At 39.6% G+C, this 288,358-nt stretch overlaps 4 protein-coding genes and 4 long non-coding RNA genes across 16 annotated transcripts in view; 6 read left to right on the forward strand and 2 right to left on the reverse strand.

Annotated features, from left to right (window-relative positions):
* The first annotated feature begins 422 nt into the window (after positions 1 to 422).
* On the forward strand, positions 423 to 142,619 carry LOC119705265. The gene is made up of 11 exons (XR_005258179.1): positions 423 to 505; positions 97,779 to 98,035; positions 100,289 to 100,457; positions 100,550 to 100,638; positions 101,139 to 101,223; positions 102,773 to 102,891; positions 120,042 to 120,123; positions 124,227 to 124,302; positions 127,411 to 127,508; positions 128,063 to 128,265; positions 142,384 to 142,619. It is a non-coding gene; the product is annotated as an uncharacterized LOC119705265 (long non-coding RNA).
* A 1,328-nt stretch (positions 142,620 to 143,947) lies between these two features.
* On the forward strand, positions 143,948 to 166,303 carry LOC119705310. The gene is made up of 4 exons (XR_005258187.1): positions 143,948 to 144,044; positions 150,803 to 150,872; positions 157,672 to 157,877; positions 165,598 to 166,303. It is a non-coding gene; the product is annotated as an uncharacterized LOC119705310 (long non-coding RNA).
* A 14,701-nt stretch (positions 166,304 to 181,004) lies between these two features.
* TMC3 (transmembrane channel like 3) lies at positions 181,005 to 201,301 on the forward strand. The gene is made up of 22 exons (XM_038147619.1): positions 181,005 to 181,269; positions 182,532 to 182,675; positions 183,949 to 184,024; positions 185,779 to 185,860; positions 186,260 to 186,366; positions 187,363 to 187,461; positions 187,554 to 187,696; positions 189,155 to 189,302; positions 190,567 to 190,610; positions 190,766 to 190,913; positions 191,667 to 191,776; positions 191,930 to 192,008; positions 192,551 to 192,778; positions 194,343 to 194,471; positions 195,165 to 195,232; positions 195,486 to 195,614; positions 196,450 to 196,560; positions 196,950 to 197,075; positions 198,407 to 198,485; positions 198,683 to 198,725; positions 199,332 to 199,629; positions 200,325 to 201,301. The coding sequence occupies exons 1-22, from the start codon at positions 181,160 to 181,162 to the stop codon at positions 201,163 to 201,165; spliced, it is 3,342 nt and encodes a 1,113-aa protein (XP_038003547.1). The 5' UTR covers positions 181,005 to 181,159; the 3' UTR covers positions 201,166 to 201,301.
* An 855-nt stretch (positions 201,302 to 202,156) lies between these two features.
* On the forward strand, positions 202,157 to 207,309 carry STARD5 (StAR related lipid transfer domain containing 5). The gene is made up of 6 exons (XM_038146949.1): positions 202,157 to 202,303; positions 202,407 to 202,456; positions 202,558 to 202,690; positions 204,040 to 204,157; positions 205,197 to 205,290; positions 205,825 to 207,309. The coding sequence occupies exons 1-6, from the start codon at positions 202,214 to 202,216 to the stop codon at positions 205,970 to 205,972; spliced, it is 633 nt and encodes a 210-aa protein (XP_038002877.1). The 5' UTR covers positions 202,157 to 202,213; the 3' UTR covers positions 205,973 to 207,309.
* A 152-nt stretch (positions 207,310 to 207,461) lies between these two features.
* Positions 207,462 to 249,047, reverse strand: IL16 (interleukin 16). Of its 5 annotated transcripts, none has more exons than XM_038146944.1 (22): positions 248,508 to 249,047; positions 239,454 to 239,507; positions 234,981 to 235,386; positions 227,217 to 227,353; positions 226,402 to 226,534; positions 224,805 to 224,859; positions 224,167 to 224,309; positions 222,321 to 222,431; positions 221,828 to 221,942; positions 221,551 to 221,624; positions 221,244 to 221,457; positions 220,100 to 220,217; positions 218,804 to 218,936; positions 217,967 to 218,054; positions 216,782 to 217,257; positions 215,095 to 215,236; positions 212,744 to 213,860; positions 212,066 to 212,249; positions 211,762 to 211,863; positions 210,893 to 211,145; positions 209,875 to 210,000; positions 207,462 to 209,626 (listed from the first exon to the last, which is right to left on the reverse strand). In XM_038146944.1, exons 2-22 carry the CDS (start codon positions 239,501 to 239,503, stop codon positions 209,433 to 209,435), a joined length of 4,371 nt encoding a protein of 1,456 aa, XP_038002872.1. In that variant the 5' UTR covers positions 239,504 to 239,507; positions 248,508 to 249,047; the 3' UTR covers positions 207,462 to 209,432. The 5 variants fall into 5 exon arrangements, with proteins under 5 accessions (XP_038002872.1, XP_038002871.1, XP_038002870.1 ...); XM_038146943.1 differs by having other exon boundaries at positions 215,095 to 215,233; positions 224,766 to 224,859; XM_038146942.1 differs by having other exon boundaries at positions 224,766 to 224,859.
* Positions 221,297 to 265,130, forward strand: LOC119705028. Of its 5 annotated transcripts, none has more exons than XR_005258118.1 (17): positions 221,297 to 221,431; positions 223,155 to 223,289; positions 223,444 to 223,558; positions 224,184 to 224,374; positions 226,980 to 227,075; positions 228,825 to 228,892; positions 229,739 to 229,950; positions 230,646 to 230,779; positions 237,439 to 237,531; positions 241,420 to 241,520; positions 244,526 to 244,692; positions 245,925 to 246,177; positions 248,112 to 248,241; positions 252,494 to 252,664; positions 252,756 to 252,881; positions 264,167 to 264,821; positions 264,917 to 265,130. It is a non-coding gene; the product is annotated as an uncharacterized LOC119705028 (long non-coding RNA). The 5 variants fall into 5 exon arrangements; XR_005258116.1 differs by having other exon boundaries at positions 229,757 to 229,950; XR_005258115.1 differs by having other exon boundaries at positions 228,825 to 229,950; positions 252,753 to 252,881.
* On the reverse strand, positions 262,049 to 266,679 carry CFAP161 (cilia and flagella associated protein 161). Its single transcript, XM_038146947.1, has 7 exons — positions 266,546 to 266,679; positions 266,303 to 266,392; positions 265,882 to 266,135; positions 265,158 to 265,242; positions 264,165 to 264,323; positions 263,437 to 263,510; positions 262,049 to 262,498 (listed from the first exon to the last, which is right to left on the reverse strand). Exons 1-7 carry the CDS (start codon positions 266,606 to 266,608, stop codon positions 262,321 to 262,323), a joined length of 903 nt encoding a protein of 300 aa, XP_038002875.1. The 5' UTR covers positions 266,609 to 266,679; the 3' UTR covers positions 262,049 to 262,320.
* An 11,757-nt stretch (positions 266,680 to 278,436) lies between these two features.
* LOC119704977 overlaps positions 278,437 to 288,358 on the forward strand; it is a 27,713-nt gene continuing 17,791 nt past the window's right edge. Inside the window, exons 1-3 of the long non-coding RNA XR_005258106.1 lie at positions 278,437 to 278,537; positions 280,768 to 281,386; positions 286,629 to 286,695. This is a non-coding gene — a long non-coding RNA (uncharacterized LOC119704977). The remainder of the gene's footprint in view (positions 278,538 to 280,767; positions 281,387 to 286,628; positions 286,696 to 288,358) is intronic.

Consider the following 288,358-nt stretch of genomic DNA (forward strand, 5'->3'; position numbering starts at 1 on the left):
GTTTTGCTTAGGGAGTGTTCTCTCAGCATGAATTTCATAAAATAAATCACCCAGCAAACCAACTGGTCTGGCAGTCATCTGAATCTTGTTCTATAGAAGGGTTGATGAGGCCTGTAATATTTTCTGAGCTATAGGAATAGCCTAGAGATGATAAAAATGAAGATAAATCAATATAAATCAGTGATCAGTAAAATAATTTCCTCGCTGGTAACTTTAATCCTGAGTAATGCTTACAACAGGGTGGTTACTTTAAAAAATGATGCCTTGTGAAAGTGAGCAGCTCTTCAGTGGAAAGCTCCCAGAGACACATGGTTCTCAGCCTTTGAAATCTGTGCCACTTCAGTCTGCTGCAGCTCCTTTGTGTGCCCGGCCATGCCACATACCAAAGGTCCTGCTCACACCTCTCCTGTGCAAAGGCACACCTTGGAGCTAGGGGAGGTGGCTGCTTTCAAGTTGACAGTGAGGAGCACTTTGCTCTCTGCAGAAACTCTTATAGAGAAGCCTGGTATGTGTTTTACTTTATCTCTTTATGTTTAGTCACAATATGCAATTTTAAGAACTTTTGTTACCAAAAAGTTCTCTTTGTAGCAGGGAGAAATGGGGATTATAGACTGCTGCTGATTTTTCTGCCTGTGTTCTGCTGTGGGCTTAGACCACAGTAAATGTAAACTGAATTGAGCTGTCAACCTCTATCAGGTATAAATCTTCATGTGGTAACTAAGCTTGAAACCTAAACAAGGTGTTATAGGTCACTTTTTGGTCATTTTCTGATATCACCCATCATTTCATAAGTGTATTGTGATGATGTTAGAGAGGGTGAGGGGAAAAACACATAGAGCAATGGAGCTTCTGCTTCACTGTAATTAAAAACTTCTATATTTGTTGAATGCTCTTTTCAGTTTGCTAAATGCTTGTGCTTCTTTGGTTGGCCGATATAGGACACATGGCAGGGGAGCAAAGGATGAATTTGGTGATCTGGGTTTGTGTCAACTTTTGGGGGGCTCCTGAGAGACAGTAACGTCACAGAAAACAAACATTGGAATCAAGTGGTCACTGCTGGTGAGTTTTCCTCACTCTATCTGTATGTTCTGGCCTGAAATGCAATTTCTGACCACAACTTTGCTTATTCTTCTCAGTCACTAAACAGTTAGAGTATCTTATGTGTGGCTCCTACAGCTCCTTTGACACAAGTTTGGGGAATACTTGTAGGCAGGCATAACCTCTTTCCATGAAAGGGTTTTTATTTTGGGGAAATGTAATTAAAGCAGTGTTCATAGGGTGGTGTAGCTATTTAGGGATTTTTAGACATTGATGGTGGGTGACAATTAAGCAGGTGTATTTACCCCAATGTTTTTTTCTGTCACCATCTGATTCAGAGGAGCTATTGCTGTCTCTCAAAGGTGGAATCTCGAGTTCTGCTGATGGGCACTTCTTCCTTTCACAGTCTTCCTGAGGTGTGAAAAGCTGTAGAGGTTCCTCACACAGGTACTCCTTTCTATAGATTTGTCCTGCTGCACTCAGGTGGTCACACATGAGAATATCTGAATTGAAGAGGCAGATGCTGAGGGCCTCAGTGCAGATTACAAAAGGAGAACGTGGAGCAGAGCAAGTGGGCACTGTTCTGTGCAACAAACATATCTTGCTCTGTAAAGTGCCCATGGCACACAGCAGGAGTGGAGAGCTCACCACTGTGCTCAGTGTGGCCATGGCTTTGCATCCCTCCCTCTTAATGTACAGGGATTGTGCCTAGAAAGACAAATCTGTGTGCTCAGGACTTGTAAACCCCCTTTATGGTGATACAGTATTTGTGGTTTTATGACTTTCATTAAAATTCATATTCCTTACAGAGCAGAGGAACTGGATTGATCAGGTGGAGCTTGTGCAATGTGCTTCTTCATGGGAGCAGTTGGGAGAGTGGAGCTTTTCAGAAGCCTTCAGGCAGGGCAAGGAATGGGGAAGACTCAGCTGGAGCCAGAAGCCTGCAGTGTGGTAGTGAGGGTAGACTATGGACCAGTCAGCCAGACTTCAGGGAATATTGCATTGTGTGCTCTGCTGCAGTTCAGTCACCAGCTTAACCAAAAACAGACCTGGAATTAAGAGCTTGCCTGGAGGAACTGACACGTGGAGGGAGATTTGCTAAAAGCCCTTAAAACACTTCTGTTGTCCTTTGCCCAATCAAATGAGTTTAAAGGAATGCTTGTGTTCTCCATGGATAGCCATGTTTTTAAAAAAATGAAAATTTAAGTGTCGTCATCTTTGGAACGTAGATAAAAGTTCTAGTTTAGTTGTCTGTATTTAAGTAGCCCATCATTTGCAAGGTCAGATTGTTGAAGATTTCTGTTCCAGGCTAGAGCTCTTAAAACTTCTGAACTTTCCCATGCTTTTTTGTTTTTTGGGGTGGGTTTTTTTTCTTTTCTTTTGCGTGTGTGTGTGCTTGTTCTCTAAAATGAAATTATACAAAGCTGGACTCTTCAGTTTCTCACCTGAATCAGTGATGTCAAACTGCTGCAGTAACACACTGAAGGAGGGGACAGAGTTTGTACTTGCACCTCTCGTTTTGTTGGGCCCTCAGAGTTGGGTGCTCTGCTCTGGGTGCAGCTGAATTTCATAACACAAGCTGAATGCAAAGGCCAATGTTACGGTCCACGAAGAAAACAAGAGGCAGAATGTGGAATTTGTTTGCAGGAATTTTAAAGAGTCAATGAATAAGACTTAATGGAAACAATTTTTTCCAGTCCTTTCTATGTGCAAATGCTTTTGTTGAATTCCTGCAGAGCACTTACATATGTCATAGCTTGTGACCCTGTGATGTAAAACACTTTGATTCCCTCCAGAGGAAGTGGTCTCGTTAGGAGTCGGACCAAGCATAGATGAAAACACAATAATTCCCAGAGTCTGACTCCAGCTGCTGCTTAGTTAAAAGCTACTTTTCTGGCATTATAAATGTAACAAAGCAAGACAAAGAAAAAGAGAAATCCAGGACATTCAAATGGGACTGAGTTACTCTTTCATTTGAAAAAAGTATTTTCTTAATGAAATGTGAATGCTTGTAACTTTTAAAATACATTTTTCATTAAAGTTTTTTCCTATAAGAGAAAATCTCATTTTGCATTTCAGCCTGACAGATTTGAAATGTGATTTCCTGGTCAAACCACCTCTCCCCCAACCCCCCTGAAATTGCTGGCAATTTTTCTTGGTAGCTACAGAATTTATCTCCTGAAACATATTCATTGTTTAAGGCTTAAGTGCTAGTGGTGTTTAGAAAAGCAGTGTTTGCGTTTTGTGGAAATGAGGTCTTAAAAATCAGTCCCTAAGAGTTTTTATAACTACTGTTGGGCTAAGTAGTTTGACAGGACAGAGGGGGTGCTCTCACCCTGCATGGGAGCCTCCTGCATCTCTCCTTTTGTGCTCTGAAATCACCGAGTGTCTGAGCAAAACACAAATCTCCTGGTTTATTTAAAGTTCATCTTGTACGTCCTTAACATCCCTTCCTGGATTTTTAAGCTGTAAAAACAGACATCAAGGCAAAACAGGAGCAGATTTGAAGTGAAAAAAAGATTTTAAGCTGTTTTTTAGATGTTGGACTAAGTTGGTGCCTGATGATTTAACCATCTCATCTCTCTAAGTCCTGCGCCTTGCCTATGACCCAGAGGAGTGAGGGAGCCTCCAGCCTGTGGTGAAACTCATTATGTGTGGTTATCTGTGCTCCTTGCTTTGCAAAAAGCCTTCCCCAGGTGATGTGATGGAGTGGGGGGAAATTTCAGTTTTAACTGAGGCCACTGCCTGAGCTTTTTGTGCTGAGGTGACTCCTCATGTTCCCATGGTTTGCAGAAATGCGTCCCACCAGCTCTCAGGCACCTGTTGGACTTTCTAGACTGTTGCCTGCCCTTCAGACACACTACCAGAGTGTTCTTTCTTCATAGGTGCTCTTCTGAGCAAAGTGAGGGAAGGAATCATTATCACACAACCCAGGAATATCTGAGACACAGAATTGCAAATTGAATTCCTTAGAAACATAGATGATGTGAAAAGGAGGAAAAGCCCCAATCAATTTTGTTTGGGTTTTTTATTCAGTTGGGTATTTCCAAATACTGTCTCAATTTTTCCAGCAGTTCAAGTAAGAGGGTGGTCAGCCCCTGTGGCTTCAGGTGAGGGATGCATGTTGCTGCATTGCCACCTGATGGTGAGGCAGATACCAGTGGTGGGTATGGACCCAAGGCTGTATTTTGGCAGCACCAGGAGGGAATGGAACAAAAATGACCAGAAAAGCACTTGACACCTGTGACTGGGTCATAAATATTAAAGTAGGGGCTTCCTACTTTTGGAAAGCACTTGTTGGTCTTCCAAAATCAATACCAGAGGGAGTGAGATGGTCATCACTGATCATCCAGTTGAATGTTTTAATTTGAACTCTTTAATCCTCCTGGGTTTGAATTTCATACAGAGCAACTGATTTTTCAACAGCTGACTTGAGGGAATCAGTGCATCCTTCATCTATAAATGCCTGGCTGGGGTACCTCCAACTTCATGTTTGCTGTAAAAATGCAGACACCAAGAGTGTAGCATAATAGGCTAAGAAATTTCTAATGCTGTATTCCCATCAAAATATTTTAAAAATTATAAACTGCCCATATACTTGAAATATGTTTAGCTGAAAGGGGCATTTGCCTTAGTGTTATATTTCTAAATTAGATGTATTCTGGATTTCAAGACCTAGAATCAAACATTGAGCATCATCTACCACTGAAAGTATATTTTGACATTTCTACAGCTTGCAAGCACACACTTCACAGGTTCTGGCAAATTATGCAAATGCACAGAGCTCTTTGGCTGATTTTCTGCTTCCTTAAGTATTTGCTGTGAGTGTATAATATACCTGTCAGTGCTCATGGTAATGACCATTCAGAGGTGCTCAGAGGTTTCAGTGGTAGGATTAGTGTTACCAACCCCCAAAGGTACAAATTCTAAGATTCATCCTGAGAAGTTTTATGCCAATGAAATTCACTGAATCTTTTGTGTCTTCTGCTAATTATTTTTAAGATACTGCATGAGGCTGCTCCTGTCAGGGCTGAGGAGACAAGGCTGGGCCTGGGGCACAGCACTTTCGTGGTTTGCTGGAGGAAACTTCACCCTCCCTGGTCTTTCTTGCTGTGGTGGGCAAGAAGGGTCCAAACAGAGAAGGAGAGGGGGGTGTATTATTCACATAATATATCTAAAGTTTGCATAGAGTTTGTGTGCTGTCTGTGTTTCTTCCTTCTGGAGAATCAGAACAACCTCTTCACAATTAAAAGTAGTGTGGGAGAAAACCAAGTCTGCATCAGAGAGATCTCTTGCTGAATAAACTTCAAGACACCTCAGCTTGCTATGGCTTGGCACAGGGCTGATATTGTGTTTTGCCAACAAAATACAGCTTCTTGTGTCCTAAGCATTCTTGCCCTAATTTTGAGGGTAGTATTGTGGTAAATTTTTCTCTATTAGATATAAACTCTACATAGTTAAATTCAGAGGATTTAATCATAATTTTGAGGGCAGTCAGGGTGTTTTCTTCTAGCTTCATTGTAGTTCTACTATCTGAAGTATAATATGGTGGATTCTAGGTTTCTTGTAGTGTTTATATTGAGATACATTGTACGATAATTTCTTGCATGGAAGATATGTATATTCAAATATACTGTTGGAAACAAAGAACTTGTTTTCTGGAAGCAAAAGGCTGTGCACAGCCTCAGATTTAAGCAGCTTTTTTCTCAATTTGATAATGGGATTTCTTTTGGAGCAAAAAGACTGTTTTTGGAGGTGATACTATTCCCACTGCAAGGCAGATAAGTAAGTAAAATCCAGGGCTGTAATTCCAGAGCACTGCATTGCTCAGGTTTTTGTCCAGGCAATTCAAATTTTCTTCCATGTGTTGTACACGGATCACGATTTATACATTAAAAAGTGTTTTCTTGCAGTTGCTTATCAGACTTGGCAGATGCTACTGCACAAAGGATGTAGTGCTATTGTTTTGCCACACAGATACTCTACTGTATGGGATTGCATTTCTTTTCTGTCTGCAGTGCATTTGCTATCATCACTGAAAGATTGTTAACATAAGGTAAATACCACATTTACAGGAAGGCTAAAGGCAAATTTAGATTTTATTAAAAGGAGCCTCCTTGGCTATCAGCTGTGCAGTAGAGGAATTTCAATGCATAACCTGCAGGGCAGCTATCCTGCTCTAAAATAGACTTTTTCTTAATTACTTACTGAAGAGGATCTCCTTCCCAAGCAAACGGCTTATCCTTGAACATGAAACAAAGGGTAGAAGTTGCATGTTTTGGCAGAATCCAGACACAGGTTGCAAATTCCCATTTCAAACAAGAAGTCTGCTTCTATGAGGGATTCAGAGTATTTGTAAAACCTTAAAGGACAGTTGGCTTGGTTGCTAGGTTTTTTTTTTAAATATAGCAGAGTATTTTTCCTTTCCTTAGAAGAAAAGGTACATACCAATGAAAAAGATACCGGTGGGAGTTTGTTTTTCCTGGGGAGGAAAAAAGAATATGAATATTTTTCCTTACCTCCCACCGTGCCCTTTTTAACCAAGGAATCCCAGAAAGGACACTTCTAAAGATCTGAAATACAACAGCTTTGTTGCACTGAGAGGTGGTTTTTGTTTTTTTTTTTTTTTTGTTGTTGTTGTTTTTTTTTTTTTTTTTTGACAGCCCTCGTGCTCTTTTGAGTATGACTGGAGAATGACAAGGCAGGAAAATCCTGGCAAAGTGCCCAATCACTGTCCCCAAAGTTGCTGGTGAATCCAGCTGCTTTCAACTAATGCTTGAAAGGGAGTATTCCGATATTTTTCTTAGGCAGAATGCATCTCTGCTGTAAATTAAATACACTCACAGGTGGCTGGTGGTCTGTGTGAGCTCATGATCAGCAAGTTTTGAGGATGGGGGGTTTGGAACTAGAAAGGTGGTGGCCTGGGAAATCAGTGCCTTGTGCACTCTAGCAGCAGCATGGTCTAACACTGTAAGGTGAAAACTGCACATGGGGATGGACAGCAATTACTGTCACAGATAAAAACTGATCCATGGAAATAAGCATGCATAAATCCACTCTGGGGAGTGAAGCCAATTATCATCTCTGAAAAGATAAAAGCCCTGAGCACTTGAAGGGAAAGCTCTCTCCAGTAGCTGTTGCACAAGGCTCTGTATCCTTCATGAAAACTCCTAAAAGTATGGTCTTGATGGGCCACTTGGACCTGTGTCTGTAGCCTGTAATTTAACCTCATTGAGAGCTTTGTGGGGTGACAAAACAGCAGATTCATCTTTGCCTTCCACTGAAAATCATAGCCATGCTGCGAGTGGTTCAGTAATTGTGCCTGCAGAGTGTGTGTGTGGTGACAACAAAAGTGTCTACCTTTCTTAAATTATTAGTTGTGCTTATTTTTTTTTTTTGTAGTTCCACATTTTATTTTTTATTTTCCTCCCTGTGATCTCTGTGGGTGGAGAAAGAAGTTCCCAGTTGCAGACTTGCTCCCATGGCCATGCCTGAGCACTGGGAACACGAGGCGCTCCCACGACCCTTCCCAGGAAGGATGAGGTGCCCAGGGAGGGGCTGCTGGAAAATCTAGTTGGTGGAAAGGGTTGTGGTAGAGGTGCCCTGTTTGGGTTCTGCCTTGACCAAACCTTCCTGAGCTGGGGTGCCAAAAATGGACAGGAGCAGCCAGTTCTGCTCATGGAAGGAACGTGCTGCTGCTTCTGACAGGTACAGAGCATTACTGTGAGTGATGAGCTGCAAAGTTTTAACATGCCTACTGCTGCTCTTTGGCAGAAGAACTACCCAGGTGGTGAGGTTCAGACCACTATCTGCATTTGGGATGTTTAAAAAAAAAAAAAAAGAAAAGAGAAGTGTGGGGTAATTTCCTTTTCAGTGAGTCTGAAACTAAAAAAAACTTACAGCTTTTAATTTTTATTTCTTAGATAGCTACCAAAGCCTTGATGCTGTTCTGTTGTACATTGTAAAAAAATCTGTAGAGGAGTGTGGAAATGGGCTTATTTTTCCTTTTGTTTTATTACTTGTGTTTTACACAAGGTAGGCACAGAAATATGCCCTTTGAAATGAAATGTTAGTGATTTCCCACTGTGGAAAAGACTGGCTTATCTGAGTCTGTCACGCTTGCCTGATATTAATTGATTAAATATTCATTTGCTAATTTCAAATCCTATGGCTCTGTGAGCACACTGAGCAGCCTGCAGAGGTCACAGGCATTGCTGCTGGAGCAGGAACATCCAGGGGAGAGGGGAAAGAGCTGGTGTCCATCGGGCACAAAACCCCCCCAGAAGGAACTTTTGTGCTCCTCCGACATGTCCTGAGCTCTGCCCTGGGGCTTCTGCCCTGCTTGCTCTGCCCAGCTGCAGCTGCCCTGCTGTGCAGCCTCCCCTCAGGCATCCCCCAGGAAATGGATCCTGTTCTTCCCTGCTCCCATCCCTCTCCCAATTACAAACTCAGACCCTTGCCCTGAGTGGTGAGGGATCTTTCCATCTCCCCTGTCCCCAGGCATGATCTCCCCACAGGCTGCCCAGGTTCTGGCTGTGCTTTTGAACAATTCCTGTTCTGGTACCAGTTAATTCCTTGCACTGAAGTGCAGTGAACATCTTTAGGAATGAGACCTGTGTGAAAAACTGGTAGCTCTGCCAGGAAAATGGGCTTGCAATTAGATTTCAGCTACACATGGAAAGGAGACAATAGCATTTTCTTCTCTTTATTCAGCCTGATTCCTTTTTAAACCATATTAACATGCATCAGAAGTGCCAGCCATTATAAAAATCTGAGATACCAAGCAAATGAGGTAAGTAAAATTAGTGGCAATTGTGCTCAGACTACGTTCTACTGAGAAATATTAGCAAGATGGCTCCCTGGAGACAGCCTGGCTTTTAGAGGAAGCACTGAGACTGTTGTAGTGAGCTGACAAGGTCTCATGACTTAGTTATGAGACATCAGATTTTTATTTTAAGTCTTACATTATCAGAATTTCAATATTTTGTGTGCCACTTCAGGTATTGTCTAAAGGGTCTACTCTTGTTGCTGATTTTTGCTCAGCCCTACTTGAAAAGCAAGCCTGAGTTTTTATAGATGTGGTACAGAAGCTTTATTCTGCATTGGCCACTGTGAGGGAACATTGCCCTCATAATGGAACCAAACCCAAAAACTTTGTCCAAGTAGGTCCCAAAGGCACAAATAAGCAATGCATTGAAACAAGGGAGGTTTGGTACTTTTGGGGAATTAAGAACCACGTTCAGCATCTTTCCACTGTCTAATGTATTGATATCACTTGGAGAAGAGTTTGTGGGTTTTGTTTTTTGTGTCTCAATTAAAATTCACAAGATTAAAAAAAATACATAATTAATAACTTTTAATGACCTGTCTGTCCTTTTCAGATTCTTGAATGAAAATGTTATTTCAAGACAGGCATGTGTTGGTGAGTGCCAGTGAGCAAAGATTAGGCAGTGAGATCTGTGTTCTTCTTAAGGTGTCTGAGCAATGCTGGAGGGGCCTGAAGTGTGATAAGGGGATTGGTGAGCAGGGATGGCTCTGAGGACATTGCCCATGGACTTGGTCAGCAGTTTCTGACTGCCCTGAGCTTGGCTTTTTGTGCCTGTTTCTGTATTTTGGGGTACCGACTCTCCAGATGCTTGTATAGGAGAGAGATTTTGTTAAGGGAATGGGTTAAAGGCTTGAAAAGAAAATTATGCATCTTTCTCTTGCCTCATCTCCTTTGCATAGCTTCCAATTTCTGGGAAACTTGTAGAGTTTTAATATTCTCAAAGTGCAAATAGAGCTCAAATTGGTGTTGAAAAGCTGCTGGGAAAACAGATAGCTGGACAAGCACACATGTGTAGTATGATTGCCTAAGACTTATTTCTTGTGGGGGATTAGACAGAAAAATCTACTTTGGTCAGAAGCTTTCACATAAGGGATGCTGTGCCTGCTCATCATGTATGCATGAAACTTCATTTAGCATTAACTAACATCAAAGGGGAGAGTAGTTTCCCATATTTGTTATGGGATGCAACTCTTGCTTCCAGGTTTTTAAAGAAGGAAAGCATTTGTGGAAATTTCTGGGTTATAGAAATTAAAAAAATAAAAGGTGATGAATGTTGTGGAGCTCTTGTTTAGTATTGGTGCTCAGCAGTGTCTGATGGCTGTTTTGACAAGATCTAGTTATCTCTTAAAGTAATAAGCCAGGCTAGTTTGTTTATACAATGAATTTTTTATGTAGCATTCAGCTACAATGGACCGGTCAGGTGTGAGACTGAGGGGTTTTTTTATCTCCTAAGTGTGAGGTTTTATGATATGAGCTGGGCTGTGCTTGCAGAGAATTCATCAGTCTGTGGCTAAGGTCAAGAGAAACAAATGCTGAGTGACTGCACTTTCTGAGCTTATAAGTTAACAGACACGGTGCTTTGATTGACTCCAAACTGTTCATAATATATTGTTCATGGAAGAATCCTCTGTTTGAAGAGTACTGCCAAGATCTGACTATAATGTGATTTTCTCCTCCATCCTTTTTACAATGTGCAATGAAAAATGGTAAAGGACATTGTGCCTTGAAAGCACAGAGATGAGCGATTAGGAAAGGTGCTGATTTTTGAATTACAGGAATTTCAACACTGTTCACTAATGAATTGTTACAGCCAAATTTGTCCATGTTGGCACTGTTGGAACCAGAGAGTTTAGAGTGGTTACTGTGTGGGTTGCTGGTTTCAACAGAGCAGCAGCCATGAGCATTAGATAACCTCTACTGAATGATGGATTGGTGTATAACTGCAATGCTTCACTGATCAATCTCCTACTGATCCTGCCCCCAGGATCAATGCTGTCATGAGAAAATTGAAGAGGCTGCCATTATTTATACAGCAGAATTGACCATCTCATGGAAATATTTTCACTGCTTCTCAAATGTAGAGTGTTTCCATCAGTATTCCTGTAGACTTTACCAACACTCAAGTAGCTTGTGTGACCTACCATCTAATACAGGAAATACAGGAAATGCTGCTAATCAGAGCCTTTGTACCACACCATTCTGCTGTGCCTTCACTGCCTCCCTCTTTCCTTTTGGTTGTCTAGATTTAGTAAACAAGCTGGAAATGATGTAATTTGAAATTAATAATGTGAGTCTTGGTAGAAGAAAAGGAGATAACTTAGTCTAAATAGATTTTATTGAGTTCACATGCTTTCTGATTACTTTGCAGAATTCTGATATTGATTATTTGCTAAATTAATAGCTTTCTTGCAGGCATATTACTAAATTTTCTTAATGTGCCTAATCCATCCATATACATCCACTTATTAAAATGAGGGTCTTCTTTCCCCATGTGTCTGAACATGGTGTCAGCAAAATCCTGCTGGAGGGATGAATGGATTTTCAGGATTGATGTGTGTGTCAGAATAACCTGACTTGGAAGCAACAATTCTTGGGTCAAAAGCATTCTAATGTCTTGCTGCTTTTTACAAGATCAAAAATGCTGAGTGCCAGTGCAAGCTGAAGGTGCCTGAGTTTCCTATGGCCTTATGGAGCCAAATGCTCACAAGTACCCTTTTGCCCCATGCCTGGATAACTTCCTACATTGGTATTTCTGAATACATCTTGCAAGTAACTTATACCATAGGAAAAATTATCTTTGAGAAACACAGCCATTAATTCTAGCCTATCCAATTTAAATGCCTTAGATTAACACAATTATTTCTTGACAAGTAATGCTCAGTTGTGTGTTCTTGGGCAAACAGTGCTTCAGCCAGCTCTCTCTCCACTGCTGATTGCAAAACACAATCAACAGCACTCTTCACCACGAGACCTTTGCTGAGACAGGAGTTTCTTTCAACTTAAAGCATAGAATTACCCAATTGTTAAAAAAATTGCCCTACTAGAGATTATAAGTAAATGAGATTGTTTTATTGGTTTCTAGGTTGAAACTAAGAATACTAGAAAATTTCTTTGTATTGCTGAGTGTGGCCTCTGCGGTAATTGGGAAATCTATTCATTTGAAGGGACAAGTGCATTTTCTGGTTTTTAAATTCACTCTACTGTTTGAGCAGCAAATTGCTATTAGCAAGGTCCACATATTGGCTGTATGCAAAACATTTGCATTAGAGCAGGAAGAGGGAACCTTTCCTTTGTTCACAATTAGAAAAAAGCTTTTGAAACACATTGGTTGTTTGGCTAAAAATTGTGCTAACTCCAGAGAGATTTAGAAAAATTTATCTGCTTCCTTATCCTACTCCTTGAAAATTGAGAAATTTGTCAAGAAAAATAATTTTCTGAGAGCATTTTTGTGCAATTCTTTCTTAGGCTTCAGAAATCCATAATCTTGTTGCTATTTCAGATTTTTCTGGTAGGGTGAACAGATTGAAGAGGCGAGGTGATAGAGCCAAGTCAATAATTTTGCAACGTGTGAGTTATGAATGCGTCTAACTGAAATCATTGTTACATGGCATCACTTTCAGAGTCAAGATTTTTCTTTATTGCATTGCAGGTGTTCACTTAGGAAGGTTTTGTGAGGTTGTTTGGGACCTCTGAAAGAGCCTTTTTTAACATGTCAATTCATGTTTTGTTTTAGTACAAACTGCAAAATTAATTTCTCAGCTTTTTCCGTCCTCTGGCAGCATTGGTGGCTCCCAAAGAATGGATACATGGAGCAATTTGTGACTGAGACTGAGCTGGTGATACAGTAACATTGTCCTTTTCCTCCTGTGCTACTTTCTGATCAAATTAAAAAGAATTTTCTGAACAGCCCTAAATGCAATGTTGTCAAGGATATGTATTAATTTTTGGGTATGGAGACTAATTTTTATCTTAAAGTCACATTTTACCTGTAAAAAAGCATAAAATTTGTCTGTTCTCTTTCCATTTCCTACCTGCCAATGCTAACACAGGTGGGATTTTTTATGCACTTGTGCAGCAATCTTATGTTCTATAATTAACATCTACAAGCTATTTGATATTCATAGTGTAAAATATTTGTTTATTAGTTCAGCAAACATATATTAATGAATTTTAAATCATTACCTGGAAAGTATGTCTCCATTGCTTATTGATTTAACTGGAAATTAATCTGACAGGTCATCCAGAGTAAAACCAATTTCTTGCAGTGATAGGAAACCTACATTTATGTTTCAAATATTAGATATCTGAAAAGGCTTCTTGTGTGTTTAGCTAATAAGGTTGTGTATGAGTTGCTTGCAGTCACTGCAAGTGTGAGACGCGCTGTCAGTAATTAGTATGCGCTGCCAGACTTTGATTATACCAGCTCTTTGACCTATTTTTAACAGAAACTAGGGCAGTCCTTTGGATTGCCTTTCCCTGTCCCTGGACACCCTGCTGTGCTATGTGCTTCATATTTGACATTATAACATTCAACTTCGGTGCCAAACTGCAGAATATCCCTTGGGGGTTTTCGTTGGAACAGATGTAACAGATGTCTGCCCACTCTGAAGTGCACAGTGGTTTCTGATAGCAGTCACACAGCAGATGAATTTTCTGCATTGTTTGGTACAGATTGCTTTAGTCCACAGCACCTTTTGGAGCATACTGAGTCGAAGGTTACTTAGGAAATAATTTTCAGACTGATCAGAAAGATCCTCTCTGTCCCCACCTTGTTCATTTCATCTCAGGCTCAGGTTATGGCTAATGACTTAACAGCCATTTGGATACCTAGGAGATCACAGTTTCAGCTGTTAAACTATTGGATATGTGCACACCGTTGTGGACACACACTGGGAGGTAAAAAATATCAAAAATCTACTGTCAGGAAATGTAGCAATGCACGGCTTTGCTAGGAATACATTTTAAGGTGCTTTAAAACAATTGCAGCACTGCAGACTTCCAATGCTTCGGGACAAGACCAAAACCTTTTTCCTTGCTCTATTTCAAGCAGTTTCCTAATGTCTCTCTGTGCCTTTGGGGAACTGGGAGTGTGTGAGTGGCAGTTTCTGCAGGAGCCAAACAGGCAGATGAACTGAACCGTGCTGAAAGAGGGGAAGTGAGAGGTTGGCTGTGGATGTGAGAGTGGGCAGAGGAAGAGGAGGAGGAAAAGCAGCAAGAGCCGAGAACTCTGCCTAAGCAGGGATGTGTGGAACAGATGCTTGGAACTGGAGTGGATATTTGCTTCATAAAGAGTTGTCTGGCCTGAATACTGAGATGAAGGACAAGAGGAATGTGGGAGGAACAGAAGGCTTGGCTAGCAGAAACAAAATCACCTGTTCGCCTGCATTTCTTTGTTCTGCTCAGAAAAATACTTAGACAGTCTATACAGAGGGATTGCGTGGCAGATTCTCCAGTGAGTTTTCACCTCTGTCAATCCCTAATCCTCAGGAGTTGGCCTCCTTTCCTGTTTCAGCCTTTGGGAATTGAGACTGATGGATGCCATCCACCCCTCCTTGTGCGTGCTGCTCCTATCAGAAGCCATCAGCTACTCTGGTGGTGGAATGCTGTCCCAGCTGATTCCACATCTTTCCCTTGCTTTCACCCTCCCTGTACCACCTCCTTGCAGCATCAGCATCCAGCCTTTGTGCTGGGAGTGCATAGGTCAGTAAATGGTACTTGATTGCCCATGCACAGACCAGCTAAGGATAAAACATGGTCTTTGTAACTGAGTGAATGAGCAAAAGAAGTTTTGTTCCACTCTTGGTGTGAAATATTGGTATTTCTCCTCAGGAAACTAAGATAAGGGCCAAAACAGGCAGGTGTTAGTGTTTCCTACACAAACTGTGTAACTTCAGAGCCTCTTCTGAGTGTGAGGCTGCGGCTCCCTGAGAAGCTGTCTTGCTCAGAGTCCAATGACTGTTTCTGAAAATCCCACTTGATTTGCTTGCCTGAGTCAGGAAAGGTTTCTTTCATTGATACCCTGAATGTTCCTGTTTGTCTCTCGTGGGTTATGATAACACACTCATTACTGAAGTGGTATCTGATTGCTGCACAAAGATATTACTTGATTTTTAAATCAACATATTTGATTTTTTCCTGTCATGCTTTATTAATAACATTGTATTCTAGTTGGAAAATTAATTCCAACCATCATGCACAGTGTTATCCTAGCAAGCAGGAACACTTCATGCATATGTAATACTCTTACCATGTAATAATTTTTATATTTTGCCACTTCAATGGAGTAATGATAGAACTTTCTCTGCCTTTAGAAATATATTTCAGTGCTTGAAGAGGTAAATCACTGCATGGTTGACTTAAGTAATCTGGGGATGATTTATAAAGCTCCACAGAAGGTTCATGGTTGGATGCATTTGCTTGCTTGGATCTATGAAATTCAGTGAAGTCCTCTTGGAACGACTGCGGGATCCCAGTCTAGTGCTTGGATTCATCTGGAGCAGTTTTGCAGGATGAAAATTTTGAAGGTGGTGGAGAGACCAGCCAGGCTGAGCACTGAGGAGGTAGCAGGGGGCATGAAACTGAGTTTTCTTCAGCTGTGTCACAGAAAGTTAACCTGTCCCAAAAGAGAATTGGTGTTCTGGGATGTATCTTCCTTTTGTACAGTGGTGGCATGTGTTCCTTCCTGCTATCACTGCTCCTTCCCTTCAGAAAAGAAAAAAAGCTGCAGCAAGGCAACCTGTCGGGCTGTGTAATGATTTTGGCTGCTCTGTGGCAAAGGAGGATGTAGGAAAGATCTGTCAGGTTAAGAAGGAAATGTACTCTAAAATTAAGCATCTGTGTGTCTCCTGACTGTTATGCTCTCACGAAGGAAAGATGAATGAAGCTACAGCCAGGGGTCAGGTTGTGAATGATTTTTGGATAGTTAACTCTGTGCAGGTGGCTTGGTGATAGTGCCAGGTGCCATGGTTCTTGAGCACTTTTTTCTAGAAGATGCTCATTTTGATTCATAACTTCACTGACTTCTATCTTTTGGTGTATACTTCCCCACAATTTATGTTGAGGTATTCTTCTACTTACAGTAATGTAGAAGAATGAGGGATGGAAAACATAAAATACTTTATCCCTTTAATACTATCATCTTCCAAGTATTTTCTTTTGCAAAGCTAACTTTTATCGTACTAATCATAAGATCTTCTTCTCGGAGTTCAGGATGTATGTCTTCCTACACAAGCCTACTCAAATCTGGCCAAACTTTGAGTGCACCTAGAAACATTAGCTTTGTTTAATTACAAGCTGGTCTTTAATTTCCTGCACCAGTAGAAATGAACAGTTTGCTTTCAAAGGCTAGTTTGACGTGAGTGCTGAGTTGGCTGGTAGATGTTAATTGTTATTCCCTATAGTTACACTGGAGCTGGAACAGGAGGTTCTAATCAGATAACTAGATGGTGTTTGATTCTTTACAACCCTTGCTTACATGATTTTTATATAATAACATGCTACACTGTTTTGTAAAAAAAGCCCAAAATCAGTAACTCCATTGCTGCATTTTTAAACCTGCCCTTGTGAGGATTTTATATTAAGTATGTTTCTACTAGTAAGCCAATAATATTTTTCATTTTTGATACAAAAAAAAGTGTTTATCAAAATAAGATATTGACAACTGTAAAATTATTTTTTTTAATACTTAATGGGAAAGCATCTGCTGGAATTATGCAGCATATGCTGAAAATAAGCAAATACCAATGTGTGTCAGAGTGCCCCAACATTGACTTAATGAAAGTGCAGACAGTATTTTTTCCTGACTCTGGTGAGCTCAGGGTCTGGCCCATTTATTAAACATTCTTTGTGTTGCTTAGTAGTATTATTTCTAAGCCCTTTTCCCTTCATATGCTCCTTCTATTAACTGAAACATTTTACCATCTGTTTTTAGGTGGGGTAGGGAATTGATTACTGATTAAAATATTTCCAAACCTATCTATAATTTAAATGTAAAGGCATATCATTTCAAGTGTCATTGAGTTTAAATGGAAATTGTGACCAGATTAATAATGTGTTGAGTTTGTGTGATGGCACATCTCCAAAGCATCAGCTCAGTGCAAACTGCTACATCTGCATTTCATGACTTTAGAGGAGTGCCAAGATATTTCCACTGGGGGCAACTGCAGAGCTCTATAACAAGGCAATGGATGCCTTCTGGTCAAACAGAATCACAGGAAATATCTGAGCTATGTGTGGCCTCATAGTGCCTGCCTCACTGGTGCTGCAGAGGTCTGTTTGGGGAATGCTTTAATACAGTTTATTTCTTTGCTTTTTAGCACAATAACATTTTAGTATAATGAAACAGGGAGAGGCAGTGTGGAGGCTGGGAGGGGACCAAACCTATGGATTTGATTAGGTGTGTTAGGCAACCTAAACATGAGGTAAAATATGGACCAGATAACTATCTTGGCTGCTGTTCAATTGATTTTGGGATTAATTTTTTGACAAGGCTCCTTCCCTTGCTGCAGGAAGGCCTGAATACGGTCAAGGGATTGATTGGAAAGAATGCAGCTTTTTTGCAAAGTCTGTGTCTAGTTTGTGTGTTTTGTTGTGTGATGGGTTTTTTGTTCTTTGTTTTGTTTTTGTGGGTTTTTTTAATTGCTTGCAAAAGTTCTTCCATTTTTTGATGGTTTGTGGAAAGCTAAGCTTGTTGGGAGCCAACTGTTGTGGAACCACTTCCCCAGTTGTTACCATAAGGAAGCTGGACTTCTGCTGTGGTCCTTTTTTTGTCATAACACCGAGGGAGTTACATATTTCTGGAGGTAGTTAGCATCTGCCACCCAGATTTAGATCGCTTCACATTGATTTCTGATAAGCCAGACCATGACGATAGCAGCCACAGCAATTACTTGATTGGTTTGGTCATGCAGTTGGTCTGAAATGTGTTTCCTCTCCAGGTACATTGTGGAAATTTAAAATAGACTTACAGGATGTTGTGACAAGCCACCTCAGTTCTACTGGGTCCATTAAGGCATGGATCCTGCATTTTGATCCTCCATTATCAATCCTTTGCATGTGCTGCAATTAATGAACCTTGAAATGATCAAGAATGTAAATTTTGTCTTTTAAAAAAATAATTCTCTTAATGAAACAGAGGTTTGCCCTTGAAAGGGCTGCCCAGAGCCATCAGACAGGGAGACCCACTGGAGAATATTCCCAGTGCGTGGCTGTGCTGTTGGACCCCATTTTGGTTAGCATGAGCTTCATTTCACTGTACTCCAAGCACATTCAGGCTCGCATGACTCTTGTTTCACAATAATATCTTACTGTAGCAGATGGTGGAGGTGTCAGGGAGCTGCTGAAAACTGCCATGTTTATTAAACCTTCTCAGTACAGAGTAGCTCATCTGTTCCTGCTGGCAGTGGTTCCCAAGGGACTAGATGCCAGTCAGGATATTCAAAACACATTGTGTCCTGGCTGTGTTCTTGCCTGGATTTGCATACTCTTGCCTTTGACTGTAAGAAAAGGCTTTATGTTGATAGCAGTGCATGTTGGACAAATGTTTCAAATGTTCTCCAAGTTTAATTCATTCACAGTGAGCATGAAAGCAGGAAGAGTGCACACTGCTGGCCAACCTTGTCCAGTGCTGCCATTGTTTTCTTAAATGGTGATAGAGCAGGAAAACTTTGATAAATTCCTCAACTCCCCTGGGTACTGCCTCTAAGAGGACAGGGTTACACAGGAGTTGTATTTCTGCAGTGTAGCACAAAGATGCTGAAATTGGTGTCCAATTTGGCTCAGCTATCAGCACAGGAGCAGGTCTGGTGGCTGGGGTCCTAATGTCTGAACTGTATTGTTGAAACCCAACTGGGTAAGCTGCTGGCATGAGCAGGGCTGTGTTGTATCCCTTTATGGTTAAAGTTACTACATAAATCAAAACAGAATACTCACATGTTGGAATTACATCACTGCTAAATGTGTGAACATAATTGCATTATTCCTTTTGTTTTCACTTCTGTGGATAGGGTTTCAGATCCGAACAGGAGTGAATCTGCTTTTAACCATGGAATGGCTTTGTTTGTTTTTCCATATCAAGACAGAACTGTTAATATGCTTCCTAATCACTTCAAGGATTGGAGAACAAATGGGTGGCACGCATTTAACTTGATTGGTGTTAATGTACCTTAGAGAGGAGTTCAAGAAGAACTTAATCAAACCCAGCAACAGGGCTGAGGCTGCATCTAATGTGGAAGGAATAGTCGTGAGAGTGGAGCTTTGTGCTTTAGCACCTGCGGATGCCAGTGCAGGCTCTGGGCTGTGATTTGGGAGCTGCTGCACAGCTCCCTGTGTCCAGCCCTACAGTCACTGGTGTCTGTGTGGCTGTGGCTCAGGCAGTTTGACAGCACATGGAAGTCAGTACAGGCAAGTGTGAGGTGTCTTGCATCAGAAGGATCAACTTTAAATTAATCACACACGTTGCTGGATGTGAAATTAACTGCTCAGGGAAAAAAAACCAAACATCTTGGCATCATTATGGATACTTCATCGAGAACATCTGCTCTTTACAGAGCTCTGGGTTGAAAGAGAAATTTCATCTCCAGCCCAAATGATCAGTGGATTCCCTGGAGCACTGGGATGGATATTGTTTATAAGGCCAAGTTTTCATTCAAGTGTGCATCTTTGGACACAGCTCACTGACAATCAATGACATGAGCTTGCTGCTTGAAACCCAGTTGCTTTTTCTGCACACTTTGTCACTTGCAGAAGTAACTCATTACAAGACTGAAAGTCTGAAGGCTTCCCTCCTGGAAATGGTGATGATGAAAGTCCAGAATGACTTAAAACTAAATAGAAAACAAAGGGCTGTGTTGTGAATGAATTAGGTTGCTTAAAGAATCACAGACAAAGGCATCAGTACAAACAGTTGTAATGTAAAAGCAGCAGCACAACCAAGTTCATTGGCAAGGTTCACTCTGCTACTTACTAAATGATTAAGGCACACCAAGGAAAAGTAAACAAAAATCTAGAGCCAATCAATCCAAACTGAAATAAATCCAAAACTATGCACTGGGTGAAGCGACAAAAGCATAGAAAGGAATATGGCCTAGAGACACAACAGCATTTTGACTTAACAGCACTTAACAACATTTAACTTCATTTATAACCTAAGTTGAACAATTTAGCAAAGGATTTGTGTAGGATTTGTATACAACAAAACTAACTTACAGGCCTAACTTACAAATACGGTGTACTTAAGAATGCAGGAGAGCAGCATTCCTGGCACATTTGTTACAGCATATGCACACAGATACAGACTGTGCACAAGGTGCCTGTGAAAAATTCCCCTTGCAGGTAGTGAAATACTCACTTCAGATGCCTTTGCATCTTCTTAGTGGGTAAAGGGCTGAGCCTAGAGGAGTGGGGGTATCAGATGAGAATAGAAAATAAAAGAGTCCACTGGCTCTGAGAGGCCCCACTCAGAGGGAGTTTGGTGGTTGCAGACCCTGCAGTGCTTGAGAGCCCCGAGCGTCTCATTTTGGACCACTGTTTATAGGGCCCCAAGAGAGTTTGCAACAGTGTTTCATTCCAGCTGCATTTTGGGTTGGAAGCTTTCTTTGAATGTTTAAGGACGAAAGTATTATCCCACTTGGGTTGTCATTCAGGCAAAAAAAGCTGAGATGTTCAATAAAAAAAAAAAAAAAAAGGCAGGAGGTCATTATGCAGCACAAGTTCTTGGGAACAGCCAGTGTCTCTGAAAAGCTCTAGAGGAGCTCAGCACAGGTGCTTTTTGTCAAGGCTGAGGTCTAATGAGCATTTCTGAGATCAGACCTGTGGGGAGGGAAGATGCCACCACAGCCCATCTTTACCATGGTCAGAGAAACACTGGCTTCTGCTCTTGGACCCAGTTTTAGCAAAACTGAGGTAACATAGTAATAATAAATCTTAATTTCCTTTTTAGTTAGCTGTGGAACAGCAAATGACACAAAGCTTTTATTCTTCAATCTCTCTTAAATATTTGTTTTTACTGGTGTTTTCCATTAAGCTGCAAGTATATGAAATATTTTTGCATAGACTATTTTGGGAATAATTTTATTTTGTCCATATTTCAATAGACTAAAACCTGGTGTGAAATTCATTATTTGGGCCCAAACCTTTCATTTAAGATCTTGGCACAGTATAAGGATTAGTAAACATTACAGATGAATAAAAGAATGAAAGAGTTAACATATTTTCTAATTTTGACAGCTATGGAGGGTACACAAAAGTAAAATATGAAATATATTATCTCTTCCTCTGTAAAATTGCTGTCTGAGACAGGTGCATGTCTTCAGTATTTCACTGCGTGCAAGGTTCTAAAAAGAAAATGGAGTGTTGTGTGATGATGAGTTTGCTACCTCTGTTAAGACAGAGACTTTAGCTGTGGGCAATGAAAATCAATCAGATGAGTTTGCCTTTCTACCTTCTGTTGATTGGCAGTAGTGATGAAAATAACTCAGACACCACCAAAATCAGCTTCTGATGTTGAAAGACGCTTCGTGGTAAGATGACCTGAAGCTGTTGACACAGTGTCTTTGTTTCCTTGTTGATTCCAGCACATCCTTAGCTATGAATATAAATAAAACCCAGGACAAATTGTGGGGGTGTCTCAGGGAATTCACTCTGCAGAAGTTATGTGAGAGCAGGATAGGATTCCACTGTTTACCTGGCTTCTTCCCATGCTCTGTCTTCTGCCTTGTGCAGAGCTGATGTGCCCTTGGAGATAACTTAGGCTTGAGGACTTCAGAATAATCTCTCACAAATTTTATATGTAGCACAGAGTATTTTTAAATTTGTGCTGGAAGATCTTAGTAGCTTCTGTGACCTCAGTAATTTTTTTCTTTACTCTTGAAATGATATCCTGGTCCATGGTAAGAATTTGACTGCAAAAATTTTTTTTCTAGATCTCTACTTGAGAGGAAAAGCTGTTTGCATTAAGAGCTTATTGTCTCATTAATAGAAGGCAAAGGATGCTAATTAACCCAGTAGCCACTCCTTTTGTCTTTCCCTGTGCTGTACCACTTGCCTTACAGCACTCCACCAGTGGTGCTGGCCAGAGCCCACCAGAGGTGCCCAGTGGGGCTGTCATGGGTACTGGGAGGCTCAGACCTTTCAGAGCTTCCTGAGTATTTCTCCTGAGGAAGAAATGCAGAACTATATTAAAGCATCTCCCTTGATAATTTCCTTTTGTCTCCTCTTTGCCCACACTTGCTTTTTTAGCTTGGTCTTCTAAAGGCCTGGAATAGCCAGCTCTTGTTTTGTTTTATTTTATTTTATTTTGTTTCACTTGAGATTCTGGTAGGTTTCTTTTTGGGAACATGTGTTATCTCATTTTCAGCAAATGGGCCATTAGCATCTTGGTTAAGATTAATTTGAAAAATTGTGGAGATTTTCCCAGTGACACTGCTTTGCACTTCTCTGTGTAAGGAGGGGAGCACTGCCTGTGGAAAATACCCACACTTTAATTGAAATCTAGGTGGGATTAATTCCCTTTTTCTATTTAAAAAAATCCAACCCACAAACCAGTAATGTGAATTGTTGGTGGCCAACGGGGACCTGACTGCTTGCATGGTGCTGACTCCTCCTCTGTGTCTCAGTTGCTAAACCATATCGTGTTACTTCTATAATGTAGCATATTTCTTTTCCATGTAAGTAATTGCTGTGGTTACCTCATGAGCTTCAGGAAATCAGCAGTGGGTGGAGAAGTGCTAGTGAAACACATTGTATAATAAGCTGTGAATCATTCCATGAATAAGTTTGTGAGGCTTTTGCCTCAGAGAGCAAAATCAATATCTGGGCCATGCACAGGTCATCCTTTTTATGCAGTGCAAAGTTGAAAAAATGCAGGAACTGAAGGACTGCTTTCAGGAAAAGGCAGCAGTGAATCTTTTGCCAATAGCTTCAGTAAAGCTCTCCTGTGCTGGTGAGTTACTGCAGCGTTGGCCAAGACAGTTTTCTAATTTCACCACTTTGCAATGAGTCAGTGTTGAGTTTGAGTTTGAAGTTGTACAATATTAGAATATGTTATGTTTGGCTAAAAAAGCAGCTCTATACTACCAGTCTGTGCTTATTTCATATCAAAAGAATATAGGAAATAAAAACATCTTCAGTAAAGGGATGAGGCTGAGTGTGTCTTTAGCAGACTTGTCAGCCCTGAAGGCTCTTGCAAAAATCCCATTATGTCTTGAGGTTTTTCTAAAGGCTCATGTGATTAAGTCACAGTCTGGTTCACGTAGAAGGAGGTTTCTAGGATTTTGGTGTTTAATTATAATATTTTTTTTACAACATACTAAAATGTTCCCTATTGCATCATCTAGATGAATTGCTTGGTTTGAATTTTTCTCCTTTGATTGTCCCAGTTTAAGTGACAGGAATTGCTGCTCTTGAGGTCATGCAGGGAATGCTTTCCTAACAAAAGCACAATTCCCAGATCATAATGTGGTGCGGTTCAGGAAAAAAAGTCTGTCTGGTTCTGATATTGTGCTGCAGTTTGCACAGTGAAAAACGAGCTGTGATTACAGCTTGTCCCCACAGGCCCATCCAGCACACCAGTGGAAATGCAGAAATACACACCATGAGGCTGGAGCTTTTGAACAGCCAGACTAGACCCCAGACTCATTACTAGAAGAACTCCTGCCATGTGACAGGATCCTATTGAAGAGACATCCCCACTCGTTTTCTGAATCTTTAAAATCAGATTGGATATTAGGAAACATTTTTTCACCAAAAGGATTGTCAAGCATTGGAAGAGTCTCCCATGGAAGTGGAGTGACCATCCCTGCAGGCACTTAGGGACAGGCTGCAGTGGTGGATTTGGCAATTCTACTTTAGTGGTTGGACTTTATCTTAAAGGTTCTATCCAACCAAAATGATTCTGTAATTTTTGATTGGTTGAATTCCTAGCTAAATTTATCATGAAAAAAAGTAAAAAAAAAAAAAAACAAACCAAAAAAACAAAAACAAACAAACAAAAAAAACAAACCAGCTATGTAAAAGAAAAAAAATTGCTAGTTATTATTGTATTTTTTTTAATGTTTATCTGATTAATAGCCTAGTATTCATCTTGAACTACAGTATTAGGAGAGATGGGAGGTTTGTTTTTTAGGCTGCTCTGGCCAAGTCCCTTGGTAACATCCCCAAAGGCTAAACAGAGTAATGTGCATTTAACAAGAATATGCTTGAATAGGTCAATGAATGACTTCTTTGTGTGATAAATTCTGGTTATGCAACTAATGTAGAATGATTTAACATGATCAATTCTCTTCTGTCATTGCAAAATTTGTTATGTCACCTCAACTGCCACTTGCTAGAGTTTGTTTGGATATAAAAGCTCATTGTCATCAACAAAAATATATTAAGTTTTCTGGATATTTTGGGCAGCCAATTTATGTAAAATGAAAGAAAAATGAGCCTCCCCAGCCAACATCTGGATAGCCAATAGATAACCAATTGCAACATGAGCTGAATCACAGAGTGCCATGATCAAATTAAATTCTTTGGCTGATACAGCTGCAAGAATATCAGCCAGAAGACAAAACTCTAATTCCAGTGTAAAAAGTAACATGATCCAGTGCAGTATATTATAAATATATCAGAACAGTGCTGTTTAGTGGTTCCACTGATTGCTGGAAGATGTTAATGCTCCATGATTTAAGCTAAAGAGGAATGGTAAATCTTTACTTAGAACCTAAAATTAAAAAGTTCATGGCATACTTCTGGCACTGAGAAGTTTATTTGAAGACTACAAGCCAGGCTAGACCCTGAGATAAAGGAATAGAAAAATGACATAATGAGAGAAAAGAGTCCAGTTGTTTGTTAGCAGCCCAAAAAATACAGAGCTATTAAAAGTGCTAACAATTCAATTAGTAGTGTTGGTAATTAATGCTAATAACATTCATATTGACCTATAATTCTGAGTGCATTTGGAAAAAACCCAAAATCTGCTTGAAAATACTCTTGCTTTTTACCATTTTTCCACTTATATACTTTTCCTGTCTTTCCAAATTAGCACTGTGGGATGCTCAAAATAACCACGTAGGTAGGTGAGAAATCATCTATCCTTCCCAACTGTGGTGACTTGGCTTTTATTTCTGACCTCCAGTCAATTTGCTGTTGGCAAACAGAGAATACAGCATGCGAATAGAAAAATATTCTCACAAGTTATCCAGACTGGAAGTGCTCAGCAAGAGAATGGAAGTGTTGCTTTCAGGTGAGAGGATTTGAATATTTAAATCCAATAATCATATCCCGAGAAGCCCTGCCAGAGAATGTGTTTAACAACCAGCCAGCCACTTAGAGATGCTCGTAGATGTAGTACACAGCTAAAAAATTTACCTTGAAACTTGTTGTGCAGCTCAACTACAGAGATTATTTCAAGTGTAAGAGAAATCATCTTCATTTCCTTAATTTTGAAGAAGGCATGATAGTCTGCATAGGTGCAGGTATTATATACCATGAAATACATGCCTTGAGAGTGTAGCCCTGTCACTGGCCTCTGTCTGTGGCTGCTGGGAGGGCAGAGGCAGAGCAGCAGCTGGGTGTTCTCTTCTGGAGTAGAGGGAGAGTGTGCTGGGGGCTGCCCCTGCTCAGGTCAGTGCTGAGGGTCCCTGATTTTGGGTGCTCAGTACCCTTGGCTCTCAGCCACTGCACACAGTCCTGCAAAGAGTCTGAGCCAAGACTCTGTTTGTCAGTGGGACTCTTCATGTAAAATTTGGAGATATGGTGTAAAAACCCTATTCCCATCTGAGATCTCAAAAGCTTCAGCCTCAGTTGTTTATCCCTTGGAGTGACAGGACACTGGTTTGACTCTAGCATGTGACTGAGAGATTAATCAGAACTGTTCTGGTTGATTGCCTGACAGGCAAGCTAATGTTTATTACAGGATCCGGTTTTAGATTTTCTGGATGTGATTCATTTCCAGCCATTAAAGTATTATGCAGTGATGCATAATGTGCATCCTAAATGAAATATTGATCCTTCCAAAATCAATTGTTTTACTCTTCATAAAAGATTTTTTCTTATGCAAAGGTTTACTTTTTGAAAGAGGACATACTAGAAAAAGTGGGATTTAGCATAAGTGACCTCTATTTGAACTTTGGGCCAGTTGTTGGGTGAGTGGTTACACTCAGCTTTTTAAGCTTCCTTGTACATTAATATCTGTATATATAATATTAGTGATGTTTGAATAGACAGACAAAATAAATCTGGAAATAGGCAGTCTCAGGTACTTATTTACATGCTTTCAAAACCCAAGATAATGATTTCCACTTTGCTGTCATAAAGGTGATTACTTTCTAGATGAAGCAATTGTTAACCTATGATCACAAAGCTCAGTACAGCAGGATATTGCCACTTTCTTAGAAAATCTGGAGAGAATGTTTTGTGTAAAATCAAACATTTGTTCTTTGATCTATACATCTTGCTTTTAACATACTTTTATATGGTTTTTGAATAAATATATTAAATTCAATGCTGTTATAATTGTATTGAAACAATCTTGTTTTTATAGTGTATTTCTTTTAATTGGGGTCTACAGAGACGATCAAATCAAGCTCCCACTAATGCTTTTAAATTTGGTCCTGAACAATTATTTTTTGAAGAGTCTGTACTTTATGACAGGGATTGCAGTCCAGGTTGATAAGGAAAGATGTAAAATCAATTTAGACCTTTTCATATTTGAATTCATTAAGTTGGTCTTACTTCATTAAAATAACAATTAATTTAAGGCAGCCAATATTGTGCAATTGCAATGGGAGAGGAAAAAATGCAAGGTAATAATGATGATAGATTTGTCAAGTTACATGGTTGGAACTTATTACCTTGAGTGACAGTAATTTTGCATTCATTTAAAAAGATTGTACTTAATAATAATAGAGTATCTAAGGATCAGGATTGGAACGGATAGATCCCTTTATTCACTTTAGGTCTACATATTGCAAATAAGGATTTGGCATTGATGTAGCAATGAAAAAAGTCTTAACTGAGGCTCATTTTTATTCTTCAAATAAAATTTGAATAGGTCTTTAAGTACATTTTGTCTCCTCCTGGCACACTTTGTACTGGTACCTAAAAGCAAGCTTTTGTCAGAAGTATTTATATGTAATTCTGTGGTTAATGCACCAAACATTCTTGAAAAGTATATTGCTGTCTGCAAAGTGTGTCTCTAGCTCTGTGGAAAGCAGAGCAATCTTTGCCCAAGAGACGTTCACTTTAGCTTTCAGTGTTTCAGAAAGCATTTTCTGTGGAAGGTTAAAGACTGGTGTTCACTGCTTCCTCTCAGACAAAAGCCTTGCTTGGTACTGTTACATTGGTAGCCTGTGTATTTTGAGACACAATATACAGGATTTGGAAGGTAATTAGCACAAGCTTTTTGCAGCCTAAGTCCTAGTAGGTAGGCCTACAGTGTGTTTTAAGCCATTTTTTACTGACTAGGTTGATAAAAAGATTAGTGTGCAAGCTCTTTCAATGAAAATGATCAGCTGAGGTATTGTAAAGCCAAAAGAATTTTAGGATTTTAGTTTTTGTTGAGACAGCTTTGAAGAAACCCAAGCAGTACGGCTTTTTGGGTTTTTTTGTGTTGTTTGTTTGTTTGTTGTTTTTGCTTTTTTGTTGTTGTTGTGGTTTTGTTTTGGTTTTGTTTGGTTTTGTTTGGGGTTTTTTGCGTAGTAAAGATGAGTACCTCTAATACTGAGACTCTTGTACTAGTTTTACCAAACAAAAAGCCCTCCCAAACATGTGCCATATGTGTGAACCCAAGTAGCCCTCATTACTGCTGGGTACCACTGTCATTGTAGCTGGGACACAGCATCCTGCCCGACATTAACCTCTGTCACTGGGCATGACAGAGAAGGGGAAAAACCCCCAAAGAAACCAAACCTTTTTCCCCCCAGTTTTACTTTTATTTAAATTTACATGAAACCACATGAAAGGTGCTGGATCCATTTTAATGAACTGCAACTGTGTGCATGCAAACCTAGTAACAATAATTAATCATTTTTATACATTGACACGTGGATTGGAAAACGAGATCTGCGTAGGTGAATCTGTGGTGCCAAAGGTAACTGCAGCACACACCAGCTTAGTGCCCCTGCTGTGCAAGTGTCCCAGCCTTTGAGGTGAGTGGAATATTTGTTTCCCTTGGAATGATCTGTGCTAATATAATCAATGGCTTCCACATCTCTTTACTTGCTCCTGTAGAAGTAGATGCTGCGTCCCCTGCGGTTAACAAGAAATTGTTGCATCCTGATTTATGTTACCCTCGCTGTTTCAAGACCAATTAAATATTTAGCTATAGCAGTGGCAGCCTGGTTAATCTTAAAAATTTGGTTGCAAATGAGCTAGATAAGTAGCTTTAGCTTAGCACACTCATTTTCCAGCACTGGCAGGACTCAAAGCTGAAAGATCCGATTTGGCTCAACAAGTGAGGCTGTGGTTTTAGGGCCCCGGGGCCCTTCCGGGGGTGTGATGGTGTCTGGCTCAGCCACGATAAGGTCTGATCTGTTTTGCAGGCACTTAGAGCAGGGCCAACAACCTGTCAGAGGCCTCTGCTGGTTGCTTGTGCTCTCTGGGTATTGGGCAAAATCAAAGGCAAAAGGAATTCTTAGATGCTTGTCCCTTAAAGGGAAATGCAATATGCACGACACTGGGAGGCTGTCAGCTGAGACAGTCTCCTGGTAGTACTGATCAGAGTTCAAAGCATCTGAAAAATCCTCAGTTAAAGCAATTGCTATTTCTAATTCCTTCTTTCTCCTCCCCCTTATCTATTTATTTCGAAAGCCAGGTGGGAAAAGCCAAAGCAGAAGAGGGAGTCCTAGACTTTGTTCTTCCAGTGCTAGAACCACAGCCCAGCCTCACAATCCCTAGCAGATATTGAGTGTCCCAGCTGCAGCTGCCCAGAGCACCATTTCCAATGGCTGTGGATCTCAGCTGTGGGGTGACCCCGCTGAGCAGAGGTGGCAGAGGCCAACCCTGAGGCAGACCTTGAAGACTGGGGCTCAAACTGTGGGTCTGACTTCTGTTGAAGAGAAATTCTCAGCATAACCCCCAAGTCCTTGCACAATGGGTCATGGTGACTCCCAGTGACTCCACGGCAATAATATGGGCAATGGCATGTAAGGAGCAGAGCTTTGCTTAACTGAACAACACAACTCCCCTGCTTTAAATTCAATAAGAAAATCAGATATGGAGTTATTTCAAAATCAAGACACTGTTTATTGCCTGAAATATAGGCAAGAGTAAAGGAAAGAAAGAAGTGCAGGAGTAAAAAAGGTTTCAAACAAGAAAAAAAATAAAAAGCAACAACAAACACTCCAAAAATGGAGAGGGAGAGAAAAATTATGATTGACTTACAAATGCTATCTCCAGTTTGGGGTTTTTGAATTAAGGTCTCTTTGAAGTTGCTAAATACTCCAAAGATGCAGCAGAAAGGAACAGATTTTTTACAATATCCTTTTTCTTGTTTAACTCGATTCTCAAATAGTGTTTGTGAGTCTAGGGGGATGCCTCACTATAACTGGTTTGAGCTATTTGTTTATCTATAATTTACCACAATTTAGTGGGTTCTTCAGGTAGTGGTGTTATAGCCCTGCCCATTTCATGTTTTATCCTCTTCAGAAGACAAGCAGAAATCCCCAAGAAAGCATTTTATGCAAATGGCCAGGGAAGCAGCTCGTCGTGAAAACAACTATTCTCCCATTGTGTGACTCTCCAAAAATCTTAACCAAGCTCCAGCAGATGCAAACACAGTGCAGACAGTTGCAGTAATTATGCTAACCAGCAATAAAAGCTTCCATTTATGTGGCCCATCTACATCCTCAATGCAATCACTTCCAATCGCAAAATGCATCTAGCAGTTGGAAACCCAGAGCATTATTAGATTGCATTGACTGTGCTCCCCACAGCTGAGGGAATGCTCTTTCCCTGCAATACATTTTCCTAACAATTTCATGACCATAGAGATACACCCTTGAGTCAATTAAAATTATCTCCACTAAACTAGACTGCAGCTTTTAAAGTGCTGGCTAATAGCTTGTGCGAGCAGCACCCATCTAGATTAGTTATGTGTGATGGTTTTATGAAACATAATTTATATTCTCAGCATGTCAGGATGGAATTCAGCATAGAATTCTTATTCATTTACCATTATTTCATTTTGCTAAAAAAGCAGTGCATAAAGCCATTTTTTTAGTACAATACAGACTATTGTATTTGTCTTGCAAGGAAGAATGAACAAATGTAAAACACGGTGTTTTCTCGTCTGACTTTGTGTTGCTGCTTTTAAGTACAGGGAAGGCTGCTCTTGGATAATAAGAGGCAAGTGTCTAGTAAAACACAAAATGATGATGTACTGCTTGTTGTTTCTGCAGATCCTCTTTACCTTTCTCCTGTTTGCTTTATAGCTTTTTTTGTTCATCTTCAGATTCACTGGAAAGCTGCTGTTTAAGCTACTGCTAGACACAAGAAGGGTTGCAAAAGTGTTTTGGCTATATGGAGTGAACAAGGGTGATATTAAGCTTGTAATTGGCAAAGCTGATGACAAACAGGCCACTTCAACAGGGAATGTAGTGTTTTCCCAACACATGTAAAAAAAATTCAATTCAAACTCAGGCATAATCTTCAGTTCATACTTTTTTTCTTGTTTAAAAAAAGACAAGTAGAGAAGACAAAATACTGCTGTAATTTTTTAGAAGTGCTATATCTGTACGATACAGAGCTGGAAGAAAAGTGAATATTTTATGTTTGCATTGTGGCAGTTTGTCATTAGAAAGGTCTCAAATGATTATGAGGTGGAAATTGATGTTCCAAGCTTTTGTTTTATTTAAGCAATGCTGGTAGTTTAATTTGGTAGCAGTGGGATTCGATATGAGCAATTTTCAAAGATAGTATAATATGGATCCTGGAAGTAATTGTGTTCTTAGAGGTAGTGGGGGTGATTAGGTATCACTTTTGAAGGGAATGTTTTATGTACAGTCTAGAGGGCAATTTATTGCCCTTTGATTAGGGGCTGAAGGTGGGGCATATGCTGCAGTGTAGTGATGATGTCAGATGTGGGCTGAGCCTGGGACTGCTGAAAGAATTGCATTTTCCATAATGTTTTGGGCATTGCCTTGTATATGGTGAAGTGTTTTTTTAGCAAATTATTCATTAGCCATCTGTGGGCTCTGGCACACCACCCTGCTATGGTTTGTTAATGCTGAACTTGGTGAATCTGTTCTGTAGTGCAGCCTTGGAAGTGCACCAGAAAAAACTCTCTAACAGAAGCAGTGGGAAATTCCCACATCCATAGTTAGGCAATGAAAGATCTGCTGGATTCAGAATGAGATCACTTCCTCACGTTTCATCCTCTACACAGCTTTTGGTGTGTGGGTGAGTCAAACCCAAGACTGGTTTAATGTATGCTGAGTGAAAGACTTAGAAAGGAGCAATGTAACAGTGGGCTCTGGGAATATTTGGCAGGAGCTTTTAAGTCCTTCAGGCCACAGGTGTCAGGAAGCAGAGTCCTGATGCTCTCTGAAGCTCTGGCCTCTTTCACTTTGCCTCTTCAAGTGCTTACAAATCTGCTTCCTTTTGAAATTTGTAGGTGTTAAAACATCAAAGTTTTAAGAAGTTTTAACAAAGTCCTAGTTTGACAGCATTTAAACTGATAGTTATTGGCATGAAATTAAAACAGACCAAATAATCAAAAACATGAAATGACTAGTAAAATTTAACCTTTTTACTGACTGTAGTATTTCAAACCACTCTCCCCAACTTCGTAGGTTTTCCCCTCGATCGTGGGCTTGACCAAATGGGTTTGGAAACAAAAATGAAATTTAAAATTATAGAAGTTTAGTTTTTCTGGAGAAAAGTCTCATGGCAAGCTAAACTGAGGCAATTTATTATTTAGACACCAGGCTTTGTTAAAGACAAGTCAGACTCCGATTGTTATTTTGGCAGTTATGGAAAGAATAGTTTGTTCTTTTTACTGGGTTTATCTCAGTTAAATAGGGTATACTCTGTTCAGAAACCAGCCTGACCCTATAAAACTTTTCCAGTTGCTAAGTGAAAATTTGATTCAGTTGATCTCAACACTGTTTTTCCAGTTCTTTGACTACAGACTTACTGTTTTACATAACTCCTGCACCTAAAGGTTTTAACAAATCAAGAAATGTTAAAAGTTTTTTTTCTGTCTGTGAATGGTTTGACTTTCCAAACAGAGTCAGGTAGAAGACCCAAGTGAAAAGTTTTGTAAATAATGCATTGCATGCAGCTATTGTCAGATTCTGTAACACTTAAAAACTACTAAATATCAAGCAGGAACTGTGGAAAACAAGGAAAAATAGTGAAATATCAAACCCATTTCAACTCAGTTTCAAGTCAGTGCCTAGGGAAATCATGGCACATGTTGTGCAGGGAAACATCCTTCAAATGAAATACATAGCATGTTGACAACATCCATTTAGTGAGTTACCATTAAAAATAAAAGCTTCCACATACGATGTCTAGTAGATGTCTGAATGAAGAGCCATGATGAGGAAGCATTTCAAGCTGGTGCTTTGTGTCTCACTAATCAGTCTGGCCAAGACTGATTTTTTTTTTTTTAGACCTCTCTGGAAGTGGAGTGGTAAATTAGGGTTATGCGTGTGAAAGTGATCTGTGATGGATGATTACTCAGGGAATGGAAAAATAAAAGGCAACGTAGCAAACAATGCTTATTTCTTGGTGATTAAATAAATATAGTTTTGGAGTGGAGATGAAAGCAAAAACTTAAGGAAGGATATTTTGGAGAGTCTCTGAAAGAAGTTTTTAATTAGTTGAAGAGTTTATACCAAAGTTTGAAAGGCTGAGAAGTGGGAAATATCAAGGCTGAGAGAAGAATTTGCTATGTCCTAATGCAATGACCTTTATGGATGTCAGAAACCTTTCAATATCCTGTTGAGGAGAATGAATGAGAAAGAAAAACCGAAAAAGGAAATTGAGGAAAGATGTTATTAGCAGCAGCTTCCTAGGAGTGGCTGCTCGTGTTTGAGTTGGCTGTGTCAGGGAGGGGAGAGGCTTTCATCCATATGGCTGAAGTGTTATCTTGATGTGGTCTGTGAGGGAATGTGCTGCTTGAGAAGATACTAAATGAATTTTAAAAACTACAGGTGAAAAAGCTGTACTGGTTTGCCAAGTCTTTCATTAAAGCAGAGCATTGGAACTGACATTCTGTGGGAGACAGAAAACAGGACCAGAAATGATTCACAAGTTGAGGGGGAAGTGCTACTCTGGAAGAGAAAAACAAAATATCTTCTGAGAATGGAGTACCAAAAAAAGTGAGGATCGGTGATCATACAACTCAAATTCTTTCTTGAGGGCAGATTCAGTGGCTTGGGGTGGCTTTAATGAATGTAGATCAGCAATTACAACCACGGACTCCTGTGTGTTTGCAGAAATGCTCCCCCATACTAACATAGAAATCATTCCTCTTTGCCATTGTATGTTACAAAAATGATGAGAGAAACAGGTGATGGAGCACTTGGAAAGCACCCTTGAGGGTGTGTAGAGCAGACTCAGAAACCAAGCATTTGTATTACAGCTTGGAGTAGAAGCCCTCTTTAGGCACTGAAGAAGAGCAGGAGATAAAAATAGGAGAGGAGTGTGTTAACAAGTGGCCTCATTTTGTCCAGCATTGGGCTCCCGTGTGGCCACTTTGTTTCTTGAAAATCCTGAGGCCTTCCCAGCTGTAGGACTTTCTGCTTTTTGCTAATCCAGACAATGCCCAGCCAGTCCTAAGCAGCTTGCAGGGATAAATAACCCTGACCCCTGTTTCAGTGGTTGGCCAGGACAAAAGGGGAAGGAGAGTTCGAGAAGGTCTTTAGAGCTCTGTTCTCACAGTATGGAATTTGGGTGCTTGGTGATGGCCTTGGCTGTGGGCTTTCATAGATATTAAACCATAAATAATTGGGAAAGACAAGAAAAGGATGGCTAGAGATTGGCTAATTGCTTTAAACCTGATGGAGGCCATTACTTTTGTGTCAGATTCAGCCAGTTTGGATTACAACTTCTAAGTTTTAATTAAAATGGGTGCTGTTGCCATTAATTGTATATTTGAGTAACTTTAAATAATGCAGATGATTTTTATTCAGTTGTCCTGTCCTGGCCGTGCCCCACTGAGATCACTGTTAATTAGATACTACATTACATCTAGCAATGTCTTTATTGCTGTTAATGTTGCTGTCTATATTATCTGGATGGCTCCAAAGTGAGAACACGCTGAGAATTTAATAAGATGGCTGGTAGTTGAGAAGCAGATATTAATGTGTTGTAAAACATCTCATATAACACGTTTTCTAATAAGTCACCATGCCACTCAGAAAAGAGGATGGTGCAATTCCCAGTCAGAGCAAGAAGTTAAGCAATTCAGCTGCTCAGCACACTTGGTTTTCTTCAGTAGCCTTAACATAAGGAATATGACCATGAGACACATTTCAAAATGTTTCTCACACACATGTACCTTGTGCAGGATGTGAGTAAGAATTATTAGAAAACTATTTGTAGTTAATTTGGTTTTGATCCTGCTGAATTGCAAAAGATGAGATAGCTGTGTTCTTGTGAGGAAGAAGAGTCTGCTGGCTGTGCTACTGTTTGAGTTGGTTCCTTGATCCAGCTTGGCTGGATGCTGCCAGACAGGTCCCTGACCTGCCACTTTTGGAAACAGAAGCAGCTCAAGGTGATCTGTCAGACTGCACTGGGGAGAAGTATATATATTCACATTTACACATTTTTTTTGTCACTCTACTACGAGACTGTTTAAATGTGTTTCAATCAGTGTAGTTCTTCCTGTTTTCATAGTGAAACAATTTTTTCTTTTTTTTTTTGCAAGTAACAGTTCTCTGAAATTGCTCTAAAGAAAAAAAAAAAAGGCCATTTCTCATTCAAAACAATTTCATACAAGAATTTTAAAGAGGGCCTAAACTTTGTTCAAATCCATCTTTTGCCTGTGTATGATGCCTGCTGTTTGTGCAAGCATCCTTGGAAGTGGGGGCTGGACCAATCCTGCAGTGTCCTCACTCCAGCACAGTCTGTGCAGCGGGTGGATTCATTGTAGATAAAGTTGGGCATTCAGAAGCTGGTTTCAGAGAAGCAGTGCCAGCCATTCCACTGATAAAGCTTTCCTTTGAAGCTCTTGGGCTGTGTTTTCCGTCCCTGTGTATTTTGAAAAAGCTCTGTGTATGTTGAACAGCGTAAATAAATAAAGCCTTATAAAATCCTCTCTGATGAGCTGCTGTAACTGTGTGTGCAGATTAGCCCCAGCTCCCAGAGAGCTGTCCCTGGAGTCTGCAGGGCTGTTGGGGTTGTGCACTGCAGGTCTTGCCATTAGGAATTCATTCCCAATACCCAGACCAAACTTCTTTCCCCTTCATTTAATCTCCTGACTATTAGTTATAGCAATTATCATTTACTGAGATTGCTGCATATTTTAATGATATTTTAATTTTGTTATGACAATGAGAAAGAAGTTTTCCCTCCTAGTTTGTGATGTTGTGTTGAACTGGAGATGAAAGTGAGCTTAAGTACTTTGTTCTTGAGTAACAGTAATAGGTAAATATGTTCCTTCAGGTCCTGTAGATGTACAGGGGGAACTGCAATCTCTTTTCTGTAGAAGCAGAACATGTATGGGGGTTCTCTGCATATTGTAGATACTGAACAGTCATGTGAACCATTTTTCTTTCTCAGCAAAGAAAGCCCTTTCAGGTTATGCACAGTATCCTTTGGTGATCTGCTGCATACAGGGATTAAATTACAAACTATTTTCAACATTGCCTATGAATTTAAAGTCTGGAAAAGAAAAAAAAATCCTCCTTTGGGTTATGGTTTTTGATTATATCTTTCTAATTACACACTTCTAGTGAGATTACATCACATATTCCGCAGACATGACTGAAGCGCGCGGCTCAAGATTTAGGAGATAAACATTAAAGTGCAAACATGTAACTGCAGAGTAATGTAAAGTCAGTTAGGAAAATTGGATTGAGGCAACCAAATTAACCACAAGTAGAGGGGGAAAATGTAATTTCTCCTTTATCTGCTGTATATTAGGGATTGCATTTTTACAGATGACTCTGTGGGCATTACGTTGCCCTTTACCAGCATGTGCACACAGAATGATCTTGGTTAAAATCATCCTAATAGTGGGAGTAACTGCAGAGAATTGTGAGATAAAACAAACAAACAAAACAACCAGTGACTGTGCTTTTCTTATGATTTGTATAGGTGGTTCCATAATCCTGAATGAGTGCTCCTTTGCTGCCCCACTATTGAGCTGTAGGTAAAATATTTCTCCTGTTGGGCAAGAGGATATTGTTGAGCAAGACACACTTAGTCTTAGTTTAAACACGATTATGTTATGTTAGCTGTTGGAAGTTTGAGCTAGAACTAAATGTGGTGAAATAAAAAGAGATGAAGGCACAGCTCTGAACTTCTCAGGGCGTGTGGGCAGGATGAGGTACCACCCATCAGCTGAGCAGAGCTATCACACCTTGCTTGAAGCCGTGCTCTGACTCCTGCAGAGGAAAATGCACAGTGGGAAAAGGGATCTCTGCTTCCCAAAGAAAAGAGATGTTGCCCAGTCTGTAGCTTTTCCTGGCTGAAGTTTCCTGTTCCTGTCATTTCCTGTTGGGGTAAGGAGGGGGAAATTCGCCTGGTGTTTCAGCAGATTGGTGCTCCTGCTGGAATATTGCCTCTGCAGCTCCTGCTGAGCTGTTCCAGGCACTCGGAATGTTGTCATTTGTGTCAGAAAGGTGGCAGAATGGTGCTTCTGTGCTTGCAAACCTGCTGGAATGTACCACTGTACTTCAGACACTGAAAGCGAGCTGTCTCGGTAGTAAAGCCATAAAACATTGCAAATTAGAAAAAAAAATACTCAGAACTGAGTATTGCCAGAAAGAACACACAGTCTTAAGCAACTACTTTCATTGAATATTCATTTAATTATGGATGTCAAAGGTGATGAGATTTACTTTAATCATTTTGACCTCATTTTTTCAAAAATCTGAGTCCCTAAAGTTAAGTATCTAAAACTATATTTAGACATCTCCATGAAAGTGGCCTGATTCTCAAAGGTGCTGAGCAATTACAGGGATGGGAGATGCCTGATAGCTTTTGTCCTGGATTCTGAGGCTTAAAATTTATTACAAGAGCTTGCTGTTGGCAAGGATCAGACTGCATGATATTTTAAAAGGCTACAATCATATGGCATTGCATGCTAATGGCAATTTACCCTTTTTCAGTAGAAAAAAGGGAGATGACTGTAAATGTTCAAATTAAAACTCAAATGTCCCTGAATATTAAAAGCAAAATAAAAACTCAGTTGAAATAAATTATTTTAAACCTCCTGGAATATATGCAGCCGGGGCAACATAAAAGACCATTTTAAAGAAACCCAAGCCAGCAACAAACAGACAAAAGAAAAAAAAAAACAAACCTTGTTAGGCTAGATCTAATCTGAAGTATTTTGTTTTAATAGTGGTTATAGAATGTGGAAGTTAAAGCATAGATGGGAACACTGACACCACTTTAAGTTTAATGGTGTAAGGGCCCTGCTTAAAACATTTGGTTAATGTGGTAACCCAGAAAATCTCCTTAACTGCAGGGGGGTCTCCTTATTTGGTGAACCCTCCATCTTGTGTAAGATGTTTTAAATGACTGTCTTTCCAACTCAGAAGTTACTGCTGGGTATTTTTTTCATAACGTTGACATTTTTCAATTCTCTCTGCATATGTCTGATTTATGTCAATTTTATGGCTGCAGTGGATTGCCACAAATTGGGCACAAAGGAAATAGCTTTGACCTTGCAGTACATTCAGAGTCTTGGATCTTTACTTTTAGCCTCTTGTTTTGTTTGGGTTTTGCTTCCCTGGGTGAATGTTAAAATTCTGTAGTATAATGGGTCTGTTTTTCAGGTATGCTAAAGATTTGGTTTGGTTTGGTTTTTTTTACTCTCTCATAATATTAACGGGCCATAAATGGAACAGAAACAACTATATCCTGTGGGAGAAGTTCCCTAAAGATTTTGGAGCCCAGACTACAAACAGGGCTTTTTTTTTTTTTTTTGAGAAATGCTATTTGTAGTGGCTGGGCTCTTGTTGCTCATAGGACTGGGGAGGAGGAAGCTTCTGAGCACTGTAAATAATTCAAGTTCAACATTGCATGCCCAGCTGGGGCCACAGGAAGTTTTGGAGAGCATGAGTACATAACTCATGTCATGGTGGACAACACCCATCAATAAAGTTTGGATGGGTATTCCATACCAAATTTGAGTCGTGATCCCTGTCTGTAACTTATATTTAGTTCTAAGTGCACGTGTGTGTGTGTGTTAATAGGATCAGAGCTGTAAGAATCTTGGAAGCAAGGAGAAATTTGTGCTAGAGGAAAACAGTATGAACTAGGCTTTATTATCCATTCTAATGAGTCATGTTCCTAAGAGAAGTTGAAGCTGTGGTTGCCATTAAAGTTCAACATTAGAGACCTTGCTGAAGCTATGAAATAAATGACAAAGTAATCAAATTGGAAGCTTTTTGTTTTCCGGAGTATGGTTTACAGAAGTGGTGGAGCATTGATGGTTGACAGGCTTGGAACATGTTGGACCACCAGGGACAGTTTGGTAGAAGGCCCATTTTGGAAACAGCTTACCAGCAGCTCTGTCTTTGTCTCTCCAAAAGGTAAACAGCTAGAGCTTGTTATAGACTGGTTCTGAGCAGAGAGCTTTGCTGACTTGGTGGTGCACCATGGCTGCTGTACTTGTACCAGTTGTTTGTAACTCTGGGTGTAAAATACTACTCAGAAAGCAGCCAGCTGCTGAGCCACCCTTTGCTTAGCAGGGTCACAAGTACGACCTCCACTCTCTAAAGTGGTGCCCTACTGAGGGCAGGGCTTGAGGCACAGGAATAGTAAATCACTCGTGTTGTCTCTGGTTGTGTTCTCTGGACACCAGTGAGTCATGAAAGGTTCAGCTGAGGTCAACATCCACCGAGAGGTGTGGAGAAACACTGTTTCCCTCCAGTAACTAACTTTGGGGAAGATACGTATTTCATTAAACTGTTAAGGGCCATTTTTATTCCAAAAGGGAGCAGAATCCTGCGTGAATGAGGTTATGCAACTGCTGACTTGTATGAACTCCCTGGCACCTTGGGAAGGGGAGTAGCAGACTTTGCAGTCTTTTGCAGTCTTTGAAGGATGCTGTTCAGCAGTTTGGCAAAGTTAGTGGTGTGTGCTGAACATGCAGTGCCACAGCCTAATGTGAGCAGGACTTTTTTTTTTTTTTTTTTTTTTTTTCTTCCCCTCCATGTCCTGGAGCTTGGTCAGACCAGGAAGAATTCTGAAGAAATCCATACCCACAGCTGGTGGTGTTTTTTGGCTGACATATCCACTCTAAAGTTAAATCAAAGGAGGAAAAACTTATTCCGTTTCTTGAAGATTTAGAAGAAACACAATTTTGTTTAAGATGAAAAATAGAAACACACACACACACAAAAAAAAAAAAAAAAAGTAGAAACAAGAAGACTCTTTGTGCTTTGTAGCCTGTATTGTAGTCTTTAGTAAAGAATGAGTAATATTGTGGCATCAACCCTAGAATCATATAATCATTTAGGTTGGAGAAGCACTTTAAGATCAAGTCCAGCTGTTAACTCTCTCAGTCCCCTTGGGAGGTTCCTACTGGGCCCCATAGACTCGTGTGTGTCTAAATGGTGTAGAGGTTCACTGAATATTTCCCCTTGGATTGTGGGGGCTTCTTAAATCTCCCCATCCCTGTCTTCCAATTCAGGAGGCTGAGTACCTGCAGAACAACTCATCTTACTCAAAAAGACTGAGGCAAAGAAGGCACTAAATACCTCAGCCTTTTCCTCCCACATTCAGTAAAGGATGGAATTTCTTCTTACCCTTCCTTTTATTGATAATGTATCTATAGAAATATTTTTATTGTAATTTATGGTATTATCCAGAGTAGGTTCTACCTGGGATTTGGCCAGTCTAATTTTTTTCCCTTCCATAACATTACTACATCATTTAAGTCTTTGTAAGTTGCCTTATTGTTCTTCCAAAGGTCATAGATTCCTTTTTTGCTGGAGTTCCATGAAAAGCTCTGTTTAACCCCCTGGGTAAGTCTTTCCTGCTGGCTTGTCATCCAGCACATGGGGATGTCCTGCTACTGCACCTTTCAAGATTTCCTCCTTGAAGAACATCCAGTATTTCTGGAATAATTTCTGGAATCCTTTGCCCTTTGGGTCTGCCTCCCAGGAAACTCTGTCCATGAGGCTCCTAAACAGGGCAAACACCTGATTAGGCTGTGCCAGTCTGTCTTTCAAGCTATATTTTATGGCTGGACCTTGATACATTTGTTTTCCTATTTGCTGAGTTATTGCCATGGTTCTTTAAGGCATGCTGATAGTATTTGGTAAAGAGGAATAATTGTTGTTGTAGCCAGAGGGCTGGTCTGCTTCCAGCATGGAAGATGTAGAAGGATTAAGAAGAGGTTTTAGATCCTAAGAAGTCAAAAGAGCACTTTCTGGAAATTGTCTTGTATGCTTTATTGTGTTTCTAGGCCAAATAAAGGATTTCGGTCATTTCAGGGCATCTGCAGGAGGACAAATATTCCTAAGTTTGGTTTGTTACAAGACAGAGTAAGTGTAAACCTTTTGACATGCCAGCTGGAAAATAGGCATTTTGAACTCCATCAAGTTACAGTAATAGCACTTCTAAAACATAATCTTGGAAGCCCTGTGCCTGGAAATATAGCATTTTTCTAATATGTAACCAAACTACATTTTTTTCTCCATTTTTCTCCGATGTATTTAATTTCAGTGTTTATATCATCACTCAATTTATAAACAATAGCTTGCTGTTTATAACACACCTCTAAGTGGATTTATGCTAAACAAGAAGCAAGATAGCAACATTGTCATGGTTTTCCAGTGCACAAGAAGGAAATCCAAGGTGCAGGTAATAAATTAAACCACTTTCTTGTGCTTACCTTCTCTCAGAGCTTGGTCAACAATCAACAGATCTGTGGTAACTGCAGACAATAAAAGTAATTATGTGAATCAGATAACAGAAGCTCCTGTTTTTGTTGTTCATCTTCGAAGCAATCACTTTCAGTGACAAAATGCAGCCAGCAGTTACAAACTAGATGCTTTTAAAAGCCACCAGCTGAATTCTGCACTTCTAAGGGAGCCACCTCCTTATTTAGTGTGTTTCCCAACAATTCTGGGACCTTTCACTTATTAAAACAGTGGTTTATGTCATCAACAGGCTAGTCTGGGCTGTCAAACAACACGGAATTAGATCAAATTAAATCAGTGCTCCAGTATACTGTACAGCTATCCAGTGTGTATTGGGGAATATTAAACTTGCACAGTGAGTAAAATCCTTGATCATTTGGTTTTTGAGCACTTCATAGGTATAGCTGAAGGTGAAAAGCTGTTTCTGTTTTGGTTGTCTTTCTATTGTTCTGAACTTATTTGTGCTGGGGGGGAAAAGGTTCCCAAGTAAAGAGTGAGGTGGTAGGTCCTGGGCAAGGTCCTGTGGCTTTGTACCACATGAAGGTTTTTGTTGCTGGTGGTTCTTGGTTGCTATATCACACCTTCCTATTTGCTCTGTGGGCTCTATAAATCTGAGTCATGGATTTGGTCCTTTTGTACCTATAGAGGTTTATTTTTTCTTGTTAAAAATACAATGTTACTGTTGGGCCAAGCAACTTAAACATAACCAGCCACAAGAATTTCTTGCATATGTAATCATTTACAAAGACTATACACATGAAGAAAAGAGTGTTACCTTTTGTTAAAGACTGGCAGAATTGCTTTTTTGGTGGTGTGCGTTTCATTTTCCTTTATTTTTTTTCAAATGCAAGAAAAATTTGAAGCCTGGCAAGGAATGAGGAGGAGAAATTAAAAAGCATCCCCTGTTGCTTTGTTTGTTAACAGATGTGGTGATGCCAGAGTCACCTCATTAATTTCTTCTATTTGATTTTGAAAATAATTTTGGTGAGTAGAATGTCTGTTGACCAAGGTGTCCAAATGTAACAAGGGGCATTAAATCAAACAAATTTGTTTCTTCAAAAGCAGTTTCCTGTTTTGCCTTTCAGTTTTCTCTTCCTTTTATGAAGATTGCAATGAAAGAAAGTGGCCTGAGTTTGCCTCCAGTGTGGCCAGTGCCAGGCCATGTGTGGCTGTGCTCAGTCACTCTGGTGTGAGCTCTGTGTGCCCCTCTGTGTCTGAGGGAGAAGATGATGTGCTGCAGTGGTATTGATATTTAACATATTAATTTGCTTTCCTGTAAGCAATGCTAGGCTTACAGAGTACACAGACGGCTTTCACTGCTCTGTGTTCTGCTTTCCTCTGCATTGTGTTCTCTCAAATCCAGTTGTGTGTGTTTCAAACCAGGGCATTAAGACAAAACATGGGTTGTGAATGCAAATATAATTTTTAACAGTGTGAACTGGAGGCTGAAAATAGTTCACGTCTGCGAGATTAGACCTGGCTTTTTTGGTCTTTTCTGTACTGTTGCTTACTGTGTGGTCATTCCAGTTTGCAGACACATTTGGGTGGTCAGGGGCCCAAAGCTACAATATTGCAAACACACATGAGATTTACTTTATTTTTACAATTTACTCATTGGGCTCACGTAAGGAAATTTAAATGTCTGCTCCAGTGCTTTCTGCATTAAGCTAGGATTTGCTCAATTCCAAATGCTTTAGTGAACAATTTTTGAATAATAGTAGAATTTTTTTCAGAAGTGTTTTCAGTGAACTGTTATGGAGTAGCTCAATATAAGGAGGATTTGTCTGGATTTCATGACAACTAAACAAAAAATAGCGAGTTATTTAAAAATCCTGTTAGGATTTTTATTTTTTTTTAATGTCTTTTGTTTGAAGGAAAAGTTGAAAAGACAATTTTCAAAGGCAAATGCTAATTTGAGCAGAAAGCAGGTTGCTTGAGGTTATTTTTTAAAATGTAGATTTTAATTCATCTATCTAAAGAGCTTAACTGTTTTAAGAAAAAAAATTATTCTAACAACCCCAGTACCAGATAAGAGGAATGTTTATAAACTGCTTGCTGAGATAAAGTTGTTTTTATAAAAAAAGGACAATTAAAGAGCTTTCTGGCTAAGGTTTTGTATTCTTGTAACTAATAATTGCAGCTTGTGTTCTACTCTTTGGAGAAGTCAAAATGAAATCTTTGCTGTTCTGTGTTAGCAGTTTGAATGAGCTGATTCAGGGAGGTGGGGCTCTGCTCTGGGTACTCGGTGCTGGTGGTTGCTCAAAGCTCTTGTAAAGCTGTGCAGGTCTTGGTAACACTGGTTACTGCAGTTACCACTGTGCCTGGGCCAGCTTTGGTCAGATTACTCTTGCTGCCATGCTCACGTGGGTGGGAAATCTTAGAAGAAAAGAAATCTTAGAAGAAAAACCCTAGTTTTCCTGGAATTAATGCAAGAGAAGATTTGTGTAGGAACTAATAGAAGAGATGAAGGGGGTAGATCTAATTGTTCTCCCACACCACGTCAAGATTTTTCAGAAATCTTTATCCATCTTGAGGAATAACTAACAAGCAAGTAATTACATTTATTCAAGTTTGCTAGCCTACTTTCCCAGAGGCAAAGTATCATTTCCTAAATGATTTCATTCATAAATGCATAAATGAGTAAAGTAATTTTACACAGATGCTGAAGGAGTCTATTGTCTTTCTTGCAGTACAACTTGTCAATGGGAAAGGAGAGGGTAAAAGTTACAAGCTGTCAAGAAGGATTACATTCAATCTGCTTTTGGGTCTGCTCCTATTCAGTGAGGCAGGTTTTGCTGGCTGAAATTTTTCTCTAGTCTCAAGGCAGTAATGTTGTGGCTGTGAGTATTGAGAGAAGCAAAGTCCTTTGGAAAAGGTAAGGGGTGATTTTCTGTGATTCGATGTAGCTGGAAGAAGCAAAGGGACTTTCTGAAACCTCTTGGTGGGACTGAATGGGAGATGCATTTCTTAGCAGTAACAGCAGTATGATGATCCCTCCACCTGTGAATTGCTGCCCCAGATGCCTGTCCCTTGAGTAAAAGCCCTGCATGGGAGATCTGTGTGTGAGGAAGTCTGGCTGAGGCGCTGAGGCATGGCACCAATGAGAATAAATGGATGAACAGCAAGAATTTTCATATAGTCACTGAAATACAGGGACCGATCTTTAAAAAAGGATAAGAAAAAGAAGTACTGTCTCTAATAAAACTGAATCCAGGTTAAGAAAATCACCGAAGCTCCATACAGTCCCCAAGTCCTCTTCCTAATCAGGTGCTTTCTGTCTTGTGCCATCCCTTGTGCAATTTCATATATTAGTTCTCCTATTACTGTGTGATATTCCAAGGTCAACCAGCCCTCCACACAAATTTCTCAAGGAAAAACCTGTAAAAAGCCTTTACTCCCAAGGAGTTTTATTCCCCTTTTGGCAGAACGGTTTACCTGGTGTTGCTGCCAGATGTGGGCAGATGTTCCCGGGCTCACAGGCACTGAGCACGGGCTGCTGCTGGGGACGGTGTCCCTTGCTTTAGGAGCCTCCCTCCTGCCTGGGGCAGGGCTGGTGGCATGGCAGAGGTGCCAGCCCACAGCCCCACAGAGCAGTCCTGAGCTGCAGGAGAGGCCCAGGGGAATATCATCACTTACACTTCTGGTAGATCTCCTTAGGGCTGTTATGATCTAATTGCTGGAAAATGGGAAATGCTCTGGTAAGAATGAAGTGATTGAGAGCAAGGTTGTGACCTGTACAGTTCTAAGTTGCATTTTCTGTCCTATAATTATCAATACCACTGAGATGTTGCTGTCTTAATACCTACTTAACTGCCATCAAAATATAATTATTCAATTTCTGGGGTATATACTAGGCTTTAATCCTTGAAAGTCATAATCAATAATTTTGTCAAGAGAAGAACCTTCTGACTTGTTTGTTGTTGTGAGATACAAAGGTAGGAGTTTTTTAAGAAAGATTTCTTGAGGGAAAAGTAGCTAGGGTGAAATCTCTTGTGTTTTAAAAGTAATCCCTTAGGAGCAGAGACCATACTTAGGCAGACATGGCTGTAGCAAAGATGGAGGATTCACAGTAAGATTGAAGTTAATAATTTAGATTTCAATTCATTGGAATAAAAGTCATTCTTCTAGGACAAATAATTTTTTTAATTACTTATGTGTACAGTTGCAATTTGAATCATGTACCATCTCTTTGCTCAAGACATTTTTCTCTACTGAGCAGAAATCTTATCTAAAGCAAGAAGCTGCTTTTATCATGGGGGGTTCTCTTGATTGAATTTTTAAAAACTTTAGTCATGCTTTTATGGTAATTTAAGAGAGTTTAAGAAGCGATTGATGACTTTTAAAGGAACAACATTCCAGGGCTGTGCATTTAGCTTAAATATATTTACAGTGAATTTAAATCCCAGGGTTTTCTTTGTCTCGGAGAGCTTCTGTCATTGCAGATTTCTTGTCAATGATTAGCCACAGGCCAGTGTTGAATTTCAGCACAATATCAAAACACATTTTCAGTTCCTGTAAAAGGTTGCAGAAACAATGATACCTGCACAGCTGAGTCCCATTGTCAGAGCCCAGCAGCCAACATGCAACCCAAGGCTTGAGTCTCCAAGAGCAAACTCACAGGTACAGATTATCTTGAAAATGTCAAGTTAGTTAAAGCATATATTGTGTCATTGAGTTGCTTTAGTAAATGAGGAAATCTGCTTTTTAGTGAAGTTGTCTTTAATTGGATTTCTCTTCTTTGAGATAGCTTCTTGCTTATGAGGCCTTTGAAATCTTGCCAGAAAAGTAGCTGAGACTGGTATCATTCAATGATTTGAGATAATAAATGTTATGAAGGATTTCTGCAAGTTGCCAGGGAAGCACAATAAAAAAATGTCAGGTATTGTGCTGGACTGTGCTAGTTTTGTTCTTGTGTGTTATGACAAAAGGCAAAATTCAAAGTAGAAGCCAAGTGTGTGGTTTTTTAGAAATATTTTCCTTCTGATCTGCATCCACCGATTAAGTCCTTACCAAAGGCTTGTTTTACCTCTGTGATGGAGCCATGTTACTGCAGAAATGACAAAAATTTTGCAGAGCAGTCCACGACAAAGACAGAAAGACCTAAATGAAGAACAAGTGTAAGGAATCCACTTTGGTGAGTTGGTGATGAATATAACAGCTAAGGATGATGAAATTTGTTGTTCAGTGTGCTATTATTCAGATGGAGTCCCAAATATTGTTCCTCTCTTTGATGGTGCTTTGTTGCTGATTCATAAGGTAGCATACCTCCTGCTGAGAGGCTGATTCCATGTCAATTACATGAAATAATCTTCATTCTAGTGGCTTTTACATGCTGTATAAATTGCAGGATTGCACCTCAATTTTCAACTTATTTCCATAGTGCCTAGTTTGTTGGGTTTTGTGGCTTTACATCTGAGCTCTAGCTTAAGGTAAATTCTCAGGGGATCACGGCATTGTGAATGCTTCAGCATGAGCTGTATGATTCAGCAGCTTAGCTAATAGTTACTTCTGTAACTCAATGCATTTTTATGGTTTACTGTAAAAACAGCTATTTCCACTGGTTGCTGCCTCCCAGGCACCTATAGGACAGTGACTCATTGAATCTTTATGGCAGTATTTAAAGAAATGCATTACTTACTTTATGATGACTAATCTTCAGGAGAATCAGGCCAAAATTTTAAACCCTTTACCTCTCTTTCTTAGAAAGTATACGTGTATTTAAAGTGAAATGTGATCGATCTCAGTAGTGGTAGTACACACAGAGCTGTGCAGTATGCACAAAACAGCATCATCTCCTGGAAGTGATGTAGCTTAGTGGTCTGGTGAGGTGGGTACAGAACTCTGAATGGAGGATCTTCTGGACTGAAGTCCGTGATTATGGAATCCAGGGGTGCAGTGAGCATGGGCTTTACATTTTCTGCAATGCCAATTTTTTTTCTAGTGACTTTTTAGGAAAAGTCTGTTTCAAATAAAGAGTGTCTGTAAGAGCACAGGGTTTCGTGCTTTTAGTGAAGCCTGGGTGTGAGTCACTCTAAGCAATTCCCTCGGTATTTAGAGCTGAAGACTTAGGGGAAAAGCAAAAGCTCAAGACAAACACTTCTGAAAATGCCTTGAGGAATAGCTGAGTCTTTGTATCCTCTGTTGGATAAAACATATGCATGGAGACAGTAATTATGTTGGTAAAATAAGATGGTCAAGGGCTAATTTTGAACCCTGCTTTGTGTCCTACTGACATACTTCATCCTCTTCAGGATGCCATTCCCTCTCTTGGCAAGCACAGTGAAGTTCAGCCCTGCAGGAACCCGTGGGCTCCCCTGTCAGCTGTGGCATTTCAGGTGTGGGACGTGGGAGCATGAGCCATGAACAAGGTGGGAGACAGATCTTCCTGAGTTGGCAAATATCTCAGCAGAGAGACTTCTGTCCTATAACAGACAGCCAAGCTTTTTGGTTTATATGGTTTTCCTCCCAGACCATGTCTCTTCCCAATGTCTGTTCAAGTGGGGTTTTTGCACCCGGGCTCCCTGACTTGTGCACAAGTGAGAGGCTCACTCTGGTGAGGACAGAAGGAGGCTGTGTGCCACAGCAGCAGCTCAGGTGCCCTCTTAGATGCTGCCAGCAGTGCAAGGCACACTCCTGGAGCTGGAGTGGTCTGTAGTCACCATACAGGTTTTTGCCAGGAGCAATTTCCTGTGGTAAACATGGGACACTGAAATGTGATTATTTGGAAGATATCCTGAGAGCATCCTGAGAGCTGTAAACCCTGTAAGTCACTTGGAGAGGCACATTTCATTTTCAGTTCATCATTTAAAGGCCTGAGGATTTTTTTTTTTTCTTTATAATCCCCTCTTCCAATTTAAACTTTCTGGTATTCATCTGTAGATGAATCAGCTCCAACCTTATCTCAGTCCAGGGGAAAATCTGTAACAGATGCATCACACAGTAGCAAATGATTTTAGCTAAGCTACCTGGTACACTTTGCTCTCTCTTTAGCACAGACATGTCCTAAAATGGCACCATGACTTTTAGAAGCAGAGAGAAAATTTATTCAACCAAGTAGGAGCTTAACACTAAAGAAGAGATATTGCAGGCAGACAGATCCCCTCCAGAAATCCTGCTGGATAGATGGGACTTGTAAGGTGTATTAGAACCACAACAACAAACCAAGCAAAGCTTCTATAAACAACCACCTAGTGGAATAAGGGTACTTTTCATAATTTCAAAGGGTAAGGTCTGTTTATATTTGTTATTTTACCCTCCTGAGCAGATGATAGAACCTTTAGAAACAGCTGTTTTGAATCAAGCTTTGCATTTCTAGGTGTGGTAAAGGATTTCATTCCTCAATCCTGCACTGGTGGATTGCATTTCTATGGGCTTACAGATGAACTATTTCCAAGAATCAGCCCTAACCAAACATTTCAAAATAAATTGAGCTGCCATTATGCTATTCTCCTCCAGAGAGCCAGCCATTTTCCTGGAAAGTTATAATGCTAATAATTTTTCAATAGCTAATATCATCCATAAGTAAAGCCAAAGTTAGTTGCTAGAGTGTTCCAATTAGATCCACTACATTTTACATCTATGTGAAAGTACAAATATGTAACCCCAAATGCAGTAAATTAAAGTTTTAGTTTAATTTCCTAAGGTCTTAAACAGATATTAGTATTTTCTGTTAGCCACTTTTACCTTTCAATTGCTTTAAAATGATGTCATAAAGTTTCATTCTTGTGATTTGCTTTAAAGGGTTTAAAATATGAGTCAGTCTCTTTTCAAAATATTCATATTCCTATTCCTATGAAGTGATCCCAGTTTGATATCAAAGGAAAAAGGGCTATAAATCAGTTCTTTTGTTTCAGCTTGAAACAAGACTTGTACTTGTCCTACAGAGCCTGCAAAAACCCACCAATTAAATTTGCTACTCTGGAGGGCTCATGAATTTATTTCTAGTGTGTTCTGGTGACTTCATGAAAAAAATACAAAGAAAGAAGGAAAAAAAAAAAGAAATTAATGAAAAAAGACAATCAACCCAGCAGTACAGGATTTACTATGCTGTATTAAAAGTGCTTCGTGAGTGATAAAGGCAAAATTTCCAGAGAGGTCTCTAGCTGCAAGAAAAGGTGTTAGTGTAAATACATCAGGCCTTATGGACCCAATGGGAGAAAAAGAAGAGTAAATAAGAATAAATTTAAGAGGTTTGAGGGTGGAGTGTCTTCTACACCAAGCCTACAGACAATTGATAGCAGTTAAGGTGTTTTCCCCAAACTAACAGAGAAGATAAATTTGCTTTTGGACCAAATGATTCCTGGCTTGTATGGATTCTCTGAAAAAGGAAGCTAAAGGGTTTTTTAATAGATCTTTGGCAGCAGTTTTGGATGTTGCAAAACCCAAGCAAGGCATGGGGGCCAGGCAGGGCAGTACAGGTGGGCTGTTAGTGTCCACTGGGGCTGCTGCCAGGTCTGCTGGGCAGGCAGCTGGTGGCACCTCCGTGTCCCCGTTGGCCACATGTCCCATCGAGGGACAGCAGAAGGGAGGGGTGGCAGCAGCTGCTGTCCAAGATGTGGCACAAAGGAGCTGTGCCTCCTTTTGTCCCGAGTCACTGTTTTTACACTTAAATGAGGGCCCTCAAAAGCTGTGCAATGGGCAAATTCTGGTTTTCCTGCACCCCTGAGAGCTGTGGTTTTTTCACCAGAGCCCCACTGCAGATGGCCTGCCCTACTGAGAGCCTTGCCTTTAGGACAGGCACTTGCAAGGACATTTTGCTTGTGGGGAAGCTGTGCTGGAGCCCTTGACATGTGGTCTGTGTGTGCTGGAGAATGCTGTGAGGTGGCAGCAACGTGTTTCTGTCAGTGCACTTAGTTCCAATGAGCATTACACCCTTGGAGGACATAAAATAATATATCCCGTTCACTTTGCTGTGGTTTGATCCTCTCCCAGTGCCACCCTTAACAAAATAAGAGCCAGCCTTAGATCTTATATGATCTTTTAATGTCATGGCATTCATCAATAAGGATAAGAAAACAGGTGTACACAGCTTTGTTTTATAAGATAAAGAGGGAAGCAAATAATAAACATGAATATGCAATTTTACTAAATTAAGTTTTCTTGTGATCAATTTGTTTTCCTTCATGTGCAGTCAGATGGTTGCTTGGCCGGTTTCTGTTCTCACTAATGCTGATATGAAAACTCACACCTTCACTGACACAAAAAAAAATTCCTTGTAGCAAGTAATTTCATGTTTAATTATTACATGCCAATGTTTTTGTAAGTGATGCAAGTACTGTTTCTGTAGGAATAAGCGGTGTTATTGTGGCAGTATGGTGTTATCTGCTACTTGTTCTTGATAAAGGACTTTTTTAGGCAAGTTTCAGGTATCAGCTAAAGTAGATTCAGGGTTGGGAAAACAAACAGATGTCTTAAATTTTCATTTACTGTTGATCTCTTTTATCCACAATATGATGAAAATTTTGAGCAAGTTTCCAATTTGTGGTTCTGTCCTAAATTATTTCAGTCCCATCTTCTGAAATCCTGATTTAACACAGACCTTGCCAAAGAGATCAAGGAAAGTATACATAAATAATTTTCCATAGTGAACATGCTCTGCAAGGTATATTTTTTTGTTTTAATTTTAATTAACTGCATCTCAGTTGCAAATATTTGCTATGAAAATCTAATAAAGCTTGCTTGGGTTTGGTTTTCATTAACATTGCAAAACTAGGAACAAATGAATAAACATGCATAAAAGGATCATGAACTGTATTGAATGTACAAGGGATTATGTCCAATGCTTTGAGCTCCCTTAGATTTCTGAGCTGGCCTGCTTATGGTTTTGTAAATGCTAGAACCTGGGACACATTTAAAGACACCATCCCAGGAAGTCAAAGGCAAAGGGTTATAATAATAGCAGGGAAACTTTCTTAATATTAAGAGTCTCTCCAGGTTAATCTTAAAATTTTTGTCACGAATTAGGCCTAAATACAGAGAGAATTTGGAATGAAAGTAAGAGGGAGCAATGTCAAGGCACTTTCAGCCTTGTTGGCCTTTGTGACTCAGACAACCACCTCAAGCCTTGTTGAATAGTGGTGGTGTAAGGATTATAAGGATGTAAGAATCATGGTGTCCAGAGTAAAGCCCAGGCTTTGCTTAACTCAAACTATATTTAATTTTTTTTTAAGTTTTAGAAGGGACATGTTCCTGTTGATATTTTCTCCCCTTGTGGCTCCATCACTGTGCTACTTGGGGAAACCTTCACCTATTTTTCGCTACTTCTGTTGCTATAGAAGTATGTTATTGTGTTTTACTGGAAATACAGATGCGACTTGAAATCCAAGGCAGCAGCACCTTTCTTCATAGTACCCTGTTTAACTTTGCATCAAGAAGTCAAATGAGAATTTTTACAGCTGGCTTTGAACCTCTTAGCTTCTGTCTTTGATACAGTTTAAAGTTTCTTGGCTGTTACTGCAAACCCACTGTCCTGGGTTTAGTCTTGCTGTCTTTCACAGCTGTGTTTTAAGATGTTCAAGATGAGAATTTCATTTTGGAACTTTCACGTTGGTGAATTCTTAACACAAATTCTAATAGTGATAGAAAATTAAAGTGTGCATACCCGTAGCAACAGAAATAGTACAGCCACCATGGGGTGGTTGAAAGGAATAGGGTTAAGATTGTAGAAGCAGTTTGAATGCACACATGATTGCCTTTCAAGTGACTTGATGTGGTTGTGCCTGTTTTCCCTTTACAAACCTTGATGCTTTTGAATTGGCATTAATGTTAATGGAAAGCAAATTCTGAAATCACATGTGTGATTACTTACCAGAGCTGAATTTCAAATACCATGCGTTCTACTTGTAGGAAAAAAGTATTGCCAAATGTCAAAAAAATTCAGGTGCTGATGGAATTATATTCCATGTCACAGGTCCAAAGATTTTGCTCATTTCAGCCTCCTTCTCAACACATTCTTGTGCCTGTCCAAAGAAATATACAGGTTAATACACTACAAAGAGGTTTCTATTTCATTTTGACCTCTGGAACCCCATTTGTTTATTTGCAGGGCTTCCTCTACAATAGAAACCAAGGAGCTGTTCACTTCTCCAGGGCAGTCAGGTAAAGGTCAGCTAAAGCAGTGTTAATTTATAGGGATCCATGATTTTACTTCACTCTGCATGAACCCTGAACTTACATTGTGGAGGCACTGAGCTCTTTCCAGAATTTGTTCTGAAAGACTTTCCTTGGCTTTTTGGAAATTGGCTCAATATTTTGAGATGCTTCTGCTTCCTTCCAGTCCATTTTCTTAACCTAATTACTAAGTGGCTTCATAGCTGCATTATCATATTTGAGAAAGACACTAAATAAATTAAAATAATAACCCTGCATTTTCCTAAGTTTTTTCCAGATATGTTAATTTCAGAAGTATAATGAGATTGTAGTTAATGCTTCTCTTTAAATATGTTAATTAATATATTTTGCTTGCTTTAAAGAGTGTGTCACATACCTTTTACAAGGTCAGAATGCATTTCTTTAATCCCAGGTACTTGGTTAATTTGTTTTACTCTAATCCTCTGCGGAAGTTACATGAAGTGTACACCATGCTAAAACGATGAGCCATCATGTTTGGATCACTCACCCAGCCCTTAGTGTGGGTTAAGGTGCAGTTACTGTAGCTCAAGAATCATGAACATTTCCCAGTGCTCAGCACACCTTGATACCAAATTCTTCCACATGCCTGAGTGTAGCTGTGGAAGCCTGCCCAGCTGGGCACGTCTAGGTCAGAACAGCAGTGGGAAAATACCAGCACTGGTCATCCACATAATGTACTTTATTAAACACTCTCTGCATTTTGATTTATGCAGGCCTTCAGCCTCAAAGGAATCAATGCTTGGCTTCCCGCTCGCTCAGATATTTGCCTACACATGACCCTGGGCTTGGATTTATTTTGAGCTTAAAAAAGTATAAAAATAACGTGATGTAGAAGTGACTTCATTTGGAATAAGGCTTAATTTAAGACATAGAGCATATATCTAAGGCATGCAAATGTATGAAAATAAACAGCCCTTACCCTCACACTCTGTGGCCTGGGGTGAAGGCACCTATTCCTTCCTTTCCTGAAGGTGGCACAGCTGAAACTGAAAAATATTTCCCCAACTCTTTCTATGTATAAGATGGACACTAGGAGCAGCTCACCAGTATTATCATTTTTTAAACTTTTTTTTTACCTCCTTGGCATACACAAAAGCTGGTTGCCTTGGTTGGCTCCAGTGGTTTGAAAGCTGCTAGTATGCACTCTAGGTATCTCAGTGCCTTGGGAGGATGTCTTTTTGTAACCGCAGACTGCTGTAAAAGTAAATTTAATCCTGTTGCAGCTGGATCTTCAAAGGCAAACATCTTTAAAGAACCTTTGGTGCTTCACCAAGGTATTTGCAAAGAGATTTCTCAAAGCACTTTAAGGATGAGCTAAGGAGAAGTCTAACCAGTGACCCAACCATATTTATTTACATTTTAATGCTCCTAACGTGATTTGATGGCACAATGTTTAATAAGCAGCAGCAGTTTGAATTTCCTGGCTCGGCTGCCCGAGCTGTGGATATTGGCCTGTTACACTGTGTAATGAAATGAAATGAAATGAAACCTGAGCTGAGGCATCAGTGCCAGGATCTGTCACTCCTGCTGGGGCTGCGGGAGGAGGGCACTGACTCATGGTGCTGAGCAGTTTTCATATCAAGAATGTGTTACAGACATTACTCAATGCTCATCGAAAAAAAAAAAAAAGACTTCTAGAAAACGATGTGGCTGATTTGTTTGTAAAACAGCCAGCAGTGCAAATCAGAGTGCTGGTGCCTTGTGAGGAATTCAGTGATTGAGATAAAGCAATTCTGGAAGGACCAGATGAATGTAAGGTAGCTAATTGTTGTCTGTATTAGCTCTGTCCTGTGATGATAGGATGGAATGTTTTCAAAATTGTTCAGTTGTACCACTTCTTTCCTAGAGGCACGAAATATTATTTGGTGTAGCAGCTTGAGAGATGTTTTTCATGTCTTGCCTCCCTCTCATGCTTTCAAGTAAAAGGAAGAGAGTTGTCAAATATTATCTATAGGAACTGAAAGATGACAATTAACATTTGGGTCTGGTGAAGTGCTCAGTACCTTCTTTATTGTTTATTGTGTCAGCAAATTTGTGGACATTTGGCATCTTTTTCTGACTTGAACTTGGAGCCCTGTACAGTTAGATTGTGTTGAAATAACAGCCTTTTGAATTAAATGTGAAATAAAGAGACATCTCAGTAAGAAATGATGAGGCTAGCTAACTCCATCAGGATGTCTTATCTCTTGCTTGTGTTTTGTTTGATTTATAAGGACTGGTCATCTTCTAACCCAGCAAATCAAGACTGAATCTTTGTTTCATCTACCTTATATCTACATCCCAACATCTGTTATATATGTTTTCTAGAAGTATGTTAATGGCATATATCTTTCATCCATGGAGAGACTGAAGCCTGGGGAGGGGGAGAATCATGATCTTTCCAAGGTGATATACAAAACTAATAGCCAGATAAGATACATGCTTTATTCACATATTTGGTTGTTAAAACTTCAGTGCTGAGTCAGTTGAGGAAGGTGTTGTTGATTTCTGTGCAAAGTATCATAAATTACATTTTTATTACAAGATTAGCCAGAATAGCCTTGTGATTTACGCATCACAACTATGAGCCAAGTTCTGGGAAGAGTGAGGTTAAAAATAGGGCAGCAATAATGAAAAATTGGAAGTAATATATGGGCATGGAAAATGTTATATAAAAATTCAATAAAAGATGGTAAAAGAAATTTAGGAGATGGTCAGATTTGATTAAATAACCAGGAAAAAAAGGAACTTCTGAAAGAAAGGATCTCCTTTCTTGTTTGGTCATCATCCCCTTGATGTTTTTTCCATGTTGAAAGATGTCTTATGGCATACAGTGCTCTGTGATTCATTTCACTTTGAGTGGGTATGGTTGGGGGTACCAGCCATCCCCAGCCCCTCTATGGGCATCACTCGGGCTGTTTCTTGCTGTGGATGACACAGAATTTACATGTTGACAGAAGCCACATTGACCCAAAGGACCCTGATGTGCTGATAGAAAATGCTCAGCTCTCTTTTCAGCTTCTATGAACGCATTTCCTTGTCTTGTACCTTATTCTGTGGTGCTTCTTTTGGGGAAAAGCCAAAAGAGAATAGGAGAGAATCCATAGTGCTGTGGATCCCCTTTTTCAGAGTGTTCATGTTGGTCTGGAGTAGTAACTTGCATTGTGTGTGCCCAATGCCCCTCTTGGACGTGGGACACAGAAATCTGCTGTGATGATGCTCTGTAGGCAGAACTTCATGCAAAGATAACTCCTGCTGATACAGGGTGACAAGGGGAGCTGTCTTTGGGATTTGTTTTTTACTGTTCTCAAGCTGGCTGATGTAAAAATAGGAAGAGAACACCTGAAGTAAACAAATATGTGCGTGGCTATGAACAGGAGATGATGGCCTTTGGCAAATCAATAGAAACTTTGCTTGTTGCAATTCCATGAGGAATCGTTCACACTGGACAAGATACTTTGACAGGAAGCATAATTTTAAAAGTGTAAACCCAGGGCCATTGAGATCTAGACTTAAGGTAAGACTGTATTAAACCAGGTCCTCCTCTTCCCTGAGAATTTGAGACCCTGCTGCATTCAGGGGGGCTGCACACAACTGTACACCTCAGTTCCTATAGCCTGGAATGCAGAACTGATTCCTGCTGGTACATTTTGGGATTAGTATAATTAGAAACTTTTTTTCAGGAGCTCCTTCCATCAATTCTTTTGTATTACAATACCAGTGGGTGTGCTTATTGACTGGAGTTAGTCACTGCCTTCTCCCATACTTTTGCTCAGCAAGGCAAGGCAGCTATGCAGCTGCTGCCTGCTGTCAGAGGGGCAGTTGTCAGTTTATTTGCTTATCTGCTCCCAGCTAAGCAATCCTAGGATGGCTCAGGATGAATTTTCAATGACTTCACCATCTCTGCGTTCTTTCTTCCTTCTTATAACTATTTGCACAGTTCCTGTTCTGTGGCAACCAGCTCCAGTAACATTCCTTATTTTATTTCAATTTAGCATAAATTCCTTTACAGATTTTTCTGATGTAGATCATTGCTTTTGTGATTCTGTAAGCATAAGACCAAATACAGTTATGCTAGTAGAAATATTTCTGAAGCTGAAGAACCACTTTCCCTTGTTTAAGTTAAATTGGAAAAAATTACCACCCCATCACCTTGTGTACTCTATGTGAATGCTAATAATAGAGTTCAGGTGTGTGATTGAAGAAGTTATTGTGAAGACTAGCAAACAGAGGAGCTCAGGCAGAGATTGTTGAATTTTTTTTTTGTTTCAAAGATGTAAAGGAATCACAGATGCAGCCAGTTGAGTGCTAGTAGCAAAACTGTATGAGAAACAAAATATAAGTTGAGAGAATGAATGCTTTTGTTTGGTAAAGTGATGGCCTAGAGTTGTGACCAAAGAATATTTCTCCTGTTGTTTCATCCCTCTCATCCAAAGAATAGGAGGATTTCTGGGACTTCAGTTTCCCTGAAAATTGCACTGTTGTTCCAGTTCCTATTCAATAAAGTCTGATGCTTCCCAAAAGTGATGGATTATTGCACATGTGCTGTCAATTTCTGGATATAAAACAGCCCTTGGCTGAAGCATTCAATATATTGCATATGTGCCCTGTGAGGGTATGCATGTCTGTAGTCAGTCTAGGGTTTCTGCCAGGAAAAGGCTGCCTCATGTCTGGAAACCCCAGACAAATTCCTTACAATTCATCCAGATGAGATTAGAAATGGGGAAAAAATAATATTGTAAACTCTTAGAAAAATAAGACCACAGGAGACCCAAAGATGTTACCTGTTGTGCCTCCTTGATGGAAAATGAGGTCAGTTATGCCTATGATATTCCTAATCACAATTTTGTATCCTGTCCTAAAAGACCTCCAGGAAAAGTTTCTCTAGATAGAACTTCCCTGGGCAGCTCCACTGCATGTTTAACTGTTCTTAGTTTAGAAAGCTTTTTTCCTAAAGTTTAACTCTAACCATCTCTTTTGACCTGTTTTCATAGATCATATTTGATAATTCTAGAGGCTTTCTCTTTGCCTGGTGCCAGTCTGCCCTGTAGTCAGTCACACAAAAGTAGGGATAAGGATGGACTTAAACTTCTGCTTTTTGTATCCATGCACCCTGAAGCCTGTTTATGGTTTGAGTATCACAGTTGTCTTCTCGGGTTATTTTTACTACAGGATGACATCATTGGTTCATATTGATTTTGGGATCCCCTGTAAACACTGCGAATTTTAATCCTGTCTTCCAAAGTAGTGGCAGACTTTCCATGCCACATTACTTGCATTTAATGACATGTGCTCTTCCATCAACAAATCACCAGTGATGGATTTTCAGGGCAATGGCATCCAGAGTTGTTTGTGCAGCCCTGTTTCGTACTTCTCCCCACTTTGGCAAGATGCAGGTCAATAATCTGCAGACAAAATTTTGTTTGTCACATGGTAGTTTGACATAGACCAAACTTCCCTTGTCTGCATATGAGGACATCAGGGCACCATTCAATGTTTTAAGTCAGAGCCTTTTATTTTGTTACAGAAAGAAATTAGACTGGTTTGATATAATTTGCTTTGAACAAATCCATATTGGCTGCTCATAATCTTCTTGTTTTATTCCAGGTGGTTACAAATGAATTGTTTGTTCATGAATTTTTTCCAGGAAGCTGCAGTTAAGCTGCCTATCCTATAATTTTCTTGCTCCTCAATTTCTGCTTTCTGATAGAAGTCATTAACTCTCCTTTTCTGCTTTTCAGTGGCATTACCTGTCCCCCACAAGTTCTTGAAAATAGCTGCTTCAACTAGTTGCTCAGGTAAAAAGGGATATGTGATATCCCTAGGATTACACCAGAAAAAAATATCTGACTCTATAATCAAATTATCATCTTAACACAAAAAAAGCCCTGCTAAACCCTGACAATTGGCTCTGTGTGAGTTCAGGCATTTTGCAATTTCTCCTTTAGCAATCTCAAAGTGGTGTGTGATAGCATAAGAAGTTGGAGGAAGGGCATAGTCTGCCTGGTGAATAAGCTGCCTCCTCCCTTTGTCTCCTGCAGACCATCTCGTTGCCTTTAATCGCTTCCCTTATATTTCAGTCGTTTCCATGGCAGCTAATAATTTATTATTGGGCTAAGTATTAATTGCTTTATAATTATAAATCCCAGCAGCATGCTGGCACATCTATCTGAAAACTTAGGCACTAATTCCTTTCATATTGATCTTCCTCCCTACTTGATCTTTTTGAATTCATGAATTGTTTTATCTCACCTCTTAACAGTCAGTTAAACTAATCTAAAGCTTTTGTGTTGTAACCCCTTTTTGAATTCTGCTGTTGCAAAGCCTCCCTGACCAGCACAGCACTAGATATAAGCCCCTTTGAATGACTTCATATAAATCCAGCAGAAGAAGCTGCTTTGAGAATGCCCTTGCCCCTAAATTTGAGTGTTTTCTCTGCCTTTTCTTGAACAATTTCATGATAGCAATTAAAAATATGTGATCATAGTAATAAATGTGCTTTTATTTACATATAGTCGGTATTAATAGGATATTTGATATTAACAGAAAATATGCATACAGGCAATAATTTCTTTTCAAAATTTAAATGCAAATTTTCAGAGGGAACTATCCCAGATACTGACAGAAAGCAGGCACTGATTTTGTTGCTGATATGTCTTCATGTTTCCTGCCTGCCTGTGCAATCTATTGCCTACTGCTCCTAGCCTAAATGTGAGCTTTTAGCAACTGTGCTCTTTGCTCTGGATTCATGCATTTCTTGGCTCATGACTGGGATCATTGGGTTGAGAGGCAACACAAATAATAAGAATAATCATAAATAGAGTAGGATTTTGATGTGGCTGAAAATTGAAATATGCACTTTCTGCAAATGACAGAAATAGTTTTTCCAACAGAGTAATATTTTCAGGTAGGCAAAGCTGTTGATAAATGCATATTTTCCTACCTGAGGAGTGCATTTCTCATGCCAAAATTGAGAACCTTTTTTTATTTAGCAACCCTCCTATGGAGCCTGTGCAAAGCCCAGTGATAATGCAATAAATCAAACAGTTTTGTTACATTGCATAGTTCTCACAAGTTAGATGACTATTTAATCTTTGCAAAGTCCCTGTCCTTAAAAAAGAAAAGAAAGGCTAGCAAAGCTTGAAACAGTTGTTTTGTTTTTCCTCTGAGTCAAATTTCCTGCTTGTTTACAAACCACAGCTCCTGCCATACTATCAGACCATTAGGTTTAAAATTGGAGTGTTTCTAGGTAAATAGGCACAACATAATAGTTTCCATGAGTGATGCATCTGCCTTTGGGCTTATGGCACAGACCACTGCCAAGGCAGCTTAACCCAATGTATCAACTGTATTTGAGCTGCTCTCCTAAGGATGCTAACACACTCTAGACAGAGTTGTTCTTTATCCTCACTTATTTGGAGATTAATCTTTCTCTAGGAGACACTGTGCTCCACTGCCTGGCAGGGTGTCAGTTTTGTGAAGGCACTGTGTGATTAGGCTAAAATATTTAGTTAAGGAAGAAACAAAAGCAGTCTAGTCAACAGTTCAGTAGTTATAAATCTGGATGTACTGTCATAATAAAAGTAAAATAAGTGAATGTAGGCTTCATCTTGTTCTAAATTGATGGGGTTTTTTCATACCTGCATGAAAGAAAAAGACACTGCTCTGCTTTTCTTGTTAAAGATCTTCATAGTAGTTTCTCCTGGAGGCATTTTTGATTGTTCCCCAGGTATATAACATTAAACCTTTCTGAATATTTTTACTGATGCTTTATAGAGAGCTCAAACAAATATTTTCAGTTAAGTGCTAGTATGTAGATAGAGAAATCTTTTCTAGAAGGTGGCTTTGGATTTCAAAGCATCTATGTTGTTGTATTACTTGCTGCATGTTTGTTTTCAAGACACACTGGTTTTGGATGCATATTTCTGCTTTGGTAACTTTCTCCCTCATGTACAATTTTGTGGAGACTTGTAGGCATGACATGGGGCACAGAAAATTTATTGAAACTGTTTCTCCATTGTTCTGTATCTGCATGGCAGTTCACATCTCTGATCTATTGTTCTCTGCTTGTGGCAGCTCAGCTAGAACATCAAAGGGAGTTAAAACATCATTTGTGTAGCTAATTGTTTAGAATTGCCCAGACTTGCTAGTCAACTCAAATCCTTACCTAACAAACTAGAAGGCACCTGGGCCTTTGACCATAAAGGGGTTGCTCAGGCAGGGTCTCCACTCAGCCTTTGTGTCTGTAGCTGCTCATAACTTTATTTTTTGATGCACTGCAAAAGCAGGTGGATGGCATCACTGCTCCATCCCTTCAGCTACACACATATTTTATGTCTTTTCAAAGGGCTGCTTGCTTTTTTAGTAATTAGCACTTATTTCCTTCTGGTGCTTTCTTCTCTATTGGCTGTAAAGGATGGATTTTTCATGTTACATTTTAATTTTGCTGTTAACAGGCCCGGCTGGAAAAAAAGCTTTTGTAACAGTGATAAAAAAAATGTGTGCAAGACAGCACAAATGACATGCAAGATTATTCCATGAGGTTTGCTTAATTGAAGATAAATAAATTTATTATCTTGCAATTACTGTGGCTTATATATGTAAACAGCTTCCCAGCAAGTTTAGCAACTCGACTCAACATGCTATTTTCCACTTGGCACCAGCTTTTGCTTCATTGTATCTTAAAAGCTTCTTGGAGGAGTTTCCCTCCTGGTTCTCTGGGCTCTTTGATATACAGACAAGATACCATGCCAGGATCTTACAAATTCTTCCACAGAAAACTCAGATAGGAATATTGAGACAGAATAGCAAAACAAATAACAATGTTAGTGACTAAAATGCAGCTTAAAATGTTTCCCTTTCTCAATTCAGAGTATAATTCTATTCTATGAGATGACTCCTAATTGATAGCACTGATTAGCTATCTTTTATTGTTATTATTTCATAAGAGAAGAAGCACATGGAATAGAAGAAATCACTCACTTGGGATTATGGGAAGGAGCATTGTTGAAATGTGAAACTGTTGTTGGAGCTTGGCAGGCTCATTCTGCCATAATTACCCCATTGACCCACAAGTGAACTTACTTCTCTTTTCAAAGAAACAATTTTGGAATGTTTCCTGGGGAAGGTTTTGCTGTTGATGTGTGAGCATATAGTGTAAGATGCTAAAGATATACCCAGACTTGTGGCTGAGTATTACTGCTGCTCCCTAGTGAAGCTGCACAGCCACTTTATGGTGCATCTTGCCTTTGATGGGAGTGCTTTGTGTCCTGAACAAATCCTACCCATGGACCTGTGCAATGCTCAACGGTGTAATTACTTCTGGATTTTTAAGATGCAGTCTTCAGTGAGTGTGGAAACTTGGGAGCCTGATCCCAAGTGCTGTCCAAGCACTTTCCATTAACGAGGAGCCCAACCTTATAAACAGAAACAGGAATCTTTAAAAAACCCCACTGATTTGGTGGTGTGGGGTTGTCTTTTTTTTTCTCTCTCTTTTTACTAATTACATATCTGGAGACTTCTTTCTCCCACTCCTTTTTAAGGCACAGACCCAATTGCCTTTGCTGGCACTTGATTCCAAACTGAGCAGAGAACAGTCCTGCAAGAGTCAGCTTCTAAGCCTGTCTTTTTTGACTGTTTGAGCCACCCTAAACCAGGGCACCAAAACATGGTCACTTACTGACCTTCCCGTCTGCAGAGGTATTGCAAGCATGAGCTAAAAATGCTGAAGCATGAATATTTTTTACCTATGCCTTTCAAGAGATTCTTAGTATTTCTGAAGAGTACATTTCTTGTGGCTACTCAAATTTGCATTTTATGTTAGCAATGAAGCCTTTCAAAACAGCCATGGAAAAGGAATAATCCTGATAATTCAAAGAAGAATTATATTTGATTAATTTTATAAATTAAATTATATTTTAATATAATAAAAGTGGGCTAGTGTAGTGGTAGTTCATTAAATGGAAAAAATTCTGAATATGCTAATGGCCTAATTCAGGAATTAATTGCTAATCCTTCTTCTTTGTAACAATTCAGGTTTCTTTCTTCCTTGACGTGGTTTTGATAAGGTAGCTGTGGATATCCTTTAGTGCTGCTTATGGTGACATTTTTTTGTTGAACTAATTTTTAGAATTTATCATAAATATGAATGTCGGTATTAGATTCTATTCTATGGGGAAGGTGGCAAAAGGAAAAATTGTTTCTGAATTATTGAAGGTTCATCTTAAATTCACTTCCCAGCTTTCAATTTTGTTCGGGTTTTCCCTCAGAGTTTAAGATAATGTTTCTATGGACAAATACTCTGCTTCTTCAGAAAATGCAGCTCTCGTGTAACTTTCATTTCATTTCCTTGCCTGCACAATTAAAACACCAACTCGAGACCTTTTTCTCGGCACTTCCACCATCTATTTCTCATTATGCTTCTTGATGAGATTTTTAGGCTTCACAGAACACCGTCTAGGCAGCTAATCCGATGCAGGGCTAAGATCACAGCACTTCTTGTGTAATTCTTATTAGGTTAATCAAGAAACTTACTGAAGCAGGAGGTTTTTTAAGGCCTGCCAAATTTGAAGCGATAGATCAAAGTTCACAGCCCTCTGACCCTTTTGCCCTAACTTGCCTCAGCAAAGTCTCCATGAATGGCCTTATTGTGAATATGGCAGGTCCGGAGCCTGTACATTTGCAATTGTTTAGGCTTAGGAGGGGCATTGTGCTGCCCCTGATGAAATGCATTTTCTTTTCTCTTTCTGCAGTGTAAAGGTTTTCACCTCCATTGCCTATACAAGTGCTCTGGTCACCACAATAGCACTTAGGTGATCCTTGTTCCTGTCAGGCTGAGCACCCAGTTTTATGACAGAGCGCAATTAAATGGCTCAGAAGCCAACATTAGGAAAACAGCAGTGAAGAACAGGGGAAAAGCTTAATTTCCATATGGTCAGTCAAGCAAGAACAACACCAGCATTGTGATCTGGAGTAGATAGTTTAAGCACTATTAAAGAGACATCTATTCTTTAAGTTGTCTCCTGAATGCTGCTGCACTTCTTTGATTGTACTTCTTCATGGTCAATACCTCTCCCTAACACAAATGCTTTTTGCATGGCACAGCTTCTTTGGTGTTATTAATATAATAGCAAGGATTAGTTTGAATAATAACACTGAACTTTGGAATGGAAATCAAGTAATTTAATTAAATGAAGTCTGACCCAGGCAGGCCAAGCGAAATTTGGTAAGGTTGCCTTCATAACATTCTGATTTACTGTGTTCTTTTTCAGGGGAAATTACAAAATGAAGATTGCTCTGGAATTGGGGTGGAAATGGTAATTGTCCTTCTAAACAGGGCCTAAAATTTTTTTTGGTAAATCATTTCATTTACTTTCAAATTTCAGAATTAATTTCCCCAAAAAGTAACCCTGTGACTTCCCAGAGTTAGCAATTTGCCAGCCAGAAGGGTTGAAAGGTTCTTGCAGCCATGTATTCTTTGAATTGCCCACAGCAGCCATTTGAGTACTCAAATGTAAAAGTTAACATCTTGGTTTCAGATGTGCATATTGTTACAGGCCATGCTGAGCTGGGCTCCCTGTGCTCCCAGAGCCAGTGGGAATTTGGCTGTTTTGAATGTGAGAGACGTTTTTGAGATGAGTTACCAGGGCCTGTGTTCTTGCATTGTCACAAGAACACACATAAAAGTTTACAAGTGACACAATGCAGAAAAAGACAAGAGAGTGTGTGAACAACATAGGTTTATTTGGGGGTTTTTAGATCTATTTCTCACTGAATTAAAAGCAAGTGCTTAGGAACTACATCATGCTTGTTTCAAGAGCAGTTAACTTGAAAGCCAATGAGTCAATTCTTGTATAAAGCTGAAATTATCAGATATTTCTGAGAAAATCCTTACAACCTTTACTTACAGCACATGAGCACGGTACCAGAAATTACAGGAGTTTATTAAAATAAAGCGAGAAATGTTCAGATCACTAATTTACTAATTAGTGTCAATTGATTAAAGCAGAGTGTTGATTTACGAATCAAACAAAGCAGTTCAGGCAATTATGGTTCTCTCCCTTATTGCAGGAAAACATTTGAAAATCTGACAGGCAGTTGTTTACTCAATATGAGTATTAAATTCTCTAATCTTCAAATTTACAGAAAATCACTGTATCACCTGCAGGAAGTTCTCAAGATAAATACCCAGTGGAGTATTTTGGTACAGTCAAGCTGCAGCCTGCTGCCTTTCAAAGAGAAAAAGAGAAAGGCAGGAGTGATAAAAAAAGATGTCTTTGAGTGTTCTAAATTTTTTCTGCCCAACTCTGTCTTGACTACAACTTAATTTAAAAATGCCTCCTTTTGCCTGCCACAACCAAATCCATTTCTCTTCTGTGTATAAAACAGAAGTGTCAGCTTTATTTGATTTTTCTATGTGGCACATTAAGGTGTATTCCTATTATATAAGACAAAGTTTATTCTGGTGAATTGCATTAACACAAGCAATGTGACAGGTATGATACAAACACACACTGTGTCAGCTTGGGAAGGAGTGCATGTGCAGAAGAGAATATTGTCATCACTCACTGCAAAATAAGGCAGAATATTACTTTATTTATGGCTTGAGAAACTGACAGAGATAGTTCAACCTTTGTGTCAGTCAAGTCTTGATTTAAAACTCCAGTTGCTGGTATTCAAGGACTCAATTATGTTATGACCTTTCATCTTTTTCCTCTTTACAGCACACACAGTGCCCAGGCTCCATTTAATTATTTTTTCTTATTCTTTCTTTGTGCTTTTCTCTCTAAATAAAAGCAAGGAGGAGAAGACTTCTTTCCAGTAACTTTATTTTTCATTTTTTTACATCATTACCATTTTCACGGTTGTAATTCCATGGCGTTTCTTCCTGGCATAATCTCACTTGCCTTGCCAGCAGAGCCAAATGGGATTTACCAATTTACTCCTGGAAACTAAATGGCCTTAGAAGAGAACTAATGTTCCTCTCTGGTTATCTACCCTTTCAGCTGGTGGGATATATGCTCTGCCTTCTGCCTGCTTAGTGCCCTGTAGATAAATTAGAGCAGAATTTCTTTGGCTGTCAGGGTGATGGATGGGCGGTACAGTGGAGCCTGCTCAGCCAGAGCCAGTGGCTGCCTTTGCCATCCATCACTCTTCCTGCTGTCAGCCCCTTGATCAGGGCTGCAGAGCAGCTTCAGGCTTTGTCTAGGTCACAGTGCCACAGAAAAACAATTAGTTTGTCAAGGATATACATATTTTAGCATGAGGAGATTTGACATCTGAAATACTGTTGTGTTCTGTATTTGAGAAATCAGATTTTCACTTTGTTTTGAAGTAGCAGCCCTGTGCTAAGGGCAGACTGAGTGTGTTGCACTGGAAATTCTTGTAGTTATAATTGTGGATGGTGGGAAAGAAAAGTGTGCGATGTGTTAGAAAAAACGAAAATGGAAAAGCAGCATTTGATACCTGAGCACTGGAGGCAGATATGTATTTTTAAATGGCTGTTAAAAACATCTCTGGCCTTTTAAATATTTAGGATTTTTTCCTACCAGTAATTTTTAGTAACTCTTATTCTTCAGGGGTTTTAGGTCATTCTCTGGCTTGATTTGTTGGCTTCTTCGACTCACCAACTATTTGTGAAATAGGAAAGTACCAGACTAAATTGAAGTATTTCTTCTTACTTGTGTTGCATTTCATGAAGGCCTGTGTTTCTCTGTATTTCATTACATCCCATGTGTTCAGCTGGTAACTTAAGTTTCTGCTCTTAAATGTTGGGCAGAATTTTTAATTCAGAACAGTCCTTAACTCCTGCTGATGACCTTAGTTTTTTTTCTTTGCATTTGGAAATGCTGGCAAGAAGAAAGGAGAGATACCCCACAACTCATTTAGCTGGCAGTGAACCAGGGTTAGCTGCTAGAATATTCATTGTCTCACAGTGGTTTTTACTGTTTTTTGAGGGACTTTTCCATAGTTTAGCAGGAAGGACTTGCAGATATGCCCAGGTTCTGCTGGGGACAGCCCCCCACGAGTGCTGCCCACTGCTGAATGTGTGGCTCTGCCCTGGAGGCAGCTGGCTGTTGTCACCTGCTGGAGAATGCCTGAAGCCTGGGGTCATGCTGAGAAGGAGAAACCCTTGTGATATGAACATATATATCACGAACCTCCTTTTTGAGCATGAACCACTCCAACAAAAGACAGAGTAGCAAAGCCTTGAGGTTATAAATGCCTGATGCCACCCCTGAGTGCCCTTGGGGTAAGGGAGCACCAGGCTGCCCTTGCTTTGCAGCCCTGGTAGGACAGGCTGTGAGTGGGGAGCCACACTCACAGGAGTGTGAGCAGCCCCCTCTGTGCCTGGCTGAGCTGACACAGCACTCCTGACCCAAAGCAGGACCCACAGCTTGGTTCTCCTGTCCCCACAGCTGTCATGCAGGACATGACATGGGTATGGTACACCCACTGCCTGTGAGCTGAACAATCTGCCTGTGTGCACAGGTATAAAGCAGTCATCTGTGGCACTGTGCTCTGGTACTGAAGCATCAGTGATATCTTCCAAAAGTAAATTGGTCGTGTTTAGCATTTCAATGTCCAAAGAAGGTGTAGCAATATCTTGCAAATTAAACGGCCTGGCAAAAAACTACCATGGTGTGTACTTAAGTGGGAAAGATGTTTCAAACCATAGTGTTCCTCCTGAGCAGCTCGTGTGGCACAGTGGAACTCTGCAGAGACAAAGTGCCTGTGTTCTGGATTTGCTGAGTGAGTGCAGAAATAACTGCTCCTTGTTCACTAATATTCCTGTTATCTATCACCAGCCACTCTCTGTCAGCTGGAACAATTGTGCTCACAGGATTGTTTTCTTAAAAGTCTGCTACATATTTATGTTCGAGTGAGAAGGATTTCTTCCTGGAGCTCTTACCAGGGGGATTGATAGGGGAAAATAAATCTTTGCCAAATTTGTGTTTTTCACATTTTCAAGTGATCAGTTACATTTATCAAGTTTCTGGATAAATGCAGGTTATCTTCAGCTGAGTAAAATTGTAATGCTTCTCCTCCATAGCTAGGGTAGGAGTTACTTCTCTGTGGATGTTGTGCAGACAGCTGCCTGGATGGCTGTGAGAAAGATGGCATAGCTTAGGCTGTGTTGACATATTTAGAAGGAATTAAGCTCTCTCCACACATCTGTGTTTTAATAACATTGCTTTTTCCAGTGTTTCTTTGCACAGTGGAACAAATCAGAAATAGCCACTGAAGCTGAAGGCAGCAGAGGATCTTGTTCTAGCAACAGTGTGTTTCCTAGCCCTTTTCCAAACCGTGGACAACTGCTTGTTACATTATCCTGTTCAAACCTATTATCCTGCTCTGTTTGATTTGTTGCTGTCCTGTCTCACGTGATGCATTTAAGTCACAAGGTCTTCATGACATGAACTTTGGCTTGGATCCAGAAGTATAATATACAAGTATGGAATAGACATTATTTACTTTCAGGAAAGAAGAAATTTGGCAGCTGGCTAGGAAAAGATGGAATTTCTGATTATTAGAATAACAGCAAGGGCAGGTTTTCATTACTAAGAAAGCATACAGACATTTCTGTTAACATGCCCATAACAAGGTAGCTTGTCATGCTAATTTAGTACCAGGAAAGTGCCTTTATTAATGTAGGTGAAAGTTATGGAAGAAACATAGTGAAAGAAATTTAACCTGCTCCTGGTCTATTGAGAGAGAAAATGAGACTATAATTCCAAAATTAATTAGTAAATAAAATTCCCCATTAGTGGAGAATAGTTATTTGTTTCTTGTTCCTCTTAGTTAAAGGAAGTTTATATAATAGGCTGACTGAAGCACTCTGAAGGGGGTCCAAGAGGAGTAATTTGTTTCTAACTTCCTCTCCTTTCAATAGGAGAGCAGAATCTGTGGTCTGGCAGAGGCACCATGAGTATGAGGTCTGTATCTGTTACAGGAGCTGAAAGTCATACACCAAGTTGAGAAATTGCAATGCGTGCAGTAAATATTTAAATATGCTTTAAAACAAGTGCCTCTGATTTTAAAGCCTTTTAACATCTTCTACAATAGTTGGAAAGGATAATGATTCCTATGTGCTTTACTTATCTTGGAAAGTACTGAGTGAAAGCTCAGCTGGCTTCTATTTTATTCTGGTGTGTGTCTGTTTGGTTGCTTCACAAGTGGGTGTTAAATCAGCTTTATAGGGAAACCAGGGCTAATATCTCTGTATTTCTGCAGCATAATCACCTGGGGCATTATGCTGCCTGGTAAGCAGGGGGATGGGTGTTCACAGGGCAGTGAGAGAATTTTCCATCTCGTTTCAGTGGTCATACAGCCACATTAGAATAAATATAGTAACTGAGGGATAATACTGCCAAAGAAAGGGCAGTTTTAAGGAATAGATTACAGATCATTAAACAAGGAAAAAATTTGTAAGAGGACATAAGTGTCCAATATAATAAGTGCAAGGTATGTGTTACTCAGTAGCTAGAGGCTGGACTAGTTATGTCTAACAAGCCCCTGGAATGGCACAGTTATAGGATTCAGGTGTTTGGCATGTGGAGCTGAATTTTCCACCTTAAGATCACTTTGTGTTTTAAAGCTAGAAAGGACCTCTATAGTCCTGTTCATGCCTTTTTAAAATCAAAGAACACTGATATATTCAGGCTAACATCTAATGTTTAACTTCATTTTCAGTATCAGTTGTTCTCTATAAGTCCTTGGCCAAGCCTGATGGCTCCCAGTTCATTGTCAGGAGAGGTGAGATATGAAAGCAGTGCAACTGATGTGTCCCATAAATACCGACTTTCAGTGGCTCCCCCAGTTGCTCAAAAGCTTTTCTCTCCAGGGCCCTCGTATGAACATGACCTTCTACAATGCTAAATATTAAAACAACTGTTTTAAGCTTCATGTTTGAGTTTTAAAAGCAAAGGAACAAAGTGGCAGTGGGGGCCAGCTGGCAGCCTTGCATAGCAATGCGCAAACCTTTCCCCTTTAGACACACCAGAACTGAAATTTGCACTTAAATCACGAGTCAGGAGGAATTTAAGCCTATCCAAGAACTCATTTATGCACATCACAAAACCACCGCACAAATTGGTACGGTACTTTTCATTTGGCAGCCTTTCCTCCAGAGACATCCAGGACAGAAATAGCAAGGGTACTGCAGGCCAGATATTTGCTGGCAAAGCTGCCTGTGGTAGAAAACTTGTTCAGCACCTGCCTGTTTGTGCTCTGCCTGGCTGCCATAGCCTGCCCTACACTACTGCAGTTACAAAAAACGGAATTGTCCAGATTATTTAGGAAAAATACTGGGTTTTGTTGTTTAATCTGAGCTAAAATTTTAAGTAAAATTAAAGTGAGTGAGAAGACAGAAAAGAACAGAAGGTCTGAGCAGAATCAATGTCTTCAAAATATTGTAATTTCTTGGAATTGGTTGTGCCAAGCAGAGCACTTGTTCCTCTTTTCCAACAGAAAATATCCGAGTTAAGGTTGACAGGTCACCATGTGGGTGTGGAGATCTTGGAATTTAACAACTCATATCTTACTCAGATTTTAAAAACTGGTATATTTGTTAATCAGCCTCTACTTCTGCTTGCCCAAGTTCCTGTCTGATGATAATCCAAACGACTTTCAAGTGAACTGTCTGCTGTCAGGAAGAAATGTGAATTGTCAATTAAAAGTAAAAATTGGAAAGTGGGTCAGGATGATCTTAAATCCTCTCAAGGTCACCTGGTCAGTGCTGGGAGACAGGTCCTTGTAGCCTCATGAAAGAAATCTTCAGTGCTAGTTTCTTTTTGCAAGAACCTTGAGGAACAGGCTCTCTGTGCAACATGAAGACACCGTGATATTTGTCCTTCATCTGAAATATCTAAAATTGTGTTGTCGATGGCACAGAAGAGAATGTAGGAAAGAATCAGGTTTTACCTAGTGATTTTTTATTTCCTGGAACATTAATCTATCATTAAATGTTGCCTGGATAATTGATGAGATAGCTGAGAGTCTCCTTTTGTACATATGTTCTCTCTGCCACACTGGTGTGCTTCACCTTCTGGAGAGCTCCAGGAATTCCTCTTGCTGGCACTGATGGTAACACATTCACTGACAAAAATATTAAGCCCAGCTTTGCAGAAATGCTTTAAACAAGTGTAGAATACCTTAGAAATGGAGAAGCCTGCAGCCAGTATTGATTATTGTACCAGCAAAATCTCTTACCAGCCTGTCGGTAGGATCTGTTCCATGGAAGTTGCAATCCTTTAATTCTTCAAGGCTTTGCATCTCTCAGCAAATCTACTCTTTCAAAGTCTGACAAAATAGATTTGATATTCTTCTTATTTTTCAATATGTGTACAATCTGTAAGCTGTTTTAATGTCTATTAAAAAAAAGAAACAGTCCATTTCAGAGAGGAAATTTTGGTTTTTACAGCAGCCTCATTTGAAATTTTCTTGAAACATAGACTTATAATTAAAGAGGCTAAGGGCTAGGGAGAATCATAGAATAGAAAAGAATCATAGAATATGCTGCGTTGGAAGGGACCCATCAGGATCATTGAGTCCAACTCCTGGCCTTGCACAGAACACGCCCACCATGTGCCTGAGAGCATTGTCCAAACTCCTCTGAACTCAGAAATTATGTGCACAAATGAAAATAATTAATATCCCTAGAATCCCTGTCTTTTTTTTTTTTCCCTGAGTACATCAGAACTGCCTTGTGCTCAATCCAGAGCTCTCTTTTGATGAAAAAGTGAGCAGTTTTTGTGTGCTATGCTCGATGCTGTTCCCTGGAAGTCAACCTTGTGCTCCCTCTAAAAGGCCTTGCTTTCCACAGGATCAGTTTGATCCAATTGTGTTAATCTGTGTTAGTCCCTCTGCTCTAATTGGACCAGGGTTTTAAGGCTGCTGATCAGCAGAGTTACTGCTCCTTATTGTATACTTGGGAATTGCTGCAGTGTTAGCCTGCTCCAGCAAGACTAGGAGGTTTTAGCTATAATTACTGCATGAAAGGCTGTAATTTGTAAAGCCATATTGTCACACAGCTGGGGGAATACTCCCCCCAGCTGGATGCTCCCCAGGCTGCTCTGGTTCCCTCCTGCCATGCAGCCTCTGGGTGTTGTGTGATTCCTGCCGAGGAGCAGGGAAGCAGGCACTGCAGTTTCTCTGCTGTCTCACAGGTCACAGGCTGCCCGTTCATTTACAGAAAAACGGGGCTTCTTGGCTCAGCTGCCACAATCTTCTTGATCTCCAGGCCCAGCCTCTGCTATCTCAGGCAGGAAAAAGATGCACTTTGGGGGGATCTGTGAGTTTTAAATTCAGATTCCTCGAGTTTTTAGGGTTGCAAAAAGCCAACCGCTTTCTGTGTTAGTTACACAAAAAAATGTATGTTTTAAGACAGATTAGTAAATCTATGTGCATTTTTTAAAAAAATGTTTTCCTTTTTCCATTCAGGTTTTCTGTCAGGGTTGCCTGCAGAACCCAGGGGTCCCTTCTCTGCCTGCATTTTCCTTTCTGTATCATGAACTGCCTTCTAATATACAGCTACTTTCTCAGTTTTGCCTCTGGTCTGCTCTCAGATTCTTCAGCACTTGTTTGGGATCCTGCTTTTCTGACTTCTCATTTGTTTCATTAAATGAACTTTTAAAGCAGCAAAAGTCAAAGGAAACTCTTGATGATTTCCCAGGGAGGGAGATTGCAGACTCCGTACAGACACAACTGGTGTTTTATAGAAGTATCTGTTGAGTTATGAACTCCAAGTGTAATTTTTGTTCATATTACTATTTCCATGGACTAGACTAATGACTTTTTTGCTTTATTCTCAGGTTTATAAAATTGTTTATTTTCTGTAAGAGAGGTTGTTTCACTGGGACTCTTGGGCAGGAACATTGTATTAGGTAACTGACTTTTTGTAATAGAAATAACTTTCTCAAAAGTGGTAACAATGTCTTACAGGCTTTGCACTTAGCTGTAGTGTGATGTGATACAGATTTTATAGTAAGGCTTCAAAGAGTTTCCATATCTGAATCACATAGAAGGGTATTTCAGTCAAACATTTTTCTCACATGTGAAAGCAGATGGAGAATTCTTGTTTTGTTTCATTGGTTATAAAGGGAAATGAATTCTCTTAACAGTAAATGATTGCAAGAAGCTTATTCATGCTGTGGTTTGAGAAAGTAGATGGAAAATATGCCAGCGATGGGATTGCAGCCTTGCTTTGAGTCCTGCAGCATGTGTGGGTTAAGGGGTTCACCTGTAGGATTCCAGTACAAGAAGAGTGAACATGGAAAGAGAGAGGGGAAAATAGATGAAGTATGAAGCAGGAGAACAGATCATCCTTGAGGATGTTTTGAAGGTGTCTGCCTTGGCTGCTTCTCCCATGTCTAGGTTAAGTTGAATTTTTTCCCCTTTCTCATCTTTCCAATGAGACATTAAGATGTCATTCCCAGCTCTTTTAATTTAAGAATTTCTTCTCGTTGACTAGTCTACTTTCTATTTCTGTCTCAGGATAGAATGATGCAGTTGTTTCCTTCCTGGTGCATGACTTGGAGTATTCAAAATTCACATTGCTCTGCAGGGACATCTGTACTGGCATAAAAACATGACATAAAACACCGAGTGTGCCATGTACCTGTTGGTATCCTCTACTCTTGTGTGTCGCTGCAAGCCAAGTTGAGGCTTCTCCCTGAAGTTACTAAGGTAGCTTTGAGGAATGGAGTTTCTCCAGTGATGTTCAGATCCAGATGTCTGTTTATTCCAGCTGAATGAATTATTACCATACTGCTCAATAGTTCCCTTAATTTTAGTGAGTCAGGCAGGCATCCTCTTCTGGCTGGTGTTTGCTGTGCCCTTGTTTGGGTAAGGAGATCTGCTCACTCTAAATGGATGGCTACCCTGGGTCTAGCAGCCAGTTTTATTTATTTGTTTGTTTATTTTTTTAAGGAAAAATTTGGCTGTGGCATCCTTTTTTTGTTTTCCATGCAGAACTTGGAAGATTTCTCAAACTAAGCCCAAAAGTTCTGCTGTGGGTATGTGTCGAAATAACACATTTGATACAGCCAAACCTCACTGTAACAGTGAAAAGGGGGAAGCAGAGGACATGAAAGGTGCAAGAATGTGCAGCCTGGCATCTGATAGCCTCTCCAAAGCTTTTATTTTAGACAAAAATTTAAGGAGTAGGACAAAGATAAGGAAATATCAAGCCTTGACAGTCTAACCTCTGACAGTTCTGGAATACTATGCGGGAAGATAAAGTGATTGGAAGTAGGAGTAGGAAACTCAAGAGTACTGCAAATGCAGAGGAGCAAATAAGGAAAAACGTTGGTAAGCAAAGCCTGCTGGTATCAGCTCACCAGACAACATCTTGGGGAATTATTTAGGAATCATCCAAATGTGTGTGAGCTGGAAGAAATAATACGTGTTAGCAAACACAACTCCTCAGTGGGTGGGAGGGTATGTGCCTATCTAAAGCCACAGGCAAAATGTTTTATGCCCATACTGGGCATGACTGTGTGGCTGCATAGGAAGGAGCTGCAATTGCTGAGCTCCTTTCAAGACTAGAGAAGTGATGGTTATTTTTGCAGATTTAAATAGTGTACTAAGGCTGTTGCCAGTGCCAGGACCAAACAGCACAAAAGGTGTTAAAGAGAATTGAGTTATATACAAATAAAAGCATGTGTGTTAAGTGTGTAGATTTCACTACTCTTCAGCATTCCTGGAGATTTCTTTGAACATTGACAGGGTGGTCCACAAGTTACCTGGACCTGCAGTGAGAGCAGGAATTTTCTGTGAGGCTCTATCCCAGCTGCACATCCAGTCTCACTGGTTCGGCTACCTATCCTGAACTCCCTGTGTCTAAATGGAAACTATGAGGAAAAAACCCCTAAGAGTCTCATCTGTAAAGATGCAAGTTTCAAAAGTATTGTGTGTTAAATACAGGAGAAAAGCATCTCACTCTGCTTGGTGGCTCTGTGCTAGCCAGGCTCCCTGTCCAGCCCTGGATGCCATAGAGCAAAGCAGATGGACAGGGACCAGAGGCAAGTTATCAAGATAATAAAAGAAAATTCCAGCTATGGAAGCACACTGAAAACACTTGGGTTTTGTAGGCTGGAGTTGAAGAAGGCTGAGAAGGTATATGCAAAAAGCTGCGGTTTGGAGAAAGAGAATAATCTGTTTTTTATGTCTTCTTGGGACAGGACAAGAACTGATGAGCTTAAATGAAAGCAAAAGAGATTAGGAGTTAGATAGGAGGAGAAGCTTTGCAATTGCTCAGGATAATTTGTCACTGGAATGGATTGCTTAAGGCTGCTGTGGAGTCTCTTCAGCTTGGTGAGATCAGGCTTGACAGACACCTGCCAGGAGTGCCAAAGGTGCTGATGCCTGTGCCTGGGAGCAGCAAGGTGAGCTCAGGGAACACCTGAGCACCTTCTTCTCCTAGTTTCTTTGATACGCATCTTTGTATTTTCCTTCTGACATTGCTGTTTTCTGTGACACCCCGCTCATCCAAAAAGAAATCTTATTTAAAATGTTTGTTTGATACCTACTTCAATCAACCAGCAGGAAAATAAATATAATGTCTGGTTTTGTGACAGAAGGAAAGTTAGCCTGAGACAGATTTTTCTACAGAGACCAGCTTTAGGGCTACCACAATTTTTAAAACATCTGTTTCACTGTGGTGTAGCAGGAAGCAGCTTCTATTACACTTTATCAGCAAAAATTCAAATCCCTAAGTGACAGGGCAAGCTTAGAAGGAAAAACAGCTGTTGATGAGACTGTGGTGCGTGTGCTGTGGGCCTCAGCAGAATCAAACTTAATAGGAAGGGAAAGCAAAGCATCTTTTCATTCAGCTTTGAGGAGAAATGTACATGGTCCCAGATGATGGGATGGATTTATTCAGCAGTTTGTGGGATGTGCTGCTCACAGCAGGGCTGCTGGCAGCTGTCAGTGACCCTGTGCAGGGAGTGCACTCCCCAGGGCCCCCAGGCAAGGTTGCCTTTAGTGCAGCAGATGTGTCACCGGGGCTGGGGGAGCAGGGCACTGATCCTGGTTGCATAATTCCTTTCTGTTGGATAAAACAGAATGGTGACTCTGGTCACTCTGTAATTGTAACTGGATGTGTTTCATTGGGGCACTAGGGCTACAAGAAGGGAAAAGATGGGGGATTGTGGTATAGTCACACACTGTACGTTGCTGCTGCTCAAATAATGAGCAGTAGTTCTGTACTATTAATTAAATTTTGCCTGATTTTCTGTATTTTCATTTTGGAAGGAATTTTTCTTTGGGGTTTTTGCCTGCATTCAGATCTAGAAAGACTTGCTAAGGGGAGAAAAAACCACAATACCATCTTTCTCTTATGGTTTTTGTGTGTGTGTGTGTGTGTCAGATCTTGGGCTATGCATTAATTTTGAAGTGGAGCATAAACAAGATTTGTTGCACTGAAAAAATGTGATGTTAAATTGCTTGTTCCTCTTCAGTAAATGGTGGGGCAGCGGGGGGAAATGTGTGATCATTATTTAAAAACAAACAAAGCTGGAATTCATGCTACAAGCAGGGCATTTATAGTCAGTGGTTTCTGGAGTGATGTTGGAAAAAGGACTGCATCATAACATGGGCTTCACTTCTCTGAGCTCCTCATTGAATCTGTGTGGGTAGCAGATATTCTTTTGAGACAGTGACTTACTTAAAAAGCATAAGCATTAAATTGCTAAAAAATTCTCAAACCACCCAACCAAGCATATCAAAGAAAAAAAACCCAAACCACCCAACACCAAACAGCAACCAAATAAACAAAACAGCCTCAAGTCATTAACTAATATGGTTACAAATTTGTATTGCAAGAATGCATCAAACACCCCAGATTTGGTGAGGTGTCTGTGTGCGTGGATGTTAATGAGCTAAGTGAGCTGAAAAGTAAACAGGATGTGCCTCATTTCCCCTGATGAGCTTTTCTGTACAGGATCCTGGAATTTGCCTTCAGGTGAAGTGTCAGAAATTGTACTTTCCCTAGGGAGAGCCAATTCTAATTAAGCAGTATATAGACAAAATCATCTCTTTGTTCTGCTTTTACAGAGAAACACTTGAATACCAATTTTGGCACTGCTCAGGACATTGGCAGTGGCCCCTCACCTGTGCATCTCTGAGCTCTGCACTGTTACCATGGGATGTAGGAATGAGTACAAAAAAGGTTTCCACAAAATCAGCAAAGTGGAGTGAACAGTAGCTGAATCTCATTACATTGGCTTTACTATCAATTTGGACAAGGCACAAATAATGAGAATTTTTAATTAAATAGTGTGCTGGTAATTTTTTTTAACCTCATGTGGTAAATGGCACACTTAAAACAGTGGAAGTTTTTCTAATGGGCATATGGAAAATCTATCCAAACAACACAGACCTTAGTTTTTGCAACAGAAGAAATTCCTTTAATTAGATGAGATTTGTAGCTGCTTAACCTGAATTTTATATGGAATATTTTCCTACATATTTCAGGGGTTGATGAGGCAGTGTGGTGCAGCACAGAGAAAAACCTTTGTATAATTTTTTATGTTGGTAAATGAAGTTATGACTGTGCAAAGATGCAAGATTTGGATTTCCTACATGTGTTTGCACATCTGGATTCCAAGAACATTCAACACACAGTTTTTAAGTACACTAGAAAGAAAAATAAAATTAAATTTGGGAGCGTATCTGGGTTTAAATTTGTAGTTCCTTTCAATGTATTCTGTTTGAGGTGAGCTTTTATGGTAAAGGATGGGCTTAGTAGCCACAGTTGTACATTCATTGAGTGAGGCTGATCTTCTTGGAGCACATTTCTTGGGATAGGCTTGTGGGTGTGGTTACACATAAACCTGCCTTCCTTCTCAAGAACAATGTAGGAGTTGGACATAGAGCCTGGAACTGGCACTAAAGGAAGATTCACTGATTTGTAGGTTACCTTTTCTCTGTCTTCAGTGGTATGCTTGAGGCAGTGATTCATTCTGGAAATGTTATTTTTCAGATACCTGTTTGAAACTCACTCTGCAGTTGGTGGCTAAAGGGTTTTTGCACTCTTTCAGTTTCTTATGCAAGTTCCAGCTCAAATAAATTCCCAGAATCTAATGTAAATTATTCAGACACATTTAATTTCAGCTTTTTTTTGTTGTTGTTGTTACTTGGTTACCATTATTTTCATAACCAGTAGAAGTGTATAGTTTGATGTGTTGTTTTAATTTTATAAGGAGGATATTCCTGATATGTTTTGATTTGAGACTTATTTTACTAAAAAACATTCTGTTTACTCTGTGAGATCAATGAGATGCAATTATTTATCAATGTGATCACAAAACAGAAAAAAACATTTCAGAAAAATCCAGTAGTATTTGGTTGTCCTACTTTTGAGACAGAACTTTTAAAAGACTGATTTCTAAGCCAGTTGAGATTTGCTCCTGAAAATGGGATTTCTGTGGAACCTCAGATGTTCATCATTACTATTAAATGTTCACTACTAAGAAATGAATTGTAGAATTCAAATGTAAAAATGGGGAGACTATTTTCTCTTGTAATTGATCAATAAATCATGTTCTTGATCTGAGGAAATTCTCCTCGAGTAATCCTCTTGTAATCACAACTGATGAGGCATGCTGGCTGATGGTGTATTTCTGTCTTCAGCAATCAGGTCATGGCCATCAGAAAGCACACAAAACTGCAGGTCATTAGCTTGAAGTGTAAAAGATGTCAACCCTCTGCCGGGCCTGCAGCCTTCCAGATGTTCAATATCCTTGTCATTGTTTGATTTAGCAATCCAGGCAGCTTTGTTGCATGGGTTACAGTGAGATAGCATGCAAAAAGCACAGGAGCAGTGCTCTCCAGCAGCCATTGTGCCAGTTGTATGTATTCTTTAAAATGCCCCCAGAAATGACAGACCACTTGAAGCTGAATGCAAGATGTTAATTTGGTGAGTATTCCTCCTTTTGGCTTGAGCAACATGACTTGGCAAACATATCTGAGCTTCAGGCTTTGTTCTCTGCTCTTTTTCTATTGTCAGGCATACAGTAATGCCAACAAAGAACAGAAAAGCCACTTGCAGTAATATTAGCTAATGTGATGCTGGCAGAGTGAGAAATCACCACTGTTCTGCTGGCAAAGGACATTTGTTTTGCTTCCTTTTATTACTCCTGAAGTCTCACTTTAGGAAGCAAACTGAGTTATCACTGCAGGAATCAAACGAGCTCAGTTACAGGAGAGACATCACCTCTCTGGTCCAGGCATATGTCACCTGCACACACTGGTGGAGAGCTTCATAGCTCTTTTTGGAATATTTGTGTGTTTTCCAATATGCTTCCTTCCTAAGTGTACTGAACAATTTGTAATCTATTTATTTCTCTATCCAGAAGGCTCTTTCTGCACTTTACTGTAACTCACTGCTCCTCTGTAATTTGGTGTAAATGTTTGAGGCCGATTTGTTTAGTTTCATTTTTCTCAAGAATGGTGGTTGTTGTAAGTGCAGTTATGAGAGAGAGTTAATTAGGCTTTGTGGTGGATTGCTGTATTTATTCTACAGACCATTCACTCTGCAAAACTGAAAACATTCATAAGCATGATTTAGTGCCATAAGGATGATTAGTAAACATTTTGAAGAGCTATCTTTTAACCTGAAAGGTGATGTAAGTAATTCATAGACCTTAAGCCTGCAGCAGAGCAGACCACCTCTCCTACCCCCTCAAAAAACAAAACCAAACCCAAACCAACCAATCAAACAAACGAACAAAAAACCCACCCCAAAACCAGCTAACCATCCAAAAACCCCCACAAATAATTCACCTCATGAACAACAGCAACAAAATACCCACCTGAGGGACTGATGAGATTAGGAAACATTGTGGCTTTAGTGTTTATTTTTGTTTTAAGGATTTTATGGTGACTACTTTTTCCTAGTGGTTGGGGTGATATTCATGGAATATGTCTAATATAATTAAAATAAATGTAGAGGAATGAATAGTGATTACCAGCTGGCTAAAATCAGAGTTTGCTTAAGCTTAAGGTTGTGTTGATTACAAGAGAATGACAAGTACGCATTATCATCTTCATGTCTGAGATAAAGAGGATTTAGTTTGGATTCAAATGAATGAAGGAGATTTGGAGTTGCTTGTGTCAGGGAGGAAAGTACCTGACAGAGGCTTCTGTCTGTTGTGTATCAGAAACAAAAAGCTCAACGTGAGTGTGAATATTGGAAAAACATGTTTAGCCCAGGACTTTATCAGAGGTATAAGGACCATTGTGGATTTACTGCAAATCAGATAAAACTCAGCTTGGAGGAATGCTGGCACTTAGAGGAATTACTATATTGTAGCTGACCCTCAAAACTGATGTCAGTGGGTCCAAAGGAATCTCTTCCTTTTGCCACAAGCCTGGGCTACAGGTTCACTTCTGACTAGTGCAGTGAGGAAAACAGATAATTTTGTTTATTTTGTTTAGGTGGTGCAGAAACAACAACAGCAAACCCCCTTAAATAATTGTTTAGATAATATCGTTCATTTAGAATTCAGTGCTGCTAATTAAATTGTAGGTCTAACAAGCTAGGAGGTAAATTTTGGCAATGTACTAAACCACAACAATTATTAATGTAATTAAATTTAGTTATCTGTGTAGATGAGCAGAATGGTGCATTTAGTATAGCAGGAGCATGTAGCTTAAGCTGTGTGGTGTAATGGAGTATAACATAAGAAAAGTCATCACTTTTTCCCTTGAGCAGAACAGCAGCAGGGGGAGAGGGCGCCTCAAAGGCACATTTTGCAGCATTAGAACAGAAATTACTGATTGATAACAGAGGAAACTTAATACCCTTATTCTGACTTGCTATCTTTGTAGTAAAGCCAAGCTCTTAGAAACAGTTAATTATCACTTCAATACAAATATTTAGATGACAACTGTAAGCCTTCATCATTTCTGCACATATGTTAGAGAACTCTTTTGTTGTTTCAGTATGTGTGAAGGAGGAAGTTAAGATGAACAAGTAAGAACAGATCTGACATCCCTAAAGTTACTGTCAGCAAAAGCTGTATAAAGACAAGACAGGTCCTTTGGTCTCAGCTGCCCCCCAAGTTTAATTGAACATGGTGTGAATTATTGGTGAATTGTTGTGCCTCAGTCAGTATTTTTCTCACGTGCCTTGCAGCACGTGTGGGCAGGCAGTAGCTAAGACACTGAAGAGAAGGGAAAAAACCTGCTTTTTTCCCTACCTAATAATAAAATCTGTTTTTTAATCAAGGTTTGAGATGTGCTTAGGCTCTGATACTCTGGCTACACAGTTCTGCAAAAAGCTAGAATTTTTCTGCAGTGTCCAAAGGTTTTTTGGAATTTCCCATTCCTGGTACTGAGGTCCTGCAGCCACGCGTGGCCAACATTGCTGCAGCCTCTGTTGGATCAGCTGGCTGAGGTGAGCTAAACACTGTCAGCATCCCCAAGGCACTCTATTGATCCTGGAATCAGACTTCATCTTCCCCACCTCTCAGGTAGCTTTTTAGCTGCTGCATGTTGGTGCTTGCAGCGTGCTGCTGATGTTGTTGGCTTCAGCTGGGAACAGCTGGCGAGGATTACCTTCCTCTCGGCTGTCATGCTGGCTTTACAACTGATTTTTGGCAGGATGGAGGATTGAGCTACATTTTGCAGCTAGGGAAGATGCTGACATGGCTAATTCCCATCCTTTTGTGGCTTTGCAAACTCGCTGCCAAATGGCTGCAGTTCTGAAGAGCTGCAGTGTACACAGAGGAAATGGTTCTCTTCGAGCCTACGGGTTGCTGGGGATTTAAAAGAAGTTTTCCAGGGATTGTGGACTTCTGTTGGGCAGTGTTTGAGTACAGTTTCTGTTTTGAACTTATGGTTCATTGTATGTGTTTTCATGAGATGTGTTAGGAACAGATGTTCCTTTGGGAAAATAACCCTGTCCCTTGACAGTAATTTTTTTCTCTTTTGTTTATGTGCCTGGAATTAAGGCCTATTCTGCCTTACCAAAAGTGCAGTTTGGCAGGGTTCTTGCACTGTGTCCTTTATTAGCAGTGAAGTAATAATACACTGTAAACCATTTCAAGCAAGCTGAAGAGCAGGACAATGCCATACCCTTGTGCTGTAGAATGAAAAATCCTGAAGCAGGAATTGGGGGACTTCCTATGGAAGTGACTGTGCATTCTCAATATGCCTCATGTATTCTCCACACGGATTGAGAGGTGATGTTTATTCACACTCAGTTGCTGATTTATTCATAATATTTTGAGTTATTTATCCTTGGCTTCATGCACACTGTATCTTTTGATATTTTTCTTGCAAAGCAGAAAAACAATATTCTGAGATTTACAATATGTGTTTTTAACTGTTAACTCTGTTTAACTCTGTTCCTTTGTTTCCTTTCTCCAAATTTATTTTGTGAAAATAAATGCAAGTGAAGGTCTTGACAGGGCTGTTTACTTTGACAACAAATTCAACAGAATAGAACAGATGTATTTGTGACAGTAAATTTCAAATATATAGTTGTGAATAATCACAATGGAGATGAAGGTTCTGCTTATCCTCTGGGGAAGCCCACAACCCACCATAACCCATAACACCTGAGAGTCCAGCCAGAATATCTGGGAATTTGAATATTAAATGCTGCAATGCACCATGTGCAAGGATTATTTATGGAATGGTTCACAAGTAATATTTAATGATGCCTTTGAAAAAAATCATTCAACCTGCCTGGAAAGGAAGAAAAATAATCAATGCAGGTTTTGCTTTGACTATGAGTTACTTTTTGATTGTATGATCTCATAGGCAAAACAGTGCAGGAGGTGTCTGTACATTAATGCATGAAAACCAAATGCTTGTGAGGAAACCTCTAAGTGCATACCTGTTTTATTGGAAACTTCTAATAATGTGCAAGTGTGCTTGGTGTGATGGGATAAAAAGAAATAAGCAATAGGTGAGATCTGTCATGGTCTGCTGTAGCTGGTCTTGATCCAAGCTCTCAGTTGACCATTGCCCAGTACCATGCCAGGAAAAAGAGCTGTAGCTCTTTTATTTTAGTGTTTGGTAAAACTTAACCTAAATTAGCCTAATGGGAGGATAGTCTACTCTGAGAAGTGGTTTTTATATTTGATGTCCTGTAAAATGAAGTCTCTCCTCTTATTCCTCAGCTGACCCAGATTCTCTGGTTTGGAAAATGAAGCTGTTGCCCTGTTCCAATCAAATGTGTAACTTTAGCCCTGTCAAGGCCCTGTGGGAATGAGGTGGCAGCAAAGTCCAGGAAAACAGCAACCTGGAGACTTTTCCCTAAATTATTATTTACCTGCTAGACTCATAGTCTCTATCAAACACTCAAACGTACTTGATTTGACTCGGAATCAAAACCAGACCTTAAAATTAGACAAAGAGCCAGACAGGAACTGTGAAGCCAGTAGTGAATTCAGTGCACTGCAAGTGAGAGCCAGGGGGCTGTTGAGCCCAGGGTAATGTCCAGAGCAGGATATTGGCTCCATGAGTTCATCTGAACGTGGCTGGTGTGAGTGATTAATGCCTGGGGCTGCTGGCTGGTGTGCTGTAGTGAGGGCAGAGGAAGGAAGGAAGAGAGGAGGGAGCAGGAATGTGGATGGAACAGCGAACCACAAAAACATCTCTTTGATCTCTGGGGGTAAGAAAAAAGCACTTAACAGTGAAAGGATGGGAGTGGGGGAAGCTGTACTGCTGAACTATTTGAAGCTAAATTGTAGGACCCCAAAGAAGCAAGCAGAGTAGTTATGATTGCATAATACCTTAACCCCAGCTCAGAAGCATTGAACAAGCATAGATTACCTCACTGCACAGATTCTCTATAAACTTCCTAAGCATAATGTTTCACTGCCTTCCTCCTATTTCATTAGTTACCCAATGTGATGGATTTACAGAAATCGCACAAAAACACAATTGCACAACTGGGGTTGATTGTGTTTTTTCATAATCTTGGCTATCCAAACTTGCACCATCATGGTGTATCATAACCTGCATTTTTCTGAAAAAGCTTTTACTTTCTTTGGTCGTGTGGAGCCATTTTCCAGAATAGGACCCTTGCTCATCTCTTTAGATTCTTTGTGGTTACAGTGTGTGTGAGCTGTGCTCAGTTTAACAGCACATATGGCATCTTGAGACTGACATAATTCCAAGGCTGTGCCACCCCATGGTATTTAACCCCCGGATTGGGATGACCCCGAAAGATGGAAAAGTCCCTCCTCCAACCCGTGCCTTCAAAGAAAGACTCAGTAGTCTTCTGTTGTCTGTTCTCAAGGTTGTTTATTGTTGGTTATCTACAAGATTCTTCTCCTGAACTGCTGTGGCCCGTTCAGCAGCTCAGACAAAGGCACTCTGCCCTCCCAGGGGGCTGGTGCTATCTTTTATATCATATATTACGTACTACATGTTTATACTTTTTCCCCAATGCCTACTATCTATATTGAATGGTGACTTTCTACTCTAAACCAATCTGTGAGTGCCAACATCACCAAAGACATGGAGGTTAGGAAGGAGAAAGAAAGAGGACAGGGCACACCCAAGTCCCTCCATCTTAGATCTCCTGACCCCCATGTACAAAACTTGGACCCCTGCGTACAAGGCTTAAAACCCCCCTGTACAGCACTCAGAAATCCTACCCTTTACTTCGTGACTACTTCTACTATACTATCTAAACTTGTGTGTGTGTGGCTTGTAATTCTTCATACAGAGTTGGTAATTTGCTTCACAGGCTAAGATCCAAACCCCACGTGTGTCTTTGGCTGCATGCCAGGGTCTCAGAGCCCCCTGCCAGCGGCTCTGGCCATCCAGGGCACCCAGAGGAGAATCCTGGGTTCCGACATCTCCCCCTTCTCTTTGCACCAAAAGCACATCTTTGGCAGCCTTATTCATGGCCTGCCACATGCACTGAAGAATGCATGGCTGAATGAGCAGAAGAATTACAAGCCTTATCAAAATGTAAAACTATCATCTAACAAATTTTCTACAATATCACTGATTCCCACACCCATGCAGAGACCCAAAGTCTGCAATCTTCTGTGGACTGGTGAAGCACAATGGTTGGAATCTCTGTGCAGTCCACATCTGTGTGTCTTCTTCTCTGCTTGTTGAATGCTCAGCGTTTTTTTGCACTTGATACAGTCTCACATTCTTCACTGAAATCCACCTGTACTTTGTACCTGTTAAAACACAAACAAATCCACGTCCCCGCAGGGACTGGAGGATCCTCTCAAAATCCCAAAAATGAAAAATAGGTTTTGATGTGAAAATGAAACCTTGATCTGTTCTGTTTTGCAAAATTGCATAGAGAAATGCAATACAACAGTAATTAGAAATCAACCAAATAACACAGACTATCAATAACACGTGTGAAATCACACAATTATCAAGTACCACAACATTAGACTGTCATCCCAGAGTCTGCAACAGCTGATGAACCTTAAAACAACAGAAGATTGAAGAAATCATGTCCGGATTCATGTTTCTCCAAGCTTCCTTTCAAAACCAGCTCAGCTGTCATATATGGTCAAATTGCCAAGTCAAAAGGACTTGAATACTTTTTGATGCAGAAAACTTCTGGGTTGATTGTCAATCACTCCACCAAGTAGAGCTAAAGCTTGGCCACAGCTCGAACTCTAATTGGTGAGTATCATTTAACACATTCTAAAACAAGACTCTTAAAAACAACAGTTATGAATAAGAAACCTTAGGATTAGAAATCTTTCACACCATGAGATAACATGATAGGGATTCTTCAAATACAACAAACCTCTTCTTCAGAGATATGAACTTCATCACAGTCTGGATTGTGAACCTGGATCTGGACACTGAGAGTGAAAGAAGTGCAGCTGCATGAAAGACTCATTACCTAATACAATATTGAAACTCAAAAACCTAAGAACTTAATGTTACAACTGATTTCTCTGCTGAAGTACCTCTGTAATAATGACTGAAAAAAAACCATGAGACTGGCAATCTGGATAGAAAAACCCAAAAAACATGTGAGTAGTTAAGAAATCAAAAAACAGGATCCTGAAAAGACATGTGTCTTGCAGATGATCACAAAAGAGATAAAAGATTATCACACAAAGACATGAAAGCCGGCTGTAAATACAATACCTTAACAATACCTTAACAATACAATACCTTAACAATAATTCTTATCACAAAACAATCTTTTTAAAGCATTCATATAACATCAACAACCATCATTATTTATCATTATTACTTATAAAAATTAAAAATAACAAAGGTTACAAACTCAATACCAACAATTCCTAGAACTCTGAACCATTGGGAAATCAGCTGATGGCCCCACAGACTCTTTACATGATGTTTTGTTTCCCTAGGAAGCATTTTTCACAGTAGAAAAACAATAAAATCCCAAGAAATGACTGATATGAAAATACCTATTTAGAAATTCAACCCTTAAAAAACTTTGTTTGACTGCAACATAGAGCTCTGCACTTATGGCATTGTCCATGTCTTCTGCATCTGTATCATGGTCCTCTGGCAAATACTGTTGCCATCACTTCTGTGGAACCTGCCTGTGAAAGAACTGAACCAATTGCCCCACATAACATCTGCTGCATTTTTTCTGGAGTTGATCCTGTTGAAAAACTGGATAAAGCACTGTGAAAATTCTCAGAAGCTTCTCATCCTGCCCTTGGAAAAGTTTCCAGACCTGTTTTTCCCCAAAAGCCTGCCTGGAATTCTGGCTACTGTGGTTGCCTAGCAACTCTGACAGAGCGGTGCCTTGAAGGACATCTCCGCCCTGACCTTGTCCCGTCTCTGCCTGTGCCCTGCTCTCCTGTCCACTGGGATCCGCCTCCCCTGGCTCCGTGCCAACGTCCACAACCGAGCGCGCGATTCTTGTCCCGTCTGTGCCCGTTTCGCGTCTACAACATGCGAGCTGCCCCTCCCCGACCAGGTAGGGTTTCGCTCCACCGACACGCGCGCGCGCACTGGCGCTGCCGCTCCGAGACGAGCATCTCCGCGGATCTCTGCTCAGTCTCATGAGCTCAGTCCTGCCAGCGGCACTGCTGCAATGCGAGAGCGGCCCCCCCCGCCTGTCGGGCGGCCGTGTCCGCGGCCGCGCGGGCTCTCAGCATGGAGCGCGTCACGGCACCCTGGGAACGCGCAATCGCCGCGTCCGAGCTTCCCGCCGCCGCTGCCTCTCCTGCTGCCGGCACTGCGCATGCGCGCGTCGCCGCCGCCGCCGCGGCTGCAGCTGCCGCCGCCGCTGCGCCCCCGCTGCCGCTGTGGCCCCCCCGCCAGCCTCCGCAACCCCCGCCGCCGCCTGTGCGGGTCCCCCGGGCTGCCGGCTGACCGGTGCCACCTCGGCATGGGTTCTGTGCCAGCCGCCGAAAAGCAGCTCCTTCTCCCGTCCTGCAATCTCTCTGCCCCCCATCCTGCCGTCGCCTCTGTCACAGGCTGCAGTTCTGGGGAACAAGCCACAAAGAAGGCAAAATCCCAGTCCTTCAAGCCGCGCTTTCCCGCAACTGGAAGAGGTGTGCCTGGGCACCCTGTAAGTCCTGAAGGTGATAACGATCCCCCCCCCCCACCTTTTGGTGAGAGTCAGTTCTGTTCCTCCTAATTTCATAACAGTAAACCCCGTCTGCGGATGGCTAGACAATTCCCCCTCTTGCGGATGGCAAGGAGGTATCCCCCCCCGACTGGGAGTCATTTCTACTGCCTGCTGATAAAAGGTACCCCCGCGGCACTCCGCGAAATTTCCTCCCGCATTACTCTCTCTGGAACCAAAAGTTTCAAGGCCTTGTTTTCTTTCCCTGTTGCTAAATGATAAAGATGTCCATTAATCTCCCTGAGTTGTTCCTGGGAATATGCTTTCCCCATGTTCTTAGTTTTGACTGTTCTCACCAAGAGCTGAATCAACGCAAGGTCGGTCCGGAGATGGTCCTGGTCCCTGTCCAGCAGTTTTTCAGGCGAGGAATTCCAGACGTACATCTCTGGTTTTCTTCCTCTCCGGGCTGCTCTCGAGGTGATTTTGTCTTGGTGATGTTTTTGTTCCGGGCTCTCTGCTCTCTCTCTCTGGAACTTCGGAGTGTGCCTTCTTTCCAGATTGGGTTTGGAGGTCGTCTGATGGTTTTATATCTTTGCTTCAGTCGTGCCGACCCAGGGACGCCAGATGTGGGGTTTCACCCCCGGATTGGGATGACCCCGAAAGATGGAAAAGTCCCTCCTCCAACCCGTGCCTTCAAAGAAAGACTCAGTAGTCTTCTGTTGTCTGTTCTCAAGGTTGTTTATTGTTGGTTATCTACAAGATTCTTCTCCTGAACTGCTGTGGCCCGTTCAGCAGCTCAGACAAAGGCACTCTGCCCTCCCAGGGGGCTGGTGCTATCTTTTATATCATATATTACGTACTACATGTTTATACTTTTTCCCCAATGCCTACTATCTATATTGAATGGTGACTTTCTACTCTAAACCAATCTGTGAGTGCCAACATCACCAAAGACATGGAGGTTAGGAAGGAGAAAGAAAGAGGACAGGGCACACCCAAGTCCCTCCATCTTAGATCTCCTGACCCCCATGTACAAAACTTGGACCCCTGCGTACAAGGCTTAAAACCCCCCTGTACAGCACTCAGAAATCCTACCCTTTACTTCGTGACTACTTCTACTATACTATCTAAACTTGTGTGTGTGTGGCTTGTAATTCTTCATACAGAGTTGGTAATTTGCTTCACAGGCTAAGAATTAGGGATCAGAATATTGTTTGTTGCCAAAGAAATAAATTCTGAACTCTTTCCTGAAAGGTAAGTGATGACACTCTTAGAGTGGAGACTGGCAGGTCTGTGCAGAACATGTCCCATGGAGACATCAAAAAGTCCATGAAGTCTCCATCTGAACTTTGTGGTTCTTCATGTTCTCCTTGCTTTCCTATTTCTCTCACTTCACTCCTTCTGAAAATGTTTGTCTCTGGTAGCCACATGAGAGAAAACAAAAATTATTTTCATTACTGGGCCTCAGTCTGAGATTGGGGTTCAGACTGAAGTCCAGTGGGCTGGACATCAGCCCTGGGGCTGCTGTGTAACAGCTGATATGGTACTTCTCCTTCTTGACCACTCCCAAAGAGATGGGAAAATGGACATAAAATCATAATGCTTTGGAGTGCAGCTGTTTGGTCTTGTTAATGAGATGGGATTTTTTCAGCTGCAGGGTGATGCCATAGATGTTTGTGGAGTTAGCATTGGAGATGATGGGAATTGCAAACCTTTGTGTCTTATCCTGCTTAGTACTTCCCCTATGTGACTGGCAGTGCCAGATTCTCTGGCTTCTGAAATTATTAGAAAATACTTGTATTCCTAAAAAGAGAGAAAACAGCAATCACTCTAGATTTTCAGTTAGGTTTTTTATTCACTCGAGAAAATTCTAACATAAAAAATGTTACAAACAGAATCCATACAAATGTTTTCATTCTTCCTTCCATAGTTTCCTATGTGTTGTGTTGCTCCAAAGAGATGAGGTAGCTGACCCTTTGCAGCAGCACAAGCCACTGAATCCCTCACAGCCCCAGCCAAAATGTTGCCCTGAATTTCAGCACAACACAGGGCAGCTTATTGCCATTAAACTATGGGGGTTTGTTCATTGGTCCTATCTAAATGTAACACCCTCTTCCTGGGAAATTAAGTGGTTGAAGTTTGTGTGGACTGGAGGCAGCACCTTCATATTTCCTCAGATGGATTTCTCTGAGGTTTCCTAAGGCACAGGATGTTGCTGGCATTGACAGCTCTCTCCTCTGAAGGGGTGTACAGCTGGATTACATTTCTAAGGCTAGAAAGAGTTGAGATCACTGTTAGAACAGCTTTGGTTCCTGCATCCCCAAAGTGCAGAAGGATGGGTTGTTCCAGTGTAAGGCCTTGATTAAAAGGATGCTGAAGCTCACCCCAAGCCAACTCATTGCATCTATCCCAGCTCTGGGCTGCTGGTTTACTCTCCTCATCCTGACCCTGCCTGGGGAGGTGTGAGACTGCACTTTGTCCCCTGACACAGCAACCCTGCTGTAAAGTTTCAGACCTTTCCATATCTCAAAGGACAGTTGCAGCTTCCTTTGAACCAAGACATTTCTTGCAGCAGCAAACTCATTGCTTAAGGAAAACTAGGCATCTCCCAATTTCCTTTTTATCCTTTTTATTTCCCTCTTTGTTAGGATTTTTTGTTGGCACTGCACCAAAGTCTTTCTTTTTACAACCAAGATAAAGTTGTTACTTCGATTTTTTTTTTTTTTTTTTTTTTTTGGCATAGAAGTGGATTTGCATAAATGTGATTTGCTATTCCAGTGCCAGCAAGTCTGAATGGAAACCTTTTGGGATCTGCTGGGGCCCTTTCCTGACTATGCAAATGTATAGAAAAGAAATAATGAAAAAACCAAATTTTTTAAATGAAAAAATTAAATTTTCTATACATGCAAAGGAATTTATTAAAGATGTCATTCAACTCTGTAGCTAATAGTTTATCCTCTGTGGCTTTTTCAAAAAATTGCTTATTAGAAAAACAACTATCACACTGAGGAGAAGAATTAGGGCTATTTCAAGCATATTATTTCACAGTTTCTTGCCAGTGGGAGACTCAGGGAGGGGGCTGGGGGCTTACAGTGGCTAGACAGACCATTAAATTGGTATTAAACACTTTTCCATATGAAGGAAATCACCTTCTGCCAAAAATCCAGGAGCAGAGGGATTGGTTTCAACGCAAGTTGTGCTGGGATGGGGCTAGATAAACTTTGAAAAATTAAAAGGTCACTGGGGTCAGGGTGCAGGCTTCAGAGCCTGTCTGGCTGGCTTCCTTATAGACTCTTGGAGAGCTGGCACACCAAAGCAGCATGACGTCCTGCATAAACATTTGATCCTCCTGACCAGTTTTTTCCATGGTATTAACTTTCTTAGCAGGGAAAAAAAAAAAGTATATAAAAATGACCAAAGCTGTTTTATATCAATTTTCACCATGCAGAGGCACGGAAAGATTTCTGTGTTGTGTCCAAAGAAAAAGGGAGGGCAAAGGCAAAAAGAGCAGCTTGCCAAACTACTTACATAGATTCACAAACTGCTCTAGTTCCTAAAATAGCAGCTTAGCACAACAGAGGGCTCCTCTGCAGCTATGATAAAATATACTGTTATTGATTTTTCAGCTGGTTAATCAAGTGGAAAAGATAAATAATATAAACCATGCAAATCTAGGAAGATAGAATAGAAAGTTAAATTATTCTTTTAGACATCCAAATCAAAGAAATGTTATAGGGCTGGCTAAATCTCCAAAGCAAAGAGAACCTGGATGGAGCAAGAGGGACAGGTCCATGGCTGAAGGGAGTTGGCACAGTGTGAGGAAGGGCACAGGTACATTTGCATGTTGTTTTGTGTGTCCTTGGCTTTGGGGACACAAGTCAGTCCCGTGGAAGCTGGCTCAGTTCCAGGGCTGAGCTTTGTGTTGTCCTCTGGCCCCTGGAGAGCCCGGTGTCCCTCAAGACCTCGATGTGCAGTGCAGTTGTACCTGGTTTGGAAACAGACAAATGTGGGCAGCAGTGTCCTGGATAAACTGAGCATGGTGAGGCTGAAACCTTGGCTGGACAGATGCATTTCACTTTCCTGGAAGGCAGAGCCAAGAAGAATTAAGGATTGGCCCATTCCTTCTATTGTTAAGAACATCTCCTGGCTTGGCTTTCGTGCACATCATGCTTCAACTTCAAAATACTGATCTCAGCTCAGGAAAAGCAAACAAGCAGAAAATCTTCACTGTCGTGTTGTCAACTTTCTTTTAAATGCTGGAGTTTCTTTGGTTATGCTTTAAACACAGGACCTAGATTCTGAAATGAGCTGATGAAGTTCCTGATCAGAGCCTGAGCATGAGAAAGTGCGTTGGGCAGCTCAGTGAAAGTTCAGAGCACTCTGCATGGGAATCCTCCAGCACAGAGCTTTGTGCTTGGAAGCAGCTCTGCTAATTTCCTGAGGAATTTGTGTGGCATATCTGCACTAGCTCTTGCAGGTATTGTAGTAGCAAAGCTTAACTCTGAGGGAATTTGGAGCCATTAAATAGTGAAGCAGCTGAGGATCCTGTAGATCCTGTATTATCTACACAGGATCATGGAGGTTTGTGAAATCTGCTGGTTTGTGGTATTTGAAAGAGACAAAAAAAATTGCTTTCTGTTTTAAAGCTTGGAGCTATTTTTTCCTGAACACATCTCTATTTCAGAGCTATTTTGCTGTTCAACCTCTTCTGGTTGCCCTCAAGGCATGGATGCTACCATCCTACACCTGTAATGTGACCAAAACCAGTTCTCCTCCTGGAGCTGTGGGAGAGTCTGGTCATAGCCTGTATATATACCCACAGGTAATGCATTGCTGGCTGTGGATTCTTGTGATCAAAGTGCATTTTGGAGGTGGTAGCTCACATTTGGAGACCTGTAATCCTGCCATAAGGCTGGCAGAAAATTCACCATATATTGGGTGAATAGTCTGGGTTTTATTATTTTATTTATTATTGGGTTTTATTGCATGAAAATTCCGCATCTGGTGATCAGAAGAAAGAGGGATATTCCAGGTGATATTCCCTTCCCTGATATGACCCTGGTGAAAGAGAAATACAGGAAGAGGCTTTGATGACACAGAAGACCAATGAAGGCTGCACATAAGAGGGGAAAGCAGGATCAAATGCCATGACAAAGCCAAGCCATGTTGCACCAAAAGCTGAAAATAACTCAGTGAGATGATAAAATCTCCAGCATGGGGGTGGGGAGGAGTACAGTTTAAGGAAAAGAAGAGTTGAAACCACAGAAATGACCATCGTCCATTTTTATTTTAACCACTTGCAGGAAGGTGATGAGTCACCTCTGCCATTGCTCTTTGATTTATTAGCAAGGTGAGTTTCCTGCTATGGAAATTAGAGCCAGCAGAACTGCCAAAGAGGGAGGAAGAGTCTGCACAGACATCTCTGTAAGCTCTGCAAGAAGCAGGAGGAGGAGGAAACCTGTTTGGATGGGGAGAGGAACGTGCCAGAAACACAGAAGTCAGACAGTAAGAGTTATGTTGCCCCTCAGGAGGTGAACAATAAAAAAATAATGTCAGATATGGAGTAGACACAGGTAAATGAAAAAATCTGAATTGAACTCATTTTTGTGGATATCTGAGTGCAGAAAACTTCTCTCTTGAAACTCTATTACTCTGCTGGGTCAGTGGAAGGTCAGCTGTCCAATAAGTTACAGGGCTTTGTTAATTTGTTCCACGTTGGGCCTGAAGTCTATAATTAGGTGAAACAGGACTTCATGGAAATTTCTTCGCTGAAGTAAAAGCTCAGATTTTCAGGTCATGTCATTTCCATGCCCTTCCTGGACCTGAGTAGCAGTCCTCCCAGAGAGCTTACAAACCTTCTGCTAAAAATATGTTAGTAAATAAATACATGTATAAATATCTACAATTTTTTTTTTTAACACAGATTTTTGGGTTTATTGGTTAATTGTTTTGCTTTTTTTGGGGGAGTTTTTTTTTTGTTTAGCCCAGCAAAGGTTAAAACTTTCCTGACAAAAATGCAGCCCATTAGCTGAATACATATATCTGCTTGTGTGTTGTTTGGTCCTCTGGGGAAAAGGACAGGTCACTGAGAGGTACAGACCTTCTTCCTTAGCTAAAGTGCTGGAGGCTTTGAACTGAAGTATTTTCATATGTGGATATGTGGGTATTGTTACAAACAGAAACTGTATTGAGCATTAGCAGTGCAACAGGATAAAACTGGAAAAGAGTCTTGAATAATTGCACAGCTGTAAATAAGATTTATTGTTCCCCATGTTCACTCTTCTGCATTGTCAGACATCCTTTCTAACTCTAGAAATTCATAACTCTGAGGTGTTGTTCACAGAAAATCAACAGAAGACCAGCTTGTAAATATTTTTTCAGGTTTAACTGGGGTTCAAACTGAGACCATGTGTTCAAATATCTCCATTTCCATGAAGCTGCTTTCCATTCTGAGCTTTGCAGATCAGGCCAGTCATTATTAGCCCAGCATAATTCATCCTCATTCTTTTGGATAAAACATTCATTGTCATCATGCTAATATTTGTTATGTGGGTTCATTTTATGTAGTGGGTTGGTTTTTTTTTTCCAATTTCCTCTACTGCTTCAATAACTCCTCCATTTCTTGCAAGACTTAATTTGAAACTATTTAAGTTTATTATTTCAACTTCCTAAGATGATTCTTTGGCATGGAGTAAACAACCTTAACTATGCACTTGCTGACATTCCTCCATTATAACTCTCTGCCCCTATTTTATCACTTATAGAATTGCTTTCTAATCCTTTTTATGGGTATTTTTAAAAATAGCTTTCTTATATAATAGATAGTAACATTCTTTATAAAATGAAAGTAAAACCAATTAAATCTGCTTTATTGTATTTACAAAAGATTGATGTGTGTAAATTCTAACAGCTTATTTGGGGATTTTAATTTAAAAGTGCCCTGCAATAACATTCTCTTGTGCTCTGGGAACCAGCAGTAATGGAGAAGCCACTGCCTGCAGAGATGCTGAGCTAAATTAAAGTATTGTGTGCTGCTATTCGAGCATCTGCCTCACACGCTAATCTCTGGGAAATGCTTGAAAATACCCTAAAGTAGCAGCCATTTCTTTGTTTAAGTTTGAAAGCTTTTTGTATCTATTCTCATTAATGCTGTAGTGCAGAAGATTTGCTGTTCTGTAAATGAATTGAACAGAAGCTTCTGCAAACCAAGAACAGATTGCAGATTCCCCATTTCAGTCTCCATTTTACTTTTGCTGTGTGTAATGGATTTAAATTTGAGCTCCAGGGACCTGGGTTTTACTGTATTTCCTTCAACATATGTGCTCCCTGTGATATAGAAGCAAAATAGTTGGACTTACATGGATACTGCAAAAATTTGAATATCATGCTGCCTGAATGATTGAGGATTTTTTACCCCACCTTAGTCTTTCTCTTGAATTATATTTGCACATATGAGACTCTAAGTGTATGGTTATCTGGAAGGTGGCTTCCAAAACTGCTTCATCTTCATTGTAAAGTCTCTTATTTTTCTTCTCCTTTATAACATTTTCATTCATCCAGCTCTGGATCAGAAACAATACCATGTGATTTACAATCGAGTATGACATAAATAGTTGAAGCTGTAAGAGCAGCATGTAGTAAACAAACAGACTGTAGGCAGTAATATATTTGAATACAGGATTTTTATGCATGAATAATCCATGAGTTTATAAAAATCAGTCTGTTTATAGATAATTTAGGAATAGAAGAATGCTTTTATTCATGAAATGACTTATCTTCTCCAGCTTAACAAACAGTTCCGTGAAATGCAAGAAAAGAAGAGTTGTGATGTACAGATTTGCCAAATTTAGCTGTTGTTATTTCAGAAGATAAAAGTGTGCATCCATAAGGGCAAAGCCTGCAAATGCAGAGTGAATCTCAGCACACTCCCTTAGATGCTGATTTCTGCACTGGTACCTAAGCTGCAGGTGAGCATCCTTGAACATCCTCAAACATCCTCCTGCAGCTGCAGCTCAGCTGAGTGAAAATATTATTGTTTCCTGCTACTCCTTTCCCCAGCCTGGACATTAAACCCCTTTTGTAGCTGCTGGAGGAGCTCCATTTTTGACAAAGCAAATGGATTGGCAAAATCACATTATTTGTTTAGGAGGGGATGTCTTTGAGCAGCTCCTAGAAGATCTGAAGGGACAGTTACAACTGCAATAAGGGAATGATGTGTGTCCATCCCCTGGTTCTGCCTCTGGCCTGGTAATTTAAGTGTTGCCATGCCAAGTAAATCATCAGTAAGAGGAGAAATGGCAGGATGTCCATCCTGGCCCAGACTGTAGCCCTGCTTAGAGCTGCCCTTGGAGTGCCTGGGTAATCAGGGCAGAGCACAGGAAGGCCAACATCTGTTTGTCAGTCTAGCCTGAAAGAATGCAGGTGCTTCAGAAATAATGACTATGCCATTTCTGAGCCTTTCACTTCATTGTTTTTCTTCAGCCAAAGGCATCTGTTGAATTTGAACTAAATTATACAAATAGTTTATCACTGTTTTGAAAATCATTTTTATACCTAAGAAACACATTTCCTTGTCCAAAGAGAGTCCATCAACTCCCTTCACATCTGACCTCTTTTCTGCTTCTGATGTAAGTTTCTTTAATGGTTTATCATAAGGTCTTTATGCCTTTCACCTTAGTTCTCATGTGTTTAGAAACACTACTTGCAAAGAAGGAGGCTCTATTAGGATAAAATAATACCTTAGAGTGCTTGCAGCTAGAAAGTGGAAATAGTAAAAGCTGGTTTTAAAATGCTTACAAAGAAAACAACTTGAAATGGGAAATCAGAAAGGGACTTTAGAGAAAATGATGAAGGGATTAGAAGAGTGTGGTGGTATTTCAAACTGAGGTTCCTTACATGTGTTTAATTAAGAGCCAATCAAGTAGGATTTAAATATACATAAACTAGACACAGTAGAAACTTGTTAATTTGCACTCTAATAATTTGCAGATTTTATAATTTGTGAAAAGAAAAAAAATTAAAAGCTTCCTTCTGCCTTGCAGCAATGGTTTAAACCAGAGGCAATAGTGAAAAAGCCTATTATTAACACTTTGTTTCTTTGGCAAGTGTACTGGAAAGCAGTGGCTACACTTGTGATTGTGTTGTAAGGGATTAACCACTGGATCATAGTAATTAATACACCATAAAATGCACTTTATTCCTACCCTTTCAGACACCAGCTGCTGTAACTCTCTAAGATTTTCCTTGATTTGGAGCTGGCCATAAATAAGCACAAGTCAGAAATGCAATGATTTGCAATAACTCTCAGGCATTAAAATCACAAATCAACACCACCAGCATGGAAGCTTTTGAACATATGCCTGGAAATTCCTAATTATTGTTGGAATGTTGTCCTCCTGGAGGTTTTGTCAGCCGTGGAGGGTGGCAGGAGGGTGGTGCTGCTGCTGTTGCAGGTCACTGTCTGCAGGGCCGGGTCCCAGAGCTCACAGCTCAGTACAGGAGAAGGAACTGAGAATGGTCTGGTTTAAGCTAATGTGGATTTTTCTAAGGTGAATCCTGATAGGCCAGCTCCGGCTCATTATTATTAATTATTAATTAATATAGGTCTGATTTTATTGCCCTCTCACTTGTGCAATAGATCACAATGCTCAGTGATACTGTTGAGGTGTCTCTTCCTTCATACTTATTTGCATAAAATGTAAATTGAGTTTGATGTTATTCTGTGATTAAACATATTTGACTGATTTTTCAGCCAATTTTAACCTGTTATATGCAGTATTTTCCAATGAGGTTGTTCTCATAGAGTCTAGGAAATATTAAATCCCAGAGAAATTCCAAACATATTTCATACATTTAATTCATTAATTTTTAAATTAAGTTGAGATGTTAAATATGGTTTTATTTCTGAAATAACTTTTACTTAAGTGAATTATGGATTAGTGCTCAATTTTTATTACCACTCCAGAATTTTAGAATATTTTCCTTTGAATTCCAGTTGTGTGAACTCACCTTGATGTATGCTGCACTTGATCCACACTAAATCAGGAAAAAAAAAAAAAATAAAAAAAAACCCAAACAAAACTGCAGTAGGATCACATCAGATTAAGATATTCCAGTCAACTTTAATCCTGATTCCAGTTGCCTGGAAGCTGTCTACCCAGTTATATGTAAAAACTTGGAGGGATGGTCCATTGAGTCAAATTTTTTTGTCTGCCACGTAATTGCAGCACTTGGTATCTTCAGCAGGGAGTTGCCTGTATAGAGCTCTGGGCAGAGCAGGACCCATTTTTATACATTCATCTTCTGTGGTGTATTTGGTTAATCAAATCTACGTCTCTGCAGCTTTTCCTCTGCAGCCTGTAACAAGGTAGAGGATTTGCATTGTGGCTCCAATAAGGTTGAAATTAGTATGAACTTATGTTCAGTTGCTGATGTTTAATGTATGTTAGATTAAGTGGTTCTTTGATAAACTGGCTCTGAGGATTGTTATGACAATCCTTGTGATTGAACTGCAGTAGTACCATGTGATTAACAGAGCTAGTTCTACCTTGTGCTGTACCCTGCTGCCACAGGCAACCAGCCAGATCAGCTTTCAAGGCAAAAATTGTTTAAGAACAAACAAAGCCCTCAGAAACTAAAACCCCATACAAAATAAAACACACATACACAGAGAAAAGTTCCCCCCAGACAATTGAAACATCTGTCCTTACTGTTGCAGTAAGTAGCAAGGATCAGAATAATTTCCAAATGGCATAGGAAACTATTTTTCTGCTTCATATTAATCTATTCTGTATCTTCATTGAAAAAAAGGGTCACAAATGGAAACAGCACATATTAGATATGCTGAGAAAATGCTTGCATAGCATCTTATTGGCAAAACCCCCAAACAATAAATATTCAGTGTTTGAGCCAGCCAGGTGTTGCAGGGTTTGGCCAAGCCCAAATCCTCCACAAAAGGATCTATTTTTTAGCATTGGTATTTCAAGGAAATGTTGGTTTCTGCAGAACTGAGGCTCTAGCAAGAAATCAATAGACCCTGGTGAGTGCAGTGCTCACCTTTCAGAGAGTCTGTACTTATGAAAGAAACATCTCTCAAGTAAGGCTTTTGCCAAGGCTCATTTAAGCAGAAATTGGTTTCCTGTTTTTTTTAGGAACATTTTCCCTCTGAAAGAAGTGAGATCATCCTGTCAAGAAGTTTTCTTCTGCTTCTGTTTCAAGTGGTCCTTAAAAGTGGTTTTTTCACTATCCCACTTTGCCTTTTTGTCCCAAGGTCTGGAGGAAGTCTGTCCAGGATGAGACAGAAGGAATCTTTGGGCAATGGAGGAATCCCCAAGAAAAGCAGTGGAATTTGCTGCATCAGTCCCTGGCCAAAAGGAGACGAGCGGAAACATTCTGCTGGCAGGAATATGCTCAAGGATGTAATTAGCAACAGTGATAAAAGAACAGACATGGAAACATGAAATTAAATGGAGCTAAGTATGCAAACCTGCTCTTGCAATGGGTCACTCAGTGATTTTTAAAACAAATGTGAGTGGGCAGTATTAGCTTAATTCCTCATTTTATATTCATCTGCTGGTCCTCACAGCAAATACTCTTGCCTCTGTTTTCAAAAATCCCACATCTGTGGCAGACTGGCACTATGAGCGTGTGGGGATTTTGGTGCCCAAGGATTTTGTCTCTCCTGGCAGTCCTGCCTTCGACAGGTGAGTGGGGGCTTGTGCCCCAGCTGTCCCTGCTGGGGCAGTCTGTGTCACCCGGGCATCAATTTTCTAACCTTCTCCCTTAGTGAAGGATGGAGCCAGGATTCATGCTTTAGTTTCAGATCACAGCTGACAAAGCAGTTCATCTTTTATGTATTTTTCTAGTGTAGTTTTCAGCCAATTTTTTAAAATTGAAATTTAAATTTGAGCTTATCTTTGAAAAAGTGCTTTGAATTCTTCATGGTAGTCAAGATGTGTTTCAGCATTTCTTTAACCATTTTTAAATTGATTTGCCTCACTAGTAAATATCAGTAATTTAAGATTTATGACTTTTTTTTCTTCATATAAATGTTTAAGGATTAAGCTTGAGGTAAACTCCTTCATGTTGCTGCCCACTATTTGCATTCATGGGTAAGTTAAACTGTCTGATTCCCTGTCACTGATTTTTCAAATGTTAGTAATAAAAATTGCAGAAGCATTTTTAATGCCAAAGATTAAACAGATGTTGGTGGATATATTAGGTTTGACAAAAGTTTGGCAGGTGAAGTTTAAAGTAAGAATGGCTTTTTTGTATTATTTATTTTTAATTTTAGCTTTCCTGGCCTTTCAAGTGTGTTCAGAAGCGAGATGGATTATAATGATGTTTGCCACAGTTTACTCTCATGCATCCCTAAAACAGGAACATGTGAGATGGGAACTCTTCATCTGGAGGGATGTGTGTAATGGCTGATATCAAAAGCTGTTCACCCATCCTCAGTGATTACAACCCCCTGGGAGCTGTTCCCCAGTTCATGACATCAGCTGAAATCACTCTCTTCCTGCTCTGATCTGGCTGCTTTGGTATTTCGTCTCTACTGACCCTGGAGCTCATTCCTTATGCTGATTAATGTCTTCATATGGTCCTGAACCCCACTGTCCTGCATGTCTGCCCCCGTTTCTCCTACGCTGTTACCTTGAGTGATTTCTCATAATTACAGCACGTTTTTGTGAAGACACATTGCCTGGCCTGTCCTGCCAGACACAGTCCTCGGAGTCTCCGGAGCTGGAGGGCTGCCAGGCAATATTTTGCAGCTGCTTTGTGAAAATCCCAGTGGCTCAGACCTCGGTGATGTTGGACTCGGACATAACCAGATGTTGAGAATTCTTACCAAGCACATCCTGAGCTTCAAAACGTTCACAGATTCTTGTGAATAATGGTGCATCCTACCTAAAGGGTGCTGCTTGAATGTGTGTTCTATCTCCAGTTCAGACTCCCTATCTCATACAAGTGTAGAAGGAAAAAATAAAAAATCTGTAAACCATCTTGTACTCAACTAAATACAGGCCAAGACTTGTCCTGGTGTAAGAATAGAGCTAAATAAAAGCTGGTTTAATGTATTTCTAGCTGTTTGAGGTATTGTCCACATACTGAAGTGTTTGCTCTTTCCACACCCTGCTGTACCAATTGCCACACAAGAACTAGCAAATTGCTGATCTAATTCCATGAAATATCATGTGGTGGCTTCTCCAGCCTTGGGGAATTCTCCTAGAAAGTCAAAGCTGGTCTGGAAACTATTTTTTGCTGTTGGAACAGCTTAAAGAAGCTGCCTCCCAGCAGTGAGTGGAGCCCGTTGTGCCTAACAGATGTTTGCAGTCCTGCCTCAGAGCTGCATAAGCTCACATCTGAGCCTTCTCCTGACAAAGCACATCTGAGAGGGGTGCTTTGCTTCGTGTCATTTGCTTTTCCACCCAATTTAGCTTATGTGCTGAGTGTTGTGTGCAGGGATATCCTCCAGTCAGCACCCAAGGCTCCGAGGGATCTCTCAGACAGTGCTGTGCATGTCTCCTCCCAGGAGCCTTCTAATCTGAGTATTGTGAATAACACAAAGCATGTCCAGTGTCTGTTTGGTCTAGTGGAAGTGGCAGGTTCCTGAGGTGGAAGGGAGGAGGACTTAGACATTCTCTGGAAGTGGAGAGGTGAAACCTGCTGTGTTGTTCTGGGAGCTTTTTCAGCTTGGCTTACCTGTTTGTGCTCCTGCTCTTTGTCTTTCTCTGACTATTGGGCATTTGTAACAGGTGATTTTTTTTTTCCTATTTATAGTAAACCTGAGAGGTGAACCTGTCCTCCATTGGAACTTGTGGGATTTTGCCCGCTGCAATGAAAACAATTGAAAAGGGCATTGTAAGGAACATTGAAAAGGAACACTTGGCTGTAAAAATAATTTGCTTGCTGGTTTCTCAGCTTTGTACTTCTCATTGGTGATTAAAATGTAAGTTTCTGTTTTGAAATCAAAGTTAAACTTAGCAAAATAATTTTTTTTTCTGTGATTTTGTCTTTTTCCTTTTTCAATGTTCCTTACAGTGCCCTACAAACACTCCTATCCTGTCTTTCATTAAGTGTTCCACTGGCTTGCTGAGCATTGCAGAAGAGATGCAGCATTGCTGTATCAGGTGAGTCTTAGTAGCCAGGGTGTGAAGGTTTACTTGAGAGTCTGGAAAACTAGAAGAGTTTGACTTAAATGCTTTTTATTAGAATTTTGCTTTCTTGCAAAAAGTAGTGTTTTGTTTGTTTTCCTTGCTTGGTGAAGGAAGGTCTCTGAAGTAAATGTGATGTGTTTTCCTTCAGTCAGGATTTAGCTCTAGGAAAAATGAGCTTTTCCCTGTTTCACTGCCACTCTCATCTTGAGGGATCTGTGTCTAACCAGAAATGTAAATATCTCCTTGCTTCCCTAGCATAATTTCTGAAATGCTTGGAAAGTAATTTCCTTCTTATTGAGAATTTAGGATGTTGTATTATTTCTTAGATTAAAGCAGCATCTGCAGCTATATGAGCCAAAGTTCTACAGCATTTCAGTTTTTTCTCTTAGTAGACCATAGCCCTATTTTAGGAATCAGTCATCTGTCCCCTCCCTGCTCACACTGGGATATAATAAGCAGTTGATCTCTTTCAGGTCTGTCTGTCTGTCAGTAACATACCCATGCAGCTGCTCCTTGTGCCTTGTCTGATCCCCGAGTCCATCCATCCTAGCAATGTGTGTAAGTGTGTCACTACTGGTGAATGACACTTTCCTTTTTCACAGTCTGTGACTCTCCCTATTTATCATTCATTTTGCCTCATGTTAACTGTGTATCCTCAGCATCACCTCTTCTGCCTTTTTTTCTTTTTTATTTTATTTTATTTGCTGGTTATGCCCTATCCCAGCTAATTTCATTGCTTATTACTGCTGCTGTATTTATTGATGGATGGCTCATTTCATTCCAAGCCACATAATCTGCACTCCTTCCTCTGCTGAAACTTGAAAAATGCACTTGGAGAAATATTTGAGGATAGGACAGTTTGGGCACTTCAGACCAAATTAGAGACACAAATCTCATCATCTTTATTAGGGTGTGCATCTAATGTTTCACACAGCACTGGGGAAATTTATGTCCCTGCCTCTGTTTCTCAATTAGGTCACAAATTACCCCTGATTATATTATGGTTACTGGCACATCAGTGCTGTTTTTTATTTTATCCTACCTTTCTTTTTAAGAGCTCTCATGCTCTGTCTTGCAGGTAAACCAATTAATGGTTCCACTACTTGTAATGCAGTGATAAACTCCTTGCTGCCTGCAGTGGGCAGAGGATCAATCCTTATTTCTCCCTGTCTTGATGTCCTTTTTCCCCACCTGGTGTTGGAGTGCTGAGTGTCTTGTTTGGCACAGTGGGTGGGGCACGGGCACGTCTGTGGTTTCTGGAAATGCTGCCAATGCAGTTGTCACATGCTGCTACTAAATATTGCATTTCTGTGGGTTTGGAAAATCAAAACAACCACCTTCTCACAGTCTCCCAACTGCAGTTCTTTCTGTCGAGTTAATGAAAGTTTTTAAGATTTTGCTGCTTTATTTTTATGTCATAACCCAATTCCTCATATTATTAAAAAATAATCAACTGCACCTAGCTAGTACAGCTGGAATACAGTATATGCAGATATCTCTACTGTAGACTTTAAAATTTACATGATAAAAATGAGTAATGGTGCTCAAAGAGTAATGTGTGTAAAGTTAAGCACTCATGGATAGGAAGGATCAGGATTAAAATTCCCATTTATAGGCACCTTCTAGGATTTTCAGGAGGATGTAACCAGGTAAGGTATGTAGTTTCCATAGGAATGAATTAAATATGGTCTAAACCATTATGTACTCTTGAAAATGCAGTTATTGATCTGTATTTTTGGATATCTGTATATTTTCAAATGTAACCCTGGTATGTGGGAAGTCTGTATTTAACAGGAAGTCAATGGGATTTAGCCATTAGCGGTTTTGTATTGGTACTTAGCCCTATATATGTATAGGGAAAAAATAATTCTGAAATATTAGGCCACTTGTCAAAAAAGAGGGACTTCCTTGGATGTTTATGGGATTTCCTTTAGAACATGTCTCAAAAAGGTCAGTTGGAGTGAATTAAAATATATCAAGTTTTAAGTTGTTCACAGAAGTGAGGCTATTAATGCAAAAACTATCCAGTATGTGAAGTTTTTAAAACATAAATAGCAAGTGTGTTTTGCTTTTGAATGATTAATCTTAATCCAATTTTTTTTTTCAGGTTAAGCATGAATTTTCTTTTTCAGTCCTGTGCCAAGTTTTTACTCTTTGAAGATATCATTAAAAACACCTCAAAGTTCCTCTGCCTCACACAACGTTGTTTTCAGGAATTGCTTGAAGGTAAGCAGTAATGTAACTTGGTGTTATAAGGTGAATAATTAGGAAATGAGAAAAGAGATGAATTCATGTGCTGTCCATGAAATTAGCATTCTGATAATTGTTTGGTTTGTAATTACATTGGATTTAATCTAACAGTAATACTAAGAAATTGTGGGGTTTAAAATCATCCTTTTGGGGGGAAAACTTAAATTTGTTTAAAACAATTCATTTGCATTATTAGTTTTTTGGTTTGTTTTGGTTTTTTTTCTAAACCTCAAAGGAGCTGTTTATATAAGCAGATACATTAACCTAGAGGATAATTCCATTTCAAGAGGAAGAATGAAGGACAAAACTGAATGTGCTCTGTTCCTAAGTTAATGGTTGCACAATGTACCTAAGTGTTTTGCCATTGTAGTCTCATCAACATGTGAGCTGCTCAGAATTCTTTGGAATGTAGATCACTTCTGAGGTGTGAAAGGTGATAACTACTCTCCATATTTTACTACTGATGGACCTCTCAAATGAGATGTGTGTGCTGACATCTCCATGCTTTGAAGATTTAAAGACCTCAGATAGTGGGAAAAAGAGACTAACCTTGAAACTCCTGTCCCAAATTCCTTTTTTCTTTTTTTGCACTATTGCTTTGCTGAATATATTAACTTGTGGAAAATCCTATAAAGGAAGATACTATTCCTTGTGTTATTTTAAATTTAAGTCTCATGCCAGATGATTCCTAGTGAAACGTTATTGAGGTGACTTCTGTGTTCCAAGGAACAACTTCTAATGAATATGAAGGAGACAAACTTCAGCCTTAATGTTATATATTTTCCATCCATCAGAGGCATTTCTGATTCTGAACTGTTGCTGAAATTAAGATTCTGACCAACTTTCATTGCAATTTATGGTATTTAGGAAAAGAAATCTTCTAGCAATTTGACAAGTACAATTTTCCCTAGAATGTTCTGCAGTCATCAGAATGTCAGGAATTTGTTGAACTTAAATGAATGCAATCACATTCCAAACTTTTCTCTGGTAATTTCAGAAGACAGCTTTGTAGAGTTTTGTTCTCCTTGTTCTCTTATTTTTATGCAAGTGCTGACAAGAGGAGATGCTGAGGTATTCCAGCAGCAGGGGTCTAGAGGAACATGGGATTAGTCTGATTTAGATGTCAAAAGATTGTCCTCCACGGTTTATGTAGTTAGACCTATTTTTCTATTACTGCATATTGGTTATTTGTGCAAAGGGGAACATTCCAGTAGAATATATTACAGATGTATGGACCAAAATAATCTGAATATAGCAAAGGAGGAATACTCTTGTTCCAAATCTAAGTTGGACTTTGTGCTGAAATTAATATTGTCATGAGAAAATCTGGGCAAGGTTTGAGATTTTTCTTTCAAAATTGATAGACTACAAAAAAATCTTGATCAATTTTACATGCTAGAGAGAACAAAACAAGGACAAGTAGAAAAAGAGCAGCGATTTTTTTGTTGCTTGCATTTAATGTTTTCTATATAAGACACTGCCAAGAAAACAAACTAATATATTTGATGACATATAATCTGAAAAGGTTTATTGACTTGCCTGGAAAGAGAGGCTGTAATCTTCAGGAATCCCTAGTCCTGGAAACAAAGACTTCAATCATTTTATTTCTGGATGTCCTTCCTCATTGGTAAACTGGGGGAAAATTATCATTTTCAGAACAAATTCACAATTTAAAACTGAAACTACTCTGTTTGTAATGAAAAAAAGCACAGTTTTTCATAAGGAATTTAATGGTGCTCAAATTAATATAGTGACATCCATAAACATTGAGGTGATACTGCTTGGTTACAAAAAGCAGATGAATCAATCCACTCAGTGAGAAACACAAAGGAAAAATGCTCTAATCCTTTAGGTGAATTACAAGTGTTTTTGCTAGTCCTGTAAAGTGTGGTACCTCCCTCTGTCTCTCTATATATTCTGTATAAAATGTCATTCTTCCTGTAAGCAGCTTGCTTTTGGTAAAGGCTGTTTTCCCACTAATCTCATTTTGAATCATCTTTGTTTTCTAGAGTTTCCTAAAAATCAGCTGATTTTTGGCAGTTGCTGTTTACAACCATGGTAAAAGTATTTCAAAGTGATTGACAGGAAGCAGAACAGATCTCACTGGATTTTGTTGCGTTGTTCAAAAAAGCCTTACTGCAATTCTGGCTTCTTGTGTAGTGGATGTGCAACACAGCAAGACAAAACCCCACCAATCTTTTGTTAAATGTGTTTTAAAGAATCTTGTTGCATGATGCAGGAATGAGTGTGATGGATACTGTGGGTAACAGCCAACACTGTTTGCACAATGAAGCTTTTTATACTGTACAATTTATAGTCCTGTTGATCCAGCTCATTGCAGCTTTTCTTCCATACAAAACTAACTTTTGGGTTCAAATGTTCACCCTGATGTCAAGGTCTGATATTTTTACTTCTTCTTTTCTCCTAATTTTATTGATTTTTCTAAGCTAAGCATTCCATAAATTAGTTATAGTAAGAAGGCATATTGTGGAATGTGATATAATTGGCAACTGATTGTTGATGTAGGAGATTTATGTCAGCCTTATAGTAATAGTTTCTTATAATTGGAAACATATGTGATTTTTAGTGTCTAGACTTGGGAACTTTCCCAGGAAGGAGTTCCAGGTGGTTATCTAAGCATAATAGGCCAAATGGCTACTTAAAGGCTGCAGGCAGACATGGGAAATATGTAAATGCTGCTAGCAAATGTAATTATTTCATAATTTGACATTTATAAATTGTACTATATCAATTTACATCTGATGGTTTGACCAGCTGATTTGATTTATAAATTCATGTTAAAACCTGGAATTTGCTTTCTCACTGAAATAGTGTAAAATACACTTCAAAAGTTCTTGATATATCTGGATGACAAAAAGCTTTTCTCTATCCTGTGTCTAATTTAGTTGCATTGATTTATGAATGTTTAACTTAAAATAGCAAATAGTTACATTTATAGAATGAATCCTGTGAAATTTGGTTTGGTACAGTTAAGTTACCTGGCACCCTGTGCTTGGTCTTTGTTTGTAGTAGTCTGATCTCTGGAAGGACCTCAGAAAGGAAACTCGTCTGGAAGTTGTACAGCCTACTAAAACATGTTGTGATTTGGTATTTCCTTGATCCCAGTTTGCCTTGAACATGCTCTGCACGTTAAAACATCCCTGGAGAGGGAAAGCACAGTTGGCTATCCCAGCATGAATACTCTGCAAATATTGTTCTGGGACCTGCACAGCCTGTGACTCACAATGAATATTTTCAGCTCTGGTTCTGACTGTACAATAGAAAATAGAGAAGAATATAAGTGGGCACCTAACACTGGATGACTTGATCATTGTGGCTTGCACAGAGAACATGGAAGAGCTGTGCTAGAAGATGTGAAAAGTCCTCTCAATTCGGTTTTCATGTGCCAGATGGTTGTTTCTTGTTGTGTTTTTTTTTTTTAAACCTACCTGTTAAGATAGCAAAGAATGACATACGTTATCTGGCTCTGCAGCCAAGTGTGTGGTCCAAATTATTTTCACAGAATGCCTGACAAAGTCTGCTTGCTTGTCTGCCTGCCTCAATCATTTTTCTCAACTAATGAGAAAAATCTGCCAAGCGTTGTTGGGCTAAGGCACTAATTATTCTCAAACAAATGTTTCAATTTTGCACAAGTTAGGAAGTGTCTCTGTTTTAAATGATTACATGCCAAGATGCCAGAGTAGTTAGACCAGTTTAGTTTGTCAATATGTCTGGAAGTCCCAGAGGACCAAAGAGATGAAATCATTAACAGCAAATGGGTCTGCAGTCTTAGGTGCTCTTTTAGGAAATATTGCTGCAATACTTCTTTTTTTTTTTTCGTACATTCATTTTTAATGAGAAGTAGTAGGTCTATTTTCCTTCTGGAAATGTGTACTTCTTGTGATATTCCTGGCTGCATTGGTCCTTAGATTTTAGCACTGAATTAAAGGAAATTTTGTGAGTAGTCACGCAAGACTGGCCCATCTAATCCTTTCTCAGATTTTGTAGCCTACTCATCATCACCCTATTTAAGCAATAAGGAAGGTGGTCTCTGACAGTGACAACATAGGGAAAGTATCTCCTTGTAAAACTTTCAGTTGGGTTTGGCAGCTGGAAGAAGCTTGGACAATGTGAAGGAAGTTTACAGCTTGTTTTTGAAGCAGTGGTTCTACACTTGGGCCTGAACTCCACACCTCCCTGCTCAGAAGTAGTTGTGAGCTTCCAGAACAGCATTGTCCCACCTGTGATCATGAAATGTTTAGGTCACATCTATTTGTGACAAGGTTCAAGGTTCTGATGGTTTGGTGTGTCTCTGGTGAGGCATGTGCTTCTGCTCATCTGTACCTTCGCTGATAGCTACACTTTTGCCATCTTCATTTTCCACTGTCCTCATCCCAAAATTGCTGTGAAAGAAGCAGATAGATTGCCAGGCTTAGGGGGTCCTGCTGGGTTTGTCTATGTGTATACCAACAAAAATCAGAATTTCCAAGAACTGCCTTCCTGCCTTTAATTAGGGAGCTGCATCTTTTCAGAGAAAAATGCATTTCAAAGATGATGAAAAATTAATCAATTAATTTAATAGGGATCATTGGAGAGGTTTACTTGAGCCAACTCTGTAGTTTGTTTCATGGACGTGTGTTAGTTCAAAATTGTTGGATTAATTTGTTTTTAAAGCCTGTATAAAGACTAAGGGGAAAATTAAAGGATTAAACCACCAAAAAGCAGAACTTGAAGCATTTCATGACTTGATTATTTTCCAGCAGCCACCTGTGCCAAGGAAGAAAATGTGCCTAAATATTGTGGTATTTGTATCTCCTCAAACAGTTACTCATAAAGAGATAAATGGGCAGTAATAATGTTTATTTCACTAATAGTTTATGTGTTTTCTTTGTAACACATCCCCTTCTTATTTTTTGGGAAAACATGAAACCTGGTGCCTGGATACTTTCTATCATTAATTTCTTATTGTCTTTATCTGCAGCCACTAGCTTAATTGCAACCTATCTGCTTGGTGCATGGTGTGTGTTTTTCAATATAAATTTTGAGGAATTATTGGTAAAAAGGAGATGTACTGCAAGGGAAAACCTTGTCTGAAGAGTTGGACAGTGCTGGCTGCTCCTGGAAAGAGCTGTGTGGCAGCAGTTCATGTAGATGGATGATCTCAAGCAAAGGCATTGCAAATAAAACCTTCCTGGTTCTCAGGTACAGTGCAGTCAGCAAAAGCTGAACAAGCTGGGAGCCCCAGGGTGCTCCTCAAAGTTCAACCCACAGTCAACTCCCACGCAGCAAGGAAGGTTTTAAGATAATGGTGTCACATATTTTGAAGGACTTTCCATTTTCCATTTTGTTGTTCTTTTCTTGTTTGGTATTCAGTGTATTGTTTTTGCTGGATAATTATCTCTTTTGATTTTGAGGTGCTGGCTCTCCTTTGTAAGGCCTAAATCTCACCTGTAACGTCAATTACTTTGATTTAATCAGGAAATACACACTCCATACAAAATTTTGATTGGTCTCTTTTGCTTTTTTGACTTGTGAGTCTGCTGAGAACTGAAGCAACAGGGAGGGTCTGAATTTGTTGAAGTTGGGGTCCATGCTCCAAGACCAGGGAAGTCCTGGTGGCAGTGAGAATACCAGGATACCCAGTTGTGCCTGGACTGGCAACAAGTCCAGTATCCTCCTTGTGATGCAACTCCTTTGCAAGTGTGTGAGCTTCCCAGGCAGTTCTCCTTCCATTTTAAGGATGTTTTGCACAAAAAAGAACTTCCAAGCATTTTTTGTGTAGCAGGGGATGCCATGTCATACATCAGTTTTATTATACTCATTGTTGAAAGGGATTTTATGTGTCTTCACTTATTTTTTAGGAAGTGATACAGACAGAAAAGAGAAAAATAAATGTTAGTGTAGTAGTTTCTTGTAATAGCTTATTTTTTCTAAAGTGGAATACTCTGAAATCAGCTTACCCTGAAAATTAGATGCTAGGAACCCCTTATATTTCCTTATAAGCAAAAGAGATTTTCTGTGACTGGTTCCACTGTCATTGACACTTTGGCATATTCAGGCTAATTCCAAATGCTACTCCTTGTATGTACCACTAATACTTCTCTTTTCATAAAAATGTCCTAATTTACTTGATTCTCCCTTTTTTTGTGTGTGTAAAACTGAAATTTGAGCACAGTAAGTCTTGCTGCATGTGTTTGTGCTATATGAACCTTTTTACATTGAAGCTTAGTTTTATGAACAACCATGGTTTCTTCAACTGAAAAGCTGTACTTTCCATCCAAGAACACTTCCTATTTTGTCTATCTACATGTGCTAGTTTGCAGAAGTGCAGTTGAAATCTAGTGGGAGTAGCATTCCATTGTAGCTACACAAGTGTTGCATTGTTTAAAAAAGAGAAAATTTTGCTATATAAACCCTATTGCTCTTCTTCCCCACAACTTGTTGTTACAATTCTACTTAATTCAGTAGAAACTTAATTGTACTTAATTTTCTCTCTTTTGAAATAATGATTTCTCTGGAATTAAGTTAAAAATGTTAAAACATGGGCAGCTGAAATAATGTGGAGGGGGGTTGAAAATTTGTAATTTGTTGCTTCAGTTGGAAGGCTCTCGGCAGCTTGGTAGTGTCCCTTATTTGCATCTATTATGTAACCATAAACAAATTTCTGCTGTTGAACTGATTTAATGTGGCTAATAATTTATATCTAAACTTTTGCTTTTTAAATCTTTTTAATGCGATCTAAAGGGTTCCCTGATTGAAAAGAAGCTGTTGTCCTCCGATTTGTTTTATTCTGAGCAGGAAATGTATCAGCACTGTTCAAGAAACCAGCAAATTGTTCTTTCCATGGTGCTTGGGAGGGTGATGAAGTGTCTTCTCAGGGGTCTCGCTCTTCAGTTATTTCTCAGTGCATCAGTAACATCTGAGTATTACATCAAGTAATTTTCCTGGGAGTGGGGAGCTTTCCCTTACACAGCTTAGCCATAAACTCACCCTAAGGGGCTGGAGCACAATGAATGTGAGATTGAAGCTGTCAGGTACAGGACTGCACATCCCACTGATCGCATTCCTGGCGATGGGAAAGAGGGGAGACCGAGGAGATTGGCTCTTCCAGAGAGGCCCCAGCATCGTGCAAGCAGCAGGGATAATGCTCCCTGTCCCCTGGAATATTGGTGCTGCTGCTGCTGTGCTTGGCAGAAAAGCATTCAGCCTCAAAGGTTGTAAAGTTTGTAGCTCTTCACACGGTGTCACTGTTACGTAACCCAGCAGGGCACAGCGAGGGAAAGTGTTCTCTTGAAAATCTTGTCAATATATTTTGTCGTGTCAGGACTGATTGAGCTGCAAACATAAGCTGTGTGCTTTAAGACAACACTTTTGTCTTACAGAATTAGTGTAGAATTAAATCTGCAGCATTGCTCCTCCAGCAATGGTCCTCCCTGTCTCTTTGGTAGGAAGTCTCTGTGGCCCAGCCTAAAAAAGGGAGTCACTGATGCACAGGCTTTCAGCTGAAAGTGGATTTGGTTGCAATGTGTAATTGAGCAGAGGAGGGACAGAGGTTTTAAATTATGGAGTTGATTTTAACAGTTACACTGGCATTAAACGTTCTATATTTGTAGCTCCTGCTTTAGTGGCTAAAATGGACATTTTATAGATAGAAAATGTGATCTGAATTCCCCTTGTGGGCTTGGCAGTCAGGTTTGAGAGTGATTTCATCTTTTGTGTGTAATTTTCTTTTGGCAAGAATGAGTGCAGGGGGTGGTGGAGAGGTCAATTTGTCTATGTTTATAGGTGCTGACAGGTTTTCTGAGATTTAATTTTAATTCAGCTTGTTTAAAAATTGCACGGCAGTGTTTTTTAAAATACACTGTTGCCAGATTTTGAGTTAACTTGTACGTGTATACCATCAATTTTGTGACACAAATTGGATTTATTAATAACCAGTGTGTTACAGTTAGCCAATAGCTGGTTAAATGTGAGCTTTCAAAACTTCAATCTGTATTTTATAAAGCTATTAATTCCATGGGTTTTATATGTTGCTAAGAGCTAGCTTATGCTTTTAGCAATTAACCCAGTTAGTAAGGTAACTACCCACTTAGAGGTTTTTGTGAATTTGGTATTTAATGATAGTTTAAAAATTTGGGGGTTTTAGGTGTTTGGAAAAGAGCTGCTTTGAAGGTAGGAAAAGTCATTGTAAAAGTTCTGGTTATTTCCAAATAAGATCAAATTTGCATGATTGAAAAAAAAAAAAAAAAAACAAAAAACAAAACAAGGCAGAATTAATTATTTCTAGCAGCCTGCATTTAAACTCAAATCTTTGCTTGTACCTTCCTTTCTCAAGTGGCATCTCTCACTTGATCATGAACTGGTCTCAACCAAAAATTATGATTAAAAACAGTGCCAGCAATACTGAATGGTTACACTGCAGGGATCATAGCCAGTTAAAATTTGGAATTTCTGAAAAGGGGGGCTAGACTCTTAATCTTAAACATCGCTTGAAAAATTGCAGCCCTGATCTCCACAGGGAAGGATGGGAAAAACATTGATTCAGAAAACATGTGCTGCACTCCACTGTATAAATCTGGATCTCAAAAATAAACTTTTTTAGCATGCTTGAAAGTTGTTGCTGACTACTGCCAAGTAGAAAATTTAATAAAGAGTTTAACTTTGTGCAGCCCAAGCCAGCTCTGCAAACACATGCTTTCCTGCTGAGATCAGGATGAATATCTAGCACAGGGTGCAAGAGCCAGACTATGGAGCAGCCCTGTCTACATGAATCCCTCCTCTGACTCCAGTTATTGCTGGGGTGGGCACAGTTCCACGGCTGGAATCACTGCAGAGCGTGTGTGCAGAGCTCTGCTCCCAGCTCTGTCATGCAGCTTACATTTTCCATTATTTTAGCAAGGCCTCTTGCATCTGCAGGCTTAGCCAGCTTGGTAAATGGACACATTTACCTTCCCAGTTGAAAAATCTTTTTATAGAAGATGTTTTGTGCTCTCCTCGCATATCTTCCAGTGCAGGATTTTGGAATTCAGCCATAACCATTCTTGAAACAGCCTCTTAATACAAAGAGAGAAAATTAATAGATTGTTTAAAAAGTCATATAATTTTCATTAGTTCTCTTTGAGAAGCTTTTTCAAAGCTTCTCAAAGCTTAGATATTGGATTCAGTATTGATGGAGAAAGGAGTAGAAAACCTGGTTTTGCTTTCAGTCAAAAGAATCCAGCTTTTGTTTAGCCATGGGTGGTGATAAGAGAGGGCTGAGTTTGTGAGGGCAGCACATCAGGCTCTGTGCCAGGGTTTGTGTTTCAGCCCAGATCTTTATCCTCCTCCCAGGAGGGTCTGGGACTATGGGGAAATGAGCTTACTTGCCTTGTTTTGGGAGGAGTGAGACTTACATAATGCTGAGCAGCACTAATGCACAGACCTGTCAAGGCATGTCCAAATCTGGCCACTTACCCTGGGCCTGGGGCAGGTCCATAAACAGAGGAAGAAACTGTTTACATGGCAGCCACGTGAGCAGCCCTTTCACAAAGTACCATCCCTGGCTCTATTCTTTCAAATAAACACCCCTTTCCAAAGTGGCAAACAAGAGGAACATATATTTTTTGTCAAAAAATAGTGCTGCTGAACTGTCTTCCCAAGATTTTGGTGTAATGGGACCTGGAGTCTTGGGGAATAGTAAAGAGGACAGTTCTTCTGTCTTTGGGAAACTGAGTGAGAAAGAATTTAGACTATCAATGATGGCATAGGAAGAAAGATCCATAAAATAGCCTGCTCTGCAAATGTCTCATGTGAATTGCCCAAACTGGAGTGAAAGAGATCTTGGTTTTGCTCCTGTTATTATTTATTTACTTGTCAAGAGTGAAAAAAAAAGGCAAAACCCCACCAACTTCACAAAAGGGCAAATCATTCCTTTTTTTTTTTTTTTTTTTTTTTTTCTCAGTCTCAGGATCATCTTGCTCAGAGTGAAGGCCAGAGTCCAAGAGGTCAGAGCACATACATGGGGAAAAATATGTGCTGGCAATTATTCTGGGACGTTATTCTTTTTCTACCATTTGTAGTAGGACCACTTCAGGCGACACTTTTGACTAGAGCCAACTTTGTCTTCTTTTCTGTTGCTTGTGGGGATCACACATTAACTTTTGTGGATCTTACACCTCAATGCCTTCAATAAGTTCTCCTTGCCTGCATTTCCAAATACAGCACTCAGGGCTACCTGTCCAACACGTTGAGCCACTTCTGGCTTGATGGTAAAAAACCACAGATCTGATCACCTCACACAAGCTCTACAACAAAGCAGTGCTTGCCTGTTCAGAAGCATCCTATACTCAGCCTTTATTGTGAGCTTGTAGTGTTTTGTTTCCCTGGCATTTCGTCTCTGTGTTCACCATTCTGACTAATGCAGAGAAAATCTGGAGTCACTTTCATGTCTCTCTTCTGATCATATTTGTTATTCTAAAGCAATACCACTGTGGCAGTGGTTTAGTTAGCAAAGCAAATAATGTCTGTTCAAATGAGTGAAAAACTTATCTTTCATGTCTGATGACATGGCAACATTAATATATGTATGTATATATATATATATATATATATAAATAGTTTTGGGTGGTGCTTTCAAGCAGTGTTGCCATTCTTCCTTTTTAATCTGCAGTGTGATATGATGTGTTTGAATTAAATTCTTGTGAACACTTGCACCTCTTGGAAGAAGCACCTTTTGTTGTCACAGCAATGGGGACAGGGGGAGAAGCACTGAAGGAAGTGTTTTCATAGGACAGGTGCAATGGATGAGTTTGTGCTGAAGTTGCTCACTCGGTGTGTAAAGTGAATAACTCAGCCTCTTTTTTATACACCTTTCTAGTAATTTTCTACAAGTTTTTCTTGGTAAGTAGTGATAGTAGAATAAAAAACGACCTAAATGCATTTGGGAGATTAATCCAGATAAGTGTTTAGGGTTTTTTGTTTTTTTATTTTTCAATTAATTAAGTTTTTGGATGTGTGGTTGTTATCCTTGAGTAAACCAAATGTAGCCCCTGATAACTGCAAGAAATATAAACAAGTAGCAGGTGGATAGAATAGTCCTAGAGTACCAAGGGGAAAAAGAAAGTTGTTCCTCCTTATCTGAAATACAGGAAAAGAAAACATTCTCATGTAGCATTTGCCTGGAAGCATTCTGGATTATCAGTACAATTTGACTCAATATTTTTGATTTTAAATTGAATGCTGTTTTGCTCAAAAATGGAATATTGTGATGCTAAGCTCCTTGACTCCTGCTTTTACTAGTTTAGGTGGGTATTTTTATTTCTTTTCCTGTCATTCCCTGTTTACAAGTGGGATATAAACAGTTTGTCCTAATTTTTCTGTGGAGTTTCACCCTCATACAAGAACTATTACTGTAGATCCATAAACAAAATTCTGCAAGCAAATGTGTTCTCTGCTTTCATGGGATTATGGAGATGTGGGTAAAAGATTAGGTTCCCCTAAAGAAGTGGGTACTTCTGCCTTTTTGGAGACTTCAGCTGAAGTCTTACATGTACATTGGTGTCTGTGGTTTCACTCCCTTCAGTTCATTTTGGTTTACAGTCATGATGAGAAAATAAAATGAAAAGTAAAAATGAAGCAAGCAGTACCCAGGGCCAATTGGTCTGTGTGCCATTTGTGAGAGAGATTCTTGAGGTTTGGTTTTATTGTGTCAATCTGAAGCATGAGGCTGCTTCAAGGAAAGGGATGGCAAGAAGTGTTCTGCTAACTAGGCAATTGCATTAAAGTAACACTAGAAGGCTGAGAAACCAAGACAAGAAATGCAATTCAAATGTAGGAAGTGCACAGCATTCAGGAGAAGGAGGAGAGAGTTTGCAGATGCTGTGGTTTTGCTGCTTATTGGACCTCTTGCTGTGTGTTGCTGAAAAGAAATCCTTGCCATAAAGAAACACTTGGATATGAACTAGACCATTTTGAAATGCCCAGTCTGTAAAAGTTTATAGGGAAAGCAGGAAACCTGATAGCTGAAGTTTCAATGAATTGCCCCCTTTGGCAATTATTCCCAACAGAAGCAAACACCCTGGGAATTTTGCTTGGCACAGTCCACAGCAATTGTTGTATGGTCTGCCTTTAACTGTACAAAATCTACCTAGGAAAAAGTGGGTTTAAAACTCAAGGTGTTGCTTGTAAGGTTTAGGATACTGGGATGAAGGCAGTCTGGGCTGGGTTCTTAACTGCTGCTCTGTTTTCATATAACCCCAGGTTGTTTTGTCCTAGAAATGCAAAATTCCAGTCATCTCACTTAACTGAGATGTTAATTTTAGTATCACACATGTCCTAGATTCTCAATATAGTCAATGAGACACAAGCACCTCTGAAGGGTAATTGGCCCTCATGAGCTGAGCCTGCCCTGAAGGTAACTTTTCTTTGTCCATATGGTTGTGAGAAGGTGCAGGACCCCCAGTTTGTGATGCCTGACTTATTTAACTATGTTTGGGATTGTACATGAGCAAGTATGTCTTACTTAGCTTTACTTCTTTAGGAAAAATGCCTTGTGGTGTTTTTATATGTAAAAACTTACCTTAAAATGTGTGAAAAGTGTGCAGGGAATCTTTCTGAAGCTGGAATTCTGGCTTCAGCTGCTAAGGCAGAGGCACAGGCTAAAAGAAAGTGGCAATAGATATTATGCAGCATGTAAGTCTGGGTAGTATATAAAGCCTGGATACAGGGCACCATAAATCCTCCAGATTTTCAGGGATATGGGTCAGGGATCTTGCTGTCTCGTATTTGAGGTCAGAAGAAATTGAGGAGAAGAAGAAAGATGTGGTGCTGACAGAGCATAGGTGAAGGGATGATGGAAAGCACAGAGCCGGGCTGAGGACAAAACATGAAGAACAGAAGAGACATACTGTGACAGCTGAATAGGGGGAATTGGGGCATGCTATAAATGCATTGAGGGTTATAAATGATGTTCTTAATGTTTTCCACATTTAGAATAAAATACAGGGTGCAACCTCATTTTTGAATGCTTTGTGCAATTCCAGCTGTCCCATCTCAAGAATATGATGCAAGTTGTGGAGGTACAAAAGAAAACAATGTGATCAGAGAGATGTGATGGTTTCTGTGCAAGGGAGGATTCAGTCACCTGGGTTTCTCCAGTTTTGAGAAAAGGTGACTAATAAGGGTGAGGCAAGATATGGTGGAGCTACACAAGGTTAGGAGGAGCATGAAGTGAGTGAAGAGATAGTGATTATTTACTTTCTCTTGAAAAAAACCACAAGTGATCAGGCAACACCTAATTAAATTCTGGAAGTTATTGCTGCAGGATGCTGAAGATGCCAAAGTAGAAATGGTTTCTTAAAATGATTAGATAAACTCATGGAAAAATTAGTTCATAAAGAGCCATTAAAGATACTGATGTAGGGCCAGGCTCCAGCTCAGGAAATTTCCAAACTGCAGGTTTGCTGAGAATTGGCAGGACATATTCTATGCTTGTCCTGTGTTCATAACCTTTCCTTAAACATCTGCTTTGGCTGTTACAAAAGCCAGGACACTAGGGCTAAATGGGCTAAATGGGCTAAATGAATCTTTGGTTAACCTGCCATGGGGGCTGCTTCTTGCTAAACCATACAGGAAAGGCCTGAACTGTCTACTGTGTAAACTGGATGCAATTTAGCCCTAAAAATTCTAATTTCTGCATATATTACTCTTTCATCTACAGTTTTATTTAATAATGTGAATAAACCCCAGTCTTTGGGCTAAATTTTGTAGTAAAATCATGACTCTTTTTTTCCCAGTGTGCTGTCCTGTGTTGTCTCCTCCTTATCAGGTTATATTGACACTGGCCCATATTATGTTTATTTTAATCTGGTCTATGAAAATCATCTTCACTGTCGCTGTTTAATAAGAATACTGACCTGGGTCAATTACCTTTAATTATCTAGAAGACATCTTTTTAGGATAAGTATAACCTTGAAATATTATTAACTAATACATAGACCCTGGTGTATAGGTCTCATTGAAAGCTTTTCCATAAGCAACTAATAAATGAAATCTCATGAAACAGCTACTATCTTTCTGGACTTATTAGTCACATCACTTAAAATAGTTTTTGCTCTAATCCCCATTGCTGTCTTCTTTGGATTAGCAATATTTGCAATCTCCTGCTGAAGTGCTGCTTAGAGAGCCAGAACTGAGTGATGAGCACAGTGGGATGCTGTATGCATTCTGGAGCTGTTCCTAGGGTTTACTCCCAGAAGACTTTCACACCTGTGAGACAGTCAGCAGCAGGCCAAGAAGCTTTTGTATAACATTTTTCATGCAAAGTGATCTTTAGCTTGAAGTTTGGGTGGTGAACAGCACAAAGAGAGCAACTGCTGCCCAGAGAATAGAAGGGGGTTACAGCTCAGAGAAGCCTGCTTGTCAGAGAACAGAGAACATGAGGTTTGATCAAATGCCAAATTAATTTGTTGCAAGTTAGCTTGAGTAAATAGACATCATCTGAGACCTCCTAGTGTGTCATTAAAGCTGAATATCGGTCATGTCTTACAGATGGGAAAACTGAAGCAGAGAAAGATCAAGTGGCTTTCCTATGTGTAAAAACAGGGTGCTATAGAACTAAGGAAGAACTGAAGCCTCTGGAATCCCTTTTTTGTCTCTGTTGAACCATGTTGTCTCAATTACAGGGGCAAGGCTACTAAGGAAAACAGGCATGGGTGGGGGGCTCTTTCCCTCTGGTCTCCTTGCATGCTGTTCCTCTAAGAGAACTCCTTTAAGGATTACAGCAAAAGAATGTGCTTCTAAAAGCCATTCTGATGAAATCCCAAGACTAGCAGCAGCAAGCAAGCCTTTCTCACTTTCCAGCTTGATAACAAGTCTCACCGGTTGACAGTTTATTTTCTTTCCAACAATCAAGTCTTGAGTGAAAGAGCACTTGATTCTTGAGTAGGCAATAACAAGCGTAGGCATGGAGTTGTTGCCACTTGTGCTTTCATTTCAACAGCAAAGTAGAAAACCAGATTTGCTGAAAATGAATTGAAATGTTTTCCTTAACCGCCTTCTCCATGTACATCTATTTTCTGTTCAGTTTTCTTAAATGGCATTCACAGAAGTTGACAAAGATTCCCACTTAAGTTTTTTGTCTCTTTTAGCTTCTCATTTCAGGCTTATATAACAAGGTAAAAGATTTATCAATCTTGCCAGCTTTTATAAAGGGCTAAATGTCTTGACTTTCTGTCCAGCTGTGGAGGTGGTGAGCAGATAAGATGAATGTGAAACAAAAGTGTAAATCTAACAGTGAAGTTCACAACACCTCATTATGGCCAGTGAACTCAAATGAAGAGGGAGTTCAGTGAGCAGCACTTAAACCCATGCCCTTAGAAAATCTGGTTAAATCAGGGAATGCATTGCCTTGCTTGCAAATGTAGTGTCTAGAGGGAACATAAATTATAGACTTGACCAAGCTATCTACTTATGGAGGTAAAATTGTACTTCTGTGGAGCTGTTTTGCATTCCTATTTCATGCAGTCTTCACCCATTCCCAGAGCCATCCACTCTATATATAGGTAAGCTGGCAGGTTTGGGGTTCTGGGGACAGGAATTGTTGCTGTTTTGTGAAAAGCCTGGGGCACTGAAGTGTTGGCCTTGATTTGTATCCTGAAGGTTTTCTGTGCAGAAATATATTGTGCATAAGGGAAAAGGACTATGGAATTACTACTGAATGTTCCATGGGAGAGTCATGTCCAGAGAGATATTTGGTATATTCTCATTTGTTGGGTTGGATACCATCATTGGCAGGTACCTTACAAAGATTCTTGTTCCAAAACTGCCTATCCTGTTTCATAGGCTGAGTATTTTAAAGATATTTTGAGGAAATTTAATTCTGAACTAGTTTAAATCATCTCCATTCATTTTTAAAGTTCATTAGCATCAGATGTTACTACTATCCCAGATTCCATAATTTCCATAGTGTTTGAACAGAGAGAACCTTTAAGTGCCATACTTCGATAGAATAGAGCTATTTTTTATTACTGTTATCCTGTAGAAGATGTGTTAATATAAGAAAGTCATCTGCCAGCCCTAAAAATTTCTTAGAATTTTGCTTCTAAAACTGTTCTTTGAATCATATTTTCTAGGACCTCTTAGGGCTTTGTGCAAAAAATCATCCTCTTCAGCATTACACAGACATTGACTGGGAAATCTCTTTATCAGTGGTTGGAATCAAAAGTAATTTTTTTTCCTAGAATCCATTTTAGTCTCATGTACTGCTGGTTCTCAGTGTGAAAGAATCTATTTAACTGCCTGCTTTTTGGAAGGCTTTTAATGTTGTTTTTAGATTTATACAAAAAGTATTTTGCCAATGAACCTCTTCATCTTCACCACTAGAATGACTTTTAATGGACATCCAGTAGTTTCATACTAAGTAGTTTCTTTTAGCTTTATTCTCCCTAGGGAGGAATGCACTGAATGGCTGGAAATGTCAGCAGCTGCATTAGCTGAAGAGTTTAGCTGCTGCCACCTCCTAGATAAATCTTGCCCTTTCTCATTTTTGTCTCTTACTGTTTCCCTCAAAGTCAGCCAAAGAAACTTCCTGTCTGGCATAACACAGATTAGGAACTAAATTAGCAGCTATTATAGATGGGCATTTTTCTGTTTATTTCAAGGCAAAATCCATTAAAACTGGCAGAAAAGTTGGCTCCATTTCCATGGAGTCAACAAAATCAAATAGAAACATGAAGTTGGGAAAAGGAAGGAATGTGTGCAGCTGCTGGGAGTCCAGTCCAGCTCAGCCACTGGGAAGTGTAATGAGGAGCTGGGCTGACCACAGGGAGGTGCATTCTGTGTGGGATGGACACTCTCTGGGCTGTTACTTGACACACAGATGAGGTTTAACATGGCAGTAAATTTGCCAGCACAGTCGCCCTCTCCTCCAGAGCGTCTGATCATGGGCCTAGCTGGAGACTGGAAAAGAATTAAGTGAACCTTTGCTATTACTTAGCCAGGCAATTTCTGTCTTGCCCTCATAAGCTGATAAAATTAACTATTGCTGATAGTGATGACTTAGTCATGTGTTTTGTCTGAGAATGCCTAGACCCAAATCTTCTATAAGGCCATGACTATTCTTGATATTAATTCTTATACTTCATTTGTAGGCATGTTGCAGAGCTTGAAAATAGCAACTGAATGGTTGGAGAAATCCTCTACCTTGTAAAATGGACCCACCAACATATTTTGGTAATTTTTGACCTCTCAGGAAAAGTCTGATATTAAATATGTGTTCTTTTATTCATGTTCTATGATCCATAAATTCAGAATTTTGGTTGTATGGCTCATTTTACACAAAAGTATCACAGACTGTTCCTTAGAATATTGCTCTGGATCTGTCCTTCATCAGAGATCTTCAAAGAAAGGAGAGCTTGTGCTTTACAGTGGCAGAATTACATTAAACATATATAGCTGCTTGATTAGAACTGAGATCTTGTATTCCAAGTTCTTGATGTTAAATACTGGAGTCAGCAAATCTCACAGCTGTGCAGTTATTTCCAGTGCCAGAAATCAGGTTTGTAGGAAAGAGATTGTATGTCTTGAGTCATCACTACAGATTAGCCCCCAGAAATGTTATTTACTGGAATGGTTTATCAAACTTCACAGTGACTTTCAGAATGGGTGTTTTTACAGCTTATTGCTAAAACTGTAATATGAAGTTCTATTTTTTTGTACTGCTAAAATGCAGGCCACCTCATTGCCACGGTGCATATGATGTTAATGAAAATACTGGAAGGCTTTTCAAAAAAACATTGTCACTGGTTTTGAGTTAGTCAAGCACTCAGTCTCACAAGTTTGTTCCAGTTAGAAGGAGAATTTGATGTTGGAGACAAATGTCTTTCATCTAATCCTGTTTATTTAAAAAGACATGCCAAGTACCTTTTCCTTGAGCATAGGAGGATCAAAAACAGGAGATTGTTTTCAGCTGGTACCCAGACTCAAAAGCTCTGTCTAGGATTTTCTTTGTGCTGCATCCCACATTTGCCCAGCCTGCATCTGGATTTTCTTTCTAAAATTCTGCTTGTCTGTTGTCCTTTTCATCATACCCACACACCAGTCAAACAAACAGTCCTTTACATAGCTTAAATTCCTGACTTTTCTTTTATATTTCTGTTTTGGCCTGTGATAAGCTGTGCATTGGGTTCAAAATTTGGTTCAAGAATCTTTTTTTCTTTTCTTTTTCTTGTCTTCTGTTAGTAATATTATTGTTAAATAGTATTCCTCTGGTTTGTACTACCTGTGAACACATTTTATCAGTGTGCTGCTTGCAGAGCAGCTCTGTGGACAAGAGAAAGGTGAATGCAGCATAAAGTAAAACTGACTCAGGTAATCTGCCAATTCGTTGTGGAGGAAGATGCATAAATTTTCTTGTATAGTGATTTCAGTGATTAACTTCTTATTTTCTTTTTTCAGCACTCAGGTTACAGAATAAGCAAACCAGAATTCTAAAATGATGATGGCAACAATAATAATAGATTTTGTCTAGAAGCTGAATAGTTCTGGTTGTGCTTCATTATTTACAAATCCCAAGTGTAATTTAACATAGTTTTTCCAAGCAGCACAGTGCTCTTTTATCATGTCCCTTTCCCAGACCATCTATCCCTCTTGTTGAAATGTCCCCAGATTCTTTCATCTCTCCACAGGAAACTGTCAGGGAGTTATGTAAATTCAGCAGGCAGGACCAGCTTTGCAGTGCCATCAGGACTCTTACAGCAGCCCCTGAGCTAAAGGCCACCCATCTGCAGCACCAGAAGTGAAGTTTAAAATCCCTTTTCCTTGGCACTCTCAAGCAGAAACAGACAAATGGGGCACAGGGCTGAGTTTGCCACTTCCATACATACTTGTGGATAAGTTACTCTCAGGATATCAGATTTGCAATAACCTAAAGCCATTAGAAATGGTTCATGAACATTCAGGCATGCATACATAATTCAAGTTAACTGAATACATTTATGTGCACGCTCATAAACGGAAACAGGTTGCAACTTATTAGTGGAATAAATGGAATTGCTTCTTTATAGCACAAATTTTATGCTTCTCCCTAATTTAAACCTAGATCATTAAAATATAAAGTTGGCTGATAATTGCAATAAATATTCCTATAACATTTCTACTTGCCAGCTTGTACATAATCTTCTTTTGTTCCTCTTTAGAAACATTTATTCTATTTCAGTTTGTTCAATATACGCCATGAGGATTTAAAATCTGTGTACTGGTGGGTAACTAACTTCTAAATGAAGGCTTGAGGTAAAATATCAAGTTTTACCTGAGTTAAATTACTTTTAGTGGAGATTTGTTGAAAGGATTGAATCCTCTTCACAATGGCTGTTGCTCTTGGCTAAATTCCTCCTACATTATCAGGCAGCTTTACCAATGTTATGTCACTGCTGTCTAGAGGGAGAACATAACCCACAATAAACATCACTTGTGTTGAGTAGGGAAAAAAGTGGTGGAAACAGGTGTTTCTTCTGCATAAAAATATCTATATCTTGCAATATAAATCCTGAAAATTGAACAACTTCCAACCATTTTAATCCACATGAAATGATGAAGGACCATGTCACATGTGACATCTCATTAGGCTCAGAGAGATGTTTGTTTTTGGGAAATATGCTGTGTGGCTCAGCACTATGAAGAAACATGCAAAGGCTTTTTTAGTACTTTTTTTTCAGTGTTAAAAATAAAAAGTCCTTACATAGTTACAGTTTTGAGCTTTGCTGCAGTAAAATATAATTTTTCCTATACTCAAAAATTAATGTCTATCTTGGGGCTTGATATTTTAGCAGATTAATAAGCAGGCATGCAAGTTTAATCCTATTGCAGTCAATGTAGGAAAAGCTGTCCTGTGGAACTTAATTTTCAGAAAGGCATAGAATGTAAATGTCTTATATTTAAAATCTGTGTCTACAATTTAAAATCTGATCATTTTTAATAATTTTAATTATTAAATTTAAACAAAAGCCATATTAACCTTTTCAGATTTAAGTTTTATTAGATGGATTTAGATCATAGTGATTTATATATTTGTAAGTAGAAACTCCAAATACATTCATTATTTATTCCTCATATCACTTTAGTGCCACCTTATTTTTGGGATTAAAGACCATATGAAGGAAGGTAAGTTTGAAAGTCACAGCTCTTGCACCAAGAGAGTTAACTGAAGTTAGAGCAATTGGAATGACTTCTGTTGATTCTCTGATGTATTCTTTTATTGTTTTGACACAAAGTGAAACAATTATAACTCCTAAATCTGTACACATTGATATGGGATGAACTTTCTGCTCTTCTAATGTTCAAGTAATCATATTTACAGGATTTGATGCATGAAATTACTTATATCTCTGTCCTTCTCCTATGTAATTTGAAATACTGATAGAAAACAAAAATGCTCTGGATTTTTTTAAGACCCACACAATTGGATGAAGCTTTTCCTTTTCCTTCTGCCAACCTACATCCTCAGTATTTTCATCTTTGCTGCTCCTCCTTAGAATGAAAACACTTGTCCAGTTTCAATAAAGCAAACACCCAAACCTCCATACTACACAGCTTTAGAAGAGCTCTAAATCATCCTGCTTTTGTTGTGGGGTTTTTGTTGTTGTTTGGTTTTGTCTGACAGAAATCTATGAGCTCCCAAATGCTTTTTCATGTTGTATTAATGAAGGCTGGATACTACCTGGACATCAGGAACAGAAGACAGGAATGTCTCCAGATGAACTTGGAAGTTTGACTCTGGCACACAGAAACTATTGCTGGAATCACCCCAATTCTTCTTTGGCAGATTGTTTAATAGCAACCTGGGGTTCTGTGGCCATGGGTCTGATGTCTAGGTCAGACTACCTAGGATGGTTAGAACTTTATTTCCCTTGCATTAATCCTTTTGATGTACGCCATGAAAGCATAGCCTGTAGCTGTCAAATTATATATGCACTGTGGGTGTAGTCTGTTTAAGTTCAGGACTTAGCATCATGTATTCCAATTCAATTTATTTTTATATCTCATCTTTCACACAGAAGGTCTGAAAATGCTCAACAGCGAGAGACAGAATAATGAGATAATGCTTTACAGAACTGTGAGAAGTGACTTGCATATAGATAGCAAGCAAGGCAAAGGTTGGACTTGAGTGAGGGAAGACAGCTGTAAATTAAAAGCAGGAGTAGTATAAATACAGAGCTGATAGAAGAGACCTGAAAAGTGTAGGGGAAAGGTTTAACTTCCTGTAAGAGTAGCATAATATTAAAGCTTCTACCTATTCAGTGATGAAACATGGTGCTAAATGATATTTTGCATTTCAGGTGTTTGTGTTATTGGGATTGAACAGCACACTGCTAAATTTGTTACTTATGGAAGAAATAGCATAAGGATGGAAAGGTAAAAATCTTTTGATAGCATCTGGCTGATGATAGAGCTCCTACTGAGGGGCTTAATCAAGACATGATTAAGCTGGGTGAAGGAAGAAAAATATCAAGAAAGGGGGGTACAAAGATAATTTTTGACAAAATTAATTCTGGTCTGAGCAAGAATCATAATTAAAATATAGAAATAGTGGTAAATCTTCTTGTAGGGAATGGGAGTGAGGGGAGGTGATAAAAGTATAGGAGTCTGTGGAGATGATTAGGTATCTTGGGTTGGGGGGTCATTCCCAGATCATTTCACACGCCTTTCACCCAGGACATTTTCTCATTTCTCCCAATCTGCAATATCCATCACTGCAAAAGGAAAGTAGATTTTCCCATCATGGAATTTTATCCTGGTTTTCTTTGTTAAAGTCTTTGTGACTTTCATGGTAAGATCTAAGTCTTGTGATGTTTTGTGAAGTAGTAAAACTGAATTCTTAGCTGAAGACAGGAGTAGCAGAATCAGAAAGAACATTCTACCTTTGAACTCCTCTACAGAAAAAGACAATATACCAGTAGATTCTTCCCCCACATCCCTGAACTACCTCAGTTGCATGCATACAATCCTGATGTAGACCAGATTTGAATTGAGGACCTAAAAAAAATTTACATCAATTGCATAAAATTGATGGGCCAGCCTGAAACAAGCATAGAAGCTAAGGGGAAAAAAAAGAGGTTGAAAGCACAGAGCCCTAAGGAGTGAGGAATGGCAAAGGTACATAAAGCCTAAAAGCAGAAAAAAAGCTTCAAATATAGATTTTTGCTCTTTGAGGACAGCATCAAAAGCTGACTGTTGGAAAGGTTTAGGAAGGCCAGAGTATAAATAACCAGTGTTCTTCTGGTCACTCATCTCTATTTGACTACATGTAGGCTGCAGTCTGAGGTTTCTTGTGTCCCATGAGAATGAGTGAGTAACTGATTTTTAGATAAAAAGCAGATGTCAATATATTATCAAATGCTTCATGGTCAGAAGTAGTTGGAAAAAAGGCATGGCAAAAAGATGAAGCCATGAGAGTAGGAAAATGTCATAAGGAAGATACCAAGAAAAAGTAAATGGATCTTCTTGTTGGACACAAGAAGAGTCCTGCCCCAAAATTGTCAAGTAAATCTGGTTTGTCTTTGCTGACCTTCACTGAACTTCTGAAAAGATCTGGGTTTAGAAGGTAATCTTACTCTGATTTGCAGAGTCATGAGCATCTGTGTACAGCTTCCTGCAAATTTTTGATGTACACCTTAATATGCAGTGTAGCATGCTATAAAATTGAATTACCACAGAAGCTGTTTTGTTCCCAAAGTTCCTTTAATATAAAAGAGCTGGCAAGAAATTGTAGACAATTGTGGGGTGTTTCATAACCAGTGATGAATTTGCCATAGGACCACAATATAACTAGGTATTAAATATTATGAATATATTATCTACTAATAAGAAAGTCATGCTGTTTAGCATCATTGCACTAAGGAGTCACAATGACCCTTAACATAAGTCCTGACACAAATTATTGTTGTTTGCACAGACCTCCCAGCAGTCAGCTAAATGCAGTTTGCCAGTCAAAGTTTTGTAACTGTGATGCCTCAAACAGTTCATTCTTTTATATAAGTACAGGGCTGTAGTGCAGATTACTGGTGTCGTGTATAAATAAATCCTGATTTCTGCTCCCTCTCCACATATATGTTATGAAAACAGAAAGGATGTTTGAAATTGCCCAGGTAATCTGAGAGGATGGTATCTTGCATCTTCCCTCTATCCTTTTTATTAATAACTTTGTCATAGTTGGTGTAAAATTGTAGCATCTTTAGAAAGGTTTTGGATCTAAAAGATTTCACCACCTTTAAATGACAGTCATGGGGGAGCTTAACTGAGCACATGCACTTTCTGCTCTATGGAGTAGTTAATAAAATATGAACTTAGCACACAGTCTAATATTGATTTCTCTGGGAAAGACTGGATTGATATTAGATAATGATGTTGCATATGGACAGCAAATGACTTGAAAGACCTACTCAGCTTTTTGATATTCACACTGCATTTTCAGCACATTCCTCAAACATATCAGAACATTTCCTATGTAACCAAAATGACTGCACCAGATATTTGTCAGAATGTTAGTCAGCATTCTCCCTGTGCCTCAGTAAAATGCTTTAGGTCAGGTTTTGCAATTTAGGGGCTTGGTTAGGGGCTTGGTGATGTCCCCTCTGAAATTCAGACAAGAAGACCTTCCGATACACCTCAAAATAACAACTGTTGACTTTCTTTCAGAAAGCGAGTCAAAGAATGCTCTGGCCATTGTCTGCTTTCCATTCCCTTGCATTGCTAGCCCAGAATCTCAGCTGTATCTCTACAATAACATGAACATAGTCAAGAAAGTGTCAAGGAATGTTAAAAATGTGGTTAAAATTAGGATTGGGAAAGGAACAGCTCTGTCAGCTACTATAGTGTGTTGGGTCAATCCTTCAGTAGCTTTTGGTACTGAATGTATCTTAAGCGCTTTCATTTATTAAATCACAGATTTAGTCAAAGGACCAAATACAAAAAAAAATCACCTTTGCTCATATTACCTCTTTGCTGAGAGTTTAAGCATGTTGTATGGAGCAGTGCTCTGTATAATTGAGAAGAGTGCATCTCCTATTTTTGGAGCCTTGTAGTTTTGCAGTAAACACCAGCCAGCATTAGGGTACAGTACATTTAAAAGAAATGGTTTAGCAGTGGATAATGAAAGCCTAGCAAAAGGATCAGGGTGGAAATGTGGACAAGAGGTTGGAGATTGGTCTCTGTGGCACATAGAGGGGTGTAGTTAAGACTGGAATTAATCTTGATGTCAGGGCTACCAACAGACTGTCCTAAATAGGAAGATGAATATTTTCCCTCAATAACGTTTGAGTATCCTTTTGAAGAAGCTACCATAGCTAAATCTGAAATTGTGGATCCAACCCAGAAATAATTGAGAGAGGATATTTGGCTTGTGGTATGTGGTAGTCAAGCTAGATGATAGGAATTGTCTTCTTTGGCTTCAGAAATATGACTGTTTTTCAAAGGATGTGCCTCAAGATGATGAAGTCTGGTGATTTTTGCTTTTTCTTATAGATAACCACACTTGGAGTCTTCTGACATCAAATCCTTAAACACTCATAATGCCCTAGAAAGATACTTGCTTACCTTCAACTAATGGAGAACAAAAAAAGGTGAATATTTTTCCTTCAAATTAAGTACACATGATATATATATATTGTTTTTCTGTTAACTTTTCTTTAAGAATCAAGGCTTAAATGACTGTTTGATAAGCTTATTGCTTATACATGAAGGCTGAGGGTTTCTAAATGTAAGTCTACAGATGAAAAGCTGCCATGTTAAAATTGGCTAAAAGAATGGCAGAAGCCTGTAGGTGGTTACTTATCCCATGGTTTATAACTTACTTAATGTGTCAGAGCACCTTAAAAATCCATGTGCATTTCTAATTGCATACTTCAATCTTGGTATATGGTGGCACAAGTGCAAATGTTTTTGTATGTCTTTCTGAAAAGCATACTTTTATTTGCCACATCTTTAAAATAATGTAGACTGTTTTTTGGGGTTTTTTTCAGAGCTTGGGGTAGGGTTTTTTAAAAAAATATTGATTTTATTTTCCTTTCATAATTAAAACTAATAGGAGTAAGGCCAAAAGGGCCTTAAAAGAATCCACCCAAGGATATATTTGGTCATGAGGAATAACTGTGACAATGATTCCTTTTCATTAAAGCTTTAGCCTAGTGAGCCTGGGAGCTGTGGAAGTGATGATATGCTCTGGGAGCAATGTGCTGATATTGTCCTGGTTTGAACACCAAAACCACCTGCACAAACCACCCAATTCCTTACCCTGCTGAAGTGACAGGAGGAAATCTCCTGGGCTGTGCCCCCCAGAAAGGCAGCTTGAACAGGGCTGGATTGTTCCTGATCATCTGGGTAAGACACTTTGGCATCTTTGACCTCGTGTGGTAAAATTCCCTGCTTAGCATCTACCTCCTCCCAGAACATCTCTGGGCTCAACACACGCGGTGCCTTGGTTCCACACCAACTCCAAGGGAAGGCTGCCACCTACTGAACTCCCGGTTTTGTTGCCTGAGACATCTGTATTTGCCAATTTCTCACCTCAAGCAGTGACCAAATCCTGCTTTTGTGGTAAGAAATGTGATGGACAAGGTCCCTACATGACCCAGCTCCATCTATCATTGCATTGGATGAGATTTCTGCAGCCTGGCACTTGCCAACAGATGTAATTTTTCTTTTTGTTGCAAGAATTAGAATGTGTATTTTAACACACTAATTATAAGAGATGGCAATGAAAGTGAAGATAACAAGAGCCCACACAGCATTGCTATTATCTGACCCTGATCTGAACTCCTCACTTCTCTAAGTGCTAAAATGCACTGCTAAGGATTTCTCTGGAAATTGGTGTGATATTTCAGCCACTGTCTCACAAAATGTAGAATTGTCTTTAAAAAGAATTAAACCAATAAGACTCCTCACACTTCCCACTAGATGCTCAAGTGAATTTCATCAAAGATTGTCATACAAAAAAAGTCAATTATCATTCCATAAATATGGATTAAATAAATTATATATTTACCCCATAAACTCTTCTATTCATTCCAGGATGACTGAAACTTCAGATCTCTTCATGGTTTTTCCTTCTAAAAATCTTTCTTTTGGCAAAGCAGAAGGAAAAAAATTCCATTTTTGGACATATGCATATTCATTTCCAAAGGAAAACAGGACAACTTAAGTTTTGTACAAAAACTGAATCTCACAGAGTATTTTGGACACCTTTTAGATTTAGCTTCAAACTTTTGTTTAAAGTTGGTGATTTGGCTTCTTGTGGATCATTTGCATTAGAGGATGACTACAGTAACTTCATGGAGCAAAGACAAGTATCTCCATAATATAAAGCTTGGTTTCACATGCCTCTACTGGGGGGCAGGGGGAAAAGAGACTGAAATAGAGTTTAAAATGAGAGCAATGAGGGTCTTTCTGATTGAAAAAAAATACTTTGAGACTTCTATAAAAGGATTACCTCATATTTGCATCACAGTTTTTTGGTGACCTTGTATAAACAAACTTCAGCATCTGATAACTTGAGGCCTTTCCTTTAGGCAGCTTCTGGACCATTTGTAAAATTAAGATTGTTCATGGTTCCTGCCACACTTCAGCAAAATCATCTGCAGATGCTCCCTCAAAATTTGGCAGAAAATAAGACAGTGGATGGAGGAAAAACACAATAGAAAACACAATTGCAGATGCATCAAATCTATATATTTTATTTTATTTTACTTTTTTATCATTTGCAAGATTTCACTGTCACTGTGCAAAGGAGGCAGTACTGCTCTCTGCATCCTGCCTGGCAGAAAGTTATCTTCAAGCAAAATCAACAACATCTTGTGTCACAATTTAGTTCCTGGTATTGTTAGACCACAGAGGTAACTCTTGGCCAGAAAATTCCCATTACTTCAGAACAGTCTGTAGTTATGTGTTCCTTTTGGTTGTGCAGTGTATTTCTTAAGAGCCATCGCAGCTCACAATTGAGGTATTTTAGTGGAGATAAAGTTTCTTCAAGGTGGCAGGTGATTCTAGATATTCCACACATTGGAAAAACCAGGTTGTGTCTCAGTCATAGCAGAATCTGCCCGTACTCCTTTGTTTTGCACTTGTTTAAAGGAATTATCTCATGGATTCACTCTTTTCCCTCTCAGGCAATCAGAGCCCCTGCTGCAGCTCTGTACTTTGGGGAGGGTGCAGATAAGACCTGGTACAAACTGGCCAAAATGTTCACTCTGAGCTAGAAGGAAATAGGGGATACAGCCCTGGCTGTGGGCTTTAGCACTGCTCCAGGCATCCTGATCTGGTTATTTTGGTTTTGGAAAAGAGCAGCTGACATAGCCACACTTATTTTGTGATGAAGCAGAAAATTCAGTAGAAACAAGCTGGTATAATGTGCTTTTTATGCCTTTTTCTTTGCCCTCCTCCATAGTTTCCATTCTTGGGTTCTTTTCAGGTGAGTTCTCCCACTCATAAAAGCTGACAGGTTTCAAAGGATGTTCAAACAGCTGGTTCTGATGTAATGGTTACCTTTTCCAGCAGGCACTGCCTTGAGACCCATCAAGTCTTAGCCATCTTTCATAGGGATCAAGGGCTCAATTCTAGAAAATATTGGAGCATCTAAACACTTGTGATTGCAGTGAGATTACTCATAGACCTAATGTGCTTAGTACCTGGCTGATTCATGCTGTAATAGGAGGCTCTTTGTGCTGTAGAAGGAAATAATCAGAGGCTTGACTGCGGCTTGTTAGGTGAAGTTCAATAGTAAAGCTCTTATCACCAAATAGTTGGTATTTAGGGAATGATTCTATTTATAGAAGCACACTTACTTTGTTTTATTTCCTTGCAGTGTTTATTCAGAGATTTATCTTTTCTGATTATCATAAATATGTAAGTTGCTAGAGGTGCTTTTATATGTCATGCTTCTTCCTCTGTGCAAGAGCAAACGGATGCTTTATTCTATTTGCAGCAAATTGTTGCTGAGTATAGATGGTGCAGAGCAGAGAGCTTCATGTGTTTTCTTTGTTTCTTTGCAGAAAAATGAAGTGACAGGTGCTTAGCCTCATTTTTCATGCTAGCTTTGCCATGCCATTTTCACCAATAATGAAGGCAGCTGCCAGAGCTTGAGGAAATCAGGCGAAAAATTCAGCTGGCAGGTAGACCCAGTCACTTTAAGAAATGTAATCTTATGTTAGCAGATGGTAATTAAAAGGCAGAAGAAATAAAATTTTGTCTCAGTTTTCTGCACTGTTACATCAATTAAATCTGCAATAGAAATGCAAGCAGAAAATACAATTTATTTTCATGTGGCTACACAGTATGATTGTATGCAAATCTAATGATTTGTTTTGCAAAGACAATTGCAGGTTTTTTTAACCTAAGTAGAGTAACTGATCATTTCCAGAGAGAGTGTGTGTGCAGTAAATCTTCAGTCTTGAATATGCCTAATGCAATGAAAAGCATCTCCTTGTTTTCTATTCGTTGTTAAACCTCAAATTATGTTCTGCTGTCTATCCACTTCCAGCTTTCAGTAACACCAATTTAAATCTGAGCAGTTCAGTCTATCTGAGTGTGGAGAGCTAATCTAGCTCAGGCCTCAGCAGGGGTGCATCCTGTTAAAAGAGAATATCCAAAAAGTGCAAGATTGAGCTGGGTAAGAGTTGTTATGATCTTGCAGGAAAATGATGTTTCAGCTCTAACAAGATTTCTAAGGATTTTCTGTTGTTCCTGCTACTTGCAGACATCTAGCTTTGAGGACAGAGCCTTATAATTTCTCATATGTTACTACTTATGGCTTCTAGGATCACGAACAACATGTGCAAATCACTTGAAGTGTGAAATAATTACATAATTAAAGCTCATTATGGCAGAGGCGAAATGCTGGTGTAGCTGTGTCACCCTTTCCTGAGCTGGCTGTGATTTGCAGGGCTTTTATGAGTCATGCACAAATACTTACCCAATTTTAGAAAAATTCACCCAGTTTTGAACGTTACAGTACAATCAAACTTGAATGATATTTTATGCTGTTGTTAATTTTTAAAAAGACATAGGATTATTCAGTTTAAAATTGATTAACCAGCTGTTTATTTTGTATTTCTGGAGATCCAAGCCAGGTTTGTCTGTGATGCTGAAAGCACACTTCCTTTCTTACCTCTCTTGCATCAAGTCTGCATTAAAGACAAAAAGAAATAACCTAGATATGTTGTTTAAAAGTGCAGCTCCCAGTTCTTCTGTCCCACTGACTGACTGCTGATGACTTTGAACATAATGGAAATTTTATCACTGTAGATCCCATTCTAGTGAGACTGGCATAGCAAGCAACATCTTTTTTCAGTTTTTCTTAAGTGTTCATTTGAGCAGAAATGCAAACACACTCCTTAAAGCTACAGTGATCAAAAGCATCACTTCAGACCAACGAGTTAATTCTAGTTGTGTCTGATGAGATTCCTGCCCATTTAAACATATAAAATATCTGGGATTTTTTGTAAGTCCTTATGAGTAACAATGAATATTAGTTTTGAATCAGAATTCACATTTAGCACTCAGTTGCCCATGGAGTATCTCCATGAGTTTGCATTTAAGAACATAGGTAAGCATTTAAGTGAGAGATTTCACTTGAGCAATTCCAGAGAGAGAAAAACCCAGAGGGAGTAAGTGAGGAGGGGTATTATTGAGAGGTAACCATACCTGTTTTGCCAGGTGCAAACTCTCCAGAGTGGGATCAGGTGTCATAAGGAGTGAATGGGACAAGTGTCACTCTTTACTGATGCCACACCCATCCCAGAGAACCTCCAGGTAACACAGAGAGCAAATGGGGGGTCATGGCTTTTGATCCAGCTTAGACTGGTGGTGACTGGAAGCACCTTGATCTCCTGGCATGGTCTCTGAAGTTGGCTTTCTCCATTTTTTATTTTTTTTATTCCAGGTCACCAAGCTTGCCCAGTGGTCACTGGTGCTGAGCACTGATGTCAGAAGGTGCAGCCGGGGGCAGTGGTGGGAGGGGAGCAGAGGCTGCAATTCCTGTCACACCCCATCCTCAACAGGCTGGCTGAGCATGGAGTGAGCTTCAGCTTCTCTGGGGCCCAGGTGCTGCTTTTGTACACACATCAGGAAACAAATCCCTTGACACATCACTGGAGGATGTGCAGTTGTGGGCAAGCAGAGGGTGGAGTGATGGAGTCTGTGCTAAACAAGCCTCTGTTTGTGCACCTGGGCAGCAGCAGCTCCCTGAGCCTGTGGCTGGGGGTGCTCCCTACAACTCTCAACATGTTGCCTTTGCTCTTGCTGCCATCCTGACCCAGAATGTTCTTGGCAGTTAATTCTTGGAGCTCTTGTTTTCCCAGGACTGCAACTCTTTGCATGTGGTGTGGTACTCTGAAACACATCTGTGTCCAGAGAGACCACAAAGACCACAAATACATTTTCTCTACAGACCCAGGCCAGGGCTGATTCTCAGAGCTAGCTGAAAGGTTTGGGCATTTAACCCATCCTTCCAAATATCAGCTTGTAGCTTCCAAGCTTTTGTGATGTTTGCCTCACCACACTATTAAGCCTAAAATACTTCTGAATATCAGAAATTACAAAGGAACTAAATAAATAGAGGAATTAGCAAGGTAAGTGTACTAGTGTGAGAAGTTTTCCCTGCCTACTCTGTTAAATGGGAGAGCACCTGATAATGCTGGTTAGTATTCTTTTCTTTTCTTGTCATTGTATTTGGGCATTGAGCAAGGTACTCCACCACTGTTAAGCCTTTTGCTTTCTCTAGACACTGACATTTAACCTCTAAGTTGTTCAGCTGCAAGTTTTAGATCTGGAAGCTCCATTTGTACCTGGCTTTGCAAAGGTGAGTCTGTAAGAGACACTGAATGCCTGGGGTATCTGAGGGTGTTCATTGTTGTCTGAGAAGCCAGTGCTGCTGGTTTGGAAATTTCATCTGTGCCCTCTGAGAAATGATCTTTTTATATACCCAAAGAATAAAAGCCCTTCAGCTAAGGCTTTCCAAAAAATGAATGCTGTATTTCTCCTGCCGGGATTTTGTCCTGAAGAAGGAAACAGATGCTTCACTTGATTTCCTCTTTCACACAGAAATCAATACAGAAGGTAATATGAAGTCAAATTTTGAAAATGTGCAAAGCAAACTCAATGCATACTGCCACTGGGCATTCTCTAAAATATTTTAATGCCCTTAGGAATTTTGGGGACTTATTCTTAAAATGCCCTATTTGAGGCACTTACAGAAATCCAACAGCCTTAAATTGCTGAACAGCCTTTCCTGATAAATTTGGGTTGCTGGGTGTGTTGCACCCATCACTAAAATCACTGCCAATAAATGAATAAATAAATAAATACTTGCTTCAGTATTTATGCCCTGTCCCTTGTGAATCTTCTAAGCAGTTTCCTCCTCCATTTTCAGAGTTGAAAGAAATTATGGGAGTGGTTTGAGAAATGGCAGGGGTGTTTGAACTAGGAAATGCTGTGGTCTGAAAATAAAATCCAAGGGGTTAAGCAAGCTCTAAAAGAGGGAGGTGAAGTGGGAGAGTAAGAAAATAGTTTGGATTCAGTTTGACATTTTCTTTTATCACACTTGCCCTCAGCTTGTTCAGTGATAGCAATTTCTCAGCACAATGTCAGGTACACAAAAGAATGTGACAGCTTTCCCTGCTAACCCAGGCTGCCTGATAGAAATTATCATTCATTATCATTATTAGTGTAACTCACCAGCCCCAAGTCTGATTCCATTCCAGTGGCACTGAAATGGCAAAAATCCTAGTCACATCTACAGTCTAGGCTCAGGCCTGAAGCTCTATTATTTGAAGAAATCCAGTGGTGATTACTGACTGGAGTTCTGTTATGTTATCTGGGATTTATGTTCTGTTTTTTTAATGGAGTGTGTTAAATGAGAAGCATTAAAAGAAAAGCTACTACAAGAAAAATAATTTAATGTGATTTTATAGTTTTTATATATGTTACCAGATGTAGCCAATCAATCAATAAAACAGCTTTTCTTTGAGAGCATTCTACTCCAGTGGCTAAACTTCCATAATTACCCTGCCACCATAATTAAAAATTATCTAGACTCCTTCCTTCTAGTTTGTTCAAGCTGATGAGAAACTGATAAAATGGAGTTTCAGTGCAAATGACATCTTATCACTTGGCAGCTTTCAAATGCAGAGTAATTCAGAATCAAATCTCTAAGACTGCACATTACTTTGAGGAAATGTGTCAACAAAATGCTGTCAGCTCCTTCCTCTTGACAAGCTGTACAGATTTCAGATGACTCTTAACCGTGGCTTGTCCATCAAATCAGCAGATGTCCTTTTTGGCACTAGTGGTAGCACAGTCAGGGTGCCTGGTGGCTTTTTTAAAAGGCAGGAAAGAGTTTCTGATTGTAACTGAGGCCCAAGATCTAGTTCTAAATGAGGAGAGAGGAACAGGTGACGCTTATTGCTGATGTACCTGGCAGTGGGAAGAAGGGAGCCCTGAAGACTTTGGCATTTTGCTCATTTGATCTCAGCTAGGGATGGGGCGTCCTGAAGGACAAGGATGACTAATTGGAAGCTGCTTCTCTCAGCCTTAGAAAGTGTAACAAATGCTCAGATCACTTGCTCAAGCTGCAAAGTGTCACATGTCTTGATGGTTTTCAGGGCTGTCACTGCAGTGTGTAATTTCCACCCTTTCAGGAGGGACTGCACTGGAGCAGCCCCCATTTCCCTGTCTGAGAAAAGCCTCTGCTAGCGAGGTGCTCTGGCTGCTATTATCCCTCCTCTCGTGGATTGGCTGGGCTGGAGAGGTCCAGCTGTTTCTGTTTTCATTGAAAGGGACAGTAGGACACAGATTCAGCAGGTTTAATGTTTTACATGCCAGTTTAATAGATTGTTAGACTGGAACATCTTGTCATGAGTTGAGAGATGGTAGAGTGCCTCTCTCAGATTTATGTGTGTCCTCTGGGTATCCTCGTGCTGTACTTACCTAGTGCCTTTTTGGGTTGCTTTTATTCCCTACGGCCATGTGCTTCTCAAATAACACAAAACCAAAGGCTGTTTGTAGCCTTCCAAATAAAGGTTTGTAGAAAGGAAAGCTGATCTTTTCCATCATAGGGATTCCTCAGATTTAAATTTAAACTGGTTGAAATACCTTTGAGCAGTTACACTTCAAAGGATATTTCTGTAAAATTTGTGTGCTCTGACTCTATCTTTGCTTGCAAATTGAATCTGATTTCCTTACATTCTGTAATAGCTTGCAGTTTTGTTTTTCCTGGCACAAAAGCTCTTTCCGTTTGTCCTTCAGTTAGTCAAAGGTAGAAGGCTCTCCCTGAGAGATTCATTTTTCTCACTAGAATTTCAAACTGCAGGATGACAGTCTTCTCTGGCACACACTAAGCTCACCACCATCCTCAGTATACATGAAATCATAATCAAAGACAGATGCCTTTGCCTGTTATAAATAATCAGTGCTGCTTGCACAGACCAGGAAAAATCCTTGTTTAGACTGGTCTTACTTTCATTCTTGGACCTCTGTATTTCCCTTGGCCTTTCTTTTTTTTTTTCATCTTTTCTCTGTCTCTAATTCTAGATATTTGCCTAAGGAAATAAAAGGAATGGGGAAAGTAGATCTTGGCACTCTCTGAATTCTCAGTGGATTACCCTATGGAGTGAGATTAAATACACATGACATATGAAAGGGAACAGCCTTTTAATTTATAGCAAAAACCCCAGTTCACAATAAATCCGTTCTTTCCTGTTTGTTCATGTGCATGATGAGAACATGTCACATGCCTCTGTGAAGCTGATCTAGGAGCTCTTTGTTCTGTGTAGGATTAATTTGTTTTGAATTGGTTAAAGGTTCTCTGTAAATATCAAATAGCAATTGTGAATACACTTTTAAATTGGTGATCAAGTTCACTTGCTTTTATAGCAAAACCCAGTGCAGCAGCATTTATTTTAATAGCTTCTTGTAAAGGCCTTGTCCTGCCAACTACAAATTGTCCTCGAGTAGTGGTGAGATTTCTGTCATGTCAGGGCTCAGATTGGAGCCTCTTTTGGGGGAGTATTTTCAGATCTCTTCTCTCTCAAATTCTGCTCTGGAGGTGGATGAATTTTTAGCCCTGGGCAGTGCACTAAGCACTCCTATGCTGAGCTTTGGATAAGGTTTCCAGCTGCAGACACCACCCTATCAACTGTCTGAATGTTTTGCTGGGTGTTTTGTCCCCTAGGCTTCCAAATTCTTGTGCTGGTTAATTTTTTTTAGGGATGTATAAAGTGATGAGGCAGGGATTGTGAAAAGAGCCTCACACCACTAATGGGTTGCTGCTACACAACCAACCATGTTTTGTGTTCTTACAGGAGTTCTGCAAAGGCCTGACATTAAGAAATGAGAATATAATTTTGCGTTGGTTTTTTAATCCCAATGGCTTACCACAAAAAACACCACTGCCAGTGCTTTGATAGAAATCCAGGCTGGTCCCATTCCAAGAGACCCAGGCTTTTTTTCCCCAAAGGTCAGCTTGTTCATGATAAAGAAGGGATTGAGAAGCCCTTTTTTTAAAAAAAAAATCTCACTGCTTGGTTTGTTGGTTTTTTGTTGTTTGTTTGGTTTTTGTTTTGTTTTGTTTTTAATATGGGCTAATTCCAGTATTAATTGCTTCACCTCTTATTTCACCATGGTAAAAAGCAAATTGCTATACTTGCTTGCCCATTACTATTTATAGCTTTCTCCTTTACTGACTGTTTTCCTCCTCTGCACAAGACCATAAATACATTAAAGAGCAAAGGAAGGAATGATTGGTTTGTCTTTGACACATAGGCTCTCAAGCTTGTTGATATTAGTCACATTAATTAATCATCTTATGGACTACAGGTTTTATTAATGGAAGCATAGCCTGATTCAAAAAAATCAGATCCTGACCACTCCTGAAAAAAATACACCCTCTTGACATTAAGGTGACTTATTGATACCAGATGCCACAAAAAGCCATGCCAGGTAGGTCAGATGTGGTTAAACTTGGATTTCTCACCAGCAGCCAGGCTTTGCCCGTCATAATTTTCCTTGATTTTCCACTTCTCTGGGAATTATTTAAGAATATTATTATACAAGTATAATGAGCTGAAATCCCCCTGCTTCAGCTGCCTTGGCCTTGGTAATACTATTTTTCCCCTCCTCTGCAGTAAGAAGGATCTGACTCGACTCGGCCACTTGCATTTTCCTCTCCCTGAAAATTTCCCTGGTCAGCAGTGCAGGGAGGTGCAAGGGGAGGCCCAAAGCAGTCTGTGTTTGCAAACCTGCTCCTTCCTTTAGAGCCTGTGCCACTTTGCCACAGCTCTCTTGTGATACGTTCTAGGGAATGAAAACCCCATGGAGCAAGGTACATGAACAAACTGCCACTGAAATTCCTGCTCTATCTGGACTGCCCTTGAGTCCTTCTGAAGCCTTTGAGTTAGGAAGCAGCATGTTTCCTGAGAGCTGATACTGTGGGTTTTGGATAAAGTCATGGCAGAAATGTCACACTGAAAATATCCCAGTGGATTTTTACACCCATTTAATCATCCTTTGGAGTAGTGAGGCATGCATCACTGCTGATAGGAATGCTGTGTATTGACTTTCCAGCTCTACTGGACATAGCTTAATCATATTTGGTTAATAAAGACCAAAACATAAATTGTGCTTTGTTCGCTGAAAGTTTCCTTTTCTGCTCCTCCTTTGTGTTTTCTTTCTTTCCACCCGGTGGTTTTATTTGTCTTTCTCTGATAACATGACAAATTAGAATGAAAGCAAATTAATTAACTTTATATGGGAATGCTGAATTATGCTGTCTTTGGGTCACAGTTGCAAACAGAAGCATCTTGTCCAGAAGCATGAATTTCATGAAAATATTGCATAAAATCCATTCAGTTAAACCATTTAAGCAATCTGCTTAAATGTTTGCTCTTGTGGATGAGGGAAAACCAGCTGATAAATATTTTAGGATGGATCGTGCAGTTACTACATTAAAGTGAATTAATATAGTTTATGCTTTTGTGATTGACCAGCACAAGCTCTGTTGCTGTAATCCATCTGTAAACTGTCTGCACCTCCAGCCTTTTTTGAGGCTCTCTTTCATCAAAACCAGGCAGTTTACCTGCATCCTTTGTCGTGTTCTGCATGCACAAATAAGGCCATTCCACTGAGACAGTCCATTAGTCTGATTTTTGGAGCACACAAAAAGCACTTTCTAGTGAGTAATTGTATATTTGACCTAACACACTATGTTTGCAATCCTTGCAATTGATGTCAGTTGAGACTAAGCCTAATTTGTCCTTCCCCTCACCCAGAGAAGGATGTTTGTAAACCAAAACCCATGCAGCTGTGATTTCATCTTAATACCTGTTACACAGCTGAGAAGCCTGGCTTAATGCTGCTAACTGCTAGTCAGCTTGTCTGTGCCAAAACAGTGAATGAGAAAAAATATTTGCTGTTTGTGCACAGGAGTGTAACATCAAGGATTTCAGTAGGGATGCTGTAAATAAAAAAGTTCATTACAAAAATAAGTTATGAGCTATCTAAGGATATTTCACTCTCAGGCATGAGTCAAGTTAGCCTCTAATAATTTATCAAAGCTCAGGTGTGTGGGACTCTATAAGCCTGGTTTAGTTTCTCTAATGAAGAGTCCACATCACAAAGTCAATTTGAAGAAAGTGGTTTTGGGGGCAAACACGAGGATGTAGATCAGAGTAAGGTGAGTAACTGGCAGTGCAGAGGAGACTTTCAGCCCTGTTTTCTGAGAGGTGTTTGTGTGTGATGTCAATGTGTGTATCTGTGCTTCAGAGGCAGGCATGGCTAAATGGGAATGGCCAAGAGCAGGGGCAGGAACAATATTAGACTGCTGAGGAGCAAAGATGGAAGGCAACATGGGATGTAACAGAAGCAAAAAGATTGTGAGCTGGATATGGACCATCTTTCTTTTTAGTTTGCTGGGGGGAATTAATTCTGTCCAGCACATTTCATTTTAGATCATCTGTCTTACTTTTTGGTAGTCTGCTTCTGCCATTTGCCTAGATATTGAAATGACCTTTCTTACTTGTTCTTCATCTTGGCAGTTTTCAGTGGGACTGCCAAGAAAACTAAAACCCTCTTCCTTATTCCTCGAAAGCATAATCAGGGAGTTAAAGAAGCCAAGATTAGTTTTGCTAATAAATGTGTACAAGAGAACTCCTTTGGGGATTTCTGTTTTTTCTAAGTATTTGCTTTAAAGGATTATGAGTTTCTACCCCTCTCGGGAGATAGTTGGGGTTTGTCTCATCCTTCTTTGTGTTGTGGAGAGGAAAACACCCAGTAGGTCTGCTCACTGATTTTCTAAAAGACCCTTTTTTCACTATTTTGGCAGTGGTAGTGTTTTGCTTTCCAAGGACACTACGAGACATGGCCCATCCCCTGAGGAACTGTGGTCAGTACTATCTGTTTCCTCCAGGGAGTAACAGCAGGCATGGTAGCTCTGTCAAATTAATGTGTGTCAAGGTCACCATTCCTTGCAGGGGCTGGCTGGCTCGCCTTGGAGAAAGGGACAAGGGTCTCTAGGTAAACAGAAATTGCTGTGTGATAATGTGTGCATTCACAGATATCCAGAATCCTTATTTCAGGTTGCTTTAGGCTGTGTGAGAGCATGTCTCAGCACATCTTTGTCTGATGTCAGCTGGTGCATTGGAAAACGTGAGCGGGTGGAATTTCCACTTGGGAACAGAGAACCTGCACATCACACAGAGTGCTAGCCTCTGTCCAAACAGGGTGAATGGATCCAGCCTGGTCAATGACTTTGTGCTGGCTGCAGCCACAGATTACTCTGAGACCATTCATAAATTATGGTTTAAACAGGAAGATTTTTCAAGGGCTTGAAACAATTAGGTGCATAGATTGAAATCATGCACTGTCATGGTAGTTTAACATTATGTGTCTGCAGTATGTGGTATTCAGTTCTTGCTGTTGGAAGCTGCCATCTGTGCAAACATTTTAACTGATACCATTCTGAAAGAAATTTGATAACTGGCAGAAGAAAAATAAGTTATTTAATTAATGGTTTGGTTGCACATATGGACATGTAATCCCTGGCCAGATGCATTCAGACATTTTGGGTCTTATATAAGCAGCATGGTTGGTCTTTAGATAGCCAGTGACAGGCACCCACAATGAAGTTAATACTGCCAGAACCCCCTTTTTTCTGGGGGGCTTGGGGTGGTCTGTGTGTGTGTGTACTTCATCCCTCACCTCCTCTTGTGTTTCTTTTTTTTGCCTTTTCAGTGCAGCAACACCCCCTTCAGCTGTGGCCTTTTGGATTGCTTTGTTATAATATTCAAAAAGATCAAAGAGAAAGCCAGGCTCAGCTGGTGGCCTTTCCCTTTAAAGCAGTGACTTTTAGGCCATGTCTCTGCTACAGATGTTTGCTGGCAGGACTGTGTCAAACCAGGTTTGACGGGGAGTTTGATCCCTGTCAGGCAGATTTGTGTGAGCAGATGAAATTTTTCTGGTTGTGCTGCATTGCATGTGTTTGCTTGGCAGGAGCGAGCAGTGAGTGAGCCTGACTGTGCTCATGGTGCAAGGGCAACTGTGTCAGTTGAAAAGGAATTTGCACATGGGGGACCCTGTCCCTGCTCATGCAGTAATGCCCAGGCTGAGCAGTGTTCATGGATGTAGCTGTGCTGCCCAGGAAGCAAAGCAGCTGAGCCTTTAAATTGATACTGCTCTGTTGGCAAAGACTCGGAAAGAAATGTAAAACAACTCTCTGGTGTTGAACTATGTTCTGTTTTAGGAACTGGTTTAGCCTGTGCTGGCACAGAAACCCTCTCTGAGGCAGGCTTTATTCAGCTGGAATGGGTTTATCCTCTCTAGTTTAATTCTATCTCATTTGTTGGAAAACCTTTCTATAAAAGCAAGACATCCGTTTCTCCCCCACAGTTGGGTTTTTAGCAGAAATCCTGCTGTGAAGATCAAGAGAGAGAAGATGGACCTCTAAAATGTGACTGGCCTCAGAAGCCTTCCCATTTTGGGTGGAAATGCAGTGGTACAGTGTTTTCCAGAATGGACCATAATTCCCGTGTTCCAAGAGATGTTCCTTCTTGGTAATGACTTGAACATAGCAGTAATTTAGGTACTTAAGGATTCCTTTCATTTTCAGGATGTTGAGTTTGTCGTGCCAAGAAGATGCATTTGGGGAAAGCAGCTTATTTCTAAATGACTAAAATGGAATTATGGGCTGCTGAGAATGAGCCTGACAGAGGTGCTGCTCAGGATACACATCTGTGCCTACAACCAACATGCAGAACTGCACCTCCCTGAACAGAAGAAGAAATGGCTCTACTTTTTTCAATGAGAGCTGCTCATGACTTGGTCCTTAAACACAATTTAGGGTGTGGTACTGTTCTTTCATGCCACAATCTAGACATAATCTGGACTAAACTACTTTTTGTTTTATTTAATTTCTTACTGGTTTTGGTTTTTTCGTTTGGATTCTCTTTTGTATAGGCACTAAAGATGGTCCAGGTTGTGGATTACACAAGAACTCCAATGCATATTACTGAACTCCACTACTGTGCAGTCAGGTAAGTGCTATTTAAACACAATTTTTTGTTTGGTTGGGGTTTTTAGTAAGAGAAATTGCCTGTACTGAGAAACAAGCTTATATGAATGCTGTTTTCTAATGCCTCCATCTTTTTGAACACAATCGGAATTTCCCCCTTTCCTAGATGTTCTGCTTTTATTTTATCTAAGGTTTTAATTTTTATATTGTTGCTAGGTTTATTTTGCTTCCAGTAAAGGATTTTTTTAAATACTGATTTGAAGGTGTGGGGCTTTTTTTAAAGCATGGTCTTCAAGCCTCCTTTTGCAACAACCTACTCAGCTGGGTTTGAATCAGACTAATTCAAAGCTCTCTGAAGTCAATGGAAAACCTCCAGAAGGTTTCATGAGCTTTGGCTGAGGCCTTTTTGAGAGCATGAGAATGAAAGCATTTCTGGTTTTCACTTCTGCATTCTTAAATCTGAATAAGCAGAAAATTGGATTTATTGCTAATAGTAGCAGATCTACAAAAACAAAGGACCTGTAGTTCTCTACTGTAAGGGATATGGCTTGGCAAGACGCAGAGCAGGTAACTCTTACAATGTGAAAAATGTAGACAATTGGAATTAACTGCAACCAAATGTACCCTGGAAGCACAGCTGTAATTTATAATGCAGTCGGGAATGCACTGCAGGCTCCTCAATCGATAAGCTAATGGGAAAAAAGCCTGCAATTAATTACAAATCAACTGGGTCAATATCCTTTAAATGAATGATATGAAATTGCTAACATTTGGATGGAACTTCTTTGCCAAGTATATTTATAAACCTCATATAAAATATGATATTTATAAAAAGAATAAAAGCTCCTTTCACTGTTAAAAGGCAGCACTCTGAATGCCTGATTTCCTTTTGCTCTAAAAATTCAACTGAACTGACTTTATTTCAACAAGTTTTCTACTGTGTATAAAAGAAGTGAAGTAATCTTTTACCTTTAATTCAAGACCTTACAGAGAAGCACAAGAGCTATAAATAAGACTCCCAGGGTGATGCTGCCCATGACTTCATGGTCAAAACATCTAAAATGATGAAAGTTTGTGCCCAAATGGTTCTTTTATTAGATGTCAGGACCTGAAGTGTTCTGACTGGTGATCTTGGCAATCTAATATCTTGTTATATTTACAAAAACAGCCCCAGAAAGGGCAGCCAGGGCAGGAGGAGATGGGCTAATGCTGGCATTGAAGGCAGCTTGTTGTCTGTGGGGTCTGAGCTTCAAACAACTCTGGGCCTTTACAGTTTGCTATAACTGGGAGTGCTACTTTCCTGGAACCCTTGTCATCTGGCACTGATGATTTTTTTTTCCATATGTATTCTATAACACTTCTGCTTTTTATTAAAAAGGTGGAGGAGTATCATTGCCAAGGAGGAAATAATATTATTAAACTTGTGACTCTCTACTTTTTTTTTTTTTTTTAGATAAGTTTGTTTCATTATCTTGCTGCATGCTTTTTATTGTCCTTTTTTGGGAGCAGTGGAAATCAAAGGATTGCACTGCAATTATATAACATGAAAATGAAAATATGAACATGTGGAAAGAGGATGAGGATCTGGAAGAGCACGTGGAAGTGGGTGAGCACTGACCCATTGAAAGGGGGCCTTCACCCAATGGCAAATGTCTGGAGCAACTCCTAGCAGCAAGTACAGGAAAAGGGATGGTCGCTGACTTGGTTGGACTTGCCTAATTCAGAAGTACCTTGATAATGAATTTTTCTTTTCCCTTTGACAATTTCTATTTAAAAATACCTCCTGGAGCCCCTTTTTATTTACTGGTCAAATACTGATAAATCAAGGTCTTCTCATTTATCACAGAATCAGAGGATTGGCTAAGTTGGAAGGGATCCACAAGACTCACCCAGTCCAACCCCTGGCCCTCCACAGGACCACACCATGTGCCTGAGAGTATTGTCCATACACTTCTGGAGGTGAAAATTATATCATTATGGTTGTTTGTTGTCACAGCAGCCAGAAATTCCTGTGTTATTTGACCCTTTCAGTATATTTTATATACAGCCCAGAAGTTGTGCCAATTACTTTTCACCTCCAGGCTTTTAGTACTTGGTCATTTCATCTTTCTGGAGACTGAGTTCTGATTTGAGTTCCTATTTCTCATTTGCAGTGACAGGGAAAAATATTGGCCAGCCTCACTCAGAAGTGAAATTCATTATAAAAATGTCCAAGCTGTTTCTCTGTTATTTAATTTTTATATATTATATAAATGTCCATAGGCTCCTTAAAAAAAAAAAACCAAAAAAAAAACCCCCAAAAAACCAACAACAACAACAACAACAAAAAAAAAAAACAAACAAAAAACCAAAACAAGACAAAACCAGAACATTAAAAATTTCCTGAATGAATGAATGGCTGATACTATTTTAATAAAAGATAACTTTAACACAACACTGACAAATATATCATTGGTTTAGTCAAAATGTTAGTAGCATCACTGGTGATGATACAGACACAAGAAAATTACCAGAGAAAAATGTCTGAATTTCACATCTATAGACATAGCACTGCAAAGCTAATACTGCTCTTATTCCAAACACATTCCACCTGCTCAGGCAGCTGCAGATAGATTAGAAATGTTGATGAAATCTGTACAAGAAATTCTGTTGCAGTGAGATTAGCTGATTTCCGTTCTACCTGCAGAAACACAACCATTTTTGGTCTGCATTTGCATCATTATCTATCCAAAATAAATAAACACATGATGCCTGCATTATTTAGAATGTATTTTTTATTAAGCTACAGAAAATAATTGGCACTGGAATTTCTTTTCCCATACCATTCATGAGGTTAAGTCTTTTGAAAACTAAAACACAAAACAAACAAACCAAGAAAAACCCAGTCAAAACCTACAACAGTTTTACATAGAGATAGCAGCATTTCTAGTCAACTAAAGCATGCTGCCTCCACAATTCTATTGTAGGCCATGCTTCATTTCTTTTGACTTTCTCTTCAGTTAATCATTGGCTTTCCAAAATACAAATGCATTATGACAATAATCAGGTTTTAATTTAAATTTAAATGCATTCCTTAGTGTATCCAGTCAAGCTGTCTTCCTTCCTTCCTTCTGATGTGGCTTTTTGGGGGAAAGTGAGCGCAAATTCATAGAATTTTTTCCTGTCTTTGTCATTGTTCAGTCAGTCATTCTTTCAGGGACAGACTCTGAACCTTTTACAGTCATTGGCATGGTGAGGCTGTTGGCATTGACTGGTCTCATGGTGTAAGGGGGAGTGGAAAAGGGACGTAGAATAATGAATTTGTGATTCTGCACAGAAGAGTTGGGAGAACTGGGAAGGGAAGACATCTTGAAAAATACGAAGCTTGAGGTAATTCCTTGTCTTATGCTGTATGTTGCTATTTCAGGAAATAGCAGTGATCAGTTGTTTAAAAGAGTAAAAGGGAAGAAAATATTTATCCCAGTATTGCAGGCTTCTTGTGCTTGTTTATTTTGACTACTGAAATTCTGTGACACACTGCAGTACGGCCCTTCAATGGCTGAACAGCTGACAAAATAGAAAACCAGTCAAAGCAGCTTCTTTGATGGGTTAGTTCTCACCATACAGGCATGTTCTTTCATCTAAATCTCAAAGGTAGTACAACATGTTTCTTTCAAAAGGTTGGCTGATCTATAGTTGGTATGGCCCTTTTTCTGTTGTGTGTTATTTCCAGCAAAGGGGGTGGTTTGCTTAATGTCAGCTGCCAACACAACAAGTCAGGACAGCAACAAGCCTCTGTCTGTCAGAAATATCTGCATGAAGTGGGAAGTGTCTCACATGTGCTGCTTATATCCAGTGGCCTGATTTCAAATAAATAATGAAATTGCATTTCTTGCTTTGATTTTCAAGTGTGCTGTTACTTCATTCCATCACCTTGCTCAATTCAGTTCAATTTACATGTTTGTAAAATGTGTTCCATAATGTTTGCTTGATTTACTGTGATTAAATCCTCTGCTATTAGTTTAGGACCGCTTTCTTCTTGTTGCTTTATACATCATAGGAAATCAAATTTTCTTCTTTGGAGGAAGTATTACCTTCATACATAATGTAAACAGAGTAGCACAAAATTCTAAGATGAATCAGGGGAAGCTGGGCAGCTGGGAACACAGAAAATAACATGGACATTATTTTCAAAGAAAGCTGGAGGTGTTGGGTGTGGAACCAACACTTGGGAATTCATCAATATTGGGTTCTCTGCTCCTTTTTCTAAAGGGGCTAACCTAATCTTTTAACAATTTATTAAAGCATTTTAGGAAATCCTTGAAAGTGTCCAAAAATAATTATATAAACCACATGTGTCTTTTGTGTGAACTGTACAAAGTGAGCCATAAAAACCAATATCTGGCAGGAGTGAAGTTTCTTAAACATGTATTTTTTTATCAAATTAACAAATGAAAAACTGTGGTTTTTAAATTAAAACAACAGCCAGTTTGTCACGAATTTTAATATAGACTAACCCTCGACCTTTCCTTCTTGCATGTCCTCACATAATTTCTGTAATTGGTTTTAGTACTTACTTATATTTATTTAAATGCTTTATCTGGAATCAAATACTCCTTTTGATTTAGATATAAATTAAAAATACAGACATTCTTGATGTTAAGTCAGCCTATAACAAAGCTCAGTTGTTTGGCTCTTATGAGACAGCAGTGAAACAGTGCTACATATGGGTTGCTTGAAATCAGCTACTGGAAGGTGTGCTGTACTCAACATTTTCCTGGATTTTTAAAAACTGTTTTAGCATCCTGACACAGTGCCTCGTTGGTATAAACTGCTGCCAACAGTAGATACAAATTTAGTGTGTCCCCAGCCTGCTTTGTGAAATTATGGCACAACGTTTTGAAACCATGCCAGTTTAGGATCCAAGGAAAAGTGCTGCTAGCTCTGGCTTGCTACTGTAAATGTAGAACATTGAAATGATGATTAATGGGAAATTGGTGGAATTCAGGCCTGCCCAGGAAGACCTAAGAGGGAAAGGAGACAGAAATAGGTATCACAGTTCTGGCACTTGATTTGTTTTCTTGGAACCTGATCCTCCTCTGCCTGAAATCTGCTAGAAGTCAGAGAAGATCAATAGTATTTGGTTGTGGGACTTGGGCAGGAAGGGAGTGCTCTAGGTTGTGCTAACACAGGATAATTTGAATTTGGTGCTGTTTTTCTTCCCCTCTCTTTTTTCCTCTGCCAAATTCACTTTACTTTGGCACTGTTTGGTCTGCGACCTTTCCATCTTACTTGCTTCTGGGGTTTGTTAGTTATTTTCCTTTATTACCTTCATCATCTAACCCAAGTGCTTGCCACTGCTCACACATCCTTCTCCAAAGGTAGGAATCAGAATTCAAATCCAGGAGAAAGTGCTTGGACAGTGTTAACAGCTGAACCCCAGCTAGTGGGGAAAACTTGGACTGAAGTGTCGGTCAACACTCTTTTCCCAGATTTTTAGCACAGTTATGTGGCAGCTTGAAGACCCCTCATGTCACCAGGAGACAGGAGAGACAAGGAGGAAAAGAAGCCTCCTGAGAGATTCATTTTAGTGTCTGAAAAGCTGTGCTTACTCTTATTTTTTCCCTGTAATTATTTCATCCTCCTTCCAAATACCTCTGTTGCTGCCACTTGCCTTCCTCAGCTGTAAAACAGCAACAGCACATCTGCTACCTGATGCTGAGGTGATTCTTGGTATGAAATTCCTCTGAACACACAAAGTGAGACCATGGCTTGTCTGTTTTTGCTTGTCTATTATTATCCTAGAAAGATTTCACCATGGACATTAATTTTAATTGCTCAGTATATTTATTCATCAGAAATCCTCTCTTCCTTGTAGTTTGGAAATGTGGATGTATCTGAGTGGCATACAAGCAAAATCTGACTGGGGAAATGCTGGTATGGACTGAAGGTATATTGATTTGTCCCTTTAGTGCAATGTTTATGACAGGTGATGTCAAGGGAAGAGAAAAGTTATGTCACTTGTGCAGAAGAGCCTTCAAAAGAAAAAAAATCTTCACGAAAAATGCCAGAAACACCCACAATTTCATTCTGATCCCATTAGGGTAACTTAATCTTTCTGTATCTGGTACTTTTTGTTTTGTGGTTATGTTATAGCTGTGCAACAAAATTGAAAATAAATAAGTAGCGTGCTTGGGGTGAATTTCATATCATTAAATTGAAGCATATCATTTCCTTAAAAAAGTTAACATGGCAAGAGATTTAAAATGTGTGTTAATTTTAATAGATACAAATTACTGTAATCACATCAAGAGATAAATTACTATAATCATGTCCCCTTAAATCTTTCAGTGATTACAATGCCCTTGTATCAGTGTCATGTTTCTAACAAGATATTAATTTTTTGTCGTGCATGGTCTTTACAACCCTGTATGCTGGAGCCCATTGCTCTTGGGTGGGACAGCTATCACTTTCAGTGGCAAAAAACAAGATGGGCAAAGGCAAGAGAAGTTACAGGAGGTGGATGTGACAGGATAACTCTGAGTCCATCCTGTCCTCTCTGCTGGAGTGCCAGGCCATCCCTCCTCCTGTTTTGGAAACAGCTGCAGTGATTGCACAGGGATACTGGAATCCAAGGAGGCATCCAGTGCCAACATTGACTTCTCCCAATTTAAAGAGAAAGATGTGGGGAAGGGAATATCTCTCATCCTGGAGGGCCCTGAGGTCTGTGTGAATTCAAGGAGGTTTTTTTTTCCTGCACTGCTGTAGAAGCACCTTGGAGTTCACCAGCACACACACACACCACCCAGAGATCCTCTGCAGAGAAACCTGTGCCCCCGTTACTGTGGGCATTTATAATGACAAAAGAAAATAGCCATGACAGTGGAAAGCACTGGGCTTTTTTCTACAAATTTAAGAGTAAAATGCTATACTATTTATCTCCTGTTTTCATCAAAATCCATGTGGAATTTTTAGTCAAAACAAGGGAAATGTTCTGTAACATTTTCAGTATGGGAAAGGGAAAAGGAACTGTTTTGCACTTGGAGCTTCTGCAGCATAATCAGAGGGGTGTTCACAATTTATAGATGATTCCTGTGCCAGGGACTTTTCAGGGGAAAAAAAAAAAAGCTTGAAAAAAAGGAAGTGGCTTTCAAACTTCTGATTTGCTTTTCATCAACTCCTTGCTTGATAGCAGCTTTGACAACCCACAATTTAAATAACTGTACTTTTGAGAAATACATTGTCCAGTGAAATATTTTCCTTACTTCCTCTTAATGACTAGGACCGTTCATTGAGAATGAACGTGTAAATAATGTTATTACCAGGGAGCAGAGTTAATAGCCTCTAATGGCCTAGAACCTGTGAACAATCATGCCTGTGAGGAACTCCTTACACAAATAGTCCTGGTAAACTCAACAGGAGTCTTCATGTGGTAAAATTACTCATACAAGTGAGTGTTTGAGAGGAAAATGTCATTGTTCCTCTCCTACATTCCTGCTGTTCCTCCATGAAAGAAAGCCAGCACAGGAACATCAGAAGGCATTTTTGGTCTAATATGTCCCAAATAAGGATTTAATCTAGACTAAACAACTGGTTTGAGTATTTGCTGTAACTATTATTGAAAATGTTTTTAATTTTTCTATTCACTTTCTAGCTTTTGGTTCTTGATTTAAATCATCTGTAGTGTTCCTACTTAGTCTGTTCACTTGGTATTTAATGTTTAGAATGTCTGTTTAATACACTTTAATAACCTCTACAGTTCAGCTGCATTTTACTTAAAAAGCATTCATTACTCTAAAAAGGTTTTGGAATGAGTGATTCATCAAAGAAGCTAAAATAGCTCAATCTTGTGTCCTGCTAACAAGACACAAGATATTTGTTTAATTGTAAGTGGATATTCAAAGCATTTACAATTAGCTGTAGTGTAGTTATGAAAGAAAGAGTGTCTAGAAGGAGCTGTCATTTTTGTCTGACATGAGGTTACTTCAAAAGGCACAATTCCCCTGCAGGTACTGAAGTTATCCAATTACACTTCTTGTTTGTTTATTACAATTAGTGTGTTTTGGTAGAGGTTTTTCATGGAGAAATTAAAACTAGCTGATAAAACAGATATTTTTCTGAACCAGATGATAAAACTGATCACAATAGATCTGTGACTTCTGGGAGCAGGTGTGCAACATTTCCTATGGTGATTTTAGGGTTTGGTTTTTTTTTGGTTTGGTTTTGGTTGGTTTTATTTTTCTACCATATAATCCTTGATCCTAAAGGTAATATAATAACTATCTGCTTTCCATTTAGGCTGATTGTGAGTCAAGTCTGTATCTGCTGAGGAAGTTAAGTGATGCACCCTCTAATTAAGTCTCTAATTAACCCTTCCTCTTACAGAAATGGGCTGGTGGATTCCTGGTTGTTCCTGTGGTCACCAGTGCAACTGAGGGACCCATCTGAGTGACAGGTACTTACATCCATTTGGAATTTTTAATCACAGCTTAACACTTGTCAGCTTCAAAGTATACACTGTAGGGAAATTAGTGTCACATCATGTGATGCAGCAGTTGTAGGGCTGCAAAGAAAACAGATTGTTTGATTATGTTTTCTCTTCCATGGCTAAGGTTAACTGTCTGGACAGCTGCAAGTGGAGCCTTCAAGGCATGCTGCTTTATCTGATTGGTCTCAGTCTTGATCTGGCACATGAAAGGAAATGTGAGGAAGTTTCCAGCAGAGATCATTTTGCAAGTCCAAAGATAAGGGCAAGGTCAAGTTCACTTTTGTTTCCACAGTATCTGGTTACAAACATCAACCCAAGTGCCACACAGATAATTCCAGTTTAGTCTGGCAGTGGTTTGCACCTTCAGCAGATTTGCCTTGCTGGAGTATTTTTCATGTTCTGTTTACCAGCATCAAAAAGACCCACCACAGTAAAGCAAGAGCAGTTGCCTTTCTCAAAAGGTGACTTTTCCTTCTAGGGACCAAACACGTGGTGATTTTATCCAAGCTCTGATGTGAGGCTTGCACTGGTGTTGCCAGCCTCCCATGGGACTGCAGGGAAATGTTAATGTTTAGTTAAGGAGTGAGTTGTCATTATCTGTGTTACATTTTTTTAGCACATAAAGTTCCTCCTGTAGGAAATTACCATTTGTTCCATGCCTTCAGAACTGTGGGACTTACTGCAGGAATATATGAGGTGGGAAAATAGAGCTGCCTTTTTTTTTTTTTTTTAAAGTTTATTTTTTAAACAGTGTCCTTTATGGTTATTGTGACTAGTGTGTGAAACTTGAGAGCTGCGGCCTGAGGGTGGAAGGAGCTGTCTCTGTCCCATGAGACTCACCAAAAATATTTCCTCAGTTATGGATGAGCATTGCCTTACAAAACCCAGCCCTACACACTGCCCTCCCTGTGAAAACTGTTCCAGTCTCAGTGCTGGCTCCTCAATTTGTAAAAGTTTATCTTAATTCCACCAGGGTCTTGGTGAGATTTCCTAACTACTTTTTAATTTCCTAATTATGTATATTGTTATGCTGCAATGCTTTATGGCTTTATGTTATCAGTTTTTCTTATGGCAAAGTTGGTGGTTAGTGGCGCACTTCAGTAAAAACCACAATTCAAATTTTTCTCTTAGCTGTTGCTACAAGCAACAAATTCTGTGGTTAAAGGAAGGAGCACATTGAGTGAGCCCGTGCACTCTTCCATTCAATCACCTGAAATGCAGTTTTGTGTATGCTGTGCCTGAGGAACAGGTCTGCAGTGTAATGTGTAGTTCTCAACATCTTCCTCAGAGAAGCAGAAGAGCTGTGAGGGTTTTTCTGTCCTTTTTTTTTTTTTTTTTTTTTTTTTGAGGTCTGCATTTTTCTTCATTTCAAAAAGGAAAGTTGTCATCCCCCAAGTTAAAAATCCATACAGTCAAAAAGGTTGGCCTTCTTTCATGAAAATGTTTGCTCTCTCTACCATGAAAACAGAAGATTACAAATTGGCTGTAGAATATCTTGATAGCTCTCATGTAAATTATTCTACCACTCACATCAATAAGCACAGTCAGTGCACTGGGTAGAGAGATGCCTTTCTGAATCTTTTTGGGATCTGTTTTCAGAGAGACAATTACAGTGGTGCAAACTAGAATGTAATAGTGAAATTGAGGTGAAGTGAATGATGTGCTGCTACACAAAGCTTGAAAAGATAGAGCGCTGATCTGTTAAAAATGAGTTATGGTTTTATTTTGTTGTAAATTCTCCAAGATTCTAGTCTGTTTTGGATTTTGGAACGGGTGGGTGGTGGTAGTTCCTTTGTCTTTGGAAAAGCATCTTTTATAATTAAAGAGGCACCGTCCTGGGATGCTCTGGTCACTTGGATGGTTATTAGGGAGAGCTGTGTGCAAGCTGGCAGTAAATTAAACCCTCAGTCCAAATCCCCACTGTGCTCTGAGAGGAGACTCGTACCAAAAGGTGCATGTCATGTCCTCATGTCTCCTTTGCTGACATTATTAAGGGCTGGGATGATTTCCTGGGCAATAATGATGGGTCAGTGTCCAGCTATCCTGCAACAATCAGTCCAGAAGCGCCCTCCTTGGGAGCAGAGTGTGCCCAAAAGGTTCAGTGCTAGGTGTTAGGGCAATTCCTGCACCATTTTAATCACTTCCTTAATTTATAAATTCTGACTCTCTCAAGGCATTTCTCTGCTTTTCTGTTCTGTTTTCATAATTTTTTCCCAATACCATGAAACCATGTTTAACTTCATGTAGTGCTTTCTTCCAGGGAGAGCTGAATTCCATACAAATTTATCCTGATCAATCTGTGTCCAATCTGTTACTGGCTTGATCAGATAGAAATGGAGGATATTAGTGAAGCTGGCACATTGCTCCTAACCTTTTCTGATGGTATATTCAATACTTGAAAATACCAAAGATCTAAATTTAAAGGAAGATCTATAAAATCACTGTCCCTTTTCCAAGAGATACATAATATGCATCTCACATCTCTAAAAGTCCTAATTTGAAAGCAAGTAGTCTTTATTCCCATTTAATGTCTAGGGTAAGATATATTCCCCCAAAGTACACCCTAGCTTTCAACTTTTCCTCATTATTTTTTATGCTTTTTCAAATAAAAATAATGAGCATTTGCCTTTTAGTGAACCTGTCCTTCCTTTTCAAAGCAGTGATTTTTTATTATTGACTTTCAAAAAGCAAATCAATCCCACTAAACTGCCACAGTTTTTATCCTAATTACTTTTTTTGAGTTGCTGTGTTTCTTATTCTACATCTACATTAGTATAACTTTGGGGTTTTTTTCCTCTTTTAAACATAACATTAATACTCATTTATGTATTTTTATTTTCCAGCTTTATGAAGGCACTATTGACCCGCACCTTTGTAAATTTCTGCCCTGGAAGTTTTAAATGTTTGCAATAAACACACAATTTTTCTGCCATCATTAGCAGCCATTAGCCATAAATTATCTGCTTCATTTCAAGTTCAACTTCCATTTCTCCTAAGGTACCATCAAGAATCCTCCTCTCCTGGCCAGCCTTACGCTGGTGGAGTAGGGAGATCGATTTCAGAATTTTAAGAATTACACAAATGTAATTTTGTCTGCAGTCAGGAATACACCCTCCTTAAGTATTTTCTCCCTTTTTCTTGGCTAGTGGAAATCCTTTGGGTATTTCTGACAGTGTATGCCCCCCGGAATGTCTCTGCTAAAATATCCAGACATTCCAAGACGTTGGTGGCAAGATCCTGAATCATAGCTGTAGTAAATTTCTGGTGGGTGTTGCTGCCTTTCTGGATCTCTGTGGGAGATCATACCTCCAATCCCTGCAATCAGACTCTGCTGTCTTGACTGTGACTCTGCATGTGAAGAACCAATTCTCCAGTAAGACAATTTATTTCAGTGATGTGTTCATGTGACCTGACTAATTCTGAGGTGAGAGCACTGACATCAGGGAGAATCTGGCTAGATATGGGCTCTTATTTTGGTCCTTAGATAAATATGGCCAGTGTGCTGTAAGCATGGGATGCACTAGATGAAAAGCAACCCTGTTCTTGTTTCTCTGATAATCTGAATTTTTAGATTCTTCTCTCAATTGTTTGGTTTGAAAAGCAAAGGCAGCCAAAAGGAGATTGTTTTGGAGAGAAGTGATAGCCAATCTGGGATAGCAGTCAAGAAAACCTCAGTGGTGTCACAATTCAATTACAATGAGGTAAAAAAAGTTCTGACAAAATCTTCCATGTGAACCAAATTTATGTTTTAGAAATTCTGCATGTTCCGTAGTTGATTTGTAATTGATATTCAGCATCCACACACGTTTACACCAGGTGAAGAGCAGAGGCTGCCTAGGTGTCTTGGCAAAGCCCCTTGCACAGCATGTACAGCAGCTTTTCCTCCCTGTAAGCAGACTTTGCATCCCTTTCTTCTCAGGTCCACGTGGATTCCTCACATGCTGATATTTGTGCTACAGACTTTTATCTTTTTCCAAGGTTTGGGAAGAGAAGTGTTAGCACCTTCTCTCTGGAACAGGAGGGATGCTTGTCTGAGATGGCAAGGTGATCTCAAAGCTGCAGAGTAAGATTTAAAAGTCTTGGCCAAAGGGAGAGGCCAGAGAAATATCAAATCATCTTAGAAGATTTGACTTTAGTTACAGAGACCTGCTATCCTCAAACACAGTGGGAAACCACAATGATAACCTCTGTTAGGGTCAGTCTGTGGGGAGGTGCTGTAGCATAGGCTGCTTCAGAAATCCAAATGTTTTGTTCTCTGATTTTTAATTAATTTTTTATGCGTTCTACCCAAATTAATAATTTCTTTGATGATGTTGCTCCTGATTTACACACAAACGTGCCAGTCACTTTCTGTTCCTGTCTGTCTTAGAAGAAGCATGAGGAGTTCAGCTTTTCCTCATTCAATTTTTAGTAAAACACAATAATTATTTTTTAAACACAAAATAGACTTAGGCTAGGGATCTTGCATTTTGAAAGGAACCATTTAAAAAAACCAAAGACAGATGGTCTCTTGTACCCATAATTTCTTCTTATAAAATGCAATTTGAATTATTCTCAGTGGGTTCAGAATATCTTTTTTTCTAGGCATGTGCCAATTTTTTTTTCCCTCCAGCCTACAGAGGAATTTACACTAGATAATAAATACTTGATGCATAATTTGTTGCTCACTGTGAGATGCCTATTAAATATTTTGTTTACATTGTTTACATGTACGTATATTGCAAGCTAACAATGATACAAGCCATATTGAAAACTCATGTACATTATTCAGGTATTTTAGTGCAGAGAATCCAATAATTCTTTTACAGAATTGACAGAAAAAGTTTTAAGGACGCAAATTTCCTGGTAAATGAATCCTGCAATATTTCAATATATGCTACAGTTAAGGCCAGTGGGAAGGATAAAATGCAGGGGCCCTACACTGGTTTTAGAACAGCTGTCTGTGCTCTGAAGGCTGCTACACATCCATCTCTGTCCTCCTGCTTTTACAAATTCTACAGTCCCAACGCTGATGCTGTACTTGACTTTTCCATTTTAATAAGAGAAAAATATATTTTCAAATAGTGATTGTGTTCAAGGTTCTTCTTTTTAAAGGTTTTTTTATTTTCTCTTCTCTGAAAAGGCTTTCTGGCCTCTGATTTCTCCAAGTCCTGAAGCTTAAAGCCAAATGTTCCCATTAGGGTGGTTTAGGTGGATATGGACTTTCAGGAGGGACATTCTGATGTGTTTTATGCTCAGCAGTAAGGAAGAGACACAAAACTCATGTCTCTGAGCCAATGGTAGCCAACAGGCTCTTCCTCAGCAGCCTTGCATGAGTGGGCTTCTGTGTGGGGTAAGGATGAATCCTGGGGCTGGTCTTCTTGGTGACAACAGAAACCAAGGTCAGGAAAATTAATTCACTGGATTTCCTTCTGGACCTTTCTTACACCTCTAAAGAAAGCTGGAGGAAACCCACACATGAAAAATCTACCAAGGGGATATTTAAAAGAGACAACATCTGACTTGAAGTCCCTGAGCCAGAAATTGCTGGAACTTGGGAGAGGACACCTGGGGAAGTGCTGATTACTCTCCTATTGCAGTCTTCTGTGTTTATATTTTATCACACAAGATAATTTGGTTTCAACCAGTACAGCTGTCTGTATGTCTTGCAACTCAGGTTTACATGGATTTTTGGTGCATAGTGGATATTCACATGTCCATTTTAACTACTATTTGGTGCAGTTCTTCCTCAATCCTCATTAGAGCCAAAGGGGAGGAAAACATTCACACAGAAGGTGTTTCAGAGAAACCTTGGGTTCTCTTAGTCCAGCTAATCCTCCCTGCAATGGCAGCAGAGGGAGATAAAACAGCTGAGCTGGCTGATAGAAACTGCATGGTGTTGTGTGGTTTCCACACCCCCACTGAATGTTCCCCCTTAACACAGGACATGCACAATGTGTGACAAAGTCCTGTGTAATGAAAATTAATTTTGTGCTGCTTCAAAATACCCCATCAGCTTCAACAGCTAGTAACAATCATAATGCAATTACTCTGTTTCATGGCTCTGAGGAGAACAAGACACAAAGGGGCTTTTTTGGGGGATTGCATGGCTTTTTTATCACTGTTAAGCTGCAGTGTAAAATTGGCTGTCTGAGGGGCATCTCCTGACCCTCCCTGGTGCTCAGCAGGGTGGATGGACAGCTCTTTGTCCCTGGGAGCAGCTGCCACCCTGGTGGCTTCTCCTTTGCTGCCTGCACAGAGCCCAGCAGAGGAACAACAGGCAAAGATTGACCCGAGCAGGGTGGGGTGGGCTGGGGGAGTGAGGTCCCACAGTTTGGCAGCTCTGCTGTAAATGTTTGTGACAGAAATTGCCCCTTGAGCTGTGCTGGAGCTGCCACAGATCCTGGTCCCACGGGCCTCCAGCCCCGCCTGTTTACTCACTTTAGGAGAGAGAAGCAGTGGAATAACAAAAGAAAATTTCTGACACTTTTCACTGGTTTTTCCCTCCCTCTCTCTTTGTCTGGGATTCTGCTGAACATAACTTAAGCCCTAGTGCCCTCTTCTGATCTTGAAATAGGTGTCAGCACTCAGCACACCTGTCCCTGCAGCTCCCCCTCGGCAGCCAATTGTTTGAAGTTAGGCAAGCGTTTGGGGACACATATTTTAATTTGTAATCAGCTTTAAAGCCTTAAAGCTTTCAACATTTACTCTGATCAGAAACAGCAGCTTAGGCATAAATTAGCCTTTTCTATTAAAAAAAAACCATTTTTTTTTCTTTGTCTCCCAGCAGGGGCAGTAGGCTTGATGTGAAGTCCACAGAAGTGAAGGAATAAACCCTTATCAGCTCTGGCCCAGCCCCTCACACAGCACACAGAGTCATTTAGGCTGAAAGAGGTAAACTGTTACAAGATCTTCAAGGAACAAAGACTGATTAAGGATAATCTTGTAGAAAATGTTACCTTTTTATGGATGCATTTAACATGGGAAATACTGGTAAGTGGTAATTGTACAATTCCTTGGCTTTTCAGTGCTAGTAACCCAAATTTAGTTTGTGTCCTTCTATCCAAACATGTGTAATGTATATTAGGTATATCTCTGACACTCAGCTGCAGACTGTATGAATTAGTTCATTCATCATTTCCAGGCTGCACCTCTGGGGTGGAAGGCAGCAGCTGGCAGGGAGCGCACAGCAGTTCTGCACAGCAGCCTCAAAGCCAAGCCAGAAACCCTGCATCCAGGTTCCACACACAGGGAACTAGAAACCTCTTCTTTGCAAAAACACACTCTTGCTTTCTAAAATCATATGTTTTACTGATAGCCATTGAAAAAAAAAAATACAATATTTGCCCATAAGGCAAATGATATATCCAAAGTATGCTAAATGTTGCTAAATCTTCCGACACTAAATTTACTGCAAAATAAGGTTATGAATTAATTTTCACAGTCCTGGCTTTTCTAGACTGTGGCTGTTTGCTTATGTTTTAAGCAGATAATATTCTGCAAACTGAGAGTTGTGCAACTGCAAATAAACATTCTCTACTGACCAAACTACTTGTTGATAATTTTAGATGGGAATTTTTGAGAGACTGATGGGCAGATTAACACTAAAGGCCTCTCTAGCAAGTGGTTTAACAACATATTAAGCAACAAAAGGGATATTTATAGCTCTTTGCTGGAATATGAGTTTTCCAGCTCTCTATTGCCATCTTGAGTCCCTGACTGCCTTCGACAGAAAAAACAAATTGGGGCGTTAGCACCGACAGAGACAAAGGGAAAATACATTTCCAGTCCTGATGGCCAGAGCCCTCTCCAGTTATCAGGTGAAAGTCATCAGTATCAGAGAAACCACATTATTTACTTTAATTGAGAGTATACACACTGTGGCACACTACAGGGAGAGCTGAAGGGAAATGCCAGGGCAGTGTGATGTCAGTGCGAATTTGTTCTAAGGGCTTGCAGAATGATGTTCTTGGAAAGCAGCTGAGCTCAGGGCCCAGGGGGAATTCTTGGACATGTGCATCCTGCAGGCACCTCTGGCTGTCAGAGGAGCTAGTAAGAGTTTAGAGTATATTTGCAGGTGGATTGTAAAATTCTGAAAGGACTATTCTTCCTCCTAGGCAGAGGTTTTGATACCGTTCTCTTTGTCCTATAGCTGTCCTTCACAAATGGCTCACCTTCCTGTGAGAATCACTAAGATGGAACTGCAGTACCTGATCCATCATATGATATTTTAGTAGGTAGTTAGTACACACTAAAGAAAACCTATGGGTTTCCAAGGTCTTTGGGAAAGCTGCCATGAAAAGAAGCCTGAGGCCTTTCCTATGTGGGCATTTCTTTAACACCTCTGGCTTTCTACCTCATAATGTTCAGACTCTTTTTTTTTTATTGGTTTTTAAGTCTTTCTTTTTATTGTTATTATTCCCTATTCTCTCCCACTGCCTTATTTCACACTTGGTAGCAGTGTTTTCAGCCAGTATTCAGAGCTCAGTGTTTTATGAGTGTCCCAGGCAGAAGGAATACATTGTGAGATCATTGTCACTAATTGAATGCTTGGTGGGGGATCTCTTCCCCTCCACTGAGTGCTTGACATCGACTGAAAATAAGTTGCTAATACTTGATTATAATAAATCCACTGCCCATAGCCTGTTTTAGAGTCTTAAGTGAATTTGGGCATAATATCAGCAATCAGTACTTTCCTCTTCCCCAAACAAAGGATACTGTTTTAAAGGAGCCATTAAAACTCCTCTTTAATAAATCTCAGAGTAGCAGCTGACACTAACACAGTTTGAGCTGGGCTAGCATAGGGGTAGATTAAACCCTGATGAAAACAGCCCAAGTTGGGTTTTCCACTCTGCTTTCTGCTGCTCTGTACTGCAGCAAATGTTGGTCCTCCCTCTTGGTTTGTTGTCCTGGGCATTTTCACAGTGCCAGGCTGGTACAAAGGACTCCTAAACCCCCTGGCCTGGGGCTGGAGTGAGATGCAGGTGCCATTCCTCAATGCTCAAATGCAAGTAAGACTCTGAAGGTGTGACCTCTGGGCTGTGACTCTATAGAGTAATTGGCACAAAGGAAAATTGAATGTTTTGTGAATAATTTGGGCTGGCTGCATCTGAACAGATGGGTGTCTCCCCAGGCCTCTGGGAACTCCGGGTGGTTTTGTACTCATCTCAGAATTGCTTTTCCCTCCTAGGGTCTGGGTGGTTCCTCAGGTTCTGGTCATGTATCAAACTTAGCATTTCTTCAAAAGAATGGCCTCATTTATTGGATTGTGCCTTCTGTGCTCTGCTGGCAATGGCCTCCCAAAGAGGCACTCTGGCACTCCTATCCTGGGCTCCCAGAATTCATAGAGCTGATTATTTTTAATAACATTCTTGGAATAATCTCTGGATGGTGTATATTTGCATTTATATTGATGTCATCACACTGCTGCAGTTCTGTCTTCAATACTCCTTTTTATATATTTCCTGCAAGTGCCACATTAAATGATCATGGGATTCTTGGAAAAGCAACAGGAAATTATATAATGGTGCCCACAAGTCTGTGTATTGACTTTTCCACAGACTTGCTGGTCTCTGAGCCCAAAAATTGTTGGTAAAACAAAGATATTTGATCTTATTTTCTGTTCTTGACTCTTCTTACTGTCTGGGAAGTCCTGGTCTTTTGCTGTTCTATTCTGAAAAAACAAAAAAAAGATAAAAAGAGCTAATTATAGGGATTATTGTGGGTTTGATTATAAGGATACTTGTTTAAATTAGTTGCTTTACATTCTTAAGTAACTATCAGCAGGAATTCAGATGGACACACTTTGTCATCTGCAAGTAAGCTACAACTGGCTCTGAGATGAGCAGAAATGTCTGTAATGGAATCATAGCTCTGGCATAAAACTTGTAGGACATTGGAAGACATAACAGCCTTTTATTCTACTTCAGTACATTCAAACCATAAGGCACATCCTATAAAAATGGAGCAAAGCTACAGGGAAAACTCTTGTCTGTGGCATTGTTCCTCAGTAACCTCACAGGGGTTATAAGCTGTGGAGGACAAGGCAAAGGTTTCTATGGAATTTCGTAAAAAAACACCTGATGCCAATGTCACAGAAACAAAAATAGCTGTAAGGCCTGGGCTTTTGGCCACGTCTAAAGGGTTCTCAAAGTGCTTCGTGGAATATTTTGAATATTTATAGCTGAGAATTCAAAATCTTCCTCTTTGTTGGCCTGAAAATGGCTTTGCTTTTGAAGATACAGTGACTCTTCCTGGTTTGTGGTGATTTTACCAAATAACTTTCCCCTCTTATGGGTTTAGTTTTTATCTGAGGGATAATATATCCCCTAGATGCTGGAAATAACCAATATATTACATTGCTTAGAGCCTTCCAGTCTCATTTGAATAATTCCTTCAGTAAATTCCCTTCTCATCCAGGATGATTCCTTGATCAATTCCCCAGGCCAAGTTGGGTTTCCAGCACATTCCTTTGAAAGTCTCATCCCTGGGTGAGTCCCCATCCACCTGTGGCACTGTGGGGTGGTGGCACTGCCCCAGAGCTGGCTGTCCCTTGTGCCCTGCTGCTGGCAGTGCCTGCCAGGAGCCCTCAGTGCTACAACGAGGTGATAAACTGATAGCCACAAACCCAAAGGAAGGCAAAGAGCAGCCAGCCTGCTCTGAAACCTGCAATGGAGCCTTTCTCTGGGTTGAAATAACTCTGGTACCAGGAACAGTCTAATCTTACCAGGGTGAGGTCAAAAAGTGCTGTTTTACCCTGCAGCAGCACACTTGACTCCAGCAGCAGATGAAATTAATCTCTCCTGATCTCTCCATTGGGACTGCTGGATGGTTTCCAAGGCTGGGGCAGGCCTGTGGAGCATCAGCTCGAGCACTTCAGGGCTCCTGGGGTCTGAAAAAAGACACATCCTATAAAAGCTGCTTCAGTTCTCCACTCAGGGCTGGCAGCTCTGCAGAGAGAGCACAGGATGCAGGGCAGACACTGGAGATTTGCTCCACTCCTCACAGGACTCAAACCAAGTGCAGCTGCCCTGGTTAGAGCTCATCAGTCCCACATTTACCCTCTAGAACAGACACTGACAATTGTCCTAAAGCATTTAGCTCTTACATGATAATTTAAACAAACAAAACCCAAAGACTTTTGGGGTGTGACTGCTGGGAGTATTTTAACTCTGCAGGCACGAGATTCTCACACCTACTGTAATTCCTGAGATTCCTACTTCACAGTTAATTGAAATTGGATATCAATTTGTATTTTCTGAATGAGAACAGCCTCTCTGGCTGTTCATTCTGTTCATTTCATTCATTCATTTTGTTCAGATACACACCTTTCAACCCGAACTTGGAATAAGACTGACAAAGGCTCAATGTAGTAATATACTGAACAGAAAGTTTACTGAAAAATTGTTTATTTTTCCCCCCTCCAGCAAAGAACCTCTGTTTTACTGTGCTACACAAGCTATTTGCTTCCTACTGCTTGGGAGTTTAGCCTGTTTGGAGAGACTGTAAGTGAAAACAAAAAGTATTGGAAACTTCTAGTGTATTTCCTGAAAAAGTAATCCTCTTTAGTTGTTTACCTAAATCTTTTCCCAAAGTAGATTTTTGTAGCCACATTACACTGCTATCAAAAAGATTTGATTCAGCTGAGGAGGCAAATGAGAGAAATGTGTTTTGTCATGATTGAGAATCAAGAAATTGAGAATGAAGAAAAATTAAGTTTCTTTCCATTGTAAATATTTACACATTGGGTAAAAATTTACTTTGAGGTATTTACAGTGGGAACACACACTGTTTTTTAAATGGCAATAATGTTCTGAATGTTGTTGCTAAAGCTTAGTGACTCTTTCTTCTTTGTTTTCTGACTGATTGTATGATGAAATATCAGGTAATTCACTTTCAGAGCACGAACCATCATCCTGTTTTATTGGTTTAATCAGTGTGAATGGAATGATTGAATTCGCTGTCCAATTACATTCCTGAGTATGTTCATTTTAATAGGCTCAGTATTTCCCTAATTTATCTGCTAATCATTAGAAATGCATTTGGCCTCAGCTCAGAGACTGCTGAGTCTTGGGTTTCAAGCTGGGATTAGCACAGTTCTAGGAAATGCAGAGCAAGTCTGAGGAATGGAATTAGAGTATTTTGCACACACTCAGGTGAGAGCAAGTGGGGCTGATGGTTTGTGTGCTGAGGGCTGTGTGTGCTCCTCTCCACAGGCACCCACAAAGGTCAGGATTTTCCCTGCTTGATACAACTTCCTTAGCAGGGGTTAATTACCAGGAAAAGTGCACACAGTGACAGAAAATCAGTTTATCATGTAGTTAAACTGGCCTTGCACTTGTATGTTTTTGAGTTGGGTGAGTACTTGTAAGTACTTTGATTATAGTGGCTGTACTGCAAATGAATCTCTGTGTCTTCTTGGAATAAAAAATGGTTTTCTGAAAATTTACTACCTGGTAGGAGTCAGGAAAGGGTGAGATTTACTCGCAGCATTATCACAGACTTGTTCAGCACCAATCTGAAAATTGAATTTATAAATCAGGGATTAATTTTGCTAGGATATTTTCCCCACAGCAAATTAAATACCTTGAAAATATTGTCTCATCCCTCTTAACTAACAGAAAATACTCTTTATTATTTATTTATGGAATTATGAATAGTATTGATTTCTACAGTTATCTATATAACTAGATGCTTATTAGAAATAAGCCAAGCCTGAGCAGTGAAATTAAAGAGATTTTTTTTTTAGATGTCTAAAATTTGTTCAAGTTGTTATTTTGGACCTGCCATAAAAAAAGTACCAAGAAGGTTTCTAATAAGTCTCAGGGCATACTGCTACATAAGAACTTCTCTCAAAAGTAACCTTTTGTAATATCTGATTAGGTGATTCCATAAAGCCTTGAGTCTTTATTTCCCTACAAAATGCAGTGTTTGGACATGATATAATGTTCTGTTTCCTGTTTCGAGAGCTCTCTGGAAATAGGCTGATTCCCAAAAAAAAAAAGAAAACTGACAACAAGAGTTATTAATGTCCCCAAAAGCAAACTCCTACTCTGCAAGATAAATAGAAATAGTTCAGTCTTCTGCAATAGTGTCAGTAGAGTTAGATAAGTTATACAAGAGTCAGATAAGATCTGGGGTCAAGAAGAAAAGATGGATAACTAAAAGTCACCCTACAGTCAATATAATATTTTGTTACAGCTACAATAATTAGCAAAGTCCATATAGACACAACACAGTTTTGATACATCTGTGGGAGAAATGATATAATTTTAACAGAGCTCCTTTAAGTGAAATATCTGTTTTAATCCCCTCTTGGGGAAACACATTTTCATGTTCCAGGATGAAACACTTGTTGCTTTTAGCTTTTTATATTTCTAGTTCTGCAGTGAGAGTTGATTGACAAACAGCAAATGCCATATGCCTCCTCCTCACCCTGCAACCAGAAGGTTGGGGTTAAAAGTGAGGGGAAAAAATGGGAAAAGAATAAATGAGAGCACAAGAAATTTGGCAGCATCAGAGATCTATACATACAATTTCTGAATGACACATTGAAGGCAAGTCAGCTTAATTATAAATTATATGTGGTAAATTTCAGGATAAAAGCATTTTAGAAACTAAATCCCATATTGGTATGTTGCATTATCCTGAAGTGACCCTGGGCAGCCAAATGTTCTTGCAGTCTGTCTTTGGCTCCTTTTTTGCATTATACAGGTTCCTAAGCCAAATTTGCAAAGTTAAACATCTGAGCTGTAAATAAAGATCCCTAAAGCCTACTGTGCTTTCCTTGTTCTAAGAGCCCCTTCACAGTATGGCCTCAATTCAACTAAGTACTTAATATGTACTTAAATCCCACTTAAATCAATGGGATTTAAACATTTGCTTAAATGCTTTGCTAAATCATGGCCTATTAAACTGTCTGTGTTGGAGATCAAACTGTAATTTATATTGCTGTGATTTCTTCTTCTGGTGTTAAACATGAGACCCCAAACTACATTTCACTGTAGTCTTGCTTGAGTGAAGCTGAACTGTTTAATGAGAATGTGTGCAAGACCTGTATTCCTCACGTGCAAGAAACAGGTTTTATTTATTTTGGGCATCAGCTGTTGTAAACTTCTGTTCCTGATAAAGTGAAGTCAAATAAGCTCCATTAAGAGGCTGAATGTTTCTCACACACCATCATTTTGAAGATGAATAGCATGAAATTTTTCTTTTTCAGTAATGAGTGCAACTCCTGATTAAACCTGGGAGCATGCAGTTATTTGTACAGAATGTAGATACGTGGAAATATTTGTAGAGGAAGGGGGAAGATTTTTATTCTTTTGCTGATTTGTTGGCAATCTCTTCCTTATGGTTTTTTGGGTTTTTGGGGGGTTTTTTGTTGTTTTTTAGGGGTTTTTTTGGTTGTTTTTTTTTTTGCAAATTACCCTTGGGTTGACAAGAAAAACAGCCTTTTGTAGCTGAGGAGGCAGCAGGAAAAGGAGTTGCCAAAAGAGCCGTCAAGACTCTCCAAGTAATTGGATGTGTGGAGAAAATACGTCAAAATTATTGCAACTGCATATAGTATAAGTTCTTTAGAAGGAAGTCAGATGCTCCACTACGCCTGGGATGCCCATAGAGATTACTCTGGCCTTATCACTGTTTTTTTGGAAAAGAGTGAAGATGAATGGTGGGAAAGTGAGGACACTTCTTGACTTCTCTTCTCTGCTTGTAGTGGAATTCAGCCAAAAATCCAGCTCGTATGCCAAGAAAGCCCAAATGAAGAGATGAGTGGAAAATACCAGATGCTTAAATTTGTCTTGGATTTTCTCAAAACTGCTAAGACTGGTTTTCTCCTTAATTAGCCAAATAAGGGATGGAGTGCATTTCTTTTTCATGTACAGATATTTCTTGGATGCTGTGAGTTAACCACCTCTAGGGCACTGCTGTCCCTGTCAGAGGAGGAGACAGATGTGGCTTTCTTTGACAGCGTGAAGAGGAGATGAGTGCTGTGGAGGACATCCCATCCTCTTCACCCATGACACTGCTGCCCTGCCAGGATTCCCCCAAGACTGAGATTCCTGAGACTGCTGCTGTCTGGAAGTCAGCTTACATTTCTGTCCTGAGAAGGAAATACTCTCAATGCATAATTTTTTTTTCAAACTAGGCAAGATTTATTTTCAGTCCAAGAGTTGTCTTTTGTTCAGTGCTTAGTTTGTTGTGTCACTTGTAATGACTACAGTAATATCTGGAAAAAGAGATAACTAGAAAAGCCTGCAGCACTTGATTATTCTGCTCAGAATATCTGATATAGCCCTTTCAGACAGCAGATGTAAGTAGTATGAATGCATACAATTTCATAGTAATCTTAATAATCCAGTTACTCCCATAATTTTATATTATATACAAATATATTATTATTAATGTCACACTTAGAAAAATGAAATATATGCAGGGTAGTTTATGTTTTAAAACAGATGGTTACAAAGGCCAAGTTTATATTCATAATATATTTTACTAATAATTTACTACTAATATTTTAATAATAATTTACTACTAATAGTTAAAATCCATGTGTCATCATTTGGAAAAGAAATCCTACTTCAGAATGCAAAATATTCCAGAAATTTAGGGTTCATTGCTGATTTGAAATTGCTTGTTATGTATTTTATACATACATATATATATATGTATGTATATATGTATATATAATAAAATTGCTTCTTAGCAGGTTTTTTTTTAATAGTAAACCACTACAGAACTTCAGTGAAAGGGAGAAAACAGTAATTTTTTGAGCAGGGGAAGTAAATATTTTCTTATCCATCATCTGCTGTTACAATTTCTTCATATCTGTGTTTATTGAGAAATCTTTTTATTTTGCAGCTTCCTTTGTTCCCAAGCCTAGATAAAAATTATAACTGCTTTAAAAAGTCTTGGAATGCTGCAGCACACTTTGTTTCACCTCAAAGGCTGAATTTTGAATTGCACATGAAAGTGTTCCGCGTTTTCATGTTAGTTTTTTAAGATACAAAATTTCCACAAATATTTACAACTACCCACTCTTTTCTCACAACTAAGAAGTATAGATATAAAAATCCACCCCTTCTGATTTTCACACTCTTTATCACATATTGAATTAAATTAGAAGGGAAAATGGAAAAGAGATTAAATTGCAATTATGTTAGTTTCTTCAAATGATCATAATTTGATTTAATTTCAAATAAAATATTAATAAAGTGCTAACTCTTCTTGGTGGGAAATGCCATTAATGGAACAGTTTCCCAGGGAAACAGAAGCAAATTGATTAACTGTCCTTTCTGCTTCAGTAATGAGATCTTTCTAAAATAAACAGTTTTGCCTGGTTTAGCATTTGTCTCATATATTTATGCCCAGTTCTGGAACTCCAACATATACATGGCATGTTCTGGACCTTGTCTGAGGGTCACCTAAATCTCTGTCTTAATTGTGACACTTTTTAGAGGTTGTAAATTGCAAGCAAGCTACAAGAGAATCCTTTTTAGATTCTATAATTAAAAATAGGGGGAAAAATCATATACATGTCTAATTTCAATGACACAATGACTGAAAGTATTTTTAAACAGTATATGTGAAAGATGGCTACATGCAAGTTCTCATGAAAAGATTCAGAGGCTCAAAATTAGATAATTTTAATGTCCTCTTATTTTTGGCTTTCAGTTAGAAAATTGAACTCCAGAAATGTCCCCCTGGCTAAATGAGGCTTTTGCAATGTTGAAATTAATCAATCAACTCTCCAATAAGAGCCAAGCCTCAAATCCACAAGCATGAAACAACAGCTCGTAATGGCCACGTGAATTGATTTCAGAAGGTTAAATGTGCACATTCAGGGCTTAGAACAAAGTCTTTGTGGCCTTATCCAAAGGGGATATCTGTGTGACTCACATACTTTGCATACACTGTAATAATGAAAATTAAGGGACTGGGTTTAGATGAGGCCATGAAGGTTTATTCATGGTCAAAATTTAGACCAGAGGTTTTTTTTTTTCCTGATGAACAAGGTCCATGGAAGTCTGGCACTGAATAATTTTGTTCCCTCTCAGGGCAGATAAAAAAAGGATGCAAAAAACCCAAATGTACTAAATATATGTGTGATGGTAGATTTTTTTTTTTTATTGGTTAATGTTTGGGCACATTTAAAGGATAAAATATGTTGTTGGCTTCTATGCTGAGGTTGTGGCTGAGGCTGGCATCAATTGTTTGTTTAAACTTTAGAAGAGTCAGTCTGAAAAATGAGTTCATAGTAAAAATGGGGGTGTAAATCTGTAAGTGATCATGCCTAAAGCTGGGCTGGGTAGAAACAGGCAGGCTTTGGTTCACTGTTCAGCCAAAGTTTGCTCCAATATTGGCATAATTAATGGATTTGAACAAGTGTAGCAATTCTGAACAGCAGAGAAACCTGACAATGAGCCAGGGTTCAACCAAGAGTGGGATAGAGATGGATTTTGCAGAAATCAAATGTAGGTTTTCTCTGTGGGACTTTCCAAACTAAGGCTGTTATTAGATATAGGCTAAAAAGGGATTCTGGTTTGTTTGACATTTAATACCCATTACAGAAGAGGTTTCCAGGCTAAAATCAGCACTGTGTCCTCAGAAAATTACAATTATCATAAGGGCATGTAGCTGTCCCTGGACTAAAGCGTTTGTGTTACCCCTGCTAAAACTGTTTCAGACAGATGAGGTGGAACTTGGATTTCAGCTGTTCACCCTCAGAGGGAGTGGGAGTCCTTGGCTGAGCACCTGTTTAGGTGCTGTTGATCTTCCTTGTCAGGGCAACGTTTCCAGGGCTAGGTGACCGGCCAAGCTTTTCCTGCTCAAGCTTGTGTTTAGAATTATGCAAATGTTCCTTGGCTGAATTGGAGCTTAAGACCTACAGCTGGTGTCAAGCTAGGAAATGGCATGGCCAGTTACCAAAAAATCCAAAATGAAAAGGAATGGGTGGTGTAGTGAACAGGCACCGTGAGCAGTGAAAGGCAGCCAAGCATGGGAGAGATGGAAGGTTTGGCAATCAGTGTAATTAACACAAAAAGCCTAATTGCAGTAAACAGAGACGCAGAAGCTTCAAAAGAACTTCCCAAAAAAAGACTGATTTCAAAAAAGAAGAAAGAAAAAATAATCTGACACTGTTGATTTGAATTGTGTGGAGCATATAACGAAAAAATGAGCAGAACAAAATACCAAACAGGAAGGGGGAAAAAAATCTAAAAAACAGGAGAATTATTAAATTCAGGTTTTTTAAAAAATCATTTTTAATGATGTTTTGAAAAATGTCTCAGGGATATGCATTTTTGAAAGGGGAACTTCTTGCAGTGGCCACGTGCATTTGAGGTACTTTGAGCCCTGTAGCTGAGGGCTCTGCGTGCTCGCTGCGATGCCACAGCCTCTGCAGCCATCTCGTGGGGACACTGTGCCTGGTCACCCAGCAGAGCCAGGCTGGGAGACTGAGCTGGGCAGCAGCACAGCCTGCCTGGGACAGGCTGATCTCTAGTCTTTGCTTCCCTGTCACAATGAATTTTTTCTGGGGCACAGTAGGCAGAGTTCTAGGGCACATGCCAGCGAGTAGTGACTGCACATACTGGTAGGTGATTTCTCACATTCAAATCCTGGGCGTTTTTCCCCTCCCTCATCATCATAGACTTACTACAGGAGTGAGCATGCAGAGCCTGGGGCACTGGCTGCAAGCAGGAAAGGTCCCTTTCATGCTGAAGCTCCATCTATTATGTCCTGGCAGAGCACACGACTTCCCAAAGGAGCCTTGGAAGGGCTGGCTGTGTCTGACAGCAGCACCAATACGCTGCAAGGCTGAACAATCTATTTCTGTTTCCTCCTCCAGTCGACTCAGATGCATTCTGTTATTCTGTTCTCTCTGATTATACCCTTTCTGATCCCATCCTGCCAACTCAACCAGCCAAATTCAACTTGGGGACGGTATTTCCTTTTTCATAACTGTTTGACTGCCTTCCTCTCTCTGTCTTCTTGGCAGTTTTGTGCTTGGCAAATCAGTGAAAGAAAGGCTGCTCATTTCACTGGAAATAGCAATTGTTTTCCTGAGGGTTTTGTTTATTCAGCTTGCAGAAAGGCAGAGACCAAGCAAGCTGATTTGTCCTGACAGGATGAAGTGATGGAGGTACAGGCCATTCACTTCATGGATTCTTCTCTAAGAATTAATGCCTTTTGACTGTGCTTATCCCACTGCCAGCAGCCAGCCTTTTGCCCCAGCAGGTGCTGTTAAATATTCCAGGAGAAGCTTCCCTTTCTGCTTCCAGTGATTCACCAGCAGCCTGGGACACAAAGGTATCACAGGCTGTTCACCCAGCTAGGTGGAAATATGTTCCCCACACTGAACACGATTTCTTTGAATTCCTTAGGGGAAGTTCCTGCAGCCCCTAGCAAGCTGGCCCACCACCACCATTCCCAGGTGAGCTGACCATGTTTAACCATCCAACTTGACACTGGGAGGATTCCAATCCTCAGGTTTGGTTCTTAATGACCCTGTTTCCTTGGCCTGGTGGGCAGAGTGGAAATGCTTTCTTGGTGACAAGTGGCTGTCTTCTAAATGTATGGGAGGTCATGGCAAAAGGCTTGTGAAGAGCTTTGTTGCCTTCTAAATTCTCTGGTTTTTGTCCCCCACTGCAGTTTTTCTCTCAGCTGTGCTTCTGTTGAAGCACAGAAAATGATTTAAAAAACCAAAACAAAACGACTTTTCCTGCAGTTTGATCAGGGAATTGCAGTTTATTGTAGCAATAATTTAAATGCTCAGAGGCTATTATCCCCCACAGATGCATGAAAAGGATTAAACAGCAAAACCACCTATGTTTGTGTAAAAACCACAAAAATTGATTAAGCAGCTGTCTACCAGATCTGAGATGTGGGATGAGATATGGGAGCGAAATAGAAGTGTAATTTCCAGAGGTGTAGTAATTATTGATGTGGCTACCTGGGTTCTCAAAAATGTTCATTACTAAAAGAAAATCTTCAGACATCTCAACGTTCTCCCTATAACTTCTGTTCCTAGGAATCTCTCAAGAATTTTCCTAACCTGATAATTTCTCTTCATGTGTCACTCATGTTATTTGCTGAAACACACATGGTTCTTGAACAAGCAGTGGAACTCAATGCTAAATGATCTTTCCCATATTCTGAGATCTGGACATGTAGACAACATCTGTGTATCCCAGCACTGTCTCAGAAGAATCCCTTTCAGACTGGTTTGGATAAGGTGTGACTCAGAGCATCATCCTGGGTTCCAGCACTGGGTCTGATGAAACCTGTTCCCCTCAGTCCTTCCTGTTGCTGTCTGGTTGTTGCCCTGCCACATTTCCCCCTTCTATCAAGTTGTATTTTGCAGACACTTCCCCTAATCAGGGGGAAAATGTTTTAGGCTTTGCTTTCATGCCTTGATTTTTCTTTCCACTACGGAATTCCTTGCAAGGTGCTGCACTGGCCACAGGGAGGCTATGACCTTCTGGAATGGGTGCTTGAGAATTTTCACCTTCTAAAATTGAGATTTATGATCCAGTGACTTGAGCCTTTCCCTTTCAGGTATTCTTGCTTTCTAACTGATCTGCAGCAAATCACATTGATGTTAAATGTTCCAGGAAATCATGTATGTCATCTCAAATGACAGAATCTTGTTTAGCTACATTTATCTCAGATTCCAGTTGTTTTGTTTCTCTGCATGTCTGTGGATTCATTCTGTTGGCTTTTTTTTCCCCTCGAAGAAGTACAGGTTCCTGATCTCATTGATTTGGTTTCTTCATTTTAGGTTATGTTACAAATTTCAAATCAGGTTACAAGAAAATCAGATTAGTTCCTTGTGTTTAAACAGAACACTTAAATGTCTGGACTTGGTACTTAAAAACTTATGTTTTACAGAATTTGTCTGGTTTGGGTGTGCAGGAGGATCAGAGCACTCAGTATTGAATGCACCACCCCTTAATTTTATTTCAAGGAGACTTTTCACAATAAGGAAACAGTGGATTATACTAATAGTCTGAGAAAGTAATTTTCAGAAGTATGCTCTGGCAGTTGAAATATCAGTACTGTTTCATTTACTTTCTACAAAAAGGACCATGAATGTGACAAATCACACGTTCTGCACGCCAAGCTTGTTTTATGTTCTGATACTTCCAATATGTTGATTTTATTATTCATCATTACGAGAAGAAAGAGATTAGCTTTATGAAAATTGGACAATGGAGTCACATTTCTGGGAAACATTGCTCATTAAAATCAGATGCCTCCCTTTAGTATCAAAACCATCTAATTATTTAAGAGAACTTCACCTTTCAGCAGAAGATGGTATTTCTCTAAACGGGAGCCTAATATCCCTTCTTTTTGATTGTTTTGTTTATAAATGTTAATAAAAATAATATTTATTTTTCAAGTCACCTGCAGATATTAAGAACTTAATGTGGTACTGAATATTTATGTTATATGGAAGAAGTAGTGCTTAAAAAGTTCACTGATGAATTAAGCAAAAAGGTAAAGTAAAAAACATTCCATTCTTAATGCTTCGATATAAAAAGTAAAGGAAAAAAACCCCCAACCCTAAGCAAAAAACTGGTGCAGTTTATGTATCTCAGAGAGGAAGAAGGATGATAAAAGCATTTTGCAAAATATATAGGTGGGTTTTTTTTCCTAATTAGTTGCTCACACCTTATTAACAAATGAAAATAATGATCTTTGATTTTTAAACTCTGATATGGACTTCAAGTGGGGATTTAACTGTTTCTGGCCTTTTGCATCATTCTCCTGTGACTTTAGTGCTTTCGGGATCATCTATGGCCATCCAATGCCCTGCAATTAAACCAGATACATGGGATTGTGTCTGGAGAATTTATTGAGGTGGTGAGGTGGGTTTTTTTGGTTTTTTGTTGTTTTTGGTTTTTTTTTTTTAGCTGAAAACACTTTCTTTTCGATGTTTTGCTTCTTTCCCAAGAGTTAATCTAAATTTTCTTTAGATTAAAATTTCAGATTAAAATTTTCTTGAGATTCTCTTTCTCTTCCCTTTCCCAAAAGGACCTGTTAATTGAGAGCAGCCGTGCCATAGGGAGCAGCTTGGCCACACGGTGGAGCGTTCGGATCTCTCTGCAGGGAGAAATCCAAAAGCTGCCTGCCTGCCAGGATCCTCCAGCTGAGAGGGATGTTGCAAGTCCTCTAAATTCTCCTGGGACCCCCGATCCTTATGGTGATTTATGTTCATACGTGCAATAAGGGTGAGAATGGCTTTTGCCCCTGCCCAGGTCTGGGAGCAGCATCTCGTGGTGAAATTAATTACCAGCGTGTTTAATTCAGGCAGCAAATCCAGTTTGCCTTCAGCATCAGGACTGCACTCTCATCCTCCTGTCACATGCAGGTGAGGGGGTTCTCATCCACCCCTGGATGCATCAAGTCCTTCACACAAACACATTTGTGGTACAGATAGGGGCAAGGTGCTGTTCTCACCCTGTTCCCCCTACAAAGCTCATGATGTGCTTTGCCTTCCTCCAGGCTCATCTTGGGCAATGCTTGACTTGGACCCCATGGAAGGGACAGGCTAAGGACCAGCAGGAGATGCAGGAACTTTACTTAATAAATTGCTAATACATCCTCATTAACATAGGAGCCCTCCCAGAGTGGATATTAAGACAAAGCTTTTGGCATTTGTGCAGAGTTAAGGGAACATCCGTGTTTGTGATGGCAGAAGATTCATTGTGTGATAATAGAAATGGAGCCTCAAAGGAAAACCCTTTTATTCATAAAAAATAAGACTTTTTATAAGAACTTTCACTCATGTTCTTTTTTGTGGTTTTTTTTTTCCCAATGTCACCACTTTCATAACATTTTCTTTCCTATCGGTAGACATGTTATCTATTTAAAAACAAGTACACATCCTGAAAGGACTAATTAAACCATAAACCAATATTTTCAGTAGTTCTGTTTTCTTGTTCACCTTTATGTGCTTTGAAATACAATACGAATCTAAAGGTCTGCACAGGCTGAATGAAATAGCTTCCTACCTTGAAGCTGGTTTAGTTTAGTCCTTTAAGCATTTAAAACAGTTACCCAATTAAACAAACCAGTTACCCAATTAAACAAATCAGTGTTAGTTACAGCTAAGATGATATTACAAGTTACAAAGAGATTGCACTCATTTAATTAAGCCTAAAAAATAGTTAATTCTTTTGATATATTTTCTGCATTTAGGTGTCAGCTTAGAAATATTTTTGAATAGTGAAGAACTGTACATCTTAAAACCTTGAGAAGAATATATGGTGCTGTTGAGAAGTGTGAAAATTAAATACTGTAATGAGAACTTAATGATTCTACCACGAGCAGGAAATACAAGAAAGGGGAGTGAAAAAAAAAAGAAATCAGACTTAGTTTGTTGTGTAATAATAATGAAAAGCTAAATATTAATGAGAGGTTGTGAGTCATAATTTTCTTATTAAGATTTAAATGTTCTGCTTGAGCTGAGCCTTAGAGGCTGCTCATATGCATCTTCATAGCACATCTCAAATCTTAGATGGGTTAATTTAGCAAAGCCCATGCTGGCTATTAAAGAGCTTTCTCAAAACATTCCACCTACAGAGGAAATAAAATGTACCATGAGACCAGTGAACACAATAGATGAACTTCCAAAAACCAGCATGTGTTTAATGTGTGCTGGTAGGAAGGAGATCATTACCACAGTAACTAAGAAAGTCTCTTCACTGCTTTATGATTCGAGGCTTTTCTTGTAGCTTTTGGCCTCAAACACTTGATGTCCATAAGCTCAGTGATAATTAATTCAGCAGCAGATAAAGGCATTTGCATGGTGAGATCCTGGGAAGAAAGGACTATTTGAAATATATGTATCAAGATTTTGTTAGTGTTTACCTAATGTTTGTAAACTGCTTTTTGTATTGCTTTTTTAATGCTTTTGCACTCAGGGTAGCACCCATAAAAGCCCCCCAAATGCAATCAACAAAAAAGTCCAAGATCCTCAGGTTAAAAAATGCGTTAAGAAGGGATCCTCCCTTGAAGATGTCAGTGTTCCACATGGCCTCCTGGGACCTGGGCTATGAGCAGTCAATGCAAGGGCTGTGGGGCTGACTTACCATCCACTGAAGGCAGGGGAAAAAAATATGATTTTATTCATCATTGCAGTGTTCCCACTGTTCAGCTGAATCCCATCAATTCAGAACACTCAGAAGTTCCATAGCTGTGTCTCTTCCTTTTGAGACTGAAAAGCCATTATGAGAAAACTTGTTATGTTGAAAAAGCGAGGCTGCTAATGGATTATTAAGTGTCTGGGTTAACCTTACTAGAGATGTTTTCATTGGGATAACTCAATTTAATATAGTATAATAGAATTTTCTAGTATATGTGAAAGTCCAAATGGTGATGTGTAAAAGCAAAGATGAAAAGTCCCTTTGAGAAATCTGTTTGAAAGCTGATTATTTGAAATCACTGTAACCTTATAACTGCTTGTCCCAGTGATGAGATAATGATATAATTTACAAGTGGGAGGCTTAGTGATATATGTTTCATTTGGATTCCTCCTAATAGGTGACATTTGTTGAAAGCTGACTCTTGAACTGTGCTGCATGCCTTTGCTATCTATCTGCCTTGGAGCTGTTGGAGAATGTAATTGCATTTTGCTTCATTTCCTGTATAATTTATGTGAAAATCCCTCAGTGGTAGGAAAGTACAAAGCCCAGATAATGAGTACGTGATGATGTATAAGATTTAGGATGGTTGTTTAGGCTGCAGCTTGAACTGCCCATGACTCAGGCTCTTTGAAGGTCATCTGATATTCAGGAAGCTCAGGCAGCACAGTGCTTCTGAGACTGCATAAAATTAATAACATTTTGCCTACTTTTAATAAACATCAGTCTGAACATCATCTTTTTTAGCTTTAGAGGTGTGTGTTTGGGGTAGGGTAAGAAGAAAGGACCAATTTTATTGCATTGAGTTATTGCAGTACTTATAGCACACAGTCTTTCTGTGAAGAATATTTAAAGTCATTTTCTGTAAGGGCAAAATATTTTGAAGTCTCCAAAGCTTTTCTTTTTTTGTTTTGTTACACTTTCAGAGCTTTTGTTTCATAGTTTCTTGACCTATTTCTAGATCTATTTTTTTAACTAATGTGCTAGGTGCTGAATTCAGGTGATCGTGTCTCCACAGCCTGGTACTCTCAGCTTTCCCAAGTGTTGATGCAACATCCTGGAGAGCAAGAGGAATAAGCTCTTCTCTTTGCAGACAGTAATTTGAGAGGCATTTGTGGTCTTTTCTTGGACAAATGATGATTACTGTTTGCTAATGAGTTAAGTATTGTGTACCTAAACAAGCTCCTCGGTTGTAATAGAATTACTAACATTCCTTATGCAGTGAATTAAGCTCATCTGAATTTCCTTGCCCATTTTTTATGAAAATCTCCTTTGTGAAGATGTTAGTCAATAAATGTAGGTGAACTAATCTTACTATTCTAATGCCAAATTCATTAAAATTACAGTGGGATTTTAGCCTGGGAAATTGAATGGATGTTACAAAACCCAAGGAAACTAGAAATAGATTTTTACAAATGTCTGCTCCCACCTCTTTCAGGCTTTTGAGTAGCAAGGTTGTGCCAAATATCATCACCCTGGAAAGTCCTGGCTACTCAGTTACTTTCTGCCATTGTCAGTTCCTGGAATTCTTCCTCTCTTCATCTAAAATGAGAAATTTCTTTTTCTTTTTTAAAATTAATTTATTAAATAGTCTAAAATTATCTTCTTAATTTTCACTGACTCCTAGGTCTGGCTTGTAATGACTCACGTAAGTCTGGAAAATAATTTGGTTTCAGTGCTTTCAAAAAGGTCTCTGGTGAAATGCACATGTCTGTGGGATGCACGTCAGACTGCTGGCAAAGAAAATACTGATTTCCTCATAGCAGAAGAAGCTGCAGCTTATGTATTATTCTTGAAAAATCAGTTTTCTGATGGTGTCTCATTACTTTTTTGCCACCTGAAAGTCCCAGGGACAGTGAGCCAGGCAGGCCAGAGCAGGCTGCAAGCCAGGGCATCAGCTGAAGTGGCTCTAAAAGCCTCAATGCCTGTTCTGCCCCTCCATGGGTGTTTGGCTTGGCATGGGGCTGTTTCTGTTTGTCTTCAGCCCCTTTTCTTCCCTTGGTTTTCTTCCTTAGCCTCCGTCTTAGCATTGGTCTCTAAAACACTCCTGAAAATTTCCTGATTTCAATATATTTTCTTTTGAGTTGTACTGTCACAGAAATGTATGTTTTAATAGTCATGAAACTCATCCAAGAATAAAAATAGTCATCTCATAATGATCTAAGATCAGTTAACTGCACAGGAGGAGCTTTTTAAATGGATTTTTTTTTATGTGGGATGTGAATTCACAAAGAAAATTGAACTACAATGGGAGAATTCCCCTTGATCCAAGTGTGATAAATGTCAGCAAGAGTTATGAACATGCTGAAACTGAAGAGCAGAACCTACTGTATGAAATTAGACTGTCCAAACAACCTTAGGAGGAGAGAATGATTTACCAGAGCTCAGTAGATCAATTTTATTCTCAGTAAGAGAAAACGATGGCTTTGGCACTGTTACCCTGGAAATCCCATAACTGCTCTTCTCTCCAGCTGTATATCTGTGTTACCTCTGGGGACTAAACAGGTGAACTGAGATTGCAATTTGAGAATTAAATGTCTGTCTTTGAAGTCTAACTGAGGTGTCTTTTGGTCTTTCAGCTCTACAATTAAAGGTACTTTAGCTACAAGCAGCTTCAATGTTTTCACACAAACTTGGATGCTCTACAGCATCATTACCTATCACTGGGGTCTGTGAATGTTTTCAGCACCACTGATAATTACTTCACTTAAAAATACACAAGCTGTCTTGGTCAGTGTTTCCAAATGCTTTTCCCCTCTCTTTGTTTTCTGTACTTAAGGATGTGGAGGGATAATATTCTCTTTCTCTTACACAGATGACTGGAAATCTTGTCCCTTTCCTAATTTTTTACCTTGAAATTGAGGTCAGCAATGTTCTGAATCTCCCAAACAGGGTGTTTTTGAAAAGGTCCTGAGTTGAACTGCAGTGCTGGAATGATGGGTTAAATTTAAACTCTACTTCTATGGGAATAGAGCATATGGGAAAGAATAAAGCCTACTGTTTCCTTGAATTGTCAGTAAGCAGAGCTGACCAGCCCAGCTCTTTCCTGGGTAAGTGTTTGAAAAGGCAAAATGATCCTATGGATCAAATGTGAGTCTTCCTATTACACACAGAGAGCTGAAAGTTTTGCAGTAGAAGGCTAATGTCCTGTTTTACATCCTGTTAATAGCAATTGAAATCAAATCTATAACCCCTGTAGTATTCACCCAGACTAAAACAAACCCAAGCAGGTTTCTGGATTCAATAGAGCAGATTGAAATGGGCAGCTGGGTGTTCTGGTTGCTGAACTGCTGGCTGAGTTGAAAAGCAAAACCAAAACCCTCTTTGTGATCTGAGTTAACACTTGAATTCTTTAGAGGCTATTGCAGGGATCATGGACAATAGAGGATATTGCCAACTTCAGGGCTAAGCCCTTGAAGCCTACTTTCCCTTTCCCTGCATCCCTCCTTCAGATGGGCTCAGAATTCATAAGTCTCTTGCTGCTCATTGTGCTTTTAGTGTTTGGTAGTAACTTCACATGATGTATGTGCCTCAAGCACTGGCACTATTAGAGCTGTATAAATGTCAGCCTTAAATTGTCCCTTTGTTTTTCTTAGACTCTCAGCCTTCTTCTAACAAAGGGGAACAAAACTTGTCTGCCTTGTTGACGCATTAGCATACACTAGCCAATTAAATCCATGTAAATCAGCAGTGTTAGTGTTTTAATGGGTTTGGTAGTGCTGTAACACCATGCCACTGAAGGATACTGCTTTATTTGTGAAATAGCCATCTCTAGGAACTATAGATGATGTTAATCTCTCCACTGTGGTTCCTTCAGATGAACAGTAGGACATCTAAAATCTCAAGGAAATCTATGAGGCAGCAATGGTAGTACAGAAGGAGAGATAGCTGTGTTCCTCTCGTGCAGTTTGGAGATCTAGCTCATGTCTTCAGGGGAATTCAGGCTATTACTGTGTCAAAACCTGCCTTTGGGGGCTTTTGGGTGAGTGTTTATCTGCAACATGAGATTAACGTTTATGCCCATAGCTGGAATAAGCAGGGAGCTGATGGACTGTGGTAGAGTGACCTGAGCAGAGGGGCACATATCCTCACGAGCTAAGGCAGCAGAACCTGGCCCCCAGTGCCACTGGCTGAGATGCAAAGGAAAAGAATTACAGCCAAGGAAAGACATTTGAACTAACATATTCCTGCTTTTAAATTATGTAATTGTCAAAATGTCAAAAAAAGTGGTGATGTGGGTGTGTTTGCAGTTCTTTGAGCATCAAAGCTCTAAAGGGCGTTCCTGGCAACCAGGATAGTTCTTTTGTTTTTCCAGCTAGGAAGAGGTGATAAGACTTTTAATAGAGATGTGCTTCTGGGCTGATATCTATTCCTTTTGGTTGTTTGCTTTCACTTGATGAATGGTTTAACAGAGAGGGGGTAGTGGGATTCATTTTTGTCATGTGAACTGGAAGCCAAATAGGAAAGCCATTCAGAGGTTTGTGGTTTTAGAAATGGTACAGAAAGACTGGGATGTCAAAGCTCTAAGCTCTAACAGCATTTGTTTTACAGACTTAAAACCAAAAAAAACCAAAAAAACAAACCAACAAGCCCCGAAGTACAGAAAAAAGTACATTTTTCTGTGATCCATCAATGGTAAGCTGCAAACTGGAGTCCAGAGGCTTTAGTCTCTACTGGGGCTAAAGGAGGTGGGTGCAAGAGATGCTCAGAGTGAAGTTGGGACTAGAGAGTTCAGTTCACAGAAGAACTGAACACAGAACACAGTAAGTGGGTTTTAGAAGGCTTTAACAGTCATGCATATGACACATTCTGTGGTGCAGAATACAGCTGAACCCTGAATAGGGGCATTTCTTTACCATTCTGATTTGTGCTAATGGAACTCCCAGATGTCTAGGGAAGCTTCACCCAGCAAGCAAATTCTAGGCTTTATTGTGAGATACATTTTGGAAATGTAGAATCATATTTATCTGGTCCTTACTTGTCATCTCAGAATTTCAGTGAATTACACCAAATGGACTTATTCTTTCAATACTGTAACAAAAGATAAGGCTTGTGACCACTTAGCCCTTCAGCTATTTAACTGAATAAGTCTAGGACAACAGACAGTAAAAAAGTAAAACTTTTCACCAAGTGGCAGTATTTTAGATTAATTCAGGATGGAGAGAAAAAGCAGCCTGTGCTATTCTCTACAGGAAATTTAGAAGCAAGAACTAAATGTTCTTTTTGTTGGACACTGCAAACGAAAGTTAACTACAACAGACCATTGATTTATGCAATCAAAATTGTTGCTGCACTGTGTGCAGAGCTATTAAGGACAGAAAATACCAAGTTAGGAACAAGTAAAAACTCTCTTCTAACTCTTCCTTTCACTCCCACTTTCTGAACATCAAATGATGGCTGCAGGAACTATTACTATCTAGTATTTTTGGTCTGTTTTGCTGTGTTTTGATAATGGCACCAGAATATATGTAACTTTTATGATGGATAAAAGCACTAAAAATTCACTTCCCTGGCCCCAGCAGAACCTGGAGCAGTTTATTCTATCCTGGCAACCAAGCCCAGCATCACAGAGATGCTGACAGAGGTTGTGTCGGTGCTGACCATAGAAAGAGTGTCAGGGGACTCTCCACCACTAAAACTGGAAGCCCTGTGGGACAATGACATTGCATGTTTCTCTGTTACTAAAGGCCAAAACACCATCTTGCTTCCCCTGAGCAAGAACCTTGTGCCAAGCACAGGAAGCAGAAACACCAACAGCACCTACAGAGTGTTTGTTGGAAACACCACCCAGAGCGGGCCAGTGCGGTGCGCTGGGTGGCACTCACAGGGATGTCCCTCACCCACAACAAGGCAAACTTGGCTGTGAATTAAGCTGGGCCTCCTTTGAAGTCTGCTTCCCACCTTGATCTGGCCTTCGAGGGGCAGTGGTGGGGCTGCTGCGTGCTGTGGCTTTAAGGCACTGCCAGGCAGCAGCAGCTTCTCCAGGCTGGAGCACCAGGCAATGATCCTCTGCTCCACAGGGCTCGCAGCACTCGCTGCTCTCTGCTTAATAACATTTGGCTGCTGCTGAGACGCCTGCCCAGCGAGCTCCCAGCCGCCTCCCAGCCCTGCAGAGTCCCACCTGGCACCATGGCAGCAGCTCCAGGCTCCCCTGCGCTCAGAGCTGCCAAGTCCTGCAAGAAGCAGCGCACGGTGAAGCGGCAAACTGGCATCTACACCTACCAGGAGCCTCCCCACAGGTAAGGCATCCACCCTCTCCTCAAGGGAGACTCTGCTTTGTCTAGCAGAGCAGTGGGAGCTTGTCTTTTCACTTCCATGCAGACAGTGTGTGTGTCAGACTGGGGAAGGTAGTCTGCTTTGAGTTACAGTGTGGTAGCATGGAAATGAGCATGAGAAAAATCCTTCTCTGTATTTTAAGATGTATTTCAAACCTCTTTGTTTTTGGTTTTTTTTTGTCAAAGTCATATTTCATACGGAAACATAAACACTGTACATAAAGCAAAGTAACTCCAAAGAGTTCAGGGTATAGCATGGTAGGAAGTCTCTTTTTCTTCTCCTGTGTAATTATAAATTTCTCTTGAATGTCCCCTGTGACTGAAGGGACAGGACTGCAGACTAATGGATTAGTGGTCTGATGAAGTATGTCCCCCAAACATTATTCCATGGCATGGTTTAGGTTATGATTTATTTCTAAGTGATTAAAAGGCTGCCTTTTCAGCAAAATTGCAGGGAACTTTCCCAGCAAGTACATAGCCATACAATTGGGAAAGTTCCTGGCTAGTGGCTGCTGCAGTACTTCAGATCCCTTTATGTCATTCAGGGAGAGACAGTCACCACAAGCTTTTAGACCGAAGCTTCTGTAAGAATGAATATTGCTGCTGTTTCATAGACCAACAGGGAATTGCAAGAGCTGTAGCTTAGCAAATGTGGTGACAGCAATCTGCATCAAAGCACAGGAATCTTTTCACAGGGACAAGTAATTCTTGGTATGTGGGGTTCCACACCCCTGTGCCCCTCAGCAGGGAACCGGATTAAATGGTGACCATGACTGGATCACCAGCTCCCCTCATTCTAACAATAAAATATTTTATCATTATTGAAATAAAAAAAATGGGTATGATTAATAAATGAATGTTATCTGCTCTTTCTGGAAATGTTTAGACAGCACTTTCTTCCAGAAAAATATACAGAGAGTCTTCCTAGCATGATGTACAAGCTGAATGGCTGGGAATAAGAAAGACTGGGATTCATGGTCAGGAGTCAGGATAATTTATGACTGACCAGCAAGTGGTGGGGAGGGTAAGAGGAATAACCTGGAGATGGAGAAACCATCCAAATTATTAATCAACTTTAAAACAATAAGGTGTTGTGAGTTCCCTCACTCCCTGTTCCTACAATGTTCTAAGAGGTTGGATCCTGTGCAAATCAGTGCTTTCCTGGGAATCCCTCAGGAATAACTTGTCTCCTTTTTGCTCTTGTGGGGTCTGTGCTGGGCTGCCAGCAACTCGGATGATGATGCTGGTGAAGAGAAGGCTGAGAGCCACGACCCAGAGCAGATCTTTCAGAACATCCAGTACCAGAAGGAGATTATGTCCAACATCCGCTGCCGGCCGTGGCCGATGAGGCAGAAGCTGAGGGCGCTCAGGTAAAAGTGCCTGTGCAGAGCTTTTCAGGCTCACTGACTGTGACAGTGCTTCCAGCCTCGGGAGTGAGCACAGGGATGATTTAGAGCAGCTAGCAAAGTGTTCCATGAGGATGCTCTGGGAAGATCTGAGGACTGACTAAAGGCAGCAGCCTCTGGGTTGACAGTCTGTAAGTGAAGTTGTCTCTGGGGCATGCCTGTGGCTCCCTTTAGAAAGTCACAGCAGAAAAGAGAGCACGAAATCATGCTTTGGCTACTAACTACTAAAAGAGACTGTCATTGGTCTCAAGGAAGGCTGTTGGTAATGCTCCATAATATGTTTTTAAGTTGAATTGTTTCACTGTGTGTCCCAAAAAGGAGAACCAGCCTGCCTTTTTAAGGTAATTACATGGTATGAGAACAGAAGCTGGTCATAGCTTCAGGCAACATCTTGTAAATGCAGTGAATACTGGACACTTGTAAGTTTAAAAGCATGGTCAGTGTAGTAAAAACGTGTTTCACAGTATAGAATTTCAATTATTATAATTCCAGATTTCCAATGGAAGAGCATGTGACTAATTCTTCAGGCCACCTGTCTAAACTGTGTCAGGTCTTTCACCTCATGACCTGTGTGATGCCTGGGTGTTTTTTTGCCCTTTTCATATGGAATTTTTGCTCCAAACCCTGTATGGTGCTCAGATGGCAATACAGCCATGAGGAATCTCTATCCTGCCAAGAGCTCTTGTGTAATCTGGGAAGCAGAGATAGATTTTTTTCTCTTAGGCAGAGTCTGTGACTTCCTGCTTTCCTGTCCTTTTGATCAGATTTTTGTGGTCCCCATCCACCTTCTGCTGAGGTCAAAGACTGTGTATGACCAGATGAACATGCACCTCTTTGCATCTCTCAAGACCATACCTGCAGAAGAGGTGTCAGTACCCACAGGAGATTGCCAGACTGTGAAGGGGATCTTGCTGTTTTACTCATTTGGGTTCTATCATTTTAAAAGAAAGACTTTGAAACAAAGGGATAGAGAAATAAATTAGAGAAACAGAAAAGTCTCCCAGCAGTCAAACTCTTGAATGCCGAGTTCTCTCAGACAAAAGTGTGAGTGGTTTTAAAGTACCAGTAAAAAGCTCAATAGTCAGAGAAAAAAAGCATTGCCTGGGTTAGGGGCTGATGGTGGGACAGCCTATGGCTGTATTTCAGAGCATCTGACCCCTTTGGCAGATGCTGTTTGTGCAGAATGAGAGATGTGAGCAATGGCTCATGCAGAGACTGAAGCTTCCCTCTTGTGCAGGCAGGCCAAGGAGATCGTGCTGAAGTACGAAGGGAGGCTCACGAGGACGAGAGGTTACCAGGCTGCTGGGGCAGAGGTATGGCTGCTTGGTCTCAAATCTCTGAAATTCCTTGTTCTTGTTCAATAGCCATTTGCACTTCTGGTTCAGAGAAGTGTGTGTTTGCTATGCACTCCTGATACTTCAGCTTGGGACTGTAGAGAGAGAAAAAAGCAGTTTATTTTTTTTTTTTCCTTCTTTATTATTTTTTTATTGTAATTTTAGTAATTACATTTTTGCAGACTAATTTCATGTGTTGAGGGATGAATATCCTTCTGTTAATACAGTATAAGCTTTCTTTCCAGAGAGCCTACAAATATTGATGCCTGTTAGAGGGGGTGATGTGAAAGGGATAACAACAAACATCATGCAATATCCTCTGAAGAGCTATTTCAACAAACTGGGGCCACAGTTCAATAGCTAAGTATGAAAAATGTGTCTAGCTTTTAGGTTGGAAGACAATCCTACAATAGTTTATGTTAAATACATTATTAAAGAAGGGTTTTTGCTTGCATTGTACTCAGAGAATTCAAATCAAATCTTAGCAAAGCTATTTACACCACTGAAAATAGACACTGGCATGAGTTTCTGGAAATTTATAATATGCAGGAAATTGTATTTAATAAGCAACCAAGAGAAGACTTCTTTAGTCATCTAAGCAGTCAAGAATATTTTTGTCAAGAATATACAGTCGTCATAACAAGTAGACTTTTAATTACTGATTTATCTTAATTCAAAAAGGCAGGGTTAGGCCAATAGAACACCATGCATTTTGTCCATGTGAACAAGTGAAGAGCTGCACATGTATCTGGTGCTCTGAGATGCTGGCCCCAGAAGCACTTTCCAATGTAGAAAGTTTTCTTTGTTCTGCCTTCGCATGTGTGGGAAATACAGTGGAAGTAAAAATGCTGTTAAAATAAACACTATTTTTTGTCTTTGATATGAGTGGAACTTGGACTTTAGCTAGAAAGAGAAGTGCTAAATCAGAGCTTGGGCTCCGTGCTTGCTCATATAATTCTTCCTATACAAACACAAAAGCTTTTATCTTAGAGTTCACAGTGAATAAAAGTTTGTGTCTAATCTAATTGCCTCTGTTGTATTTGCTTGAAGACATTCAGCACAGGGATGCAATTCAGTGGCTAATTAATACCACTCATTATGTGTAGGGGATCTGTATTCTTTTAGCCTAGCACAAATTAGGGGAATTGCCTTTACATTAGGGCTAAATTCAGCAACAGCAACAGAATGAGCTGCCTTTTTTTTTGGTGTGGGGTTTGTTTTGTTGTTGTTGTTGTTTTTTTAATGGGAAGAGATTTTTTTTCCCCACATATTTTCTTAGAAAAAAATACTTTATAATGCCTGGAATACCTTTTTTATTCCTATTGATACTGTAAAGCTATAGCTCTAACTCAACAACTCAAAAACTGCTCTCACTTTTGCACAGGTGGATTTTACTTTTTCTCCCCCATGTGTACAGTGTGTGCAGGAAGGGCATCTGACCATGCAAAAATGGAGGCTGAACAAAGACTCTACAAAACATAACCACAGGATTTCTGCAGGTGTTGGCTGCACAATATGGAGCTGAGAATAAAGTAGTTAAGTTTGCTGCTGTTGAATAAAAAAAGCGTATTTTTCCTCTAAGAGAATTTCCTTTGAGGCACTATGCTCCTAATAAGACCTTAGTCATCAGTTTGTAACAATTCTTGTGATAAAAGACATGAGCAAAATACTCAGCACTTCATTTTTAATTTTTTTTTCATATGAAGTGTCATATTTCTCTGCTTTTTTCTCAGCTTTGGAAGAAGTTTATTCGACTTGCATACAATTTTGTGGTAATCTTTATTCCTTGGGAAATGAGAATAAAGAAAATCGAGAGTAAGTATAAAGATTTCATGGTATTAGTAAAACACTTGCTAAAATGCTGAGTCTTATGGTGTATTTTTTAACGTACTGAATTAAATATTTCGGAGGGAGTTAAATACATAATTTCAGCAGTGAAAATTTAAATTCTTTATTTAAAACTTTGGGTTTTTATCTTTTCCTGGTGCCTCAGAAACTGCAAAGTTCTCATTGATGGTCTTAGTTAGAGGGTAACTTTTGAAAAAGTCAAATCTGTCCCTTTGGGATTCTGAAAATGAAAAAATTCTCTAGTTTGCTGAATGCCCTCCATAAGAGAGGTTTTTCTTTTTGGCCTGTTATTCAAACACTTCATGGATAAATGATATGAGTTTTTATAGACTGTGCAGGTCACATAATAGTTTTTTGTGGTTTAAGGTCATTTTGGTTCTGGAGTTGCCTCTTACTTCATCTTCCTGAGATGGCTGTTTGGAATCAATATTGTCCTTACCATAATGACAGGAGCATTTGTAGTCCTACCAGAGGTAAGACACACTGTTAATATTTACAGAGAAGCACTTACTGTTGAACTTTCCTTTCTCAATGGAACAAACATCACACTTAAGTCATGCATCAGTTTGAAATGTACACTGTAAAATGAATTATTTAAAATAAATTCCCCTATTAGGAGGTTTTTCTCTGCCAAAGGATAGCAGACTTTTTCTGAGATTGTATTTTGTCAACATGGTACTAATGTTTTTAGAGAATATGTTTTTATGTGATTACTAAAATAAAGAACCCATTCTTAAGATGTAGTGGGTGTTGAGTACACTTAAGTCCTATTAGTATCATTTAAACTAATGAGAAGTTTAAATGACACTAAGAAAAACAAAGCATCCCTCTCCAGACTCTGGATTATTGTCCATTAGAAAGCATTTCCTACAAGTTCTGAACAGCCACAACTTTGTTTAGTTCTTGCATACAAGTAAGGCAATTTGTTAAATTTGATAAATTATTCATAAACATTGTTTTGCCTCACCTACCCTGTGCTTTAATACTGTTATCAGAAAACATGGGAATACCTGATTTTATTCTCACTGCACAAAATAAAAAGTAAATGCCCCTTAACAAATAAAAAGTAAAACAGAAAAAAAAAAAGGCATTCACATTTTAAATTTTCACATTCGCTTTTTAATTTTTAAGGAAAAGTAAATTTAATCCTGAACTATCATTTTGAGATCAAGCACTGCCCCATTTAATTTAAAGATGCTCACATTGAAAGCATGGCTTTTAAAGCTGGCACAGTGCTGACACAGTGCTTGCTACACTGAGAGTATCACCCATGTGGGCAGCTCTTCACGGGTTCCACTGTGCAGTCCTGGCTCACATGGGGTCCTGCAGTTCCTGAGACCTTCTCCCTTTTCCCCATCTCCTGAGACCTCCTCTCCCTTCCCCATCTCCTGATATGTCCTCTCTCTTCCCCATCTCCTGAGAGCTCCTCTCTCTTCCCCATCTCCTGAGAGCTCCTCTCTCTCCCGCAGCTCCTGGCTGGAGCCCCGTTTGGCAGCACGCTCAGCAAGACCATTCCCAAGGAGCACATCGCATCTGCTCAAGACCTGGACACCATCTGGTCCCTAGGGGCAAGACTCAAACCACTCCTTGTTATTTTGCTGTCTCTGTTCTGTTGTAATTGTTGGTTACTGCTCACACTGACGGGCTCTGGTCTTTGCAGGGCTACCTCCAGTACTCTGTTCTGTTCTATGGCTATTATGGTCGGGACAGGAAGATTGGGAAAGCTGGATACCGGCTGCCTCTTGCCTACTTCCTTGTTGGAATGGCCGTGTTTGCTTACAGCTTCATCATTCTTCTAAAAAAGTAAGACTGCCCATTTACTGCTGTTCATAAACCTGTGTGTTCAGGCAATCAGCAATGGTATTTACTCCACTTCCTCTGCGTTTATTCTGTGTAGCTCTATCAACGTGCTCACCCCTGATAGTATCATGGAAGCAGACTGAGATCAACACTAGACTGCCCTTTATCTTGCTGTAATCCTCACTCTCTGTTCCATTTCCCAGCCTCTAAAAGAAGGGCAGGACAGATCATCTCCGTGCTTTGTCTTGGTGCAGTAGAAGGCCCAACACCCATGGAATTCCTTCCCCCTCTTTTCTCTTATAAATATTGCTATGACAGAAATTTATATTTGAAGTGTAATGCTTTCAGCATTAATAATATTCCCCTCTATTGAAATACAAATATAAAAGTGCCATCCTAGGTGTAATATCATTTGCATTGCTTTAGTGGGTATGTGGCATCCCATTGGAATGTAAGCTTAATTTCTTTGCTGTGGAAGGGAAGGAGTAGGAGTTACTTAGCAGAGAGAGCAAGACTGCCTGAGCTGACTATAAATCCAGGGATGTGCAATGCTTGGAGAAGGGGCAAGGTCACTCTATCCTCTTCTGATTTGCTTTCTCTTCCCTTCTGGATACCTATTCATCTGGCACAGTGCAGCCCAGGGAGGTTTTCAGTGCTGTCTGTAATAGCTCTCAGTTTTGAGGTCAAACCTTCCCTTTTCATTTATTTTTAATCTACCTGCTGGTTTGTGCCAAGGGTCACTGGTATATTTGACACTGATCTACACATCTGCAATTTCTAGATAGGATCAGCTTTTCTTCTGGCTTAGCTCAGTGATCCTTTGCTTAGCTGTGTACAGCTCCCCTTTAACATTGTCCTTTCAGATGCCCTTTCTTTCATAAGCTATTAATCTTCATTTCATTTCCTATGTTTTGCAATATTCTGCCACCTTGCTCACCTGACATGAGTAGAGGGGTTTTCTTTCTTTTTCCCAAGGTCTGTAAAATGGCCCTGGGTTTCTATTTGACAGCAAAATATATTTTGTGGTCTAAAACAGTACAGCAAACAAACAGACCTTGTGCACAATCACTAGTTATGCCAAACTAGATTTAATTCCTGTAACAGCGATCTTAGTGATTATATATTTCAGCTGGATCCTACCTAGAGGTTGTAAAACTGAAATAGGTGTAAGCCCATAGTTAGTAAGATTTATTTGCTTTATTTGTCAGTTGTAAAGACTGTAAATATTGAAATGCCCTTCCACAGTGAGTCATTTCTCTCTAAATGTAAAGTCAAGTTCATGAGCTGCACCTCGCCCCATTTTATGTTCTTCAGAAAGCTGCCAATGGTGATACTAATTTCTGCAACCTTTGGTAGCTCTAAATGTATAAACCTCTGAAAACCATGAACCAAACCAGTGACTTCCTTCATTACCATCTTCACACACCAGAAACAGTTAAATACCTGTTATTTTTCTTACAGAATGGCAAAGAACTCAAGGATGAGTTTAGCAAGTGCCTCTGATGAAAATTACACTTTTTGCTGGAGACTGTTCTGTGCTTGGGACTATTTGATAGGAAACCCTGAGGCAGCAGAGAGCAAAGCTGCTGCCATAGTCAACAGCATCAGGGTGAGCAACTGACCTTTGAATTATTTCAAGTTGATTTACTTGTTAAACTGTAAGCCATGTAAGTTTTTCCACTCATCCCCTTGCACTTCCTATTGGTTTTTTGTATTTCTTTGCATATCTCTTTGCCTAGGGGAGGGCTAGTATCACATCTGTGTGGTATTACAGACACATCATGTTTCCTGACATCCCAGCAAGGCCATTGTGTTCTTCTTTGGAAGAGTTTATTTAATGTGCCTGTATGTGTGTGACAAAAAGTTAGATAACCAGAAACAAATGTGCTAGTGATGAAATTTCATTGAGTGTTGGGACCAAATTGATTTGGCAGGAAAATAAGCAAATATATAGAATGTATAATTGTTTTTATGCAAAGGAAGTGTTTCATGCCTCAGGGAATCCATGTACAGCAGCTCATATTTTCCAAGATGCCTTTTTTACATTATAATAAGTTTTGTATCTCTCTCTTTGGTTTATAACTTTCTGCACACAATTTATTGTTCTTTCTTCTTTATTTTATCAGCTATTAATCAGGCTCCCCAGGGAAGTGGTCATGGCATCAAGCCTGTTGGAGTCCAAGGAGCATCTGGATGATGCTTTTAGTGAAATGGTTTAGTTTTAAGTATTCCTCTGAGTATCAGGAAGTTGCACTCGATGGTCTTTATGGGTCCTTTCCAACTTGAGATGTTCTATGGCTTATTTCATCCTCCATAACAAATGGAGGGACATATTACAGGTCTCTCAGTATTAGAAAACTGTTAAAAATATAGATGTTTTGCATCTAGAATTTAAGAGCATATGTGGTTTTATCAAAATTAATTTATTTCCCAAATTTGGTGTATTCTCATAATCATTGAACAAAAATTACTTCAAACTGCACCAAGGGTAAATTAATAAGCTATGATATTTAGTCATTTCAATGACTGAGGATAACCTTTGACAGTACTGTATTATATTATTGACACCCAGATTTTAAAGGCACATCCTGCCAAAAAATCTGGAAGCGTAACCCTCTTGTTGTATCTCCTTGAACATGCATGGCTGAAAATGCCTTGAGTGTCTGATTACTGTCTATTTGTTTCTCAGAAATCTCCATCAGTTTTTTAATATCACATATCAGTGCTACAAATCAATGAGGACAGTGGTATTTATCTGCCTGCGCCTCCGGGATGTGATGGTTTTTTTATTAGTATACTTTAATTTCTGTGAAAGATATGTGCATTATTTTCACTGAACATTATTAAAATGGTAATGCTGTGTTTCTTTCAAGGAAGCTATATTGGAAGAGCAGGAAAAGAAGAAAAGCAAAAACTTGTATGTATATGAGATAAGAGATACTTTTCAAAGCACTGTTTCAATGCAGATATCAGTGCTAATCTGCTTGTCTTGTACTTCCAAACCCTGTTAGAAATTATCCAGGTGTCGTAAGACAACCTGCTGTATTGGTTGCACCTTCCTTTTTTTCCTAGGGCAGTGACCATAAGCTTAAGAATTATTGCAAACATCCTCGTGCTTCTGTCCCTTGCGGGAAGTATTTACATCATCTACTTTGTGGTGGATCGATCCCAAAGGTTAGAGCGCACCAAGAAGGAACTGACTCTTTGGGAAAAAAACGAGGTACACTGTCTTTATGCTAGCTCTGTGTTAGAAGCAGGATTGCTGTCTGGGGGTTTTCTGTAGCAAGAGTGTGCACAGGGGTGTAAATAGCAAGAGATGAGCCAGGAGAAACGAATTGGTGAGCAGACCTGGATCTGCATTGGTGCACTTGCTCCCTCAGCTCTGCAGCCAGGTGTTAGTGCAGCTGAGCTGGGCAGAGTGGGGTGCAGGCGCTCCTTCCACAGACACTGCAGTTCTAGCAGGTCCCTATTTTATGAGCATAAAGCTTAATCTCTCCTGTCACTTACAAATCTACCTTTACACCCAGGACAGAGCTGAGCAAACACTGGGCTGATGGACTAGAAAGGAATTGACTTTGATAACAGTAACTGATTCCGTATCAGGGGATACTGAATGCTCTGTGACTATTTCCACTCAGAGGAATGGGCAAGAGTAGAAAGTGAATAGGCATGAAGAAGCCACTCACACATTCCAGAGGAAGATCCTAGCACTATATTTCCTACATGATAACTTTTAATTTCAATTAATAAAGTAGAGCTTGGAAGCTGCAATATCTGGAGTACAGATTCCTGAGTTGTATTCCAAATCTATAATTTTTGACCATAACTACTGTTATTACTAATGTCAACAATAACTCTTTAAAGCATCTCCTCCAAGAAAAGTAATCACCAAAGCATGTGCCTCAGCAGTATTTCACTCAGCCCAAGATTCACAGAAGACCATCATCAAACACTGCATGTTTCTGTTCCACAGGTCAGCGTAGTCGTGTCCCTGATCACAATGATTGCACCCTCTGCTTTTGAACTTGTGGCAGCTCTGGAGATGTATCATCCAAGGACCACTCTTTGCTTCCAGCTTGCCAGGTATGGGCATTATTCAGTGTAAAAAATATGTGGAGAGAAAAGGAGGAAAGGAGAACTGTGTTCTGGTTCATGTTTTAGTACAGCCAAACCAGAGAACATATGAGAAGTCAATGGTTACCAGCACTGGTAATCCAAATTTTATTCTCTTTTCAGGGTTCTTGTCCTTTACCTGGGAAACCTCTACAGTTTAATCATTGCCCTCCTGGATAAAGTGGACAGTATGAGTGTCACTGTAAGTTTAACTTGATGTTTTCTGATCAAAAGCTAGTAGACTTCATAGATAGAATTCTGTTTATTGTGAAGTATATGAAGTTAGATGAAAATATGTTTGAAATTGATTAAAATATTATGGGTTGATAGGATTGTAAAGTTAAGTTTAGATAGCAATGTTTATTTACAACTACTTATAGAGTCCTTTTAATTATTAATTTTAATTTAATTAATTAATTTAATTGTTACTTTTTAAGGAACACTGGATCCATTTGACTGCTGATGTAATGAGATAAATAGATTTCTGGGCATTGCTGAACTATTAAAAAAAAAACAACCTCATCACTATAGGTCAAATATTTCCACCTACCTAAATTAGCTTTAAGTCCTGCCCTTTGGTGTTCCATCTGAGTCTGTCCATTGACAGCTGTTTAACAGTTGCCTAGCTGCTGCTTGGAAATATATGAAAAAAAATGTCTGTGTGTGTGTGTATGCTGTAGAAGGTGCAGATATCTGTACCTATGTACAGTAAAAAAGTAGCTTTTGGCACATTTATTATTTCAGGACTCTGATGTGAACAACAATGCAAGTAATTCTACCACCTCCTTAGCAACCAACACACTTTCTAAGGATGACAATTTAACCATTCCTGATGTACAAATTAAGAAAAATGGCTTTGTCATGTCAGAAGAGCATCACACCCAAGGCCTGACAGACTCACTGGTTAACCAAACAATTTCCTTTAACACCCAGAACCCACAGGATCAATGCTGGGAGACATACGTTGGTCAAGTATGTAATTGTTTTATTGTCATCAACTTACTCCACTTAATTCACATTTGACAAAAAAATTAAAATCATGTTTTGCTGTGTTTAATTTTAGAACTTTCCTTTGTATCAATTCCAGAATTTAGCTAAGGATGATTTAGGAAGAGATTGTGCAAAGTGCTATGGCCACAGATACAAGCTTTGGGTTTTGTTCAGTATCTGCAGTATGTTTAGTGCTGTCCAAATGTTCTTTTGCCAGGCTTTGGTCTCTGTCTTCAGCTCTGCACAGGCAGATCTGTACAGATCTGTGATATGGATCCAATTTAACAGGGTACATCCTTCTAAGCCCTACAGAGAAACAAGACTATACAGACATAAAAGCAGCAACACGCACTCTGTGCAGATCCAGATTGCTGCCTCAAGAGATGGAGATGCAGACCTGAAACAAGTATGAGGCTGTGCTCTTGGTCATTTGTAGAGTATCAGAAGTCTCTGCCTCAATAAATCTCTAGACAATCAAGTGCTCTTCACTTTTTCAGTGGGAGGGAGAAGAACAACAAATAGTTTCAAAATCCCACCAGTTTGTGGGAATGGGGACAGTTGGATGGCAGTGCCATGTTCCCACATTTGGGCTACAGAAAATCTGCAGATTTAATGTGACACCTCTTGCTTCGCTACATGTGAAGGGTACATTGCCTGTGACTTCCAGGAGCATTAATACATTCAGAGAGAAATTTTAACCACAAAAATGCAGAAGATGTCACTCATCCATTTGACACTGTGGTCTCTGACAGTGTCACAGTCATGTCTAGGCCACTGGATTAAGAACCATGTTAGTGTGTTTCTGATTTTCTGAGCTTCTTGTTCCAGGATGAGGAATATTAAAAGTCTTGTTTGAACATCAGAAGGAAAAGACCCCTCTGAGGTTTATTAGCCTTATTTCTGTTCTTGTATATCCTTTCTACACAATCTCATAAAAAAATAGAGGGTCTGAATGTTTGCTTTTTTTCCCCAGAATGGCCTAGAGATGTATAGAACTGAATTTTTCCTAATTTAATTGTATATTTTTAAAGCACAATTAAATATAGGATGACCACATTCTTTTGTAGAAACAACTATTTTTTATGGTTTGATGATCCTATGCCATTGGGTTGTGGGTTTGTCTGAATAGTAAGATTTTTCTCATTGTGGAACACTTGGCAAATACATATTACAAGAGTCAGCTTAATAAAAAAGTGGGTGCAGTAGAAAAAACAACCCATTTCAGTTTAGCTAGATACATTTTTAGAACATTAAAAAGAAAGTCATTAAAAGGAAAGTTTGGTACCATCATGACCAGAATTTTACTGCTGCAAGCAATAGAAAGCACCCTGGAAGCTTGATTATATTTATTCTCTTTAACAGAACAAGGACAAGTATGGGAAAAGTCAAACAAGAAAATTTTAAAAGGAAATCATTAATATATTCAATTCATATTTTATCAGAATACTGAGCTTGAGCCAAAAATACAATTACAAATGCAAAAGAGCCATACGCAGTCCATTTGCTTTCAGAATAACTCAGTATGTGTGAACAATGTGCATTTCAGGAGATGCTCAAGCTTTCAATTATCGACATGATTTTCACAGTTGCAAGCATCCTGCTAATTGATTTTTTCCGTGGACTGTGTGTCCGGTATCTGAGTGATTGCTGGTGCTGGGATCTAGAAAGCAAGTTTGTAAGTACAGTCCTTATTTTATCAAGCTGAGATGTTGAAGATTGGTAGGCTGAGATGTTGAAGATTGGTAGGCTCCTTCCCTCAGTACTAAATGTCCTTAAAGTCTTTCCACAGATGAATAATTTCTCAGTAGCACACATCTAGAAAGGCACAGCTCACACTGAGTTTAAATTGGAGGGTACAGGATAAATGCTGAGATAAATGTTTTTCTCAAGCCTACTCACATGGCTCTGATGAAAAAATTTTTGTTTTTCACAAAATAGTATCATAGAGCAGTTCCCACAGTCAAAGGTGACGTAGAGGGCACATAGTTGTTGCCCACATCCTCTTTTCTGCAGCTGTAACATCTTTACCTAATGTAGACAGTGGTCCAAGAAACAGTAACCAACACCACACAGCCCTCTAACAAAATGACAGTGGGTAATACTTGGTTAGCAAGAAGCTGTTGGCGTGAAAGGCTGTGGACTGTTTGTCCTTAAAGATGTGAAGTAAACTAGAGAGGAATAAATTCGCGTGGTCCCTGGCTGCAGAGAAGGTTTTTCTGTGTTCCCACTGCCTGCCAGCAGATGGTATTTGATCTGGATGTTTCAGGCCATGTACTGTCTGCAAACTGATTCAGTCAAATGTGCCTAATAAATGGCCTGGAAACGAGATTAGGATAAAGGTATTCATCTTACACTGTGTTTCTTGTAGCCAGAATATGGAGAATTCAAAATTGCTGAGAACGTATTGCATTTGGTCTACAACCAAGGAATGATCTGGTATGTAATCCTTATGTGTTTTTTCTTGTCCTTTGTTGGCTGATTGCTAAGTCAATCTGATTATTTAAATGAAACCTATTTAATTAGGATATTGACAGGGTAGTATTTTATATTAAGAGATCATCTGTTAATAGTGAGCTATTAATCTGTTTACCTGGTGTGAGGCTTGGGGTTTTTTTAGTCTATTCTATTGCTATCAAAATGGCTTCTGGCAACACTGAGCCACTGCCATGGTATGATGTGATTTTTCCAGGATGGGAGCTTTCTTTTCACCTTGCTTACCAGCATTCAATGTACTAAAGTTGATTGGACTCATGTACCTGAGGAGCTGGGCTGTGCTGACATGCAATGTACCCCATCAGCAGGTTTTCAGAGCATCTCGGTGAGTCAAAATGAGAACAAAAGATAAGGAAAAAATCAAATGCAGGCAAGAGAAATAGCTTTCATCAATATGAAGAAAATTACAGGAGATTTTAGCTCTAAAAGTTGACAATCAAATTTCACACTAACACTGATAGCAAAGGTCTGAGGAAAAAAATACATCGTTACTGAGAAACTGGAAGGTTTGTGAAGCAGGATAGTTGAAGATGTGCAAGAACTAAAAAATATGTCAGGGAATGTTCCTAGATAGCTATTATGGCCTAACATAAATGCTTTATTTCCATACACATCTGACAGAGCACGATAACCTATATGTGTTAACTGTTGCAAGTCCTGTTTCTTGATGTTTCTCTCTTTAAAAGCTATGTAATATCTGCTTTTGTCCATCGCATTGCACAACACATTTCCTCTTTTTTTTTTTTTAATCATGATGAATATTTTAATTGTTTTTTTTCAAAATGGAAATAATTTTGGGCATCTTTAATTCTTAATAATCAGTCATTCCTAACATTTTCTTAAGATTAATTGACTTCTGGTGCTGTTCTTTTTTTCCTCCAACACAATTGGGCAGTAAGGGCAGCTTTTGTCAAAGGGTGCAGTAACCAGTCCTCTGACTGCAACAGTGGTATCTGGAAAGCAGTGCAAATCGAATTTTGATCATTAGGAGTCTGTTTAAACCTTCTCTGTTCAGACTTTCTAAGTATAGCAGAATGATTTTAATCTTTCAGACTTGTTGATCTTGAGCTGGAGAGGTAGATTCAGACTTGCACCTTTTATCTTGTCTCTAGTTTTCTCTCTGACAAGTATAATCTGAAACATCTTACACCTTCTTGCAGATCCAATAATTTCTACTTGGCCATGTTGCTGTTCATGCTGTTCTTGTGCATGTTACCAACAATTTTTGCTATTGCCCGATATAAGCCATCCTTAAGCTGTGGCCCCTTCAGGTAAGGTATAATGGACAATGAAAATTGCAAAGATTTTATTTCCCCTTCTTACAATAACCTTATTATGTTTCATAAGACACAAATTATAGATGTAAATTCAAAACAAGTTGAGAGGACAATGCTTTTCTGCTACCAGTATTTTATTGTTTATGGTTTATGAGGTGAATAGGTCAAAGTTCTGAGTTGATTTGCTTTATATACATAATTTAGTTAGTTTATATTTACATAATGTAATGTGCCACTGAGAAATCTCCCAAACATCACTGTCTTGTGTCCGCATTCAAGCACCCTCCAAGTTTCTTTATTATTCAGTCCAACACTGCTTAACAAATATACTCAGGATTCCTCACAACTTAATTTTATTTTTTTTCCTCCCACACCTCCTATAGTGGTCAAGAAAAAATATATGATATAGTTTCTGAAACGATTCAAAATGATTTTCCCACATGGTTCAACACGGTGATTACTTACATCAGCAGTCCTGTGGTTGTCCTCCCTGCACTGCTACTGTTATTGTAAGTACTTTGGTTTTTGTAGGCAGGTTAAATTGATTGTATTAATACTGGCCTTATCTCTGGAGAGTCAAATGTAGATACTGAGGAACAAACATTGCACTGTTGTAGTTTCATTAAGCACAACTGAAACAATAATTCCAACACCTCACTGAATGTGTGGTATATGGGCCAGACGTTAAAAAGATTGTCAAAAGGAATTTCTCCTTCTGGGATACTTTGTGAGAGCATGTTCACTGCATTGTGTCAAGGCTTGCAGTGCTGATGGTTCCAGGAAGTTTAAGAACCTCTTCCCTCTTAAGAGCTCTTCAGAAATAAAATTTCCATTTCTTCATGGTCATTAGTTCAGTTTCTGACAGTGAACAGGGCTCAGTCTGTCGTTTAAAGAAGCTACTCAGTCATCCTGATTTATGACAAGATAAATCAATTACGATGGTCTGCTCCTAAGTGTTAATCTAATAAACCTTGCTGCAGACTCTCCAGTGAAAGTCTTTTCTTATTTGGGTTATAAATAATTGTTCACAGTTGGGAAATAATATTGATTTTGAGCTGTTTGAAATTCACTTTACTTCTCTGAAAAGTTCTATTTTGTTTTGCTTGTATCTTTGTACCATTTTCTTCTTGTGTAAACTGCAGACAAAAGGCAGAGTTTGTCCCACCGGTGGCTTTTCAAATCAGAAAGACCAAAGCAACACTCCTTATTTGTAACTTCTTCCTCTAAGGTCCCAGCCATGTAATATTTACAAATTTAATTATTCCTTTTGACTGCTTCAAACTGACAGCTAAGCACATATGTAATTGTTTCTGGTATGAGATCTAGCTATAAGACTTTGTCTGAAAGCCGGTGCAATCAATTATGTCAGGCCATAATCTGTCAGGATCTGATCTCATCTGTGCCAGGGCAAACAAGGTGTTATTTCAGCCAGCCAACAAAATTGCATTGGTATGGTTGTGCAAACTCAGCTGTAACTATGCTGTCCCTGTTCTGTAACCTTGAACTGGGAAAAAAACACAAAACAATGTCTGTCAAAATTATTTGTCTAGAAGTAAAAAAACCAAAACAAATAAAACCAATTGGAAATGCATCCCAGGTTACGCCCATAATGAAAAAACCTGAAAAAAACACAGGTGAAATTAAAACTGCTATTCAATCTGTTTTCAGTGTCATTTCTTTCATCTATGTTTGCTTGAAAGAAGGCTGAAATACATTATTACAATATAAAGAAATGCTACAGCACAGCAGCTGAACTCGTATATCATTTTGACCTATAAACCCTCAAAAAGAAACTGTCAAGAATGTCTGAAGTGACTCATATCACCCCTTTCACTTCTAGCATGCTAATCTACTACCTACAAAGTATTGCAAGATCATTAAAATTCACCAACAATCAACTGAGAATGAAGATACAAACAGTAAGTATGGTGAAAAGCACTTTTACATGTAATTTGAGGGATCTTCAGTAAAGTATGAGCCTAATTAAATCTCTAAAGTCACTTCTAGTGTTTCACAACGTAAAACAAATCCTGTATTTTTCATCCTTACAGAGCAGGGGATTTATTCTCTAATCCATAATAATTTACAAATTCTCATTCTTCTGAATGTATCCTAGGAAAGAACTGAAGATAAGAAAAAGGTGGTTCAGATGGCAGTAGGTAAGTTGGTGACCTTTAGAAATGCCACTATTAATAAAGCATTTGGATGTAAACCCATTTTGATTTCTCATACATATAGGGAAGTACAATTACATTTAAAAAACTGTATTTCCTGTAAAATCTTCCTTTTAGATGGTTTCTGAGCTCAGTTTGACTTAATATTGGCAACACTGAAGGACATTGTGCATAGTTTAAACCTGAATTCACCTGGAATCTTTGGACTGGTTATTTTCCTGCTTTTATCACCAACAGGGAAGAACCTGGGATGCATCTGTGATAATTCAAATAACCTCAGACTTTGCATGCAATTCAGAGTGTGGTAGGCAGAAAAAAAAATTTGTTTGTTGCCCCTTTTGCAATCCTACAGTGCAGCATTCAGTGTTTTTTCTGTGTCCCGAATTCTCCATCTGCTATGTACTGTAGTATGAAGATCTACCCCTTTATCACCAAGTCTCCCAGCATGACACCAGCTTCTCTTTTCTGAACACAGGGGGTTCTATTGGCCTTGGATCCCTGACTGAAGGGGGAATTCAAGCCACTGAATTTGCACAGCAGTTCCTAAATGTAGAGATCTGGAAAGTTCCTATAATAATTTCTGTTTTCTAGCCAGAATCCAAAATCTGGATGCTAATGACAAAAGACCAGAGCAAGAAACTGATATTATCAGCCAGGAGTCTTCTGTTCGGTCCTCAACGCCCCGAAAGAATGGCAGTGTCTTGAACTTTGAATCTCCCGTGAGCAAAGGCACCAGAATACAAACCATTTCCCAGTCTGTGCCCCAAGCTGTGCCAACAACTGATGTTGTGAGACCTGCCAATTCAACTCCCACAACTTCGACCTCTTTAACACCAGCTCCCTCTGTGTCAAGTGTACAGAAACCAAGAAATGATCACATCACAAACAGGTAAGACAGCTTTGGTTTTGAAATGGTATTTATTCCAGCAGCTCCATGCCATACCTGTTTATTTACAAAACAGCAATGCATTCAGACTGTCTGGAGCTGTAAGACAGCAGAGGAATTTTTCAAAAGCAGATTCATTCACAGGTACTATCGATATCGCTGGTGACACCACATCCTTAACTCTCCCTTAACAGAGATGGGATTATAAACCTTTTGAAATGATGTAGCTGATGGAGTTTACACATAGCTCAAGCAAAGGTAAATACTAGACTTGCTCTCAGGCACATAACTGAAATACTTTGTGCAGGATACCATCTACATGAACAAAACAAATACAGAGTGAAGGAACTCTGCAGAAGTCTGGCATATCACTAGATGGATGCTTTAAACTATCTGTTGGGTTTTTTTCCAAGTGGATAAAGAACAATTCTCAGAACAATAAGAAAACAGAAAGGGAATATAACTTGAGAGGATGATTGTGTTACCTTTTCCTAGAGAAGAACAAATATATCTCCTAACTTCTAGGACATGTTTCTCAGAATGGTTCTAAAAGTTCGGAGCAATGGAGATATGATAATCTCCATTTTTTCAACCTAGTCTTTGACTTCCAGAACAGTGAATTATTTTATATGTTTCAATTCCATTGACTGATGAGTGTGTATATCAATATTTCCTCTCTTTTTTCCTCTTTCCTAAAGATACCCAAGTGTTGTTCATAGGAGTGCAAGTGAGCTGTGCAAAACAAAGCCCTACACACCAGTGACTTTCAAAAAGCACACTGAAGATGTTCACTCTGATCCTCTCTTCAGAAAAGCCATTCGGCAGGTGAATTCAGACGCCCTTGGGGCAGGGGCTCCTGTATTTTTGGGATGCAGACCATATGCTACCAGGTATTTTCTGGTTAATGAAAACGAGCCCCGCAAAAAATCGCTCCGTTCTACCTCCCGACTCCAAAGGCATTTCAGAAAGGAGGAATCAAGAGACATTATTGAGTTGTATCCCCGCCACATCAGAAGATACGTGGTTCGGACACCACACCAGATGTACTCCCCTCATCCCAGTGAAGATGAAGAGGATGAAGAAGAACTTGAGAAAGAATTCATGAACAGATCCCATCGCCCTCGCTCGCTGTCTGACCTTCGCCCAGCATCACGGTTTTACATTGGGGATCGTGCTGATGGCCACGTTGTAATGAGCAAAGATCTGGCCAGAGTGCATTACAAATCCTGGGATGATGGTTTTGAGCTGGACCTAGACAGGCCTCCATATGCTTACAAGAAAGTACACCTGAACTATCCTGAGCCACGTGTAAAACCAAAATCAAAGCAAAAGCTGGAGCAATCCCTAACAGAGTCTGATTCCATTTCCATTGAATCCAGCAGTGATCCACAGAACAGCAGCAATGACCAGTACATCCAGGTCATTCATACCAAGGACAAGTATCCAAAAACTGGGGCAAAACTCACCAAAAAGAAATCTAAAAACAGTATTGATCTAAGTATGTCTGAGCCTAGTGAACTGGTGTGCTCAAATGTGTGAGAAAGTGCCCCAGCCTCGATGTGTTTTGAGCTGGTGTATGTGCAGTTGTACTTTACTTGCTGTTGAAGGTCTGCCAAGAGTAACTGTGATGTAGTTTTTGTAAGAATAATGCATGCAGCCACTCAAGCTGGGAAAAGTCTTGTGTTTTACTCTTTATTGCACCTTGCTTTAATATCACAACTGATATGTCGCACACTTTAGAAAAGAAGGTTATTCCAATTTATTCCCTACTGTTACACTGTCAAAACCCCAAATCTCTGCCTACTGGAAAATCAAAAACCATGTACTTGGAGCACTTCAATTAAACCAGTACAGAAATACATCAGATGAGGCTCTTTTTATCTGATGCAGCCAGAGCTGAAGATGCTTCCTGAATAAATTCAGCAGGGAATCAGCTTCCTGCAAACGAGTTGCTACTTAAGAGTAGATCTTGCTGTGCCTTGCTTGAATATGCTGTGGCCCAAACCGATCAGGAAAAAAGGTTAACTACAGAGTATAGTGAGTTACTTTAGAGTGTATCACATGGGCAGGGGAGCTATTTGACAACCTGAGTCAGACTTCTAGATTAAATCCTAGATCCTCTATTAATTTTCTGGTGAGCCTCAGACCAGCCTGGTAAATTTCTGTGGTAAACTTTCGATCTGTGTCCTTTAAAAGACTCGCTTCATTACTGGCAGTTTCCAAATTCTATCCCGTCTTCCACACACCACTGCAATTCCACATTTCCTTAGATACTGAAGATTGCTTGGTTGGTTTATCGCTTGTTTCCGCGTCACTGGGATGGGGATTGCAGCAGTGACGAGCGCGGGGCGGCCCCATCTCCGAGGAAGCACTGCGCCGCCTCCGATCCCACGCACGTTGCCACATCCCCGCGGTGCTTCCCCGCTGGCCGGGCCCTGCCGGTCGCCAGCCCCGCGCTCGCTGTCCCGTGAGGCGCGGCCGGGCCGGGCCGGCGTCACCCTCAGGTGAGGGGCGGTGCCGCCATCGGCCCAGGGGCGGCGCGGCGCGGGCGCTCAAAGCGGCGCCGCTGCGGCCCCGCCCGCCCGCCATGGACTGCGCGGGGCGCGCCGAGGCGGCGGCCGAGCAGCTGCGGCTCTACCGCCGGGACCCCGACGGCTGGCGGGGCTGCCGCAGCACGGTGGGTCACGGCCCGGCGGGGCTGCCGTAGCACGCCGGGTCGGGGGGCTGCGGCGGGGACGGGCGGGAGCCGGCTCGGGGACTGAACGCTTCCCGTCCCGCAGGGTGAGGTCGCGGTGTCCTGGAGACCCTCGGCGGAGTTCGCTGGCAATCTGTGAGTACGGCTCGTTCCCGGGGCGCGGGGTCCTGCCCGCGGTGCTGCCGGGGCCGGGCAGGGTAGAGCGGCGCGGTTCGGTTTCGTTTGGTCCCCCGCAGGTACAAGGGAGAGGGCATCCTGCCCGCCAGCCCGCAGAGTGTCTGGGAGTGCATCAAGCCGGTGGCCGGCGGGCTCAGGACCAAGTGGGACCAAAACGTGAAGGACTTCGAGGTCATCGAAGCCATCAGTGATGTAAGTTCCTTTAAAACTGTTCTGGCTAGGTTCATGCAGCGTTTGGGCCTTATGAGACAGCTGATGTTTATGTGCAGGGAGGTGGCGAGTCTTAAGTTGTTCTGTGTTTCATCAGCTGAATGATGCTGAGTTAAGAAATATTTTTTCCTTTGGTTTTGTTTTTTTTATTTTCTTTATCCTTTTCCATAAATTTTATACATTTTATTAACATATATGTATATAGACAATAGCTTATCATTCTGAAAGAAAAGGAAGATCATTCTTGGGTAAATACTATGTGCTTAAAATATGGAAATGTATAACATGTATATATAGATAGATATATATGTATAACGTTAAATACATAACATTAGAGATTGCTGCTCCACATTGTTGTTAATGCTGCAAATCAAGCTAAGCATGATTGTTTTTAGCAATCATTTTTTAGCTCAGTGTGAGGGAAGAGGAGGTTTAGAGAGTACACAGACTTAGCTAAGCAGTGAAGCATTCACGTCATCAGCCATCAATTCAGGTCCCGTCGTTCACCATGGCAGCAGTGACGCTCTGCCCTGCACATCACACCCTGCCTTTAGCTGGCCTCAGCACCCAGTGCTTTGCTTCTGTCATTAAAATGGAGATGCTGCACTCTGAGCAGACAGATGAGCAGGGCTGTGTATGAGCAGCAGCTTCTACTGCCATGCTTGTAGAGTCTAATTCCTTTTTTTAAAGCATGTGGGAAAATTAAAAGGGCATTGGATTTAGATCCCCAATCTGAAGTAGTCGTATGAGCTCGGAGGCAGCTAGGTGCAAACACAATTAGTCCCAGAAACATTTGTGGAAGTTACAGGAAGTTTATTTTTCTTGGGGAAATCCTGTAGGCATTTAGTATTCATTATAGACAAGTTCAGGAATGCATCAGCCTGCCACTTGAAATTCACAGCCTTGCCAGCACCTACCAGTAGAAACTTCTGTTTGGGAGCCAATCAGGGAAGCAGATGGTAGCATTAATGTTTGTGCAGTGTAACAAACTGGGTTATCGAGTTGTGTACTGTGTATACTACACAAAGAAATTATCTTTGCCACTGTCTTGGGGAGGACAAGGGTTTTAATTGTCCTGGGAGCACAGATGTGCCAGATTGCCATTTTAGCATCCCATATCTGTCCCCTCTGAACATGGAAGCAATGCCTTGTCACTATTTTTTTTCCTGTCCTTGATTGATCATGGTAGTGCCTTTTGACTGTGCTGATTTACATTTTGTTCAACAAAGGAGTTTAGAAAGCATAACTAAAGGAGTGCTAGGAAGTACAGGGATTTTTCTGCTGTACTTTTGAAAGCATCAACTGACATAACTCTGCTCTGTGATTTCCAGACTGTCTCTATATGCAGAACCACAACCCCTTCTGCTTGCATGAGGATCATTTCACCGAGGGAATTTGTGGATGTAGTAGTGATGAAGCAATACGAAGATGGGACGATGCTGTCTGCTGGTGAGGCACTTGTGTTCTGAACAGTTCATGTTACATTTGGAGATAACCAACAGCTACTGGAAACAATTATAAAATAAAGCTACCAGAAAAAAACCCATAAAATTAAAATTAAGTAACAAGCTGTTCAGTAGTTGTTCGGAATCTTGAGTATTTTGATCAGAAGACAAAATAGTAATCTCTCTGCGTTGTTGTTCTCAGAGTATATAAATCATCTTAACTCAGATATTGGTAAGAATGACCTATGGTTTGTTCCCTTGCTATGCTTTTGAGATTGAATAAGTATTTGATTTACTGTTAAATTCTGGGGTGTTTTGATTGTGGGTTTTTTTTGTTGTTCTAAGAGTTTAAAGAATTTTCTAAAAGGAGTCTTATTTAGGCTAAATCCTTTTTTAATGTTTCCTGTACAGGAGTCAGTGAAGCCATTGAGTAAATGAACCACTCCTGTATGTGAAAATAATTGGTTTTATGAAAAAAAAAATAGTGCTGATTTTTAGGGGGCTGCCACTGTATAGAAGGATGTTTATTTGGTTTTTCACTTTCATTCTGTTTTTTAACTGTTACAGGTCTGAGCTTTTCTTGCCCCACTGTTCAGGTGTCCCATTTTCCTATCCTGTTCAGAAAAACCTTGTCAGAAATTTATATACTTGCTGGAGTGCAGCTTTTCAGCAGCCAAGTGATGTATCTGTGTGATGTGGATTTGTTGGAAGCAGCCCAAATGACCTCTCAAGAAAAGCAGTGCCCTCACACAACATGGGCTCAATGAAACTGTGTCAAATGTCACTGCTTCCTCCTTCAGAGCTCAGTAACAATTGCTTCTAAATTCAGTACTTCTTTGATTTCCCCATTCTAAGGCCAGAGTGGTTCCTTTTAATGGTCTTTTCTGACCACTTGTCAGCCCCACACTGAAGAGGTTGTACTGCAGTTCTTTTTAAATACATTTTGAATAGTGAGATTGCTTCCCATCTGGAGTTTTGCCTACCAAGGACTCTTTCCTGTCTGCTGGAAGAATGACACTTTCTTCCAATGCTTTTTCTTTCAGCCACCAATGTGGAACACCCGCTGTGTCCTCCTCAACCAAATTTTGTGAGAGGTTTTAATTATCCTTGTGGCTGCTTCTGCATACCTGTTCCAGGGTAAGAAACATCCTGCTTGAATGTTAGAAATTCTAAAGCTCTCCTTATCCATTGTGTGGTGTGTTTGTGTGTATGTGGCCACATGTGACCTGTAGCCTCTTGGCAAGGGTGTGTTTCTACCTTCCCAGTAATCATTATGACTGAGTGCCCTTCTTGTTCTCAGTTTTGTGCAACAAATTAGTTTATCTTCATTTCCTAGAGGAAAGTCTTTATTGTTACAGAAACTGTTATCATGGTGCAATTCTCCCTGACCTCTTGAAATTCAGAAATTCAGCAAAACATACAAGTATGGTCTTAATTTTCGGTAAATGAGTATCTGGTTATTTGCCATAATTTATAGACAGTCATGTAGCTAGTTAGGGCCTGGATAAATTTAAATTTTGTAGCTACATTCACTGAAATTTGTCTGTTTTGTTTAAAAAAAAAAAAAGAACAGCTTTTGGAAGTATCTATTCTAATACAAGTAAGAGTCGCTGAAAAGTTCTTAATGCTCTTAAACCACTGTCTATAAAATCACTTTCGTTGTCTTTGCAGGGAGCCAGACAGGACTGAGCTCCTCACTTTCTTTCAGACGGATCTTGGTGGCTATCTTCCCCAGACAGTGGTGGATTCCTTTTTTCCATCTAGCATATCTGGATTTTACAGCAACCTGACCAAAGCTGTTAAGGCATTAAAAGCATGACAAGATGAGTTCCTGACATCACCAGCTGAGGATAGGAAACAACCTGTCAGCTCGTGGGTAAAATTACAAAGTTGGTCTCAGGGCTTTTCTATCTGCTAGGATAGAAAAAAAAGATGACATGAAACAATGAACTGAATACAATACATTTTAAAACAGCATTTCCTATCTGACTCCGTGCAGAACAATGCATTCTTATGTAATATGAGAATCTTCACTTTAATGATGACAAAAATACCACACCTGAGGTTGGAAGAATCCTGGAGGCAGCAGTGGTGACTCTGCAGGGAGAAGAGAGACATACTGGATCTGTTCTTGCCCACTCTTTGTCAGTGTCTGTGAGGTGAAGCATTGCTAAAATCCACTTAGCACCACAGCCAGGTGCAGGTCAGCTCTGTTTGGTCTCTGAAACTCCCTGTAGATTCCTGTGGAAAAATGTTTCTCTCCCAAAAGAAGATGTATCCCTCCTGCTGCCAGCACTCCTACATCTGCTAAGATGCCTCAGTGGGTCCAGCCAGCACATGGTGAAAGCCAGAACAAATGGGATTATGTAGAGGATATCACTTGTTTGTTCCAGTAGACATAAATATTGATGGTAAATATGCCTTAAGTGCTTTTTTTTTAGGTCAAGGTCCAGCAGTGCTAATCAATGCACAGGTGTGTGGGCTGGCAAATAGACACTCTCCCATTCCCCTCTCTGGTACCAAAACCAGTGGTTTCACAGTGTCATGGCACAAACTGAACCAACATAGAGGCAATAAAATAAGAGGATTAAGCACTTTACTTGCCATTTTTTTAAAAGGCATATGAAATGAGAATTTTGAACTGTGTTTGAATGATTTTTGGTTTCCTGTGGGGAGAGGTTTTAACGGGTAAATAATCTTTTTATTAACTTTGCCTTGACAGGCCATTGTTTTTTTCTAAGACTGGTTTGCCTCCCAACATTACATTGGGAAATCAGCACCTGAGTTTTGTGCCAAGGTGTGTCCATTTTAAGAGATATCTATGGTGCTGGTTGCTGCAGGAATGTCAGATATTACTGTGGATTACATATAATTACAAAAGTAAAAATAATTGCTGAGTGAGCAACTTAAATGCAGGTTGTGATTTTACTGTGGTGACTCAATTATTTAACAAGTTTAATATGCTCTGCTTTCTGCCCCTCTATTTTTTTATCTTTGGTATAGGGCACGGACTTGCACAATAAGTTTCCCACTGTAAACCTCACCCTATGGACTAGTTTTTCAAAGAAATAGTTTTTAGTCCAGTCTCCTTTGTATACAAAGATGTAAAAACCTGTGTGAGTGTGGTGAAATAAATATTTTTTGTGCTACATCTTACTGTTTTTCCTGAATCGTCCTTTGAAGTGGTTCCTCATATACCTGTTCTGCCATCAGGGAAGCCAAACAGCTGCTTAGATCTCCAACATCTCTCTGAATTTAAGGCAGAGAGAGAGGAAAAGCCTCCCCTGATGATGTCCACTCCCTAGGGAAGAGGTGTTTTGGTGAGAACACTTACCCTCAAGGTTTTCTGCCCTTGGTTGATCTTTATTTCCAACTACTGCTTTCTATACTTAGGAAGAATAACAAGTTCACTGAGAAGAGATGTGGCCCTTGATACTACAGAGGCTTATACATATTTTTGTAAGTGTACTGAAGTTTTTAGGCATGAATTACAATATCTTGGCAAGTCTTGACATTAATTTAATTAGCAGAAAGTTCAAAAAGCGCAGCTGAGGTCACCACTCATTATTTCTGCAAGCAATGCATATTATTTTTGCAGATAATGTGGCTTCTTATTAGCTATATATAATTTATTTTTCATTGCTTTGAGCAATAAAGGTGGTGAGACACTTCATGGAATAACTTAAAAACCCCTTTTCTGAGTGCCCATCACCTTCTATCCAGAAATTAAGAGCCCGTCATATTCAGCCTTCTGCCCTGCCAAATTGGAGTTGGAAATATTTTGGCAAAGACTTGTATGTAGGTACCAATTCAAAAAAGTATAAGAAGATTTGCTCTCACATTTTTGTCTTACTTTGGTTTCTACCCAACTAATAAAATTTTTGTTTTGAGATAGAGGTTATTTTTTGGGAAAGGGAGCATAGCTGAGTAAGTGTTTGGAAGTGTGGGGACAGATGGCTTGTCAAGAATGTTCTTTCAAGGATTCATTTACAGCTGTCTTGTGAGAAAAGGCCACGGCAAGTTCAATGCCTGGATTTAATTAATGATTTCTCCTGTCTATCCTTCCCTTTCTCTTAATTGCTGTTTTTGAGGCATTGTGTTAAGTGTATGGAAGACAGCTCCTGAGCTCCTTAACTTATTCCTGGTGAAATCAGGTAACCAAAGAACGGTACAGAAAATTCCCATCTCCAGGAAGGTGAGCAGCCAAGGACAATAACCAGATCAGCCATCTGGCTCTCAGCTGAGGAGTCATCGCTTCCGTCCTGCCCTTGCATCTCTCTCTCCCTTTAACGAAGCAGGTCAGAGAAGACCAAGTGGGTGCATGCACATCTTGCCCTGGGTACCTGTTCTGCTGGTAGAATTCCATACAGTGCATATAGGAAGCAGTGTTTGAAGCATAGATTTGTCTCCAAGTTATTTAGCCTTTCCAGAATAAACATTTCAGTTCAGAAGTACTTGGATTCACAATTACTCCACTGATACTTTTCCTGGCAAAATTAACACAGACATTTAAAAGAAAAATATATTGATAGAAGGTAAGATTTTGTTCTGAATGGCTTTGTTATTCTCCTGCTGTAGTCTTCTGGCCAGAGGAAGTTTAGGAAAATTTCCACTACATTTCCCTCATCTTCCTGCCTCCCCCTTGGAACACCATGAGAACTCCTTTCCACCCTGTGTTTGCCTGCTGCAGTTGAGATGGCTCTGTCAGCTGCTAGTAGAAAGTCACTTTTGACAGGTTTTGGCTGTCCTGAATGTTCTGTGTTTTTAATAGGAAATCTGGAATTTTTTAGGGAATGTTTTGACACACAAAACTGTGACCCCTTTCTCTGCCCTACCCATTCTCTAAGGCAGTGTTTAGTTGTAGGCTCAGACAAACTTCTTGTTGCTGAGAAGGTAAGGTAGGGAACAGGACTTGGAGAGTAGGCACTGAAACTTTAGTACAGGATCTGCTTCTGATATTGGTTAAATTAATAGCTGAAAATAGGAGAGTACTAGGAGAGTATTATAGTTGTGATATATTTTATTACAACCACTATATTATTAACAAAGTCATTATTTTATAATTATACACTTTGTAACATCTGTTTCTGAAGAAAAGATGAAATAAGAATCATGCCCATTTCCTGCACATTTTAGTTAATCCCAGACAGCTTTGTAACTGGCAGTAAGATCCAGTGTACTCCTCGTGGGTGCTTTCTGAGTATCTTGCTGAGGCAGCCAAGTGCCTGCAAGTAATAAAATCCTTTGTTTGAATATTGGCAGTAGTCTAATCCCTCCTCTTACAAAGTTTTGGATGACTTGCTGGTAACAGAGCTGCAATTCTTCCTCTTGATGATGGCTGTGATGGGCCCATCAGGTAATGCCTTGATGACATTCCACGCCTCAAAACGAGTGAGTCCTTGCATGGCACTTGTGTGCACTTGTAGGAGCTCATCGCCAGGCTGAACAGGGCTGCTCTGTTCCAGTGCAGTCCCTGGGGACAGAAAATGAATTTCCTTTAATTCTTTCTGTGGAGGAAACTTTAATGGATCTTTCACTTACTAGTGAATGGATCACCAGCATGCTTGCTAAAAACCACCTGGTCCCAGTAGGCAACAGATTACTGGCACTGAACAATATAATGCTGCATTTGAAAACGTAACATTTCCACAGTTATAAATCAGCAGTCAGTTATGAGCCCCACAAGTCTGCCTGAGTTGGGAACATGTTAAGCATGTTTACCTTTAAATATCCTGTTGATGATGATGGGTTTATCTCCCTGAATAGAGCCTTTCCCTCCTTCCAGACTGAATCCTAAACCAGCAGATGTTTTTTCCAGAGTTACAGTGCAGATTGTATCCCCAGTGGCTGGAAACAAATGGAAAGTTACCACATGGACAGCACACAGTCTAAAAAGCTCAAACATCTGTTATAAAAAAATTAACTTTTGGATTGTTTGCAAAGGTCCTATAAATTGCCAAATGAAAGTGAAAACTAAAGCTTTTAATTTCTCATTATGTCGTTTTAAGGCCCTCTGGGAAGCTGGGGAAAGAAATTTATGTTTGAATTAATGGGAGAATGGAAATGTAAGACATTTACTAGAGTTATAAAAATCTGTCAAATGAACAAAATAGAAGGGAAATATTTGACTTCATATTAGTTATGAAGTTGTTATTGACTACTAGGCTGCAATTTGCAGTATGGAAATAAAGCTACAGATCTCCAGTTCAAGCTTTACAAAAAAAAAAAACAAAAACTGAAAGCGAATCAAAACACAAAACTATTCTGAAAGTGAAATATTCTGCAAAACTCTGACCATGCTGTGTTTCAGATGTAGCCACCTGCTATATCAAACAATAGCATGTTGTTTGTTCAAACTGAAATTCTCTTTCATGGAGAACAAGTCTTGTAACAATATTAGAATAAAGAATCACTGTTCACTGAGTTGTCATTATACCTTCAATTAGATGGTGTGCTACAATAATCATCTTTGTACATCTACAGAAATCCACATAGAGAATCATGCTTGGGTTTTTTTAAGGAGTTCTTTTATTTTAGAAATCCATTAATTCTTTCCCTGTTCAGTAAAGTTATTTCAAATATTTCAATGTATATTTCAGGAATGTTTTATTAACTGTGCTGCCTTTAATCAGGATTCACAGATTGATGCAGCTGCTGCTGGTTTTATGAACACCTGGATTTCAGGTAATGAGTAAACACTTATCAAGTGGGGGCTGCAAGATAATGCCACTAAACTTACCAGACTCTTGTGAGGCATCACTTGCTACTGATGATGTACTAGAGCTGATTGAAACATTGAGATTTTTTCCTCCATCTTTGGATTTTCTGGTGACAACAACAGCTTGTCTGGCTTGCCGGGCCTGTCGTACGATTGCTGAGGCGTCACTGTGAGTTGCACCTTTCAGAGACTTCCCATTAATGGAGAGTACTTCGTCTCCTTTCTGAATAGTTCCTTCCTGACAGGCCAGTCCATTGGGAAATACTTTGTGAACCTATTGAAGAGCCCAGTCACCACACACACACAAGGGAAGAGGAAAAAAGGACATCAATAAATCCCTTAACACTTTACACCATGTGCATTTTTCATTCTTTGCCAGGAACAAGTAGATTCTATCACATTTCAGGATGGAGGATGAATAAATTTGCATGGAGAGGTTTTCCTGTGCACATCCCTCCTCAAGCAGCCAGGGGGGCAGTTTGGCCCTGGTACTAGATGGCTAAAGCCTCTTGCTCTTGCTGCTCATGAGAGGAAGGAGGTGTGAGACTTATCTCTAGCTTCCAGACCCCTGATGTGTTTTACCCACATGGTCTTCTATAAACACGTGAGTAAGGTGTTGGTTATTTCCTGCTGAGGGCTGTCTGTTCTGCCTCAGCTTTCAGAGCTGCTGGGGAGGAGGTGCTCAAGGAAGCAGGACATTGCTACCAGACACCTGGAGAGGCAGCTCTGTGCAGAAGGAACCTGTTTTCACCCAGTATGGTCCTTCCAACTTTATCAATACAGCTGCTTGCTTTGATTATCTAAAAGCCAAAAACTGTAGTAGAAAACCAGTAAGGCATGTATTTTTAGATAGAGTGTTGTTTTTAGAGTATTTTTAAGATGCTACTTACTGTTACCACTTTGTTTTCTAGATCAATGCCTCCTGCCAGGCTGAATCCAAGCCCAGTATCTTCTTCTTTATGCAAAACTGTAACATGAATATCATCAAGTTCCTAGGCAGAGAAAGGAATAAAGTTAAGAACTTCCCAGAAGATAGGTCAAATGATTGGAAAGTCTGTTGTGCATTTTTTAATGAGACTTAGTGGCACAAGCACAATATTAAGTTGCAAAGATTCCCAGACACATTCACTCTACAGCTTTCTGAAAATCATGCACAAAAAAAGAAAAAAGAAAAAAAGAAAAAAGCAGGTTTACCTTTAAGGTTTCTTCATCTAGGGCTTTGACTTCCTCTATAAGCTTTGCCAGCTCCTCCGGGGAAAGCAGAGAGATGACTGACTGCCCCAACACACCGGATGCTTGAGGTGAGCCCTGTTCCTGTTTGTCTTCCTCCTTCCCTTTGTCTGCCAGGCTCGCTGTGTATTCCCTCAGCTCTGAGAGGCTGTCCCATTGTGACAAGAATGAAAAAGAAACATTGAGCTATGAGAGAACATAAGCAAAAGGCAATTTTGGAGCAGTAGTCCTTTCATCTTATTAGCATGTAAATCGGGTGGTAACTCCCACAACTATTATAAATACAGGCACGTGGAAATTAATTGTGTTCACTTAAAGGAAGTAGAATCCATTGCATAAAGGAAATGACAAAAATTTTATGGCCTCAGGCAAATGCACTTAAATCTGCTTTATCATGGAGATACTAGAAACAATGCTCCTTAAATAGGAGGATGTTTGAAATGTTCATGTAGGGATATAATTCAAATCAAAAACAAGATTAACAGTCATGAGTCATTTAACCTTCATGCTCTAAAAAATTCTTAACTTAGTCTGTGCTTTACTTCTGTGTGCTGCTACCTTAGAACTTTAATCTGTCAGTGAATCAGTGCAGCAGCTCACCAATGCTATCTGTAAATCTGAGTTTTAAATATGGCATCTTACTTTAGGGAAAAGCCAGTGTCCAGGTGATGGTTCTCTCTCGCGGGTGAGGTGGAAGCCCCATCCTCCTCCATGGAGGACTGAGACACTGTGTCCAGAGTTTCCCATGCACTGTTTCCAGAAGAGGCTGGGGACTGAGGAAGGCAAAGCAATGATTTCATTAAAGCAGATGACACCTGGTTGCTGATGGAATAGATTTTGCTACACTTCTCATCAAATGGCTTCATGATCTCACAAGCCTGGGCAGCAGTGAGAGGGAAGCTTCGTGACCTTAGGCTGTGCGCTTTCGCTACTGACACAAGATGGGAGTTAACGGAGTTAACTCCTGGAGTCAGGAGACTTGAGGAGCTCTCAGTGCTGGCATTGCTGCTTTTCTCCGAGCTGGTTTTCTCTGGTCTGGCAATACTCTCCCTGCGAGAGGAAGATCTATCCAGGCTCTTTGTAGCCATGGCCACAGGTGGCTGTTGGCGGCTGTTTTCATGATGTGGGAGGAGGGGTTGGTTTGAACAGGCTGGAGCTGCCTCTGCCCCTGCTGCAGGGCGAGAAGGTTCTTTCTGCACCGATGGTTCTTTCTGCACCCCCCCAGAAGTCAATCTTCGGGGGGTTTTTTCAGGTGACTGTGGAGCAGTCAAGGACTCAAATGAGCTTATTCTTTGTTTTATTGATGATCCTCCAGGAGACACACGTGATAAGCCGGATTGCAGTTTTTTGCTGGAAATACTGTCATGGTTGGGAGGACTTTGATCTGCCTGTGGTTTTAGATCTGAATTTGCTTTCCTCAATCCTTTCAGACTTTGGCGGAACCAGGTGGGCTTTGGTGCAACAGGAGGACCTTTTTTCACACTGTCATTTTCATCTGATTTTAGCACTTTGGAACCCACTAATTCTGATTCTGATTTCTTCAGAACTGTCTCTGAGCTGCTCCGATTTTGATTCTCTTTTTTTTTGTCTATGCCAGGTTGCAAATCTAAGTGGACGTTGTTTTCACTCATGGTAGGATTAAATAAGCTTTTTATGCAGTCAGAAATTTTAACCCAGGGGTCTTCTGTTGTATCAAGACTATAATCTACCCGTGCTTGTCTTTTAAGTACAGGCCTTTGTATTGATGAAAGTGGAGTCCCTGTAATAAAAAGACATTGATTATAAGCAACCATCCATCTACCTCTCACTGCATCATTATTAATTCATTAACCCTGAATTTCATTCAAGCCTCTGATAAATTTTTTTGAAGTTCCTAAAAAGTTTAAACTTTTAAAATTCATAATTCTTGATCCATAAGTTCTGAATCCAGATACTGAAATGGACTGAAAATCAAGGCTCTTGCACACTCAAATACGAGATTGCTTTTTTAAAGGGTTTACAAATACTGAAATTCTGGGCTGCTGAAATCTTGATACAGGATGTAACAGCTGAAATAGAAAGTTAAAATTGCAATGTTGTTTGCAGCCTAGAGAAAAAGCTGGTGTTACAGTAAATTCTTTTAAAAAACATTTATTTTCTACATTTATAAGTATATCCTACTGTAAAAAGACTATCATAGGAAGATCTTCTATATTTATGCTTCATCAAATTTCCTCAGCATTTCCAGTTGATTTTTCTGATAAGTAAAAACTTTATTCTAGTATGGGAATATTTTTTACTTCAGAGAGCAATTGAGCATTTTAATGTTAGACATGGTGGAGCTGAGTGGCGGCAAAGTTCTGTTTGTGCAGCTGCACAGGTTCTGTTTTCAGCTTCAGTGTGATCTTTTTTGAGGCAACATTTTTACTTTTTTTAATGATCTGAGCCATAACTTACAGAATTACATAAGCCTGTATGTTGTAAGAGACCTCTTGAGATTGTCTTGTTCCCTTAACACTGAGTTTCCTTAATTCTAACTAGCACAGCAGAAAAGTAACTTATCAGTGGTTTGTACCATTGCAACACTAGGGTCTTGAAATTGTGCATAAAATATCCTTTAGAAATGCTAAAACTAAGCTTTAATATGAGATAGTCAGTATAACTAAGCAGTGTCATCTTAAGCAATACAGAAATACTGTACCTGTCCATTAAAAAATTTTTACAATAAATCATCTCTAATGTTGCTTTTGATCTAGTTTCTCTTATTTACAAAGATTAATCAATAATTTTAAAAAATTACAATAGATCATCTCTTATGCTTATTTTAAACTACTTTCTCTTTCTTTACAGATCATCAATAATTTTAAATTTCATTTGTTCATCCCAAAATTTAGAGATATGGTTTGAAGACTACATTTAAAGAGAAAGTGAAGTCAGCTCAATACCCATTTTGGAATCCAAACTAAATACTATATATTTAGCTGGAGGAAACAAGTTCATTGAATTAAACATACCTAATTTTTCTTTTCTTTCTTGATCTCTGCCCACTGGAGCAGCAGCTGTGTGGTCCTTATCACATGCAGTAGGAGAAGTGGTGAAGACACTGTGGGTTACATCGGTTTGATGTCCCTCTAGCATTGCTTCTCCAACTTCCTGCTGAACAAACAGGAAAGAGAAGTGTGTCAGAATGCAATTATGAAAACCACACTATATATGAATCTGAAAAAAAATATGAATCTGGAAAAAAAAAACCCCAGAAACCCCATATAAAATTGTGGTATGCATGCCTCAGACTGACTAGTACAAAATTTGTGGGGAATAAGGGTTTAAAAAATGTAAAAGCACTAATAAACCTTCTCTTCATGATCTGAAATACATTCTGACCAGAAACTTTATCTCTTGGGTATATAGAGATCTACAGACTATCTTAATAGAGGAAGTTGTCTTCCTGAACAGACCTTGATTTTTCATGGATTTTATTGATCTTAAGATTTAGGTTTTTCTCACTGTCATTTAGAATGGCTAAGTACAAAGAATGAGAAGTTGCAGGGAGTGGTAAATTCAACAAGTACTTATTGCCCTTAATTTTACTTCTGAAAGTTGATTTTCTAGCAGTGGTTTCTACTTAGGGGATGGTAAAAATGACCTTACCTAAGATGCTTAACTGAAATTTTCTTGGATATTAACATTATATTTCGACTTTAGTTTGCTCTATATAATTTTTTATTGATCTTTGCGGCTTGGGAACTGGTTGTGGGGGGAGGTTGTGTTTTTTTTGTGTTTGGTTTGGTTATTTGTTGTTTTGGTTTGATTTTTTCTGTGTTTTGTTTTTTGTATTTTTCCTTTGTGCTGCATTGAGAGCAGTTCATTTCTACTGCCATATTACTAAACCTGAGGAAAACAAGTTTCGGTTTTAAACAAACCACAGTTTTGTTTCAACATGCAGCTCTCTCAATCCTTCACGCTCATGCAAAAGTGAAACACTCTCTGTTGCCCTAGATAAGAGAGGGAACTGAAATTTAATGTACAAATTTACTCTGTTTTCAAATTCTGTAACTCATCAACAAAGATGTATGTGCACCACAATTTAAATGGTGTTATTTAATACCTCCTGGTTTCAAGAAATGTATCTGAGCCCAAGATTCCCTGCTGCACATAATGTTAGTGCTTTCTTCCAAGAAAAATCCACTACTGAAACAAAGAAATTATTGTTTCATGACTACTTCCATAAATGGTATGACTCTTAACACAGGTAGTTGGGGTGAGCCACACCAAGCTGGCATCAGAGGCTGTGTAAACCCCTCCAGTCCCAGCCTAGGGCATAACCCTGGAAGCAGAACATGCTTGATTACCACCAATGGCACATGCTCGTGAGGGGAGGCAGGGACTCAGATTCATTCTTGCAGCTGCTCTCACTGGGATTTTAACTCATACCTTACTATGGAAGATTTTCTTCAGACAATTCTCTCCCTTCTGACCTTACTTTGAACATAACATTTTGTGCTAAGCTGGCTTCACTAAGATACACACCTTCTTTTCAAAACAGAAGAGCCTCATCTTCCCCCAATTCTCATGTGTATATACATTTTCTTTTTCTTTCCTACTCTTCTTCCTGCTGCCATGCAAAGCCACTTTGCCTTCCTCCTTTCCCTACCTCACAAATATGCAGACACAAGAAAAATGCTTGAAATTTTACTTTACCTGCACACTTGCAGAAGGTGATGCAGCCACTTCTGATACAAGCTTCTCTTTTCTGTCTGCATTACCCTGGTCATCACATGTGCAGTCCTGCTTGAAGTATTTCCTTGGTGGAGGTTTGGGCTTTGATGATTTGGGTTTTCTAACGAGGATCTCTGATGACTTCTTAGTGTTTTGCAAGGCTCGACCACCTTCACAACAGGTGGGAGGGGAATTTCTCCCTGAATTATTGGCAGAGAATGAGTAGAGCAGCCCAGGCTGCTGGGTGATTGGTACATCTACGCTGTGTACTCTTGCTTTGAAGTCTGTGAGCTGGTGCACAGCAGCAGGGGCACAGGGGGCCCGGGGATTGTAGCTGCTGTCGCTGCTGGAGCGGGTCATGAGCCGCTGTGCCCTGCGGCTGCAGCAGCCCGTGCTCCTGTCCATGTGCTTCTCACAGGGCTGCCTCCCGTGCCAGCTCATCTCCAGCCTCCTAACACCTGTACCAGGAACACGGCCAAAATGTCTGTTCAGTACGTGCAGAGTGCTCTCCTAAGATTCAGCTGATGAAATCTACAGCTAAATATCATCCTCAGTGGATGCAAAGGTGTGATTTATGTATTGAAGGCTTGCAGGGTCAAGAGTCAACAGCCAAGTTCCTGAACAACCTAATAACATTTTCCCTATATATGGGTATGTCAGCACTACAGTTTTACTGATGATGACTGTTACCTATTGGTTCTTTAGAAGACACTCAAAGGAGTATCATTACTGGGAGAGGATGTCATACCTGAGCTGGGCAAATAGCTCAAGCCATGACTGCATTTCCTCACCAAAAAAAGGAATTAATTAGGTTTGCCCCAGGATATCACCTTCACAGTTCCTTGTTGTAATTGTCCTGTCACCTACAGACAGGTTTGAAAAGCTCTAAGCAGAGCTTGTGAATTGGAGAGGATGAGCAACTGTGAGAGGAAGTTTGCACAAGAAGTTTTTGTGGGGAATCAAACAGACTTGGTCTGTTCTCATCACTCTGGTAATGTATCATTGGAGGCATGTTAGGAGGGCTGTCCTGTGAGGCTTCCTCCTCTTTCTTCCTTTCTGCTCTGGGTTACTTGACTGTTTTCAAGGAGTCAAATACAGCATGAACTCATCCTTGACATTTTTTAAGTCAAAATTACCATGTCTCAGAGAATGCATTTATTCCCTTACCTTCAGTATTCCATTGGTGTCTCTCCTTTCCAAATCTGTTGCTTTCCACAGCTTGTGCAACAGCTTCTTTTAGCTGTTGCTCAGAAACCTAGGAAATATTATGCCATTTTAGTCTCATGAGGTGAGTTAATTGCATACCATTATATTTGTACAAATCCCAGTATAAATGAAGTATATCTATGGATGGGCTCTTTTTAGTGGCTGTTTAGGTAAAATGGGACCTTTGAAAGATAAACATTCTTTGGCAGATTTCACTCGAAGTGAAGTCCTGGATTTACTAGTATAAGGTAGCTCAACTCAATACAGCATACTTTATGTAACAATTTAAACTTAATAATAATTTAGACAGTATTTGGTATTTATTTAGGAAGCATTTTGTTGAAAAACTTTGCAAGAATATAAGATTTTTCTTCAATATCAATATAACTATAAATATTGGCAGGGCAAGACCTAAATTTTAATTACTGAAAGACAGTGTATAAACATGTATTTCTTTTTGGGGAGATATGTTCCCTCTTTCAAATTATTTACTTATTATTGTCAATTCTTTCTTACATAAGAATTATGTTTTGGGTTATTCCTTAAATGTTATTTCTGTCATTTCCTTATTCACTGCATAGAACCTCATGTAAGACTGTCACCAGTGATCTTCAAATCTTAAATGATTCTTCTTAAGGGAGTGCATATCTCAGATTGTTTTTCTGTGCAGTGATGATCATAAAGAGATAAGCATCTTTGTAATCAACGTTTTTCCACCTGTATTAGATCAGCACTTGCTCCCTCTTACTTCTCAATATGTGCTATATTGATATTCAGAAAGAATGCAGACTGTGCTACCTGTGGTTCAGGGTGTCTGCTGACAATGATTTGTACTGCACCAGGATCACAATGGCTCAGCACAGCATAAACTTCATTAAGGGTTGTATTTTGTACTGAAGTTTCATTAATTTCAAGGATTTCATCTCCACACCTAGAGAGATATTAAAAAAAAAAAGAGAGAGGATGTAAACAAAAGAGATTTTCTCCTGACCTCATCTCACCCATGTGAAAACATACAAAAAGCAAATTCATAAGGTCGACCTAATTAATTTTCTTACAGATTAAATCCATCTTTCTGTCCTGTTACAGAAAATGAAATGGGAATGAGTTGGATGTCAAAGGGTTTTGATGCCATGTTGCATGCAACCTGTGAGCTTTCTGCATGTTCAGCTGTGCACACTTGATGTTCTTTCTGGTGTCTGCAGCTCAGCTGCTGCTTCCACCTACACCTTCCTTCCTTTCCAGTTAGCACTTCACTTCTCATGTCTTCATATTATGTTAGTGCTATTTAAGGTCAGAAAGGATGTTATGTTTCTGCTACATATGTGAATAACCTATTAAAAGAAAAATTCCGATGTCAAACTATCAAAATCTGCTAAACTGGGTCTTTATAGATGAAATTCAAATTTGGCTCATATGGAAACTGAGACTGCCTTGCTCTACTCTAGTTCTCACACATGTTAAGAGCCTGACTGAAGGCACTGATTTGTATCATGCAAATATTCAAATAATTTAAGACTATACTTCTTTCAGCTAAAATATTAGAGAGGAGGATTACAGAACACCTAAACTTAAATCAAAAATACTTCACTGAAACTGCTGTGGTCTGTTCAAGTCTCAATATGTTCAACACTACTAGTTGGTTAAAAATCTCTGAAAGTGAATTTCTACATTCTCACTAAAGCTCATTTCAGCAAATCTATTTTTCTATTGTGCAAGTAGTGATAGAATTTGAGGAGCTTGTATCAGGAAAAAATCTAGTGCTCAAACAAGGCAAGTAATGTGATATGTTTAGGTTTTTCTAAATATTTTCTCATTTGGAGATCTCCTCCAGTAGCAATGCTACAAGCTTGTCTGAGACCTTCAAAGTTAGCCCAGCTTGGGCAAGAGGCAGAGATTTCACTGGGTTGCTGTATTTCTGGAAATCCCACATATCCTGAACATGTGCTCCAACCATGAGAATAGCACACATGCTTTAAACCCCAAATTCCCATATATCAATATTAATTCCTGCCCAAATAGGTCAAAAATAAACCCATAAAACAGATCAATGATAAATTTGTTGCAGAAGTCAGCCAGCCTTTCTCATCCTACCTGAGTCTCCCATCCATATGTGCCACTGAGCCTGGCGAGAGGGTGTGAATAAAGATCCCTGAAATACACTGGAAGTAAGGGATGCTACATAACCCAATTCCAAGGCCAACACCCGGCTCTGAAAGAATCAATAATCATTAAAAAAACTCCACAAGAAACAGTCAAAGTTTCCATTGTAGAACCTTTTAAAAAATAATTTAATTTAATTCTTTTTTTCTGCACAAATCAGAACCAAAGTCTTGTATTCATGAATGTTGCACATTCAGTATTTGTTGCTGCTTCCACTTTCTATTGTTTTATTGTCAGGTTGTTATGGGGGCTTTGGTCCCCCTCATGATAAAAGTGTAACAAATACAATGCAATGCAGGTTTATTTTGCAAAATATCTGTCATTACAGAAGAATTGAAATGGCTTTACAAGGAGACAGAATAGAAAAAAAAATTAAGAAGCTAAAATTAAGAGGGAAAACAAGCTAAAATTAATGATATATGGCTACTGTTAGCTATATAATTTCAGTCCTCCCTCTGTTTTATATGATACAGCTGAAGACTTCTGTGAGTTTACCCTCTTTGCTCTGGACAGTCACTGATGTCAGATCCCATCCTGTGTGTTTGGTAAGCCACTGGTAAAAACCACATAGAGGCTTTACTTTGTTTGTTGCTCTCATGTTCCCATATTTAAAAGTTTATTTCTTTGTGCCAGTGGTTGTTTATAAATAGAAGATGATGACAGTTGGAGAGGAGGTGAAAGAAAAACAAGAAGATGTAGATGCTTATTCTACTTGGTTTTAAGCCTTTTCAAGAGTGAAATTAACTGCTTGCATAATTATGGGTAAGAGCTTGCACAGTCTGCTTAATAAGAGGCATTTGTTGGCAAGAGCTTTACTCTTTCAAGTGAAGGATGTGAATGTGACTCTAATGCTTGAGAGCAAAAAATCCTCAATGATTGACTCTTGAGGACAGATGGTGTTCAAATTTCTGCTGTTGATAGATACTTGTTAGCACTGACAGGCACCAAGACCTCATTTAGTCTATTAAAAAAACTTAGTACTCAGGTTTGTGAGGAAAGACATTCAGAGAGCAAATGAACAGTGGTTTGTCAGTCAGTGCTTTGTTGGCAGTGCACAGTTAATGTCAACACTCACCTTTGTTTAGGGTAACTTCCATTATGACCCTGTCATTTGGCTTTGTAGGATTTAAGGAGAATGCTGCATTTTCTGAGCTGAAAGAGCTGTTTTCCTTGGTTATACATGTACTGGAGCTCAGTGACTGACACAAGAGGGGTGACTGACAGCTGGAAGCAGAATGAGGTGTACTGAAGCTTGTCCTGACTGTAAGTGTCAGAAGGCCCTTTTTGGCCTGCTAGAAAGAACAGAGAGTGAGTGAATGGGTTGAGCTCACATGCACATTGTGTCTAAAACCAGAGGTTGTTCTGGAGGGAGAGTACATAACCTTAAATTTCTGTAAAGCATCATAATGTGTTAATCCATGCATGGATTCTCCATTCAGTTCCAGGATTTCATCACCTGTTTCAAAAGAGAAAAAATTATATTCTCTTACTGTATTGTGCAATAAGTTACATGATAACATACATGCACACCGAAGGACTCTTGCAAATGCAAAAATGGATGCAGGTGCAAAAGTCACTTAGGGCTCATTTCAGCTTCAATCTGTCTTTCAGTGTCATTTTTTGGGAAGTGGGAAAAGGGAGAGAAGATGTATTTCCCACCTTCTTGTAGCCTTCCATCAGCAGCAGCAGCTCCACCAGGAAAGATGGTTTTGACATAGATGCCTATTGGTCCATAAATGCTGTCTTTACCACCAACGATACTGAAGCCCAAACCCTAATTTATGAAAGAAAAAGTGTGTGAGAACCCATGTTCAGTTCTCATAATAGTCCATTTGCAGTTCCTTCTGCATTACCTACATGGGCAGTATTGTCAGTGGAGTAGTATAATACATGAAAAAGAGTCAATCACATTCCTGTAGTAAGAGTAAATGGCAATTTCAGCAGAATCCTCTTGTGTTTTGCTTTTTGTTTGTTCCAACCAATTAATTCACTTTTATATACACATAGGAAGGTGTCTAAATTATTTTTTACATTTTTTTGGATATGAATTGGCAGCTCAAAAGAAGCAACATGCAGTCAATTGTCTGCACTTTGCAGATCACATTTGTGACATGAAGTAAAACTCACAGTAAATCAGCAGAGACAGTCTTACCTTCCCTTGTCCTTTCATCAATACAATGTTTGAAATCACTGAAGCCTGTGAGCCACAGGATGTGTGCACTAGTTGTGCTGTACTTAGGGATCTAGATGGCCTTGAAATTGCCTGTGAACATTAAAAAAACCAACAAAATCCACCATTTTCTTTTATGCATAAACAGAAATTCTTGAACATACATTGCAGCAACTTGTTTATTTGAATTTTTCTTCCTTATAATTGATCATTTAAAAATTATTTTTTTTAAAAAAATCCTTGTAATTTTCATAAGCCATTTGTTATGCAGAAAATCACTGCTCACTGAATTTATCCTGTAGGGCTTAAATTGGAGAAAAATTAGGATGTTGGTCCTCAAAGTGGTGAAATAGTGTAGAAAGATATATTTGTGCTCTGGCTTGAGTCCTCATGCCAAAACCCCATTTGTGGTCATTAGGGGACATAAACAATTATTATCATTTTTGGCTTCAAGAACTGAACTAGAATCATTCAAAATCTTTCCTTCATCTTGTGACTAAAAACTTTATCTTGGCACATACCAAACCTATTTTCAGCATTTTCCCCAAAATACGAATTTGTGCTGGATTTCGTAAATTCAGCCTCTGAGATTTGCCCCCTTTTAATAAAATGTAATAAAATATTTAGTGAAATGTTTAATGAAAACCTCGTATTTCAACATGGAATTGGGTATTACAAGATAATTTAAGCACTGACAGAAGTCATTACCCAAAGCTAGCTATGCATGAAGTTCAGCAGGGTCAGAGTTAACTGCACTCATTACGGATCTGAGAGAGTTCAACACTTTTTTTTTACTTTTTTTTTCATGTGGCAAAGTGAAACTAGCAGGTGTTGAAGAGTGAAGAATCAGCCAAAATTATGGCTTCTGCATATGCAAGAGTCTCAATTTTGACATGAAAACCAGATTCTTTACTCAACATGGGACTGGGAACAGGATTAAGAAGTGAACAGGTATGCAACACCCAAAACACACTCTCCAAAATGCATTCCTTTGTCAGACCAGGGTGACTGGTATGGGTCTTCTGAGTCTGAAACAGGAAATTTTCAAATTTCCTTTGCTTCTGTGTGAGAAAGTGTATTTTTTATTTCTGTTTGTGGTGGGTAGCAATACTCAAAGCCAGGATGCTGCCAAGGAGCCTCTTCAAATGGGAAGTGCATGCCACACAGGAGCTTTGAGAAGGAAACCCAGTGAATCCTTGAGGACCTGTCTGTGCATTTGGGTATGGATTGGTTGGGGTTTGTGCTCTGGTTTGCAGCCTCCTTATTTTAAAGCCTTGGATCCCTCAGGGTGGGTGATGGGCCAGGAGAAGGCAGGGAGGGAGGTGGGAGCTGAGTGTGAGGAGCTTTGCCTCCATCTCCTCCTCCAGGTCTGAGCCTGGGGACTTTTGGCCATAAATCCCCCAAACCTGTCCCAGCCTCTGATGGATCACTCGGCATCCATCTGAAGAGCACAGGAGCCAGTCTCCAGCCTCCTTTAACAGGTGTTTAAACCTGTCTCTTTCATTGGGGGCCATGGTGAGTCTGTACCTGCCTGTGGCCGTGGCTGGGCCAGGGGAGACTGGTGGCACTGGGGCTCAGAGTGGGGTGGTGTAAACCGCCTTTGGGAATTTAGCCACACCAAAGAACCTGCTGGGCAGTGGGAGGGAGAACCTGGAGAAATGGAGGTTTGCTGGCAGGGCCTTTCCCCACAGAGGAGATGTTTGGGGCAGAGGAGGCAGGGCCTGCGGGGCAGAGGGGATCTGGCAGGATCTGCCATGGTCATGCAGAGAGCCCTGTTGGGGACAGCGCCGTGTGTCCCGTGTATCTCGGGTGTGTCCATGGCACTCACCGGGGCTCTCCCTGCAGGGCAATCCAGCTGCTGTGACAGCGATTTTCGGCCGGCGTGGAGGGCGAGGGGCTGGCGGTCCCTGAGGGGCGCAGCTCTGCGCGGCGCCGGGCCCTCCAGAGCCCCGGCCCACAGCGGGCTGGCACCTGCCGGGGTGGGCACAGACCTGTGTTACTGCACAAGGCTTGGACAACCTGCACAGACATTTCAGGTAAATGTTACTCAGAAATGGTTTTCCCTTTGTAAATCTCTTTGTGAAGGGATTGATGTTTTCAGTTGTCGCTTTGGCGACAGCAATTGATGTTAAATATATTAAAAAGCATGCATTTCCAACCAAAAAAGTGTTTGCCTATTTAGAATACACCATTAAAAAAGCCCCAAACCATAAAATGCAAACCTTATGCACCAAACCTGGCTGCAGGATGTTGTGAATACAGCAGCTGATGATTTTAGGCATCAGAAATTCTTAGCTAAGGATCCCAGAATAAATTTGGACAACATTCAACATTTCTTTTAGCACTGTAGTACGATCACACAATGGGGGCCTGTGATCTGCACCCCCTGAGCATTGCAAGAAAACAGATTATTGCTCTGTAACTTACTGGTGGAGTTACTGCGAGTCCGCTGGCATGCAGCCTTACCGTGCAGAAAACCATTCTGTATTTCCAAAGGCCTTTCCTTACGTGCTGGTGTTTCCTAAAACAAAACAAACAAAAACCCAACAAAAAAAACCCATGGCTATGCAAGAAATTCCCAAAGTGATCTATTCTTAAAAAAACAAATTTCTTCTAATTTGGCTTGCACAGATTTCAGCCTGAATCAAAAAAAAAAAACAACAAAACAAAACAAAACAAAAAACAAACAAAAAAACCCAACCCATGGAGCAAAATTCATTATTTAAAATAAATAGGAGGATAAAAGGGAATGAAGCTCAAAAGTTTTCTATAAAAATGTTTCTAACAAAGTAATAAGATAGGACCTTTGTCTAAAGTCATTAGACAAAATGAACAGAAAATTAATTGGACAAGCCCAGTTGGTCCAAACAGATTGATGAGTGGGTAAGATATAGCCAAGCTTATCTAATTTCTGGAGGTAGCTGATACTTTTCAGGTCCTCAAGCACCTTAGGGAAGTGTTAAATTCAAGAGGAAATTTTTAAGCCCATCTATGCAATGGTGGATATGTGTCTAACTTCTGATTCAGAGGGATGTTTTTTAGTCAAAATACAATCTGAGCATTTAAAAACCTCTGAGGGCTAAGTTTAAGAGTTTTCAAAAAAATCAGTACTTTCCAGTTGGAATCTCCTGTTGCTTTTGAAAATATGGTCCTTAATTCTAGCATATAGAAACTTGTAGACAAAACATTCAGCTTTCTAAATGCAGGTTTTTAGAACTGTTGGAAAATAAGTACATGATCATATCTGAATAACAGTTGATGTTAGGAATATTTCTGGGTGGTTCCTGCAAGTCCTGATTCTGACCCTGTTTCCGTGGCAATTATTTTGATCCTGAGGGAATCCCAGTTAAAGAAGAACATTACTCAATGCAAACACCATATGGAAACTGATATAAATAAAACAAAAAGCCTATTTTTTTCTCAGTATTATTCTGCAGGAGCTGAGATAGGAGCAGTGTGAGAGCACGTTCAGTTCTGTTTGGAGATGCAAGACCTATGGAATGCTAATTTTCCTTTTGGACAGCAGGTGGAGGTATTGCCAAGTAGTAAAAACCTACTAGGGCTTTCCAGTCCCATTCCCTTAGGGACCTCTTCAGAATAAGAAATACGGAGAAGATCGTTAAAGATGAATTTTGAAAATGATTTTGCAGTGTTTCTCTTGCCAAGTTAGCTAGCTTGAAAAGTCTTTGCTATTAACTATAGATCCTAGATTCACGGGACTCCTTTGTTACAGGGCCCGCTCTCTGGCTTCTCTGGGATTCATGGATCTTCCCTTAAATCCATTTCTGCCTTTCTTCAACTTCTAAATGGAAAATTAATATTGGCAAGCTGTGTGTTTCTAAAAGAAGGGTTTGAACAGCCCTTGCTAGAGTTTCCCAGAGCCTTGGCTTCCCCACAGCCTCTGTTTATCTGGGAAAAAGCTATGCTGAAAGTCACCAGAGTCTGACCACAGGGGGTTTTGGGTTTTGTCATGAAAGGCAAAACCATCTTCAAATGTCTGATGAGCAAATTCCCCTCCTCTCTAAAGTAAATGTCCAATCACCCCACAGTTGCTCATGCTTACTTTGTGAGCCATCATGATGTTCACCAGCCGTGTTGCTGAGGGAAGGACAGACTCAGCCTCCTTTCTGGACAGGTCTTTCAGTGGTTGTACATTTAGTGCTAACAGTTCATCCCTTGGGCTCAGGCAACCATCCCTTAAAGGAAAAAAAAAAAAAAGAATCATTTGTATATTATTTCACACAGAATAATATGTCCCTGTTCCATGTGCTACCTATCTCACTATCTGAGGAGCCAGCTGCAGTTCTCCCTTTGCCTTGACCTGGGCTGCCATGAGGTGCCTGGGTGTGTGATGCATCCCATCCCCTGCTAGAATTTTTCCCCGTCGCTGCTCTCTTCTGCCTAGTCCTGGTGATCACTGGCTGCCTGGTAATCACACAGCTGACATTCAGGCAAGATATTCCTCCCTTCTCACTGTCTTGCACTGAAAAATTGATCAAAGACTACATTTATTTCCTGTCAGGAACCTTGGCTCACATTGCTTTCCAGTGGCCTTGTGGGACTGATGCCAGCCTACATTGCCCTTTAACAAGGGATCACCATTTGAAAACCTGATGTTATGTACACTCTCTCTTCTTCCAGGTTTTGTTTCTTGGTGGAATTGAGCAGCATAGATCCCTGAGTGGTCGCAGTTTTGTTTTTCTACAATCTTGACCTGTGTCTCCAACTGGAAACAATGTAAGGAATGATTCCCAGACATCATTTCTTTTCTCTGGAACTGAGCTTCAAGGCATAGCTTGTCACAAAAAAAGCTGGTTGTGCAAACTCTGTGCAAACAAATGTCTCTGTAATAACTTGCTAACTCCTCACGTACTGTACCTGTTTGCTGGGCCTTCAGCAGGCACGTGGCTGCCTGTTAACCCTTTCCAGAAAGATGCACATCTCGGACTCCTGGAGAGCTTGATTCCTGAGCTGCTGTTCCCTGATGTTGAACACAGCCTGCAGATGCAGCTGTCCTGATCCAGAAGATGAAAGGTTGCATGAACAAAAATGTACTAAAGCTGTTAAAAGTTACTTACACTTATTCTGAACCTTTTTAAGAAAGGCTTAGAACCAGGTTGTCTCCCAGGAGAACAGGAGCCTTTAACACTGTATATTTGAGAAAAAACAATGCTGTTATAGAGTCAGTGTTTTACAGGAGTTATTTTCCTTAGGACTTCAGTGGCTTCTGACTACAAGAGGGAAGAATTACAATATAGTGTCCCTTTGCATGAGGAAGAGAACAAATAACAGACTTTTCATAGCAACTGGGTAGACTTTGTCTATGCTAACTATTGTAAGAATAGACTGGGAGAAAAATAAACACATGCCAGAAAATTAAAAAAAAAAAAAAATCTCTGGAAAACAGAAGAGGTCTTAATGGAAAATAAGTAAAATAACTGTATACAAAACACTAAAAGCTTCACCCCTGCTGCTGACTTGTTAAGTGGGGGCAGGGGACCAGAGAGGTCTGCAGCAGTGGAAAATTTTTTGTCCACTCCAGACTGGTTGAAATTGCTGTAGTCTGCATTGCATCTGGAGGACTAATTGTAAGCATATCTTTAATGCAGTTATGAATCATTAACACAGGGCCATTCAGAAGGAGAAGTAGTGCTTTGAGACATATATGGAAATCAAAGAATGGAGCAACTAAGCACATGAAGCACAACACATTTGACTAGAAAATACACTCCTGTGGCACAAATGTGAACGCCTAAAACTTTCAAAGAGAGGAGGAAAGCTGGAAAGTTAGCACACAATTTCTTTTCCATTTGCTTAGTATTTCTCCTGATTCAAGAGAATCATTAGTTTCTCACTTATTCTGCTCCCAACTGAACCCACCTCCTCTGCCCTTGCCAGCCTCTCCATACTCCACAAAGTGAAGAGGGCTCTCAGTGTATCCTGGGTCCCGGCTTGTTCCCAAGAGATTTGTATGACTGAGGTATAGATTTCTGAAGGGGAGGCAAATTTCATATGTTAGGACAGGCCACAAAACATAACAGTGGTCAACTGTCTGTGTTGCTCTCAGGGCCCCTGGTCAAAGTGGCAGAAACTATTTCCAGTAATCTGTAGTCCTCTGAGAGCACAAGGAAAGCTGTGTAGCCACTTTCACCATCAGTAGGGCTTCATTTCCACCCTAGGCAGAGTTCATCCAGCCCTGAGGATGAGAATCATTGTGCTGCTTCAGCAAAAATCAATAGGTATCGCATCATTCCTAATTGACAGCAAACACAAAATGCAAATTACAGCAATGTCAATAAAGGTCATTATCTTTCAGGCTGACTGCCAAAGCGTGGCTCCCATTCTGAATCCTGCCAGAGTAAATCTAAGGCTGTGAATGAATTAAATACTTGACTTGGGGCCCTGGGCTGAATTCAGTAGGTAATGGATAAGGGCTATACTTGTATTGACTGACTCGTTAACTCTGTGGGATTGCTTACATTCCAGATTGTCTGCCTTTGATGAGGAGTGTCTGAATTTTACGAAGCCTTTTTTGTTCATGAAGAATTTTTCTGGTGAGTAATATGTTGGTAAGGATATAAGCATGGACAGAGTTCTATCTTAAACCAGTTGCTTGAACTCTAATATTAGTTTTGGAGCTTTTATATTTACTTTTCACCCAAGATAAATATCTTGGGAAATACTTACTTGAAATCAGGATTACATTATGTTCTCTTTTTTTTAATCATCTTATGGCAGTTCTTTGAGGTCTTCAGCACAGTAACAAAATAAAGGTTAACATTCTGATGCCTTAAAATTTGAGATCTTGAGTAGCAAAAAATGTGAGTTTCCTTTTCTATTTGTTTGCACTGTCCTTTATTTCAGGTAGGATTATGACATTACAGGTCAGATTCTGCATACATGGAGCATCCATTGAAACTCAAAGGGTTTTCAATAAGGTGGTATGCTTGTTGTAAAACAAGAGAAATGTAAGATAGATATTAAAGACAGGAAATTATTCTGCCATTTGGCTGAGTATTTCTGAGATGTCAGCTGCTTGTGGATTGGGGCTGTTGTGAAAGAATAATGGTATTAAAAACTCAGTGTTTAAAAAAGTAATTTTCTTTCTATTTCCTGTAGTCAGAATTCAAGTTTGGACTTGCCAGCTTCTCTTCTTAGGAGTCCCTACTCTTGTGAAATGCTCCCTTGAAAGATACACATATCTTCTCACAGGCACCTGTCACACACACACACAACTTTGCACAGCTGTTCTCCACACTTCATTTTATTGATTTTCATAGGCCTTTTCAGACTGTCCTCAACTCATCTCTGTGAAAAGCTGAGTCCTATAGTTTGTTCACAGTACATAGCTACTATGTTTATCATGTGTATAAATATCCTCCTAATTAATTGTCCAAAAGTGTTGTGTCTCTGCCCAGTTTCACAGGACATCACAGAGAGCAGTTGGTTTGGCTCTGAGGTTTTTCATTGCAGCACCATGAAACTCTTTTGGGGAAGAGACTGTATTTTGCACAATGGGGCATGTGCCAGGCTGGAAATTCTGGGTTGTACTGGGACATCCATATGAAACATCACCAAATCAAAACTGATATGAAGATTTTTTCCAAGAACTGTAAGTTGCATGCACTTAGTCACTAGGAAAGTAGAGGTTAAATCCCTTGTACACAGCAGAAAAATCCTGGGAACAATTTTTGTTTAGATTTTGTTTAGTCATATTACCCAGGCTATATTACATATTACCCGGGCTACATTTCAAATTAGCTTCGTGTCTCAATCCTTGCTGCAATTCATTTAGGTGAATTACTTTAAAAAAAAGTTTTTATTGGTCTATGGACATGTGGCAAATATCTGTATGTTGTCAACATCTGTATTTTTTGGGTCCTGGATATAGATCATTATATTCATATCCAAGTTATTGCAACATGACAGAAAATTAATAAAAGCTGTTCTTCAGAAAAATAAATGTTTGACCAATTCTTGTGCCTGCAGTCAATTTGCTTTGGGTTTAATTCTTTAACATTTTTTTCCTGTCTCTGATTATTTTATGCATAGAAATACTGCTGATGGTTCCAAGAGTAAAGACAGTATTTATTTTTACATCATTTTCCTTTTTAAAGTGTTCTGATTGTTTGGAAAGGTAATTTGTAGGTCTGAATACAGTGAGTACTGAAAATTTGCTAAAAGAAGGTTGTCAGGTTTGAGGTGGGGGCAGGTGGATCCCAGGTCAACCTTGTCTCTTCATTATTAGAACATATATTTAAACATGTATTTTCTGCCAGTGAACAAACTCTCTGCTTTGTCTTCCAGCACTTCGGGACTCTAAGGAAACTTTTATCTGCATTGTAAGTTCCACACAAAGCAAAATTTGTATTTAAACTGAGTCTGCTTGGCTGAAAGATAAAAATGAAAGGAATTTCAGAGCCTTCTTGAATTTTCCACAGGTGAGCATAGATTAACTTTTCTTGTGTTTTGTTCTGGAAAAGTAATTTGTACATCCAGGCCAACTCTCTCTTCCTGTTCCCGTTTTTTGTCATCCAAAATGCAAAGCTTCTGAGGATGTTTTTTATCTGCCATTTAAAAGATTCCTTTTTCCTTCATGCTTTCATTAGACATTTCTAACCCAGAGTCCCATCTCAAAACATCTAATTCCAGATGTTGTTTAGAAATAAGGGTAACCATGGCATCTGTGGAAAACTGAAAAACTTTTGTGCACTCTTAAAGTAAGACACAGTAGTTAGATTGTCTGAATTGAAATGTTATACAAGGCTAGTTCAAGTAAGGTCTTGGACTCAGTTAGCCAAGTGCATGACAATGAGCTAATTGACTGCTGGTTTAAAAAAAAAAGAAAAAGAAAAAGAAAAGGAAAAATATATCTAACAGCAGTAAAATAATGTATTAAAATATTTAGTTTTTCTGGTCTTTCATAATCTTATGACTGTGAAATGGCTGGGATTTTTGAGAGAATATGGTCTTGGGGGATTTTCTTCAAGGAGCAATTTTTTTCTGCATCAGTTCTGACAGAAAGGGCCAGAGTCTCTCTGGCATAAACTCACTCCACTGGCTCTGACGTACCCTAGCCCAATGCCTTGGTCTTTTAAAAATATTTATAGTAGATGTAATTCATTTTCCCAGCAGCATATTCCCTTTGAAACCAGTAAAATGGCAGAAGCTGGAAAGCCAGGATGATGCAAGGAACAGGGCATGAGACCAAGCTTTGCCCTAGACTGACAATTCAGCTCATCAGATGTTACAGAAGCACCTTTCCCCTGTCATCTGCCCTTTGGTGTGTTTTCCTGGGAGCCTTTGCTGGCCTGCATTTTGCACCACATGCTGTATTAATGGAACAGCTCCTCTCCCAGCTTGCTCTGAGGATGACCTGGTGATGTGCACTAAATGCAACAGAAAGCTGGGCAGACAGAGAGAAGTGTGAAAACTGAGGAGAACACATAAATATCTAAATAAATGCAGTCTCTTCTCCTGGCCTTGGTTTTCCATCCTGCCCGTGGGCTTGTGTTTGAGACATTACAGTCTGTTGCCATAGCACTTGTCCTGGTACCAAAGGGCCAGCTAACTGGTGTTTGCATCAAGGCAACTTAATAAAATTATATTCTGCTGATGACCAAATGAGAAAAATTACCTTTTTCCTTTTCCCTCCTTCAAGCAGAGAGTCAGGGACTAAAGGAAAAAAGAGTGCAGAAGTTTCTAGAACCAAGTAGAGCCCTGCAGTCAGGTCAGCTTAGTTCCTGTATTTATTTCATCAGAATTCAGCCCTTTTCTATTCTAGTTTATCCTAGATGCTATTTCAACCCTGCTACCAGCCCCACTGGTAGCTCTCAGCGCTTCCCAGGGTTTTGGGGATGTTGGGAAGATGTGATGGAATGCTTCTTGGAGTAGTTGAAGTGCTTCTTGCAGCAGCTCTCACACTCAAGAGATCATCTATTCCTGCCCAGTTCTCCAACAACTGGAGTGATTTCAGTCTGAGCAGGCAAAGACATCTTCTACAGTGTCTTCTGTGTCTGTGCTCAGGGTATCAGATACTGCTGACCATTTCTTTGGGTTGTTTCTTTCAGGCCATGTGAAAATTGCTGATTTTATGAGAAGCAAACTGTAAAGGAGATCTGCTTGTTTATACATAGACCAGCTGGCAGTCCAGAATACCAGACCAAGCACACCTCATCTCAGAAAGTGTCTGTACAAGTGACACCAGGGTATTCCTTGCTGAGCCTCTAGACTCAGCAAGGAATAGTCAGTATAAGTGAATAGTGGGTCACAGAAACCAAATGAATTATAAGACAGTTTATCTGTTCTCATTGCTGACAGAATATTAGAGGAGGGGAAAAAAAGCCCTCTGTTATTTAGTCCTGCAACACTGATTTGCTAATCATTTCTTGCTTATGGTGAATCCCATGCAGTCAGTAGAGTATGGCTCAGAGAGGCACTTAAGGTTTTCAACAGAAAGAAAGGAATTTGCATTTTGAATACTGATGTTACAGGTTCCTCCTTACTCTGGAGAAGAAATGCACAGGGAGCATTAAATCATGCAGCACTTTTAAGCATTCTTCTCTCCTTCCTTGTGACAGCAATATTAAGTTGTTCAGTTCTGTGGGAGTTATTAACACCTTCAGAGTCACGCTTAGGGCTGGAGGTGCTGGAAAGCAGAAGAATAGTGGAATATCCTTATGAACACCACAGAAAGAATGGAATCAATTTTCTTGAACAAAGACAAGGATTCTTCAGCTCTGAGTCACACATCATTAATTTCTGAAGTGTCACATTTAGATGGAGGAGAGAGAATTACACTGGGACATGAAAAAAATGCCTGTTTGACTTCTTAAAGAGAGAAGGCTTAAGCTTTGTAAGACATGTGGTACAGGAAGATTGTTCTGACAGGCTTCTGCCATATGGAAGGTAGAGATCACTGCTTTCATACTCTAGGGGAAAAGCCTCAACAGCACAGGACAGGGTTGGTGTGGCTGTTACCAACGTTCATCCTACTTAGCAAGCCAAGATAAGACTTTAGAATCACTCATTGATCTGTGACTCTGAAAGGTATGGAAGATTAGCAAGCAGCATTTGAAGAGGTTTAGATAGGTATGAGAGCTCTGGAGTGGGAATTTAATGGTACTCATAGTCTACAGCAGCACTAAGCAACCCAAATGCTGCTGTGAGGGACTGAGCTGCTGACTAATTTATGTCAGCATCCGACACATGTTCTTCAGTGACACTGATGCTTCAGCCTAAGGGTGGATTTATATCCTTAGCAGTTCTATTTTATATGTACAAAGGCATTGTGGGACTTACTCTGTTCCCCAGATCTCTGTTTTAGCTGCTTGCCAGCTATACAAGCAAACGATCTAAACTTCCAGTCTGAGATAAGATACTGAGGAGTTGCACGTGGGTATGGATCACAGCAGTTATTGGAGTCCTGCACACACAGGAGATGTGCAAGGAAATAGACTGCGGCAGCTGACACACACCTAAGTGCTTCAACTGTTGAAAAGAGAAGATGGGGGAGTGCACAGAGGCCAGCTCCTTCTTCACTCACAGAGACATCAGCAGGGTGCATAAGGACTGTTTCCAAAAAGGAGGAGTTGGTATGGTTTTGCAGGGAACTGAGTGAGTTTTGGGACTTGGGTCTTGTTTTCTGTCAAAATGCAATAGCAAGTTGATTTGGTTTTGTCTTCCTGCTGGGACTTTGCCACAGGTGGGAACATCTTGCATTCATCCTGCTGCAGTCTTTGTGATGCTAGGCATGCTGTGGTCATTACCAAGGGTAAGGGGAGATTCTGATTTTCAGTACCACTTGTGCCACTGTGTGTTTAGACATAGATGTCTAATTTTAGCCAATCTATATTTTATTTTATATAAAATAAAATAGAATATACAAGAACAACTATTTTGGTGAAATAATCAATTATTTCACATAAGCCCGTATCTGCACAGATAAAAGGCATGTAATGAAGGAGGTGCTAGGATGACACTTGCAGTGAGGTCCCTTTCACACATGACAGCAGCAGGTAGAGAGAAAGTGGAAAAATTAGACTATCCTACTGAAAGAACTTTCTAAAACTATTTAAATTACATTGCTCAGACTGAAACATTGTTAGGGTTCATATAGCTGATTAAAGAATAACACTGTAATATGAGGCTCTTGTACTTTTCACATCTCTAGGAAATGTGACATCTCTGGTGGTTTTAGAGCCATCAATACCTTCTTCCTGAATCAGAGGGAAAGAGCGTCTGCCTACTGAACCTCCTGTGTCTGACACAGTATTAATATAATTCATGCTTGCATGGCTTGTGAGATATCAGGGTATCACACTGCAAGAGCACTTTGCTACAGTGACAGGTTTATATTTTGAGCTGAAGAGTCTCTTGCAGATAGAACACGCCAGCAGTACTTGTCTGAACACTGACAGTGGCCTAGAGGCACTGATTTCAGCAGACTGTGCTTCAGCAGAGTGTAACAGCACAGCAGGGAAGCCAGTATATTTTCATGCCTTTTATGCAGAGCAGGAGCACTGCAGGTTCATAGACTCTGAAAAAGCCAAGTAGAACCCTAGGTTCCCGAGAAATAATAATTAATCCATTTAGGAGCTACTGCAGTGGGAAACATTACAATACACAGCACAAGTTGCCTACCTTGGTGAGGAACTTTCTTCTCGTGTTGTTGCAGTTCTCATTTGCTGCAGCTTTGGACTGGAGAATGCTGGTGACCACACGTGGAGGATCAGGGGGGCTGTCCTCTGCCTCTGATGTGCTTGGCAGCTGAGTTCTGGGACAGCAGTCAAAATCCTCTTGACCCCAGCTGGTAGAGATCTCAAAGGAATCAGGGCATTTCTCATCGGGACTTGACCCATCATCGCTGGTTTTGGCATTGCAGAGGATGAGTGATCTTGAAATGGAGCGAAACTTTCTTGACTTCCTGTTCCCAGCATTGTTCTTTTGATCCATCTTCAGAGAGCTGCTGCTCTTTTTCCTATCATTCTCCCATTTGTGTGGCATGATACTTTCAGTAGTTTTCTCTGCTTCTGTGGTGCTAAATATCCTCCAGGAAAGGAAATATAAAAGTAAGTTGTAATATACCCTACTTTCTCCCACTTAATAACCTACACTACTGGAAAGCCCTAATGAATAAATCGAATCAACAGAGCCTTTCAGTCTGAGAACAGCCACGTGATATCTCATGACTTGCTAATTCTGCTTCTATACAGAGCTCTCCTAGATCCTCCTTCACCTTTTCATTCTCTTGCCATGTTACCCAAGCAGAGTGGAGTGCTTTTAATAAATGTTTGTGATGCTGCCATTGTCTGCTTGCTTTGGGCATCTGCTGAATTTGCATGTTGAAATCCCAAATTGAAAAGGAAGCTACTTTAAAAGCATTACTCTATCCTCCTAATATTATTTGGGAAGAAGAAGCTCCTTCTGAAGTTTGATTCATGAAACCACTATAATTCAAAGAAGATTAATCAAATTGTCAACTCTAAATTCTCTGCCTGGCACATCCGAGTTGTAAGTGGTTTAGCAAAAGTCGATCTTAGCCTTGAGAGAGTAAGGAATGTCAGGCTGCCATAAAACTTCCACCTTTGCAAACCAGAACTCACTTCAGACTGTGCATTTAAGAGTAACAGAGGGATCCAGTGAAGCACTTAAGATGTGAATATCTGATTAGGGATTGAATTCTATAAAGGAATACAGCTCCAGTACATCAATCAAAAAGTGTCCTATTACAGAAATGGTTTATTTCAGCACATGATTCAACATATAAAATTAAGATAAATTGGAAAAAATATACACCATCAAAACATAGCAAAATTTGGAGCTTTTGTAAATGAGTAACTTAATGAGCATTTAAAGATAACAAACTGGTTAAAACTCTTTCGAAAAATGTTTTCTAGAAATGCTCTGGTAGGCATGTATCAGCACCAAAAATTCAACAAGGGACATCTAAATTAATTACTTTGACTCTCTCACCTAAGTTTTATCATAATATTTACTACACAAACTTTTCTGTTCTCCTCAGAGACCCTAACTGATGCCAATGTTGTAATTCTAGAGAAAATACCAATTGAAATGTAAGTACTTGCATAAATCAAAGATGCTGTAGGTGTTATACACAAAACTGAAAATCAATGTAGTTTGAAAAGCATTTCTCAGGTCTCCTATTGAGAGAAGTTTGTCCATTGTGCTCTAAACTGAGTTGTTGCACTTGGTTTGGGTTTTTTCCCCTGTTTCTATGCAGAATTAAGTATATATATATATATATATATATATATATATATATATATATATATATATATATATATATATGCACTTTGTACCTGAAGTTCCACGGGTGAAACAGAAAGCAAAATGGCAGATTTTCTAAAGGCTCCTTACAGCCACAACAATAAACACAGGCCCACAAACTCAGACCAAGCCAGGATAATAAATCCAAGTCAGCATGTTAATAAAGCTGCAGGATTATTTTTCTTGGGGTTTTATTCTCATACAATTAAACAGAAAAAACAAAAGGAGATGATAAACACTATGCCACTGAGCACCTGCCTAAAGGAGCTATATGGCATTGCTGGAGAAATCCACAGTTCAGCATGAATGTGAATTTGCTTGAATTTGTAAAAATACAACAATTTTCAAGTGCGGCAGAGATGTCCCAGGGAGAAGGATGTTTTTTTCGTGCAGTCTTTTCTGGTGTTTTTGGATAGGTAATGCTTCTACAGCTTTCCATCATATTTTCTGTCACACCAGTCCTTTTATTGCTCAGCTCTTATGTCTCTTTTTCCAGAACAAAATCCCTAACGTTTCAGAAACTCATGCCCTGATTATTGGAACTCCAGGGATTTCCTAGCAAGCCACTATTCCAGGGCAAAGTTTGAAAGTAGCCAGAATATGTCAAGTTCCCCAAAGCTGGTGGGCTTTCTGCCCTCTCTGTGTGTCCTGGGGAAGTCTGACCCCGCTGGGTTGGAAAGGGGAATGGAAGTCACTGGGCTCCCAGCCTCCCTGACATTGGCACGAGGAAAGCTTTCAGGGTCAAACTGGACTTGGATATTCTCCCTCCCCTTCAGTTCACAGAACATTCAACTTTTTTCTTTTTTTTCAGAGTAGCCTCTCTCATGAGTGACAAGTTTGGTGTGATTGAGAGCTGCCCAGCAGCACAGCCACGCTCTCTTCCTGTGACACAGAGCACACGAATGTAAGGTTTGGAGATCTTCTTTGTGACTTTTTAAAAATGCACTTTTTAGTGTTTTGATAAGCCTAAAGCCTTAGTCTACCATCATATACATGAACTAAATTTTTGAATTCAGAAATCCCTGTTACCGTCTCCACTGTATTAGGAAATTGTTTAAGCCTATGATGTTGTGTTTCCTGTGTGTCTAAATGTAAAAATGCAATCTGGCCTATTAGACCAGGATGAGGAGTTGAAAAAGAAAGAATGGCTGGGGTGAAGGGAATTTCTGCAAGTCTCTACTCTCAGCACCTGGGTAGGAAGCAACAGAGCTGGAGGTGAGTGGAATGTGCATCACTTGAAAATCTGCTGTAGGGATCAGTGATACTGGCAATTGCTATTATACACAGGTAACACCATCACAAATGTACCCAAGCTGCACATTCAGACCTAAACAATCCTGCCTATGTGGAGAAACTAAAGGAAAGAATACTTTTCATTCAAGTATTTCAATTTTGAACAAACATTAAACACACTCTTACTTTTCTCAAAGAGGAAGAATTTTAAAAGAGCTTTTAAGCATTTGGATAAGCAGAGGACTTGATAGCTTAATGGTCAGAATGCAGCTCTCTGGAGACTGGCATGCTAGAATGAAGTCCTTGCTTGCTCTGCCTGAAGCTAGTGGGCTTAAGGGAGAACTGCCATCAGTACTAAATGTCCAAGAGGTGCATCTCTGGCTCTGCTAAACATCTGGGATGCAAGGATGATGGAAACACCTGTTGAAAAAGTGAAGGAAACACGGGTCTAAGTGCATCCTGCTTTCCCATCCCGCTGTAATGCTCCTGAGGAATTTTATTTTATGCAGAGAGAACTCTTTGCCCTGCTCCATCAGCTGTTTCCTCCTCCCCTGCCCCCATGAGAGCTCCATCCACTCAAAGACCAAGTTTAACCCTGAATGACTTACCCAATCCCACAGTGAGACAGGGGCTGATGTGAAAATAAACCCACTAGACCTGAAGATTTCCAGTTAAATACTTGTTCTTGCTATAAGTATTAGATCACAAGTCTTAACTAAGGCAACATTCTTTCCAGAGCTGCTGATTCAGGGTTGCATAAGTGACAGAAATGTAGGAGGTACCAAAAACATAGTCTATAAGTTTTCCAATAAAAATAACCAGAAATGCTATTTTACACAGCATACAATATCACAAGTACCAGAGAAGCTTTATGATTCATTGCCATCTTCCACCAAATTTAATTTGAGATATTGATGGCCATGGACAATTACTTCAAAGTCAATTCTCCAAACCATTCATCTTTTTCTCCAGTGCACTCACTGCTTGTCATTTTCTTTTGCCATTCTTATACCTCCAGCTTGCCTGATGGAAGCTGTCTGTGGTTTGTAATGCAAACCAAATGTTCCTTCTATGTTTCTTTTTTTTTCCCCCCAAGCTTTATTTTTCCAGCCTTAAATCTTAAAACCCAAACTCAGACTGTCTTCTACAAACAAAATACATGATCTGAGCTGTAGCCATTTGGTTCAAATTTTTGGTTGGATATTAAACCAAGCATTTACAAGATACAAATAATTTGGTGTAGCTCCCAGATTGAATGCGAATGCTCTGCTGTTAACCAGACAGTAGGAAATACAGGACTTTACTAGCAAGAACAAGATGAGTTTTGCATTACCAAGTGCTAGCAGCATCCTCTTTTAATCTAGATCTTGCATCCTAATTTAATCTAGATCTTGTGATCTTATTCAGATTCATTGCTGCGCAGTACTATTAGCACTGAAGTGTTGCAGATGTCTAGGGTTTCCCCACAGAAAGCAGAGCTAAAGATTTGGAAGTTTTCTAATAAAGAGTAAGAAACTCTCAGAGAGTAGAATTAAAAAATGATAATTAAAAAAACCCTAATGGTAAAATAAAAATTTAAAAGGAGGAACTTACAACAGCGAGGCAGACAAACCTGACTCCTGCAGAAGGCTGTTCCTCTTCATAGGCCTGGCAAAAAAAGACAGAGTGAATAATTGAAAACACACTCTCCTGGTGCCACGTGACTCAGTTTCAGTAATTGTGCTCAGTACATTGGAACGGAGCTATTGTTTCCTAATTGAAGAAAATGTCAGCAAGGCTAGATAAACAAAAGCAATGGGATGCAGTATTGGGGAAGCTGTTTCCAGCAGGCTCCCACCTACCCGGACATGGCAGCACCATTTAAGGAGTTTGTGTCATTTGTTTTCACCCATCGCTCTCTGGTCCAAGGTTTGATGGGGTTCAGGCATGTTAAACCCACCTGAGGGGAGTTGGGGCAGCAGCAGAGTCTGTGCTAATCCAGGGAAGGTTTTCTGTTGGAAGCTGAGACAGCAAACATTCTTCTTGTATTTTTCAGCTGATATTTTAACATTAAGCTAGTAAGAGTTTCATAGACAAATTCTGCTCCAGGAGCAAAATATAAGAGGAGCAACTTTTGAATGCCAGACCCCTGTATTGTTCACCATGAGCACAATCTCTTAAATCTCCCAGTTCTTAAATACTTTCCCCTTTATGGATTAGACTGCAACTTTATGATTCCACCTGATCAAGGACTCAGAAAATTACTGTTTATCACACAGATCATGTCAGTCCCTACCCACTGATCCTCAGTTGTGCTCAGACTGACAGATAGCAACATTGCTGCAAAAACTTGCTTGCTCTCATTGAAATTGTGTGATAAGATTCATAGGGTGTTTGTTCAATTGAAAAAAAAATCCATAAAAGAAAACATTGTATCAGAATCAGTTAATGTTAGTTTATTGAAATAGCCCGGCCTCTTTAGAATGTTCTCACAAACCATAATCTCATGCTTTTCAGGAAAATGTAATCATAAATCTGGCCCTCTCTGGTCATGGAAATGGTCAATATGAGAGCACATTGACACCTGCTGTCCTCTGTGTCTTGAAGGTTCTGATTTTATTGCTCTGTCATTAACCTTGCAAAGGAGGGAGAAGACTTATAGAAGAGGTTTAAAATATTGCATGGATAGGGGCTCATGTTTAGTGATCCTATGGCTTCTAGGTAAAACACAGACTGTAAAAACATCTGTCCCATGAGAATGATTCCATACTGGGAGAAAAAGGGAAGATAAAATCTCTGCTCTGTACAGTGTCTACAGGAATCCTGGAAAACTCTGTCCATGATATACAATTTTGGACATTCTTTATTTTAAACATGTATCGAGAGAATTTGACATTATTTTCCTAACACCTATGTTATTGGGATATTCGTGCCGCAAAGAAATCTTCTCTAAAGGACAGAGATTTTACCTGACTCACTGGTTAACAAATGGCATGGAACATTACCCAACTCTTTCAGGAGAACAAAGCTTTGGCACTGAGTAGTGAACAACAATTATGAAGTAGCTTTCCTGGAAAGGAGGAGAAATAGGGAGCTGACTTTGTATTTTGGGAAAGAGTTTGTCACTGTATTTGAAGAGAGAGCACAGTGGCCTTGTACATAAAATGGGGTTTTATATGTAGTGGTAGTACTGTAAAAAAGAAATATCAGCAAGGAAGCAAAGCCACAGACTGTTTACCACTTTACTGTCTTTCACTACAACACACACATGTTTTTGTTTAGCAATAGAGAACTCATTCACACAAAATCTCAACAGTCCCTGAGCTCTGATCCAAGCTGATTGAGCTGGAAGCTCAAAAGCATTGGAAAGCTTGCTTTATTTCTTCCCATTGTCACATGCTTTTGCATTTCCTGACTATGGGCTGAATAATGTAGTCCCTAAGCCACTGGGAGTTTTGTTCATTCCAAGTCTGGGCTTCTGCCAGGGCCAGCAGCAGAAACATAAATATCACAAGGAGGGGCTGTTTTTTCATGTTGCTTTACTCTAACCTTTCCAGTTTTTTCCATCTTCTCTGTACAGTAATTGTTCAGTGCCCAGTGGCGAACAGAAAAGCAGGTTTTTAGAAGCCATGAGGAAAAGGAGAGAGAGAACCTCTACTGTGCCTGCCTCGTGTATTTATGGTATGCTTTGATATTGGATATTGTGGTCAATCTTCATTACTCAGCTCAAAGGTATTGTAGCAGGAAAAGGGCAATGAACACTGATCAGAGGCTGGAATTTTGTATTAAAAGATTGAAATTATGTGGACTCTCCTATGCAGAAAAGGACTACATTGATAAAAGTTTATGAGATAATAGGAAATATAAGGCAAATCAGTGTGGTTTCTTTCTTTCCTTCTCATCTGAGGTACAGGAAAAGAATGTGGTAAAATAAAGATTGTTCAAACAAATAAAAGGAAATACTTAAAATCTAAACCATAATGAATATGGGGAACAAGAAGGCAGCAGCAATCATGAGCACTTTGAAGTTAGCTGTTTTGTCTTTGATTTCAGTCAGACAGAGATTTTACCCCAAGAGGTGAATTGATGAAAATATACATCTGTAGATAAAGGGAATAGCATACAGAGGGGGCAGCAACTCCTGCTCCAGAATGAAAGTCAAAAATGCAGTTTACAGATAGAGTGATACTCCTGCCCTGGGATAGTTACCATAAAATGGAGTAGCTCTTCTGATGTCTGGAGTTAGTATCTATTGGCAATGAGTAAAGGTAAGGGAAGAGCCACTGCACTCAATTGTTATGGCAATTCTTCTCTTTTGCATGACTGAAATCTGGATGTGTCTGGAACTATAGTAGATACAGGAGCTGATCCCTCTTGTCTTCAAATTATTTTCCACATACACAGGTTTGGGTTCTAGAGGACAAACATGTAGACTATTCAGTACTAAATATTTTGCCTGTTGCTACTGGTGATAACCTTTTCCAAAAAGGAATGTATAAATTTAAACAGGACATTAGTACTGGGCAAAGCAGATTTAAGTAATGATGAAACAGCCTCAGTCCTGATCTCCACCCAACCCCAAATACTGCTTGTGTTCATATGAAAGAAAGCCAATAGTTTGGAGTGTTCAAGTTTTTATCCTGTCCTTACATTGTTCAGCAAACTGACAATTTACTTATGCCTTAAACACAGCCACAATTTTCACATTTGCCATGTTCCAGACTATAGTTATGTTGCAAAGGACAATCCATCCCCTCACTGCTGCTAAGCCAGGCTGGATTAGTCATCTCTGTCTTGGGTTTCATGACTTTCACACTGCCCTTCCATCCATGAAAACATAGCTACATGGCATGTTGCATCACCATATTAGCCCAGCTAATCCAGTATCCTTCTCCAGCAATAACTGATAGCAATTTTTTTTAAGGGATTAACTCAAAAAAAAAAAATAAAAAATCAAGATAGAGCTTGCATTCAGGAAGAGTTTCTGAGTACCTTGATAGAGTAGGGTGGGGTTTTGTATATTATTCCAAAATGCTTGGACATATCATGACATGATATTATGTGATATGATATGATATGATATGATATGATATGATATGGTATGATAGTCTTGTTTTAGCAGAAGTTACAGCTGCCCCATCCTGCATAAGTATTGCATAATGTCAAATTAGGTAAATCTCTTTTTAATTCCTTTTATTCCTTAGTACCTAACTTATGCCAGGAATCACAAAGATATTTTTCCCTTCTACACATGAAATGAATCCTGTGTAATAGAACTGTAATTTATCCATTTCTGGCTCCCATTAAGCTTCTGATTTCAAGAGTATGCACAGGTAATGAGTTTCATGTGTTACATATAAATGTACTTCCTTGTAATTGTTTGAAATTTGTTGCCTCTAAGATTTGTTCAGTTCTTGTACTTGGAAAAATATTCTGATCTTCACATCTCCATGGAATACTTTTCTCATTGATCTCTGTACTGATGTCATCCTCTATTTTCTGCATACTTTTATCTTTTTGTCTTCTCTCCCTCCTTTCAGCATCACACTGCTTTCATATGTTTGGAACTCCTCCTTTTGCTTCAGATCCTTTTTGAAAAAAGTCACTTCCTTTTGTGAACTTTATTACCTGACTATTTTATGATGGTATCCAGCTCTGCAGCCTCCTAGACTATTTGCAAGTGAATTGCTTTCCTGTGAATTAATAAAAGTTCCTAGACCTTGTCTTGCCAGAAACAGTGTTTCATGACTTGCACTCCCACTCTGTGACTACTAACCTCTCTTGCCGCAGTGCCCCAGAGATGAGCAGTAAAATACTTCTTGTATAGTTCCATGCAAGAGGGTCTAATACTAAGTGTACACCCATAAAAAGTATTTTTACCTCATCTTGATAACACATCCTTGAACTCCACGAAGAATATGTTACTTTATGCATGCAATGCTTTGTTTATAAAGTAGCCCATGTGATTCACATAAGTGAGTGTGTTAAGAGTGTGTGATTGAAAAAGTACAGCACTATGAGTGTAAAGTTTGCTGGCTGTAGCCATGGAGGGGTGCATGAGGCAAAAATGGCACCCTTTCAGCTAAATGTTGTGTGCTGTATTTTTATTTTAATATTTTTATAGTGTGTACATAGACTATGTGTGACATTATGCTGTGTTTTGGAAGCACTAAATATTTATGTCAGCTATGAAGCTGCTGAATATCTAGTACTGAAGGAAAGGTCCATCTCTTTTTTTTTTAAACCATTGACCAATACACAGTTAATAACTTAATGCAGCAATTATGTGAGCTGTCCTGTATGGTGTCATATTCAAATTTAAACAAATATTTTTAAAAGTTATGACTTTACCTTCTTTCTACATAATGCTCCTTTTTCATCTGACTTAGTATTTCCTTTAATTTATAGTTCTCTAAACTGTAGGCATACATAAAGGCCCCTTTAGGCTGAATGAAAGGAGAATTATCAATAGCCAAACTATGATTTATAAGGAAAAAAAAAACATAAATGGCAAAAGAAAACTGAATTGACTCTACCTACAAAAAATGATAAAAAAAATTCTCTTTATTTTTAATGAGTTCTGTTAAAAGGTATATTTAGACCTGCCCTTTTTTTAACCTGTTATTGTAAATTCATGTTGAATTTTGTCATATTTGTTGCTGTTGCCTTCTTTCCTCCTTGAACAGATGTGAATGAATGGAAGTACTGAAAAGGTGAATATACTTAGTCCACCTGAGAACCAGAGGCAGAATTTACTCCATGTTTCACACTCTGGTCCAGGCACCACCTGCTCCAGCAGTCTGATCTCAGGCTCACCAGAGTCAGGGGCTTGTCATCCCTTAGCATTTCAGAGGTAACATGCATGGTCCTCTCTGGATGCCTGGGTTGGTTGGGTTGGGTTGTCTGTTAGGGCTTTTTCAGGGGGAGAAGGTATTGCAGAGTGTTTTGGGGTGTTGTTATGGTTTGGTTTGGTCTTTTTTTGTTTGTTTGTTTGTTTGTTTTTTCAGTTAGCTTTGTCAGTGATTGGTGATGAATTACACAACCTCTTCTCTTGGATATTAGTGTCTGAATAAAATGACTTTAACACATTCGTAGAGTTGTCATTTTAAGCACAAGGTTTAAGCAGTAGCTATTTCTGAGTATTTGTCATCCCTGGAGCTTGGCAGAGGCAAAGCTACTTAACACAGGCTGCTTCTTAAGTCTGCATTAGAAAAGTCTTGAGAACCCTTCATATTTCTGCTGCTGTACCTTATCTCTAAGGCTGTGACAATCAGAATGAAGCTGAGCAGACAGGTTTTGTTTGTGGTGTTGAAGATAACAGTATAAAGTTCCAATGGCAGCTCTCTCATTTTTTAAATGCTACAATACTGTAGCTTTTAGCACTGACTTCAGTCACAGTGCACACCACGTACGTCACTCACCAGCATTACAGAAAAATCAGGGTATTTTACAGGTTTCCCAGGAGGGAAACAGTATAATCTGTCCCATAAATAGGTCCCTGGTAAGGCACAAAACATAATGCTTCTAGTGCTTCATGAGATCTGATGGTCATAGGTGTGATAAATGGTGCTGGGGTCAGCTGCAGCATCCCAACCAGTCTATGATTTAGTGTCTGTGGGAGATTACTTTGCTTCCACACTTTGAAATCAGCCTACACCTCCAGAGCACAGCTTATCTAAAGTTAAGCAGTTTAGAGCTGGTGGCTGAAAGATCTCAGCTGAGGATTCCTGATATTGGGTTTTGATTTTTCTACAGAATCAGTTCTCAAGACCAGAAGTTTTTGTTCTAATTAGCTAGTATGATTAACCTGTTGAAGAGAAAATGTTAACCTGTAATTTGTACTGATGAAAATAATTCCTACTCCAGCTAAAGCTTATCTTTTAAAATAAGCACCAAATCTGAATGTAAAGATATTATTACACCAGTCTTGAAAACTTGCTATACACTCAGACAGACTGCTGTGCTGCTTAGTTACCATTTCTTTTAAACATCACTGTATCCTCATTTGCCTTTATTCTGTGTTGGCCCGAAAGAGCTTGACAGTTGCTGTAATGGCACAGCAAATACCTATGATCCCTTCCCCAGAATTTTTATGATCACCAGAAGGACCACGGAGTGAGAGGGATCATGGAAGAGCAGCTATAAACTGAATTGTGGGACAGACTTTCTGCCTCCAGACCCGCAGCTGACTTCTGAACTGACTCTCTGGAAAGGCTGGAGACACTCAAAGAGCTGGTCTGAAACCGCGTGCTGAGGTTCAGCACAATCCATCTCCTAGAGCAGCCTTGGTGCACCTGGCCACTGAATGACCTCGACCCTGAAGCACAGATGTGCTTAGGTAATTCAGCTTTTCCAGTGTCCTTTTCTTATGCATGCTCATTTTTGATCCAGAGAATACCTAATGATATTTCCATAAGAAGTGATGCTATATTCTTTGTCTCAGTTGGATTTCCCAAAAGAAGAAGCCTCTTCTGGGATTTAACTCCCAAGAAATTGTCCAAAATCATGTTCCAATACAAAAATATGACCACCAATACTACCCACGATTTTCTTTCTCTGGTTCTTTCTTTTTTATTTCAACACCTTTTAAACTAATTATAAATGTTGTCTTTTTATTCATTGACTGAATCTTTAAAGACTTGACTCAAATAAACACTCAAGAATACCCAGACCTTTGAGGGTCGCGTAAGTTGAGGGGTTTTTTTTCTTTCTGTCTTGGCCAATGAAGTAAACTACCCATAACTGAATCTTACCAACCACATCTAATGCACTATAAAGCAGTACAAATCTGCCCCAGCTCACTTTTGACTGATCACTCTAATTGAGTCTGGAGATCTCCTTCCAGCTCTGAGGGTGACCTGCTGTTTTGACTCAAGGCTTGCTTTCCTCACTTCTGAATCTTCGTCCTCATCAAAGAAAGAGGGTTATGGCCTTGTGGTTACCTTCTTTTCAGAAGCGTGTGGGGTGAGAATTTCTCTGATGAAAAGTACTGGAAATTTATTAAATATTTGGTTTTTTGTTTTTGTTTTTTTTTAATAGGACAACACAAAAAATAATTAACAGCTACTCTTAGAAAAAAACAAGAATTTGCTGTTGTCAAGTAAAGATATTCTTGCAACCCACGTCCTGTTAAGCAGAATCTATTGCATGCAAAGCTTATTCCATAGGATAAGGCATGCAGTTTATCTCACAGGGTGCAGTATGTGCCACACTGTAATACAGAGAGCAGAAATATTACAACAGCAGGAGGCAAATAAAGCAGCAGATCACAGCCCTGGTGCTCTCTGAGAGCAAGGAGCTGTGACAGCAGCAAAGGGGCTTCGCCTGTCAGGTCAGTCCTTCAGCACCAATTGAGGCAAATTGACAGCCCCACAGCTTTATGTCATCTGTTCCCAGGCTGGAACCGTGGGGGAAGAGGGGTTTTGTCCCCACCTCCACCCTGGGAGCAATCCTGCTCCAAAGCCCTGCAGTGACTGAGTGTCCCAAGGCTCTGCTGGCCAGCAGCTGGGTGCCCAAATCTGGGCTCCCCAGCTCCACCAAGCAGGCTGCACTGGCAGCAGGGACAGCACAGCACCAACACCCGGTGCTGCACCAGCCTGCGCCTCTTTCTGTGGGCTCACGCTGCCTCAATCAGTTACTAATGAGGCGCAAAATAACGGATACTATTAAGTGAACACTGCATTAATAATGCTGGCAAGGTTTCAAGTCTACAGATGTTATTTATAATACATGACTAAACAAATACGTATCCCCTTTGAGATTCAGACTCAGGAGCAATTTACTGATTTCCTGTATAGGCTAGTTCATACAGAGATTTGAGTAAATACTGCATTTTAATGTCTTGCTTGGATCCATGCTCTGGAACTGTAGTAGACAATCATATTAATGTTTAATTTTAAAATTATTAGAAAATTTGTTTTCAGATTATTAGATACTGGCCCTATCTAGTTCTCGTGGAGGGATACATTTTTCTGTATTGCTTATTTAAAGAAAAATAAACTATTCAAATAATATAGCCTTCAGTTAAACAGCACAGTGGAAATGAGTAGAAAGGTTAGAGAAAATTCTGAAAAAAATTGACTTATCAGAAGCTAAAAATAAGAATTAAAATCCCATATCCTCTCCTTTCTATTTGGTTTTGAAATTAATTAATCTTATTAATGAAATTTAATTGCCAATGAGATATTTTGTAGTTTTAAAAATGTTTCTGAGTAATGAATCATTTGATTTTGATGTGATTTTGTTTCTTTTCTGGCTCTTATAATATTACAGGTATACAGGGGCCTTCAAAACTGAAGAAAGCTGTGAACTCACAAAGGTCTCTGGTCTCTGCAGGCTTTTACATACATCAAGAGAAAGAGGAGAAATATTTTACAGCAAACCAGAAGTGTCCTAAATTAAGGTACTCCATTAAGAGAATCTTTGTTTAATTCATAATGCTGATCATTGAACAATAATAATTGGCTTCAAATTTCTCAGACAATTCAAAGACAAAGCAGTGATAACATTCAATAGACAGACAAAAATGTAATTTGTGACATACCTCTTATCTGCTTAGTCTTCTCTTTCAAATTCTGAAATTAAAGCTGTTGAAAATAACACATACTGACATGTAAAAAGAGCTGACTGCATGATGCCTAAATAATTTGCTATAAAAATATCACTTACCATTGACATTGCCAAGTATCTTCTTATTTAAATCTGCTATTATCATGCCCTCTTGGATATGAAATACGCAGCAGGGTCCATTCCCAGTGTGTTAAATACTTGAGAAAATAATAAATGCAGTGTAACTCCACAGTGTTTGGATATTTGACTGTAACTCCTAAGCTTTCAAAGTGACTACTCAATATAACAACTTTTCCTCTGCAGAAAATGCCTTGCTATTTGCCAGCAAATCTTTAATGCTTTAGATTGGGTATTCCAACTACCGCCCTACTTGCTAGGCAGATGTGTATAAAAGAGATGTTATTTCACTGAATCAACCACTGAGATCGTAACCCTTTTCCTGTACCACAAACAGAAATATAAAACCTCAGACTTTCCTTTTGGACTTTTACTGACTTGTGTCTGTTGTAAGAAAGCAAAACACAACTAATCCGAGCGCTAGTGTATGGAAAATGTGTTAAAACGTTTTAGATCATCTCACTGCTTCTCATTCCTGCAATTCATTGGTTAACTGGCTCCTTCTGTGTTTATGTAGTTGCATGGTACAAATACAACACCTAAACTTCTCGCCCAAAGTTGAAATGATTCATTTATTACTTTTTACGCCACCCCCAGGAAAAAAAAAAAAAAAAAGGAAGAAAGAAAACACACAGTGCTCATTTAACCCAAGTGAGTGAAAACGTCTTTCATAAGGTCTGTAAGGGCTTTGGGAGGTTTTTCTTTGGTGAATAAAGTCTGTGTAGTGGAGGGGAGAGTTTTGTCTGAGGATGGTAGAATTTAGGCTGCAGCAAACAGACAAACTAGGATCCTCTTGCTGTGAGAAAATAAGATAATAGTAAAGGAGGTGCAAATGTTATTTATTCATGAGATCAATTGAGATGGAGTCACTGCTTTGAGTGGAGGCAGGACCAAAAGAGGAGGTATTTGTGTGAGTGTAGTGAGTGCCTTGCTCTCTGAAATTGTATCAATATTTATTTAGGTCCTTTAGTGAGGTAATTACCCTAAATAGATAATACACTGGCTTTCTATCTTCTGGGTGCCTATAAATATTAGTTAACCATATTAATTATAGCCACAATGGGGAAAGCACAAGCAGAACAATAAATGAGGGCCATACTAAGAAGTGGAAAACAGGATTAAATGAAGACATTTCCTCTGCTACTTTTTCTGTAATGCAGAGAATAGTGCTATGTGATAAGGCACTCCTCCATAGGATGCACCACCCTGATTTCTGATACTGCCTGTGGATCCAGCCACTATTGGACAGAAGGGATTAAGGCAGGTAGCCCTTGTTCTCCCAACAGCTCTGATGGGACAGTTACTCTGCCTTCATTCATCATCCTCTCCAGATGCACATTAGAATTAATCAGGTTCTAGCCCTAACAGCTTGTTTCAGGACCACAGCTGGAATCAGCATGTCTAGACTGATTTATTCCTGGCTTCAGACCTGTATGCATGCTACTATTCCATATGCTTCCTGTTAGAGAGGTAATAGTGCCATTTCACACCATAACTTCACTTTTTCTTTCTTCCTCCCCTTTTTATTATAATTACACATTATTTTGCTTATGTAGGAAAATGTCCTGCCCCTGCTCTGAAACAGGTCAAACTTCCAGACAAACAAAATAAAGTTCACAAAGGAAACAGTTAAATTTTCTGAGTGCCTTCACTGTCACAGAAAATGCTAAACACATTTGTAAGTTATATAAGACTGTGTAAGTTCATATTTTCCTCTCCTGGTTTCACAGCCCAGAACAGCAAAAGGACCTTGTGACATCTCTAGGCTCTCAAGAGTTTAGTAATAAAAATAAAAATAAGCCTGGGCAGAAAACAACACTCCACGCCCTGCTACTACTGAGCAAATGGGTTTCCCATTTTCCTCACTTATCCTCAGACTAAACAATGTTAAATTTACAATTCTAACATCTATTTATAGCAGGCACTCTACCCTAAGAACCACAGAGGTTGGTGTATATCATTGTCCTTAATCCACAGCCAGCTTTCAACTTGGCTTGTCACATAATTAGGAGACAAATCTCCTGCCTTAATTAATATCTAAGCAATTTATGCACTGAGGCATGATAAAGCCCCAAGGTAGGTGGTGTGTGTAGGGGTAGAAGGGGGTGTTCATCTGCTATGAATTAACCTCTGGTTGTAGTTTTTCATGTTTACTGTGAATAGTAACTGATAACATTAACAGCACCATGGGCTTTTCCTGGGGGTCTGCAGAGCCTGGGAAGTTCCTGTGGGTACTGCAGGGAAGGAATTCCTGGGGGTCTGACAGAGCTGGTAATCCTGACAGCGCCCACTGGGGGGACTGGGAATGTAGGAATGTGCCTGCAGGAGGGGACAGTGAGCTAAAAAGCCATGGGGGGGAGCAGGGGGTAACTGGTGTGAGACTGTGGAAGAAGCAGAGGGTAATTTGGGGATGTAAGTGCAGAGGCTGAGGTGAAGGAAGGGATTAAAGGAGGAAAGAGTTCAGTTATGGTGCTAGGCTGGATTTGAACAACACAAGGTGCTGGGTATAGGCATCAGCTGAGCCAAAGGTGGATATGACCCAGCACTGGATTGGGCTCTGCAGAGCAGGGAGGTTCTGTGAGGAGCTGACCCTTTGCATTTTTCTCCAGAGCAGCACAGAAATTACATTCAGGCCTCATGCTCAAAAAAAAACCGATCCACATTCTGTATGTCACTTATCTCAGTAGATATGACAAAGGGACAGATATGCTCCTGCTAACATTTTTTGCAAAGTCAAGGACTGAGAAATAGAGAAGTTATTTAGAAAAAAAAAAACACCTTGATTTGAAGGATGTCATAATTTTGATACCCTTTAAATATCTTTCACTTTGTACTTTATCAATGCCCCTAAATCTCATTTAATTTCTTTTTTCTCGGTGATTCCCATTTCTTTTCATATAATGAAAGCAAAAAAATCTAATCTTAAAATGAAGTATACTTTGTTGATGTATTTGGTGGTATTGTTGTTCTTTCCAGTATTATTCTTCAATCCATCTTTAATATAGCTTGACATTTTGTTTGCTTTTTTTGACCACTAGTGTGCCCTGAGTAGAAGTTTCCATTAAGCTGTCTGCAGTAACGCCTAGATCTTTTTCTTGAGTGATTTTGCAAACCATCAAGTGTATATGAGTAGTTCAAGTTGTTCCTTTTAGTACGCATTACCTCATGCTTGCCTACACTGAATTTCAGCTACCATCTTTTTTTGGTCCCTTCTCTTAGGCTTTTGTTTTGTTTTGCTTGCTCTTGGGGCTTTTTTTTTAAGTCATGGCTTTTTACAATGATCACATAATTCCCAATTATGCTGTCTCTGCTACTGAATACTTCCTTTCCAGATGAGTAGCAAATAGATTAAATTAACCCTATTTTTTGTGTAGGTCTTAGGATCTCTACTTGTTAATATACTTTCCAGCTTAAAATAATCATTGACTTGTATTTTTTTCTTTAGTCTTCACAACTTTCTGAGTCATAATGTATTTCTTAGTCCTCTCCTATTCTTTACCCTTAGACATTTTATGACATTTAAAATAAACAACTAGGTTATACCCCCAAGATTATACTTTTATCCATTATTCTAATGTCTTTTTAAAATAGTTTAATCATAATTGGCTGTTAAAACCCTATAGGGACAAGTACAGCCAGAGTAGCTAAAGTCAAAGCTGGAGTTTACCTAGAAGAGCAGAATGGCAGGACAGAGGAAGTCAAAACCTCAGTTTGCAAAAAGAGTCTCTTTCAGTCTCTCCAGAGCAGTGTGAAATAATCCTCTCACAGCTGAATCCAGAAAAGCAGCTCTCAGGTGCTTAGTCTAACTACTGAGCTCAAGCGTGCTCTTCTGCACCAAATGTCCCCTCTCCATCTTCCCCTCCCTGCCTCCTTGGCCGCAGCAGAACAGCTTGTTCTGCTCTCCAACTGCTCAAGAACAGAGAAATGGGAACTGGAGTGGGGTTTGAGGATGTAACTCTTTTCTCCAGCTATCCCCAGGCCACCCACCCTCACTGAGGTCTCAGATGCAGCCTTGAAAATGGATGCATGTGCCAAAAAGCATCAAGGAAGAACAGGATCCTTACTACTGAATAAAGCATTAAATGAGCACTCCATGTCCAATTCTGGCATTGACTCATTTTAGCACAGATGGCAACAAGGTGGGAAGAGTTCAGAAAACCATTATGAGAAGTCTGAGGACTGTGTTTTGCAGTAAGAGACTAAAGAATTTGTTTTATTTTCTTCCAGCAGATTGCTGCAATGTGAGGTCTTTGCAGTCTGTGTACATACTGGCATGAGGCAGAATTCAGAGCACAGGAACATGAAGGCAGATGCATTTGAATCACAAATATAGTTACATAGAAGTTCATCATTAAGGTAATTATAACTTCCTGGAATGTTTCTTCTGTTCTATGCAATTTATCCCAGCAGTGATATACTGGTTTTGGCAAAATGTCTGATCTCGTCTCAACATTTAATACTCTCCTAATCAATTTGGGGAGCTACGTTTCTGTTTATTTCTTTTTTCGAAAAGAAATAAACTCATTCGTATTTTGCATTAATGACTGGAAGAATGCAATGTAGTAATTGGCAGGATCAGGTGAAATGAAGTCACCTCACTAATGATTTGTTTTCTTTACCAAAGTGAAGTTATTAATTGTAACTTACAATGTGTTGTCCTGATTGTACTCAACATACAAATGTTATGTAGCTTAATGAAAGGTGAGACATAAACCCACAATTTTATCCCATAACCAGTGGCTTTATCATACCAGTATATTTTTTGCAGTAACAGGAACTGTATGAGACAAACTGTTTTTAACTGTGGCAAAGGTGAATCCTCTTTGATCTCTAAAATGCTCTTTCAAGCAAACTTTTTAGCTTCAATGAACAAGGGAGAAATATATCAACACAAAACCTTTTGTAGACTGTTTTTGAAGAATATAACTGTGGCTATATTTGTCTACTAAATTGTTATGATCTTTTTTTATTTCTGTGGGGAAAATAACCTAGGTTCACCTGTAGAACCTTAATATCATATTGGATTCTCCTCAGGGAGAGGTACTTCTGCAAGTTTAAATATATTTTGAAGAGCTTTAGTTTGTGTTATTCTCTTTCTCTGTAAATTTGGTTTCATGGATGATTTCTAAACTCTTTAAGAACTCCTTTATTGCTTATCATTTCAGTTTCAACTTCATTGTCCCACCCTCAGGAAACTTACCAAACATGCTGTTATGTTGAAGCACATAGAATTCCAGGTGATGAATACTCTCTTCATGACACTTACACAGGAGAACTGTTCTCACTTAATTACACTGCTCATTTGCAGAAATTGCTGACCTACTCTGGCATGATAAAAAGTTCTTTTTGGTAGAATACCTTCAAATATATATGAAAAATTATTATTGGGCATTTATGCCAATTCTGACATATTTTGTTATAACAATAACCTGATATTATTGCAAAAAACCTAAGATTATAATAGGTTACATGGGCTGACCAAAAAACCTTCACCACTGCTTGGATTTTATGTAGTGCTTAACTTCTAAAACCAAACAGCAAATGGTTGTGTCGTGTAACAGGCCAAATGTGTGGTATAAATTGACTTTGCCTCAATTCTTTCCATGATGAATGAACATTCTGTTCTCAGAAATAATTGCTTGGATGAAAAGGTCGCACACATCAACCGTGGAGTGCAAATGGTTACTCCCCAAATCCTTGTTAAGCTAATTTCATAGGAAGCAGGAATTTGTGTTGGTGTTTCTGAATGCTGTATAAAGCCCAGTGTTCAGAAGAAACCATTCATAGTCCCAAAGGTTGGCACTGTTTAAATTCAGTTAGCACTTGCAGACAAAATTCCACAACCGCCCAACACGGCACAATCAGTTGATATATGGTTAGATATTAATTAGCAAGGGGCAGATAAAAATGTTGAATTTCAAGTGCTTCTGGAAGCACCAAAATTTCCAACAAGCACTGAGAACAATAAGCTATGTTTTATCAAAGGTCATGCATGTGATGCCATACAGGGGTCATGTAATTATTGAGACAGCTATATGCATTCCTTTTAAACAAATTGTAATTTGTTTCTGAAAAACAAATGTGGAGGAAAAAAAAAAAAAAAACAAGATCCAGAGAAGTTGTGTCTGGATAAATTTATAACTTAATCAAAATTATTAATTAGATTAATTCAACCTGTGGAATTTGGTGCCATTCGAGAGCAAGTATATGCAGACATATTTTATGGAAAACTTTGGAATGTCAACATACTTAAGAACAATGAAAAATTTTTATTTGTAATAATTCTTTGTTCTTCTTATTAGCACCTAATAAACATCCGCAATCTACTTCTTACTACCTTCATGAAATAGCTGTGCCCAGTAGGGGTAGTGGTGCACAGATACAGTAAATGAAGGAAGAGAGGGCGCATGATACACACATGAGGAAATGCAGAGCAGAACACCATCACCTGTGCTAGACAGGGAAATGGAAAGAGGTTTGTCTTCCTTTGAAACAGTGACTGGAGATACAAAGCTCAAGCAGAGGGAATTTTTGGCTTGGCTGGTCTTTGTTTTTTACCTCAACTATGATCACAGAGTTCCGGTGTTGCCATAAAAATAAAAGACAAAGCTAACTACAGCTCTTTACCTGAGCTACAGCAATTTACCATCTATGTAAGAAATTAGCCCTGCCCCCCTATTTATGATTATTATCTTTTAGACATTCTATTTCACAGCAGGGATAAACATGAATTTGTAATGCCATGCAGCTGTCTGGGTGATTACCATGGCTGACTGCTTTCTTCAAGGGCTTGCCAGGCCAGAGCTAACTGCATTAAGACTCTTAAGATTTGCAGTTTCATACTCAGCCCTTCCCTTTTATCCTGATTGGCTTCCCCTTCCAAGGCAACGAAGCAGGAGGCATTCTTTAGCTGCCTTTCAAGCTGCCCATTCTGTCCAAGAGTTGGAATCCTGATGGTTTCAACTATGCCTGCATGAGACTCCTGAAATGTATTCAACAAATATCACAGTAGCCTCACTAAATTATTAATGTAAGTTAGTTTGATTCAAGAACTAAAAATGTTTTATTGGTCATAAACATTTCTTACAATATGGTGACTTGTGGCAGAATTACTGATTTGATCCAAAGCTGATGTTCCAATACCAAAGTCTTAAAAGTAAATTTCAGCTGCCATTTTGGCAGCAAATTCACAAAACACAGAAAATAAATTGGGAGCTTATCACAGAAATTATACCAACAAGGTTAAATGCTGCTTTTGTTGTAATTGTGAATTATTGACCACAAAGAGATCTAGGTCCTCTGCTTAATAAGCTCTGGAGAGAATTATCACCCTGATTGGCTTGGGTGAACAAAGAGCACAGCTCAATTTGCTGGGCCACCTTTAGGCAAATTTTTAGTTTCTCTGTAAGACTGTGAGTAGAACCTGAGAAAGCAGAAAGGGGAATGAAGACAGAAAGGAAAAAGGGTGCATGGTGAAACAATAGCTGGAGTGTTATTCTGGATCACCATGTCATGCCATGGAGCAATTCATAATCAGACCTGAATATGTCCCTGACCACTATAGATTACACTGAAAGAACTAATTACTCCAGGTAGCTTCAAAAGAAACCAGTTAATTCTCTAACATGAGGAAAGTTTTTTCTTCTGCATATGCTGGACCAGATGTGATTTCCATGTTAGCATAAAAGTTCCCAGAATGTGTATGTGTATATAGCAGAAATTCATTTATATTTCTCTATATGTGTTTATTTTCATGGCACAGTTACATTAACTGGTTATTTTTGAGACTATAATACATCTTGGGTGTTCTGGCTAAACTGATGCTGCCAAAATTGTCAGCAAAAAGGCCGGAAAAGCTGATGAACCTTAAACTTTTCCCCAAACAACTGCTCAGTTGTTTCTTCAGGATATGGAAGAGGCAGAAAGTCCAAGCAAGAGGAGCAGTAGGAAAGCAGGGAGGAAGGATAGAAATTTCTGTCTGACATGGATTTCACAAACCTCTGTGTTTGATCTTTTAGACACCCTAAAACAATTATCCACAATTATTAGCATTTCAGGAGTTTGAATATAAAGGAAAGGTAGTTCAAACTTCAGCTCAGTGCTCTGCTTATTCACTAGTTTCTTGCTTTCATTTTGCTTAAGAATTTAATATCTTTATAAATTGTATCAGTAATGTTTACAGGAACATCTAAACACAATTTTTGAAAATTATCTTCTTAGACCAAGATCTCCAAGGGTATGTGCAACATAATTCCTGGCAATTTTAATGTGAACAAACTGAAGAAGCAACTCTCCAGTCTCTCAGGACTGGTGTCTCTGTTGTAAATGGGACTTGTGCTAAGAGTTGGTTAGGTATTTTTAACTTGTATGCCATATAATTAAAAAACTAAATATATGCATAAAAATAAATACTACCATGGATAATTCTTATTCCCCTCTGTGGGTTTGTCAGACCCACAGGGACAGCACTGTGGTTTGTGGGATATTCTCCTAGCAACTCCTACTAACATCAGAATTACTTGGGCAGCTGAATCCCAATACCTCACACTAAGAGTTTGCGACTTGGCACTACTTTATGAGCAGATTCCTTATGCCTATATCTCTGGTTATTTGCACCAGGTTTTCTTCAGTTTCTTGTCATCTTACAAATGCCTTTAATAACAGCTTTATGCTGTTACTTACTGAGCTTCTCTGCTGTAGTTCTTTGTATTTGGAAAAAAATGATGAAGATGAAGATATGGTCCCTGCCCCAAGGAGGCTATAATTAAAACAAGACCAGCATTATAGAAACATATATTCTAGCTGGCCTCTAACTGGATGGTCTGTTTAGTTTTGTTTTGACATATTGTATGAAGCAGCATTTAACAGATGTTGGGAAATTAGATCTCTGAGTTCTTGTATAAACTTAGAGCAGAGATTCATGTGTATGAATTAATTTCATCACTGAATGTGGGCATTAATGTCACCAGGCATTTTTAAATGTTTGTGCCTATTCTGCTGTACTTTGAGTCCTCCTTGCCAGGAAACATAGAAACTTCTCAGGAGAAAGTGCCTCAGTTGTAGCAATACTTTCTAGCACCATACTGACAATTTTCTTCTGTAGAGTGAATGTCTCCTTGTGCAAGCCCAGCAGTGGGGAAAAAAGGGAAGAAAAGTGTCAATTGTTTCATTTCATACCCTCTGCACAGAGTGTTGACCAAAAAAATCCCCCAAAACCCCAAAGTGGAAGGGTCTCCCTGTGTCTTTATGCCAAGTTATCCCTCTTCTTGTCAGTAATGCTAATTTATCATGCAAATCCTGCAGTTTATATCCTTATGGCTGCTCATATCCGTGCTGACACAGCTGTACACACCCAGCAAGGTGACAGATTTTCCCACTCCTCCTCTTTGCCAGGAGAATCGAGTGTTGAGGATTAGACTCCCTTTTGCAGCTTCCAGGGCAAAGTCAAACCAGCATGAAGGGGGGAGCTGACAGAGCAAGTCTTGCCCCTCTGTGCTGTGTTCAGACAAGGAAACCAGGCAGGTCAGGCAGACAGTGGATACAAGACCTGGGACAAAGCCTGAAACTGAATATAGTTAGAAGGGAAGTGTAGCTGACACAGAGATTTCATAATTTTCACCTGTATTTAATGTATTTTGCATATCACATCTGTATTTTTTTTTTATTTTGTGGCCTCCTTAGTTTAATTTTCATACATTGAAGTCTCAAGTGTTTCCAAAACAACAGCTATGGTTTTAAAAGATCATTTCACACCCACCCCACTCAAATTACAACAGACGTGCAATATTAATTTAGGCTGAGTGGGCACAGATGTTATCAAAATCACCCTCTTACCTGCCAACTCCACCAAATTTTCCAGTGCTTGGATATTTTCTTCCACTGATGTGTAGAATTTTATTGTAATGTTCTCTGTGCCTTTTTTTCCGCTCAGATGTTTTATTCAGTTACTAAACCTGCATGTGGCTTCCTCCTCTATCAGCTGTCTGAGCTAAAACAATACTTTGTGACAATCACTGAACAGAAAAGCAGCTCTGGAGATACTGATGTGATTAGGTGTGAGGCCAAGAACTTGTGCTGAGTGCTAGAAGAGCACTTTATAACCACAGTAAATCAGTACATTTGGGCTAGACAACATGGCAGAGAAGTGATGTGATGTGAAATATGAGCTGGGGAAGAATGTGAAAGAGAGGGAAGTGAAAAGGCATATTTAAACTGGATTTTCATTTTCCAGTGTTAAGTGTGAGTTAACCAGTCAGCTTTTCTTTGCTGACTCTGAGTTCCCCTCTTTACTTCAATATTGTGCTGCTAACACCCAGCTGCACAGCAAAACGTGCAGATATGAGCACTCTCTGTGCCTCGGGCCTGTGAAAAGCTATTGTAACACTGCACTAATTTGGATTGATGCACCCTGGCCCTCAGCAAGGACTAATAGCTCAGGATCAGCTTCATGCTAACAGCTTTTGAGCTGTTTGGAATGGAGGCAAAATGACTTTTATCTTCCCACAATGTACTTTGTGGAGCTATCCATATTGGGTGGAATTTGGAAGAAGCATTAAAAGCTTTTTAAATTCATGACTGTGCCATACACCTACAAAAAGCAAAGTGCATTGCAAAGGAGGGAAACATCACTGCCCTTATTTCATGATACACTGTATTAGGACAAGAAAAAGCAACACAATGATCAGGTCTGGGGTGTGGTTCAGGTCTCCATTGCCTTATCCACCAGAAATATTGTGACTCTAACTGGCAATAGCAAGATTGTTCATAATCTCCACTAATATTCAATCCCATAATTCTTTATAATAAATCCAGTGTTTATCAGAAAATGGATAAATTACAAATCCTGCAGTGGACTCCACACAGCCCAATTTTTAAATGTACAGAATCAAAGCAGAATTATGTCAATCTGTTGTGAAAATGGGAATAATTATAATTTCTGTAAATTGGCAAAAGCAATAACAGTACCCCTATAAAAATATGCAATGCTTGTCACACATCAAGTTTCATCTTTACATAGAAAGTGAAAGAAAAAGCTCCTAAGTTCCTCTAATTATGCTTTTGTTACAAATTACCTAATGTTCTAGTTAATATAAAGAAGTTGATTGTAGGCAATACACAATGTCCTGTGTTCCTCTGTCTACCTTTGTGCTTAACTTTATTTTCCAAAGACATGATATAACATTAATGACATATCCTAGCCTAGAATTCAAGTCTGTTTCTAGAATTTCAAGTCTTGGTTTCCTTCTGTGGCATTGCTTCAGGGACTCATTTGGATTTGAGCATCTCAGGCTGTTTTACAGACATTGCAGGCAATGTGCTGTTTAGAAACATGTGCTGCCATCGTGTGGAAAATATTAATGAGTGCAAAAAACAGCTTAAAAAAACAGATTGGGAAACAGATAACCATCTGTATTTGTTATCGTGAATTAGATTAATTATAAATATGTATGATATGATATGATATGATATGATATGATATAAGAGCTATGCAAAAATCTGTGGGTTTACCACTGCTAATGGAATTAGAAATATTAATTCAATCCTGTTTATTTTCAGCTCAAGAAATCCTTTCCAATGAGCACAAAGTGATCAAAACACACAAGTCTCCAAGCCACTTTTAATCAGCACCAAATTTCAATGTTACATGGTTTTTTACTTATTTCTCTATCTGTTTATCTCATTGTTTTTCCTCTAAATCTTTGCAAAACTTGTTTTTGTACAGGGTGCATTGCTTTCCTTCCACTCACACACAAAAACACTCCTACCCAAAACACCAGCCAGCCCAGGCACCCTGCCCACACAGTCCTCATTCCTGCATGAGTTCACACGAAGCTTCCTTTCAGAAATGGTTTTGGTTTAAAGCCTCTTCTTGTTTCCTACATTTGACCCAGAGTTAAGAGACTTGGAGTTGAAATAGCTGCATCTAATACCAGTAAAAGTCTAATGGCCAAATTAGAAACACTACAGTGCATTCCTGCAGTTTAAGTCTTACTAAACTTAAATATCTACAAAAATTTATCTATTGAACTTTAATATCTACAAAACAGAAGCAGACTTAGGTCAATCCTTTGTGAAAACGTGCAAATTTTTACCTCTGAATTTTGGATCATTAACAGACCCTCTAGAAAAACATCACAAATCATGGTAATTATGCTTACATAGAAAATGAAAGGGAAAAGTGAAAAAAGTTCCTAATTTCCTCTATAACAGCCCATCTATAACAGGTAAAGGTCTACACAGAAGGAGTGTGATTCTAAAGCTGTCGTCTGCAGTTCAGTCCCCTTAAAGCAAAGCAAGTCCCTCCAGCATGTCACAGCAGCATGGTCTGCCTGCTGCTCTGAGATCCTGTATGCCAAATGCCAGTTAGCTGAGGCTGCAGTCTGCTGACTTAATTTATATTCAATAAAGGTAAAGCTTTGTAAGCCTTGCCTGTGGGCTTCAAACAGATTATTTGGGAATAGAGCTTAAAAATACGTTTGGACCAATCCCTTCCTTTGTGAAAGTTTAGTGGGTTTGTTTTGGAAAACTTAGAAAGTTTTAGTTTACCTTTATAATCACTGAAGATCTTTGCAATCTTTTATAAATGGATATCAGTGTAGTATTTTACTCAGGTAGTCACTTACTTTGAGCAGAAAGAGCATGGTCTTGTGGTACAGCAGGAAATGAAATAAATAAAAGTTTAATTAAAAAGATATAATGGAATGCCATACAGTAGAAGATTCTCATGATGCTTTTTCAGCTTCTATATAAAGACAGGTAAATCTATGCAGTAATGACCTCTGTTTTCCAGGTATTTGCATTTTCTACTTGGTTGATTTTTTTAAGAAAATGTGAGTTTTAGCTGAAATTTCTATCCTCAAAGGCCTTTTTTTTTTTTTCTCATGCGGGTACTCTGTTATCTAATTAGGTAGGAACAGAGACTACAATCTTTTTCTTACTGGATAAACTCATAGCATATCATATTTGTTTCCTGCTTTGGCATTTACTATCATGAAAATTGTGGGTGCCTAATTTTCTTTGACAATTTTACCTTACTCTCAATCTTGTTAGAAATTACTATGGATTGAAAAATGCTGTGGGTGAGAGGTAAGTGAAACATAGAAAGTGTTGAAAGTGTTGAAAGCATGGAAAGTGTTGTTGTAAGTCTCTAGTCTGTATCACTGTGCTCAAGTTCTTGATTACTTGATGTTAAAGTGTTTAGAATACATGCAAAAACATTAAAAACTCAATTTATATCCATGAATTAGAAGATAAACTCAAGATAAAGTCTCACTTGTAATTTAATAATTGGCAATGTTGTGCTAGAAGGAGGGTGGAACAAACTCAACAACCAACTTTCTTTCAGATGAACTTTAAATGTCAAAGCATCCCATGATAACTTTGCGTGTGTTTGGTTTTCAGTGTTTTGGAAACTGTCCACTCACCCTTTTAAAAATTGTGACACTGGTTTGGCTTTGGAAGAATTGGTTAAATATACTCTGAGAGCCAGTAATTTAATGAAAATCTATTATGTTTCCTGGGTCCTGACAACTTTCATCATTGGTGAATGTGAAAATGGAAAAAGGAGCCTTTCCTGATTTACAATTTTTTACATGTTGTTCATCAAATTTTAAGAGATTTTTGCCATTATAACCTTGATGAGTTAATGAGATTATGCAATATTACTAATGGCAGATTTTAATTTCCATTTTTAAAATAAACATCTCTAAAACTAAAATATAAACAGAAAGAAACAATAATCAGTCTCATCAACCTCTCCTGGCTGTGGTCTTGAGCTTTTATATCCTCTGTCTTTTCATGAAACTAATTTATTCTCATACCCTTCTGGGAGAGCTTTGGGTCTTTCAGGCATTGTACCATCTTCAGGACCAGGATTTCCTGTAATTATCTCCCAGTAATTCTTATCTTCTTCAACTTTGTGGGAGTCCAGATAATTGTGACAAATTACTTCAAATTCTCTTCCAAAACAAGACCTGCAAAGTCAAAAGAGATGGGATGGGCAGGGAGAATTAACATATATAGAAATTAGGCAAATCTTCATTACTTGGGAATGGTTTGAGATTTTCTCATTTTTCTCTTGGAATACTCAGAAATATCACCATGCACTTTCAAATAGCAGACCCTTACAAGAAACACAATAACCCACTTTGTTTCTTCTGAATAATTTAGGAATCTGAAATCCAAAATAAATGCCACCTTTCTAGCCTCAGATCTAAAAGGAGCCCCAGCAGAATAAGGTCCTAATACACCAACTTGATTAATAAAAGCTGGTTAGGCACTCATCCCCACTTCTCTCTGGCTGAGGAAGATTCTGGCTACTTAATAACTTCTTCAGCCTCAAACTTACAGTTCTTTCATCCTCAAAAATCTTAGTCAGGTCTTGCTAACAAGTTAATGGGAAACATTGGTGTACTCCTTAGCAGCGCCTAATCAATATTGATTTAATGCATGTATATTAACTGAATTGAGAGATTAACTTCGATTTGTTGAGACATTGCTTATGTCCATCTGAATCATCTAGAATTTTATGCACTGTGGTTTTATTTACTTCCCTTGATCTTTACACTTCTTAATATATAATTTTCTTTCCTTCAAAAGTAACCCAAACAACTGACATTGCTCAAATAATATTCAAAGGGAGAACCACCAATAAAATAGAGAACACTAAAAGCATGATATGATAATGAAAAATGAAAAAATAATCCAAACAACTAAGACTGATCCAACTGTCTGCAGCAACACAGCAGCACATGTTACAGCCAGGAAGTAAAATAAAGGAAAGGAGAATGGCATTTTCCATTATTTTCCATTTCCCCAGTGCATTCCTAAAGCACCTGTCTTGCTTCTCATAGTAATTCTTGCTGTTGGCACATCACCGTGCACACCCCTGCCAGCTGTAAGTTACTCTTACCACACACAGAAGGTCCTTGGAACAGCTAAGTTGCGATTGGTGTAGCAATGAGTAATAATAATTTTAGTTTCTGCCTGGAAAAAAAAAGAGCAAGGGAAAACACTTGACAAACATTTTTAAGCCAATACTGTGAATTAAGACTGTCTTTAACAATTAGTTAATTTTGACTGTGTTTATTAGTGAGCTTATTCATGTAAATGTGTTCAAGGCTGTGAAGTAACAATTGTATTTGTGTTACCCTGTTGTACACCAGCACTTCAGAAGTCTAGCAGTTATCTGGTACAGGAAAATGCTGTATTTACAAAAGGCTGAAAACAGTTGGAAAATAATCTATTTATTCAGATGCCTTGAGAATTTTATTAGACTTTTATTGTACAGGACCTCTTAGTTAATCACATCTCCAAATATCAGAAATGGAATTTACTGTCTCAAAAGGCCTGAAAAACAGGTAAGTAATGCACACTCACAACCTTATAATGTCAATCTTTGAAAATTTATGATGAGAAAAACTGAACAAGTCAACCTCAAAATGAACAGTAGAAACAAATATTTGTATGAGCAGATTCCTAATGAAAGAGATTGTTCCTTCCCTCTCCCCCTTCCTAAAAGTAGAGGTCAGAACTGGCATAAGGGAAATATGTGAATAAAATCGACATAATATTCTTTCTCAGTAGTCCACCTGTTTCAATTAAATTTTCATAACATTTCCTACAGTTTTAGTTTCTTACAGGAACTGGAAATCCTTCATGTTCAAGACGCAGCTGTGGATCCAAGGACTTTGCTTGCCAGAAAGTCAAATAGGAAAGCTCAGCTGTCAGAAATACCTTCTGAAGGCGAGATTTTTTAGCAAAATCTCTAAATGTCTTGTGGTCACTTGCCAGATAAAACTGTAAATAAAAATATATATTAAGGACTATGTAATTTTGAAACATATTTTTGAACAAAAGAACTTTGCTCCCAAAAGATCAGTCTTCCCAGCTAAAACTATGCAGGCAAAACCCACGGGATAGATTCTATACTGTTGATAAACTCATTAAGTAGTTATTCTATATGCAGATTTGTGAATATAAATTTAAAATTGAATTTACATTCCAAATATTTTTACCTCACCAAAGTGATTGTTGAGAAGGAAAACATTTTCAAAGTTGTGGTGATTTATTTTGAGTACATACACGCATGTAATGCCTTATTTGCTTTGAATTTGCAGAGGGAAAGAATGTTACCATTTAATAGAAGTCTGCTTCCTCAGAATGATAGGATAGTGCATGACTTTGTATTCCTACTATGGATTATCTTCGTAAGAAAGGAGATCTTCTCATTTTGGAGATTCACAGAATATTCTGAATTGGAAGGGACCCACAAGGATCATCAACTCCAATACCTAAGTGAGTTGTTCAAAGTGAAAAAACCTGAAAATCTCCTTGAAGAATTCTTTCGTGATTCACAATATAATTGTGATTTCTTTTTCTGTCCTTTTTAGATTTCCTTTATTCAGTCATTCTGGCTAACAGCCTCCTTGGTCTGCACACCTGACCTCAGGCAAGTAGCATAAACTTTCTAACTAGGTATTACTTATCTTGATCTATGCATGATTCTGAGCCTGTTCTGTAAAACTAAGACATTGCACCAGTGTACAGCTTTATATATCTATTCTTAGAGAGGGATTCAATGCACATTATCAGTATATGCTAGCACTAACATTTGTAACTTTGTTGCCTTACCAGTTTGTCAGAAACCCCTCCTTTTGTCCCGAGAAGAAAGTTTTGCCCATATCTAAGTGGTTCACCCACTGCACTTCCATCAACACTGTCAAAATTGTAAAAGGAAAAAAATATCAGTATTCAAATATCAGTTTTAATATTGCTTAGGGGTTTTGTCTGTTTTGGTCTACAGTTAGATGTTGTTTTGTGACAATATTTTGTGTTGTTTACCTTTTAAAATACGTAAAATATCTTAACCTGAGGCAGACCCTTTGACTATTGAGCAGGACCCTGTTCTTCTGTTTCTTCTCCAACAAACAGCAGCAATTAAATATATATTTGAGAGAGAAAACATGCTGGGTTTTTTAGAACAGAACCATGTCCACTTCATGGAAAGCAAAAGCAATGGCACATATTTCTGCTTGCAGGAGAGTGAATATTAATACTAGTGATATTTGGACATGTTTTGTCTGCAACTGGAATACAAACAGCTGCAGAATTTACCAAAATATACAGTGAACTTGATTCTGTCTTCACACCTAAGCTGATTTAGAGGTCCTTGGAATTAATCAGAGTAATTTGCAGCATAGAATCCAGCTTAATGCATGACTGAGGACTCCTTCTTAAATAAATTAAATTTACTCATATTTCTTTGTATATTAGCAAACTTCATTGCATATTTCTCAAAACAACATACCCAAAGCTAAACCAATAATTGAAAACAACTCAGAATAAAGTAGCAGACCTTACAATACAGAAAGCATTTCGACCTATGGGGTCCACCCTCTTGACTGCACTAAGTCCACGTGAGATCTGCAGGGGCTCATCTGAGTACAGGGACACTTCTTCCATGTCAACAGCCAGAGTCACATCACCACGCATTTCGGGGTCCCTCTCCTCCGAGGTCCCTCCCAAATCCGAGGATTTGCTGTCTGGGTTCATAAGCAACACGGTGTCTCCAAAGTGAACAAATCCATCAGAAGATACTGACAGCTCTACCTAAATTAGAATTTACATGGTACTTTACAGAATTATCTGAACCTAACATCAGAAGTATTTTACAATATAAATTCCGTATCATTCTTAGTGCATGCAGAACAATAATAGGAGTTGTGCCATCCTGTGGGGGTCACGGGGAGGTGGACACAACCCTCTTTAAAAATTACCTTCTTGAAAATATTCTCTTTAAGTCTGGCTAATCTCTGTACTAAAAGTTGTCCTTTCTCTCTCTTACGGATAAAATCCCTCAGGAGGTCCTGTTGGCAAAGCAGAGCAGATATGTTATCCAGCACACACAATCTCGCGTGTGAAGTGGATTTAGAGAGCTGGGGGGCAGCCTGGAGCGAGGGGAAGAGCGGTGCCCGGGGCTGGCGGTGCCCGGGGCTGGCGGTGCCCGGGGCTGGCGGTACCTGCTGCGCGATCTCGTCCTCCAGCCAGTTCCCGATGCGGACCCCGAGGCGATAGGAAGCCATGGCCGGGCCAGGCCGCGTCCCGCGTCGCCATAGCGACCGCGCCGCGCCGCGATTGGCCAGCCCGGGAGGACGGGGCGGCGATTGGCCAGCCCGCGACAGGCAGGACGGGGTCGCGATTGGCCAGCCCGGGAAGGGCGGTGTCGCGATTGGCCAGCCCGAGGAGGGCGAGGCGGCGATTGGCCAGCCTGCGGCAGGCGGGGCGGGGCCAGGGGCGGGGCCTGAGCGGCGCTGGGGGCGGAGCGGGGCCGTGAGGGGCCGTGGGGTCCTGCAGTGTTTGACCTGGCGCAGCGGCGTTTAGATCGTCCCGTCCCACTGTAAATCCAACACTGCCAGCTCCTCCCGTGTGTGTCCCCAAGTGCCCGCGTCTTTTAAATACCCCCGGGGGTGATGGCTCCAGCGCTGCCTGGCAGCTTGTTCCCGTGCTCGCCAATCCTTTGTGGAGCAGTTCCCAGAGTGAGCTCCAGCCGAGCGGCCTGAGGCTGTTCGCTCTCGTTCCACCCCTTACCGTGTCGGTGTGTTCTCCAGAGCAGTGAGAGCAGCTCAGGCCAGTGCCTCCTCCGGCACTTGCCTCTTACACCGCACCTTAGACAAAGAGGTGCACCAGTTTAACACAACAAATGAGTTCATTATCCCTGCGCTGTTGGTGAACGCTGTCAATCATAGAATAGTTTGGGTTGAAAGGAACCCTTGAACCCATCTCGTTTCAGCCCTCCCCTGCCGTGGACAGGGACGCCTTCCCCAGAGCAGGCTGCTCCGAGCCCCAGCCAACCCGCCCTCGAGCATTTCTGGGGATGGGGCAGCCACGACCTCTCTGAGCCCCCTGTGCCGGTGTTTTACCACCCTCGTTGAGAAAAACTGCCTCGTGTTTAGAGGGAGTGAATGTATCAGGTGAATGTTTTGATTGTAAATGTTTTGCTTTAGTGTTATCTTGGTTTGAAATCTACATGGCAAGTTAAGCTAAGTGACTATGCCCTGTGTTTATTTTCCAGATAGGCTAAGCCAGTGATCTTCAGAGAAGGGGTATAACCTTGCACAACACATTTAATCTCTTTACCACTGTTACAGTTTTCTTGCAAGCTTGCTATCGTAAAGTTTCAATGCTGGACAGCTTACAAAGATTAAAAGAAAATGGTTTTTTGCATGGACAGCTGGGCTACATCTTATCATCAGGCAGTTTTGACAGTAATTCACATGAAACTTGGCTCTTTCCCGTTTGTTTTTTAACCCAGAAAGTTATTACTCAAAAAGTTATTCAGCACATCCCAAACTTTTAAGGACCTAATTCTACCCATTTTTGTTCAAATAGCACCACTCAGTGTTCAGTTCTGGTAAGTGACACTTCCCTACCTTTAGCTCTGTTGTCAGCAATGCTGAAACTTGCAATTAAAACGAGGAAGAAACTTTGTTCATCTTAGCTGAATGTCAAAAGCGAAACACCTTTTTCTTATTTCAGAACTAAGCCACTTAAATCAATATTCAGTAATAAATCATTGTTATAAAATCATCTATTATGCTTAGCTGTGTCATGAAGAGCAGGTGCACTGTCTTGCTGTAGCATGTAGTTAATCCATAGAATTCACAGCAAGCTGCCAAAGTTTTGTAGCCTTATGCACTGTCTGTACTTATTTACTTACACATTCTGATGCAGAGAGAAATATTTGTACTAAAATATAGTACGGAAATATCTCCGAGCATCTCTTAGCAGGATTATGCTGAGTATCCTTGTCACCTGGAAGGGTTTAGTTTCTGATTACATAGGATTTCCTGTAAACAAAGAAAAAGAGCTCCCTACAAAGATGTTTGAAAATTGAACATTTTCCCTGCAGGAAAGGTTACAGGCCTATTCAACTCAGCTCAGTTTCCTTATGTGGAGATAAAATCTGTGTTTACTCCTGACAGTTGTTTGCTTTATTAAATGGTGTGAAGAAAAGCTCTGCTTGTGAAAGAATTGATCTATGTTTTGTGTGTCAAGCTATGCCAGAATACAAATTGACTAGAATTAAAGGTTTATGTGATTTGCTGAGTACAATATATTGTGGTTTTTTGTTTTTTTGGCTTTGTGCTTTTGAAGTCATTGTTAAGTAAAATTTAAGCCAGCTACTTTCAGAGACTGTTCTACTGTCTGGAGTTGCAGATCTTTTACCCCTTTTATTTTCTCTTTTTATTTTTTTAATGAAAGATAACCAGATTGTTGAGAAGACCCCAAATAGCACATAGAGCTGTCTAAGCCATTCGTTTACATAAAAGGCTGGGCTGGTTAGACTTTTATTGCCTTAAGCCGGTCAGAAATGTGTGAGCTAGATCATGTTTTAAATACTTGAATTTATAAATGCATTGGTAAATATCAGTAGTACAAATTATCGTGTGTGGTCCAGTCTGGCTAAAAGAACAGGGTCTGAGTGGGTGTGAGCATATATTAGGTTCATGAAAAATGAATGTGATCTTACTTAGAGAAGAGCAAAAAATACTAAAACTAAGTCATCAAAGCACACACATGTTGGATGGGAATGTTTTTAATACCTGCCTTTTCTGCTTTGGGAGCATGGCTATGGGATTTTTTTCCTGTTTTCCTTTTCCTTTTGAAATTTGTGATTATGCCAAATTTGATTAAGAATACAGACTAAATAATACTGCACAGGAGTAAAACGTTCTCTGGGACAATTTGTCTCCTTTCTTGTGATTATTTTACACTAGCATTATTCTGACACATGCTATGAATCAGTTTTCTTTGCTGTTATTAGGTTTCTGGCTATTTAAGTGATTAATCTACTCGTTAATAATATAACTACAGTTTCTTATTCTAACCTGTGCCCCAAACACTCCTCTGCTGACAGAACAAAAGGAATGAAGTAGTTCATATGATATAAGGATTGTTGTTTTGCCACTTGTGGGGATGCCTCCCATTTTGGCTGTGAATTCAGTGTGGAGTTTTCCTGTAATGATTTTTGCCAGGAAGCAGTGAACCTTTTCATGGTACATTATTTTCTGAAATGTAGCAATCCATTAAACTGACCTTTCAGTCTACCTTTTACGAGGAAAAGGAGCAGGATTCTTGTGTGCCATATTGGCAGTAAGTGTGCTGATACAGGTACATGAGTGAAAATTTATCCTATATGGGATCTGGTTAAAGACATCCAAAATGGATATTATTGTTCATTTGGTGGTTTATAACCAAAAGATTCTGCTGGAGAAGGAGGGAAGGGGAAGGGAATAATTTTCAATGTGTGTAAGACTAATAATAATAATAATAATAATAATAATAATAATAATAATAGTAATAACAATACTTGGCAGTTAGTTTGGATTGAGTTATCCACATCTCCATGGTGTTTTTTACTGGTTTCTACTTTAAACTTGTACAGAGCATTCCCTTTAGAGAAATTGTATAATGAATATTTTCTCTTCAAACTGAGCTGTTCCGTCATGACTGACTGCCAGCTATTTGAAGATTTTCTCCTCTGCCTGACTGAATTCAGTTCAGCAAATGGACTTGAAAAACCACTAGAGTTCTGTATCTCTCAGAAAAACATTGTCATTCCAGAGACAGTAATTCATGAAAAGAATATAGAAATTTTAAAGTATGTCTCCAAGAAATAACACTGTATTTTTCAGAGATCTGTATTAACTCTGAATCAGCTAAAATACTTTCATCAGCAATAAATAGTTCAGTGTGAGCAGAAACACCATTAACAAAGCTCCATTGCTTCTTACATTTGTCTTGTCACAGGACTGTGCATCATGTATGTCTATCCTTAGGCAATTTAAAAATGCATCTTTTCCAAGCTGTGAAGTATTTCACCAAGGTGTCTGACCAGAACAATGAGACTGGCCATGTCATTGCCTAAGAAGAAGTCTCAACTGACTTCTTTTAAGAACTGCTTGCTGGGGACCTACTTGAAGAGATTTGTGATGTTCACCCACTGCCAAGGTATGGAGTGCATTGCCTGTGCTGAGCTGCAGAGTTCTGTCCTCAGAACAGGCACTGACACAAAATCACTGTGGCTGAGGTGTGGTCCTATTATAATGGATGGAAATCAGGTCACTGATCTGTTTAAACTTTAGTTTCCATGAATACTCATGCTTGAGAATTTGAAATTTGCTTTCTGTTAGCAATTTTTGCATGTAAAAAGCAATAGCATGATTATCTGTGGAGAAAAAAAAAAAAGCCCCAAGCTCCATGACTTAAGCTGACTGTGTGGGTCATTCAGGCATAAAGTCCTGCCAATGTGGACATACTGCCCCTGAAACTGGAAGGCAACATTTCTGCATGACCTCTTGTGACCCAGATCATTCTGTTAGTTCCCACTTCAGGGCTATCTATAGATAGTACTCGGGGTTGTCTTTGCTTCCCTTTTTAGCCTTGCCTGCAGCATGATTCCTCTCCTTTATTGTGAATTGCCTATTGGATCAACCCTTGCCCTGTGATGTCACTGCGCACAAGTGATGTCACTTTCCTCCTTTTGGGTGTTCCTTCCCTGAGAGGACAGTGTTAAAAAAGAGACCATCTGTTCCCTTCATTTTCCGTGGTGCAAATTTATGCTCCGGTCTTGAAGCAAAGTAATGGTGTACACAAATAACACTGGAGATACGGGTCAGTCTGTCTTCAAACCTTTCCTAAATTTGTTAGCTAGAAACTGTATCCCACTGGCCCCCATTAGAAGCTTATTTGTGGTAGTTAAGGTTTAGAGATAAGGAAATTAAAGGGATCAGAATACTTTGGTTCACATGAATCTGTGTTACATAAAATGAACTGTCTAGAAACAGGAACAGAAAGTGATTTATGTATTTATAGCACAAAACATGAATCAGTTAAGTATTTCTGGCAGAGCAAAAAGGAACGTGATGAGACTCTTTTGTCCTAAGGGGGAAAGAACATGTGTATTGTAATTGTTTTTAACATTTTCTGCCACCATTCTGCTATTTATGGTTTTGAATTGGCTGACCCTACTCTGGCTGTGCATTTATGTCAGACATCACGGCCTACAGAAAATATTTTATATGTCTGAAGACCCTGGCAACTGTTCTAATTTGAGGCTCAGAATATTTTGGCATTTCTATGTAACAATGGGCTTGTAAATTAGTGCTGCTTAGCTGGTAGCTTTTATTTGAGCTGTGGGAGAGAAACTGTGTTGCAATGTAATGCTGAGGATGCAACAAAGGGATGGAGCACAAATAATGGAATAAAGAAGAAAATTGCTAAAATGGTCATTGCAATGTACAGTAATATACACAGTTTATTTGCTAGTCCAAACTGAAAAGCTGGACCATTCAATCCATGAACACCTGTTCTGCAGAGAAATAAGTTTATTGCTGAAATAACTTTTAATTATTAGAAAGAGTGATCCTATATGCACTTTTTAGTGGACTGGAATGATACACAATAGGCCATTTTTAATGTGAGTTTTAACTGAAGCCTCCTAAAACCAAACCAGTAAAATGGATTAGTGTAAAACCAAGGGCTGAGCTCTTTACAAAGGAGGCAGAGTATCTGGTCTGTGTGCAGGAACAGTATTTTTGTGCTGCTCCCCTGGGGTTTCTAAGATCACATAGAGCACTGGGGGGGGGGTCTGTGCTCACCTCTTAGTCAGGGGAAATCAGAATTGCACTGCCATCCCATAGGTACTCCTGGTTAAAGTTCAGAATAAATTGTGTTTAAAATGTGTTATTTATGTTCACTGAGCTAATCAAAGAGCAGCTTTCCCTTCTCCCTGCTTCTGACAGCCGAAAGTATTTTCAATAATATATCAGAACTAATTATGAAGATCACCAGACCGTAAGCATTGCTGTTATTTAAACTTTGGAGAATCCATCTTGGAGGGAGGAAGCAGATACACAAAAGAATGCATAGAGTCATCATAATCCATACAATGTGTTCATATCTTACTCCCTAAGAAAGTTGGTGATACTCCCTATCATCTTGATAGGAGTTACTGAGGAGCAAGCAATATCAAATAAATGTCAAGGTTATTTAGCTTTTTAACTAGGGCTTTCACATGGAAAGAGAAACCCCAAATACAACATTTGAGCAATCCTAAACAGTAGTACCTATGGCAAGCAAGAAATTAAAGAAGAAATTAGTAATATAAAAACTAATGGGTTATATTCAATAAGAGAAAAGTTTAGATAGATTTTCTTCTTGTTGCAGGGTACACCACTGATGTAAGTGGACTGATATTTGCATAAGATGATTATCAAAGAGGAAATGCATTTGCATTTATATCTGAATTTTGTGTAGTCTTTTGGCATCAAAAACTGTTCTCTCTCTTAAAAAATTCATGTGGTGATAGAGTTCTCTGTGGAAAGCAATCATTAAATCCACAAAGAACTTCTTAATCTCTGTTGATCCTGGCAGCAGTCTTTGGCAAAACTTAAAGCAGCAATGGTATCTACAGAAGACTTGCTTGATTTCCCATGATGTAACAGGGTATATAAATGATTCAGTAGAGTCAACTTTGAGATAAAAAATTCTGAATGGAGATCATCATGCAGGGACTCAAGTTCCAAGGCTTAAGAGTACAAATGTGCAATTAGTGCAACAATGCCGGATTTTCTGTCAAAACACTAGTGAAAATGTAAAATAAGAAACATTAGGAAAGTGGTTACATTAGCAAAGAATTTCATGCGGAAATTTAGGCCACTTGTATATCATATGACTAAGAAAAACAGGGAATAAATTCAGAAAGGAGAAAGGTGAATCATTCTTGGGAGACCAAGGTTACATCTGAACACTAGCTGTAAGGAGAAAGAAAAGTTTGCCTCTTAGTGGCTGGATGGAGGAATAAGCGGCATTCTCCTGATTCTTGCAGACCTGGAGCATGAACAAAGAATCAAATCTGACCATCAGGGTCTGGTTGATAAGGATTGCAATGGTGACATCATGACAGAGAAGAAATCATAAAATCAGAATATCCTGAGTTGGAAGGGTTCCACTGGGATCATTGAGTCCAGCTCCTGGCGCTGCACACCAAAATCACATCGTGTGCCCAAGGGTGTTGTCCAAGCTCTTCTTGAGCTCTGTCAGGCTTGGTGCTGTGACCAGTTCCCTGGGTAGGCTGTTCCAGTGCCCAGCCACCCTCTGGTGGGCTGTCCAACTACCTTTTCCCTTATATTCAACCTGAGCCTCCCTTGACTCAGCCTCATGCTGCTCCCTCAGGTCCTGTCACTGTCACCAGAGAAAAAAGAACAGTGCCAGCCCCTCCTCTGCCCCTTGTGAGGAAGCTGTAGACAGCTGCATTCTAAAGGAAGCTTTAAAATGAACATAATTTTGTTCCTCCTCCTGCTCTCTTATCTTTCATGATCCTGCACCTCTCAAATTCCATTTACTTTGCTATCTCTCAAGTAGTTTTCTTCATTCATTTTGGGATTTTCCCAATTCTCTAGTTCATAGAATCTGTCAGGGATGCTTGGTCCTTTGGGAATTCATAGGCACTTCTGATGAGATTCTACCGTTACAGGTATTTCTGCTGATATGAATTCCTGTAGGTACATTCTGAATATCATAGATATTATGTGTTCATTTATCCATTATTTTTTGTAACCACCTTTCTCTTTTCTTCTCTCGTGTTTGTTAAATCCTGAGTAAAATGCACACCAGAATATAATTGAAGGGCAGTGCCTTGATCTGTTCTGAAAGTTATATTGAAAATCCTATGGCTTTTCATTTGACTGTTTACATATTTTTTATTACTGTATTTTATTTGGGAGTGCTTTTATAACATTATTTCTGTAGCAAGCATCTTTTGTTGATTGCATCTTCCATATTATGGAGTATGAAAGAGACTAAAAGCAACAATGATTTGTGGAAATTAGATATGGCCTTTCCAAGTTGCAGGTACATGGCATGGTTGTGTGAAGTTTGGCTAGTTTTATTCATAACAAGATTATATGCTTTCCTACTTTCAGTAAAAGTCTTTCTGTTATACAGTCTGGATTGACTTATAATAATGATTTTTAAATCTGTTTTTCTTCCTCAGAAATGTGTGTGAAGTCTTGCCAAGGGATTAAAAAAAATAGGAGAACGCAAACAAACTGAATAAACATGTATCTACAGAAGAAATGGTTGCAGCTGAGAATGGCTGATTCTTCTCTCTGTGAAATGTCAAACCAAGTCCTGCAAAACAAATTGTTAGAAATAGCCCTGGCTATTGCAAACTCATAGCCTAAGTTGATCAAAGTGTTGAGATTCAGTCTCTAAAATCATGAGGGATGATTCTGTTCCCTACTGCAGGAAAATATGCTGGAAGCCTGGCAATATCTAATGCTTTTTAATTTTTATTGTATGGCATCTTTTGTTCTGTTATGAATCCTGCTTGATCCTAGTTAAATTTGGAAAGCTGGAGGACAGCTTTGCTGCTTTAACAACTTCTGCTGCTCCTGTAAGAGGTTTATATTTGCATGCCAATTTAGCGTGCTTAATTTGCTGCTAAGGTTCACTGTTTTCATTGTTTCACATATCCTGGCATGAACTCATTTAATTTATTCCTTTGTTAGCCTGTGTCCAGCTGATGAACTGCTGATCCCAGCAAAGGTTATCAAATGTAACAAAAATTGAACCAGATTTTTTTTCAGGAAGTACTAAATGAGATATTTGACTGTGATATCCTTCTCATTGAAATGGCAGATAAATGCAACCATAATCTGCTTATACTGCATAGCTGTGTTTACCTCAAAGAACTGAAACTAGAAAATATTATCCTTATAATTATTTCTGTGGTCCAGAATGCATCTCCACCAAACTTCAATGAGTGTTCTCTCAGCTTTCATCCAGGAGAGGATGAAAGCTAAGAGACCTGTCCTCTGAGGAAAGGCTGAGAGAACTGGGATTGTTCAGCCTGGAAAAGAGTAGCCTTTCAGGGTCCCCTTCCAACCCAAACCATTCTAGGATTCTGTGATTTTGATGCTTTCAAACTGAGGTTGAGCAGCATAGAGGACCAATTCTGGATTGTCATCTGTACATTATAATGTCAGCTCTTCGAGCTGTAAAAACTTCCAGCTCATGCTTCAGAGTTCTTATCTTGGGGAAAACCAGGGTGATGGGTACACTGGATAGCACATGATATGCCTGGGAGACATTTGAAAAGATTCACTTTACTGATTTTTGTTGGCAATTATTACAATGATTGTTGAGACAGGCCAGGAAAATTTTCTCTTTTTTGCCAGGTATAATAAATTCACTTCTTCTGTGTTACCATTTTCAGCACTAGGATTACTTGCAGGCTTGGAAAGAGAAATGAACTTCTGAGAAAAAAAATATTTTAAGGACAGTTTTCTTCAAGTAGAACTCATAATCAGTGAATGATTTAAGACAGGGATTTCAGTGCAGTATGGATAGGTGATATCCAGAGCTGTCCAGATACTTTCTGTTTAACTGGAGTAAGATTGCTTATATGCTTTATGGCCAGTCATTAGTGCAAAAAGGAAAAGAGGCAATTCAAAGCACTGAGATTAAAAACATCCTTATGGTAGTTATTGTTGTCCAGATTCTTATCTGTGGTGTTTTCATGCAGCTTGTTGGTAGCAGATGGAATCTTTTGGTGTCCTTACCATTCTTTTCAGCAGCAAGTTATTCTCATGTATTTCTGTGCTGTCCTAATCCTCAGGCTTTGCCACAGTAGTATCCTGAATAATGTATTTGTATATATATATTTTTTTTTAAAGTACTGAGGTGCAGTTTTTACCTCAGCTGTCTAGGCAGCACAAGGATCCAGAGTCAGAGCAGGCACTGGAGGTGATGCTGTGTAGACATGAAGGGTAAAGACAGGAAGTTTGGAGTGGGAAGTTGAAACCTGTAAATGAGATTCAAGGAGGGAATGAAACATGATGAGTGTCAGGCAAAGCAAATGATAATTCCAGCAACCTTGTGGATACAATGGAGAACAAGGCTGGAACTTCAGGAAGGAAGAGGAGGCAGTGAGACAGAATGATTTTTCTCAATGTGGTCAAGAGCAAATAGTGCTTCGGTGCTTTTTTGTTTTTAGTAGTAGATATGCCAAAGTACTCTGACCCTTGGAAATTGATTTGTTCTGCTTGTTACACTGATTATTTCTAGAAATTTTCTGAAGGTAGGAACAGGAAAATGTTTTTTTCAGTGGCAGTCAGTCCTGCAAATAAGTGTTATGGCACCACAAGGTAATTAATGACAAATGTGTCATCATGTCTTAGTCTGAAAGGAATTCAGAATGCATGCCTGTTTTCTTAGTGAATAAAATACCATTCCACCCTAATTAGACTCATTTTTTACTGAGGACAGTGTTTGAATTGTCTTAGCTATACCTCTCTCTTCAATATTCCTGCAGTCTGTACCAGGGACTGATCCTTTGGCTGATGTAAAACTGTGCATGTGGGAAACATTTAATCTGGGGGCAGGACTAAATCTAGTCCAAAGAGAAAACCTAGCAAAGTACATTGTGTAAGCATAAAGGCCTGAGAATAAATTGTTTTGATGTACTGATACATTCCCATTGTGCCCAAATTACAAATGCAGACATAACATATGTTGACAAACTGACAATTATTCAAATCTATTTTTATCTTTTATTTTGATAATTACTCCAAACCTGTGCTTTAGTACCTTATAATAGAAAAGAAACAGCTACTTTTGTTTTTGCAAACTGGATTTGTTCTTTAGCAGAAAGTCTCCAGTAGAAAGATTTCTGAATCCTCACCCAACCATAGATTCAGAGAAGGACATAGCAAACCTGCCCTGAAATCCTGAACTGAACTGTTTTGTAACCTTACAGCTGGAAAGATTTACACTGCAAAGACACAATGGAACTGTGTCATCCTTGAGAGTCTCGTACACATCACTCATTCCCCTACTCATCATTTTCCTTCACATTTTATGCTGTAAAGGTGATTCATTTACACAGAACAAATACCACTGGGCAGAAATCAGTCTGCACAGAAGCTATTTTTAATGCTGTTTAGAATAGGATGCACTTTTTCCTGAAATGTGTTCAAAGATCATTATTCATATGACAGAATTGTGTGTTTGCTCATGTAATTTCTGTTGGAGATTTTGGATTTCAGAGAAAACAGGAGCTGCTTGAGAGCAAAGAATTGCTAAAATGATAAACATGCTACCATTTGAACTTTTGAAAGTGCCCATAAAAACTGACACGTCAGTAGTGGATTAACATTAAAAACTCTGGTATACAACAGGAAGCAGGGCTTAAATCTGGGGAAAACAATAGGCAGTAAGAGCCTTTGTATCTGGGAAGGATTTCCTTGTTTTAAATTTGCTTGTAAACATGGCATGAATTCTGCTGAAGCATGTGGGGCAGTTTTAGTGATTTACATGTCTGAGAACTTTCCCTGGTGACAAAAATAGCAAGGATTTTATTTTTAAAACTTAAACAAAATGCTACCTAATCTGATTTCAGGGAGCACAAAGCCTCTATTTCTACCCACTGCATTCAGATCTGTTAAACTGTAATATTCCCAGTCAGATGTGTAACAATGCTTCTCGTTTTCAAAGCCAAATGAATCATACAGAGATGCCACACCAACCAGATCTTATTCTTTCTTACTTCTAATGAAAATTAATGATTCTTTTAAACCTTATTTCCAAATTTCCTGGGTGTGTAATGTGTCCTGAGCAAATTTCTGATTGTTAAATCTTAATTCCCTGGTATTCTTCTTGCCATATTTATAAAAAGAAACTTGACCTGATGTTTTAAATTTTTCAGAATTGATGTTTGGTTACCCAGTGGCACAAGCACTTCTAGCCTTTTAAACCTGCTTTGTGTTTCTGAATTAGTTTCAAGAAAGTGATGTACTTATTAATGATTGAAGACATTTAATAATGCAGGTTTTCTATTAATTTTTCTAGCTTGGATCCTACCACCTCATGTAGCAAGACGTTATACAATATGAAGAAACAATGCTTTGCAACAAGTGCTTGAAGTGAATTAATAATCTGGATTTCAAGGTCAGTGGTACTTTTTGTGCCAAGATGGCTGTTGTTGCTTGGCCCTGTCATCTCTGCAGGCCAGAAAGTGGCTTTAAAAAACCAGCAAGCTAAGAAACCAAAGTATTGCTTAATAACATACACATGGTGACTGAAGACATGGTGCTACTGGGAAATTAATCAATTTCTTTAGTCCTCTCATAATTAGGTTTACAGCCTTTAGGGAAGAGCTATGGTTAGGAAGATAGAGAACAAATGCTTTGGGGGTGGGGGAAGGGGGGGAGAGCCAGCCTTGAAACTCTTTCCAAAGTATGGACAAATGAAAAATAGTCATTATTATGTCAACTGAAGTAATATCTAAATCTAAATGCCAATCAGGCCTCTCTCTGCAGTCTAAATACTCATTTTACTGTATTTTTTTTCCTAGAAATAAGAGCTGGAGGCCATGGAGGCAGCTTCTGGACAGGCATTTTCATGCCACTATTTCCTCAGGATTTCTAGTTTGCCTAATAGAATCCTGAAGGTCTGAAAAGAGTCTGCTTCCATGTTGTGCTTTGACGTGGGAGTTCAAAAGCCCAGAAAAGAATTACATCAAATGCCAAAATTATACACCTAAAGCTGGATATAAAATTATGAGAGAAGTGGTGGATCTTTTACATAGATTCCTCTTCACACAGACCAGTTTCAAAGGATTTGTGCAAGCCAAGGAAGGACTGATTAGCTCAGGATGCAGCACAGAGCAGGGTGATTTGCCTTGTTCCAGCAGCCCAGGGTCAGAAGCCTTGCAAGCTTGCCAGGCAGTATTTTCTTTTCCCAAATTAGAAGTTGTGTGTGCCAATAGTAGGTTTCCTGGTTAATTCTGAACTGTAAGTTGAGGGAGAGCCAGGTGCCCTGGCCTCATCCAGAGTCAGGATAGAGCTAGTGAGTCCAGAGGATCTCACTGCCCTGAAATTCAGCAGGAACTGTGAGCCCCTGGTTTCCATACCAGGGGTACTTGGGCCAGTCGTCAGTGATAGTACCCTAGAAAGCAACTCCTCTATTGCAGCATCCTGGTATAAGAAGAGAGTTATGATTTTCAAGAATCTAGCAGATTTAAATAAAATGGAAAAACAAACCATCACTATGGGGATGCACTATAATTGCACTCTGTGCAATATCAAGACAGGAAAACATATGCCATAGTTAAAAGTATTTTCTCACTTTGAGACCTTATTTCAATTATGAAAAAAGCAGGAAATTGATTCTGACGCTCTTCTACCATTGGATTGAAACGTCAGTAAAGTTTCTTTTTGAGTTCTTGATAGTCTTTCAGTGCTCATGTGGCAGATGTTCCTCAGCCCAGTCACTGTCAAACACTCGTTGGTTTTGTGCCTGCATAAAATGATGGCTGACAGCACTGGGGGTATGGAGTGAGTGTTCCATGTTGCACTGGTGCAGGCTGCTGCTAATATTAGAACAGAATGAAAGCTCACTTCCTGGAGGCATCAGCAAGCTTTATTTGCAAATTTTTTTTCAGTTGCATCAGACATGTGGAATAAATTATCATAAACTGCTTGTGATTAAATGTAAAGTACCAGGAGGATTTGCAATAGTTAATCCCTTTATTTCTGGAGTCTGTGAAGAGCAAATTAAGCTGAAGACTGATACATAACTGGTTTTCATTAAACTAATTCTCTTACACTATAGAATTGTTTGGTTTAATTATGGAACATAATTTTAGAAATTATAAGCTTTAGAAATAAGGCAGTCAGGAATGTATACTAGTCTGTAACTGATGTTATTATGCACAAGCCACAAGTCTGTACTGTGATACTTCAAAAGTGACATCAAAGGTACTAAAACTTGCTCCAACATTTCATAATAAACCAGATCTTATTTTGTACCAATATATTACATGGCTATGGTCAAAAGCAGATTTCCCCCCTAAATTCTGCTGAAAGAAAATCCTCTATTTCCATATATTTTAATTTCAACAAAGTTTTGGGAGACTGTTTTACTTTCCATTTAACTAAAATAGATAAGATTCTGACATCTGAAAGGATTTACCTCAGCAAATGTGACTCCGTGTTTAAAAAAAAAAACACCTCAAACAATGAAATCAAATTTTGTTAGCATGCAAAAGGAATTAACCTTTGGTCTGGGAAAGTGTGTGAATAACAAAGAAAGCAAGCAGAGAATAGTAAATGCACTTGGTTTCTCATTCAGTTCCTTCTCTCTTTCTTCTTCTCTTCCCTTTATATATCTACCAAAGGAGCAGTCCCCACTGATGTTTGTGATGTAAGTGCAGCTGTGTCTGGAGCTCTGGACAAGAGGTGCTGTGAAGAAGGAGTTCTCCTCCTTCAGTGGCAGAACAGGGAGCTCTGGGTTGCTGGTGAGCTCTCTGGGTGCAGAGAGCAGCCCAATCCTGTTGGCTGAGCACGTTCTTCACCCAGCAAAGACGCCGGGTTAAGTGGATTATCTGCATGGCTCCAGGTATTGAGGTAAACCTCAGCCTCTCAGGCTGTGGTGTCATGAGGCAAGGTGAGCTGATCTAGTAGTTTACCACTGCTGAAAGGATAATCTTGTTTCTTTGCTCCCAGCTAACACACCCAGCACTTTCTGTGTGTTATCTAGCCCTTGAGAGTCCACTTTAACCTGTTCACCCTGTAGGAAAAGGACAGGATTTTCTTGAGTTAACAAACAGAATTGATTAATGAAAATGGGTAATTAGTGCTGTGGTTGGGCAAGTAGAAAGGGTGGGACCATAACAAAGAAGGGAGGAATGGCATAAAAGAAAATGGAAACAGAATCTTACCCTTATTTGCTTTTTTGTTTTTCTCAGATTCTTGTGAAACTACACCATGAGATACAGCCCTGATTTATCTGAGAAGGTAAATAGAAGCATTTATTTAGGTAACTGGAAAATACTTCATTGTTAAAGGCAAAGCTGTAGGTAGTGGAAGAGCATGGAGTGATGTTTGTGTTGGTATGTGTACTTCTTGTTTGCCCTATTTATAACAAACATTCTTTTTAAATATGTGCCAAGTTAATTAGGTAAGGACTTTTCTTGAACTAAATGGCATTTTTGTGTGTCACATGATACCTTTGAAACACTGACTTCTGCACTGAGGGTCAGAGACTGGAATAGAAAAAAGGGAGACTCTGTGCATACATCCTTCTTGACAAGGGAAAGCAAAGGCATCTCTAAATTAGGATCTGATTGGTCTGATTTCCTTGTGCAGGTCTTATTTTTCCATCTGGAAATTTCTTTGTTGGAGGAATTTGAGCCATTTCTACATTTGTCCAGGATTTATGGATGTTCAGTAGCTTAGGCAGAGACACTGTGTAGTTTGGAGATTCCAGATACGTCCATGTTACATTTTCAGAACAGACACGGAGTGCATTTGCAGTAAGTCAGATGTTTTTTGGGCAGTAGCACAGAAGCCTCCTGTGGATCTAATATGAGTAGTCTCAATAATTCCAACATGAACCAGAAGCACTGAAGTATTTTATAAAGTAGTTTTCACAGTCCATGAAATCTTGCACAGTATGGCAGCCAAGCCCTGCTGTATGGAATTGTGGGGCTGTAACATGCAGGAATAGAAAAGAATGGAAACAAAAGTGTAATATCAGTATGTGCAGTGATCCTGGCTGAAACTCAAAACATGTTGCCTTTTGTAAATAGAACTTGCCAGGGCTATACTGAAGGCTGTGAACATCAATTCCAACAATGCAACTTTTCCTGGAGGGTAGGATTTTTTTTTCTGATTTTCTACAAATTTTGCCCAATTGGATGTCCTCTCTGTTCAGCGGGTACACTGCATTCTCAAGCACTGACATGCAGGCCAGTGAGTTTAAGCCCTGGGGAACAATATTCCTTAAAGTTTTGCCTGCAGGGTTTCTGTTCCAAAGCACTTCAAACATCCTTCCCCCCAGGACCCACCCTGACTTACTGTTGGAGGTGGTACACAATCGGTAGCAGTCTCTTTCAGTCACATGGGTGTGCTAATAAGCTAAAGACAACATGCAAAGGAAATACTATTCAGAGGTCCTGAGGTCCCAAGGGCTATGACTCAGATTTGGGACAGGGTGCGAGGAATTGCTTTATTTGGTATCTGTTGCCTGCTCCAGCGCTGTGTCATTGTTAAAAGTGAAAGACTCACGCACCCAACTCTCTTCTCCCTGTTTATAAGGGCGAGGTATGTGGATCATACTGCCGTTAAACAAACAGAGGCATACAAGGTTGTCCATGTTCTAGGTGTAACTTGGCTAAGGCTGAGGAATCCAGAGTTAAGACTGCTGTTGCAGACATAATTAACTCCAGCACCATTACGTGTAATGCAGCTATGCAGCTCCATGTGGGCCATCCACTGCCTATCCAGTTCCATGAAACAGGCTCTGGATACTTGTTCAAGTGTGTCTGATTTAGCATGAGACTATATAAATACCTCAACATCTGAAAAATTTCTAAGAATGGGGTGTTTACAAGATAAGAAGGTACAGGTGGGTGCCCTAACTGCAACTGTAGCAGCAATTACCAGTGTAATGTGTCATGAGAGGAATATCATAGTAAATTATAATTATAACACTCTGACCTGGCATTGATTTTACAGTAGTGTTGTGGCTGTAGTTTCTGAATGCTTGGCAGAGAATTTTGAGCTTCTAAAACCATTCCTTGAATCAGATGCCACATGCTTTAAGTTTTAGGTTATTTAAAAAACCTCTTTATTTGATTTAGGCTCAGGTTAATTTTATAATGAAGGAGACAAGAGCTCATTAACAAAAAAAACCTGATGATTTTACTCTGTGGTTTTGCAGCTAGTGGCTGTTATTTGAGGTAAATCACTTACATGAATGCACTAATATCCACCATTGAACTTGTTACCCACAGCAAGTTTTGGTACTAAATAAATTTTACCTTTCCTCTGACTGCAGTCAGGACTGAGGTTTGCCCATGTCAGCAACCACAAGTGTTGCTGTACTGCTGGTAATTGTGAGGAGTTACTGAACAAACTCAAGGCAGGGACTGTGCATTCAGTTTCTTAGATTGCTGTCATGCCCTAATGACCAAAATGGAATACTGGGAATGCTGCATTTAAACCAAGTCTGACAGCAAGGATTAACTGGGACAAGCACTGATTTGAACTTGACTGTGAATGTTTCTGAAATAGACAACTAGGAAAAGGTAAATATTGCATGTAAGGGACATCCTGATCCTTTTATGGGAGCTCACTATTTAGTAGGGAGAGGGAGAAGTTACTTTTACATTTTATGAATGCCTAAGGATCTGAGCATGCTCTGTCAAGCAGGATACAGAGCAGACTGCAGCTCTGTTCTGTGTCTATTAAGGAAATGAGCCCCACCTCTGCTAAAATGGGCAAAACATCCTTGGTAAACAGAGCATTGGGCAGAGCTTACACAATTAGTAATTACTCCGTGAACCCAGGCTGGCCACTGCCCAACTCCAACTGAACTTTTATCCTCCTACAACATTCTGTTTAGAAACTATTTTTAAACAATAATACTCTCTAGCAACACCCATCCTAGAGGACATCAACTGCTCTGACTGTCATCTCAACTCCTGCTTAAAATGGGAACAGAAGATGCCACCTCTAACAGAAATTATGAAAAGTCAGTGACCAGTACTTCATGTCTTATACATCTTCATTAATGAAAGGAAACAAATGACTCCCACAGTGCTGTATTGTTACACTCAGTCCTTCACAAAGGCTTCTTTAGGGTCATTGTGTCAGCACGTTCTTCATGACAGAAAGTGAATAAGTTGGAAAGCTGTCAGTCAGGGAACCTGAAATCATCTCTGCCCTCGGTTTGGATTCAAACTGGGTGCCAGAGACAAGCAGTATTTTGCTGATTCTAGGTTATGCAAGAAAGATTATGCCTTAGTTACCTTCCAACAGTCAATGTCATTTTGTAATTTGACAAAAAATTTGAATCCTTAGTCACCTGCTACTTCCAATAATGTCTTAGAGCACCTCCTGGAAAGTGTTGGCAAAATAACCACTGCTCTGCAACAATTTTTGAGTTCAAATGGATGGGTACTTGCCCAGAAGTACTTGAAACATTATTAACCACTGATGTTTTCCCAAATCAAATATCTCCTTCCTTTCCTACCAGCGTATTCAGCTCTCCAGAGCCCACAGCTTCTCAGCACTATTAACTGGCTGGTTACACTCTAAGCATAGTTATATTGTAGCCATGGTCTCTTTTTGAAAATAGAATTGAAAGCAGCACATGCAAAGAGGAAGTGATGTAGAGAAAACAGGAGGACAGAATTTACTTTTGTTTTATAATCCAATTGCTTTGGATTCACGGAATCAATGGGGCTATTCCAGCTCTGAGAATAAGGCCTGCTCATGTGACTACGTGCTTGGAATCCCAAACTCTGCCAATTCATGCTGGCATAACTAAAGAGATTCCTGCCTCCAGCTCTCTGCCTGTTCTCCTAGATGCTGTCAGGCCAGTGGGAGGGTTGGCAGCTAGGCAGTGTTCTTGCCCTGAGATACACAGTCTGGGGTAGCAGACCAAGCAGCCATAAAATTCAGTTTTTACTGTCCTGCGAGCAGCAGTTGCTGAAGGCTCCAATTCACAGTCCTTTATGGATTTTGACTTCAGCAGCTGAAAAGGTCACTATCCTACTAGCACTCATTACTCCAGCAAAAATTGTAATTGGAGCCTCCAAACTAATCACAGGGGGTTAAACCCTGTTCTTCAGAGCTGTCACCAGTATGGATCTGTCAAAATCATTGCTTGCATCCAAGGTCAGTGAAGCCAACTAGCCAATGTGTATTTATATGCGTGTACACACACGCTTTTAAATACACTTCTGCCTGTTAACTGCGATCTCCTGGTGAGCATTTGATTCCTCTATGGTTCTGAAATGAAGCTGGTTTTGTCAGCAGTTTGTCAAATCATATACTGTGAGATTTTCCCACCAAGAGGAGTAGTAGCAGAGCAGCACTGTGGGAAAAGTGATTTATTGCACACATGTTATAAGGGAAGTTGCTCTGAAGAATATTTATATTTATGATTTAAATGAGATCATCTGGGGATTTTTCTCAAGAAAGGAGTAAGAAAAATTTAAATGGATGCAGCTCTGTGTTGGTGTGAGCAGTGGCCATGATTTTTTGTGGTAGTATATGAAAAAGCCTCCAAACTCTTGCTCTGATTTTGAAAAATAATATAAGAGTTATTTTGGGAGTATAGCCTCCAAATTCCTACCCTTTGGGTGTAAAGCAGGCAAATGTCTGGATTTTCAGAATAAAAAATGCTGCCAGTAGATAAATGTTTGGAATTATTTTGACTGCAGCCAGCAAATATATCTCATCACTATGGTTGCAAAAACAAACACCCACCAAAGAACTGTATCTGACACAGGGAAAATAATTAAGGGAAATGGAACAATTTGCAGCTTGTATTAAATTCTTTGCGTTCCCTCACACAAATCAGTAGTTAGAGGGGTGAACTGTGACCTTGATGTGAATATTCTGTTTGAGTTCTTGCCATTCTGACAGTAGCAAATAGGACAAACACCTAAAAATAGAAAGGAACTTGAGATGTAGCCTCCTACTCTGAACCATTTTCCATCCCACATTTTTGATAATCGATGGGAATTCAAAAATATAGTTTTGCTTTTGAGTCCAAACTGAAAATAATTCAGATTTTTTACCTCTGGTTTGGATGTAGTTAAAGACTACAGAAGTTCCCAGAAGCACCCCTAATGTTAGGAGTTCTGCTAGCTCAAGTTCAATGGGATCAGTCCATAGTTAAGCAAACAATGCAGTTCTGTATCACTAACAAAAATAATTTCCTATAAAATATATTAATATGTTTTAAACCCCAAGTATTTTAATTAAAGAAAAAAACCAACAATAAAAGGAAGAAAACAAAGGAATGTACATCCATGGTTAGATAGCCATAAAGGAGTATAAAATTCATCATAGATTTTGGTACTTGGAGCACAGTTCACATTGGAATGGCTGATGCCCTTCTGCATTGAAGCGTTGTGCAGCTGCTAAACCATCAGCATTTAGAACCAGCCTGAACATGACATTTATGCTGTGTTTTCATGAGCAGGGTTGGTTGTAGGTAGCCATGAAGAATTGTCTCTTCCAGGACCTAAGGTGACACTTCTTAGCAGGACATTCTTGGAGAGAGGAGGAGCCAGAGGAAGACACTGCAGGTAATGAAAAATTAAGTAATACCACGATCCACTTCCAAAATCTTCTCGACATCACCTTACTTAAAAGTAAACTTCCATTTTTAAATTGCAGTTCATGGATACCCACAAACATTACAGCAAGTGATTCCAAGCTAGGAAAGGAACGAGAAAGTTTTATCTTACATCTTTTTAAGTATTTTGCACAGGAAAATATATTGAAATTAAGAATTTTCAGTTAGTTTATGTAATTTACCTATAAATTTTAGAAAAGTAAGTCATCAATCCATTTACCCTCCCCCCTGCCCCCCTTCCCTGGACAGCAGAAGGGTGACATCATATAAAGGGAATGAACACAATGCTGAAAGTGTCCTGCTGGTTTGTATTAGCCTCCCTGATCAGGCACATCCTGTGTAGCACCAGTTCAGCTTTACCAGTTTGAAAATAGACAGATAGTCTATGCGAACAAAGAGTGAACCAAGAGTTCACTGTGTGGAGAAGCTTCCCAGCACCCAGCAAATAGAGGGCAAAGCTGTTGGGAACTTTTCAAAGGTGACTGCACAGTCATTCCTCTTCAGAAACAGCACACTTTCTGTACAAACTTAACATGTCCTCCTGCTTCAAAATACTAACACAGGAATAAGCAGGATGAGACATAAAAGAGGTTAAAATTATTATTAGTCTTTCTAACTGACACCCTTCATCCTGTCAGATGTCAAAATGCTTTCTGAAACAGATGGAGCAGCTAACCTGGAAACTGAGGAGAAAGTGGGTCTGTAGGCAAGGCAAGGAAAAATAAATCCTGTTGTTTAGAACAAATGGGATACCATGTTCAGGCCTGATAGCAGAGACTGCTTGCAAAGTTTGGTTTTGTGGGACTTTGATGAGTTTTCTGTGGCTCCTGTTACACATGTAAACAGCAAACCCACCTATATCTTATTAATAGTTGGGGAAACTCCATTCTGTGAGGATGGATTTGTGAATCTCTGTGCTGAGAAGGGAGGTTGGGGTGGCATTTCTTCCCTTGATTCAAATTCGGACTCTGATACTGTAAATAACAGCTGTGTGTGGAACTGCGGAGCTGCCAAAAATGAAATGAAAGGCAACTTCAATACTTTTTCCTTCCTGAGTCCAACACCTATACAATCCCTTTTGTCCATCCATTCTGTGTCTGTGTGTTAAATTTGTGTATGCTCCATAGTAGCTAACTTATTTTTAAATGCTGGACAGCCAAAAGAAATTTCTGTTTTCCTTTACAGAAATCCTTCTTGAATCCTTTCATAAATTACCTGTGTGAAAACATAATCTTATCCTTAATTTTTAATTCTTTTTTGAAAAGCTTGAGTAACACAGTGTTTATGCATCTATGAGTAATGAAGGCAACAGCAATTTAATAGTAACTTATTTAGTGTGTGTGTTACTTATATCTCCACAGTCATCAACTGAAATGGATGTGATATTCAGCTGCTAGTGAATATTGAATCTACTGTTAATGTTATGTCATTCTTCTGAGAGTTCTTTTTGGTTCGATTTTGATAGACTGACAAACATTAGCTGAGCTCTGTATGCTTTTATTTGAAATAATGTTTTTCAGTAGTTCCCAGATGAGCTAGTACTTGCTTGTAAGTATTTTGGGATGCGCTGATGTGAAAGTTTTGGGGTCAATCCAAGAGTAAAACTGCAGAAA

Source organism: Motacilla alba, chromosome 10 (genome assembly GCF_015832195.1).
Source record: "Motacilla alba alba isolate MOTALB_02 chromosome 10, Motacilla_alba_V1.0_pri, whole genome shotgun sequence".
In the NCBI taxonomy this organism is placed as follows: domain Eukaryota; kingdom Metazoa; phylum Chordata; class Aves; order Passeriformes; family Motacillidae; genus Motacilla; species Motacilla alba.

Coding starts and splice junctions, on each gene's coding strand:
- TMC3 (XM_038147619.1), top strand. CDS start 181,160: ATGGCAGCAGCTCCAGGCTCCCCTGCGCTCAGAGCTGCCAAGTCCTGC. Junction 181,270..182,531: donor TACCAGGAGCCTCCCCACAG/GTAAGGCATCCA, acceptor CTGGGCTGCCAG/CAACTCGGATGATGATGCTG. Junction 195,615..196,449: donor CAGGTTTTCAGAGCATCTCG/GTGAGTCAAAAT, acceptor ACCTTCTTGCAG/ATCCAATAATTTCTACTTGG.
- STARD5 (XM_038146949.1), top strand. CDS start 202,214: ATGGACTGCGCGGGGCGCGCCGAGGCGGCGGCCGAGCAGCTGCGGCTC. Junction 202,457..202,557: donor GCGGAGTTCGCTGGCAATCT/GTGAGTACGGCT, acceptor GGTCCCCCGCAG/GTACAAGGGAGAGGGCATCC. Junction 205,291..205,824: donor TTCTGCATACCTGTTCCAGG/GTAAGAAACATC, acceptor TTGTCTTTGCAG/GGAGCCAGACAGGACTGAGC.
- IL16 (XM_038146942.1), bottom strand. CDS start 239,503: ATGAAGAGGAACAGCCTTCTGCAGGAGTCAGGTTTGTCTGCCTCGCTG. Junction 218,055..218,803: donor GCAGACACCCTGAACCACAG/GTAGCACAGTCT, acceptor AATATTTCCTAG/GTTTCTGAGCAACAGCTAAA. Junction 212,250..212,743: donor GACACTGGCTTTTCCCTAAA/GTAAGATGCCAT, acceptor ACAATGGGACAG/CCTCTCAGAGCTGAGGGAAT.
- CFAP161 (XM_038146947.1), bottom strand. CDS start 266,608: ATGGCTTCCTATCGCCTCGGGGTCCGCATCGGGAACTGGCTGGAGGAC. Junction 266,393..266,545: donor AGGACGAGATCGCGCAGCAG/GTACCGCCAGCC, acceptor CTTTGCCAACAG/GACCTCCTGAGGGATTTTAT. Junction 262,499..263,436: donor CCAAGGACCTTCTGTGTGTG/GTAAGAGTAACT, acceptor TTGACTTTGCAG/GTCTTGTTTTGGAAGAGAAT.